General features: G+C 39.3%; 1 protein-coding gene and 1 pseudogene across 2 annotated transcripts; one reads left to right on the forward strand and one right to left on the reverse strand.

The window, feature by feature from the left end:
• The first annotated feature begins 692 nt into the window (after positions 1 to 692).
• TASP1 (taspase 1) lies at positions 693 to 239,852 on the forward strand. Of its 2 annotated transcripts, XM_065892439.1 has the most exons (13): positions 693 to 906; positions 4,036 to 4,103; positions 5,820 to 5,888; positions 43,760 to 43,880; positions 51,408 to 51,492; positions 61,212 to 61,291; positions 74,693 to 74,799; positions 102,157 to 102,276; positions 107,469 to 107,547; positions 147,882 to 147,992; positions 190,175 to 190,285; positions 206,630 to 206,703; positions 238,796 to 239,852. In XM_065892439.1, exons 1-13 carry the CDS (start codon positions 762 to 764, stop codon positions 238,886 to 238,888), a joined length of 1,263 nt encoding a protein of 420 aa, XP_065748511.1. In that variant the 5' UTR covers positions 693 to 761; the 3' UTR covers positions 238,889 to 239,852. The 2 variants fall into 2 exon arrangements, with proteins under 2 accessions (XP_065748511.1, XP_065748512.1); XM_065892440.1 differs by lacking the exons at positions 43,760 to 43,880; positions 51,408 to 51,492; positions 61,212 to 61,291; positions 74,693 to 74,799 and having other exon boundaries at positions 762 to 906; positions 238,796 to 238,888.
• On the reverse strand, positions 127,854 to 128,661 carry LOC136135143 (replication protein A 32 kDa subunit pseudogene; annotated as a pseudogene).
• Positions 239,853 to 288,358: the final 48,506 nt, after the last annotated feature.

Here is a 288,358-nt window from a genome sequence, read left to right on the forward strand (position 1 = left end):
GAGCTGTGAAGTATTACACTGTTTTTCTTAAGTGGTTCTTCACAGGCAGATGTAAATCTGTATGTTGCTTCATTTCTTTAAGCAAGCAGCAATCTATAGCTCTTAAATGTTTTCACCACACACCAAAAATTGTAATTATGTGAGGTAATGGATGTGTTAACTAACCTTGTTGTGGCAATCATTTTGCAGTATATACATGTATCAGATCATCATGTTGTACCCCTTAAACTTATACACTGGTGTATGTCAATTATATCTCAATAAACCTGGAGAAAAAAATAAGCAGCAATCTAGGCTTTATATCAAGGCTCAGTGATGTTGCCAGCACTGCCTGTGGTTCTAGAATGTCCCAGAGGTTATTAGCATTTGGTTTGGAGGGAGTAGAAAGTGATATTTAAGTTATGTTGTGGTTTTCTTCAATGTAGATAAAATGAAAGATAAAATATCTTTGGACTCAATATGAAGTCTTTTTACAACAGTTCTTTTGTTTATGTGACTTCAAGCAAGTGCTGTCAGTGGACAGAGAGATTTAAATTCTAACCTTTGTATATTCTTTGTATTACCCAGTTAAATAACTTTAAAATTAGGTTTTTAATTTTTTTTTGAAAGTTATCTGTGCACAAATTTGTATGTTACGTGTGTGTTAGTGGAAAGAAATGCAAACCCTCTTTGCCTGTTTTCCTTTAGAGTAATTCCTCTCCTGCAGTTACTTTTGGATGGAAGTATGCTCTTTTCCCAGTAGAAGATGGTGATCTTGGAGAATGACCATGGAGAAGGGGATGAGTTCTGGAGAAGGACTACCTTCCAGATCATCTCAGGTTTCGGCTGTTAAAATAACAGCTAAAGAGTTGGAAACAAAGCAGCCCCATAAAGAGAAGCGAGGGGGCTTTGTGTTGGTGCATGCAGGTAAGCTCTAAGTGGGTGAGTTGGAAGATGAAAATGTTTTTTTCCCTTGCCTTGAAGTACACCAGGAATTGAATTTCATATCTGGAGGAGGCAAACTGCCAGAGGAGCTGGAACCAAAGAGACTGACTTCCATAGAGTGAGGGCCTCCCCCTAGCTCCCCACTTAGAAGATCTTATAATGACGGCTCTTCCTTTGTGTCCTTCACTCACCTACTCTATTATTTACTTTTACCTCATATTTAGGTGTTGTTAAAACCAGACACAGTAATTGTTTAAACTCTGGTTTGTGTTTTTAAAAATAATGCTGCTGAAAAAATTTTATTGACCCCATTTTTGACTTTGTCCATCTTAGAGTATAATTTACACAGTCTTAGAGCTAGTTTGCCTTTTTAATATTATAAAAGAGGAACCTTAAAACCAGAGAGATTAAGTGGCTTCAGCCACATGGCTAGTTCGTACAAGAGCCAGGCTGAGACACCCTGAAGTGAGCCCTTAAGTCCCAGTCTAGTGCTTTTGGCACCTCATCAGCCTGTAATCTTTACTTCAGAGTACCTTGAAGACAGACACAGTGAGTTCAACCCCTGAGTCCCCATCATCGAAGCCTCTAGGGTTTCTAAGCAGTGCAGCCCTACGTAGGTCTTTTTTTCCCCCCCCTTTTTCTTTAGCCATTTTTATTTGTCTGCATTTAGCGTCTAAAGTTCCTGACCTCTGTGAAGGAAGAAGGAATGGCTGGGTCTCCTTTTAACTTTCCTCAGACAGTCATGCAGGATGGCAGCAAGATTAGCTTTGATACGGGGTGAGGGGTGGAATTGTTTCTTCTTGTCAAACTGGTGTTCTTCCTGGTCATTAGCTTTTGGCTGTATGTAAACTGCACAGACAACTCCGGAAGCCTTATAGAACCGAATCCAGAAGAATCTAGAAACAAAACAAAAACCAGGTTCAGTTTCCTTTTCTTTCAAATGATTTTTCAAAGAAGTGAGGTAAATTTATAGAAACAACTCAGATTCCTAGTCCAGTGTTCTTTCTACTACACCATGGTGGTGGTGCATCTTTCATAGTACCCAGTGAGTTATTTCATTCAGAATGAGTATTTGAAAAATGTCCAAGAAGGGCCTGAGATGTGTAAAAGCAACAACGTGGAGCTTTTGATTAGTTGGAAAGGTTTGCCTTCTATGACAGTCATTGTGGCCTCCCCACTGTCTCAGACACACCCTGATGGCTGTGGCTCTTAGACAAAGTTGGTGCCGGGGGCCAGCTGTAATAGGAGGAGATCTGGGTTATGACAGGAAATTGTATGGATGAAGGGTGACCTTCCCCTTCTAAATTATTAGAAGTTCAGATAGAGTGATTGATTATGCAGCATTATGTATCTTGTACATTTAAGGAACAAAATTTCAATTCCAGTGTAGAGATTTTAAAAGTGTTTTTTTTTTTTTTTAGCACTAAAGGAGACTTGCCCATGTTTTAGTCATTTGAGTAGGAGATTCTTGCTTTGCCCCAGATCTGTATACTACCTATATTTTACCTAATATTAAAAAAAGATAAACACTTTTTAACCTTAACATTTTAAAGATGAAACTTATCTTTAATTAAGTGGAATGTTGGTATCACATGCATGAAGAGAAAATAATTTAAACACAGTGCAAAAAAACCCCAGTGTGATTAAATTTTAGTTAGGTTCTGTTGCTTGTCAGATGCTTAGATCCTAAGCTTACCTTTCCTTTGTTAAGTAGAAGAATTAGCAAGTGTTAATCAGGTATTAAAGATCTCCTGGAGTCATGCTGAGATGGTTTCCCTATTCTAAGTAGAGGATTGATATGTTAATGCTATTAGTGCTGTTATCCACACACTAAAATTATCTATTTGGCTATAGTATCCCATGGTTTGGGAAACACTGCTCAAAGTTTGGGGCCTGCTAAGACAACAGACCTGGGATCATTTATTAGAGAACCATGAAGAGAGTCCTGTTAAATATTGGCGCAGGTTCTCTGAAGTTTCAGAGTTTGCTTGAGAAATGGGACTAGCATTTGCGTGTGTTATGGATTTGTGTTGTTTGGGCATCTTTTCTGTTCTCTTGGGTCCCTTAACCATAGCTTCTTGGGTTCGTTTTTTCTCTGCCCTGGTGAAAGGTGGGTTAAGTTCGTGTCATAGTCTGCAGTCTCACAGGAGAAGCCCTGAGGCTTAGAGATGTAGTTCTTTTTTTTTTAACATCTTTACTGGAGTATAATTGCTTTGCAATGGTGTGTTAGTTTCTGCTCTATAACAAAGTGAATCAGCTATACAGAGATGTAGTTCTTTAACCTTCCCTACTTTGGACCCCTTCGGGGCCCAGCAGGGGGCTGGGATGGGGGCTGAGGGGGAGGTTCAGAAAAAGTTAAAGAACTTTGATTAAGGGCTCTTGTCTTGGTTTCTTTATTGTTTAGGTTATTCTCAAATCCCTAACTAAGCAAGTATTACTCCTTTTAGGGAAACAAATTTCAGAGCCATTCTCTTGAGGAAGTTGCTGGGTGTTCGATTAAGAGACAGGGACCACCAGGATTTCTAATAGGCAGTTGTGAATATACTATCACTGAGATTTCAGAGACACCCTGAGCTACATTCCAGGGGTGAGCGGATGGAAAAGTTTGGGTAGGAATGATGATATTAGTGGTGGTTGTTGACAGGTGGGATATAACACCCCTCAACTTCAAGTATTATTCAGAAACTACCTGGTTTTCTGAAGTCACTCTTAAGAATTCTGGCAGGGACTTTCCAAAGGTCAACAGAGAGGAAGTTAGAGGGACTCTGTCCTTGACACTGCCTGGGTTATCAACTCCAGCTAAAAAACTCCTAACTTTGGAGAAGTTTTCGAAAGGAGAGGTGACCTTGGCGAAGCTGCTCTGGGGACATAAGCTATTTCTGGTGCCTCTAGTAGGAAAATAGCTTTTGAAAGAGGAGATAAGGCATGGTATTAAAAAGGCTTATGGTGCAGAAAGAAGCTGTTAGATTTTTAAGACTCCATGCACTTAGGACAATAGTTTTATTGTCACTAGGAGAGCATCAGTTTATATGAGCTATTTATATAATATAAGCAAGGTCTCTGATATCTTAATGACAGTTGACAATTGACTGTTTTTTTTTTTCACTACAGGTGCAGGTTATCATTCTGAATCCAAAGCCAAGGAATATAAACACGTATGCAAACGAGCTTGTCAGAAGGTATGAAGAGAATGTATTCTGTCTGATTGAAACAGTTTAGTTTTGACCAAAAGCAGCTTTACCTTGAAATTCAAAATTTTAAGGTTTGATTTATAAGGCAGTCTTTGGTTTGGGCCACAAAGTAATTTTGCTCGTATTTGTGGGGTCTTTTTTTGTTTTGTTTTGTGTTTTTTATTCTCCAAATCATGTTTAGATCTTTTCCTTCCTTTCCCAGATCAAAGTCTGTATTTTTGGAATTGTGGGCACGTAATCATATATCTTTTAATCTTTGAAACGGCACTGAGCTCTATGGAAGGGGTAGGGAAAACAGCTCAAAGGCAGCCAATGTGTCTTTCTATGAAGGGAAGAAAAAAATAATAAAAAATTAAAATGGGTGTTCTTCTTAGGGAGATTATTCTGTACTTTTTCCTTCTGTTTTTCCATCACGTAATTTTTATCATAGCAAATTCATTGTCATTCCTGAGTTTAACTTTGCCCTTGTACTCAGTTGTGCTTTTTTTTTTTTCATCTTTGTTTTTTGAGGTTTTGCTAAATTGTTGAATACTTAATGTGGAGGCAGGAATGGACTCAGAAGCAATATTGTTTGTTTTTATTTTGATCCTGACTGTATACTCTTGTAGGCAAACCTTCCATTACTTTTTATGCAAATAGAATGTTAATTGGACATTGCATATCAAGTAAATAGGGGTCTCCCAGCTCTTTTCATTTATATTTACATACCATTTAAAGAAGATTATACTTTATTAGCGATCCAAGATTTTTCTTATGATGAATGAAATCTCATAAATGAATAAGAATATTTGGTTACAGGGATTTCATTTTTTAAAAAAAATTTATAATAAAGGTAAATATTCTTTAAGCTATTTTATATTACTTTATCTTATTTTTCAAAGTGTGAAATCTTTTTGTTATCTGAGAAGAAATGGTTTTATAGGAACATAGTTCTGTATATACTACATTTAGAGTGTGTAACCAGCCTCCGTAATTCATACAACAAATGAACCTCTTGAAAGTTTCATGAGGAATACAGTGCTTAGTTTTTGATCTTTGTTGACTAAATCGGAGCTTCAATTATTCATTTAAAAGTCAGTCTTCCTTCTCTTTCTTTCCTGTCTTAGTTTATACCTAAGAAGCAAGGTGATTTTAGTGACCTTTGCTCTCTATAGATTATATTACAAAAGAATATTATATGTTTATCTCGATGTAGAATACCTTATAGAATCAAAAATGCTTTTGTCAAATGTATGCTCCATCTAAGGGTTCTGAAATGCCTCTGTGACTGAGAGTAACTACTTTTTATAGTTAGGGGTAGAGAGAGTAGTAATGGTGGGATGAGAAATGGTTAGCTTAGTCTGTATAAAATATGAATTCAGATTTCAAAATGGAAGTCATATAATTTCTATGGTTCTGTGAACTGCCCTGTGATGAATGAAGCCCTTTCACTTACTAAATTCCTTGCATTTTGTATTTAGTAGCTAAATTTATTCATTGTCTTAATTTGAATAATAATAAGTGAGCTATATTATAAATTATCCTGAATAATTGCTTATCTTAAATCTAAGTCGTTTATGTCTTGAGGTATGGAACGGAACTCTAGAGATCAATTTTTATTAACTCTGAATGTTTCCTACACTTCTTCAAGCCTTTGGAAAGTTTCTGGGTATGTTTAAGAAGTTGTGGTTTTAAAATGAATAATCTTGCCCCTTGGTTTCATAGGCGATTGAAAAGCTACAGGCTGGTGCCCTTGCAACAGATGCAGTGACTGCAGCCCTCGTGGAACTTGAGGTATTTCTTTTCTCTATTTGTTTCATTTAAAATATTTGTGAGTTTATGTTCATTATTCTTAAATGACATGAAACTGTTGTTTAGTCAACCATCAATTATATGACCAGCGTTTCTCAACAATATTAACAAGGTATGAAGAAGCCTGTGATTTTGTTAGGTTGTTCTCATTGGAGACTTTTCTGAGTAATATAAAAAAGTTGGTTAAATTCATTTTTCCCTGGTTTTGTGAGATTCATGAATACAAGTTACTGGTGATTGGATGCTTGAATTTCCTGAATATTTTCAGAAGAAAAATTCCTGAAGTTAACACCTCCTGAAAGTAATATACGTTCTGTTGTTTAGAAAACAAAAAATTCCAACTGTCTAGAAGTGTCCAAAGTGGAGGGGGAAGTTTCCTCACAAACTTAGCAGTTGGATATATATCCTGAAGCTGTGCTCTGTGAGGTGTGTCTTGTCCAGTGTGATAAGTTGGTCTCCAGTTAATTGTGGACATTGAGGAATTCATTGAGGAGGTTCTCAAGTTCACTGTAATCCTTGCTCCTCCAGAGTGAGGGTCTCTTAATTGTCTTAATCTGGAACCCTGAGGATGAGTTTGTCCAGGGGATACTGAGGGCTTCAGAAGACCGACTTGTGTTGCTCAAACTTAGAGAAGGTTGATTAGTGTAAGTCGGTTTAGAGCAGTGGTCCCCGACCTTTTTGGCACCAGGGACCAGTTTCGTGGAAGACAGTTTTTCCACAGACTCAGGGAGAGGAGGGGATGGTTTTGGGATGATTCAAGCGCATTACATTTATTGTGCACTTTATTTCTATTATTATTGCATTGTAATATATAATGAAATAATTATAAAACTCACCATAATACAGAATCAGTGGGAGCCCTGAGCTTGTTTTCCTGCAACTGGATGGTCCCATATGGGGGTGATGGGAGACAGTGACACCCGAAGTGTGGCTTATGTCCAGTCTACTCCGTAAGATGCAGCTTAATTACCACTCACTGATAGGGTTTTGATATGAGTCTGCAAGCAATTGGTTTATTATGGTCTCTGTGCAGTCAAACCTCTCTGCTAATGATAATCTGTATTTGCAGCCGCTCCCCAGTGCTAGCGTCACCGCCTCAGCTCCACCTCAGATCATCAGGCATTAGATTCTCATAAGGAGCGAGCAACCTAGATCCCTCGCATGCACAGTTCACAGTAGGGTTTGCGCTCCTATGAGAATCTAATGCCACTGCTGATCTGACAGGAGGCGGAGCTCAGGTGGTAATGCGAGCGATGGGGAGCAGATGTAAATACAGGTGAAGCTTCACTCGCTCACCCACTGCTCACCTCCTGCTGTGCGGCCCAGTTCCTAACAGGCCATGGACTAGTAGCAGTAATATAAAATAGCTTAAAGAATATTTACCTTTATTATAAATTTTTTTTAAAAAATGAAATCCCTGTAACCAAATATTCTTATTCATTTATGAGATTTCATTCATCATAAGAAAAATCTTGGATCGCTAATAAAGTATAATCTTCTTTAAATGGTATGTAAATATAAATGAAAAGAGCTGGGAGACCCCTATTTACTTGATATGCAATGTCCAATTAACATTCTATTTGCATAAAAAGTAATGGAAGGTTTGCCTACAAGAGTATACAGTCAGGATCAAAATAAAAACAAACAATATTGCTTCTGAGTCCATTCTTGCCTCCACATTAAGTATTCAACAATTTAGCAAAACCTCAAAAAACAAAGATGAAAAAAAAAAGCACAACTGAGTACAAGGGCAAAGTTAAACTCAGGAATGACAATGAATTTGCTATGATAAAAATTACGTGATGGAAAAACAGAAGGAAAAAGTACAGAATAATCTCCCTAAGAAGAACACCCATTTTAATTTTTTATTATTTTTTTTCTTCCCTTCATAGAAAGACACATTGGCTGCCTTTGAGCTGTTTTCCCTACCCCTTCTATAGAGCTCAGTGCCGTTTCAAAGATTAAAAGATATATGATTACGTGCCCACAATTCCAAAAGTGACACAAGGAAGAAGATTGATGTGCTTACCACCAAATCTTACCTTTACTCAAAACACACACAAGGAAAGCTTCATCTAACTTAATTCAGTTATTAATTGCAAATTACTCTTCTTCGTGTAGAAGATGATGTCCTGAGGTTACAGGTGCATGGAGCCCGTGTGGGTCTGGGGAAAGAAGATTAATGAATAGCTGGGTATATATTGGACCATAATGGCAACTATGAATACAACACTGAGTAAAATTAAGTTTTCCTTTTTCTTTTCATCTTAGAATAACTTTAATTTTCTCAGGTCCTACTTATATCATGCCCAGTATTTCATTACATTTTTCCCATGATGTATCAATCCTACTTTTAAAGAGTTTACTTATGTATACTTAATAATGATTTAAAATACATTTTGGAATGAGTTACATGTGAGTAAATGAGCTTTATAGTTTTGAATGATGACCTGTGTTTTTTAAGAGTTTGGATATGAAGGTTTTTAAAAAAACAAATGTGTTCTATTATTTTGATTGGACTATGTTATATGGCCTGAGTGAGTTTAGTGTACTTTCCTCCCTTTAATTATTAAGTTTGGGGAAGAATTTCAATGAACTATCTTGAAAAATTCATTTTTATCTGGGATCTTTGATTGAAATATATGTCAGTAGTTTAAAGGTTAAGCCTACACTAACTGGAGGAATTTGCCTGAATCTTAAGAATTACGTTGGAAGTCATGCATATACTGCCCCCTGCAGTTTCAGTCACCTTGCATAATTGTGATTCATCACCTTTGAATAGGGTGAAGTCTTCAAATAAAGAGTTTAATCAAAGAGGTATTGTAATAGTTTGAGTCAATGGAAAGATATATAAAAATTGGATTCTTGTATTTTCTGTACCTAGAGAAATATAAGTAACAATATTAAGTCCTTTCAGCCAACTGAAAATTCCCAGAGAGTCTGATTTATACTGTGTTATGTTTAATTTGAGAGTAACCACTTATCTTTAGTTTTGATCAGTCTATTTAGTAGAGCTAAGTTTTGTCCTAATTATCAGATAGATATGGTCGATCGTTATACCTTTGTCTTTTGACTTTGAGATATACTTTTGACTTAAAAAAAAACATGCTTTTTAAACTTGTTTGTTACATTATTACTTAGGCAGATAAGTAAAATTGGTTTGAGTTTCCTGAGGACTTTACTAACTGTAGATTGAAATGACTGAAATGGTTTAATGGTCCTTATTGGCTAGAAGGGGTATCTGGCCTTATATTTTGGAAAATATGAAAATTTGCATTTACGCAAATAGTGAGGACTACACTGACCTCAACTTGTTGCCACGGAGGAGGAAGAGACAAGGTGAAAGAAAAGAAAATTTATAATAGAAAAAAATGTGTCTCGGTGGCCTCTGTAACTTAACCGGGGCTACTTAGACAAATCATTTTTGAGCTTTTCTTGGAATCCCGTTCTCTTGTGTAGTTTCATTTTTCTCATCCACCAGGACAAACAAGTGGTGTTATCATAAGACTACAACTTCTGGGCACCAGAGGGAGTGTTCCCTTCATACAAATAAGGGGTGGGGGGCATGCGCATAAGTTCCTGCCTACTAAACTGACTAGCTTCTTCCTTTGGGGTTTTGGGAGGGAAGGTGGCCATTTGTATGAGAGGTGTTCTGCAGTGTGGAGTTGAAAATGAGATGATGCCAAAATGCATATTGTTTATCTTCAAAATGTGGTGAAGGAAATGGAAAGGTCAGTTTTATAGATCATATTTTAATAATTTATTGTTAAAGTGATTTGGTCCCCTTGTTTCATTTAACTATTAACAGTTTTTTTGAGATTCTTTTTATACCTGATGGGAAAGGGACTTGATCAACCCTGATTTCCCTCACAGCAGAGAAGATAAATTTGTGAAACAATTTGATCTTCATACCTAGGGCTGTGCATTTGGGAGACAGTTGTTTTCATGCCTGCTTTTGAAATAGTTTTGGTTCGGGTAGTTACAGTAGATTTAAAATTCTAGACCACAGTTTTTCACATTTCACATGTATAGCTTCTGATATGAATTTCTTATGTGAGAAAATTAGATATAGATCTGGGTGAGTCATGATGCCACTGCTAAAGTAGAGAGCTTTTTCATAGATTCTGACAGAAAATGAACTCATAAAATGCTTACTGAAGCGCCCTTTGCACGTCAGTATATTTTTCTTAAGAAGTACGAAGATGTGCTTTAAAAAGTTCTAATAAGGAATAATAGGTGAAATATGACTGACAAACTTTTGAGAGGTTACTTGTCGTTTTGTGAGGAAACTGATGAATCTGGCTGGCTAGTGTACGCTTTGAGAGATTTTGGTTAATTCATTTTGAAGACTGATTATTTTGGTAGGTAGAATACTATGCATTAGCAATAGTGATAGGTATAGCTTTTAAATTTCATATGGTGAAAGGTAAATTGCACAGGCTCCCTTGTTAAAAATGTTTTGTTGAACTTACGTTATTCTAAGTGGACCCTGCTGTTCTTTTGTTGGCTTGCTTCATTCTTTAAGTCTTCCTATGGTCAGGGGAGATGGTAATTCATGGTCGTAACTTGCTTATTGTCCAAATGCTTTAGCATTTAAAGGGCAGTTTATATTGGGCACAAGTTTTTATGTCTGCTAAAAATGGTCCATTGTCTTTGGATCTCTATATAATCCAATATGATGCTTGCTTATAAACTCTAGAAATTCCTTTAAAAAGTAACTTCTTATCCAGATGGCTGATAGTTTGGGGTGTGAGAGAAAAAATGTAGGGATTTGCATTACTGTATATTTATATTATTATGCATTTATCTGACCTCTACATCCTGAGATGTAGAGCCAGCTCTGCGTGCATTTCTATGAAGCAGGGTTCTCCAGAATGTCATCACCATTGAGTAGTCTGTTGTTGGTGGACCACAGCCCAGGCCTCTGTGCAGCTGCAGGATTAGGCCACACACCCTTCCCTTGGCCTTATGCTTCTGGCTGGAATTGTTTGTGTGCCTCAGGGGGAGAGAAGGCCTGCCAGTCCCTGGGATGCTTAGGGGTCATGAAGATGGTGTGGCTTGCTCCTGGCATATGGGCATATCTAGGATGGGAGGGAATATTGGGAAGGTCTGATATAACCCTGACTCTCGCCAAGCCTGTAGCAAATTCAGTTGTGGGGTTTCTTTGTGATTAGATGCTTAACCACACCTCGTCCCTACCCCACTTCAGTGTTTGGTTTTTGTTACAAAAAAGTAGGGGCATCTGTTTTACACTCATTTATGTTTATTTGAGAGGTTAAAAATTATTTAAATAAATGAGCATCTTTGTTCTTCTGCACATTTTTTTGTTTTGCAGAAATCATCTTTTCATATGTAAAGGGTAGCTGAGTATTTAAGTGGTTCCTTGCTTCCTCCTCCCCTCCGCTCCCGGACAGGGCTGAACACATTGGAAAGACAGCTCGATGCATTTAGCTCACATACACACAAGTGCCCCTTAACCATGTGACTGAGGAGTCTAATTTTAGACCTACTACCCCTGAAAGTCTAATTTTTCTCTTCCATTGACAATATCTTTTATTCTCTGTAATGGGGATGGGGTTCCTGTTTTTAAGTGTGCAAAGCAAGGAGTTTTACCTTTTCTACTTTGTAGTACTTAAAATGTTTTCATTGCATGGCATTTGGATTTTGACTTCAGATGCTCTTTTTACTTTTTTTTTTTTCAACTTGGTATCATTGATTATTTCAGTCAAAGACCATATTTTGCTCTGTTTAGCAGTATTTCCAGGGGTGCTTCAGTATTTCTGTGTATTCCAGGTGTTTATAGAGTCTTTATGTTTCTCTGCATTTTTTTCTTTTATTTATTTTTTTTATTTTTTGAGGTGTACACACACAGTTACACTTCACGGAAATGCATCCAGCCAAGTGTCCATGTTCTTCTTGTGAAGAGGCAGAGAAAAATCACCTCTCCCAAGAATTTCCACCTTCTGACCAAGGGAAATGTGTCCTGAAGAGCTGTACGCAGATGGGAGGCAACTTGTTTGCTTGTTCTGCTGCTATAGAGCATTGAGTTAATTAGAAGACAGGCTGTGGGTGGCCAAGTGCAGACAAAGAAGCACCAGACAGAGCCCAGTTAGCCTGGGGCAGTAAAAGTAAGTTACACTCTTTTTAAAACACTTTTTTGAGTACTGATGCTGATTCTTGCCTTTAGTACTAAGGGGCAACTTGTAACTTACTGTTTGTGTTTACACAGTAGATGCATCTGTTCTTTTCCTCAGACCCTAGAAACTAAACACGCTCTCTAGCACAAAGTACCTGCTTAATTAAGGAAAAGCAGTGATTTTTTTTTTTCTTTTAACTTTTTTTTAGAATAAAAAGAACTGAATCAGTTATTACATTTCAGATTAATTTTTACACTGCATCAAAACTGTGTATTAGTTTTTGGCCAAGTCAAAACACTTAAGTACAGAGCTTGTTATGTTACAGAGCTTTGTACTGACGGGAACATGAAAACAGTTTCACCTTTTTCTAGCCATTTCTTGATGAGTTCTGTGGAACTTATCAGATGAATTCATCTTGGCTGAATCTGGTAGAAAGTATGGTCTGAGACCAGACTTAGCAGTTCCTAAGGAGCTTGTAGCTTTATGTATGAGCCCTTGTTTTGCTCTGGGAGTTATTATTCTCCAAGAATATACTACATTTTAGAATTCAGCTTTGAGCTACTTAAAGCTACATTTGGTAGTGTGGTGGAATTGGTGGTAATTCTGTGTTTTGGTTATGTGGCAGCAATTTAGACTTTTGGATTGAGTGTAAAATGTCTTCTTCTAAATTAATAGAGATATTAGATTTATTGGCCCTTGGATTTATAGTGCTGTGATTATTGAATCATTTCATATGTGTCGGGTGTGTGTGTGTGTGTGTGTGTGTGTGTGTGTGTGTGTTTGGATCTATATTCTTTGGGGCATCAATTTTATAATCTAACATCTACTGGTTTTTTGCTTTTTAGCTTTTGGTAATGAAGGGCTAGGCTAAGAAGATTTTTCTGTGCTCAGCAGATCACAGGCTGATATCATGAAGGCCAATCTGAAAGACTGCCTTTGATTTTAAGTTTTTGTCTATCTCTCAAATGTAGGACTGTATTCAGAATCTGGAAGGGAATGAGGAGGAACTTAAGTTGTATAACTTTTAGGAATCTCATCAAGATCATATCCTAAATCCTGCTACAAAGCAGAACAAAGCATTACTTCCGGTTTTTCCCCACTCATTCTCTCTGTCTACCTGCTGTCTAATTTTGATGTGTACAGCAGGCTTTACCTAAGTGTTAGAATAATGAAGGATTGCATCTCCCTATAGCAGAGCAAACAGTTTAAAATGGAATCCTAGGCATCCCAGTTGAGAATAGTGCTTTGGCCATTCCCACTGCCAGGGAGTTTTTACTGGCAGTCATTCCCACTCAGGGCCCAGCCTCCTGCACGGTATACTCATTTCCTGACAGTTCATGACATGCGTATAACATAGGGTATCAACACTATAACATTTACTAGCCTTCTCAGAAAAATTCTGAGTGGGGGACTTATTTTTGTTTTCCTCTTTTGGAGTATGTACAGATGTTAACATTTTCTAGTGGGTTGGAAATCTTTTAAATAAAAAGCATAGTTATAAGTTTCTACTTATAAGTTAGTGACACCCCTCTCACCCCTCCAATCTACCATGTCCTCACTTCACATTTGATAGAAGGATAGTTTACATTATTATAATTCCGTGGTCTGTTAGGTTCTTTTTGAGTGATATTTCCATATTATTGTCAACGTGGTTAAAAGGTATAGTTATTTAGGTTGAAGGGAAGTATAAGTAGATGCCAAGTTTGGCTTTACTAGAGAATCAGCTACATTTGTCTTTTTCTATTGTAGCTCATGTGGAAAAGACAATTTCAGGTACCGTGTGCGCTAACCTCCTCCTGGACATCGTAAAGAATCCAACTAAAACAAAGTTTAAAACTATTTCAGATGTGCAGGTCTATGGAAGCCAATATTTTATGTTAGAGACTTGTGTTATGTTTGACAAGTAACTCTTTGTACTGCAATTCTGTGGCTTTCAATTAACAAAAAAAACCCATGAAAATAAACTGCTGTGATGTGATTTTTCTACTTAATTTTGCTATGTCTTTATTTGCAAATTATGCAGATTAATAATGGAAAGGAGGTTAATACAGGTAGGCAGTGCTTTTTTATTAAAATACTTTTAATAATAAAGTAGAGAAAAAAGGTGGTTCTGTTTTTTGACAGAATATTGCATGCGGGATCAACAAATGCTCTAATGAACAAAAGCAATATTTGATGCATTTATTCTAAATTTCTATTCAGTAGAAGAGCTTGGACACTTCAAGAAGATCATTAACAAGTCTTAGTTCCTAATACATATGCTGTTGCGTGTTAGTTTTTTTTTTAATATAAACTATGTTTTTTTGTGTGTAATTGAACACTTAAAAAAATGAACCGTCACAGATAATAAAACTGGGTATTCAACATACTATATTTGACTCAACTGTTCACAGAGTGTGATGCAAACAAATGTTCTCTTAACTTACATCCAGCATGGCTAAAATATTACTTTAACACATGTTAAAAGTAGAGCACTGTAACTATTTGGCTAGATACAATTCCGGGCTGTCTGAATTGAGTAATTTCCTCAGGCATTCCAACTTTGATCAACCACAGCACGAACTTTTAGCATGTCTGTAAAGCAGCCAGTGCATCTGTAAATATGTCCCGAGGTAGAGAGAAAAGAGAGAATGCCAAAAAAGAAAGAATACTTTCTGCAGTTAAGGAGCAGTTACAGAATGAAAATGGAAAGTTTTTGTTTCCCTAGGAACTCTTTTTAGATGGTTGAGCCTCTGATGTCTAAGTATGCCCTGTGGTTCTGTATTAATGAATGAAAGATACTTCATTTGGGCCTAGTAGAAATGTTTTCTGGCTAACTCTGCTGAAATGTACTGGTTAGAGTTCATTTATTCTTAAACTTTCCAGTCTTTATTAATATAGTATTAATTGGCTAAAAACCTAAACATACACAATAGCATGTATCTCAGTAAATCATGTCTTAATTGTTTATAGCTAGTATTTGGGTGAAAATGTTCTTACATGACCCTGTTTTAGAGAATAACTCTAAGAACAGGCAGCGCCACTGCAGAAGTAATCTCTTTGCTTTCACCACATGGAGGAAAATAGGTTTTTCTGGGTTTTATCTTCAGTGACCTGGAAATGAATTTGCAAATATCTACTGGTTTCTGTACACAAACTAGGATAATTTATAATGGTAAATTGCCCTCTTGGACACAGCATGCTTATATCACGTGGATGTAACTTCCTTGGGGATATTTTAAGGTGTAAACAACTACTTGCAAACTGGGTGTTAAGTTGGATAATATGGCTTGCTTCGTTCTGACCTTGTTTTCCATAGTCCTAGGATAACAGATACCATGACCTCCAATTAGCTCCAGTTGTGAAAATTCTCCTTTTTAGGTCAACATTGTACCAAACATCAGGAGGAATCCATCATCTTGTAATTTCTTGTAATTTCTATGTTGTTATTGTCCACATTGTCCAATTAGTCAGTCATGGAAAACACGGTTAATCAGTTAAGTAAAATTTACCAATAGTGAAAAAGTTTTATTGTAGTTTCATACTCTTTTCATTGAGTGTTTTTTCAGAACTAGACAAAGGGTAGTATAGTTCGTAGATTTACACCCTTTAAGCACATTCCCTATATCCCAAAAGAGGTACAGAGAAGTGGTGGACAGGCAAGTTGGGGATGAAGATGGAAAGGCAAGGCCTGGGTGAGCTATTGTGACTTTCAGAGGCAGGGACTTGAATGGATCGCTAAGTTGGTTACCTTGTTGCTGTTTCCTGAATGCCATAATTTCTTCAAAATTCAATACTTCTTTAATTTCATGAGCCTACTGCTTTGAATTTAAAATCACTAAAGTTCACGCTGAGAACGTGAGAGCCAACTTTTACAAAAACTATGTGATATTTGGTATCCAGTTTATAGATAGGTTCTCAGTATCCGTTAATTATTTTCCCTGATTATCTCTTTGTCATTTTTTTTGGTGTTACTCAACATTGGTATTCCACACCCCCGCCGCCCCATGTAACTATATAAATTTTGTGTGTGTTTGGGTGTTTTTGGTTTGTTTGTTTTGCTCCAAATTACTAGCTCCAAAGAGAATACTGTTTTGGGGCTTCCCTGGTGGTGCAGTGGTTGAGAGTCCGCCTGCCGATGCGGGGGACACGGGTTCGTGCCCCAGTCCGGGAAGATCCCACATGCCGCGGAGCGGCTGGGCCCGTGAGCCATGGCCGCTGGGCCTGCGCGTCCGGAGCCTGTGCTCCGCAACGGGAGAGACCACAACAGTGAGAACCCCGCGTACCGCAAAAAAAAAAAAAAGTGAGAATACTGTTTTTTCTCATCATTTTGACAATGGCAATTCACCATTGTATAAAGTTGTAGATGAAGTTGTCGATACTAATGGTGATCAAGGTAGTCTTGAGAAAAATAACATGATATTTCATCATTCTTCTTGTGGATTCTGGGTAGAAAGCTTGTCTGACTCATTTTGGAGAAGCAAAAAAGTATTATAAATTCCAATTGTCATAATCAGAAGATATGTGGCATTTCTGACCACTAACCTGGCTCTCAGTTAAGTGTGTTGACACAGGGTAGTTAGTCTACAACACAGATTAAATGGCTTACTTCTGTATTTATCATTCTTCTTGTTTAAGTAGTAAGAAGTACAAATATTCAATATTTTCCGTATTCAACAAGGCATGAGAATGAAATCATGATCTGTTGTTGGGACTGGCATTTGTGTCGAAGAGCTGCTTTGCCTAAAATCTGTATTATGTGGAAAACTGAAGACTTACCAAAGCTGAGAGTTTGTATCTGGAGAAGCATGAGACCTTATTAACCTTTACAAAATGAGGTTGCAGAAGAGACAGTTTACAGATGTGTGTTGATTGGTCCATAGACAAGTTCTTAAAAATTGGAATTTGTTGCGAACATTTAAAATCAGGAGACTCATAAAAACCTGGATTTCTAACTTCTTTTGAAAAGAAGTGAGATTTGGACACATGGAACATGCATTCTCTGAGGGTCGCAGTCTGCCAGGGCTGAGCGACAGCTGCCCCTTTTGAGTATAGGAAGCTGTGTAACTAAAACTATTTTTCAGCTCAAGGTACACATGGAAATAAGGCTTGGACAGATATGCCAACTTTTGTGTTGTTGGAAGGCCTGAGAGAATGAACTGATGATTTAATTGGCTTCAGTTTTTTGCTCTAGAGTTTGCAAATTGTTGCAACAGGAATTTCTACCAAAAGTAAGAATAAGACTGGAATGAGCTTTGATTTGATTATTTAAAATTGGAATTGGACTAAGGTATTAACTTATTATTTTGAAAATGAACTTCAAATCAAACTAAAGACTTTTCAAAAAATTTCCCACTGAAGTAATTTGAACCAGAACCAAGGTAAATCACTCCAAAGAGTTTGAGCTGGAGCAGAAGCAGATCAAAATACTCTGTGACCTGGCTAAGCATGAACTAAATTGTTCCTTTATTTACTTCTAGTTCCAGAAGTAAAATATTATTTTCAGTGATTGTGGTGAAGAATGTACCAGAAATGACCATAAGTACAAGCATGTTGCACTGATTCCTGAACTTTGTCTTGCTAACCTCCTAAAGGATATTTAGCTTCCAACATCATTTGTCTTATCTTGATTCCATTAATTCTTGGTGGAAAACATACTAAGGAAAATCATTGATTTGTGCATCATATTTGTGGCTACATCTGTGATGATTACCTGGAAACTTTCGTATGTCCTTTCACCATTGACTCTCTCACATTTTATTAATCTTTTTTCCAGTTCATCTCATTTTTCTCCAGTAAAAGTTGAACCCTGCTTCCCAGAGTGGTTAGCTTTTGTAGCCTCTCATGGCTCACTTGTGCTTTCTTACTCTCCACCTCCTCTGTGCTGTTGCTCACAGATGCCTTTACAAGCCTCCTCAAGGTAGGGTTCAAGGAGAAAGTGAAGTTAAGCAGCTTGTGGAGTTCATGTAGATTGGAGTTTCTCAAGGAGAGGGCCATGGTCCAGCTGAATCAGAATCACTTGAGGTAACTTGTTCCAAAAAAAAAAAAAACGAAGAGTCCCTACCTTTACCCCACATGACCTAGGTCAGAATCTATGGGGACAGGAGTCTGGACATTTTCATTCTTCTGATTAAAAAAAAAAACTTTTAGCTTTGAAATAATTGTAGATTCACAGCAGTTGTAAGAAGTAATACAGAGAGATCCCTTGGGTCCTCTACCCAACACTGATAACCTTTTTTTAAAAAAAATTTGCCATTAATCTTTTATCTAAAATAATTTATAGTTTCACAACTTTTTATTAAAGTATAGTATACATATAGAAAAGCATACACATTTATGGTACAGGGGCAGCTCCTTGAAGTTTTTGGAGTGAACCAGCACCCAGATTAGGAAATAACATTTGCAGCCCTCCAGAAGGCCCCTTCTGCCCCTTCCAGTCACTCCAGGGTAAAGCCTGTTCTGAAATGAAATCATGCAGTATGTATTCTTTTGTGTCTGCCTTTTTTTGTTAATTCATAGAATGCAAAAGGTGAAATTCAAAGAACACAAAATTAGTCATTTTAAAGTAAATAATTCAGTGGCATTTAAACATTCATAATATCGTGCCACCACCGCCTCTGTCTTGTTTCAAAATACTTTTCACTCCCCAAAGGGAAGCCTGTACTCATTAAGCAGTTGCTCTGTATTCCCTCCTCCCCAAATCCCTGGCAACCACCAATCTGCTTTCTGTCTCTCTGGATTTACCTATTCTGGATATTTCATATAAATGGAATCATACAACATGTGACTTTGTGTGTCTTCTTTCACTTAGCATAATATTTTCAAGGTTCTTCCACATTGTAACATGTATCAGTGCTTCATTCATTTTTGTGGAATATTATTCAACATTATTCATTTATATACAACAATTTGTTTATCCGTACATCCATCGATGGACCATTGGGTGGTTTCCATTCTTTTGCTGTGAATAGTGTTTGCTATGAATAGTGAACAGTGTTCCTGTGAACATTCCTGTACTAGTGTTTGTTTATGAAGTTACTGGGTCATATGCTAATTCTTTTTTTGTGTGTGTATTTTATTTATTTTTTGAATTTTATTTTTAATACAGCAGGTTCTTATTAGTTATCTATTTTATACATATTAGTGTATATATGTCAATCCCAATCTTCCAACTCATCCCACCACCACCAACCGCCTCCCCGCCCCACTTTCCCCCCTTGGTGTCCATACGTTTATTCTCTACATCTATGTCTCTATTTCTGGCTTGCAAACCGGTTCATCTGTACCATTTTTCTAGATTCCACATATATACATTAATAAACAATATTTGTTTTCCTCTTTCTGACTTAATTCACTCTGTATGACAGTCTCTAGGTCCATCCACATCTCTACGAATGACCCAATTTTATTCCTTTTTATGTCTGAGTAACATTGCATTGTATATATGTACCACATCTTCTTTATCCATTTGTCTGTGGATGGGCATTTAGGTTGCATCCATGACCTGGCTATTGTAAATAGTGCTGCAGTGAACACTGGGGTGCATGTGTCTTTTTGAATTATGGTTTTCTCTGGGTATATGCCCAGTAGTGGAATCTCTGAGTCATATTGTAATTGTATTTTTAGTTTTTTAAGGATCCTCCATACTGTTCTCCATAGTGGCTCTATCGATTTACATTCCCACCAACAGTGCAAGAGGGTTCCCTTTTCTCCACACCCTCTCCAGAATTTGTTGTTTGTAGATTTTTTGATGATGACCATTCTGAATTGTGTGAGGTGATACCTAATTGTAGTTTTGATTTGCATTTCTCTAATAATTAGTGATGTTGAGCATCCTTCCATGTATTTATTGGCAATCTGTATATCTTCTTTGGAGAAAATTCTATTTAGATCTTCTGCCCATTTTTTGATTGGGTTTTTTTCTTTTTTAATATTGAGCTGCATGAGCTGTTTATATATTTTGGAGATTAATCCTTTGCCCGTTGATTTGTTTGCAAATATTTTCTCCCATTCTGAGCATTATCTTTTCTTCTTGTTTATAGTTTCCTTTGCTGTGCAAAAGCTTTTACATTTCATTAGGTTCCATTTGTTTATTTTTGTTTTTATTTCCATTACTCTAGGAGGTGAGTCCAAAAAGATCTTGCTGTGATTTATGTCAAAGAGTGTTCTTCCTGTGTTTTCCTCTAAGAGTTTTACAGTGCCCGGTCTTACATTTAGGTCTCTAATCCATTTTGAGTTTATTTTTGTGTATGGTGTTAGGGAGTATTCTAATTTCATTCTTTTACATGTAGCTGTCCAGTTTTCCCAGCACCACTTATCGAAGAGTCTGTCTTTTCTCCATTATATATCCTTGCCTCCTTTGTCATAGATTAGTCGACCATAGGTGTGTGGGTTTATCTCTGGGCTTTCTATCCTGTTCCATTGACCTATATTTCTGTTTTTGTGCCAGTACCATATTGTCTTGATTACTGTAGCTTTGTAGTATAGTCTGAAGTCAGGGAGTCTGATTCCTCCAGCTCCGTTTTTTTCCCTGAAGATTGCTCTGGCTATTCGGGGTCTTTTGTGTCTCCATACAAATTTTAAGATTCTTTGTTGTAGTTCTGTAAAAAAAATGCCATTGGGGGCTTCCCTGGTGGTGCAGTGGTTGAGAGTCCACCTGCTGATGCAGGGGACGCAGGTTCGTGCACCGGTCCGGGAAGATCCCACATGCCGCGGAGCGGCTGGGCCCGTGGGCCATGGCCACTGAGCCTGCGCATCTGGAGCCTGTGTGCCACAACGAGAGAGGCCACAGCAGTGAAAGGCCCGCGTACCGCAAAAAAAAAAAAAAAATGCCATTGGTAATTTGATAGGGATTGCATTGAATCTCTAGATTGCTTTGGGTAGTATAGTCATTTTCACAATACTGATTCTTCTAATCCAAGAACATGGTATATCTCTCCATCTGTGTCATCTTTGATTTCTTTCATCAGTGTCTTATAGTTTTCTGAGTACAGGTCTTTTGTCTCCTTAGGTAGGTTTATTCCTAGGTATTTTATTTTTTTGTTACAGTGGTGAATGGGATTGTTTCCTTAATTTCTCTTTCTGATCTTTTGTTGTTAGTGTATAGGAATGCAAGAGATTTCTGTGCATTAATTTTGTGCCCTGCAACTTTACCAAATTCATTGCTTAGCTCTAGTAGTTTTCTGGTGGCATCTTTAGGATTCTCTATGTATAGTATCATGTCATCTGCAAACAGTGACAGCTTTACTTCTTCTTTTCCAGTTTGTATTCTTTTTATTTCCTTTTCTTCTCTGATTGCTGTGGCTAGGACTTCCAAAAGTATGTTGAATAGTAGTATGTTTGAATACTTTGAATAAAGTATGTTGAATAGTAGTGGTGAGAGTGGACATCCTTGTCTTGTTCCTGATCTTAGAGGAAATTATTTCAGTTTTTCACCATTGAGAAGGATGTTTGCTGTGGGTTTGTTGTATATGGCCTTTGTTATGTTGAGGTAGGTTCCCTCCATGCCCACTTCCTGGAGAGTTTTTATCATAAATGGGTGTTGAGTTTTGTCACAAGCTTTTTCTGCATCTATTGATATGATCATATTTTTTTTGTTGTTTAAAACATCTTTATTGGAGTATAATTGCTTTACAATGGTGTGTTAGTTTCTGGTTTATAACAAAGTGAATCAGTTATATATATACATATGTCCCCACATCTCGTCCCTCTTGCGTCATATGGTTTTTATTATTCAATTTGTTGATATGGTGTATCATATTGATTGATTTGCATATATTGAAGAATCCTTGCATCCCTGGGATAAATCCCACTTGATCATGGTGTATGATCTTTTTAATGTGTTGTTGGATTCTGTTTGCTAGTATTTTGTTGAGGATTTTTGCATCTATATTCATCATTGGTATTGGTCTGTAATTTTCTTTTTTTGTAGTATCTTTGTCTGGTTTTGGTATCAGGGTGATGGTGGCTTCATAGAATGAGTTTGGGAGTGTTCCTTTGTCTGCAGTGTTTTGGAAGAGTTTGAGAAGGATGGGTGTTAGCTCTTCTCTAAATGTTTGATAGAATTTGCCTGTGAAGCGATCTGGACCTGGGCTTTTGTTTGTTGGAAGATTTTTAATTACAGTTTCCACTTCAGTGCTTGTGATTGGTCTGTTTATATTTTCTATTTCTTCCTGGTTCAGTCTTGGAAGGTTATACCTTTCTAAGAATTTGTCCATTTTTTCCAGGTTGTCCATTTTATTGGCATAGAATTGCTTGCAGTAATCTCTTACTATGCTTTGTATTTCTGTGGTGTCCATTGTAACTTCTTTTTCATTTCTAATTTTATTGATTTGAGTCCTGTCCCTCTTTTTCTTTTTTTTTTTTTTTTTCAATTCATGGGTTAAAGATAACTCTTTTTATTTATTTATTTATTTTTGGCTGTGTTGGGTCTTCGTTTCTGTGAGAGGGCTTTCTCTAGTTGTGGCAAGCAGGGGCCACTCTTCATCGCAGTGCGGGGGCCTCTCACTGTTGTGGCCTCTTGTTGCGGAGCACAGGCTCCAGACGCACAGGCTCAGTAGTTGTGGCTCACGGGCCCAGCTGCTCCGCGGCATGTGGGATCTTCCCAGACCAGGGCTTGAACCCGTGTCCCCTGCATTGGCAGGCAGATTCTCAACCACTGCGCCACCAGGGAAGCCCCCTCTTTTTCTTGATGAGTCTGGCCAAAGGTTTATCAATTTTGTTTATCCTCTTAAAGAACCATCTTTTAGTTTTATTTATCTTTTCTGTTGTTTTCTTTGTTTCTATTTCATTTATTTCTGCTCCGATCTTTATGATTTCTTTCCTTCTACTAACTTTGGGTTTTGTTTGTTCTTCTTTCTCTAGTTCCTTTAGGTGTAAGGTTAGATTGTTTATTTGAGATTTTTCTTGTTTCTTGAGGTAGATTTTATTGCTATAAACTTCCGTCTTAGAACTGCTTTTGCTGCATCCCATAGGTTTTGGATCATCGTGTTTTCATTACATTTGTCTCTAGGTATTTTTTGATTTCCTCTTTGATTTCTTCAGTGTTCTCTTGGTTATTTAGTAACGTATTGTTTAGCCTCTATGTGTTTGCGTTTTTTATGTTTTTTTCCCCTGTAATTGATTTCTAGTCTCTTAGCATTGTGGTTGGAAAAGATGTTTGATATGATTTCTATTTTCTTAAATTTACTGAGGCTTGATTTGTGACCCTAGATGTGATCTATCCTGGAGAATGTTCTGTGTGCACTTGAGAAGATGTAATCTGCTATTTTTGGATGGAATGTCCTATAAATATCAATTAAATCTATCTGGTCTATTGTGTCATTTAAAGCTTGTGTTTCCATATTAATTTTCTGTCTGGATGATCTCTCCATTGGTGTAAGTGAGGGGTTAAAGTCCCCCACTATTGTGTTACTATCGATTTCCTGTTATATAGCTGTTAGCATTTGCCTTATGTATCGAGGTGCTCCTATGTTGGGTGCATATATATTTATAATTGTTATATCTTCTTCTTGGATTGATCCCTTGATCATTGTATAGTGTCCTTCCTTGTGTCTTTTTTTTTTTTTTAAAATTTAATTTATTTATTTATGGCTGTGTTGGGTCTTCGTTTCTGTGTGAGGGCTTTCTCTAGTTGTGGCAAGCGGGGGCCACTCTTCATCGCGGTGCACATACCTCTCACTATCGCGGCCTCTCTTGTTGCGGAGCACAGGCTCCAGACGCGCAGGCTCAGTAATTGTGGCTCACGGGCCCAGTTGCTCCGTGGCATGTGGGATCTTCCCAGATGAGGGCTCGAACCCGTGTCCCCTGCATTGGCAGGCAGATTCTCAACCACTGCGCCACCAGGGAAGCCCTTCCTTGTGTCTTTTAACAGTGTTTGTTTTAAAGTTTATTTTATCTGATATGTGTATTGCTACTCCAACTTTCTTTTGATTTCCCTTTGCATGGAATATCTGTTTCCATCCCCTCACTTTCAGTCTGTATGTGTCCCTAGGTCTGAAGTGGTCTCTTGTAGACAGCATATATATGGGTCTTGTTTTTGTATCCATTCAAAAGCCTGTGTCTTTTGGTTGCAGCCTTTAATCCATTCACATTTAAGGTAATTATTGATATGTATGTTCCTGTTACCATTTTCTTAATTGTTTTGGGTTCGTTTTTGTGGGTCCTTTTCTTCTCTTGTCTTTCCCACTTAGAGAAGTTCCTTTAGTGTTGGTTGTAGAGCTGGCTTGGTGGTGCTGAATTCTCTTAGCTTTTGCTTGTCTGTAAAGCTTTTGATTTCTCCATTGAATCTGAATGAGATCCTTGGCTGGGTACAGTAATCTTGGTTGTAGGTACTTCCCTTTCATCACTTTAAATATGTCATGCCACTCCCTTCTGCCTTGTAGAGTTTCTGCTGAGAAAACAGCTGTTAACCTTATGGGAGTTCCCTTGTATGTTATTTGTCATTTTTCCCTTGTAGCTTTTAATTATTTTTCTTTGTCTTTAATTTTTGGCAGTTTGATTACTATGTATTTCAGCATGTTTCTCCTTGGGTTTATCCTGCCTGGGACTCTCTGCACTTCCTCGACTTGGGTGGCTATTTCCTTTCCCATATTAGGGAAGTTTTTGAGTATAATCTCCTCAAATATTTTCTTGGGTCCTTTCTCTCTCTCTTCTCCTTCTGGGACCTCTATACTGTGAATGTTGGTGCATTTAATGTTGTCCCAGACGTCTCTTAGGTTGTCTTCATTTCTTTTCATTCTTTTTTCTTTATTCTTTTCTGTGGCAGTGAATTCCACCATTCTGTCTTCCAGGTCACTTATCTGTTCTGCCTCAGTTATTCTGCTATTGATTCCTTCTAGTGTATTTTTCATTTCAGTTATTGTATTGTTCATCTCTGTTGGTTTATTGTTTAATTCTTCTAGGTGTTTGTTCTTTAATTCTTCTATGTCTTTGTTAAACATTTGTTGCATATTCTTGATCTTTGCCTCCATTCTTTGTCAGAGGTCCTGGATCATCTTCACTATCATTATTCTGAATTTTTTTTCAGGAAGGTTGCCTATCTCCACTTCATTTAGTTGTTTTTCTGGCATTTTATCTTGTTCCTTTATCTAGTACATAATCCTCTGCCTTTACATTTTGTCTGTCTTTCTGTGAATGTGTTTTTTGTTCCACTGGGTGCAGGACTGTAGTCCTTCTTGCTTCTGCTGTCTGCCCTCTGGTGGCTGAGGGTATCTAAGAGGCTTGTGCAAGCTTCCTGATGGGAGGGACTGGTGATGGGTGAGGCTGGGTGTTGCTGTGGTGGGCAGAGCTCAGTAAAACTTTAATCCACTTCCCTGCTGATAGGTGGGGCTGAGTTCCCTCCCTGTTGGTTTTTTGACCTGAGGCAACCCAGCACTGGAGCCTAGGGGCTCTTTGGTGGGGCTAATGGCAGACTCTGGGAGAGCTTATGCCAAGGAGTACTTCCCAGAACTTCTTCTGCCAGTGTCCTTGTCCTTGCAGTGAGCCGCAGACACAACCCCCTCCCACCCCCGGCCTCTGCAGGAGATACTCCAACACTAGCAAGTAGGTCTGGTTCAGTCTCCTATGGGGTCACTGCTCTTTCCCCCTGGGTCCTGATGTGCACCCTACTTTGTGTGTGCCCTCCAAGAGTGGATTATCTGTTTCCCCCAGTCCTGTTGAAGTCCTGCAATCAAATCCCGGTAGCCTGCAAAGTCTGGTTCTCTGGGAATACCCCTCCTGTTGCTAGACCCCCAGGTTGGGAAGCCTGATGTTGGGCTCAGAACCTTTACTCCAGTGGGTGGGCCTCTGTGGTATAATTGTTCTCCAGGTTGTGAGTCACCCACCCAGCAGTTGTGGGATTTGATTTTATTGTGATTGCGCCCCTCCTACCGTCTCACTGTGGCTTCTCCTTTGGCTTTGTATGTGGGGTATCTTTTTTGGTGAGTTCCAGTATCTTCCTGTCGATGATTGTTCAGCAGTTAGTTTCGATTCCAGTGCTCTTGCAATAGGGAGTGAGCGCACGCTCTTCTACTCTGCCATCTTGAGCCAATCTCTCCCATGTACTAATTCTGTGTTTAACTTTTTGTGAAATCAGCAGACTGTTTCCACAACAGCTGAACCATTTTACACTACCAACGGCACTGTACAAGTGTTACAATTTCTCCATGTTCTTGCTGACACTTGCTGTTTTTTGTGATTATAACCATCCTCATGGGTACAAAGTGGTACCTCATTGTGACTATGATTTTTATTTCTCTATGAATAATGATGTTGAACATCTTTTTACGTGCTTGCTGACCATTTGTATTCTTCAGGTAAAAATGTCTGTTGACGTCTATTCAAGTCCTTTGCTCATTTTATAATTGGGTTCTTTTTTGGTTGTTGTTATTGAAAGTTATAGGAGTTCTTCATATATTCTTGATGCTATACTACTATTGCATTTCTCTGTCAGTCTGAAATTACATCAGATTAACACTTAAAAGGAAAAATATATTGTAACTAGCCCTGTGGTTTTTTTGTCTCCCCCTTATAGCCCTCTTGCCATGCCCAGTACTTCCTATTTCCTGTCCTGTTTTATTTTTCTTCATCATATTTACTGCTATCTAATAAGCTATCTAATTTATTTAATTTCTTATTGTCTGTCTCCCTTAGCTAGAATTCTGGCTCCATGTGGACAATGATATTTTTCTGTTTTGTTCATTTCTATATCCCCGTGGGTTAGGTCAAGGATTAATAAACCATGGCCTGAAAGCCAAATCTGGACTGTTGCCTGTTTTTGAATGGCCTGCAAACTAAGAATGGTTTTGCCTTTTTTAAATGGTTGAAAAAAACTCCAAAGAAGAATAGTATTTCATGACTCCAAAAAATTGTATGAAATTCAAATTTCAGTGTTTATGATGAAGTTTCATTGGAACACGGCCATGCTCAGTCATTTGTGTATTTTCTCTGGCTGCTTTTCATGTTACAGAGGCAGAGTTTAGTAGTTGTAGAGTTGTCTGTGTGGCCAAGCCTGAACTATATAACATATCTGGCTCTTTACAGAAAGATTTGCCTGGCACATAGATGAACAATAATTTTTTGTTGAATGAATGGATGAATCTTAGCCTATACCACCACAGAGGAATCTAAATTGGAAATCTTTCAGCAATCTGGTCTTGAAAATTTGAGCTTAATTGGCTGCTTAATAAAAATATCCTCAATGATTGTTTGGTAATACATTTTCATTGGCTTCTATTCATCCTATAAATAGTGAGAATTGATGATGAAATACCAGGGAGTTTGTAATTGTTAGGATAGTGTCAGGTAGGATAGGTTTATTGTACAATTTTTACTAGTGTTAGTTTGAAAAAGACTATAACAACATGGAGTATACATCCTGTGTTTATTATTTATTTAAAAATGATTCAAGAAATTGTTTCAAAAGCAGTTCATTTTTTTCCCTCATTAGCTTTAGATTAATAAAACTACCTGCTTATTAATGAAGGCAATAATAAAAATAATTTTGATATCTTAGCATACTTAATTTTGAATAAGAAAGTGTATTATCACGTAATTTCATTCTACTGTTGAACTTGCCCTTGATTAACAAGGTATGAATACTAACATATTAGTAATTTCCTGTAAATGTCTAACTTCTCCTAAAAGGAAGATTGGAAATTGGACAGACATAAATCATTTTATATAAAAATGATTTTACAGTGTGCCAGTCCAGTTTTTGTACAGCATTTGAAAACTAAATTGTTTGCATCTGTAAGTGCTGTTAATAGAGGTCTCATAATAGATCCCCAGAGGTACAGTATACCCCATAGCCTTGCAAACAGTTCTTATTTTATGCTTTCAGCAAAGGACATTAAATGGGTAATACAGGTTGTGGTTTAGAGTGAAAGAGTAATGCTTTGCAGATCTTTGCCTTGGCTCGGTGTTTCCAAATTTCATTAATAAGAAAGGGTTTCCATGTCATGGTGGGCGTGTAGCTCTTGATTCGCCTCTTGGCTTTCCTGCCCTCTCTTTGCTGGGTTAAGCAAAGTGATCTTGTTTTTTAAAGCTTTGTCTCCTTTGAAAGTTATAAGTAAACTTAAAAAATATTTTGCTCTTAAAATGTTATCTTTTAGAAACTGAAAATTCTGTTGTCTGAATTTATTTCATTTCTCTTGTTTCAACTGTGAAAAGATTGGATTCTTAACACTCTATTACATTTTCCTGGCATTTCTTTATAGCAGTAACCTGTAGGAATCAGTAAGTATCAGCTTGCTTAAGGGCTTATAGTTCACAGTGATCAGTTATTCTATTTATATCTATTTGTAATTAACTCCTATTCATTCTGCAAATATTTATTGAATACCTACTGTGTACCAAGCATTACTTTATTTTTTTTTTATTTTATTTTATTTTATTTTTTTTCAACATCTTTATTGAGGTATAATTGCTTTACAATAGTGTGTCAGCTTCTGCTTTATAACAAAGTGAATCAGCTATACATATACATATGCTCCCATGTGTCTTCCCTCTTGCGTCTCCCTCCCTCCCACTCTCCCCATCCCACCCCTCCAGGCTGTCCCAAAGCCCCGAGCTAATTTCCCTGTGCCTTGCGGCTGCTTCCCCCTAGCTATCTACCTTACTACGTTTGTTAGTGTGTATATGTCCATGACTCTCTCTCGCCCTGTCAAAACTCACCCTTCCCCCTCCCCATATCCTCAAGTCCGTTCTCCAGTAGGTCTGCGCCTCTATTCCTGTCTTATCCCTAGGTTCTTCATGACATTTTTTTCCTTAAATTCCATATATATGTGTTAGCATACAGTATTTGTCTTTTTCTTTCTGACTTACTTCACTCTGTATGACAGACTCTAGGTCTATCCATCTCATTACAAATAACTCAATTTCATTTCTTTTTAAGGCTGAGTAATATTCCATTGTGTATATGTGCCACATCTTCTTTATCCATTCGTCCGATGATGGGCGCTTAGGTTCTTTCCATCTCTGGGCTATTGTAAATAGAGCTGCAATGAACATTTTGGTACATGACTCTTTTTGAATTTTGGTTTTCTCAGGGTATATGCCCAGTAGTGGGATTGCTGGGTCATATGGTAATTCTATTTGTAGTTTTTTAAGGAACCTCCATACTGTTCTCCATAGTGGCTGAACCAATTCACATTCCCACCAGCAGTGCAAGAGTGTCCCCTTTTCTCCACACCCTCTCCAGCATTTATTGTTTCTAGATTTTTTGATGATGGCCATTCTGACTGGTGTGAGATGATATCTCATTGTAGTTTTGATTTGCATTTCTCTAATGATTAATGATGTTGAGCATTCTTTCATGTGTTTGTTGGCATTCTTTATATCTTCTTTGGAGAAATGTCTGTTTAGGTCTTCTGCCCATTTTTGGATGGGGTTGTTTGTTTTTTTGTTATTGAGCTGCATGAGCTGCTTGTAAATTTTGGAGATTAATCCTTTGTCAGTTGCTTCATTTGCAAATGTTTTCTCCCATTCTGAGGGTTGCCTTTTGGTCTTGGTTATGGTTTCCTTTGCTGTGCAAAAGCTTTGAAGTTTCATTAGGTCCCATTTGTTTATTTTTGTTTTTATTTCCATTACTCTAGGAGGTGGGTCAGAAAGGATCTTGCTGTGATTTATGTCATAGAGTGTTCTTCCTATGTTTTCCTCTAAGAGTTTGATAGTTTCTGGCCTTACATTTAGGTCTTTAATCCATTTTGAGCTTATTTTTGTGTATGGTGTTAGGGAGTGATCTAATCTCATACTTTTACATGTACCTGTCCAGTTTTCCCAGCACCATTTATTGAAGAGGCTGTCCTTTCTCCACTGTACATTCCTGCCTCCTTTATCAAAGATAAGGTGTCCATATGTGCGTGGGTTTATCTCTGGGCTTTCTATCCTGTTCCACTGATCTATCTTTCTGTTTTTGTGCCAGTACCATACTGTCTTGATTACTGTTGCTTTGTAGTATAGTCTGAAGTCAGGGAGCCTGATTCCTCCAGCTCCGTTTTTCGTTCTCAAGATTGCTTTGGCTATTCGGGGTCTTTTGTGTTTCCATACAAATTGTGAAATTTTTTGTTCTAGTTCTGTGAAAAATGCCACTGGTAGTTTGATAGGGATTGCATTGAATCTGTAGATTGCTTTGGGTAGTAGAGTCGTTTTCACAATGTTGATTCTTCCCATCCAAGAACATGGTATATCTCTCCATCTATTTGTATCATCTTTAATTTCTTTCATCAGTGTCTTATAATTTTCTGCATACAGGTCTTTCGTATCCTTAGGTAGGTTTATTCCTAGATATTTTATTCTTTTTGTTGCAATGGTAAATGGGAGTGTTTTCTTGATTTCACTTTCAGATTTTTCATCATTAGTATATAGGAATGCCAGAGATTTCTGTGCATTAATTTTGTATCCTGCTACTTTACCAAATTCATTGATTAGCTCTAGTAGTTTTCTGGTAGCATCTTTAGGATTCTCTATGTATAGTGTCATGTCATCTGCAAACAGTGACAGCTTTACTTCTTCTTTTCCGATTTGGATTCCTTTTATTTCCTTTTCTTCTCTGATTGCTGTGGCTAAAACTTCCAAAACTATGTTGAATAAGAGTGGTGAGAGTGGGCAACCTTGTCTTGTTCCTGATCTTAGTGGAAATGCTTTCAGTTTTTCACCATTGAGGATGATGTTTGCTGTGGGCTTGTCATATATGGCCTTTATTATGTTGAGGAAAGTTCCCTCTATGCCTACTTTCTGGAGGGTTTGTATCATAAATGGGTGTTGAATTTTGTCGAAAGCTTTCTCTGCATCTATTGAAATGATCATATGGTTTTTCTCCTTCAATTTGTTAATATGGTTTATCACATTGATAGATTTGCGTATATTGAAGAATCCTTGCATTCCTGGAATAAACCCCACTTGATCATGGTGTATGATCCTTTTAATGTGCTGTTGGATTCTGTTTGCTAGTATTTTGTTGAGGATTTTTGCATCTATGTTCATCAGTGATATTGGCCTGTAGTTTTCTTTCTTTGTGACATCCTTGTCTGGTTTTGGTATCAAGGTGATGGTGGCCTCGTAGAAGGAATTTGGGAGTGTTCCTCCCTCTGCTATATTTTGGAAGAGTTCGAGAAGGATAGGTGTTAGCTCTTCTCTAAACGTTTGATAGAATTCACCTGTGAAGCCGTCTGGTCCTGGGCTTTTGTTTGTTGGAAGGTTTTTAATCACAGTTTCAATTTCAGTGCTTGTGATTGGTCTGTTCATATTTTCTATTTCTTCCCGATTCAGTCTTGGCAGGTTGTGCATTTCTAAGAATTTGTCCATTTCTTCCAGATTGTCCATTTTATTGGCATAGAGTTGCTTGTAGTAATCTCTCATGATTTTTTTTATTTCTGCAGTGTCAGTTGTTATTTCTCCTTCCTCATTTCTAATTCTATTGATTTGAGTCTTCTCCCTTTTTTTCTTGATGAGTCTGGCTAGTGGTTTATCTATTTTGTTTATCTTCTCAAAGAACCAGCTTTTAGTTTTATTGATCTTTGCTATCGTTTCCTTCATTTCTTTTTCATTTATTTCTGATCTGATTTTTATGATTTCTTTCCTTCTGCTAGCTTTGGGGCTTTTTTGTTCTTCTTTCTCTAATTGCTTGAGGTGCAAGGTTAGGTTGTTTATTCGAGATGTTTCCTGCTTCTTAAGGTGGGCTTGTATTGCTATAAACTTCCCCCTTAGAACTGCTTTTGCTGCATCCCATAGGTTTTGGGTCGTTGTGTCTCCATTGTCATTTGTTTCTTGGTATTTTTTTATTTCCTCTTTGATTTCTTCAGTGATCACTTCATTATTAAGTAGTGTATTGTTTAGCCTCCATGTGTTTGTATATTTTACAGATCTTTTCCTGTAATTGATATCTAGTCTCATGGCGTTGTGGTCAGAAAAGATACTTGATACAATTTCAGTTTTCTTAAATTTACCAAGGCTTGCTTTGTGACCCAAGATATGATCTATCCTGGAGAATGTTCCATGAGCACTTGAGAAAAATGTGTATTCTGTTGTTTTTGGATGGAGTGTCCTATAAATATCAATTAAGTCCATCTTGTTTAATGTATCATTTAAAGCTTGTGTTTCCTTATTTATTTTCATTTTGGATGATCTGTCCATGGGTGAAAGTGGGGTGTTAAAGTCCCCTACTATGAATGTGTTACTGTCAATTTCGCCTTTTATGGCTGTTAGTATTTGCCTTACGTATTGAGGTGCTCCTATGTTGGGTGCATAAATATTTACAATTGTTATATCTTCTTCTTGGATCGATCCCTTGATCATTATGTAGTGTCCTTCTTTATCCCTTTTAATAGTCCTTATTTTAAAGTCTATTTTGTCTGATATGAGAATTGCTACTCCACCTTTCTTTTGGTTTCCATTTGCATGGAATATCTTTTTCCATCCCCTTACTTTCAGTCTGTATGTGTCTCTAGGTCTGAGGTGGGTCTCTTGTAGACAGCATATATATGGGTCTTGTTTTTGTATCCATTCAGCCAATCTGTGTCTTTTGGTGGGAGCATTTAGTCCATTTACATTTAAGGTAATTATCGATATGTATGTTCCTATTCCCATTTTCTATATTGTTTTGGGTTCGTTATTATAGGTCGTTTCCTTCTTTTGCATTTCTTATCTAGAGAAGTTCCTTTAGCATTTGTTGTAAAGCTGGTTTGGTGGTGCTGAACTCTCTCAGCTTTTGCTTGTCTGTAAAGGTTTTAATTTCTCCATCATATCTGAATGAGATCCTTGCTGGGTAGAGTAGTCTTGGTTGCAGGTTTTTCTCCTTCATCACTTTCAGTATGTCCTGCCACTCCCTTCTGGCTTGTAGGGTTTCTGCTGAGAGATCAGCTGTTAACCTTATGGGGATTCCCTTGTGTGTTATTTGTTGTTTTTCCCTTGCTGCTTTTAATATGCTTTCTTTGTATTTAATTTTTGATAGTTTGATTAATATGTGTCTTGGCGTATTTCTCCTTGTATTTATCCTGTATGGGACTCTCTGTGCTTCCTGGACTTGATTAACTATTTCCTTTCCCATATTAGGGAAGTTTTCAACTATAATCTCTTCAAATATTTTCTCAGTCCCTTTCTTTTTTTCTTCTTCTTCTGGAACCCCTATAATTCGAATGTTGGTGCGTTTAATGTTGTCCCAGAGCTCTCTGAGACTGTCCTCAGTTCTTTTCATTCTTTTTTCTTTATTCTGCTCTGCAGTAGTTATTTCCACTACTTTATCTTCCAGGTCACTTATCCGTTCTGCCTCAGTTATTCTGCTATTGATCCTATCTAGAGTACTTTTAATTTCATTTATTGCGTTCATCGTTGCTTGTTTCATCTGTAGTTCTTGTAGGTCCTTGTTAACTGTTTCTTGCATTTTGTCCATTCTACTTCCAAGATTTCGGATCATCCTTACTATCATTATTCTGAATTCTTTTTCAGGTAGATTGCCTATTTCCTCTTCATTTGTTAGGTCTGGTGGGTTTTTATCTTGCTCCTTCATCTGCTGTGTGTTTTTCTGTCTTCTCATTTTGCTTATCTTACTGTGTTTGGGGTCTCCTTTTTGCAGGCTGCACGTTCGTAGTTCCCGTTGTTTTTGATGTCTGTCTCCAGTGTCTAAGGTTGTTTCAGCGGGTTGTGTAGGCTTCCTGCTGGAGGGGACTAGTGCTTGTGTTGTGCTGGATGAGGCTGGATCTTGTCTCTCTAGTGGGCAGGTTCACGTCTGGTGGTGTGTTTTGGGGTGTCTGTGGCCTTGTTATGATTTTAGGCAGCCTCTCTGCTAATGGGTGGGGTTGTGTTCCTGTTTTGCTAGTTGTTTGGCATAGGTTGTCCAGCACTGTGGCTTGCTGGTCGTTGAGTGAAGCTGGGTGCTGGTGTTAAGATGGAGGTCTCTGGGAGATTTCCACCGTTTAATATTATGTGGAGCTGGGAGGTCTCTTGTTGACCGGTGTCCTGAAGTTGGCTCTCCTACCTCAGAGGCAGAGCCCTGTCTCCTGGGCTGGAGCACCAAGAGCCTTTCATCCACACGGCTCAGAATAAAAGGGAGGAAAAGTAGAGAGAATTATTAGAAGTATGAGGAAAGAAAGAAGGAAAGGAGGAAAGGAAGGAAGGAAGAAAGAAGCAAAGAAGGAAAGAAAGGAGGGAGGGAGGAAGGAAGGAAGGAAGGAGGGAAAGAAGGAGAAAATGTAGAGAGAATTAGTAGAAGTATGAGGAAAGAAAGAGGGAAAGGAGGAAAGGAAGGAAGGAAGAAAGAAGCAAAGAAGGAAAGAAAGGAGGGAAGGAGGGAGGGAGGGAGGAAAGAAGGAAAGAAGGAGGGAAAGAAGGAGAAAATGTAGAGAGAATTAGTAGATGTTTGAGGAAAGAGAGAAGGAGAGGAGGAAAGGAAGGAAGGAAGAAAGAAGCAAAGAAGGAAAGAAAGGAGGGAGGGAGGGAGGGAGGAAGGGAGGAAGGAAGGAGGGAAAGAAGGAGAAAATGTAGAGAGAATTAGAAGTATGAGGAAAGAAAGAAGGAAAGGAGGAAAGGAAGGAAGGAAGAAAGAAGCAAAGAAGGAAAGAAAGGGAGGGAGGGGGGAAGGAAGGAAGGAAGGAGGGAAAGAAGGAGAAAATGTAGAGAGAATTAGTAGAAGTATGAGGAAAGAAAGAAGGAAAGGAGGAAAGGAAGGAAGGAAGAAAGAAGCAAAGAAGGAAAGAAAGGAGGGAGGGAGGGAGGGAGGAAGGGAGGAAGGAAGGAGGGAAAGAAGGAAAAAAGACAGAAAGAAAGAAGATACAGTAAAAATAAAATAAAGTATAATATAGTTATTGTACTAAAAAATATTTAGAAAGAAAAAAAAAAAAAAGAACGGATAGAACCCTAGGACAAATGTTGGAAACAAAGCTATACAGAGAAAATCTTACACAGAAGCATACACATACGCGTTCACAAAGAGAGGCAAAGGGGGAAAAATCATAAATCCTGCTCCCAGAGAGCACCTCCTCAACCTGGGGTGATTCGCTGTCTAAAGGAGGGAAGGAAGGAAGGAAAGAAAGAAAGAACGAAGGTAAAGTACAATAAAGTTATTACAATTAAAATTAATTAAGAAAAAAAAAATTTTTTTTTTAAAAAAAACCATGGACGGATAGAGCCCTAGGACAAATGTTGGAAGCAAAGCTATACAGAGAAAATCTTACATAGAAGCATACACATACACGTTCACAATGAGAGGCAAAGGGGGAAAAATCATAAATCCTGCTCCCAGAGACCACCTCCTCAACCTGGGGTGATTCGCTGTCTAAAGGAGGGAAGGAAGGAAGGAAAGAAAGAAAGAAAGAACGAAGGTAAAGTACAATAAAGTTATTACAATTAAAATTAATTATTAAGAAAAAAAAATTTTTTTTTTAAAAAAAAACCACGGACGGATAGAGCCCTAGGACAAATGTTGGAAGCAAAGCTATACAGAGAAAATCTTACACAGAAGCATACACATACACGTTCACAAAGAGAGGCAAAGGGGGAAAAATCATAAATCCTGCTCCCAGAGACCACCCCCTCAACCTGGGGTGATTCGCTGTCTAAAGGAGGGAAGGAAAGAAAGAAAGAAAGAACGAAGGTAAAGTTCAATAAAGTTATTACAATTAAAATTAATTATTAAGAAAAAAAATTTTTTTTTAAAAAAAAAAAACATGGACGGATAGAGCCCTAGGACAAATGGTGGAAGCAAGAGTATACAGACAAGATCTCACACAGAAGCATACACGCACACATTCACAAAAAGAGGAAAAGGGAAAAAAATCACAGATCTCGCTCCTAAATTCCCCCTCTTCAATTTGGGATCACTCCCTGTCTATTCAGGTATTCCACAATGCAGGGCGCATCAAGTTGATTGTGGAGCTTCAATCCGCCGCCTCCGCGGCTGCCGGGAGGGACCTCCCCCTCTCCTCCCTGCTCTCACAGCTCACAGGAGCTCAGCTTTGTACCCGGCCCTGCCCCTGCGCGCAGATCGCTGGAGGACGTCTGTTTTTTGCTCAGACAGGACGGGGTTAAAGGAGCCGCTGATTCGGGAGCTCCGGCTCACTCAGGCCGGGGGTTGGAGGATGGGGGAAGGAGGGGCACTGCGTGCGGGGCGGGCCTGCGGCGGCAGAGGCGGCGTGACGCTGCGGCAGAGGCCGGCGTGACGCTGCACCAGCCTGAGACCCGCCGTTCGTACTCCCGGGGAAGTTGTCCCTGGATCCCGGGAACCTGGCAGTGGCGGCCTGCACAGGCTCCGCGGAAGAGGGGCGCGGAGAGTGACCTGTGCTCGCACACAGCCCCCCTGGTGGCGGCAGCAGCAGCCCCAGCGTCTCCCGCCCGTCTCTGGGGTCCGCGGTTTCAGCCGCGGCTCGCGCCCGTCTCTGGGGCTCGCGCTTCCCGCCGCGGCTCGCGCCCGTTTCGGGGGCTCGCGCCCTCAGCCGCGGCTCGCGCCCGTCTCTGGGGTTCGCGCTTTTAGCTGCGGCTCGCGCCCGTCTCTGGAGATCCTTTAAGCAGCGCTCTTAAACTCCTCTCCTCGCGCACCAGGAAACAGGGAAGAAAAAGTCTCTTGCCTCTTCGGCCGGTGCAGGCTTTTCCCCGAACTCCCTCCCGGCTAGTCGTGGCGCACCAACCCCTTCAGGCTATGCTCAAGCCACCAACCCCAGTCCTCTCCCTGCGCTCCGTCCAAAACCGAAACCCGAGCCTCAGCTCGCAGCCCCGCCCGCCCCGGCGGGTGAGCAGACAAGCCTCTCGGGTTGGTGAGTGCCGGTCGGCACCGATCGTCTGTGCAGGAATCTCCCCGCTTTGCCCTCCGCACCCGTCGCTGTGCACCACTCCGCGGTCCCGACGCTCCCCCCTCCGCCTCCCGCAGTCTCCGCCCGCGGAGGGGCTTCCTAGTGTGTGGAAACTTTTCCTCCTTCACAGCTCCCTCCCACTGGTGCAGGTGCCGTCCATATTCTTTTGTCTCTGTTTTTTCTTTTTTCTTTTGCCCTACCCAGGTACGTGGGGAGTTTCTTGCCTTTTGGGGGCTCTGAGGTCTTCTGCCAGCCTTCAGTAGGTGTTCTGTAGGAGTTGTTCCACGTGTAGATGTATTTCTGGTGTATCCGTGAGGAGGAAGGCGATCTCCACGTCTTACTCTTCCGCCATCTTCCCCCGTCCCAAGCATTACTTTAGACATTGGGATACAACACCTAAAAAGACAAATTATTGTACTTACAGGGCTTACATTCTGTGGGGAGAATTAGACAATTATGTATAATGTCAAGTAGTAAAAAGTACCATAGAGAAGAATAAGATAGTAAGAGAAAAAATCATTGGGGAAGGTTGGGGAAATGCTAAGTCAGTATGGGGAGGACTGACCTGCCCAGAGATGTCACATGAACAAGATGGGGGAGAAAGCCATGCAAACAAAGGTGTCGGGGAAGGGAGTCTCGGGTTTGAAGGGAAAGCCTCTTCTTATCCCATTTTATTCTTCTTTCTAGTACTTACCATCATGGGACATCAGCTATTTATATATGCAGACATAACGTGTATGTGTATGTTTCTGTACACACACACACACACACACACACACACGCACGCAGTCTTTATTTACTGCCTTTTTCCCCTACTATAATTGCTCACTAAGCTCAGCATTTCAAAATGTAAAAGCCTTCAGGTGGGAGTGTTCCTCTTGTGCAAGAATTACAAGGAGGCGTGTGGCTGGTGCATAGTAAGGGAGAGGAAGAGAGGGGCCAGATCACGTAGGGCCTTGTAAACCTTGGAAAGTAAGACTTTAGATTTTATTCTAAAGTATGACAGGAAACCATTGCAGGTTTTTGAACAGGGGAGTAAACAGGATTTTAAAAGGATCGCTGGCTACTGATCGGATATAATGATTGCTAGTTGTACAAAATGATTCAGCTCAGAAAATCAACAACAAATGACCGTATAAAAAACTTATGTACATTATAAGGGGAAAGTTAGTATATGGGGTGGTCAGTTTATTACTGAGTGATAAGTACAATTTTTTTTCAGTTTTATTGAAATATAATTTATATACAACAAAATGCACCAATTTTAAGTGTACAATTTGATGAGTTTTGACAAATGTAACTACCAATGTAACTACCAACTCAATCTTGACATATAACATTTCCATCACCCCCAAAATTCTCTCATAATGCCTGTCTGCAGTGGATCCCCTCCTCTCAGCCACCCCTGGCAACTACTATCTGCTTTTTTCATAATTTGGCCTTTTCTAGAATTTGGTATAAATAGAATCATACATTATGTGGCCTTTTGTGAGTGGCTTCTTTCACTTAGCATAATGCTTTTGATATTCATCCATATTGTTGGGTAAATTAAGAATTTGTTCCTTTTATTGCTGAATAGTATTTTATTGTATCGATATATCACAATTTGTTTATCCATTTACCAGTCGATGAGCATTTGTGTTGTTTCCCTCTTTTGGCCGTTCTGATTAAAGCTGATATGAACATTTTCATTCAAGTCTTTATGTGGACATATGCTTTCATTTTTCTTGGATAAATAGTTAGGAGTAGAATTGCTGGATCTATGGTAAGTGTATGCTTAACTTTAAAGAAACTGCCAAACTGTTTGCTATTTTTATTCTTACTAGCAGTGTATGAGGGTTACAGTTGCTCTACTTTCTTGCCAAAACTCACTATTGTTGGCCTTTTAAATCTAACCATTTTAGTGGTATCTCGTGGTTTCAATTTTGCATTCCCTAATGACTAATGATATTATACATATTTTCATGTATTATTTGCAATCTGTTCATGAAATTGATTGCCCATTAAAAACTTTGGATTGTCTTACTGAGTTGTATGATTTTTTTATATATACTGGGTACAAGTCCTCTACCTTTATGTTTCGTAAAATTTTTCTCCCAGTCTGTGGCTTGATATTTTAAAATAAAGTTTTAATTTTAGAACAGTTTTAGATTTACAGAAAAATTGAGAAGCTAATACAGAGAATTCCAGTACACCCAATACCTCATCTTCCCTATTAGCATCTATATTAGTATGGTACATGTTTCACGGTTAATGAACCTGTATTAACACATTATTATTAACTAAAGTCCATATTTTATTTGGATTTCTTTAGTTTTACCTAATGTGAAAATCTTTTTTTGTTCCAAAGTGTTTTTCACCTTAGATTATATTTTTCATCTCTAGAAGTTTGATTAATTTATTTTTTCATAGCTTCTTTTTCTTCTTATCTTCATGTTTTCCTATACGTACTTGAACATATAGAGTATGTTTGTGAAAGCTAGTTTAACATTGTTAGTTAACATTAGAATTGTTTGCTAGTTCTATCATCTGTCATTTATAGGTCTGTTTTTGTGTGGTAGTTTCTTCTGGTTATGAGGCATAGTTTTCTGCTTATTTGAATGCTGGTCATCTTTGGTTTTTTTTAAACACTGTATTTTACATCTTTGGGAGTTGGATATTGTAGTATTTCTTCAAATATTGTAGGACTTTGTTCTGGGACACTGTTGTGTAAATAATTTTGATCCTTTTGAGGCTGTTTTTTTTTTTTTTTTTTTGTGGTATGCAGGCCTCTCACTGTTGTGGCCTCTCCCGTTGCGGAGCACAGGCTCCGGACGCGCAGGCTCAGCGGCCATGGCTCACGGGCCCAGCCACTCTGCAGCATGTGGGATCTCCCTGGACTGGGGCACGAACCCGCACCCCCTGCATCGGCAGGCGGACTCTCAACCACTGCGCCACCAGGGAAGCACTTGAGACTTCTTTAAAACCTTGTTAGTGCAAGTCTAAAGTAGCCTTGTTTCTAGGGCTGATTTGGCCCAACTCTAGACGTTACCTGAGACTTTTCCTGATGTCCTCACTCTGGCTGATGGGAACATGACTTATTCTCCCCTCTGTGTGAGCTCCAGGGATTGCTCAGCTTACTCTTTTCCAGGGGTTCTTTCTTTGGTCTTGTAGCTTCCTCACAAGTGTATGTAGGCTAATACTCATTTAAAGTCTCAGGGTCCTACAGGCCTCTGGCATTCTCTCCGTGTAGCTTCCTCCTCTTTGCACCCTGTATTGCATATTCTAGCCTTTCTGGCCTCCGTGAACTCATAACTTTGTCTCCTCAACTCTGGAAGAATGTTGGCTCTTCTTTGGGTTCCTCTTCCCTGTGCTGTGGTCTGAAAAGTATCTCTAGGGATTAAGTGGAGGCACCTGATTTGTGCCTGTTTTTCTCAGGATCACAGTCCTGTGCTGGCTATTGAACGAAGTCTGTCTGTTTCATATATTTTGTCTGATTTTCTAGTTAGGAGGACAAATATGATCCCTATTATGCCTTCAAAGTCAGAAGCAGAAGTTCAGTAGACACACTTTTGAAGTTATAAATGTATTTTGAAGTAGGAGAAGTATTTTTGAAAAAAAATTGCTTCTAAGATATCCTTTAATTTTCTTATATCCCTTTTTCTTAGGTATTTTTGAAATGTCAAATTTAAACATTGGGCAAGAGTTATTTTTAGAATAATTTACTTCACTTTGTGATTTTTAACTTTGTATTATATTGAAATTAATTTTGTAGAGCTTATTTGCTGATATATCCCATTTTAAAGATTGTTGAAATGGCGTATATATTGTTATAATCTTGTACATATGTTTTGGGAATTACTAAATATGATGCTTTAAATTTTTCTCACATTTCAGTTCCTTTCTCATGTACTTTGAAAGATATGTGATTAGGCAAGGGAGGTTATGTAGAGTTAAAAAAAAAAACCCTTGTAATATGGTGATAATTTACTTGTGCTTACTTGTACTGTCTCTCTGTTCAGTGTCATAGAGGCTTCTGACCTGGGTCTTTTATGTTTGGATATATGGGTTCAGGCTTTTGAGCACGAGCTACCCGCTCTTGCTTGGCCCTGCCTGCAGTAAACCTTTCTCTGCCACTCCCCCAATATACGTACATACATACATACATATATGTATGTGTGTATATATATATATATATGTATATATATATATATATACATATATATATATATAAGTATATGAACTAATCCAGGGCAAGGATTCAGTCTTTATCTGTTCTAAATCATAGTCCTTATTTAGTTGTGATCTCTTTCCCAATATTTAGTTGTGAATTGATTTAGGTAGAATATTCACTTGGAAGGCCTTATTCAAACTCGTTACACTTAATTATGCAATTTCTTTCCTTCATCTTATAAAATGCCCCGTTTTTATTAATGGTTTTATTTATCTCTCAAGTTTGGAAGTTCTGGTCCTTTTCTCTCTCTTTCTATTTCCTTTTCCCTGCTGCTGTCATTTCATATCAAGTGGTTAATGTTTCAAGCCTGCATTGTAAAATAGCCTCCAGTTTGGTCTCTCTGATTTCAGTTTCCTCCCCTTCCTTTTCATATATCAATAATATGTGAATGTCAGTTTATGTTTCCTTGGCCAATATACTCATCTTGACTTTTTCTTCTACAGAAAGCTTGAATGGCTTCTCATTATTTTCCCAATCAAGTCCAGATTCTGATGAGTGGCATGGAGCAATCTCCATATTTGGCTCCAGCCAACCATGTTTCCTAAATGTGTCTTCTGTGACTCTGACACTTTACGGCTGCCTACGTGTTGCTCCCTGCATATCCACCAAGTGGAATTTTCTAGCTCCCTGACCAGTCTTTGGTTTTGTTTTACATCCTTCAGGAAGTCTGCTATTAACTTCTTCATCTTATACTGGGCCATTTCCTTTTGAATCCTCAAAGTACTTATTGTTTGTATCACTCACTTTCTATTTAATTATACAGACCTTTTGTTGTTTTCCAGTCTGTGATCTTCTAAAATTCTGTGGACAATTAGATTTTCTAACTGCATTAGAACAAAAGCCCTGGTCTCAAATACCTGACCCCTTTGCTCAAGTTATAGGTACACATTAGGGAGGTCTTAATGTTTTGGTCAGTTTTCCTTGGATCCAGGAAACTGGGGACATTTGTAGATAATTTTGGGCATTTGGTGATCTTTAGGTTGGTAAAGAATTGCCCTGGTTTCCTAGATAATATTGGTCTTAGCTTAGAACATAGTTAATTTTTCTGCATTAACTGTGATTTCTGACTCAGATACTCTCTTGCGTTTGGATATCTAATTGTCCCAGCACCATTTATGGAAAAGACTATACTTTCTTTTTTCTTTTTTTTTTAATACTGTAACTGAAACTTTATTGCATATATATTTTCACTTACTAAATTGCTGAACCCAGTAAAGAAGTATTTGTTTTCTGCTTTTTAAAAAAAATTAATTTTTATTGGCGTATAGTTGATTTACAATGTTGTATTAGTTTCTGCTGTACAGCAAAGTCAATCAGTTATACATATACATATATCTACTCTTTTTTAGATTCTTTTCCCATATAGGTCATTACAGAATATTGAGTAGAGTTCCTTTGCTATACAGTAGGTTCTTATAAGTTATCCTTTCTTTATTGAATTGTTTTGGCATCCCTGATGAATTGACCATAAGTGTAAGGCTTATTTCTGGACACTTCTATTGCATTGATCTATGTCTATCCTTAGCTATATGTCCATATCACACTGTCTTGATTACTTTAATTTGTAGTAAGTTATAAAACCTAGAAGTGTGAGCCTTCAATTTTTAAAAGAAAAAAAGTGTTTTTCTTTTAAAAATTGTTGATATTCTTAGTTCCTTGCATTTCCATATGAATTGTAAGATTAGTTTGCCAATTTTTGCAAAAAGGGCAGCTAGGATTTGATAAGGGATTGTGTTGAATCAGACCAATTTGGGGAGTATTGCCATCTTAAAGATATTAAGTCTTCTGTTCTATGTACATTGATGTCCTTCCATTGACTTAGGTCTTTACTTTCTTTAAAACATGTTTTATAGTTTTTACTGTACACCTCTTACACTTCTTTTGTTAAATTTATTCCTATTTTATTCTTTTTGATGTTATTGTAAATTGAATTGTTTTCTTAATTTCATTTTCAGATTTTTCATTACTAAGGTATAGAAATACAACTGATTTTTGCATATTGAGCTTATATCTTGCAATCCTGTTGAATTTTTTTATTAGTTCTCATAGTTTTTTAGTGGAGTTTTTAGGATTTTTTGTATACAAGATCATGTCATCTTCCAATAGAGGTAATTTTACTTCTTCCTTTCTAATCTAGATGCTCTTTGTTTTTCTTTCTTGCCTAATTGTCTTGTTCAGAATATCCACTATAATGCTGAAAAGAAGTGGTAAGAGTGAACATTGTTGTGTTGTTCCTGATCTTAGGGGAAAGGGTCTTTCACCATTAAATATGATGTTAGCTTTGGACTCCTGTAGATGCCCTTTATCATGTTAAGGAAGTTCCCTTCTATTTCTAGTTTGTTGAGTGTTTTTCTCATGAAAGGGTATTGGATTTTGTCAAATCCTTTTTCTCTATTAATACGATCATGTTTTAAAAATTTGTTTTATTCTTTATTTTATTAACATGGTGTATTACAATGAGTTTCAGATATTAAACCAAACTTGCTTTCCTGGAATCCCTCGTGTTCATGGTGTTTAATCCTTTCATATTTTGCTGCATTTGCTTTCCTTGAGGATTTTGGTGTCAATATTCACAAGGTATATTGTCCTGTAGTTTTCTTTCCTTATGATATCTTTGCTTTGTTTTGGAATCAGGGTTGCACTGGTATCATACAATGAGTTGGGAAGTGTTCTTTCCCTTTCTAGTTTTTGGAAGAGTTTATGAAGTGTTGACATTAATTCTTCTCTAAGACTAATGGTATTTTAATGTTTGTTTTTATCTTTTAGGATTCTCCTTTTACAAATGCAGGAATGGGATCTAATCTAAATCTCCTGGGTGAAATTGAGTGTGATGCCAGCATAATGGATGGAAAATCCCTGAATTTTGGAGCTGTTGGAGCACTGAGTGGTATGTGAACATTATAACACATTATCTCTATTCTTAGAAAAACCCTGAATATTACCATTTCATTCCTCCTAAAGACTTAGCTCAATTGTTTTCTTCATTCTTACTTGGAATAGTGTTGAAAACAAACATTGTTTTCTTTTATGGAATTTAAAACAGAAAATCTTACCTACAGATAGAAAGAAAACAGTGAAATAGCTTATGTCCAAGTCTTTGGTTAGAGTTTGATCATTCTCCTCCATCTCCTCAAGAGATTACAGACATGTAAAATGGGAGTTAGGATATTCTATTAATTTTGCAATTATTTGAATACACAAATAATATATTTTTATTGTTAAAAACTTCAAATGATATAAATAAAATTTACCTTTGGTCTTCCAAATCTTTCCTTCCAAAACTCTCCTTAAGAGGTTTAACCAGTAAAATAATGTGCATTTATCCATATTTATATGTAAGAGAAACATAGTTTTGCACATATTTTAAAAAAATCAATGTACATATTATTATGAAACTTTCTTTTTTTCTTTTTTTTTTTTTGCGGTACGCGGGCCTGTCAGTGCTGTGGCCTCTCCCGTTGTGGAGCACAGGCTCCGGACGCGCAGGCTCAGCGGCCATGGCTCACGGGCCCAGCCGCTCCGCGGCATGTGGGATCTTCCCGGACCGGGGCATGAACTTGCATTCCCTGCATCGACAGGCGGACTCTCAACCATTGCGCCACCAGGGAAGCCCTCTTTTTTTCTTTAAATAGGATGTCTTGGAGATTTTCTCCACATCAGTACATATAAGATACAAATGTTTCGCAGTTTACTTATTAAACAAAATATACATGAAGGGCACAGATTTTTGAAAAAAAAATATTTTTTTGGAGTATAGTTGATTTACAGTGTTGTGTTAGTTTCTGCTGTACAGCAAAGTCAATCAGTTATACATATGTCCACTCTTTTTTAGATTCTTTTCCCATATAGGCCGTTACAGAATATTGAGTAGAGCTCCTTTTGCTATACAGTAGGTCCTTATTGGTTATCTATTTTATATATAATATTATGTATATGTCAATCCTAATCTCCCAGTTTATCCCTCCTCCCCTTCCTCCTGGTAACCATACGTTTGTTTTCTACATCTGTGACTATATTTCTCTTTTATAAATAAGTTCATTTGTACCATTTTTTAGATTCCACATATAAGCGATTTTAAGTATAAAACTTCATTAATTTCTAGATGTATATAGCCATGTAAACCACCACCAAATCAAGACATAAAACATTTCCATGTCAAAATATAGAACATTTCCAAACTCCCAGAAGGGTTCTTTATGCCTCTTCCTAGTTTATACCTCTTGTACTCTCCTCCTACCCACTCCCCCTTGTCCATTAATTCTGACTTTAGGCACCATAGATTAATTTGCCTGTTCTTCAAATTCCTATGAATGGAATCGTACACCTCTGTGTCTGGTTTCTTTTGCTTAATGTTATGCCTGTGAGATTGATTTATGATTGTGTCATAGTAGTTTTTTCTTTTGTGTTAATAGCATTTTATTGCATGAATATAAAATAACTTATTCTCTTGGTGGATATTTAAATAATTTCTAGTTTTTGACTGTTATGAATAAAACTCCAGTGCATATTTTTGTGCATGTCTTTTGGTAGACATATGCACTTATTAATATTTCCGTTGAGTATAAATCTAGGATTTGGAATGGTAAGTTTAAGTACATATGTACTTTGCTTTAGAAGATACTGTCAGACAGTTTTAGAAAGTAGTTGTTACAATCTATACTCCCACAGTGTATGAGCATTTCAGTTACTTTGCATCCTTGCCAATGTTTGATACTGTTATTCTTTTTAAAATTTAGTCATTTTGATACGTGTGTAGTGGTATTATTGTTTTAATTTGAGTTTCTTTGGTGACTAATGATATTGAGAACCGTCTCATATGCTTATTGGCCATTTAGATATCCTTGTTGTGCAGTGTGTTCAAGTGTTTTGCATACTTTTTTTTTGCGGTACGTGGGCCTCTCACTGTTGTGGCCCCTCCCATTGTGGAGCACAGGCTCCAGACGCGCAGGCTCAGCAGCCATGGCTCACGGGCCCAGCCGCTCCATGGCATGTGGGATCTTCCCAGACCGGGGCACGAACCCGTGTCTCCTGCATCGGCAGGCGGACTCTCAACCATTGCGCCACCAGGGAAGCCCCTGCATACTTTTTATTGGATTTTTAAAAAATTTATTTGTTGGAGTACCTTATATATTTTTCATACAGATCCTTTGTCAGATACATGTATTGTGAATATCTGCTCCCAGTCTGTTGCTCACTCTTCTAATGAAGTTTATCAACCTTTAATGTTATGGTTAATTTTTATTGTATTTTGTTTAAGAAATCTTTGCCTACCCAAAGTTTTGAAGGTAGCTTCCACTGTTTTCTTTTAGTAGTTCTATTGTTTTTAACCCTTCACATTTAGCTTTCTTATCAAGCTCAGATTAATTTGAGTGAAGTAGGAACCGAAATTAACTTTTTGCCCTCTTATGGATATTCAAATGGCTCATTGCTATTGTCAATAGAAAGGACAGTTCTTTCCTCATAGAATTGTGTTGGCAAATCAGGTGACTGTATGTGTAATGGTTTGTTTCTATACCTTCTATTCCATTAATCTGTCTATTGCCATTCCCACACTGTCTTGATTTCTTAGCTTTATATTGTATTTTGATAATTTGATAGTGTAAGACTTCCAACTTCCTTTTTCTTTCTTTTTTTTACAATTGTATTGGCTATTCTTTTTTTTTTTTTTTAATAAATTTATTTTTGGCTGTGTTGGGTCTGGGCTTTCTCTAGTTGTGACGAGCGGGGGCTACTCTTTGTTGTGATGTGTGGGCTTCTCATTGCGTGGCTTCTCTTGTTTCAGAGCACGGGCTCTAGGCATGCAAGCTTCAGTAGTTGTGGCACATGGGCTCAGTAGTTGTGGCTCGAGGGCTCTAGAGCGCAGGCTCAGTAGTTGTGGCGCATGGGCTTAGCTGCTCCACAGCATGTGGGATGTTCCCAGACCAGGGCTTGAACCCGTGTCCCCCACATTGGCAGGCGGATTCTTAACCACTGTGCCACCAGGGAAGCCCCTGTATTGGCTATTCTAAGTTTATGGCATTTTCATAAAATTTTTAGAATCAACTTGTCAATGTCCATAATAAAACCCTGCTGAGATTTTGACTGGTATTGCATTGAATGTATAAAACCATATGTGGACAACTGACATCTTAAAAATATTGGATATTCCTGTTCATGAACATGAAATATGTGCATTTGTATAAATATTATTCATTTCTTTCTCAGCAGTGTTTTATGGTTTTTAGTATAGATGTCTTATACACCCTTTTTATTAGATTTATTCTAGATATTAAGTTTTTTTGATGGCTATTGTAAATATATATTTTAAAAATCAATATCCAGTTATTTTTGTATTTAGAAATACAGTTGAGTTTTGTGTATTGGACTTATATTCAGTGGCCTTGATGACTTCACTTATTAATTCAAGCCATTAGAAAAATAGATTCTCTTGTAATTTCTATATACACAGTCACATCTTTGAATCATGGCAGTTTTTTTTTCCTTTCTAATATTAAAATTTTTTTTTCTTGCATTATTGTGCTGGCTCTGACACTCGATGCAATATTGAATATAAGTGGTGATAGTGTACATCCTTGCTTTGTTCCTGGTCTTAGAGGGAGAGCATTAGATATTTCACCATACTGTGTGCTGGTAGCTGTAGGATTTTCATAAATGCTCTTTATCAGATTGAGGACATTTCCTTCTAGTCTTAGTTTGCTGATAATTTTTATGTTAAATGGGTTATTGAATATCATTAAGTGCTTTTCTGCATCTTTGGCTTTTCTTTTTTATTTTGTTAGATATGATGGAATTTATGGTTGATTTTTGAATGTTAAACCTTTTCATTCCTGGCATAAAGTCAGGATTGTAATTTTTTATCTTTTTCACATTCCGCTGGATTTGATTTACTGATGTTTAAGATTTTGACATCTATGTTTATATAATAGATTGGCTTTAATTTTACTTTCTTAAAATATTCTTTTTAGATTTTGGAATCATGTTATGGCTGGCCTCATAAAATGAGTTGGGATTTTTTTCTCCTCTGTTCTTTGAAAGAGTGTGTGTACAATTGGAATGTTTTTTAATTGTTTGGAAAATGCATTAGTTATTTTGAATCATTGGAGTTTTCTTTGTGGGAAGTTTTAAATAAATGGGATTCAATTTCTTTACCAGTTATAAGATTATCTATATTTTTTCTTATGTGTGTTTCCCAAGGAATTTGTCTTTTTCATAGGAGTTGTCAAATTTATTTGCCTAAAGGCTTTATTGACTTCCAGTTTAATGTCACTGTGGTTAGAGAATGTATTCTGAATGGTTCCAACCCCTTGAAACTTTCTGAGACTTGCTTTATGGCTCAGCTTATGGCGTATTTTGATGAATGTTCCGTGTGAACTTCAAAAGAATATTCTGCAGTTGTTGGGTGTGTATTCTATGTATGTCAACTAGGTCAATTTACTTATTCATTGTTCCAATCTTCTGTATCTTTTCTGATTTTTGTGATAGGTAAGAACAGCATTTCAATTAGTTTTAATTTCTTTTATTATGAGGTTTTATTGGTATTTAATGAAATTTCATATTTTTAAAGGTCATTAGCATTTCTCTGTGAACTGTTTATACTTCTTGTGTGGCTTGCCTTTTACCTCTGTTTATAACGTGCTTTATCATATTGGAATTTAAAATTTTATTTGTCAAACTCATTACTTTCCCTTTTGTGATTTTGTATTTTGCATTTCTTAAGGTTTATCTCACTCATAATTGTAACTACAGTAACCTACATTTTCTTCAAATACATGTGTAATTTATTTTTCATTGGCTTCTTGAATGCATTGTTTGTTGATCAATTTCTGAATTGATCAGCAAATTGTCCCTATATAACAACAGTAACAACAGTAACGATAATATTAAGTACCATTTATTGGGTGAGTATTACATACATACCATGCAATGTTCTCCAGTAGTTCATGTATGTTAAATCATTTAGTTCTCGTGATAACCTTCTGAGATCAGTACTTTTATCCCCATTTTATAGGTGAGGAAACTGAGACACAGGAGAGATTTAGTAATTTGTCCAAGGTTACTGTGTCAGTCTGGGTCCAACTAGGGGACAGAAACCACACAGCATTTTAAACAGAAGAAGCTTAATGTAAAGGGCAGAGGGAGACTACCCAGCTAAGGATAAACTTGGAAGGGAGTTCAGACCTCACAGAAGAAGGTGTGGCTGCAGCTGACTGTTTGACAGCCCACTTTTTTGCTGGGTTACCCAGGCCACAGTCACTGTGAGAGCAGAAACAATCCTGGGGGCCTCAGGCTGATAGCTGGGCACACAGAGGCCAGGAAGCCATGGGAATTAAACCTTTGTTTGCAGGATGAGGATTGGGTTTTTGGCTCCCTAGACAGCCAGCCCCACAGGATGCTTTGCTATGGGGCTGAGGAGAAGGTGTGGGGATCAGTGACTTGAGCTGGGCCTGGTCCTGTTCTTTCTGGGGCTGTCAGCTATGCTGCTGTGGCCTGAATCAGGAGTTGGGGAAAACATGGTAGCCAAATGCTGGAGAAAGCTGCACCCCGCAAGCACTTAGCACTGGAGAGAACCTTGTGGACCAGATAGTGAGAATAACGGCTGCTCTCCTGGAGCCTGGCTGGCAGGCCACCTTTTCCTCCTGCATGGTGTCTCCAGTGCCCTCTACTGACAAAGCTGACCCGTGTGCCAGCTGGCAAAGGAAACATAGTTAAAAGGCCCATATCCACTTTCACCCATAAGGCAACCAAGGGTGAATTTATAGCTGAGAAGCGATAAATTGATAGCTGGTTTCTGACTCCCATCACTCTGTGTTCTTTCCACCTCTCATAGATAGTCCATCCGTTTTCCTATTCATTTGAAATACTATCTATATCATGTATTAAATAGCCACATGCACATGTGTTTGTGTCTCAACTTCAGATTTATTCTATTCCATTGATATATTTGTCTATTTTGTACCCAAACCACACTCAATTAGAATAGCTTTTGGTAAAAAATGGTTATCTTGTAAGGTGAATACCTCTTCATTTTTTTACAAAAAATTTTTTTTCCTGATGAATTTAAGAGTCAGCTTGTCATGCATCATAGAAATCCTTTTGAAGCTTTCATGGAGAATTTATAGCTTTGAATTTGTAAGTTAATTTGGTAATTATTAATGTCTTTACTGTATCATCACATACAGAAATAAATTTATTTTAAGAGCTGGTACAGGGCTTCCCTGGTGGCGCAGTGGTTGAGAGTCCGCCTGCTGATGCAGGGGACACGGGTTTGTGCCCCGGTCCGGGAAGATCCCACGTGCCGCTGAGCGGCTGGGCCCGTCTAACCTTTTCCTTTCTTTGCTACTTCATACATTCTTTGCGGGGGCAGAGAAGTTTTTGGTGTTTAGCTAAATATCTAGTTTTGTTTTAAGGCAATCTGGTGACCTTAATTTGAGGTTTTTAGTCTCTTTGTTTCCCACTTCTGTTTTTTTTTTTTTTTGTTGTTGTTGTTATTAATAGTGTTCTGAAAGGCATCCATAGGTTAGTGGTTAAGGGCATGGTCTCTGACATTAGCTGCCTTTGTTAAAATCTCAGTGTGTGATCCTGGGCAGGTAACTTAACCTGTGCAAATGTTTCCTCAGTAATCAGATAGGGTTTATAACTGTACTTATGTGATAGAGTTGAAGGATCAGTTAAATAATCTGATACATTTAAGGGCTTGACGCTGGGCCTGGCGCATACTGGATCCTAAGGTTCTGTCACTGTCTTCTATCATCATCATTGTCATGTTTGTCATTGTCATTGTCATGCTAGCAATTTTTTTCATGCTAATACTTTCTGTCCTATTTTTCCTCCTAGGTAAGCACCCTTTTCTCACTGTTCACATTTTGTTTTCCCTTCTGGAAACAATCTGAACCATATTTTAAGTCTCAATCTTGTACATACTTGGCCTCTCCCCACGCTTATTCCATTTGTAGGACTTTCTCTTTATTTTTTCTTGCAGGTGAGATTTAAAATTTTTGGTCATTAATTTTTCTCCCCAAAGTAAATTTGAAGCTGTTTGTAATCATGTTTATTCTTTAGAGGAAATTCATGGTTTTGATAATAGATGCCAAGTTTTCAGTTTATTTTTTAAATTCTATACTGAAATCTATTAAAAAGGAACTTAATTTAAATTTGTATTATTGCAAATTCAGTCTTTGCTGCTGTAGCACATGATAAAATGAGAATATATGTTTTATATTTGTTCTTATATCTATAAGTATTCATATATTTGTCAATTTGATCCTTATTTTTCATGGTAATTAACGGTTTTCATTAGTATATTTAAAGAAAGTTTTCCATGATATTTAAAATTTGTCATATTGAAACTGCCACAGGATTGAGTGGGAAACTTGAAGACTTTTTGACTTCATTTTCTGCCAATTTTATTTTATAGGAATCAAGAACCCAGTCTCAGTTGCAAACAGACTCTTGTGTGAAGGGCAGAAGGGCAAGCTCTCAGCCGGCCGAATTCCTCCCTGGTAACTGCTTTGTTCTTAGACTTTCCCTGGGTCTTTGGTCTTTGGTGCATGGGGTGTTTGAAGGCTATTTTTATCCACAGAAGGCTGATGCAGTTGGTTACACACCAGCAGTAGCTTGCCTTTGAGAGGAAGACACGCTTTGTTCTGTGATCTTGGAACATTTTGAATACTTGATAGAGCTCCTGTTGGAATAGAATATTGTGGATTAAAGCAGAAAAGAGATCAGTTAATTTTAGGTTTTGTAGTTGATTATAGAGATGCTTTTGCTGTTAATAAGTGTTCAACTGGGGTCTTTTTATTATAAAACTTTAAAGTATCTTTAAGACCAGAGTCTAAACTCTTTTTTTTTTTTTTTTTTGCGGTACGCGGGCCTCTCACTGCTGTGGCCTCTCCCGTTGTGGAGCACAGGCTCCGGAGGTGCAGGCTCAGCGGCCATGGCTCACGTGCCCAGCCGCTCCGCGGCATGTGGAATCTTCCCGGACCGGGGCACGAACCTGTGTCCCCTGCATCGGCAGGCGGACTCTCAACCACTGCACCACCAGGGAAGCCCTAAACTCATTTTTAATCTTGAGAAGTTCTTAATATAAAAGTATGTAATTTTTCTTTTCTGGAGAAACATATTGTGACACTAAAATTAGTAAAATTACATCTTTTCTCCAGCATTAACATATAATTTTCATTAAAAGAAACTTTGAACTTTTCAAATATTTATGAAAGTAGAGAGAACATTTTAAAGAGCCCTCATGAACCTACCATCTAGCTCCAATAATTAACAATATTTTAGCCCTTCATCTATCTCATGCATCTCTTTCCTATAGTATTTTAAAGCAAATCCTCACCATCGTATTTCATCCTTAAATAGTTTTGTGAATTTCTGTTTGCAAAATGTAATTACCATCCTGTTAACATGCCTAATAATATAAACAAATAAACGTCAATATTGTCTTATACTCAACCATCTTATACTTTAGTACTATATGTGTTCAGCACGCCTGAACACATTAAAGTTACAGTAATACTCTCTGTTGAAAGTTGTGACAGTGGTACTATAGAAATCACTTTAGGGCTTCCCTGGTGGCGCAGTGGTTGGGAGTTCGCCTGCCGATGCAGGGAACACGGGTTCGTGTCCTGGTCCGGGGGCATCCCACATGCCGCGGAGCGGCTGGGCCCGTGAGCCGTGGCCGCTGAGCCTGCGCGTCCGGAGCCTGTGCTCTGCAGCGGGAGAGGCCACAACAGTGAGAGGTCCACGTACCGCAAAAAAAAAAAAAAAAAAAAAAAAAGAAATCACTTTATTTGACTGTTTTAATTTCAAGTCATAGAAAATAAATTAATATAGTTTTGAGAAATCTTGAAACCTTTTACCCAAATATATTCACGATATCCCTGTTTCCCATGTTAAGAAAATGAAACATGTTAAGAAATGTTAAGAAAATGAAACATTACCAAGAGATTTGAAGCTGCCTAGACTGGACCCTTTCTAATGGCATCCTTATCCATCTCACTGTCCCATACCCTTACCCTGACCCCATCTCTGGCCCTGCCCCTAGGTAACAATTGTCCTCAATTTTAGCTTTTTTCATTCTCATATATTCCTTCATAGTATTAAACATATACAGTACAGGCATACTTCATTTTATTGGGCTTCACAGATGCTGCATTTTTTACAAATTGAAGGTGTGTGGCAGTTGTACTTCAAGCAAGCCTATTGGTGCCATTTTTCCAATGGCATTTGCTCATTTCATGTCTCTGTGTCACATTTTGGTAATTCTCACAATATTTCAAACTTTTTCATTATTATTATAGTTGTTATGGTGTTCCGTGATCAGTGATCTTTAATGTTATTTACTACTATGACTTGTTGAAGGCTCAGATGATGGTTTGCATTTTTTAGCAATAAGCTTTTTTTAAATTAAGGTATGTACAGTGTTATTTTAAGCATAGTGCTATTGCACACTTAATAAAATACAGCATAGTATAAACATAATTTTTATATAAACTGGGAAACCAGAAAATTTGTGTGACTTGCTTTATTGCAATATTCACTTTATTGTGGTGGTCTGGAACTGAACTTGCAATATCTCTGAGGTATGCTGGCACTCTGATTTTCTAAGTCTACATAAACATGTACATAGATGTACAAAAAAGTTCTGGAAAGAAGGTTACCAGACTCACCATAATTACCTCTAGGAAGGAGAAAGGAGGGAACAAGATGAGGCAATTGTCAAAGGGGATATGTGCAATATTTTTATATTTTACAAAGATAAAATATATGTGAAAAAGTGATGGCCATCTCTGTATTAAAATTATATCATAAAATGATCCTACAGTTGTCTGGAACTAGTGATCTAATTTTCTCACATACATAGTTCTTCAGCTTTATTTTTTGTTTTCAAAATTGCTTTGACCATTTTAGGCATTTTGCATTTTCATGTGAATTTTAGAATTAGTCTGTCAATTTCTGTGAATAACCTGCTGGAATTTTGATTAGATTTGTAACTTATCCATTTTTTAAGGTCTTCTTTAACCTCTCTGAACAGTGTTTTATAATTTTCAGTGTACAGATTTTGCACAGTTTTTATCAAATTTATACTTAAGTATTTCTTTATGATGTGATAAATTGCATATTTTTAAAAGTCAAATACCAGTTGTTCCTTGCCAATATAGAAATACGATTAATTTTATTATATTGATATTCTAGCTTAGGAATTTGCTAAATTCATTTGTTCTCATACTGTTTTTATGATTCCATAAGATTTTCTACATAGATAGTTCTGTCTTCTGGGAATAAAGATAGTTCTTTAAGTAATAAAGATACTTCTTTCTAATGTGGACTCCTTTAGTTAATTTCTTTTTCTTTATTACACTGGCTAGCACCTCCTATGCAATGTGAAATCAAAGTGTGAGAGTAGACATCCTTGCCTTGTTTGTAGCCTTAGGGAGGAAGCATTTGTTCTTTTACCATTAGATATGATGGCTGCTATAGGTTTATCATAGATGCTCTTTATCATGTTGAGAAAGTTCCCTTCTTTTCCTAGTGTGCTGAGAGTTTTTAATAGGAATGGGTATTGTACTTTTTCAAATGCTTTTCTGCATCTGTTGCAATGATCTTATAATTTTCCTTATTTTGTCAGTTAATATAGTGATTGGTTGATTTTCAATTGTTGAGCAAACTCCACTTGGTTATAATGTATTATCCTTTTTATATGTTATTGGATCCAATTTGCTAACATTTTGTAAAGAATTTTTGCATCTATGTTTATGAGAGACATTGGTCTGTAGCTTTCTTGTAATGTCTTTGGTTTGGGTTCATTTTGCTTCTTGAATATGTAGGGATATATAGTTCATCAAATTTGGAAAATTTTTGGCTATTACTTCTTCAGATATTTTTTTCTGATCCCCCCTTCTCTTCTTTCTTCCAGAATTCCAATTACACATATTTGACCTCTTGTAGGGGTCCTACAGATCACTGATAATTTGTTTACTTTTTCCATTCATTTTTCTCTTTGTTTCATTTTGAATAATTTCCATTGCTGTTTTCAAGTTCACTAATTATTTTTTGGCAATATCTAATCACCTGTTAATCCCATCCAGTTTATTTTTCATTTCTGACATTGTAGTTTTTATCTCTAGAAGTTCAGTTTGCACCTTAAAAAAATGTCTTCTATGTATCTACTTAACATGTTTGATATTTCCTGTAGCTTCTTGAGTATATGAATACAATTATAGTAACTGTTTTAATATCTTTGTTTTCTAATTCTGTCATCTTTGTCATTTCTGGGTTGTTTTCAATTGAATGATTTTTCTCATTATAGGTTACATTTTCCTGCTTCTTTGCATGTTTGGTAATTTTTTATTGGATTCCAGATATTGTGAGTTTTGCCTTATTTTGTGTTGGATATTTCTGTATTTTAATTCTAGGATGTGGTTAATTTATTTAGAGACAGTTTCATCCTTTCAGGTCTTGCTTTATACTTTGTTACATGCAACGAGAGAAGCATTTAGCCTTGAGCTAATTTTGCTTTGCTGTTGGGCAAAACCTTTCTGAGTACTATAACAGATGCAACTAGAATGCGGTTTTTTACTTTGGTGGGAACAGGACCTGTTTCTGGCCCTGTGTGAACTTGGGGATTGCTTCCTCTAAAACTTTTCATGTTATTCTTTCCCAGGCTTTGGATGATTTCATCTTACACGTACACTGATCTGTACTCAGCTGAAGACTATAGGCGGACTCTGTAGATAATTCTTGAGTCGTTTCTCTGCACAGCTGTCTCCTCTCTGGTTCTCTGCCCTGTGAACTTGGCCACCTGGGCTTCTCTGGATGCCCAGCTCTCTGTCTTCAACTCAGAGAGGCTGCAGGGCTCTGCCTGAGTTCCTGTTCCTGTGCTGTGGCTGGAAAGTCTCCAGGCAGTAAGCTAGGGCAATCATAAGGTTTACCTTGTTTGTTTCCTTTCTTTTAAGGATCACTGTCCTATGCTACCTACTATCTAATGCCTGAAAACTATCATTTTCTGTATTTTATCTGAATTTTCTTTTCCATTGGTTCAGGCAAGAGTGTAAATGTATTCCCTGTTACTCCATCTTGTCCAGAAGCATAAATCTCTCACATACCTGCAAGTTCACAGTATACCTGCAGTAGTTTAAAAAAAACCGAATTCCCTGAGTATCCTAAATAAATAAAACAAATTTATCATGTTTTTACTTTAAGCTTGTTTACACACAACCCTAATAAGTCTAGATATCTAATTTCTGTAATGATAATAGCTAAAATTTATTGCCTTTGTACACTGTGAGAAGCATTGTTTTATGTGGTTTGTGTGTATTATCTCATAAAATCATTATATGATTTATGAGGGTAACATACATTTTGCCAACAAAGAAACTGAGTACCGTACTTGACACTGTTATGCTATTAAAAATTTATGGAGTCTGTCCTTATCACATTAGAAGCAGCAGATTAGAACCCATAGAGTAGAATCCTTTTATAATAGTAAGAAGTAATGTTTACACCCATTTAGTTATTCATTCACTTACCCATTCCTTCATTCAGCAAATATTTTTTGTTTACTTCCTGTATGCCAGGCATAGAGGTAGAAAAACTATCAAAAGCAGATGGAGGACTTAGAAACTGGTCTTCTGGTGTCATCTGTTGAAGAGGCAGGTGACTCTATGGGGGCAGCAAGTCATTGGGTGTTTTCTAAGAAGTCTTTAAATAAAAAGTTCATCTGTCTATATATCTCATTGAGGAAGACAGGGAGTGTATTTGTTTCAGCTGTATCTAAATTCTGTTAGAATTTTATAAACTCTTACTGCTTTGTTACAAAAACCCTCAGCAAAACTTTAGGCAGAATGGTATTTCTATTAGCTGATAACTTTTTATGTTTTAATTTTCTGGTTATTGCCACCATGATATGATATATTATTTAAGTATTGGTGTTTGGTCAGATTAGTAGAATATATTTAGCATGCATATGATATCCTCATAAATTTGGTGGGCCTACTATCATAAACTGTGTCGTATTTTCCTACATTTATTTTATTTATAAAAGTAAATAAATTTTATTTATTTTTACTCTTTCCTCCTTCATTTTGATAGGGTACAACTTTGATAGGCATAACCATCCAAAACAGGGGTTGTCAAACTATGGTGTGTGGGCCAAATCTGGACTATTGCCTGTTTTTTGTAAATAAAGTTTTATTGGAACACAGCCATACCCATTTGTGTACATATTGTCTATGGCTGCTTGTGCTCCGCAGAGGCCAAACTGAGTTGTTGCAGCAGAGACATCTGGTCAGAAAGCCCAAACTGTTTACTATTGGGCCCTCTACAGAAAAAAAATTGCTGACTGCTACCCTAATATGTTATAGAATAAGTTACAATTTTTGGAAATTATGTTTCTTTTGGTGAAAAAGGGAAAGCTAGAAAAGCATTATTGCTCATTAGACCCTCAGATTTTTTGAGATGCAAATTTAATTTTTGGTACATTGTTTATTTAAAAATACTATTTAATCTATTGTATTTCATAAATTCATTGATTTTAGTACCTTTGTTGTATGAATGTGAAAAGAAAATTTAAAAACCTATAGACTAAAAGAAACATAAGAGAGCTATCAACTAATCAGGAGGTATGGATGGGCTAGTTGGGTTCCCCTTCAAACAAAATAGTTTAAAAGGCAAAAATAACAATAATAGCAAAAATTTTATGAGACAATCAGGGAAATGTGAACATCGATTGAATAAACTATTTTGATTCTAAGGATTTATTGTTAATTTTTTTAGGTGTCAATTGGTTATGTTGTGGTTATGTTTTTTAAAAAAGTTATTTTTTGAGATGCATGCTAAAATATTTATATTTGAAGTTATATGATATCTGAGATTTGCTTCAAAATAATCTGGGTGGGAATATAAATGAATGAGATTAGCAATGTATTAACAATTGATGAAAATGGGTGATGATCCTTTGGGTTCATTATACTATTCTCTGTAATATATATGTTTGAAAATTTTTGTAATAAAAATTTTAAGAAGAGTTAACTCCTTATTATTTAATTTGGTCATTATGTGTTATTTCCACATACAGCAGGTTCTCCCTTATTTGCACTTTATGTGTTTGTAAGCTTTAAATAATCAGTAGCCACCAAATTGGTGGTCTTTCTTCAGTTCTGTGCATTTATGATAAAGAAGTAATAGGTAAAATATATAGAAATCCATTTTTAAGTCCAAAGAAGCAGCTATCATTTTCTCCTGTATCTTTCTCATCCAGCATAATGCATTTTAAGCAGTTTTGAGAGCTTTCTGAATCACTAAATCGCACATTTTTAGACTGACTACATAGTGTCATGGTTTTTGAAAATTTCCCATCCATGAAATTGTTAATTGACCTCACTGTGTTTTCGGGTGTTTGGCTATGCTGGCACTTCAGTAGCTCAGCTTCTTGAAGGTTTTAATAATCCCACTCAGTGCTGGTCTCAGTAGTGTTGCTTTTGTTTCTTAACACTTTAGACTTGCTGTAGTGTAAATTAAGGAGAGCATAACACAAGGAAAATGCTGTCCTTTAGAGAGTTTTGACACCCTAGTTTATGGTTGAATATCTTGCCAGTGTTTTTCTAATGCTTAGTGTGCTTCAGGCACGGTTCTAAATGCTTAGCATATATGGATATCAATGAAAAACAAAGATCCCTGTCGTTGTGAAGCTTACAGTTTATTTGAGGGAGATAGATATAAACAACAGAGATAATATCATCAGTTATAAAGTATGTGGTATGTGAGAAGGTAGAAAAAAAGAAAAAATGTAAAAAAGACAGAATGAGAGGCATTGGGAATACTGGGTAGAGGAGCACAGTTTTAAATTGGCCTCATCAGGGAGATATATTTAAACAGATGGGAAAATTTGCCATTTGGGAAATAAGGAAGATCCTGACAGGGAACAGTCAGGGTGAAGGCCCTGAGGCAGGAGTCCCCCTGGCATGTTTGTGTTTTGTAAGAGGCTGGAGCAGAGTAAGCAAGGGAGCAAGAGGAAGAAGAGATGAGGGGAGGAGGGAGCAGAGAAGACCAGATCACTTGGGAGCCTGGAGATCCTGGTGAAGGCTCCAGTTTTCATGCTAAAGTCCTCATGAGGGGTTTCGCAGGATTTTGAGAAGAGAAATGTCATTACCTGACTTGTGTTTTACAAGGATGTCACTGGCTGATGTGTTGAGATTAGACTGGGGCAGGGGACGGAGCAAGGTGAGCATGGAAGTGATGAGGCCATTTCAACACTGTAGGTAATAGATGATGGCAGCTCAGACCAGGGCGGTGGTGAGAAGTGGTCAGATTCTGGATGTGTTAACAAGGTAGAGTCGATGGATTTTTCTAGTGAATTGAGGTGAAACTTCTGTGAAAGCTTTCTCCTTGGAGAGTCAGAAGAATATTTGAGAAAAATTTGAATTGGTGCTGCATTCAGTGTTCTGGGAAGAGATTTTTCATTTTTGATAGTATAGTTTTTAGCGAAAGCTCACGTAGCTTTTTAGCATTTTAAAATGATTTCAAAAGCAGTTATATGCCATTTTGTGTGATGTCAAACTACTGGACAAGTAATTTTTGATAGTAAGGAAAGGCCAAGATCTCAGAATTCTTATCCATAAGATGGCATCAAATATTCACCTTCCTGTGAATATTGTACAACGCCTAATGTATTTAAAACCTTGCATAGCAGACAACTGCAAACTAATTTTATTTAGAATCAAACCTATGAATGATTAAGAAATGAAAAATAAAACTAAGCTTATGTTATAAAATACTTTCAATTCGAGATGCTGGGATAGAACCCCAAATGACGAATGGGAGTGCTGAGAATACTAGATTCAGCCCCAAACTTCTGTCCTGATCATTTAATTGAATACTTCAGCATCTCTTTTACGTCTTCACGTGAAGAGAGTTTATTTCTTATATCAAAGTCTTTTTCTAGCAGAAGGAAGTGTTACAAATGCTGTCAGGACAGCTCAACTTGCATCCAAGTTCCTGCCTCAGTTATTCTTCCATTTTCCTTTATGTGACAGCTTTTCTTTGCAGTTTCTTTGCAGTGGTCTTCATTTGATACAGGAATAGGAGGAACTTTTCTATTTTTGGAGTCCTTTAGATTTTTTTTTAAAAATGGAAGTTTGAAGAGGTATTCTTGTTGGCTCTCTCCCTCTTCTCTTTTTTTTAATGCTCCCTCCATTCTCACCTTCATATATACTGGAAAATAGTAGTAACTATTGGCTTAACCAATTTGTTTCTCATTGGAACCATTTGGATATGTTTCTGAGTATCAACTTAGACTTTCTTCTTCTAATCTATCATTGATCTTCTTACGAACAATCAAATCTAAAGACTTCAATATGTATTACATTGAGTTTTTAGTGTTGGAATGATTAGAGGAACAGAAACAAAAACTAGGGAGCAGGAAACTAATGAGTAGGCACTAGTTCAAGGAATCCATTACTAGCTGGCTGAGAGCTTTAAGAAGTTGGCTGTGGAAGGAGATGAAGTGATTGATTATTATGGTAACTGCTTGCTATTACTGTGTTAGGGAATGGGGTGGTTAATTATCCTGCATGCTATTTGAAATCTTTGAAAGGAAGTCTTTTACAGTTAGCTAACAGTATCCATTTATTCACTTTGTTATGTTAAAACTTGCAGTTTGGGACTTAAAAAAATTACTTTGGGGACATACCACACTGCTTTATTTACCACAGTAAAAATGATTCTGACAGCCATATATATATTTTTATTGCATCGAGGCTTAGAAATGTAAGTGCATATCATTGTGTTTGGGCATCTCTGGATGTACCCCACTCATTTTGGGTAGATCCAGGTGTTATACTAGGCAAGAATACTAAATCTGAAGACATTCACTTAAGCTTTGACTCTTAATCTGATGAAGTAGATCTTGTACATAAACTGAGAACCACAGTTGATCCAAGATAAATCTTAGTATTTTCCACTGGGAAATCAACTATTTTTACTTCTTATGTTGCATTTTGCCAATTTTTACTGGTTAGTTATTGCAAATGATATGTACCATTTCCAGTTGTAAAATTTCTAACTTGGGGAAAAATTAAAAGAATTTTTTAGGCATGTAGCCATTTTGAGGTATTGCAAAATATTTTCAGTTGCCTTACTATATTACTTATATTACTTTATTGAATATGTAGGAGAAGATGACTATGAATTTTTAAAAGAGTAATTTTTCTGTTGTTAGCTTTTTAGTTGGAGAAGGAGCCTACAGATGGGCAGTAGATCATGGAATACCCTCTTGCCCTCCTAACATCATGACCACAAGTAAGTAAAACTTTTCAAAATTAAGCTGTATTAGCATATATACCTGAAAGTGTTACATTGCTTTTGATCCATATAGTACCTATATTTAAGGAAGAAAGCTTGTATGTTGAAATATTTTAGTTAAAAGATAAATAGAAAGTTATTTGATTTTAAGCCACCTTTATATTCTTGAGGTCCCCCCACTCCTGCTTTCTCATGCTTTTAAAAAAATTTTTGGCTGCATTGGGCTTTCGTTGCTGTGCGTGGGCTTTCTGTAGTTGGGGTGAGTGGGGGCTACTCTTCATTGCGGTGCGCAGGCTTCTCATTGTGGTGTCTTCTCTTGTTGCGGAGCACGGGTTCTAGGTGCGCGGGCTTCAGTAGTTGCAGCACGCAGGCTCAGTAGTTGTGGCTCATAGTCTTAGTTGCTCCGGGGCATGTGGGATCTTCCCGGACCAGGGATCGAACCCATGTCCTCTGCATTGGCAGGCAGATTCTTAACCACTGCGCCGCCAGGGAAGTCCTTGCTCATGTTTTTATAGAAGTATTGTTAAAGGATCCCTTTTAGGCTACTTAAAATAATTACTAACAATAAAACCATAATACCAGCCACTCAGAGAGAGAGAAGAAAACATAGGTCAACATTTACACAACCTTGAGCTGAGGAAGGCCTATCTAGGTACCAAGTGTATGAGAAGGAAGAACAAAAGTGTGACTGCAGGAAGAGTTAAGACTGAAAAAACATTTATCATAACTATGACAATGGGATACACATGCAAGTTTTGCCAGATTAAAAGTCACACGAATACATGTGATACCCCAATAGAAAAGGGTCAAAAGTCATAAATAGATAATATAACATAACTAATAGGGACATTCAAATTAAGGTGAATACATGTTAAATCTGTTCCTGCTCACTTGGTGAAAGAGTTAAAAAATATTGTATTACTGCTGGTAAGTGTGTGGTAAAATGAACATAATACATTGTAGGTACAAATGTAGATTGGCAGAAATTTTGGAGGACAGCTAAGTAGTATAGATCAAAAGCCTTAAACCCATTCTGCATCTTGGAACTTGTCATCAGAGATATAGACATAGATTTATGTAGAAGGGTACTCAGTGAGCATTATTAAGAATGTAAAAAAAATTCTATTATATATAAAATAAACTACAAGGATATATTGTATAACACAGGGAATATAGCCAATTTTTATAGTAACTATAAATGGAGTATAACCTTTAAAAAATTGTGAAATCACTATATTGTATACCTGTGACTTATATAATATTATACATCAACTACTTCAATAAAAAAAGGGAAGAAAAGAAAAACATAAAGAAAGATTATTAAAAAATTTGAAAAAGACTTATGTCCAACACAGAGGAACGTGAGTAAACTATCACATAGTCTTATAATGAAATGTTATGAAGTAACTGGAAATTGTTATAAAGACTGATAATGATTAAATCTAATAATGACTTAAAAAAGTGAAAAATGAGGTTATAAATATGTATATATGTGTGTCTTATATGTCTGTCTTCAAAAGAAATCATGGCTACATGTTTATGCATAAAACAAATAGTAAAAACATATACTACTTGTTTTTTAAATTTTTATCAAGTAATCTATAAATGTAATTTAAATAATCAAATGAAAAAGTGAGGAATCATTAGCTCCAAGGAAACCAAGTTGTATAAAAAAGAGATGACTATTTATCATAGCAAGTGTCTAATAAGGACCAGCTCTTAGTAACATTATATTCAGAATGAACTGCATACTTCTGCAAGTTGTAATATTGAGAGGCTGGAAGGAGGAGAAATGTGTGTGTGCAGGGAGGCCGGGAGTATGAGCGTCCTGGATTCTCACACTCGCCACCACTATTGCTGCCTTAGAGTCTGCCCAGTGGGACTTGCTGTGGAGCTCTTATATCAGGCACACAAATCAGCTCATCTGCCAATTCCATCTTGTTTTTCCTTGGAGGCAGGCCACCTGGCAACCTGGGTCTAGAGTGGGCGCTCAGTAGGCCTGCTGTGCAGCTGTCATCTGGTCTTCACCTCCCCATCACTTTGGAATTCCCTTTTCCTCTCTCCAGTATCAAATTGTCTGTTTCCGAATGTCTTTTTTTTTTTTTTTCTTGTTTTACTCCCTCATTTGATATATGGAAGGTGGGAAATCACTTTCGCTTAGGTTTCTGAAGAAATTGCTCTGTCTTCTAATTTCCAGTCTTGCTATTATGCAGTCTGCGGGCACTTTGATTCCCAGTTTTTTGTCGTGTCTTTTGCCTCTTTGGAAGGACGTTCTTATTTCAGTGGTCTTATTACCTCAATGATATCTTGGGATGGGTCCTTTTTTACTTATTGTACTGGGTACTCTTTTGGACTCTCCATCTTGAAATCCATGTGCTTTGGGGAAATTAAAAAAAATTTGTGTAATAATCTCTCCCCCTATCTCTCCTTTGTTATATTTTTCTAATTTCTTTCAATTAGATGTTGGATCTTGTACTGTAATCCCATGTATCGTTTTCAAAAGTTATTTTTTCTCCTTTTAAAAATCTCTTTTGTCCTGCTTTCTGGGAAGTTTCTTCAATTGTATCTTCCAAATCTACTTCTAATGAATTTATAATTTTGGTTTTCATATTTTTAATTTCTAGAGATTCATCTGTGATTAATACTTTTAAAACATGGGGTTTTATTTCATGAACTCAGTATTTTTACTCTCTTTCTTAGGGTATTATGGTTTAAAACTTGTTCTTATCCACTGTTTCTGCTTCCTCTGTCTTTGTTTGTTTCAGACCCTAATACATGTTAGCTAATTTCCTCAGCTATCTAGTGACCCTCTGCAGTTTTCATATTCAAGAGTGAGTTACCTAAAGACCTGTTGGCAGCTTTGTGTGTGAGGGCAGGTCTGTTTGACCTCAAGAGGGGAGGCATTGATCATTTCTCTACACATTTTTCTTTTGGATTAGACAGAGAAGTCTTCCCAGCTCTGGCAAGGCAATAGCCAGTATTCTGGTACAGAACAAGGGAGGGGGCTGGAGGTGTCATGGTGCCCTTATCAGACTTTTACGTCAAACTCAGTTTTAGGTAGAGCCCCGTACCTGCTCCCAGATGTGCTTGGTGTCTGCTAATTTGGTGCCGATGTAGTTCAGCCTCTCCACTTTTTCTGCAAGCACAAGGAGGGGATTTGGGCATCTACACGTTCCTTATTGACATTTTCTGCCCATTCTCCTGTTTTTAGTCGCAACCTGGCTTTCAGAGACACCAGGTGCTTTCTACTTTGAGCTCTCTTGATGTTTCTTTGGCAGGAATTAGTTTACTTTGGCCGAGATTAGTTTGCTTTGTGATGTCTTGGCTAGTGGACATTGGGGTTCATCTTCCTCTGCTCAATTAGTTACTGTTTGTCCACTTGCTTTCTGTGTTCTAAAACTGTTGGTATCTCCCTTCTCATTATAATCACCCCTTGTGTATGTCAGTCTTTTCCCCCACTTAAATTTCTTTTTGGTAAAGTTTTAGTAGGGCATGGAGATGAATTCATGCATTCAGTCTGCCATTTTTACTTCAGAACATTTATATAAAAATGTGTTAGAAAATAGTACTAGATTTTTTTTCAGGATGGCAAAATTATTTTTGACTATTTTTTATACTTGTAATAAGAAAAACATATTGTGCCATAGATTTTTTTTATGACTTATATAACCAATCAACAAGAAATGTTCTGTGAATAAAGCATTTGAAAGTTAAGTGATATATTCTTTTTTTTTCCCAAAAAAGAATGGTTCTGAGCTATGGGGAATTTAAAAGGAGAAATTATAACTATTATTTAGATTTAAAAAAATTTAAATACCATCTTATACTCAGCCATTTGTTTAATCCTCAGTAGAAATAAAATGGTATGTTGGTGCTGGTTAATGATAATGTTTTATACTTGATTACCTTTTGGGGGGCATAATTTGTAGGTTTTTATTCCCCTTCAGCTTTTAGAATGTCTTTCTAAGGTTTATTCTAAGTTTATTACACATTTTCACATGTACTTACATATTTCATTTCTATATGTAGATTTGAATTTCTTTCTGCATCTTTTCCTTCAGCCGGGAATGCTACATATTTTCTGGTATTGTGGTAGATGTAGTGGTGAAAACTTTTCTCAGCTTTCATTATCTGAAAAGCATCCTTATTTTGCTTTTACTTTGAAAAGACATTTTTGTTGGATATAGACTAATAGGTTGGCAGGTTTTTTCCTTTTAGCACTTTTTTTCTTTTTTTTTTATTGTGGTAAAATATTCATAACATAAAATTTACCGTTTTAACAATTTTTTTTTTTTTTTTTTTTTTTTTTTTTTGCGGTACGCGGCCTCTCACTGTTGTGGCCTCTCCCGTCGCGGAGCACAGGCTCCGGACGCGCAGGCTCAGCGGCCATGGCCCACGGGCCCAGCCGCTCCGCGGCATGTGGAATCTTCCCGGACCGGGGCACGAACCTGTGTCCCCTGCATCGGCAGGCGGACTCTCAACCACTGCCCCACCAGGGAAGCCCCCATTTTAACAATTTTTAAGTGTATAATTCAGTGGTACTAAATACATTCATAGTGTTGATTAACCATCGCCACCATCCATTTCTATTTTTTCCTCAGCCCAAACAAACTCTGTACCCATTAAACAGCGATTACCCATCCCCCTCTTGCCTGTCCCTGGTAACCTTTATTCTGCTTTCTTTGTCTATGAATTTGCCTGTTCTAGGTCCCTCCTCTAAGTGGAATCACATAATATTTGTCATTTGTGTCTGTATTATTTCGTTTAGCATGTTTTCATCTATGTTGTAGCATGTATCAGAATTTCCTTCTTATAGCTGAATAATATTCCATTGTATCCTTTTAACACTTTTAAAGATGCTATTCCATTATATTTTGGATTCCATTGTTTCTGCTAGGAAGTTAGACATGATCATTATTGCTTCCTTGTGTGTAATGTGTCTTCTTTTTTCTCTGACTGTTTTAAAAAATTGTTCTATTTGTTTTCACCTAGGTATGGTTTCCTTTGTGCTAGTTTTATTGTGCCTGTTGAATCTGAGGGTTCAAGTTTTTAATCAAATTAGGAAAACTATTGGACTCTCTGCTTCATGCTCTCCCTCATCTGTTTCTAGGACTTCAATTTCACTTTATATTAAAACATTTGATACTGTCATGTTTTCCTGAGGCTCTGATTTTTTTCAGTCTTTGTTCTCGGTGCTTTCTGTATTAGTCAGGACTCTCCATAGAGACAGAACCAATAAGATACCTATCTATCTATCATCTGTCTATCTAAAGAGATATTATAAAGAATCGGCAATCATGGAGGCTGACAAGCAATTATGGAGGCTGACAAGTCCCAAGATATGCAGGGTCAGTCAGCAAGCTGGAGACCAGGAGAGCCAATGGGGAAGTTTCAATCCAAATTCAAAGGCCTGAAAACTGGGAGGGTCAATTGTATAGTTCCAGTGTGAAGGCGGGCAGGCTTGAGACCCAGGATCAGCTAATGTTTCAGATCAAATATGAAGGCAGGAAAAAGTTGATGTTCTAGTTGAAAGGCAGTCAGGCAAGAGGAATTTTCTCTTACTTGGGGAGAGTCTGCATCTTTGTTCTATTAAGGCCTTGAGCTGATTGGATGAGGTCCATTTACAAAGGGAGGGCAATCTGCTTTGCTCTGTCTATCAATTAAATGTAAATCTCAACCTTATCAAACATACCCTCACAGACATACCTAGAATAAAGCTTGACCAATATCTGGGCACTCTCTGGCCCAGTCAAGTTGTCAAATAAAATTAACCATCACACTTCTATTTGTTTGATTTCTGTTGAATTGGTCTTTGAGTTTATTGATCTTTCCTCCTGCAGTATCTAATTTGATATTAATCTGATGTTATGATTTAAAAAATATTATGTTTTCAGTTCTAAAGTTTCCATTAAAAAAACAGCCTTCATCTTTGTCTTGAAATTTCCCATGTCTTCACCCATTATATCCATTGTTGGCATATTTATCATTGTTATTTTGAAATCTTTGACTGCTAATTCTAAAATCTAGGTAATCTGTGGGTCAGTTTCTATTGATAGATTTTTTTTTCTTGACCTTGGTCACACTTTTCTGTTTAGTTGCATGTCTCAATTTTTTTAAAAAAAATTACACCTTGAGACTATGATTTGTTATCATCCTTTGAATGATACTGAGTTTGTTCTAACATGTAATTAAATTATTTGCAGTTCACCTTGATATTGTCACAGCCTGGTTTTTGGCTTTGTTAAAGTGAGTCTATTTCAGTTTTTTTCTTAATCCTAGAGTTGTCTCTTAGTACTAGTTTGTGGTCTTTATTCCTGAGATATGGCCTTTCTGGGGTTTCAGTGGAAAGTCTCAAACTTTAAATTTTGTCTCTCTGACAGTGGGTATTTACTAAAACATCTGTTCACTTTTCAGCTGTTATTTTCCTCATTGGACTTTACGGAATCTTGCATCCTGTATGAACAGTCAAGGACTCATTCAGGATTTGAGGGGACTTTTACATAGATTTCTGGGCTTCTTTTTTTGTGGATTTCTCCTTTCCAGGATTCCTCCCTTACTTTCCAGTGGCTTCAGTAGCCCCAGACTCCTTCATCTCAGGCCAATAAGACTGTAGTTTTCTACCTGAGCTCTATTTTCTGTGTATCTCACAGAGTGGGGAGTGCCTCATGGTGAAAGCTGTTTGAATTTTGATCTCACCCAGTGTGTTTCTTTTCTTTCAGTGGTTGAATCCTCTCCTATTTCTGCCAGCTTTTCGTCACTTGCCTTCAAATAGGCTTTTTTTTTTTTTTTTAGTTTAAAACTTCTGCCTAGAGTTTGTAATTATTATTGGTCTGTAGGTTAGTCTCATATAAGCTATTCTTTCATTACCAGGAGCTGGAACTGATGTTTTGTAAATGTGTACTATTAACAAATACAATAATAAAAATAATAGAAATTAATAAATATATCTAACCATTGTATTTATTACTTTTTAATTGTGTGGTAGAGGAATAAGTTATCTTCTTAAATATTGAAGCATTTTACATAAACGTGGTCTTCCTTTTTACTTCCATTCCCAATCCCAGACTCCTGCTCAGTCTGATAACCACAGTTACTTGTTTGATTTGCTTCTCTCTGTTCCAACAGAAATGTTGGAATATATAGTATTCCAACATATATAGTTGGAAAAGAATATATAGTATTCTTTTTTAAGTAGATAAATGGTATCATACTGTAGTATCTTTAGTAAGTTTGTAGATAAGTAGTATTATAACATGGCTTTTTAAAATATTTTTTGTAATGCAGCAAGATGTATTTTGAAATCTGTCCATGTTGATATATATAGATGAATTAATTTTTAAACTGTTGAATAGCATTTTACCGTATTTATTTAGCTGTTTCTTTATTGATAGGCATTCAGGTTGATTCTAGATTTTGCCATTAACATTGATAATTCCATGAATATTCTTGTACACATCACTTAATATATACGTGTTCTATTGGGGTAGATAGTTGGAAGTAGAATTGCTGACTCATAGAGGATGTGCATTTACTGTTTTGCTGGCTATTGCCAGATTCCTAAGAGGTTTGCTGTCTACTTTTGAGAAGTCTGTCTTTGTATAGTCGGTACCGTTGATGAACACATAGTAGCTCAGAGCACAGACTTTAGAGGCCTTTATGTGACCAGGGGCGAGTTACCTCCAAGACACTTTTCTCATGGAGACGTGTGATTCCTTGAGGTAATGTATCAAGAATTCGTACTCCAATTTTGGGGGCATAGAAACACTCAGATGTTGACTATTCATATCATTCTCACTGTCATTAATATGTTGGATGTGAAAATGATCTTGGTGATGTGATTTCATCAGAATTTAATAGGCTTAGCTCTTTAGCACTGCCTAATAAGATGATTTTAGTGATTGATCGTATCTGGAGTTAGGTGTAACCAGTAGAGCAGTGGTTTTCTACTTTGGCTGCACATCAGAGTCACTGGGGAGCTTTGAAAGATTCACAAGCCCTGGCTGCACTCAAAATCAATGAAAACAGCAACTCTGTAGATGGGACCCAGGCATCTGTAGTTTTTAAAGTTTTGTAGGTAATTTCAATGCGCATTCAGTTTTCAGAATGTCTGAGATAGAATGTGTACATTCTTTTGAATTCTTCCAGAAAATTCATTAAAGTTGAAATTGAAAGTAATTTTGTTTTCCTTTGGTAAAGGACAACCTTAAATAGTTTGTGCTACAAAGTTGCCAGCATCTATTCCTTAATTTTCAGCTGTTTTATGCTTTGATTGGACCTGGGATACATCTTTAAATTAAGTAAAGAGTAGATTAAGGATGTTATTCTATTCTTTCAATTTATGGGCATGATTCCACCACAAGGAATCCTATTTTCTTCTTTTCTGTTGGCTAGATTGTGTTCTTACAGTTTTTCTGCCTTTGCGTAAGGTACTTTGAAAGACAACATGATATTAAACATACTTTGTAATTGTAGAGTTTTATCATAACTGGTATATGATATATCAACACTTAATTTCAATATGGCTAGTTAATATGGCCAGTTATGCTGTTTCAAATTTTTTATTTTGAAGTACTTATAAATTCACATGCAATCCTAAGAAATACAACAGAGAGATTCCATGTACCCTTTGCCCAGTTTCCACCAATGGGAACATCTTGCCAAACTACAGTACAATATCACATTCAGGATAGTATTGACAGTCAAGATACACAACACTTTTATCCCCACAGGGATATCTCATGTTGCCCTTTTATAGTCTCACCTACTCACCTCCAACCTTCACCCCTTCCTTGACACCTGGCAGTTACTAATCTATTCTCCATTTGTATAATTTTGTCGTTTCAAAAATGTTATATAAATGGTATCATATAGGATATGAGTTTTTGGGAATTGGCTTTTTTATCACGTAGTATAATTCTCTTGAGATTCATCCAGGTGGTTGTTCTTATCAATAGCTTGTACCATCTTATTGCTAAACAGTGGATGTACCACTGTTTGTTTAATCATTTATCCATTGAAAGGCATCTGGGTTATTTCCAGTTTGGGGCTATAATAAATAATGCTGCTATAAATAAATATACATGTACATTTTTAAAAATTTTGGTAAAATACACAATGTAAAATTTACCATCTTAAACATTTTTAATGGTATATTTCAGTAGCTTTAAGTATATTTACATTGTATAACTATGACTACCATCCATCTGCAAAATCCTTTTCATCTTGAGAAACTGAAACTCTGTGCTCATTAAACACTAACTCCTTGTTTCCTTCCACCTGGCCCTTGGCAACCACCATTCTTAGTTCTGTCCCTATGAATTTGACTACTCTAGGTACCTCTTATAAGTGGAATCACACATTTTTTCTTTCTTTCCTGACAGGCCTATTTCACTTAGCATGATGTCCTCAAGGTTCAACCATGTTGTAGCATGAGTCAGAATTTCTTTCTGAGGCTGAATAATATTCCATTGTATGTATATATCACATTTTGTTTATCCATTTATACATTGATGGTTTGAAGCAACTTGAGTTGTTTCCAACTTTTGGTTATTACGCATAATGCTGCTATGAACACAGGTGTACAAATATCTGTTTCAATTCTTTTGGGTACCCAGAAGTGAAATTGCTGGATTATATGGTAATTCTGTTTTTAATTTTTTGAAGAACCAGTGTACTCTTTTCCATTGCAGCTACACCATTTTAAATTCCCAGTAATAGTGCACAAAGGTTCCAATTTCTCCACACCCTCATCAACACTTGTTATTTTGTTTTTTGTTTGGTAATAGCCATCCTAATGGGTATGAGGTGGTATCTTGTGATTTCCCTAATGATTATGCTGTCGAGTATCTTTTCATGTGCGTTTTGGCCATTTGTATATCTCCTTAAATGTCTGTCTCCAAAAAGGGAGACAAGGACTAGCCTTTTAAACTCCCTGGAGGTCACTTCATCTGGAGGGAGAGGCACTGCAACAATGTCTGTCTGCCTCTGAGTCTGTACCTCTGTGACCAGAACCAGCAATCAGAGCACAGATTCTGGTATTTGGAGGAGAGGGTCTTTATTGCCCACCCTGACTCTCACAAGCTATGTGCAAGCTGCTCTAGGAGCGTATGCCCAGCTGCCTGCCACAGGGTTGGGGATAGGGTGTGGGGAGGCTACTGTGCGAAGAGCTGAAGTTGACCCAAATTAACCACAGTTTACAATGAAGCTTTCCCCTGGAAACCTTCCTCTTTAATAGACTCCAGAGTTGTATAATACTTAACATTAGACAGATTCTATCAGGCCAGTTGTTGTCTAGGTGGGGAGACAGATTCCTGGTGCTTCTTACTCTGCCATCTTCCCTCTAGCTCCAGCTTATTAATTTTATATCAGACTATTCTGATTCAAGGTTATTAATCCTATCTATAACTATTTGCATATACTTTAAAATTTTAAAAGATGCCATTTATCATTTACCTTTGCATATGATGTCTTTTGCCTTGTAGACATTTTAAATTTTACATGGTTTTATCAATGAACCATCCTTTTGATGGATTCTGGCTTTGATAATATTCAATGTAAAATATTCTACTTTAATGTTAAAACGAGTAAAAATAAAAAATAAAATCTCTCTCAGAAAAGGCTGATATAAAAAGACTGGTATTTATGCCTACTGTGTGATGGCTTAATCTTTTTGGACTTCTTTTTTTAGATTTTATATGTTTAAATCATTAATACTTATAAGGTTTCAGATTTGTGTGTAGTGTGGGGTAGGAATTTAATTTGTGTTTTTTTCCCCAAATAGGTAATGTATTGTGCCAAGAAAGTTTACTGAATAACATATAGATTTCCCAGTGGTATGAAAAAGCAGTGTTATTCTCAAATTCTATTAGGATGTACATGAGTTTGTTTCTAAACTTGTTGGTCAGTTCCATTACTTTTTTTTTGTCCATTACTACACTATTGTTCTTAGACTTTGTCTTGAGGGCAACTCTGGTTCCTTTTCCACTTAATTTTCCTAACATATTTGTTTTTCCTTATTTAAAATTTTCTTGATTAATCTTAAAGGTAATATGTTAGAGTATCTTTGTTATTTTCCCACTGTTATTTTGATTAATTTACATCAATGTGGGGGAAATAAATATGCACTTAAAAACACTGTGACACTTTATTGTTTTACTGCAATTTTCATTTAGATTTGCCTGCACATATATTCTTTTCTTTGCACTTAATTCCCCACCCCTCTCCCTGCCTGTTTTTTTTTTTTTTGTCTTTGAGCTTTCACTTTGTATTATTTTGCCTGTTATGGAAGAACACCCTTTAATGTTTTTCATTAGTACAGGTCTTGCTGGTGATGAATTTGCTCATTCTTGTTCACCTGAAACTATTTTTATTTCACCTTCATTTTTTTTTTTTTTTTTGCGGTACGCGGGCCTCTCACTGTTATGGCCTCTCCCGTTGCAGAGCACAGGCTCCAGACGCGCAGGCCCAGCGGCCATGGCTCACGGGCCCAGCCGCTCTGCGGCATGTGGGATCTTCCCGGACCGGGGCACGAACCCGTGTCCCCTGCATCGGCAGGTGGACTCTCAACCACTGCGCCACCAGGGAAGCCCCTCACCTTCATTTTTGCAGGTTAATTTTACTGGATATAGTGTTCTGGGTGAGCAGATATTTCCTTTCAGTGCATTGAAGATAACCACCTTGTCTAAATGCACTTGGTATTGGGGTAGAGGGTAGGGGTAGACTTGCTTGTTTCTAGCTCAGCCTTCCTGTGGGGATGTTGGCCCTTTCAATCCCTAGCTTGCTGTGGGAAGTGTCTCCTATGAAACTCCCACCTTTAATGGGCTCTGGGTTTGACTTATGCCTCTCCTTGATGCCACGGAATCAAATTCAAGTGCGCAAGTGTTGGCAGATGCTCACAGTGCAATAATAAAGCTTTAGTCTTCAGTTTACCCCCAGAAAAGCTCGATACTTTTTATAAGGTTTTTAATGCTTTTTAGGTGGTGTTTTTCATATTTTATCTACATTTTTGATAATATTTGGTGGGAGAATTGCTCTTAAGAATTTAGTCTGCCATTATCAGAAAACTTTGGTAATCTTTTCAGTGTTATATTCCAGTTTGTAATTTCTCTTGTCAGCTGAATCTAATTGTTTAAATCTGTATATCAAGTCTTAAAATTCCAGTTATTGTATTTTTTATTTTTAGAAGTTCTGTTTGGTTCTTCTTCAAGTCTGCCTGGGAATTTTATCATCTTTTCTTCCTTAGTTATATTTTCAATATCTTTTTTTTATGTCTGTGAGCATAAACATGTTTTATATTCTATATATGATTACACTAGTATCTGAGGTCTTTGCCGGTTGGATTATACTTTCTGATGTTTGGCTGACTTTTATTTTTTCATTCTTGGTGATTTATTTCTCATTCGTTTTATGAACTGTTTTTTTAACTATGGGCTCATATTAATTGGAACATGGGAATTCTTTGAGGTCTGGGTGAGCTAAGGTGGGTTTTTTCAGGGAGTATTTGCATTTGATGGGTTTTTGAAGCATTACCTCACCGAGATCATTTTTGGTTTTTTGTGTTTTTCAGGCCACATAGGTAATACGAATTCTCCTAATTCTGCCTGAACTTTTAAATATTTTTTATACTTTAATGTTATATAGATATGTATTTTGTTTTTAGAATTCTAATTGTTCTTCAAGAGCAGTGTCCTGCCCCCACCCCCACCTTGTGCGCGCATGCGCACACACATGCGCGTACACACACCCACACCCACACCCACACATGCGTGTACACACACCCACACACACCCACACATGCGTGTACACACACCAACACACACCCACACATGTGTGTACACCCCCCCACCCCCCCCAACACCCACACCCACACCCACCCACAAAACAGAACTCCCCTTCCCAAACCAGCCAAGTGTAACAGGACTTTTCTTGTCTTACGTTTATAGCCAAGGCTGTGACTTACAAGTTTCCTGATTCTTTGCATATTGTGGCATTTTCTAGTTTCCCCTTTCATTGGGTATATCACCCTTTGGGGTTCCCCCTTTTTATGTGGATGATCTCCAATATGTTTTCTCCTGCTGCATTGTCCCGAGTCTCAGCTCTTGTCTCTTATGCACAGAGACCTTCAAAACCAGAGCTGGCCATGGCATGCATTAGCAGACACTCCTGGAGAGCATCTACCTTCAGAACTCACTTGTCTCTCTGGATTTGACTTCTTCTTAATTTTTTTACTTTAGGTTATTTTTCTTATTCCCTCCCACCTCAGTGTACACTGAAAAGACTTTATAAAACCCTTTATCCAACATTCTTAAGGATTTTGTCCTGAGGAGGCTCTTCAGGATCTCTCATCTGCCCCATTGCCCTAATATTTTTCAAATGTTATTTTTAATGTTTCTTTTATAGGATTCAGTTTAGCTGCATTTAAAAGAAACAAGAGGAAACTAGAGCTGGCAGAAAGGGTGGAAACAGATTTCATTCAACTAAAGAAAAGAAGACAATCAAGTGAAAAGGTCAGGAGGTGTTTGAAATATTAATAATTAATGTATCATAATGATATACTTAGTCTGCATTTAGATATATAAGCCTCAGAATAGTACAACCCAGTAGAAATATAATGCATGCCACATATGTACTTTTTAAGTTTTCCAGTAGCTGCATTTAAAAAAATTAAAAGAAACAGGTGAAATTAATTTTAAGACTTATTTAAAACAGTGAATCTAAAATATCGCTTCAAAAATGTGATCAGTGAAAAAATATTACTAGTGATCTAGTCTATTTTCTTTTTTTTTTTGTATTAAGTCTTCAAAAAGCAGTGTGTATTTTACACTTACAGCACGTCTCAATTATGACATTAACTTTTCATTGGAAATATGATCTGTATCTATATATCATAAAGTTAACAGTTGAAAAAGTAGGCTTACATAACAAGTTACATAACAAACATACTTAAGACTTCCCAGAAATTGAGTTGAAACTCTGTTTTAAAATTAAAGTTTATTAAAATGTAATAACATAAAAAATTTAGCTTCTCATTTGTCCTCACCACAGTTTAAGTGCTCAGTTAGCTCCATGTGGCTCCTGGCTGCTGTTTTGGTCCTTGCAACTCTGGATGAACATGGCTGTTTAGGGGATAGAGTGTTATAAGGAAATGTATATATTGGATTCATGTAGGTTTTTTGGTACATTCTAATTACATGTCTCTGTTTCTTGTTCTTATATTTTCTTTGTTTGCATTTCATGCATTTGTGTGCCCTCATGAGCCTGCGTGTGGCATTTCTTAGGTGTTTTGGGGGATAGAAAAATTAAAAACCATAACATTCATGCTCAAACTATGGCTTAGAGGTCCGTTAGCACACAGTTCATGGTGGAGTTCTCATGTCACATCGTCATTTGATATAACTTGGCATCTCGTTAATATTCTTCATTGATTAGTCCCATAATTGCTTATGTACTGGCTAATACTTTCCGTCATAGCTATATATGGTTCATTCACATATGAATGCATACTAAATCTTCTCTCGTGGTGATAGATATTTTTCCAGTATGTTGCCACATGGGACAATTAATCAAACATTTTGGTCCAAACCTTTTTATTTTTCTGCCAGAGAAGAGTAGAAATTTAGGAGGCAAATGAACAAATGAGTAGGTAGACCTTGGTGAAAGTGGCTAGTAGTGTGGTTCTGTTTCTTCGGTTTTTGCATCCCATGTGATGTCTGAGTAAGCAAATTTAGGACTTCTGTTCTTTTAAAAAACTGATAAAATTCACATATAGTGAGCAATTTAATCATTTTTATAAATATATATATATAGCCATGTAACCCATATACCTATCTAGATGTAGAACATATCTGGTTCTTTTGTACTTCCTTTCAGCCATTCTCTACCCTTTATAGGTGACCACTGCTCTGAGTTTTATCACCATAGATGTTTTGTGTTGCTCTTGAACTTTATATAATTGGAATCTTACAGAATGTACTCTTTTCTATTTGGTTTCTTTCACAAAGTGTTTTTGAGACAGTGGGTCACAGGTTTATTCTTTTTTATTACTGAATAATATTCCCATTTACTGTAAGTTGTTTATCTATTCTCCTACTGATGGACGTTTGGTTCATTTCCAGGCTTGTACTTTATGAATAAAGCTGTTATGAACATTCTTATACAGGTCTTTTTTTCAGGGACATCAGTTTAGGGTTTTTATGCATAGAAATATCAGTTGACATTATAGAGAATATCTTCATCTGGTCTTACTTAGAAGATTCATTTTTTTATTCAGAAAATATTTATTAAGCAGCTACTCTTGGTGCTGAGCTGGGTAGTAAGAAAACGGTGGTGAACAGGATGGAGGTAATTCCTGCTCTAATGAAATTTTACATTTTAGTGTCTAGAGATGGAAACATATAAACATACAATCAAGTAAGATAATTACCATGTTTGATAACTGATATAAAGGAAAAAAAAAGCACAAGATGATATGATACAAAGTAACTTGGATATGAGAGATGGAGGGGGAGACTCAAAAGAGGACTCCTTTAGTTAGGATGATACCTTGCTAGTTAGAGACCTTTCTGAGGGTGTAACATTTGAGGCGACATCTGAAAAATATGAAGTGAGTTTTATGAGAAGTCAGTGGAATAGTGTTCCAGGCAAAATGAACTGCATGTACAGTGGCCCTGGTGGGGACTTGGCATATCGGAGGAATGGAGAAGAGGGGCATTGTGCCTAAAGCATGGTGGGCAAGAGGAGGATGGTATGATCTGAAGCTGGAGAGGTAGGTAGATGCCGGCTCCTTGAGGAGTTTCCACTTTTGTTTCATGAATAATGAGTTATTATTGTAAAAGCAGAGAAGCAACACTGCCTTATTCATATTTTACAGAGTTCTTTCTGGCTGCTACGTGGTGAATAGGGGAAGGCAAAAACAGAAGTGAGGATATTAGTTACAAAGTTATTACAGTTGGGAGATGGTTCCACATGGACTGTGGATGTTAGGGATGGAGATGGAGAGAAGTGAATATATCCAGGATATATTATAAGGGCTCCTAGAAAGACAGGAATTACTGATGCCTTATAGAGAGGGGATTTAAAAGTTTTAGTTTAGTCATAGTGTATTGCCATTTACTAAGGTGGGGCAGGGAGCTGGAGAAAGTATGGCTTCAAGGTGATGGAGGTGGGAAGTGGAAATCAAGAACTTTCTCAGTTCATGTTCCCTTAATGAACTCAGATTAACCAATGCTTTTCATTTTCACAATAAAACATACTATCTGATGCCAAGGCACCCTGGACACTCAAGGTAATAGACCACTTTTAGTGTGCTATGTCCCTCTACTCCTTTCAGTTGAATTTTGTGCCACCAAGAGCTTCATTATGCTCATTGTTTTTATCATTTTATCCTTTATCATAATTCATTGTCTCTCATAAACTGATGAATATTGAGTTTAAAAAGAGAATTGTCTGCTTGAAAACTGAAAGAGTTCTTTGTTTGAAAACTAACTTGAAAAAGCAGAGTGGGTCTATAAAAAGTTGCTGTAGAATTAAGCATGGGCAAACCAGCTGTAAAAGATTGAGAAAAATTGTAAAAATCTAGAAGCTTTGTGCATTCAGAGTGTGTTGTTAGTGTATTTATATTCTTGTTCTATTTTTAGTAAAACTTGAAATCATAGGACAGTCCAGGGTGTTATAGGAAGATGATATGGAACATTTGTACGTGGGCTCACATTCAGAGAAAGTCTTATATGAAAAGATTGGCTAGTGAATGAATGAATTGGTTTTGTGTTTTAAATAAAAAGGAAATATTTACAATATGTGTCCTTCTTTATGATTCTGTCCTTCACCCAGAGAATATTCAATTTTTGAAAAATTTAAACAACCACTCATCAACCTGGTTAAGAGGATTTGCAATAAAAAACTAGATGTGGCAGCAGGAAAGATTAACTGTGGAGTTGGTTTTATGCATCTGAAGCTTAGGGGTAGGTCAGGGGGAACATTCCCATTTGGCAATCATTGGCATCAAAAGGAATATAAATCCACGTGTCCAGATGAGCTCACTTAGTAGGAGTGAGTGAAGATAGAGGTCTGAAAACTGAACCCTGGGCCAGGCCAACATGTCTACATTGGGAGGAGGAGACACCAGCGAAAGAGAAAGATGGAGCAGCCAGTGGGGCAGAGGGGCCACCAGGAGAGTGTCTGGGAAGCAGAGAGGAGCATTCAAAGTCAGGCATCACCTGGGTCAAGTGCTGCTGATAAAACAGTTGGGAGGACAGAGGACTGGCCACTGGACTCGGCACCTGGAGACTTTGGACCTGGATGAGGACAGTTTCCATGATGTGGTGGATTGTAGAGCAGGTGGAGTGGGTCCATCAGGGAGAACAGGGTGGAGATAATTCTTTTGAGAAGTTTTGCTGTGGAGTGGGGAGAGAGAGGTGGGGAGATAGGGTCAAGACACCGTACCACGGTTACCTTCTGTGAATTCACTGAGTAATTTCACCTAGGAAGGCTCAGTTTCCTTATCTTTAACTGAAAATAGTGATAATTCTGCTCCCGTAGCAGGGCTGTTAGGAGGAACAGATGTGTTAATGGATGTTCAAGTGTTTGGTGACTGTCACTGACTGAGACACCATCGTTTTTGCCTTTGCCATTGTTTGCCTTCATCTCAGACAAAAAAGAAGGGAAACTGGTACTCTGGGTGCTACTCTGGGTGGAATCTTATAATGGAGAAAGGGAGGGTGGTAATGGAGTCACTAGTAGTGGGTGGAGAGGTAGAATTCAGGCATAATTCAAATGGAGTATTTTAGACCCCTGAAATGACAGGAAAATATTTTTAATATTCAGAATATATGAACTTTAATGTGTACAAAGCACTGTGTTTGACTAGGACCCAGCTTCTGCCTTTAGGGAAGGATGCGGGCCACAGGCTTTGTTTTGCAGATGTTTGCTGTATAACCTTGGCAAAGGTAATAAAAACGCTCCGAGAAAGAAAAGACCGCCAGATAAGGAGCCAATGGTGCAGAAAATTATAATTTTTGAGAGGAAGCATAGCAATGTTTTAGAGATGTGACAGGAAAGGACAAATAGCTATTTTCAAAATCAACCTGTATTTAGTTTATTTCTCCCTGTCCTGTGTGTATAGTTTCAGCATAGTTTTGGTTAGCCAGCATTGAATAAAGCCTGGAACTACTGTGTGTTGTGGCTACATAAAAGAAGCTGTGAGTTGGGTATATAAATATAATAAAAAGAATAGAGTTTTTGGTAACTTTCCTAATGTTCACTTTTTTGTTACTCAGTGTTGAAGGAGATAAATATTGTCTTGAAAGGAGTATACAGTAGAATAAATATTTTAAAGCCTGAAAATAAAAGTAAATAAATTGAGCAATTTTTGTTGCATTGATATTTCTCGTTTTTCTTAAAAAAGTAATTGATTGTCCAGACATTATCACAATACTAATAGAAATCAGAATTAAAGCAAGAAGTATATTTAATCAGCTTGCTACCTCAATTAATTAGAGTATTTTTGTTTTCCTTTGTCTTTGACCATTTACATTTGACTTAGTTTAAAATAAGAATGGTTAATTAATGGAATGCTTTTGGCTGCAAACAATAGAAAACCTGATGGTGACTTAAGAAATGCATATTTGTCCCCCTGCTCCCTGGCCCTCTGCCTCGTTATAAAGAATTTTGGAGGTGGGTGGCTGCAAGCATTCATTAGCTCAGGTTTCCAATGATGCTGGAGCCAACATATCTGGGATTTCTCTTGGGCCTTTTCTCTCATGCCTTTTGTCTTATGGATGGAATATGGCTGCTATAATTTCAGGTGTCACATCTGCATTCAAGGTGAGAAGAAGGTGAGACCATGGAGGGTGTGGGCGGGGAGACTAGTGCCAGATGTGTCCGTCACTTTTTTAACTGGGATGCAAAAGTTTTCCAGAATCTCTCTCAATAGATTTCTCTTTAGTTGTTTTTTTTGGGGGCAGTGGACAAGGGGCGCAGTTTGGTCACATGGCTATTCCCAGTTGCAAAGGAGCCTAGGAAATGAAGTGGATTTTCCTCATTACTATCTCATAGCTCATGGCTTGCTGCTAGACACATTGTCTTCCCCCCGCCCCACCCCGCAAATTAGTTGTTTTGTTGTCAAAGGAAGGGGAGGAGAGTGGTTATTAGGGAGGTAATCTACAATGTGTAGCGTAAATGGAGAACTTTTTTTATCGTTTTCTTCTGCACAATTAATATGTCCCTTGTTGCTACAAACCAGTAGTGGGTTAAGCAGCTAATCTACCTATAAATCACATAAAACACATTTTGTCCTCACTTTAAGAATACATGGGTTTTAAGATACAATATTAAAAAATACGGAATAAATTCTGAGTAACTGTCTATTCTTAATAATTGACATCTCTGTTTCATCCATGCTTTTTTGGTGTGACTTAGAGGGAAGACATGCTGGAGGAGGAAAAGATTATTATTTACCTGTAGTGCTGTGTAATATAAAAGTAGTAGTTGTTTATGCTCTATTCCACTCCCCTATCTGTGTAGACCCAACTGTTCCTGGATTTTTCTTTACTTCTTTCTTTCCCTTGCAGTGTATAGATAGTCCACACTTTGCCTGGTAGTGCTGGACCATAAAAATGACTGTGCAAACCGATCTTAATGGCAAAAAATTACACTTTTTCCATGACCTTTAGACATTTTTGTCAAAACATTAAAAACTCTTTTACTGGTGGTTATAAATGTGTAGAGAAACAAAAAAGTAATTGAAATGAGTATTTATTTAGTACACTAATTTAAAACATCAGAATTAAAGTAGGTTTTTTCTGTCTAAAAACCCTTTATCAAGAGTAGTTTGAACAGTGCTTGCTTTCCTGTCATGTAAGTTATGATATGGAGTGAGCATCTGTTTATGTCATGGTGAATTGTCAAACTCTTTTTAATTTTGGATCAGCTTTCAACAGTTTATCCTTTGCTCTTTCCATGTTGTACAGTATCTCTCAGCGTTCCTTTTATGTCAGCTTTTTTGCCAGTGTCACTTCTTCTGGGGCATCTTCATCCTTTTTGTCACAACTACATTCCTTATTTATGTTGACAGGTTTGTCTTCACTAAGTTTCTCTGACTGAAGATCTCGAGTCTCTTGAACGGTGGCGGTGTTGAAAATTCCCACAATCAATTATTTCTTCCATAACGTCACTTATTTTTTATTAGAATTGCACTTCCAACATTATCACTTTTTGTTTCTTTGCTTCATTTTCATCTTAGTTGGCTAGTGCCCTTTTTTGATGATCGATATTTGTAAAATGTCACGTGGACTTATCACTGGGAGACAAGGAGGTAACACAACTACACACTTAGCTGTCTGTGCACAGTGACCCATCCGTGACAGATGTTGAGTGAAATGACATGATTGTTCACTGATCATAATGGGCATCTAACGTTTACATAGTTTACATAGTGATCTTTCAACTAAAGACCTAGTAGTGAAGTTTATACTTTATTCAATTACTCACAGTTACTATACCATGTAATTGAAGTTTGAACCAGGTTGTTGAGTGACTGGTATTATTTAACTGAGCTGTGGTAACTGACGTTTGTCTGTGTCAGAGCTAGGCAGATCGAGAACTGTGTTTGTGAAAAGGAATGGTGCAGTTCAGCATGCTCCTCTGTCCTTTGTAGTTCCCACACATGGGCATCTGCATTCTCCTCCTGACAGGATTGCCATGGACTCTCGTTGTTAGAATATTTATCAGTAATTCTTGTGGTGTATGTGAGGAAGTGATACATGTTTTAAGTCTATCTTTTGTTTTGATACAAAAAGTAAAAGGTAGCTGTGTTAGTATTAAGCATTTTTGAAAAAGAAAGCTTTCTTTTGGAATGAAGTGCTAATAAACTCATTGGCCAATGGAGGTTCTTAGCTCCTGCTACAGAACTGACTGAATTGTTACATAACCTTGTTACATAACAGAAAGAGTTGCTACAAAGAGGAGATACTTTGGGAAAACAAACAGACCCAATGCACAGGATAATCTAGATTTCATAAATATCAGCTTCAAACAGCTAGCCCTGGATATTACTAGAAGGGGCTCTTTTATTCTTAGAGTATTAAAAGAGGTTGGGGGTATTGTTTGATCTCAGCATTTTTGATGTTTCAAGCCTTTTTTTTCCCTTCATTTTTCACAAGCATATTGTTGAAATAGTTTCCATGTCTTTTTCTTTAATAACAGAGTTTACAGTTGGATGTACATGAAATTCTTTGCCTTGTCTCACCACTTTTATGAAGTAATTTAAGTTTTCAATTAATTTCATTGGTGTTTAGGTAAAGCAGTACTTGTATAGGGTGGTGAAATGAAAGTTAATCAGACCTTTTCCATCGTGTGAATCTTTCATTCTTCAATTTCTAATGAACAAGTTTAGAAAATCTTGCAATGCTTTGTACAGTGTTGTGTGTTGAAAACCACTCTAAAGAGATTCTACAACTTTTAATTTTGTGTTCTTTAGCCACCACATAGGGACATCAAATTGGCCACATGTTTCAGAAAGAAAATGTTGGGCCTTGCGTTGTGTGCTTCACATAAATATATTCTATTCTTTTGAAGTATATTGTGGGTAACATTTTTCCCTTTTATCCACCATCTTGAAATTATTATATAAACGCTTAACTGTATCATACTAAATCACTGTTATTTTTTGGGTGAGAGGTAGGTTAAGATCAAAGGAAATAAATGCACAGAAAACAACATGTTTTCATCAGATTGTTCTATTTGTACTTGTGTACATGTTTATTATGTGTGCAGAGGGAGGAGTAATTAGCCTTATAGACATTTACTTGATCTGGAGTCTTTCCGTGTTTCTCAAAAAGATGGTTAATGCATAGATATATGAGTAAACAGAAGTAAGAAACTTCTTTGCCTTCTTTTCTACATAAAGAAATATACTTTATATATTTGTGGGTTTTTTTAAAATAAAACTGTAAATTCATCCTGTGGAGTGATTATCTTCCATTTGAAATTATTTCTTTGAATTGTAAGTAATATATTAAAAATTATATTTTCCTGTCCTAAGGCTATCTTGATTACTGATTAAGCCTATAAGACTTAACATGTAAATCAGTAAGTCAGTAACTTAAGTACTTGTATTACTAGATTACCACCACCTCATGCATTTATGTAGGTTATACAGTCTGATGACCATTATTCCTTTGCAGTATAATTTGATGGGGTTTATTTATTTATTTATTTTTCCATTTCCTTAAATCACTTTTTATTTTAATTAATTAATTAAAGCGAAAGCAAGTTTATTTAGATACACGTTCCATAGGCAGAAGGTGGACTCTTTTTAAACCTCTTTTTCAACTTTGAAGTTGGTCTTTTTTTTGTTTTGAATTTTATTTAATTTATTTTTTTTATACAGCAGGTTCTTATTAGTTATCTATTTTATACATATTTGTGTATATATGTCAATCCCAATCTCCCAATTCATCCCCCCGCCACCATGGGGTTTCTTTAAATGTCTGTGGTTTGCAGCACTTTATGTCAATTCATCAGTTATCCAAATCCAGAACTTTCAACCCCTGATAGCTGGACAATTGCAGTATTTTTTTTTTCTTCTGTTTCAGAAAAAGTTTCTAAGTTCTCATATAAAGATTCAATAGCTAGTAGGTTGGATTTCTTCCCGAGTCTTCCTTAAACCCTTACGAAGCTATGCCTTAAATTTATACTGTTTTAAAGTTATAAGTGAGATAAGAGTGAGGCAAGAAATCTGTTAACAGACCCTAACTGCTGTTTTTATTTTGTAAGGGAAGTAACCTGTGGTTTTCCAGACTTGTTATAGGTTGACATCATATGTTCAGACTTGTAAATCCTCCCTCCACTTTTACTATTCATCAGCTCTGTAGAGCTTCCTCTAAATTTTGGTGTTTAACAGAATCAATGGAGGGGAAAAAAGAGCATTCCTTCATTATCATTGGGATAATCTCAGCCGATCTTGTATATGATGTGCAAATCACCATATTATAGCTTTCCTAAAAGGAAATGCCTCCAGTGAATGGAATTTCATTGGAGCTACAGATAGAAGTCTTCCTGTCTGGGAATTGGCTCAGACCATGATGTTAAGAGCATCAGACTCTTAAGTCAGGACTTTTAAATATGTCCTCCTATGATATCACCATGTACTAATGACCTGAGTTGACCCATCACAGATGTAGTAGTGTAGACACATGTGTAGCTAATAAGGCCAGCAGAATAGACCAATACATGAGAAGACAAATGTGTATACACACACACACACACACACACACACACACACACACACACGGATCAATAACTAGGATGTTTTAAGATCAGAAGATAAGACCCACTGCTTAATTAGGTTGAATGAAAACTGTCTGGAGTTTTCAAAGGCCTGATTGGCCCACCTCTTCTGCAATCAGCCTAGAACATTTTGAATAAAAAGTCAGATGCCAGAAACTATTCAGAATTCAAGACCTGGGCTGGGATTACTTGAGGAGTGGAGGAAGTAGGGCAGGCTGAAATGGGGTGCAGTAGACCAGGATTTCTAGTCTAGGTTTGCTGTTAACTAGTCCAGAGACCTTGGGCAAACACGGAGTCTCTCTAGACTTCAGTTTCCTCAGCAGTAAAGTCAGCATGCTGGACCAAGTGATTACCATCATTCTTTCCAGCTTGATAATTCTCTAATATATTATCATTGGCAACATGGAGTTTGTCCAAACCTCTTGATCCTCTCATTGAGAGATCCTTTATTTTAGTGTATGCTAAACCTGGCTGGCCATTATCTTCATCGGGATAGTTGTAAAACTCAATTTTTAGGCTCTACTCTCAATATACTGATGAAAATCTTCAGCGGTGTGTGAGGTATTGGGCCAGCATTTGAGACTCATTACTTTTTCTGCCTAATTTATCACAGTGGGCCTAGAAAAGCTGCCTAGTAATCGTTGCTTAAATGAACATAGAACGTTCTAGAGGAGTTAGTAATTATATACATGATTGCATTCAGTTAATAACTTCATGTCCAGTCTTATTCATTTAGCTCTCTTGAAGGTACCCTAGAGCTCTTTTCTCCTTTCTCCTTATTCCAGAATTTGTCTCCAGGTCATTGTCATTTTCCACAGGTACCTGACACAGTACCCATTTAATGAAACTGTGTTTGAATGGATGAATCTAAGTTTTTATTACCACCCCCCTCTTCAGGCCCTGAACTGTTCCAGTTTCTTATTATACATTTCATGTCATACCTTAGCTCAGCATGTCTAGAATCAAGCTTCATCACTGTCTCCTGGATGACTGCAGTAGCATCACAACCCGTCTGCTCTTGCCTTTCCAGTCAGTTCTATACACAGCATTTGTGGAATCATTTAAAAGTGCAATTTGATTTTGTCATGACCCTGTTTAAACTTCAGTGACTTCCAGCTGCTCTTACGAATAAAGTATAGGCCCCTTAACAGAGCCCACAGGACTCGATAAGAGCAGGTGCCTGTCTTTCTTTTCAGTCTTTTGCTCTTTTACTCTCAGTCTGGGTCACACTGTCAAGATTCTGCCTGAGTCAAGTCCTTTGTCCCTATGATTCCAGATCCCAGGAATATTGCCTCTCCCCCTCCCACCTGTCATTTAAACTGTCGTGCTGCTCCAGCTGCCTCTCTGAGTGTGCTTATTTGATGTCTTTCTCTTTCCCTAGAGTGCAGGTTCCAGGAGGACAGGGATTATATCTGTTTTGGTTGCCATGGTTTCTCAGGTTGGCATATAATAAGTACTCAGTTGGTTTAATGAATACAGGCACTAGTTTTTGTTTTGTTTTGTTTTTGCTTGCTTCTTTTTGATATACTTACCACCCTCAAGTCTATACCTTTTTACCTTGGTGGCTGGATGGTTGCAGTATCTTTATAACTGGCTTCCCTGGTTCTAGCCTTTTTTCATTCCTCTTTAATTCTGTGTATTATCCCAAGATACATTTCCTTAAAAATACCTTCATTGGTCTTGTCCTTCTTCTGAGAGAAACTTTAGTAGAATCTTTACTATATGTAGCTTAAAACCCAAAGTTTTTAGAACTGACTTTATGAACCCTCTTGAAACTTGAGCCCAGCCTACTCTTGCATTATTTCTTTTCTGAATAATCTTTTTTCTCTTACCAACTACGTTTCTGTATTTGATTTTTCATGGAGTTGCTGAAAGTTCTTATTTCCAAGTTTTTCTCATGTCTCTTTCTCTTTGTGGAATAAATGATAATTAATAATGGAATACCAGCCACTTCTCCACCTACTGAAATTTGAATCCAAGTCCTTTGGATTAAGGACCAGCTCAAATGCCACCCAGATCAAAACCCATTCCTTTCTTCTACTTAGTAAGTATAATGGGCACTCAATAAATGCTTGTTGAATTGAATTATCTACTACCTTTGACATTTTGAGATTGGTGTGTGATTATTTTATCATATCTATGCAGGCATATGGAAGCATGAGCATTTTGTTTTTTTATCCTTATCACAGTGCCTAGAAACAATGCCTTTACCCAGTTGATATTACTAACTTAAACATCTACAGCCTATGATTTTAATGTTAATTTTGAGAGAGCAAAGTGTATGTTATTTTCTTCAATTTTAAGTCTTATGGTCTTTCAAGATAAGTTTGAATCTTTAATTGCTTCAAGCATACATTAGTTCAAAACTATGTCTCACTTTTAACAAGCTTGTATTTGGGGATGTAATGAAAGAAGAGTTTGGTTATCTGAAATATTACTATTGATAATAATATTATTGAGTAAGTGAGGGAAATAATTTCTTAGAAACAGCTCACAGTTGCAGCTGACCATTTCAGAGGTGAGTCAGGAAGTGTCCACAAGGGGGCGTGCCCATCTAGCCATATAGAGAAACGTGACCAAGTCCCTCTCCTGTTACGCAGGTAAAATGCCTGTTTTACTAGTGTACTCCTAGACCATGTGTCATTTTCTAGGAAAAAGAATAGACCTTCACCTTAACAAACAAAAATTCCTACCCATTTTCTAGCACCTGTTTATTTTGGTGGTGTGATTTTCTGAGGAGGGACGGGGGACAGAACGGAAATGGGGATTGCCTTGCAAGCTAAGACAAGTCTATGATGCTTGTGATTGTGCTTTTTTTTTTTTTCTGTGTTGAGAGCATTTTTATTTTACAAGCATTGCCATCTCTTCTGTGGTCATTGTATGTCGTTTGCTCAAGGGATAGGCAGTGCTCCATTTTCATTGCTCCATTGATTTGTGTCACCTGAGGTTATGAGGAACTAGCAAGTGACCTTGAGGAGTGCACAGGCTTTGAGTGGAGTTTCTACCAGAGGTCATGGCCTCATGGGATCTTCAGTTTTTGTTTTTGTTTTTTTCCAGTACCTATTTTACCTTGACTTCAACATTATCACCAGCAAACATTTATTGAGTACTATTTATATACAGATTTTTAAGTAGGCTTTAGGAGTAAATAGAGAGGCCCTGCCCATTTGGTCCAGAGGAATTAAACAATAAAGGGAAATCATACCATTTGGTATGTGCCAGAAGAATGAAACCATCCGTGAGAGCTGCAGGGATTACCAGGATGGATAAATTACCATAAGCACCTGGTAGGCTTTATGGAAGAGGTGGAATTTAAGCTGGGGCTTGGATAAAAAGTAGGGCTTACATAACTGTAGAGAGAAAGAGAAGAAGCCTGTGAGAAGCACCACAGAGTTTCTGCAGGACAGTGGTTTCAAACCCAAATGCTTATGGGGGCCAGGCAGGTAGCCTAAATATGTGAGACCATCTAGACGGGTGGCGGGGGTGACAATACATGTTCCATTTTTAGGTATTCAAAAACCAAAATAGTGCACTTTGCTGGTCAAACCAAGCTCTATTTTCGACAGCCTGTAATCCCCAGTGGGGGCACGACAGCCGATAGGATTCAACTGTCCACAGAATTTAGCAAAGTAAAATAGACCATAGAGGAAGTAAGTACATAGGCAGAGCTGCCCCTGAACGTCTGTTTGTAATAACTGTACTTAGAAGCAAATGAGGAGAATGTTTTGAAACATAGTTATGTGTGAGTGGGGCCTGCCCTGGTGGTTATTTGCATTAAACACAGGCTTTTGAGTGTTGGGAATCTCTGAAAACATCATTGAGGTTAATTTGAATGGTGTTAGAATTTCTAAGATATAGTACTATCATGATTAGTTTAGATTGTATTTTACATCCTAGAATATACTTAGCTCCTTCCTACTCTTTGTAATTCTTTGAAATCAAAGAATTATCTCTGATTTCTAATAAGATTTTAATCTGTTGAGGAACAAAAATAAATAAGTATATGGGTATTTTCTGGCTCCTTTTTGCTTTTTAATATGCTGATTTTTAGTTATATATTTATGATTTTGAATAATTCTATTTTTGTGAGTATACTCGTAATTATACGGTCAAATGAATATTGCTTTAGAAATCTCATATCAAATAAAGTAACTTATTACTGTGTTATTAAAGTCGGTGTCAGTTATTGTTCTTCAATCTGGGGAGGGTGGAACTTAAATCCAGGTTAATGACCCATCCCAATTGTCATGGTGTTTCATTGGCAGGAATAGACTCCAGATTGTCCAAGTTACCTTCGAGTCCTTTATCTGTTATTCCCCACTGCTTTAAGACTCAGTTCAAAGGCCATTGGAGCTCTGGAATTTAAAAGAAAAAGTGTAATTTTATCCCGAGAAGGTAAATGTAAGCTCTGAAATGAAAGACCAGAGGTCCAGACCACGGCCAGGTGTTCCTGGAAAGAGCCAAATTGGACAACTAAATTGCAAAAGGTTGCCTGCTATTATTAAAGAGACTTTGTTGCTGTCTATTTAATTAGCAAGGTCTTAGCTCATTTATTTATGTGTTTTTTAATCTGCCCAGGTAATGACATTCATAACCTATTGTGTGTGTGCTGGTAGCGTCTTGCGCTATCCGTGTGGTTGAAGTCCTCTCATATATGCGCCTCTATGAAGTGAAACTGCCAAATAATCTCAATTCCCTCCTCCCTTGAACATGTTTCCCAGACGGCAGTGACTGAGTTTAAGATAGTGAAGGATGACCAGTGGAAAAAGTGAAGTTAAGACTCAAATACTGTACGGGTATTAATTATTTAGAGCTTTTAGGAAAGCAGTCTGGAATTAAAGAAACTGAATTGGTTAGTCAAAAACGAGGAGTGTGATCTGGTGCCAGATGATTGATTTAAGGGGTTGGGAAGGCAGTAAAGAAGTGTTACCAAAAGAAAACATTGAACGGAGGAGTGTGTGACCAATATAAAGATATATCATTTCTTTATAGATAAAGTGAGAGGCTTAGTGTTTGATGGTAAGAGCCTTAGAAGTTTGTTTTGAACAGTAGACCAAAGGGCATGCACAACGTCCTGAAATAAAGATCACTTCCACATTGTGAGAAACGAGTCTGGACTTTAGTTTGGTTACTATGGGACGAGTGAAAGGTTTCTCAGCAGTTGTTTAAGGATGTGCTTTTGAGACAGGACCCATTTAGCAGTGATGTGCAAAAGCATTACATTCAGGGAATATCTAAATATGAAATAATCAGAGAAACGTGAGGTTATAGGAAAACTACTTTGGTTAGGCTGAGTCTGGATTGTGCATAAAAATTGAGCAAGATGCAGTTTCAGAGGACAAGAAGTTTGAGTTATTGATGAGGTTCAATTAAAAGGTATTTATCTTATGACACTTTGTTAGTTGCTGCTTCCAGGTGGAAGTGGGGGAAGACAACCCACCAAAGAGCTTAGAACAAGCCAGTGTATAAAAGTCTTACACACAGGGGTTTAGGTTGTACTTTTAGGGTCAGGGCCCCCATGTGGATGGGAAATGATTCAGGAGACCTTTTCTGGAGTTACTGAGGCCCTGGGACTTGAAGAAGGGCAGCGTTTTGATGTGGGGCAAGGGTAGGGGAAGAGAGAGCAATATTTGCACTGGATGAAGTGCAAGCGAGTCAGGATGCCATCTATAGTGTGGAGTTTAATAGTATCTGCTGTTACTCCGGAAGAGCCAAGGCTCATACTGGAGGAGAAGGCAGGAGGGCCAGGCCTTTGCTGAGGTTTAAAACAACAAATTGTTTTGTCACAGAATCAATTTTGCCCTTCTTTTTCCTTTTTATTTATTTTATTCCTTTTTGGATCTTTTCACCTAGTGTTTATTCCTCTTTCATTGATTTTTCTTCTTATCTCTGTTTTTTCTCCTTGTGTTTATCTTATTCTCTTTCTAACTTGTTTAGTTGGACACGTAGCTTATTATTTTTGTTTCCTTTTCTAATATTAATATTTTGGGTATTAATTTCCCTCTAAGTGCTACTTTTACTATATCTCTCACAAGTTTTGAAATGTAATATTTTATTATCATTCATTATTAAATATTTTTGTTTCTATTTAGATTTCTTATTTGATCCATAAGTTATTTAGAGGTACTTTTTTCTTTCTTAATTTTTAAATTTTATTTACCTTTATTGACTCCTAACTTAATTGTATTGTAGTTAGAGAGTGTATTCTGTTCGATAGTTTCTTTTTCTTTTTTTTTTTTAACATCTTTATTGGAGTATAATTGCTTTACAATGGTGTGTTAGTTTCTGCTTTATAACAAAGTGAATCAGTTATACATATACATATGTTCCCATATCTCTTCCCTCTTGCGTCTCCTTCCCTCCCACCCTCCCTATCCCACCACTCTAGGTGGTCACAAAGCACCGAGCTGATCTCCCTGTGCTATGCGGCTGCTTCCCACTAGCTATCTATTTTACGTTTGGTATTGTATGTATGTCCATGCCACTCTCTCACTTTGTCACAGCTTACCCTTCCCCCTCCCCATATCCTCAAGTCCATGTTCTAGTAGGTCTGTGTCTTTATTCCCATCTTACCCCTAGGTTCTTCATGATCTTTTTTTTTGTTTTGTTTTTTTCCTTAGATTCCACACATATGTGTTAGCATACGTTATTTGTTTTTATCTTTCTGACTTACTTCACTCCATATGACAGACGCTAGGTCCATCCACCTCACTACACATAACTCAATTTCGTTTCTTTTTATGGCTGAGTAATATTCCAGTGTATATATGTGCCACATCTTCTTTATCCATTAATCTGTTGATGGACACTTAGGTTGCTTCCATGTCCTGGCTATTGTAAATAGAGCTGCAGTGAACATTGTGGTACATGACTCTTTTTTTTTTTTTTTTTTTTTTTTTTATGCGTTACGCGGGCCTCTCACTGTTGTGGCCTCTCCCGTTGCGGAGGACAGGCTCCGGACGCGCAGGCTCAGCGGCCATGGCTCACGGGCCCAGCCGCTCCGCGGCATGTGGGATCCTCCCAGACCGGGGCACGAACCCGTGTCCCCTGCATCGGCAGGCGGACTCTCAACCACTGCGCCACCAGGGAAGCCCCATGACTCTTTTTGAATTATGGTTTTCTCAGGGTATATGCCCAGTAGTGGGATTGCTGGGTCATATGGTAGTTCTATTTGTAGTTTTTTAAGGAACCTCCATACTGTTCTCCATAGTGGCTGTATCAATTTACATTTCCACCAACAGTGCAAGAGGGTTCCCTTTTCTCCACACCCTCTCCAGCATTTATTGTTTCTAGATTTTTTGATGATGGCCATTCTGACCGGTGTGAGAAGATATCTCATTGTAGTTTTGATTTGCATTTCTCTAATGATTAATGATGTTAGCATTCTTTCATGTGTTTGTTGGCAATCTGTATATCTTCTTTGGAGAAATGTCTATTTAGGTCTCCTGTCCATTTTTGGATTGGGTTGTTTGTTTTTTTGTTATTGAGCTGCATGAGCTGCTTGTAAATTTTGGAGATTAATCCTTTGTCAGTTGCTTCATTTGCAAATATTTTCTCCTATTCTGAGGGTTGTCTTTTGGTCTTGTTTATGGTTTCCTTTGCTGTACAAAAGCTTTTAAGTTTCATTAGGTCCCATTTGTGTATTTTTGTTTTTATTTCCATTTCTCTAGGAGGTGGTTCAAAAAGGATCTTGCTGTGATTTATGTCATAGAGTGTTCTGCCTATGTTTTCCTCTAAGAGTTTGAGAGTGTCTGGGCTTACATTTAGGTCTTTAATCCATTTTTAGTTTATTTTTGTGTATGGTGTTAGAGAGTGTTCTAATTTCATACTTTTACATGTACCTGTCCATTTTTCCCAGCATCACTTATTGAAGAGGCTGTCTTTTCTCCACTGTATATTCTTGCCTCCTTTATCCAAGATAAGGTGACCATATGTGCGTGGGTTTATCTCTGGGCTTTCTATCCTGTTCCATTGATCTATATTTCTGTTTTTGTGCCTTGATAATGTTTCTTGAAATTTGTTGTGATTTAGTTTATGGATTAATGTATGGTCAACTTTTGTAAGTATTTATTTGTATTTGAAAAGAATGCTTCCAGTCTAATTGGTACAGAATTCTGTGAATGCCTATCTAATTAAGCTTTTTAATATGCTGTTCAGATCTTTTATTTCTTACTGATTATTATTATTATTTTGGTCATTTGACCTATTCATAGTTGGGAGAAATGTGTTAAAATATCTCATTGTGAGGTATTATGGTTTGCTGATTTCTGTTTGTTGCTCTGTTTTTGCTTTACATACATTTGAGGCTATTTTTTATTTTAGGTACATACAAATTTAGAATTACTATATCTCCCTGGTGTATCTAAACTTTCAGTATTTATCACGTAGAGACCCTTTAGTTCTATTAACTTTTTGTCTTAAAACTTAATTTTCTTGATGTTAATATAGCCACGTTGTTTGGATTGGTACCTGCTTGGTATCTCTCTCTCTTTTCCCTGTCCTCTTACTTCCAGCTTTTCCATATCCTTATTTTTCAAGTGTATCTCTGATAAATAACATATAGCCAGATTTTAAAACCCAATCTTGACCTTCTAATAATAACCATTATTATTTTTAATTTATTCATTTTTGGCTGCGTTGGGTCTTTGTTGCTGCGCACGGGCTTTCTCTAGCCGTGGTGAGCGGGGGCTCCTCTTTGTTGTGGTGCATGGGCTTCTCATTTTGGTGGCTTCTCTTGTTGTGGAGCATGGGCTCTAGGCATGTGGGCTTCAGTAGTTGTGGCACGTGGGCTCAGTAGTTGTGGCACGCGGGCTCTAGAGTGGAGGCTCAGTAGTTGTGGCACACAGGCTTAGTTGCTCCGCGGCATGTGGGATCTTCCTGGTCCAGGGCTCGAACCCGTGTCCCCTGCACTGGCAGGTGGATTCTTAACAACTGCACCACAAGGGAAGTCCCTAACCATTATTATTTTTAAAGACAATATTAATTTTGATTTACATGAAGTTTTGCCATTTTATTTGCTTACCTATTCCTCGTTTCATTCCTGAGTGTCCTTTTCCTTCTTGGATTATTGTCTTAGTCCTTTCAGACTGCTATAACAAAATACCAGAGACCGGATGGCTTACAAACAATAGAAATTTATTTATCACAGTTCTGGAGGCTGGGAAGTCCAATGTCAAGGCGTAGGCAGATTTGGTGTCTGGTGAGGACCCACTTCCTAGATGGCTATCTTTTTTGCTATAACCTTACATGGCAGAAGGGACAAGGGAGCTTCTTGGGCTTCTTCTAGAATGGCATAATCCCATTCATGCGGACTCTGCCTTCATGACATAATCATCTTCCAGTGCCCCACCTCCTAATACTATCACCTTGGGGATTAGGATTTCAACATGTAAATTTTGGAAGGACACATTCGTATGACAGCAGTTATTTTCCTTCTTCTTAAAGTATATCATTCATTTGTTCATTCATTCATTCAGCAGGTATTTATTGAGTGCTTAAGAGGTATCAAGTACTTTTCTGGGTGCTTAGCGTATGTTAGTGAATAAAACATACAAAGATTTAAAAAATTTATTTCTTCTTTATTTTTTTGGCTGTGGTGGGTCTTAGTTGCAGCACACAGGGTCTTCGTTGAGGCATGTGGGATCTTTCACTGAGGCGCGGGCTGCTCTCCAGTTGTGGTGCCCGGGCTTCTCTCTAGTTGTGGTATGCAGGTTTTCTCTCTCTAATTGTGATGCGTGGACTCCAGGGTGTGTAGGCTCCAGGGTGTGTGGGCTCTGTAGGTTGCGGAACGCGGGCTCAGTAGTTGTGACACGTGGGTTTCAGTTGCTCCGTGGCATGTGGGATCTTAGTTCCCCAACCAGGGATCGAGCCCATGTTCCCTGCATTGGAAGGAGGATTCTTTACCACTGGGCCACCAGGGAAGTCCCTAAAACATACAAAGATTACTGCCTTTGTCGAGCTTCCAGTCTCGGGGGAGATTGGCAGTTTAAAAAATATTAAAATATGTGGTACATTTTAGAAGATGATGACATGTTATGGGAAAAAGATAAAGTAGAGTCAAGAAAGGAAGGTTAGGAATACCTGTGAGAAGGTGGTAGGGAGGATTAGAAGGAGGGCAGTTTGCAGTATTAAATAGAATGGTCCTTTAGGATTTCATTAAGTGCAGGTCTCTTGGTGGTAAACAAATTTTATTTTTTTATTTATAAGTGTATTTATTTTATTTTTGTTCCTAAAAGGTAATTTTGTTAGGTACCCGCTTCTAGGTTTATAGTTACTTTTCTCTGAGTACCTTGAAAATACACCACTGCCTTCTGGTTCCCATTGGACTTTGGGAATTCTGCCTTCATTCTGTTGTGGTGAGCTTTCCTTTCTGTCTGGCTCCTTTTCTTTCTCTCTGGCTTCCAAGAGATCTGAATTCTTGTTTTTCATCAGTTCTGGGGAAATTTGAGCTATTTTCTCTTTAAATATTTTCACTTCTCTATTCTGTCAATTCTTTCCAGTTGGGCATACAGTAGACTTTTTCTCATTCATATTTTTTACTATCTCTTTCATGTTTTCCATCACCCCCACTTGCTTACAATTGCAATCAAATGTGTATTAAATGTTATATAAATATAACTGTATTATACTATTAGGAAAAAGTTGAAAAATTTGTTCATGACCTGACGTTTTGAATTCTTGGTTGTGTACTTTAAAATAGATACATCAGCTGTTGATTTCTTTTTTTAAGGTAAAACTTAACAAACAGCAACACACACACAATCTTAAGTGTATAATTTGATGAATTTTGATATGTGTATACAACCATGTAACAAGATATGATATTGCTACTACTCTAGAAAGTTTCCTCACGCCCCTTCATAGTCCATGCCTCCTTCCCAAGACAACTGTTTTTCTGATTCTTTTTCACCATAGAGTAGTTTTACCTGTTCTAAAACTTCAGATGAATGGGATCATATATTATGTACTCTCTTGTGTCCAGCTTCTTTTACTCAGCATACATCTAAAAGATTATCCATATTGTTGTACATATCACTAGTTCTTTTTTATTGCTGAGCAGTCCTCCACTGTTGCCTGTATCACAGTTTGTGGACCCATTCCCCTCTTGATAGACATTTGGGTTGTTTCCAGGTTTTGACTCTTGCAGTTTGACTAAGGTGCTATAAACATTCTTGACACGTCTTTTGTCATATATATTTTGCTTTCTCTTGGGTAAATATTTAGGGCTGTAGTTGCTGGGTCATAGCTAGGTGTGTATATTTAATTTAGAATTAAAATTTTTTTGATTTAGAATTTTAAAATTGTGAGTAATACTTATTCCAGAAAAACCAGAAGCCAAATTAGATATATTCATCATTAATTTTTAAACTGATTTTAAGTCATTGGGATGTATTCTATAAGTGTTTTTATCAAATGGATGCAATTTAATGATCTAGTTAATATTATCTTAGGGAACTTGTCACAATTATCATCATTCTTAAATTCCTTAATTTTTATTTCAACTCCAGTATATCTTAGGTTGCTATCCTTAACCAGTGGTTCATTATGAGTTCAAATAAATAATATTAATTAAACAACATATGAATAAGAATAAAAATGATTTAAAGCTGTGTAAAGTTATCATTGTGGTGGTTGTTACTGTTCAACTGTGTAATAATCTAAGTCATGAGTATGTTCATAATCTAAGTTCAATAATCTAAGTCATGAGTATGTTCCTCTGGTCTCTACCATCACTTACACGTGCTCACTCAACATGTACACTGAGGCTCTCAAACGGTTCCATTTTGAAGAGAAAAAAATCTGTAATTCATTATTTGTAAGATTATTAAAAAAAAAAAAAAACCACTGAGATTAGCCACCAGAACACTATATAGGAATTCTGCCAGTTGGAAAACATTGTCCTTTGAGAGTCTGGAATTTTGGGGTAATCCTCTGGAACTTCTTATGATATGAATTTATAATTAAAGCTGTAATCCAGATATATTAAAGCCCCTTAAAAGCATTGTTAACACACTTTATTTTTATTTTGAGCTGAAAATGTTTCTGTTTTCAGAGTTGAGTGATTTAGGGAATTAATAATAGAGATTTTTATATAATATAATTTTTTCTCTGTTTTAGATATATTTGGCACTAATTATATAGTGCTGCAAAAATTTTAATGCATATTTATTAAGCAAAGAAAATCAAGGATTATTTAAAAATAGACATTATGACTGTAGTTTACAGAAACATCATTTGTAGTATTGGACATCAGAAGGGTAGTTTTCTGAAGGGTCACTGGATATTTTTATATCCAAATTTTCCTTGGTTTCAGCCAAGCCAGATACATGTAAGTAGATAATTCTAGCTAAATTGTACTTCTTTTACACACACAGCTCTGAGCCCACAGTGGCCCCACTGTAGGGGGCTGGTTTTAGGAGATAGACCTGGAGCCAGATCTAAGTCTCTTGTAGCCAGAGGTATCATTCCATCTTTAGGATGCTCGAAGGTGGTAAAGCTTTATGCTGAAGTTACTGTGCTGTTACAGAGGGCGTTAAGTCAGCTGTGTTTCTCAAGTGGAAGCTCAGGCCAATCATAATGTTGCTTTCAGCCTAACAAAGGTGTACTGGGAAGGTTTGGTATCTTAAAAAAAAAAAACAACAACGTATTATTATTGCATTAGAATAATCCCACCATACATCAGTTTCAGGATGCACTTTTACACTTGAGGTATTATTCTTATATTTTAGCTATTTGATATTTGAGTAATTCTGTACAGAAGAAAGACCAAGTTAGTGAGATAAGTAACTGATAGATGGTGTCTCTTGGCAGGTTTCAGAGTTCAGAGTGCAGGTTAGAGGCTTAATTTTCATGTGGAAAGTACCTACATTTTGTTCTGATGGATTTATTAGTTTACATATGTTACTTAATTTAATTCTTACAATAACTGTGTAATAGCCATCTCCAACTTGGAGCAAGAAAAATGAAAACTTTTGACATTAAGCCCAACAGAGATTATTAGATCCTTGGTTACTTCAAGAAAGTTTTATTTCAGTCTTTTCCATAACACATGCAATCTCTATGCCAACTTTATATACATGTGTTTATTCTGATGGGAACTATAGTTTATGCCACTGCTTTTTAGTCACAATTTTATTTAAAAAATTAATGCAACTAGCATGTTTCAGTCAGGGACAATAGGTCCATGTGTATCTATGTGGTGCATGTACTTCTAAGTATTTATGGAGTGTTAGAGTATAATAGCAGCTCTATATAATAGCAGTCATTGTGTGTTTTTAGCCTTTCTTAGATTTCATTCTTGTACAAACGAGCTCTGTGAAATTATTATAGCCAAAATACCAGTGTTTTTCACTCAGTTTATCTGCACTTCATAAAAATGCTTAAATGTTATTTCATCATCCTTCAAGTTGCTTTTCAGTGTGTGAAATCTGTGAACTAATTCTTGAATATTTATGAAGTAATTCTGATTTTTGCAGGTGTTGCAAGCCATTAGGAATATTTAGCTTAATTTGGAACAGGATTCTCTATTTTTCGCTTGATTTTTCATTTTTGAAAAACAAGTTACAGTAAATCCATCTATGTATAATCCTTTTGTGGCTTTCTATAGTAGTTTGGTTAGGGATAAGAGTTATAGTTCACAATATCCTGATTGAAATGCTAAGAGAATTGTTTTACAGATAACGTATATCATTGTGTATATGTTATGTGTCCCCTCAGTAAGATTCTACTTTATAGAATGTTTGAGTAGGATCAGCAGTCACAGTGAATAAAAAAAGAACTAATAAAGAATACCCTTTCCTGACTTTGTTGTTGCTGTTTTTGAGGCAAGTTATTTTATAGTGCCTCTTTATTTGCATGAGAGTTGTCTATTTCTAAAAGAACCAGTAAGACTAATAAGATCATACTTTAAAATACTTTGTAGTATGTCCATGGTGTTATGGTTGTGGTGATATGCTGCCAGTTGGTAGTTGAACAAGATAGAGCTTAAATCTTTTATGCTGACATAATGTTGGTCTTAGGTGGTTTAAGTTTCTCCTTCAGCAGATTTGTGCCTATAAAATTATTTGCCTTAGAATGAGTAGAGCAGACATCTGGCTGATAATGACCTTGTGGGATGCTATCAGACCTTGTTTCTCAAAGTAGGGTCCATGGAGCAGTAGCATCAGCATCACTCGGAGGTTTTTAGATGTACAGTCGTGACTGACTCTAGATTACTCCATCATAATCTGCATTTAAACAGAGTCTCCAGTTGATTTGTCTGCACATTAAAGTTTGAGAAGCCCTCCTGTAGATGACATAAGACTTGGCATATGAACAAGAAACAATCTCTATCTGAGGTTGCAAGGATATAAAGATTTAGGAATTATTTCTTAGAAAAATGAAACAAATGTTCATCTTAAAAATACATTTGTCTTTAGGATTATCTCTCTTTTCTGGAATAAAGTGTGTCCAATGAATTTCTTTACTTTGATAATTCCATCTTATCTACCAAAGAAGACAGACTCCACTTAGTCTATACCAAATGAGTAAACCTGATTATTGTTAATCTTCCCTAAGATAGTGTCATTCTCTGGCCTTTTATGAAATTGACTCTTGAGAAAAGGAGATGGAAGACTGACGTTAGAATGGCGGGGCATATATCGTCACTTACTGGGCTTGGTTTTGTTACACCAGGGATACAGATGTGCTTTATTTACTCCAAATTTATTTATTTATTTAATTTTTTTTTGCTGTATGCAGGCCTCTCACTGCTGTGGCCTCTCCTGTTGCAGAGCACAGGCTCCGGACGCGCAGGCTCAGCGGCCATGGCTCACGGGCCTAGCTGCTCTGTGGTATGTGGGATCTTCCCGGACCGGGACACGAACCCGTGTCCCCTGGCATCGGCAGGTGGAGTCTCAACCACTGCGCCACCAGGGAAACCCACTCCAAATTTATTTTATTTTTATTTTTTAAATTTTTATTGGAGTATAGTTGCTTTACAATGCTGTGTTAGTTTCTGCTGTACAGTAAAGCGAATCAGTTATATGTATACATATATACACTCTTTCTTAGATTTCCTTCTCATTTAGGTCACCACAGATCATTGAGTAGAGTTCCCTGTGCTAAACAGTAGGTTCCCATTAGTTATCTACTTTATGCATAGTGGTGTATACGTGTCAATTCCAGTCTCCCAATTTGTCCCACCCCTTCTTCCCCCCTTGGTAACCGTAAGTTTGTTGTCTACATCTGTGACTATTTCTGCTTTGCTGATAAGTTCATCTGTACCATTTTTTTAGATTCCACATATAAGCGATAATATACGATATTTGTTTTACTCTTTCTGACTTACTTCACTCTGTATGACAGTCTCTAGGTCTATCCATGTCTCTGCAAATGACACTATTTCGTTCCTTTTTATGGCTGAGTAATATTCTATTGTATATATGTACCACATCTTCTTTATCCATTCCTCTGTCGATGGACATTTAGAAGATGTACCACATCTTCTTTATCCATTCCTCTGTCGATGGACTGACTATCATAAATAGTGCTGCAGTGAATATCGGGGTGCATGCATCCTTTCAAATTCTGGTTTTCTCCAGCTATATGCCTAGGAGTGGGATTGCTGGGTCATATGGTAGCTCTATTTTTAGGTTTATAAGGAACCTCCATACTATTCTCCATAGTGACTGTACCAATTTACATTCCCACCAACAGTGTAGGAGGGTTCCCTTTTCTCCACACCCTCTCCAGCAATATATTGTTTGAAGATTTTTTGATGATGGCCATTCTGACCGATGTGAGGTGATACCTCATTGTAGTTTTGATTCTCATTTCTCTAGTAATTAGTGATGTTGAGCATCTTCTCATGTGCTTTTTGGCCATCTGTATGTGTTCTTTGGAGAAACGCCTATTTAGATCTTTTGATTGGGTTATTTGTTTTTTTGATTTTGAGCTGCATGTATATTTTGGAGATTATCCCATGTTGGTTGCTTCGTTTGCAAATATTTTCTCCCATTCTGAGGGTTGTCTTAAAGAATAAGGATGTCCTGAATGTGTGCTGTTTGCAGAATGAAACAGTGGATCAGACCTTTCCTCAGAGGTTTACAGTCAGGTTAGGAAATTATCCTTAAAATTCAGACAACCTACCACCAGAACTGTGATATTCTGGGATATGGCCATGTTGATCCACTGGCTGGTCTTGCCCAGCTGCTGTTAAGAGGGAGAGTAGGGACTCAGCACTCATTTCAGTCAGTTACACCTGTTGTATCAAAGTAAGTACTGTCATAGTGGAACAGTATATTTAAGGGGAGCTAGAATTTAGAGAAATAACCAAAGAAATGCAAACATCTAGATATACCTTCTCCTAATAGACTTAATATAATATTCATTGTGGCATACTCTGCCTCTTCTAGTTTCCTTTAAGGAAAAATCTTTTGTTTGCATTCTGCTTCCAATATTTCAAAACTCCCTTCAATGTTTTTCAACTTCTGAGGCAGCCTTGGGATCCCATTGACTTTTCTGGGGCTAGCCTTAATGTGGTATTTCAAAAACCACTCCGGCAGGTACCTCCTCAGCACAAATGATGTCTTGCTCAGTAAGTAGTATGAGCATAAACCATACAGGAGGGAGAGCTGGTCTCATTGAACATGGGCTTCTGCCTGACTCTTTCATACAGACTTGAGTGCTAGGGTGAGGGTAGGGGTCTCAGGTTCTGGGGCCCAGTGCCCTAGTGTAAGAGTACCACCATGACCGCTATGAACCTAAAGACCTGTAGTAGCCCTCCTTTTTAATATATAAAAAAGATAATTTTTCATGAAACTTTGTTCCCACTTCCTTTACTTCTGATTTTTATCCAGCAGTGTAAAGTTTGTCTGCCTTGCACAGGTGAACCAGAAATCTTTGAGGTAGGAGACAGCTGCTTGTGGTCACTACATGTGAAATGCCTTAATAAGCCTGTGGCACCTGGAATAAGACACAGAAACACAAAGATGCCTCCCAAGAATGTGCAGTTTTCTGCCATATGATTGGCAACCATGTTATTAATATAGCAGAGAAGGGAGCTTGCCATTTTCTCACAAGGAAGGAATTATAAAAGAAAATTGTAGCATGGTCTACACCAAGACTAGAAATGTCACTCTCTTCATTTATTGTGCTGAATATATTACTTTTAGAAAATTGTATATAATATTTAAAAAATACTAATAAGGACATTTATTAGTTCACTTACATCATAGATCTTTTCCTCTATAAATTCTCAATCGTGAACTTAATTCTTGAGATTAAGGAGACACGGCGATATACTGTAATTTATATTAAATTGTTTTTTTCTTCCTCCCTTAGGAAGGCACATTAGGCTTTTTATTAGAGAAAAGCAACCAGACACTCTTGGTTCAGGATCTTACAGTGGAGAATAAGTTTTGACTTGAACCGGATTAAGTGGCAACTTGATAATAAATAATTTCAGGAGATTGCTGAATGTTCCGGTTAAGGATTAGCTCAGATTTTGTTATGTCATGATTGTCCTGACAAGTGCTGTGTGGTCACATCATTGTCACACACTGTGCTTAGCGGACGCTCTGGCCACTTTTGCTCTGCAGGAGAATGACTCGGGCACTTTGGACACGGTGGGCGCTGTGGTTGTGGACCATGAAGGGAACGTGGCTGCCGCCGTCTCCAGTGGAGGCTTGGCCTTGAAACATCCAGGGAGAGTGGGGCAGGTAAGTGATTCTGGGGTTTTTAAACTAGTTTTCCAAGTCGAAACATGGAATTTTCTAGCCCACAAGTTTTTGAACCAGTAGAGATATTTTTTTTTCTTTAGAAAAAACAAATGATTTTTGTTCTTAGCACTTATGTAGTATAAATCATCAAATACCTGTTCAGGATTCTTTCTAAAATTAAAACCTATCTCACAGTAATAGGGTTCTTCCTGATCTTTATAATTGGTAATCCTATGTTTGGCTACTTTCAGCAGGCTAGCTACTGGCCTGGGCATTTATCAGACATTTAATAAATGTGCATCCATTTCCATTTTCTTTCTTTGTAAATGTCATTCTCTTTAGGATCCAGCACCTGACTATATGGCTGCTTGCTTTCCAGGTGGAAAAACAGTTTTAGAGTTACATTTTGTATTTCCTCCGTTCAAGGAACAGTAACATTTTGACCCTCTAATCCCTCCTCTGATTAGGCATTTCAGCTATTTTATAGACTGACTAGTAGTCCAAGTCACCAACACATGATACCACTTGAGAAATCGAGATAGAAGGGTCTAATTTATGTGCAACTGGCTTATTCCCTGTTCACTTGTACATCTTCTTCACCCCTGACTCCTCATCTCCATCCAGCCTTTAGTACCCAACAGAGAATGAAATTTAACAATCCATTTGATCCAATAACCTTTCTGGGAATAAACCAATTTGACACATTACTTACAGCCTTAATAAATATTTGTTGAGTGAACAAATGAATTGGACACCCTCACAGAATCTGTTAAAGTTGTTGCACAGGGTGTGCTTAAACTCAGTGCTTGGATCTCGTGTTGCATCTGTAGCACCTCTTGGCGTGCTCTGTGTGCTTTGTCTCCCACGTTTGAAGAAGAGTCAGTGTCACAGTTGCTTTGGACGTGGTGGTTAGCTAGTGCTTGGAGCAGAGTGATCTGCTTCGTGGAGGACATCTTTGCAAAGCCCCAAGTGATGTTCCCTGATCTGCCCTTTATTGTGGACAAGCCACTCACAGTCCTATGGTGGGAAGGGGAAGGGAAGAATAATGAATTTTGTGCTACTCTTTGCCTACAATACAAGAGGATTTATGAGGAATGATTACTCAACATGTGGAAATGCTTTGAACTCAATATAAAAAGCCTTTGTCTGGTCATGGTATTTTTCCACATTATAAAGCCCTGTGTATTTATCAAGTTTGGAATAAGAAAACCAAGCTCGGCATATCAGATCTGGATGCCTCGGTGGAGAAGGAGAGAGAAAAGCCAGCAGAGGCGCCTTCACTGCATTGCAATTCCCATGACTTTCTTACTGGTTTTTGTTTGTTTTCGTTAGCAAAATAGCAACAACAGAACCAAGGATTGTGCTGGACTACGTTAGCAGGATATTACACCGAACCCTGCACGTGGGGTTGCCCTGGAAAAAGAAATACTGTAAAACTTAACATGTACACATTTGAAAGTTGCTAAGAGAGTAGGTCTTAAAAGTTCTCACTACAAGAAAAACAATTCTGTAACTGTGTATGATGACGGATGTTAATTAGACTAATTGTGGTGATCATTTTGCAATATATACAAATATTTAATGATTATTATTATTATTATTATTTTTTTTGCGGTCTGCGGGCCTCTCACTGTTGTGCCCTCTCCTGTTGAGGAGCACAGGCTCCGGACGTGCAGGCTCAGCGGCCATGGCTTACGGGCCCAGCCGCTCAGCGGCATGTGGGATCTTCCCGGACCGGGGCACGAACCCGTGTCCCCTGCATTGGCAGGCAGACTCTCAACCACTGCGTCACCAGGGAAGGCTTGAATGATTATTTTGTACACCTGAAGCTAATATAATGCGTGTCAATTGTACCTCAATTAAAAAAAAACAACCTTGCATATTGATTTGCCCCACTTGTCTAGTTTATGAATGCATAGTTTGTGAGAGCTGATAAATCAGGAAAGGGTGTGGAGGAGTCAAGAAAGGTGCTTACAGGAAAACACAGTTGCTTAATCGTGTTATATTGCTCAGATAGAGGAGAAGCAATAAGCCTAGAAATATGCAAGCATCAGATGGGAGGTAAAGAGCCATTCTTCTTGAGGATCAGGACAGAATGAAACAAAATACTCAAGCAAACTATTTAAAGAAGCAAAGATTAATTATTTTTTAAAAATGTGCTGAAACTAGCTATTCTTATATACATTTTAAGTGCACAAGTAACTCTTTAAAAATTTTAGCATATTATCCGTATTACCCAGCTGCTGAAGTGGCAATTTGAATTAGAACTTGTTTGCTTCCTCAGCTTATCATAATGGTTGGAACTTACAAACGGGACACGAGAGGGAAATTATTGTCATTATGTTCTACTCTCCCCTAACCCTCACCCTACCCACACACAAACAGGCAGTTGAGTTAAGGGGCTAAGAGTGTGGATTTGGGATTTAGGTAAAACTTTATTCTAACCACCCCCCCCTTACCAGTCCACTCCCCATGGACAAGTTACTCAACGCCGTTAAGTTCTACTTTCCACAGCTATAAAATGGGGATAAGTAGCTACCTTACAAAGTTCTAGAAGGTTAAATGACATAATTCATTTCAGTTGCTTATCATAGTGCCTCCTAATAACAGCTGCAGCCTGCTGTTTATTAATCACTGGCTCTGTGCAGCAAGTGTGCCTGCAAGACTGTGAGGTGGGTGTTTTTATTACCATCATTTTATAAAAGAGGAAACAAAGACCCAGAGAAGATTAAATTATAATAATATCATCATTTGTATGACCTACTTTTACTGCATGTTAATAGCTTTGATAAACTTTTACTACTAAAAAGAAGGAAACCTTTTGCTGTTGCCCTTATTTTTAAAGATCTGCTTAAGGTTGTTATGTTTTATCCAGAGGAGTGGATAAGAGACGGACAGTCTCTGATTCTTTCTTTTATCTTAGCCATCACTGTCTCAGTCCAACCAATTTCAGAAGGTTAAGAAGGAAGACAACTTTAGGTCATGAAATTGAAGAGAGATAGCATAGAGAGGAGAAACAAGAGTAAAACAAACTTCCTTTTCATGGCCTCCACTGGGCTTCTCAGGGGTGTCCTTTGGCCATATTTACTATTTTTTAGGTGCAGACTCCTGGTCAAGATAATTGTGGGAAATGGAAAGGGCAATGGGCTAAGATCCAGGGTTTCCAGTGAAGGAAGAATGGGCCCTTCCACTGAGGTCACATGCTCTCTGAGGCTTCGGCTGACCCAACACCCAGCCTAGGTAGTACCAGTGGAATGGCTTATCCCACAAGTCTGCCATTTTATTCTGGAATCCATATGTTGAATTAATTCCATAGAGCTTTTAGTTGCCACTCTCACCCAGCTGTCTTGTGTGTTTTAGAAGCATGGTGTTTTCAATATGTCTGCCATATCAGGGGTGTTGTGTTCAGTTCTTGGTTCTACTTTTAAGAGGGGTATTGTCAGTGACAGTGGGGGATGGCAACTGTGGATCACACGAACATGGTCAGACTTCACCTCCAATTATCCTGGACTCTGGATCATTTCTCAAGGAGGGTCATTAGGGAAGTGGGGTGGGTGTGTGCATCTCAATGTCTTGGGGAGCAGTTCACAAATTCTTTGAGAGAGAAAAGAGAATCAGGGCATTAGAATAGATGTTTTCAAAAGTTTGGAGAACTTTAGGGGAAGATTAAAGTATTTCCAGAGAGTAGACCTAGGATTGGTGGGTGGAAGTTAAGGAAGAACTTTCCACCGATGGAAAGTGTCCAGAAGGGGTATATGTTCCCACATGAGGTGGTGAGGTTCTCAGTATCAGAAGTGCCTGGGATATTTCACGAAAATCCTTGTTCTGGGTAGAATATTACAGCAAATTAGTTCTGAAGTCCTTGTAAAAAAGAATAAAATATCATAGAAAGCTGAAGTCTGTCTGGTCACCATTCTCAGTCTAAGCTGCTTCTTCCAGTCCTCACAAGTGAGTTTCTAGAATATAACAGTACTATTTTATGGGGTTATCTTTTGCCTTTATCAATCACAGAGAATACTGAATGTCTTGTAGTTTGCTGTTTGTTTTTTTTTTAACGCAATAGGTTTCAGAATTTCTTCTGTAATAGTTCTTAAAAATCTTTTTAAAGAAACTTAATCCTTTTTTCTAATGTTTGAAAGAAATTCCACATATTGCTATGCCAATGTTTATTTAGCCATTTCTGTACTGATTGAATGTATGTTGTTTTCAGTATTTCATTCTTTTCAAACAGGTGATAATGAATATTCTTGACCATGCCTCCTTGTATTTCTCTGTAATAGCTATCTAAGGGTTTTTCTAATTCTGCTTCTAAGGAATGGAACGGTTATCAATTGTGATTCCCCTTCCAAAGGCAGAGAAAATCATTGTGATTATTGAAGAGGTGAATCCAGACATTCTGGGTGGCACTGTTGGAAACAAAATAGGAATGATTGTCACACACTTTTATAAAACCACAGCAGCTTATTGTGTTCCTGGTGGTTTCAGACATATAAATTTATTCCACCACCTCACAAAGCAATTAGCTTGAACAGGCCTTTTTGTCTCCTTTCTTTCTATCTGGCAGAATCTAGCACAGTGGTGAGTAGATACTGGGCCCTTCGGTATATACCTGTTTGCAGTTCTGTTGTGCCATCCCGAAGGAGGCAGGGAAAAGGCAATAAAACCTAAAGCAGCATTTGCTAGAGCGTGGCAGGAGGACCACCCGCGTTCTGGGCTCCTAGGCCTGGGTTAATGATGCTGATCCCTGGGCCAACCTCCAGACCATCAGGATATCTGGGAACCAAGGTTCCTATCATCATGCTCCCCAAGAAATCTGACTCACACCTAGTTTGACAAGTGTTATTTTAAGGCAACCACAGTGATTTCAAGGAGCCAGAAGAGCAACACCTGGCAAACTACAATAGAGGGAAGATTTTTCAGGGAAGGAAAAAATTGCTGTTGATGAGACTAAGAAACTTTCTTTTGCTATTTTCTGAAAAATTTTAGATTAGTACATAGCTGAAAATATAGTTTTGTTAATGTTAGAACCATTGTTTGGATAGGTCTTATACAACCTCTGGTTATCACTCATTTGCTATACATCATTATTAGATGAGGCTTTATTGGATGGGTATGATTTCTGTCTTCTGGTGAAAGCTAGTACTTACATATAATAATCTTAAAATATTGTATTTATCTATTTTTCCTCCCAGGCTGCTCTTTATGGATGTGGCTGCTGGGCTGAAAATACTGGAGCTCATAATCCCTACTCCACAGCTGTGAGTACCTCAGGTATTTGCTGCTTTCATGACCATTTTTCATAACTTCAACCTTGTAGGTCATTTAATGATTGAAAACCATATTTTTATGTAAACACAAAGCATGTGCTAAGATGTCACATGGAAAGAACATTGATGCCTGAAAAATCTTTGATATTTGGGAGCTTTTGAGAATTGTTTCATAACGTAAGTATCACAGTATAGAGTATAAAGGCTTTGCTAACATTTTCAATACAACTTTGGAGTTAACTAAAATTTAATTGTATTTTTAATGGATTTTTTTTTCATTAATGACTCATGATAGTACCAAATTCAGGTCAAAATGATATAAAAGTAGCAAGGCATTTCAGAAGCTAAGAGGTCATTTCTTGAGTAAAATGTTGACATAAAACTTACAAGGTGTGTTTCAAACTGTGTAGTTTATGGCATCTACACTTTTGATAAAATGTAGGTCCTTTTTTTGTATTTGTATTAGAAGAGTCATTTTCATTTAGGTGTGTGTGTGTGTGTGTGTGCGTGAGAGAGTGAGTGTATGTTTGGGGGGAGTGGATTTTTAAAAAAAATTTTATTGGAGTATAGTTGATTTATAACGTTGTGTTTGTTTCAGGTGTACAGCAAAGTGAATCAGTTATATGTATACATATACCCACTCTTTTTTAGATCCTTTTCCCATATAGGCCATTACAGAGTAGTGAGTGGAGTTCCCTGTGCTATACAGTAGGTCCTCATTAGTTATCTATTTAATATATTTTAGTGGGGAGTAGATTTTAATGGGCAGAATGGTTGTTGTCTAGACCCAGGTTTTCATATGCTTTTGCCAGACGTACTTGAAGCTCTTCATGTAGTTGATATGCATGGTTGACATAATAATATTGGTTCATCCCCTTTGCTGTGCTGTCTCTCAAGTTACAGTCCTAGGCTTTTCTCCCCGACGTCCTCAGGCCTTATCAGGAGGCCGGTAGACAGGGCTGCCTTTCCTTCCTTTCTCTCTTCAGTTTCTTGCCACGTTGTTTTCTGTCCCACCACACTGACCACCCACCCAGTCCAAGAGCCCTCCTCTCCCGCTCACTCTTGCCTCTCTGTGGTCTCTGGCACAGGTCACTCTTTTCTTTCCATCTCCAGAATATATCCTGAACCTCTCTTGGGTTTTTCTGCTTCCCTGACATGCTCCATTTTGTCCTTCGTCACACGGACTCTTCCCATTGCTAACGACCCCAGTGTGGGCCTCTGCCGGCTTTTCTTCATCTCACTGTGTGCTTCCTCTCGGTGATCTGGTATTATTGCTGTTGTTCTCATGATTTCAGCGGTTATCTTTTAACATATTGGCTTCCACGTCTATCTCTACTCTGGACTTTTCACTTGAAGTCCACCTGAGTTCTTTCTGCCTTCTTGTCGGATACATCCCTGTGGGTGTCATGAGATTCAGCAGCCCAACTGAACACCTCGTTCCTTATTCCCACGCCTTGGCCATCTTTCTCCTGTACTCTTTTTCTCTTTTACTGCCTTCACTATTCTATTTGGTCAGACTTGAAATCTTGGTACCATTCTCATATTTGTAGCTTCTTTCCATTTCTACTGACCTGACCCTGTTATTTCAGACACCCAAGCTCCTGCCTGCCTGTTGTAGCAGCCTCCTGACTCAGATCCATTATTTGCATTGGTGGAAAAATGTGATTTTGAGCCACTCAGGTGAAGTCCAAACACAAATTAATGTTGAATCTAAACCATACGAATATAATAGACAAAAAATTGTTTTTCAGTCTCTCCATTTTGAAGAAATGAGCATAATGTAGTAATATGAGTTAATTTTTAATTTAATATTGCTGGCACATGAAAATCTTTACACATAATACTTAGGAATTAGCTTGTGCATAATGAAGTATGGCCCATGTCTATGGAAAATTGTGGTATTTGAACAAACCAAAGTCTAAAATAGGTAATTCATTGTTCCATTTTTATTTTCCTAAAGGAATATCAGTTGGTATCATGTGTTGTGTTGACTTTAATTTTGGTCAGTATGTGGTTCATGAGTTGGTGTGTTGCTATTTAAATGTTAGGAGACCTGAATTCTACTTGAAGCTGGAATCATGAGTGTCTGTCTCACTGTGTCACTTTGGAAAAGAAATTCAATCTCCTTGGGATTGTCCACCTCCCTTTTTGAAATTTGGTGATGTGAAATAAGAGCACATAAATCTCTATAGATTTGATTCTGTGAAGTAGATGGCAGTGGGTGGGTAAAGTTAAAATTGTAAAATTAAGGTCTTTCTCCCTTCCCCTTGAATATTTCCTTCTTTGCCCATCTTGTATCCACTGAAGATAGTTTTTTATATGACTAAAGATAACTTTAGGTTTCCAGTTTATGATATCTAGTGTAGCTTTTTAACTTGGATGCCCAGCTCATCATGTTATATCCTTCTTAAGTTTAGGAACTAACCATCATCAGCCTACAGAACCTGAGGATAATAGAGCAAGTCTCCATTTGCTTCCATCTGTGGGACTTTGTGTGATTGCTTCGCCCTTGTTTCTCCTGGGGCTGTTGCTATGAGGTTGACGACGGAAACACATGGCAGAGTTGGGTGACCACGTCAGAAGAAAGGTGGAGCACAGAATTTTGCAACTGTTTGGTCAAAATAAAAAAGACATGTGCCTTAGGCTGCTGCAGAAAATCCAGAGACCTGGCCTGCATTTTAGGTTTATAGTTCTTGGAAGGTGATAATTGAAAGACAGAGGGAAGATAGTTAGTTATGGTCAGGGTAGGGCTCTGCTAAGGCCAGGCAGGCGATGTGGTCATTAGCCTGTGGGATAAACTCCAGCATGTTGTTCTCATCACGGCGGGGAGGAATGAGTGGAGAGTGGGGAAGAACATAGCGGGGCAGGAGCTGACCTTGCAAACTCTGACTAATGTTCCGGCATCTTGGAAATTTGCCGAGCTAGGGAGGTTCTTGTTCTGATTCTTCCACTCACTGGCTGAGACATCCTGGCAAGGAGTTATCTGTACCACAGGAATAGCATCTATCTTAATATTTATGAGGATTTAATGAGCTGACGTATGGATCTCTAGATATTACTCATCTTACACAACTGAAACCTTATGAATTTTGAATAGCACCTCCCCATTTCTCCCTTTGCTAACTCCTGGCAGTCACCGTTACCCTCTGCTTCTACGAGTCTGACTGTTCTAGGTGCCTCATATAAGTGCAGTTGTGCAGTGTCTGTCCTTCTGTGACTGGCCTGTTTCACTGAGCATAATGTCTTCTGGGTTCATCCATGTTGTCATATACGGTAGGATTTCCTTCCTTTTAAAGGCTGAATAATATTCTGTTATATGGATATACCACATTTTCTTTTCTTGCTCATCTGTCAAGGACATTTAAGTTGTTTTCATATCTTGGCTATTGTAAATAATGATGCAATGAACATGGGAGTGCAGGTACCTCTTTGAGATCCTGATTTCAATTCTTTCTGATAAATACACAGAAGTGGAATTGCTGGATCATATGGTAGTTCCATTTTTGTTTTTTGAGGAACCTTCATACTGTTTTCCATAGTAACTGAACCGTTTTACATTCCTACCACCTGTGTATGCAGGTTCAGATATCTCCACATCCTCACCAACATTTATCTCGTCTTTTTTTTATTTTTAAACGTCTTTGTTGGAGTATAATTGCTTTACACTGGTGTGTTAGTTTCTGCTTTATAACACAGTGAATCAGCTATACATATACATATATCCCCATATCTCCTCCCTCCTCCGTCTCCCTCCCACCCTCCCTATCCCACCCCTCTAGGTGGTCACAGAGCACAGAGTTGATCTCCCTGTGCCATGTGTCTGCTTCCCACTAGCTATCTATTTTACATTTGGTAGTATATATTAGTCCATGCCACTCTCTCACTTTGTCCCAGCTTACCCTTCCCCCTCCCCGTGTCCTCAAGTCCATTCTCTGTGTCTGCATCTTTATTCCTGTCCTGCCCCTAGGTTTTTCATAGCCATTTTTTTTTTGGATTCCATATATATGTGTTAGCATACGGTATTTGTTTTTCTCTTTCTGACTTACTTCACTCTGTGTGACAGTCTAGGTCCATCCACCTCACTACAAATAACTCAATTTCATTTCTTTTTATGGCTGAATAATATTCCATTGTATATTTGTGCCACATCTTCTTTATCCATTCATCTGTCGATGGACACTTAGGTTGCTTCCATGTCCTGTCTATTGTAAATAGAGCTGCAGTGAACATTGTGGTACATGACTCTTTTTGAATTATGGTTTTCACAGGGTATATGCCCAGTAGTGGGATTGCTGGGTTGTATGGTAGTTCTAGTTTTAGTTTGTTAAGGAACCTCCATATTGTTCTCCATAGTGACTATCTCTTGTCTTTTTGATAATAGCCATTTTGACAGATGTGTGGTGATATCTTGTGGTTTTAAGTTGCACTTCCCTAATGACTAATGATGTTGAACACCTTTTTCATACACCTGTTGGCCGTTTGTATGTCTTCTTTGGAGAAATGTCTATTCAAGTCCTTTGCCCATGTTCTAATATTGTTTTTTTGCTATTGAGTTGTAGGAGTTCCTTATCTATTTTAGATATTAACCCCTTTTCAGAAGTATGGTTTATAAATATTTTCTCCCATTCCATAAGTGTCCTTTTCATTTTATTGCTTATTTCCTTTGCTATGTTGAAGCTCTTTAGTTTGATGTAGTCCCACTTGTCTATTTTTGCTTTTGTTGCCTGTACTTTTACTGTAATATCCAAGAATAAAATATACCAATGTAAGATACATACACTAGAGGGAAAAAGAGACTGCCAGTTATATTATGACACACGGCTTTCTCATCACTTAACACATGGCTGTTGCTTTACAAGAAACTATAGAATTGGGGGTATTCTTCCAACGAGAAATATTTGCTTCCCTGGTAACAATGTCATGCCCTTTTGCTATTTCCATGCCTTCCTATGTATACAATCACTTTTGGTTTGAATCGTGTATCATACCGTAATCCTTTTGAAGACATTATAAATGGCAGTTACACTCAAAACACGTAGTTCCAACATGGCACACAACTCAACCGAAGGGTCAACAAATGGGAACAGCTGACCTCTAGAGGCAGCGGTGGCTGTGTCACAGCTGCAAGCTAGAGGACAGCCATGGGAGGATGCCATCAATTACAGTGCACCTCCCAATTTCCAAAAATTTAAAATGTGAAAAAAAGTGTGCTTTTCTTATTCTCAGCTTTTTTGTGAAAATAAATAATTAGTTTCAAGCTTTCTTTAAGTGGTGACATAAGCTCTTGAGAAAAGGGGGCTTGTAGGACTTCCCTGGTGGTGCAGTGGTTAAGAATCCGCCTGCCAATGCAGGGGACACAGGTTCGAGCTCTGGTCTGGGAAGATCCCACATGCTGTGGAGCAACTAAGCCTGTGCACCACAACTACTGAGCCTGCACTCTAGAGCCCGAGAGCCACAACTGTTGAGACTGTGTGCCACAACTACTGAAGCCCAAGCACCTAGAGCCCGTGCTCCACAACAAGAGAAACCACCGCAATGAGAAGCCCGTGCACCACGAAGACCCAGTGCAGCCAAAAATAAATAAATTAATTTAAAAAAAAAAGAAAAGGGGGCTTGTGGGTATATTTGTGTTTCCTGAGTGCCTGGCACAGGGCTTTGCACTTAGTAAATGCTTAATAGACAACTTAAAATTTAAAAATGTATATGCATGGACAATATTTTATTATAACCATCAAACTTGCTAAGAGACTGGAACATAGTTATTCCAACCATTAAAAAGAAAGAATAGTTATATAACGTGGTGGAAGTGCTAATTACCACACAATGGCAATCATATTACAGTAAATAAATGTATCAAGTTAACATGTTGTACACCTTAGATTTACACAATGTTATATGTCAAATATATTTCAATAAAAAAGAGAAATGTGTATGTGATTCTTCTCTCTTCTAGAGGGATACTTGTCTTTTCAAAAAGATTATTCATCATGGAATTTCTTTAAATAGCATTTTAAAATTTGATTTAGTTTGACAAAATCAGATTCACACATGATTTTTCAGTAACACATCAGATGTGTAATGTAAGATCCATCTGTGGTATTTTTCTGGCTATGAAAAGGAAGAGCGGATTGAGGATCAGAAGATCAGAAGGAGGAACGAGCAAGAGATTAAGTTTATGCTCTGGCTGACCTTAGCATTGGTCTTCTGTTACTTGTCTGTGCAGTCTGGTTTTTTTCTTAAAGAGAAACAGTTAAGTCCAGGGGTTTTATGGCAGCTGACTAGAGATCAGAAGACATAGGCTTCTGCATGGAGAAAGGTCTGCTACTCAATAGGACACCCAGTGATTTCTGATTTTCTAGGTTCTTTGATTTTCCAGGTCTTGGCTGATCCAGAAATCAGAGAGTACTGAGGGTGTGGCCACGGCTTGCTAAGAGTAGCTTCAAAGGTGGATGGGATAAAAAATGCAAAGAATGAGGCCAGGCTCCTGCTTTGATATTTCTGAGCCAGTGATTGGAGTCTCCTCCCCAAGGGCTGGGAGGTATGTCACCCCTTCTTGATTCTTCCACCTAACAGGCAGCCACAGGTCTTCCTCTGCCCCTCTGTGGGAGATTGTCTGACGAGTCTGTGCTGCAAAGCTCCTGCCCAGGTTCCTTTGTCAGGATGGCACAATGCAGCCTTCCTTGCGAGTCACATGACACAAGAGCCAGTGGGACACCACTGCTGGGACACTGACATGTGCCCTGTGGTCACTGCTGTCTGGGGGCCCAGATGGGATGGGGAGGCAGGCAGGAATCTGTGCTTCTGCTTCCTTTGTAAGAGTATCCATTATTTCTCCTTAGTACTCTGTGTATGTCACAAGTGCTCTTGGTGGCTTAGTCTCTTGATTATCATGAATTAGAGCCCTGTTCTACTCTAGACCCTGGGTGCAGGTCACCTAGGGGTTTGGCTTCCCTTCCAACACTCTCTTCCCTGTTTTTTTAACAACTTTCAAGGTGACTCTTCAAGGAGCCCTCTGTACTCGAGGTCTATTATTTTTCTTAGTTATTTCCACTCATTGACTCTTAAATATACTTTAGTCAGGCGTCCTCCTCCACCACTCTACTGACGTGTTCTTGTCAAGATTAACAATCACCTCCAAAAGCCAGTGTCATCCCTTAGTCCTGTAAGCAGCATTTGACACAGTTGCTTGAATGACTTGCTTCCCCGGAAATACTATTTTTGATCAAACTCAAACTGGTCTTCTTCCTGCTTCACTGGCTGCTGCTTCTCAGTCTCCTTTGTTAATTTTCTCATCTTCTTGACCTCTCAGTGTTGGAGTGCCCTGAGGCCTAGTCCTTGACCTTTTCTTTGTCTTTGAATACCCACTGCCTTGGTGTTCTCATCCAGTCGAGTGGCTAAGTACCATATATATGCTGACACCCATATTTTTATCTCCACCCTGAGCCTCTCCCCCGGAACTCAGTTTTTTAACTGCTTGTTCAAAGCCCCCACCTGTGTATGTAATAGGCAAGATATTGCCCTCTCTGTCCCCACCTGATTCTTCACACAGCAAATGGCACCTCTAGCCTCCCATTGGTTCAGGCCAAAATCTTAGAGTCATGCTTGACCCTCTTTTCTTTTATATCTCACCCAATCCACTCCAGCAACAAACCCTGTCTACTCTCCTCTCTAAATATATTTAAAATCCAATGACTTCTTAGCACATTCACTTCTATCGGCACATTCAATGTGCTGCATCTCTAATCTGGGTTATTGCAGGAGCCCCATAGCTAGTCCCTTGTTTTCTGCTCCTTTTCCCTTTTATTCAGTTCTCAACAACTCTTGAAGGAATATGTTCAAACCTAACTCAAATCACGTGTCATACCTCCTCTTTGAACTGTCCAGCGTGTCCCATCTTACTCAGAAAAGCCGGAGCCCTTACTGAGGGCCCGCAAGGCCTTATACAGGGTGCTACCCACCTTCCCCTCAGGCTGCAGCTCTTGCTTTTCGTCCCCTGCTCATTCACCTGCTTTGCTATGCTTCAGACATGCCAGGCACACTCCCACCTTAGGGCCTTTGCCTGAGTCCTTCCTTTCCCTTTAACTCTCTACCCTTCATATCTTATGCCCCTGCCCCCACCTCATCAGCTCTTGATTCAGATCATTCACCTTCTCACTGAGATCTTTCTTGACCACCCCATCCTTAAACATGTAACTCCTCCCTCAGCCAACATTCCCTATCCCCCTCCCATGTTTTATTTTTTCCCACAGAATGTATCATGTCTAACAATTAATATCTTTTATCTGTTTATTTTATCTTTGTTTTCTACCCCACTCTACTATGAAATTGCATGAGGATTGGGATTTTCCTCAGCTTTCCTCACTGATGTGTGAATGGTGCTCATCAGATAGAGCCTCTGATGTTTGTTGAATGAATTGATGTGAATGAATATGAACAAATAAATACATTGGGCTGGTGTCTTAGTCAGCTCAGGCAGCTATAACAAAATACCATAGACTGTGTGGCTTAAACAACAGACATTTATTTCTCAAAGTTCTAGAGGCTGGGAAGTCCAAGATCGTGGGCCAGCAGATTCAGTTCCTGGTGAGAGTTTTCCTCCTGGCTTGCAGCTGGCCAGCTTTTTGCTGTGTCATCATATGGTGGGGAGAGAGTGAGGGGGAGAGAGAGAGGGAAAGAAAGAGAGGGTTGAGAGACACACAGACACAGAGGGAGGGAGGGAGAGAGGGAGCACAAGAGGGTGCAAGCTCTGGTCTCTCTTCCTGTTCTTACAAGGACACTAATCCCATCATGGGTTGGGGGGCACCCTCATGACCTCATATAACCCTAATTACCACCCCAAAGACACCATCACCTTGGGGGTTAGGGCTTCAACATAGGGATTTGCCAGGGGGCACAACAATCAATCCATAACAGGTGGAGTGCATTAGGTCAAGCCCAGATGAATCAGGGCTGAGAGGAAGGTAAGTGCAGGGTTGAGAGCAGTGTGTTCTGATGAGAACAGAGGATCCCTGAAGAAGAGGGCTGAGTGCAAAGTGTGCGGATCTTAACTTGGGGTCTTATTGGGTTCTCTATGGATGGCCTTGATTAAGTATTTAAATTTCCTTTAGTATGAAGTGGGAACCCTTTTGAGGAGGGAGATGCTCATTGTTTTGGAAGATAGATGAAGACAGAGCTTTCATCTTTGAGGTCAATCTGGAATGATGAGTGGTGATTCAGACAGAGAGGCGAGAGTGGTCAAGGGGTTCAGTACACTGCTGTTAGTTCTGCTGGGTGGGATCCAGGCTCTTCAGCCCACTCTGCCTCCTTTATATGCCTTCCTAGGCCGTCCTCTTTCTCACTTACATGGCTGACAGTGTGGCTTCTCAGAAGCTTCTTGTCTTTATGAAACAATAAACTTCATAACCTTTCACACTCGACAAGATTTTTAGAGGGCAGCCACTTAGGCTGAAATCATTTGGGTTTTAATATGTAGGGTTGGGAATGATACTGTGAGAAATCTTTTTATGTGATTTATGACTTCTAGACGTGAGCATAGATAAAACCCTAATATATTTGTAAACATCATCATCTTAAAAGCACTTGACTCTTTGGACTGATTGGTTAGTGTGGGTGGGGAAGAAATATTGTTCATTTACAGATAACAGAGTAGATGAACTCCCAGCACATTTCCCAAAACTAGTTATGTGAGATGAGGGTTGTATTCTAAGATTGCTGCTTACTCTCATTAAGTCACTTCATATCTGATGAACTATTAATATATTATTTCCTGCTTTTTAGTTAACTAAGGTCACTGATGGTTCTGAATTTTGCTAGGTTATTTCCTAGGAAACCAGTTCAGTGTGACAGCTTTGGTTATCATGTATCTTGGATGTTTTCAATGAGTAGATTTTCCCCTGATTGTGAAATAACACATGGTTATTGAAAAGAAATTGGAAAATGAAACTGATAATTTTGCTATGCTGTGATAGCGTGTTAATATTTTTTGGTAGATTTTTGATAGATAAAACAAAAACGACAATATCATTTAGCTTCTGTTAGTCCTTGTCCCTTTATATTATATAACGAACATTTTTATGATTCGTTATATATTCTTCAAAACATAATTTTAAAGGGTATGAAGGATGTCTTTCCCACATAACACGAGTTCAGGCATTTTGCTTTTATGGAAGGAGACTTGTAACTGCTCTCAAGCTATTTTAGAGGCTCTTATCCTGTGCTCTAGTGTCTGGGTGTGATAAAAAAGACAGTCCTTATCCTTGAAGCACATGAAATCTATGGCCTTACTCGATGATACAGGGAAGTTCCTTGCCAGTTTAGAAATACATTGAAATACTGGCTGTAATAAAGGCTTGCTGCCCTGCACCATCCTACACCTGAGGGATGTGCCCCACAGTGCCTCCCCAAGGGACCTCAGGCATCTGGCCACCTGACTCTTGTTGCCGCCATTAGTACCTCTCCCTTCCTGCCACACACCCTCTCTCCAAAGTCCCACCCAAACCCGTTGCTTTTATGCTTAGTACCACCCATCACACTCATATCCCCACCGAAATGTCTCTGGCGCCCCAGGAGAGCTCAGGACATCATGAAGAAAAGTAAGTCTTTCTCTGAAAGATGCTGTAGACTTGGGTTACTACGGATCAAGTGAGCTCCAAGATGTTCTTTTGATGTTTGTACTTTCTCAGCTTTTTTTTTTGGGCCAGATACTTATTTTGCATTGCTTTGTTGTTGTTTGGTGAAAGAACAGACTTCTCATTTTAAAACCCAAGGTAAAGAAATGGTAGAAACAGAAGCATAAGATCAAGTGATGGGTTAAAATGCCAGCACTCTGATCCTTCATGTAATTCTCCCTTTGATTGTTCTCACTTGAAAGAATGCCTTTTCCTTCCCATTGTCGAGCACTACCTGCTGTCAGTCGGAGAGGGAGGAAGTCGAACAACTTGTCAAAGCCTTTCTGAGCTGCCTTCATATGGTTCGCAGAAACAGAGCTGGGTTTTCATTTCTTCTTTCATTCAACAGGAGTCCCTTTCATGTTTGCAAATTGAAAACGCGTGTTTTTTAGTGTGGAGTGAGGCTGTGTGTGCCCTCTGGCACACCTGTTTCTCATTTCCTGACTTGAAAGCATAACCCATCAAAAGGAGCAGAAAAACAATTTCTTTCTGACACGCTGCTTCGTGTTCCTTACTGGACCGAAGGCCTTCGTGGCTTTGCCATCTTCATTCGCTCTGTAGAAGGTTCTCGTTAGAGGCAGAGTTCTCTCAATACCAGCAGCTCCTTTTATAGCACAGGGCTGTTTGGGGTATTATTTTGTTGTGGTGGTGGTGGTATTTTTGCAGCTCAGGAGATTTACTTGAAATAAGATTTATTTTTAAAAATACACAGAAAGGTCTTAAATTTTTTTAAATATTAAATTTAGCTGGGCAGTATATGTTGGAAGTGTCTATGTAAGCTGATAAGTGAACTGATTGGCCGGGAATAGGGCTTGGTGAAGCATACGAATGTTTAAATTCCAGTACACTGTTTAACATAAATCATATATTTCCAACGCATTACTTCAGATTTGTGTGTACTTTAAAGTCCTGCCAGCTTAAATGACTGTGAGGCACAATATGTTGACTTTGAGTTTTGTAAATTGATAATTTGTTGCTATGAAGGTTGTACATGGTATAACTCATCACTTTCTGAAGGTACATAGTGTGTCTGATGTTGCAAGCTGTTAGGAAAAAACGATACTCAGGGAATTCAGGCCTTTGGCTCTCAGATGCTTGAAGCTGGACCTTTGGTTCCTCTTAAGGTTTCCCTGGACATTTTCAGTGTAAGGCACATGGTTGTTCAGCCCCAAACTTTGGTTTAGGCTTTCTATTTCTGAGAGTTATTTGGGATAATAATCTCAATGATGTATCTTCGGAAACAGTTTCTCAGGTTCTTTTTTATTAAACACCCATTCTTTTCAAGTTTAGTATGTATGAATCACCTGTTAAAATGCAGATTATGATCCAGTGGGTCTGGGAGTCTGCATTTTTCATAAGCTCCCAAGTGATGCCATTGCTGAGGTCCATACATCATATTTTAAGTAGCAGAACACGCATTTTGATGGCTGAAGTGGTGCTGTCCCCAACTGTGCCTTGCCTATAACACTCACCCCATACAATTTACCAGTCTCTTCTCTCATCGTGTTCTGTTGGATCTAAAGCTAAGGAGATCTGGTATATATTCTTGACCCTAGGTATCCCTGAGAGCTTTAACAGATAGTTAACGAGTGACCATATGGGCTAGCATGGTTAGAGACCACTGAGTCAGGATTATGGTGCTGGCAGGAATGATATTAGCTTTCCTGACTCATCTGGGATACACCTAACCCTGATAAAAATTAACCAAGTTTGTGTTGCAAACAGAAGTGGATAAAACAACCTGCTAACTCTAAAATGTACTGATAGAGGGGTTAGAAAGGCAGAATGCTGAATCAAATGTGTTTTATTTTAACCAGCTCTGTCCATGGTGGCTGGTTAATTTGGGCCAAAAGATTTATTGTTGAATCATGGAGACACTGCAGTGTAAAATGTAGGAGCAGTCAGTTTGCATTTTTATTAGCTTTTTATTGAATACATGTCATGGTTCTCATTAGTGAATCACAGCATGATTGAGCCCATAGTATAACACATCATGACCAAAGGATACCTTACATTTTTATTTTCAGAATGTTTTGTTCATATCATGAAAAAGTACATTTACTTGTTTCTTGTATTTGTCTTTGATGAAAAAAAAAATTTTAACAAGCATTGGCTAGTAGAAAACATGGATAGTCATTTAAAAAAATATGAGTTAGACAGGAAAGAATTAGAGTTCTTTAAAATTCCAGAGTCATCATTTCAGGTCTGCATGGACCAACGTTGAATGGAAGAGCAGGTACATTCCAGAGGCGGTTTTGGGGTATGGGATATCATGGGCTTGGAAATCAGACTTGGGCTGGAATCATAATGGAGGGAGCAGGTTGGAAGGGTGTGTCCACCTGCTCCCACCAGGACTGGAGCATCTTTCTTTATGGAGGAGAGACATACAGATATGCTAATTATCATTGATGTTATCACTTTGTACCATTGCACCTCCTGTTAGTTGGGATTCAGTGTTGTATATTTTGTAATACTGAAGAGTTCTGTTTTCCCCATCTATTTCTCTGTATTCTAGCCATAAATGAGAAAGTTTTCTTGGTTCTTCATAATTTCCTGGTAAATTGTATGTGTTATAATCTGTCATAATAATCATTATTTACTAATATTGATGATAGAATAATAAGCTTCTGATTGAATTCTGCTAATTTTATTTATTTATTTTTTTGGCTGCCTTGGGCCTTTGTTGCTGCATGTGGGCTTTCTCTAGTTGAGGCGAGCGGGGGCTACTCTTTGTTGTGATGCATGGGCTTCTCATTGCAGTGGTTTCTCTCGTTGCGGAGCATGGGCTCTAGGCACGCGGTCTTCAGTAGTTGTGGCTCATGGGCTCTAGAGCACAGGCTCAGTGGTTGTGGCGCACGGGCTTATTTACTCTGCGGCATGTGGAATCTTCCCCGACCAGGGCTCGAACCCGTGTCCCCTGCATTAGCAGGTGGATTCCCTGCACCACCAGGGAAGTCCGAGACATAATATTCTTAATGGAAATATTTTTCATATATTTGTCTTACATGTCTTCATTCATCTGATTTGTCTTATCAGTTTTGATTTCATTTCATATCTTAGTAGCAATTCCTTCTTTGGAGCCTTTCACATTAGAGTTGTAGCCTGTTTGCATCTGGAATAAGCATTCACACAACAGACTTGAGTTTGTGCACAGCCCTGGGCTTTCCTCAGCACAACTTTTGTAGGTTAAACCCTGCCCTGTCATCAAGTTCACGGATATGTTTCAGAACTCACTGTGTGCATTGCACAGGTAAGTTTTATTTTGATCTTCAAGTTTGGGCAATTCTCATTAGCAAGTCCTAGATATCATCATTTACTTCATTTCTTTATATCTGTCTTTGTAATGTAAACAATTTAGTGCAATTTCTTGAGAAAAGAGTGCATGTTTCTCTTTCTGCTCCTGTTTAGAATGCCTTCCATCCTTATGACACCTGGAAAAGCCTGGCTCATCCTTCAAGGTTGAGCTCAAGTGTCTTTTCTTTTCTTCGGCCTCCCTCCTACCCTCCCTGCTTCCCTTGCCCAGTCCAAAGATTTACTCCCTTCGTGGTCAGTGGTGCCATGAGGTAGCGCATGTACCATTTATGGTTGTTCCCCTTTATAAAGCCTGAGAGCTCCTTGAGGAAGAAGCCGGTGCCTTAAAGATATGGTTGGTACTCAATAAATGTCTGTTGACTTGAACTCAGTAACCCTTTGCATATTTTGAAGAACTGTCAAACAGATTCTGATTGGCAAAATGACTTAATTGTTCCACGTTGGAAAACCAGGGCTAGTGCTCCTGCTTGTTTAAGAGCTTTAGATATTCATGCTGAGAGCTCTGCTCTAAAGAGAAGGGTGGTTTAATTTTAGTTTTGATAAAATCCATTGAAGTTTTCACACGCTTCCATGATTGTGGTAATTAGAGTACTTTGAGCTCTAGGTAACAGAAATCACTACTCAAACTGGCTCAACAACAAGGAGTGCAGTGGTTTCACAAAGGAGGAGGTTCCAAGGTAGGTGGACTGCAGGGTTCATTGGTTCAAGGCTACATTGCTGACATCAAGTATCCAGTTCTCCATGTCCCTTGCTTGCTATGCTGTCATCATTGCTGGCCTCTTCTTCAGGCTGATGGCAGAATGGCTATTGCATTGCCAGAAAAACTCATCACATGAAATCTCTCGAGGAAGGAAAAACAATCTCTTTGTGTAACTCTCTTCTAGGAGTGAGGGACACTTCTCAGGCGCTCCCCAGCTGACTTTTTGCATTTTGTTGATTGACTAATGTTGGGTCACAGGCCCATTCCTGAGCTACTCACTGACAAAGGGGATTACCCATGAACCAGTCATGAGCACAGAACATGCCCTTAGGTAGGTCATGTTCATGACTGTGGGCAGGGGTGGGGGTGGAAAGCAGAACAAGATCAGGATTCTCTTAGGACCGGAGAAGGAAATAAATGCTGTGTGAGTGACCACCAGTATCCAGCTAAACTGACCACTTGTTGAGCATTTACTATGGTCAGGCACTGTGCTAAGTACTTTTTACATAATGATTCTCATTTTCAAATGAGAAAACTGAGGTTTAGAAAAGTCAAACAGTGCCTGAGTGCTGAAAGAATCTAAACAGACTTCACTCAATGACAGTAGAGAAATGTGAAGAAGTAGAGGGGCCAAATAGAAATGTAATCAGCTGTTGTTGTACTAGAAATGGTATAGGTAGGTATCTAGAGAGTTAAAAACATGTAGTTATCATTTAAATCTGTCCTTACCAAAGCTATGCCTCTTGCCATTATTTTTGGCTAACAGAAAGCTGGCTGTGGAAAATGGATGTTTTTGTTTTGAAAAATCAAATGCAGTTAGATTAAAAAAAAAACACCATGCCACCACAAAGTTTGTTTATATCTTCATTTCACTCAGATTGAATAGATGAAATGGGATCTGGCTGTTTTCATATTGTTTATGTTCTGCTTTGCTTCTTGGTTCTGGGACAGGATTCCTGGTTCTGCTTGAATCTGGGTGCCTCTCAAGTATCATTTGCAAGATTATTGTGGAAATTAATAAAGAGAAAGTATTTCTGTTCAGTAAGCATTGTAATCGTCCTACTATGACATAAAACAATGCTATTTTATTGGCATTATAAAATACCTTTCAAATGTGTGTTCTTGGAACCTCAGTCTACTTTGTTGTTCTTTTTTAGTTCAGAGGGAAGGAAAGTGATTTACATAAGTAATCACTGTAATATTTTATTTATTTTTATAAATTTATTTATTTTATTTTATTTATTTTTGGCTGTGTTGGGTCTTCATTGCTGTGCTCAGGTTTTCTCTAGTTGCAGAGAGCCGGGGCTACTCTTCATTGCAGTGAACGGGCTTCTCATTGCGGTGGCTTCTCTTGTGGAGCATGGGCTCTAGGCGCACGGGCTTCAGTAGTTGCAGCACACGGGCTCTGTAGTTGTGGCGCACAGGCTTAGCTGCTCCGTGGCATGTGGGATTTTCCTGGACCAGGGATCAAACCCATGTCCTCTGCATTGGCAGGTGGATTCTTAACCACTGTGCCACCAGGGAAGTCCCTACCACTGTAATATTTTAAATGAGGGGTCATGTGCGGGTCTTACTTCTTTTCATCTCATTTAATATAAGGGCAAAGTTAGATGCTTGATCTGTGTTTCATTTATGTGTAATACAAGGACCTATGTAAATAAAGTACATGAAATCAAAGTAAAGTTGTTTTTACTCAATGAAGCTATTATATAAATGTCATGTGTGTGTGTGTGTGTGCGTGTGCATGGACAGGAATTGCACAGAAGGCTGGGGAGTGATGTATCCTCTGATGGATAGCTGCTGATTTTTGTTTCAGCCATCATATTGCAAAATATTAGGTTCTTAGGTGAGGTTACTCAGTCTGAACTAGCAGTGGGTAGCTGTTTAGCTACCTATTGCTGTTAAACAAATCACCCCCAAACTCTGTGACTTAGAAGAATAACCCTTTTCTTATGATTATATGTGTTAACTGGTTCTCAAGTGGATGGTTCTTTTGCTGGTTATGCTTGGGGATTCTCATGTGGCTGCGTTCAGATAGTGGTTTAACCAGGTGTTTGGTGGGCACAACCAGAAGGTTGGACTCAGCTGGTTTGCTGGGGTGTTTTGACCTTGCTGGCTACCCATGTAGTATCAGGGCTAATCCTGCTCTAATGTGGCCTCTCCCTCAAGGCAGCTGGATTCTTACATGGTCACTCAGGACACTCAAAGTACAAAAGCAAAAGCTATCAAGCCTCTTTAGGGTTTAGGCCTGGGACTGGCATTGCGTTAGGTAAAGTGAATCACAGGGTCAATCCAGATTCATCGTGGGAGGGGATTACATATGAGTGTGAATACTGGGCAGCTTTGTTCATTGGGAGCCATCTTTAAGACTAACCACCTTAATAACTGTTTTTTTTGAGTAATCATTCTCTTTGAGAACCTAAAAGCTATGGACTCTCTCCCTAGAAACATTCATGTGAACACAGTTATCTGCATAAGTGTACACACAATTCTAGAAAAATTTCATGGAGTTCCTAGCTGGACAATCCATGATTGTCCAGGTAAGTACCCCCAGTTTAACTTACACAGTTTAGGAATTTACGAACTCTTAAGGTAGCTATTTAAATAGTAACTTAATTATTTTAAAATAGCTGCATAAAATTCTATTCTATGGTGGTTTTAGTCTCTTAGAATGACCAGTGGGTTATTTCCTGGTGTTTTTTTTTTCTTTTCTAAAAACAGTGATTTTCTTGTACATAGCTTTTGTATACCATAAATTCCTAGAAATATACTTTATGACTCAAAAGGAATGGCCATTTTTAAGGATTTTGGTGGATATTGACGAATTGTATCTTTTTTTCTTATTAAGAAATAAGTTTTTAAAAATTGCATTATTGGATACATATAAAATAATGTACTATATATGTAAGTTATGAAACAAAATGAAATCACATTCCTTGAACTTATCATTAGCTTAAAAATGAACACAAGTAATAGTACTGTATCCTCTTCTATTCTTTCCCAAACCCCTGCATCTTCTCCGTAGATAACTACAATCCTGAATTTTGTGTATCTTTTTTTTTTTTTTGCTTAAAAAAAAGTTTAATCACATATGTGTGTATCTCAAAACAGTATATTGTTTAGTTTTATGATTTTTTTTATTGAGCCGTAGGAACATGGTATTATATGGTCCTCTGTGATTTACTTCATTCACTAAATATTATGTTTCTGTAGTATTTGTCCATATAGTTGCTCTGTAAAATTAAAAAAAATTTTAACTTTTAATATTTCATTGTGTATTGACAAATTGATACTTTTATTATTACAAAATATTCTTTATCTCTAGATAGTCTTCTTTGTTTTGATGTTTACCTTGCTTAACATTAATATAGTCACACCAGCTTTCTTATGTTTAGTGCTTGTCTGGTATATTGTTTTCCACCCATTTTACTTTTAGTCTATCTTGTCTTTATATTAAAGTATGTTTCTTATAAACAAACTGGGTCCCTCCCCTTTTAAAGTTAATGCACATTGATAATCTGAGCCTTTTTACATGGAGTGTTTAGTCCATTTACACTTAATGTAATTATTGATATGATTGGGCTAAATCTACCATCTCGCTTTTTGTTTTCTATTTGTTCTTTGTTTCCTTTGTTCCTCTGTTCTTCTTTTCCTGTTTTCCTTTGGGTTATTTTTAATATTTCATTTTATTTTTCTCTATTAACATTTTGTTATACTTTTGTGTATTATGTTTTTTGTGGTTGCTCTAGAGACTACACATGCATCATTAATTTACCATAGTCTGCTTTAGAATAATAATATATTACTTCACAAACAATGTAAGATTCTTTCAACAGTATAAATCCATTATTTCTTTCCCACCCTTTGAGGTCTTGGAATATATTTTAATGTCCATATTATGTTATAAATGCCACAGTATCTCATCATTATTTATTTTTGCTTTAAATAGTCAGTTGTCTTTTAAAGAAATTTACACCCATGTACACACCCAAGTACACACCCACACGTGCCTAATAGCTTTAAAGTTTTTTAAAAAATAATTTACCCAAGTGGTTTCTCTTTTTGGTACTCTTTATTTCTAACATCAGTCTTCTGCTGGTATTATTTTCCTTAGAATGCCCTTTAGTATATTTATGGTTCAGATCTGCTGGTGATGAGTCTTCTCATCTTATTCTATCAGAAATGTCTTTATTTCCCCTTTATTTTTGAAGGATATTTTCTCTGCATAGAGAATTCTATATTGACTGTGTTTTCCTTCAGTAATTAAAAATGTCATTCCATTGTCCTTCTGTTTCTGGTGAGAAGTTTTATGGTTGTCCCCTTGTATGCCTTTTTTTTTCCTGCCTATTTTTAATATTTTATCTTTGGTTTTCAGCAGTTTGATTATAATGTCCCTAAATCTGTTATTCTTTGTGTTTATCCTTTTTGGGCTGAGCTCCTTGGGTTATTAGGTTGATGTCATTTGCCAAGTTTGGAGGATTCTCAACCATTATATCTTCAGGTATTTCTTCTGTCCTGTTCTCTTTTCTACTTCTGGGATTGTCATTGTATGCATTATCCTGTAGATATGGAGAGCTTTGTTCCATTTTTAGTCATTCTTTACCTCTCTATGTTTCAGTTTGGATAATTTATTATGACTATTATTAAGTTCACTGATCCTTTCTTTTGCTATCCTGTTTGCTCTTTTTTTTTTAAAGCAGTTATAGAACTTTTATTTGCATGTTACACCTCATTAACTTATCTCAGAATTAGCTGACATGATAAAGTATTAATTATTACAGTGTAAAAAAATAACATTTTTACAAGTTACTGCAATAGTAGAACTATTTTATTAAACATATGAATGTACTTATTTTGTACAAAACACATATCTTTCTCTCTGCCCCATGAAGCCACCATTCTAGAACCCCATGCTTATAAAAACACACTTTTGGCAGCAATTATGACAAGGTGAAAGAAAGTGCAATTCTGAAAGTAACAACACATAACCACAGTGGGGAACAAAAACAGGCAGAGGTTAATGGGCTTCGTGGCTAGCTCTCTGCTGACAGGCCCTAGTCCTACTCTTAACAGGAAACAATTCAGGAATAAAAACTCCTGAGTATGCTCAAGATGCTCTTGGTAGCATCCCTCTTCCAATTCCATTTATCCTGATATTGTAACTAACTAATTTGTAACTTCTTTAAGAAATTCCGCCCTGGTTTACATCCCTGTCAATTGCCCATATCCCTCTGAGCTTCAAAAACACAGAAGAGGGGCTTCCCTGGTGGCACAGTGGTTGAGAGTCCGCCTGCCGATGCAGGGGACACAGGTTCGTGCCCTGGTCCGGGAAGATCCCACATGCCGCGGAGCGGCTAGGCCTGTGAGCCATGGCCGCGGAGCCTGTGCGTCCGGAGCCTGTGCTCCGCAACGGGAGAGGGCACAACAGTGAGAGGCCCACGTACCACAAAAAACAAAAACAAAAACACAGAAGAGTAGTAAGTTTCAAAAGGATGTCAATTGAAACCTTTTATAGATGAAACCTACTTCCTAGAAGTAGTACATATACTTCCAAATATATGTACAGCTGGAGACAAGAGATTGTGTAAAAAGTCCAGCTGGAAAATATCTCGGGTACCCAGTTAGATCCAGTTATTCTGCGTCTGTGGATTTAAAATGAGCATCATCCACAATCGATGTGTCCCTCGTTGCTTAGAAAATCCACAGTTTGCTTGATTGAGGCTACAGTCATGTGTTGGAGCTGATTCTTGAGATCCTGAAAGTTCAATCCTTCAGGCCTTGGGCAAGCCTTAATCAAATTCAGTACCTGGTTCTGGGCCACAGTGAGGCCATTTGCTGGCATGAAGCTATTCCCACCAAAGTTCCCAGTTTCACCCATTCCTGGATTGCTGATAGGTGCTCTCCCTGCTGAGGGTTGGCTGTTAGACTTGCTCGGCATCATGTGTGCATTGACTACTTCCAGTATATGTGTGGTGAACTCATTCATATCCTCCAGGGGCATGATCTTAAAAGCTACCAGGCTTTTCTTGTTCTGAAAAGATCTCAGATGACCAGCCACTTTCACATACGCTTCTGGAGGAACCACAGTGTTTTCACTGCTGGCATCACCTGTGTCAACCCACTGGTGAACATCCATGGGTGCAGCCGTCATGTCATCTGTTTTGTAAACAATGTTGGTTGCAGCCTTCTCTGCATTTCTGATTATCCCCACAATAGTGACCTGTGAAATCTCAACATTTCCAAGTTTGAACACTTCATTAACCAGAGTAGCAGAAAGCGGCTGACATATGGTACAGGGTACAATCTGCTGAGCTCAGGCTCTAGATTTCCTTCCAGCCTGGGAAGGTGTCAGTGATCCAGAGCCCCCAGGGGACTGTGTGTAGCCTCCGGCTCCCCCAAAAGAGGAACTGCTATAGCTTTCAAATCCACTGGTCCACATCTTCGTCACGATTCCCTCAGGAAAGAGTTCCAGAAGGTTCCGGCCTGGTGGGTTCCCCTAACCGCCTCCTCCTATTTGCTCTTAAGCCCATTGAATGCATTTTCATTTTGGATACTATATATTTTATTTAAAGTGTTTCTATTTGGTTCATATTTGAAGATTGTCTCGCTGAGATTTCCCATATTTTTATGAAAATTTCCACCTTTTCCATTAGATAGTTACATAAAATAATTATTTTAGTTAGTTTAAGGTTTGTATCTGATAATTGCAGCATCTGGGCCATTAGTGGTCTGCTTCTGTTTACTGTTCCTTCTCTTGTTTATAGGGCATGTTTTTGGCTTTTTCATTTATCTCATAATTATTGATTGTATGCTAAAGATTATGTTTGGAATACAGACAAGACTGAAGAAAATATTTGCCACTAAAAAGGGACACACTCCTTTTTACATACATCTGCAGTGTTATTTGGAATTGAGTTGGGGCTGGGTATTCTTGCAGCAGTGGATACAATTCACTCCTGGCTTTCAATATTTCAATGCTAGTATTAGGATTTACCATTAGGCAGAGCTTGGGATCTGAATACCAGCAAAACTCCCGATATCTCTTTATGTTATTTATTGTTCACCTGTCAGCTTTTGGAATCACGGGGAAGCTTCTCTCTTTCTCTCCTTCTCCCTCTCCCTCCCCCTTTCCCTATCCCTCCTTTATCTTTCTTTCTTTCTTTCTTTTTTTTTTACTGCTTTGCCTTGGGTGATAGCTCTATGCATCCAGGTAGGTGAGGAGGCTGTCTTTTAGTTTTCCTCTTCTGTTCCCAGCCTTCAGCAGCTTCTGCTTTACACTTATGGAGGACCTGTGTGCCTGAGGGTGTGGATATCTTTCAGCTCCCCAGCCCTGCCCCAGGAAGCCCTGCTCTTGGTGAGGACCTACAGGAAGGAGTCAATGAGTGAAATCAGATTTGCTCAGTGAATGGGGCTTCTCTGGATTCTAATTCATCCTGTCAGCACCTATGGTCATTTAAAGTTTGTTAAATGACTAGTTCAGCTAGTTTCTCCTTAACCTTGTCTGTAGCATTTCTCCTTTCCCCACTGCCTTCTGGGTGATAAAAAAGCCATTGGCCTCTTCTGTCATAGGAAGGGCTTGTCCCTTTTGGGAATTTAGTTCTTTGAGGTATTTTTGCATCATTATCCCTCTGAGTTTTTAAAAAACTGTAGTGTTGTAGCTTAACTGGCTTATTGGTTCTCATTGTTAGGGTGGCTCTTGTTGGCTTTTGTTGTTAGGGTGGGGGTGATAGAATCTTGTAGATTTCTTCATCTTAACTAGAAGTGGAAATTCAAGTGATCAGTTTTGGTGGCTTGCAAGACATGGTAAAGAGTTTGGAACCTTTTTATTTTGGCTGGTAAAATTGTTCCATCTCTTGTCAATGGAAGCCACTTTAAGCTGGCTTCTGTGGTCTTTGCCATGACGATCTTTGATAGCTTCCTTGCTTTTCAGTAGAACAAGATACCTCAGGCTCCTCTTGGTCACTTCTTTAGCCAGACTCAGAACCAGTCATTTTCCCAAGGATCCCTATTTCTTTTTAACAGGAAATGGTATGATTCTAATATGATAACCTAATTTTATTATTTTCACTGTAATTTCCACGTTAGCCTCTGGGTAATGATATTTTCACTGTTGCTTTCTCATATGGAGTTCATGGTCTCAGCAGTAAATATTTTTATTGGAAATCAAAATGAAAGTTTAGCCTACTGGTTTATAACTATATGCTTGTAGATTTTTAAATAAAATGATAGCTGTGTGGGTTCTTAATCTGGGGTTTGTGGACCCTATGGAATCTATGCATGGATTTTCGTGGAGAATTCTGTGTATTGACTGAAACTGTTTAATTTTAGGCAAAGATATCTTTTTTTCTCATAACTTTGGGGAAGTTAGGAAGCATAATCTTAGGTAATTGAATAAAATTGTAAATAAATTTCTTGTCTAAAATAAAAAGTTAAAAAGTAATACAAGTGTGTGTATTTCCTTCTTTTACTAACATTATTTCTTAATAATAGTGTCAAACGAAAACCTTGAAAAATGCTAAATTTTATATTGTCTATTTATTTGCCTTTTGCTGCATGTCTCATTTGTTGTGGTCTACCTGTTTTGCTTTTTCCTTCTTTTACCTGCTTATATGATGGTTATGCTAGTTGGTGGTAGGAAAGCTTTGGGACCATTTCTTTATTCTTATTCCTTAATTTCTACTCTGATCTAGACAAATGAATATGATTACCACTTTCCTTTCCACCTTCAGAACTTTTCTGCCTTTCTTCAATCTCAGAACCACCCTTGATGCTGTGTTGAGTAGCGAAAGGGATAAGCAATGACTGGTGAACAGATTTAACACTTTTTTTCCATCTTATTTCACAAGGCCTCTAAACACTGAATGTTGTTTTTAAATTCTGAGTACAGCTTTGAAACTGATGAAATGATTTATATATTGCCTCTCTTTTGTACAGAGCAATTTACTGAGATGTAACATCAACTCAAACTTCCCTTTTTGGCTTTTAAAGAGGCCCTGGCCATTCAAATCACCCTCATAAATCACTTCTAAACTTTGTCATTAGGAAAATTATTAATTAAATGTTTAATATATTGGTTGGCTTAGTAGTTATAGGTTAAACTTACAGTATAGTATAACTGTCTTGCTTATGTTCTTTCTGTCTGTGGGCTTCATACTACATATATAATCAATATGTGTGCTGAAATATTTATCTTACATTACATCACATCTACATTATTGTAGATGTTTACAGCTATGTCTTGGCTTTTTTTTTTTTAACTCATAAAATGCACATTATGGTTTTGATGCAAAATGAAATCTCCACTTTTAACATTATTCCTTTGGGACTGTTTAGTGATTGTTTTTAGGATGTCATGGTTAAAATTGAGGGCTATCTACAGTCCTAAGTATTGGTATCAGTATTTGTTGTGCTACTTATCTGCAGGTAATTATTACTTTGATCTTGATCATGGATTCAGGTTTTTGAGGCTTTTGAGTTTTCTTTGCTTGTATCTCCTTTATTTGCGTGCTGATATTAGCCTTATTTCTGCAGTGGTGGACTATCTTGAAACAAGCATATTAGAGTTACAAAACTTGGATTTTAGACTCTTAGCTCTTCCACTTCACTTTTCTTATTTGTCAGGTTGGGATGATAGTACCTTCTTTGCAAGTTACGTGTAGGGCCTTTAAATGATGACATTTGTGAAAACCCCAGGTACACAGTAGTTGATCAGTTAATGGTGAATCAGTGAGTCAGTGACTTTTTCTCTTCCCCCTTAAAAAAGAAATAAATTAAAAAAATAATCTAACTATACTATATCATGAATTAACAGCTTTTTAAAAGGGTTTTCTCCTAAGTGGTCAGTTCATTGCAAGCCTCTTAACTAAATTTTACCAAAAGTTATTGAAATTCCAAAAGTACTTCCAGCTATAAAATTTTGTCCTGAGGAATTTGAAATCATTTAAGCTAAGCCATTTATTTTTTCCAATGAGGAAACTGAGATATGGAGATCTTAAGTGACTCATTTCAGGTTCCACAGCTGGAGGTAGTTCCCCTCACCTCCCTGATGGAACAGAAATCCAGATGGAAGCTGTACAGGAGCAGCAACTGAACATGGCCAGCAGTGCTGCTTGTGTGATGGCTGCTGCTCTAATGAAGTTCTCAAGTGGAGAGAAGTCTAATGCTCATACATATAGTATGTTTTCCAGACAAATGCAATAGTAGCATTAAGGGCTCCAATGTAGCCAAGGAACACAACAACTCCTGCTGGGGTGATTTTTCTCATTCTTTCTGCTGCCTGGGACCATGTGTCCCTGGTGCCCTGATTAGAGTGTTGTATTTAGATAACTAAATTGAGAAAATTTAGAGCAGAAAGCAAGATCCTATTTCATCATCTGTATTCATGCTCATGAGTATTGGTTAAGTTCCCACACTGAGATGTGACTTTGACAAAGAGAAGGGCCCAGGGAAAGAAGAAGTGACTCAAGCTTTGGGGTGGGCACCTCTGTGTTGTTAACCACAGATCTCTGACACTCTGCTGTGACAGATTGGATCAAGGATTTTCACACTCATGTCTTTTTTTTTTGAAACTTTTTTGTTTGTTTGCATGTCTTAGTTTCTTTGAAATAGATTTCAGTCTATGAAAATATTTGCATTCGCAAAACTGGAATTCTTCCCATTTATGCAACTTGTTCAGATAAATCTTTTGTGGTTTGGTTATACCTTCTCAATAAAATTGATACTAGTATAATAAATAATAAATATCAAGCATTTAGTGTATTTAGCATATGCCTAGCACTGTGCTCTACATGAGAGATTTTCCTGTTTAATTGTCACCATTCTAGTATATTTTTCTATATTTTAAATAATTATGAAAGGCTAAAGCACATATCAGTTGCATCCTAGTTTGTAAGAGAGGTCTCTAGGAGATAGTTGTAAAATTGGTTTTTCTATTGGTTATTTATTATTTATTAAAAAAAATCGGAAAAGCCTGAGTTGTTTTTGATAGATTATTGTAAATATCCAAAGTATGCTGATGGTTACAGGTTAGAGAGAACTGAATACTGGGGAGACACTAAATGTGTGTTGGTAACCATACCTTTTGGACTAGACCGGATCAGACATCTTCACTACTTATTCCATCTCTTTATAAAGCTCCTTATGTTTTCTTCTTGTATGTAATAGGTTCCAGGTTTGATAGCCATGGGGACACTGTGAAGACTGAAATCACGTGTGTTCTATCACTTTTAAGGCAGCCCTCTCTTTAATTTCACAAGACAGACTTGAAAACCAGAAGTAACCCAACTCCAAAATTGGCAGTAAATCCTCTGACAGGGAAAAGGTGACGTACTGTGTAATAAATTCCTTTGTTGAAAAAGAGATGTTGCAATAGTGGAAACTGAAGTACCAAATGTTTCCTTTTAGATTTGGAAAGGCCTTTCCTCATTACTTATCTGTCCCTGTGGACTTCTAACAGGGGATGTGTTAAAAGATTTTTCAGATGCCCACTCGCCGCAGTGAGAGTGGATGGCAGCGTTTATAAGATGACATAAATACTTGAAGATCATCAGGAAGCCTTGGAGATGTGTAGTGTGCCAGGGGTACTGAATGTGAGCTTTTGTTGCTGCTGATCCTGCTCTGGGATGCAGGCTGCCTGGGAATGTGGGTTATTTCTCTCCTGTGAATGCAGCTTCACTCTCCCTCTCTGGGGGTCTTTGTATCAGAACTTAGGTTAGAGTGGTTTAGAAGAAATAAAGTCTCCAGAAGAAGAGAAAGATCTGTGGGATTAGGATTTATAGTTAAAAATCCTAATCTCATTTTTAGGTCCTCTGCAGGAATTATATCCTAATCCTCTACCATTTAAACAGTCCATTAAAACCCTACATTAAAAACTTGACACATAACGGCCTTTTAAATTTTCGTTTTGTAATAATCTGGCTCATGCCCACCACTGCTGCCACCACTAAATGAGATGAATATAAAACAATTAAAAATTATCTTGAGATGCAGTGAAGATATATCTTAAATGTCAGCCAAGAGTTGGTAAGTTTTCATGTTTCTCTGTCCTTATTGCAAATGCTTTTCAGTTTGCCACTTAACCTTTTGGAACTAAAACGTGATTTGACAATATGACTTTATTGGGCTATTATATTACATATTTTTAATTATCTTAATTTGAAGGCTGCATCTATCACTAATGCTGAAGTGAAAATACCAAATGTGTGATGGAGGGCGGATGAAATAAAACACCTGGAGCATTCTTCACGAACTCAGATATAGGGCAGTGAAGTGTATGGGACCAAATCCCATAATGGGAGACCCTGCCTTGCCCTTTACTATTGTACCTGAAGAGAAAGTATGGTGAATGCAGGAGTGTAGCATTGATGTTGGGCATTGAACCTCTTGGGAAAAAAAGATAGGTGTTTATTACGGAAATTGGGAAAAATAACAGAAGGAATGCATAACAAACAAAAATCATGCATAACCCATAATCCCTGGATAACCACAGTTAAAATGTTTCCTACCAAACTAAGTGAAATCTTTATCATATTATTTGTTTTGTTCTGATAATGAAAGGTTTACCCACGTGATCATTTTGACCCTAGGTGAGAGCTCAGCTTTCTTGGAAGCAGCAGCTTTCAGAATTGCAAGTCAAAGGCTAAACTCCTCTTTAAATGTATTCTAGGCTCTCAGTGATGATTGTCAGGCTAGCTGGGAATCACCTTGTTCTAACAGAAGCAAAATACAGAGAAAAGGATGAGGAGAGACAAGAAAGTGATAGCTAATGGTTTTTCTTAAGGCAGTCATTATCCATTGCAGTATGAAGTGCTTACTCAGTGCCCAACCCCACGCTGAATGTTTTACGTTTGTTGTCTCATTTTGTCCTTGTGAGGTAGTTACTACTCCCATTCCCCATTTTCACAGTAGAGGAAACTGAGACTTAAATAAAGAGTCCCAGACTCAACTCAGCCGGATTCAAACATCAGTCTGACTGCCGAATAGAAAATACTAACCCTTACTCTACAGGACTTTATGGCCTTAAGGTAGGGAGGGGTGTGTGTGTGTGTGTGTGTGTGTGTGTGTGTGTGTGTGTGTGTGGGTGGGTGTGTGTGACAGAGGGAGAGGGAGAAGGAGGAGAGGGAGAGGGAGGTGTGTGTGTGTGTGACAGAGGGAGAGGGAGAAGGAGGAGAGGGAGAGGGAGAGGGAGAGGGAGAGAATGGATGAGAGAATGAGAAAATTGAATACGTAGAACACAGAAGGTGACCCTGCTGCTTAACCCACAATTCTCAGGTTTTTCCTTTAGTAAAGATACAGAAGCTCTTCTGTAACGTAGGCCAGAGTGTTCACTAGAGAAATGATGGCGTTGTTGGAAACATCAAGATGAGGAAAAAACAAAGATACTCTATTAACTCTTCTAGTTTCCCAGAGTTGGCAACTTTTTCTGGATTCTAAACAAACCCACAAATAGGCACTCTAACGATGGCCTCGCAGAAGTGGTTTCACATGGCTCAGGGAAGTGGTCGTCCTTTACGTGGATAAAAGGGGCTCTTAAATATCTAAGACTCCGTTTTCAGGCATCATAAGGATTTATTTTAATCAAATCAGTCTTATTTATTCAAACAAATTATAAAGAAATTTGGTTTTTGGTAGAAATTAAACATATCACGAATTTTCCAAAATAACTCAGTTAAGATAAATGTTATCAAGCCAAATAATCTTTTTCATGTCTTCCTGCTAATGGTGTCTGATAAATACATCTACATGAACTTATCAGAAATTGTATTTGACTCAATACAAAGTTGTATGTTTGAATGGAAGAAGTCATCTTCTTTCAATGTAAAGTTTTCTGAGCCATTTTCTTTCACCAGCAAATGGCTATCTATATAGATTAAGAATGCATTTGGTACATGTCTCTTTTTGAATTATGATTTTCTCAGGGTATATGCCCAGTAGTGGGATTGCTGGGTCATATGGTAGTTCTATTTTTAGTTTTTTAAAGAACCTCCATACTGTTTTCCATAGTGGTTGTATCAATTTACATTCCCACCAACGCATATATATAGAATCTAAAAACAAAAACCAAAAATGGTACTCATGAACCTAGTTGCAGGGCAGGAATAAAGAGGTAGACATAGAGAATGGACTTGAGGACATGGGGTGAGAGGGGGAAGCTGGGGCGAAGCGAGAGTAGCATTGACATGTATACACTACTGAATGTAAAATAGTTGGCTGGTGGGAAGCAGCAGCATAGCACAGGGAGATCGGCTCGGTGCTGTGCGATCACCTAGAGGGGTGGGATAGGGGCGAGGGGAGGGAGGCTCAAGAGGGAGGGGATATGGGGACCTGTGTGTGCATATGGCTGATTTGCTTTGTTGTACAACAGAAACTAACACAGTATTGTGAAGCAATTACACTCCAATAAAGATCTATTAAAAAAAAAAAGAATGCATTTGGCCCCAAATGTTGCTTGGTGGTTGAATGGATAAGCAAAATGTGGTATGTACATACAGTGGAATATTATTCAACCTTAAAAAGGAAGGAAATTCTGAAACATGCTACAATATGGATGAACCTTGAGGACATTACATTAAGGGAATTAAGTCAGTCACAAAAGGACAAAAGTGTATGATTCCACTTACATGAGATACCTAGAGTAGTCAAATTCATAGAAATGGAAAGTAGAATGGTGGTTGCCAGGGCTAGAGGGCAGGGGGGATGGGGGAGTTGTTGAATGGGTACAGTTTCAGTTTGGGAAGATGAATAAGTTCTGGAGATGGATGGTGGTGATGATTGTACAACAATGCGAGTAAAAATGCCACTGAATTGTACACTTAAAAAATGATTAAATGGTAAATTTCATGTTATATATATATATATTTTACCAAAATAAAGAAAAAAAGAAGAATTCATTTGGGCTTAAAAAAGAGAACTCAATTATAGTGGCTTAAACAGATAGATTTTATTTTCTTTTGTTTTAAATCTCATGTAACAAGACACCTCAGAGGAGACTGGGGCTGGTCGGGCTACCCAGCAATGCTGTCTGGTACCTGGGTCTGTCCTTTGTCTCCCACCTTCCTCAATGGGTAGGCCTTCCTGCCCATGAATGTCACCCCCTGCTCACAGGATGACGTCTGCACCTCGTTTAGCTGTGCAGGTGCAGGCATGGGAAGTTGGATTTAGTCAGATGTTGCAGAGACATTTAGCATAGTGCTCCCTGAATATCCATACACTCCTCTGTGTTTCACAGCCCACCCCCTCCACCTCTCCCCCCCACCGCCCCGCCGCTCCCCGTTGCAGTTGCCTGAGACCATGTGGCCATATGGCTATTTCTGGCCAGTGGACTAGCGTGGAAATGATTTGTGTGACTTCCAGGCTAAAGCTGTAAAGTGGCCCTGGGTAGCCCTCTCATTCTCCTGGAGGGGATATGATCCAGGATGTGCAGTTATAGATGATGGAGCCTCCATTAGCCTGGGTTTGTTCCTGAGTGACTGTTGGAAGCACATTCCCTGGTGACCCAGGTACAACTTATAACATTAATGAGAAATTATATTTTTGTTGTATTAAGCCACTGAGATTTGGGGGGTGTTTATTGTTGCAGGCTCATATAGTTATTCTGACTGATACTCCAGCGTGGGCTTTTGCCAGATAAGTTTGATGAAGTGAGCAAAACATGGAGGCTTTCAGGAGTAAGAGAAAGGGTATAAGTTGATGAAGCATGGAATTTTAGTTGGATAAGGAAGGAAGTGAGGATCTAAGGGCAGTGAGGGATAGTTACAAAGCAGCAGAATTAATGGGATGGCACTTTTGGTGAGGTAGAGGGAATGTTGGAATTAGAGTAGTCAAGAGATGAGCTGGAAAGTTAGGAGGGGTCGGATGACTGCAGCTGGGACTAAGGAGAAGTTAATGTTATTGATTATGGCAGAATCGTGGGAGTGAACTTACAAGGCAGTGTGGATAATTTGAAGAGAGGATTTCAGAAAATCCAGAAGCTAAGGTATTGGGTAATACCTAATATTTTAATATCTAGTATATGTTAAAATCAGTAAGAATTATGACAAGGTATAGTGTTGCGCAGAGTAGAAGTAAGCTGGGAGCTTAAGTCTCAAAGAAATGAGTTTGTAAGTCTGAAACTGTTTCTATTCACCCTCACTCCAGAATGGTAGTTTAACCGATTCTAGGTTGACAGGTGTTTTTCTGTTTGTTTATTGCCTTAGCATCTTTAAGATATTAGCCTTCTGACCTCTTCTGTTGCTTGGGAATATGTAACTTACCAGTTAAATTTTTAAATTAAAAAAATTTTTTTTGGAGATCACCTTTTTCTTTGTGATTAGTTTTCTTTTATATTTTTATGTTTTATTTATTGCTTTAATACAAGTGCCTAACAAGTGCCTGGCATAAAGAAGATGCCATTAGTGGCTTTGGGGATTCCTGTTTCCTCCTTTTCTTGGGGACTTAAGGAGTGGGGGTGGGGTGCAGAGTTCCTAGTGCCATCCGCTCACACTGACACCCACAGCGATAGCAGTCACTTGGACTGGACTTTGAACATCAGCCAGGCAGGGTGCTGCAGAGGTGTCCCTAGGTCCCAGCTGTATGACTCCTTCAGGTCTGGAGGGTCCCTCTGTGACTTTCCCGCTTCTCTCGGGGACACAGAAATCATTTGGTTGCTCCCATGCATGAGAGGGCACAGCAGCTCTTCAAGGCTGCCCATCTGCCCAGGTGCTTGCTGAGACTCTCCTTACTGAGAGAGTAAAAAAAGCTCTCTCTTTTTTTTAACATCTTTATTGGAGTATAATTGCTTTACAATGGTGTGTTAGTGTCTGCATTATAACAAAGTGAATCAGCTATACATATACATATATCCCTATATCTCCTCCCTCTTGCATCTCCCTCCCTCCCACCCTCCCTATCCCACCCCTCTAGGTGGTCACAAACCACCGAGCTGATCTCCCTGTGCTATGCGGCTGCTTCCCACTAGCTATCTGTTTTACATTTAGTGGTGTATATATGTCCGTGCCACTCTCTCACTTTATCCCAGCTTACCCTTCCCCTCCCCGTGTCAAGTCCATTCTGTACGTCTGCATCTTTATTTCTGTCCTGCCCCTAGGTTTGTCAGAACCATTTTTATTTTTTTTTTTAGATTCCATATATATGTGTTAACATACGATATTTGTTTTTCTCTTTCTTACTTCACTCTGTCTGACAGACTCTAGGTCCATCCGCCTCACTACAAATAACTCAATTTCATTTCTTTTTATGTCTGAGTAATATTCCATTGTATATATGGAATATATACATCTTCTTTATCCATTCATCTGTCGATGGACACTTAGGTTGCTTCCATGTCCTGGCTATTGTAAATAGAGCCGCAGTGAACATTGTGGTACATGACTCTTCTTGAATTATGGTTTTCACAAGGTATATGCCTGGTAGTAGGATTGCTGGGTCATATGGTAGTTCTATTTTTAGTTTTTTAAGGGACCTCCATACTGTTCTCCATAGTAGCTGTATCAATTTACATTCCTACCAACAGTGCAAGAGGGTTCCCTTTTCTCCATACCCTCTCCAGCATGTATTGTTTGTAGATTTTTTTATGATGGCCATTCTGACTGGTGTGAGGTGATACCTCATTGTAGTTTTGATTTGCATTTCTCTAATGATTAGTGATGTTGAGTATCCTTTCATGTGTTTGTTGGCAATCTGTATATCTTCTTTGGAGAAATGTCTGTTTAGGTCTTCTGCCCAATTTTGGATTGGGTTGTTTGTTTTTTTGATATTGAGCTGCATGAGCTGCTTGTTAATTTTGGAAATTAATCCTTTGTCAGTTGCTTCATCTGCAAAGATTTTCTCCCATTCTGAGGGTTGTCTTTTCATCTTGCTTATGTTTTCCTTTGCTGTGCAAAAGCTTTTAAGTTTCATTAGGTCCCATTTGTTTATTTTTATTTCCATTTCTCTAAGAGGTGGGTCAAAAAGGATCTTGCTGTGATTTATGTCATAGAGTGTTCTGCCTATGTTTTCCTCTAAGAGTTTGATAGTGTCTGGCCTTACATTTAGGTCTTTAATCCATTTTGAGTTTATTTTTGTGTATGGTGTTAGGGAGTGTTCTAATTTCATTCTTTTATGTGTAGCTGTCCAATTTTCCCAGCACCACTTACTGAAGAGGCTGTCTTTTCTCCATTGTATATTCTTGCCTCCTTTATCGAAAATAAAGTGACCATATGTGCGTGGGTTTATCTCTGGGCTTTCTATCCTGTTCCATTAATCTATATTTCTGTTTTTGTGCCAGTATCATACTGTCTTGATGTAGATTTGTAGTATAGTCTGAAGCTCAGGAGCCTGATTCCTCCAGCTCTGTTTTTCTTTCTCAAGATGGCTTTGGCTATTCGGGGTCTTTTGTGTTTCCATACAAATTGTGAAATTGTTTATTCTAGTTCTGTGAAAAACGCCATTGGTAGTTTGACAGGGATTGCATTGAATCTGTAGATTGCTTTGGGCAGTAAAGTCATTTTCACAGTGTTGATTCTTCCAATCCAGGAACATGATATATCTCTCCATCTGTTTGTATCATCTTTAGTTTCTTTCATCAGTGTCTTCTAGTTTTCTGCATACAGGTCTTTTGTCTCCTTAGGTAAGTTTATTCCTAAGTATTTTATTCTTTTTGTTACAATGGTAAAAGGGAGTGTTTCCTTAATTTCTCTTTCAGGTTTTTCAACATTAGTTTATAAGAATGCAAGAGATTTCTGTGCATTAATTTTGTATTCCGCTACTTTACCAAATTCATTGATTAGCTCTAGCGGTTTTCTGGTGGAATCTTTAGGATTCTCTATGTATAGTATCATGTCATCTGCAAACAGTGATAGCTTTACTTCTTTTCCGATTTGGATTCCTTTTATTTCTTTTCTTCTCTGATTGCTATGGCTGAAACTTCCAAAAGTATGTTGAATAATAGTGGTGAGAGTGGACAAGCTTGTCTTGTTCCTGATCTTAGAGGAAATGGTTTCAGTTTTTCGCCATTGAGAATGATGTTGGCTGTGTGTTTGTCATATATGGCCTTTATTTTGTTGAGGTAAGTTCCCTCTATGCCTACTTTCTGGAGGGTTTTTATCATAAATGGGTGTTGAATTTTGTCAAAAGCTTTTTCTGCATCTATTGAGATGATCATATGGTTTTTCTTCTTCAATTTGTTAAAATGGTGTACCACATTGATTGATTTGCGTGTATTGAAGAATCCTTGCATTCCTGGGATAAATCCCACTTGATCATGGTGTATGATTCTTTTAATGTGCTGTTGGATTCTGTTTGCTAGTATTTTGTTGAGGATTTTTGCATCTATGTTCATCAGTGATATTGGCCTGTAGTTTTCTTTTTTGTGTGACATCTTTGTCTGGTTCTGGTATCAGGGTGATGGTGGCCTCACAGAATGAGTTTGGGAGTGTTCCTCCCTCTGCTATATTTTGGAAGAATTTGAGATGGATAGGTGTTAGCTCTTCTCTAAATGTTTGATAGAATTCGCCTGTGAAGCCATCTGGTTCTGGACTTTTGTTTGTTGGAAGATTTTTAATCACAGTCTCAATTTCAGTGCTTGTGATTGGTCTGTTCGTATTTTCTATTTCTTCCTTGTTCAGTCTCGGAAGGTTGTGCTTTTCTAAGAATTTGTCCATTTCTTCCAGATTGTCCATTTTATTGGCATATAGTTGCTTATAGTAATCTCTCATGATCCTTTGTATTTCTGCAGTGTCAGTTGTTACTTCTTTTTCATTTCTAATTCTGTTGATTTGAGTCTTCTCCCTTTTTTTCTTGATGAGTCTGGTTAATGGTTTATCAATTTTGTTTATCTTCTCAAAGAACCAGCTTTTAGTTTTATTGATCTTTGCTATTGTTTCCTTCATTTCTTTATCATTTACTTCTGATCTGATATTATGATTTCTTTCCTTCTGCTAACTTTGGGGTTTGTTTGTTCTTCTTTCTCTAATTGCTTTAGGTGTAAGTTTAGGTTGTTTATTTCTTGTTTCTTAAGGTAGGATTGTATTGCTATAAACTTCCCTCTTAGAACTGCTTTTGCTGCATCCCATAGGTTTTGGGTTGTCGTGTGTTCATTGTCATTTGTTTCTAGGTATTTTTTGATTTCGTCTTTGATTTCTTCAGTGATCGCTTGGTTATTTAGTGGTGTATTGTTTGGCCTCCATGTGTTAGTATTTTTTTACAGATTTTTTTCCTGTAATTGATATCTAGTCTCATAGCATTGTGCTCGGAAAAGATACTTGATACGATTTAATTTTCTTAAATTTACCAAGGCTTGATTTGTGACCCAAGATATGCTCTATCCTGGAGAATGTTCCATGTGCACTTGAGAAGAAAGTGTATTCTGTTGTTTTTGGATGGAATGTCCTATCAGTATCAATTAAGTCCATTGTGATTAGTTTTTAATATTTTCTCTTTGTCTTTCTTCCGGCATTTTCCACTATGGTATACCTAAGGATAGATTTGTTTTTATTTACTTTTGTTGGAACTCTGTATGCGTCTTTAATTTTAGGATTTCCTTATAGCTTAAATTCTGAAAACTTATTTATTATTTCTTCAAAGATTAGTGCCCCCTCCCCCATTCTTTCTCTTCTCTTTCAAAATGTCTATTAATATGTTAGATCTTCTCATTTTATACTTTAGGTTTCTTAACTCCTCATTTTCCTTCTCTTTATCATTCTAAGCTGCTGTAAATTTTGGCTATTGAGAATAAAGCTGCTATGAAAATTCAAGTGCAAAACTTATATTTTTCTTGGATAAGGTACCTAGGAATGAGGAACTGTGGTTTTAGTAGTAAGAAATATTTATCTTTCCTATGTCAATTACCCTGGAAAAAATGAAAAATACAAACATTTCTTAGTCATATTTCATAATAAAATTTATCAGCACACCTGTTGTGAGATAGTTGAACTCATGCTTTTTCCACCTCTGAAGAGTCACACACTATCATACATTCAACATATTCCAAGATAATGCTTACTAACATGTAGGAAGATACTGTTCTTTACAAACTTCAATATATTATGAATAAAATGCATTCATATTATATATGAACAAAGAAGTCTTATTGAGAACTCTGTTGTGATTTTCTCTTTAGAACAAAGGTAAGAGTTACAAAATCTCTAATTTTAAAAGAGGATGATTTCAATTAGTCCATCTTCAAGGAAATGTATTTATAAACTGCCTACATACTTCTTACACCAGTTATGTCTGCTTTAATTAAGGAACGAAAATTTTCCTCATTTCCCAAGTGAGAAACATTTCCTAAAATCACATCCCCAGGGTTGTTCTTAGTCTAAACTTCCATATAGAAATGTCTGGAATAGAAATTTTTAAATATCAGAATCCAAGTGTCTAAGCTTTCACATTCAAAAGTGCAGAGAATCTCAACATCAACAAACTATATTTCTACGAAAATCAAAATTATGACTTATATAGCCCTTATTTAAATAATAGTGATGTCACTTTAGAGTTAACTGTAGGTAATCACTGGATTGTAATGCATGCAGAGATGAAGAAAATTTCAAGTGTTCCTAAATATCATTATAAAAATGAATATTTTACATTATGTAAAATTATGATTATTATGATCTCTAGAGAAAGATATATAAAGATTATGAACAAATAAACTTCAGTAATGACAAAGTAAAATTTTTACCTTCATTTTCAGTTGCTTTCTAAAATTACTAGTTAGTCTCAACCTCATTGAATTAATGAAAATAAAATGTATCCCATGACAGATTTTTGTGGCAGAACCTAGTCCTTTAAAAAACATATGAAACAAAAATAGCACGAGAAGTTTCCGGGTACAAATTATAATATAATATTTAGATCCCCTCAACCAATTCTTGGAAACTCAACGTCATTGTTTGTAAACTAGTCATATAAAATGATTCTAAAAGTATAAATGAGTTTACATCGACCAATTGACTCTGACAAGCTGCCATCCCACCACCTACCACAGATAGCGTCCAACAGAAGCTTGTGGTGCTTAAAACACATTTCACCACCTGCCAAGGAGGCAGACTCCACGGTGGAGAAGACTGGAGCTGTAAGACACAGGTGACAATGTGCCACACAGTGGCAGTGGTGCTGGCCAGTGGAGCAGGGGTATGCATTGTGTATCCCCCAGAACCCAAGAAGGCTGCTCTGCCTGCATCAGTGTACCCTTGTGTGGCACAGAACTTGCAGAATTTTAGCTTCTGTGGAGTTCTCTGAGGACGAATGCGTGTACTGCCATCAGGCAGTTAGAGGTAAAGACATCAAGATGCTTTCAATCCTGGATCCTGGAGTGAAGAGGCTGAACTTTGTACCCTGATTGTACAGCAGGTTAAATTCTACATACCATCCTCTCTGGAGCTGCTGCCACAACTTCTCCTGGTGGGTGAAGAGTCATCACAGTGCTTTTTCACAGGGGGAATGTAAGAAGGAATGACAGCCTGGGCACAGCTCTGCACAAAGTGAAACACCTCCTTCTTGGAGGGAGAGTCAAGGTCATCAAAAAAGATACCCCCAATACCCCTCCACTCCCCATGATGGGCTATAAAAAAGTCATCGTCACATCATTTTTAAAATTTTGGGTAGAGATCTGCACCGTGTTGGTCACAAGCCTCCTTTAGAGTCCCATGAAAATGGACTGCATCCTCTTGGTTCAAGTATGTTGGGGTAAGGTCACATCCACCACCAAACCACCACTGCTTGTTACCTACCAGATCAAGGCATGTGATTCTGATGTGGACTTGGAGATGCCAAGGAAATGTATTATAATTCTGATGTCTGGGTATGAGGCATACTGGAGTCTCAGTAATAGGAAACACGCTAGGAAAGAGTGAGCTGGGACTGGGCTAAGGTTTGGGATTTGAGGGAGAGACATGGCCATGGAGGTTGGCTCTCAGCAGGCTGTGGGAATGTCCAGGGTTTCTGATGAGTCCAGAGTTCTCAGCTAAATCCTCAAGGTTGGTCTGTAGAGCACACAGTCAAGGCACTGGCATCTGGACTGGCCAGAATGGCAGTTAACTAAATGTTCAGTAGCCAGCCAGGGGTCTAACACCTCCGGGGAGATCTGACAAAATATAGCAGCACCTCTGCCAACTACTGTGTCCTCTGGTCCTAGCACCAAGTAGGTGCTCATTAACAATCTGTTGTGTGAACAGATGGGGAAAGAAATGAAAATAAAGTTCATATTTTGGGGACTGATAAGTACCAGGCAGGAATCTGCTTCCAACCTTTGCCCTAGACTCCTAACCAAACAGGAAGAATCTGGAGAGATACCTCTAGTGGTGGTTTTGTAGATTCCTTTGGGATTTCTACATAAACAATTATATCATCTGCAAATAGGAGCAGTTTTGCCTTTTTCTTTCTGATCTTTAAGCCTTCTACTTCATTTTCTTGACTTAGTGCAATGGCTCGAACCTCCAGTGTATTGTTGAATAAAAGCGATAAAAGCAGACATCTTTGCCTTGTTCCTGATCTTAGGGAGAAATGATTCAGTCTTTCACCATTAAGTATGAAGTTAACTGTAGGTTTTTTGCAGATGTTCTTTATTTCTAGAAATTAATAGTTGAATTTAGAGGCTTGATCAGACTGAGGTGTAATTTTTTTGGTGTGGGGCAAGACTACAAAGGTGTAATTTTATCAAGGGATATGTAATATCTGTATATTTTTGTGATATTAGCAGCCATTGACGATTGTTGCCTATAGCAATTATTAAATTATAGGTTACAAACGGTTATATTCTAATTTTGTTAATTTCTTATTCATTTATTAACTGGGATACTACTATGGAGAAAATTTTCCTTCATAAACCTTCTGGTTACCCTGCTACACAGTTCCTATAGGAAGGACAGAGAAATGCTTGATTGTTTTCTTTCATTTATCCATTTTCAGAATAGTGAATTGGTTCCATAGCATCTTCCAAAGGTGTTTTTAAAACATAAGCTATGAATTCACTATGTATTTCAGTCTAGTTAGTCATTCTTATTGATGACAAATAATTGTGTACTTTTCTAAGTTCTTTTAGAATTTGGTATTTATCACTTTCCCTCTAGGTTTGTAGTTAGGTCTTCATTCTTTGTATAATCCATGTCTTCTGCTAAGATCTGACAATATAAATACACTCTTGCTTGCATGATTAAGGACAGAAGGAAGATGTATTGAAAGACTAATTTCTAATATCTATGAATAAAGAATGGAACTGTTTGCCTCTGAATCACACTTCAGCTATATGGCAGCATATTCTAAGAAACCTTGGAAATTTGTGAATAAAACCATAAAATCAAACTTTTCTTTGACTGGAACTTACAGAACAAGCTTTTGGTGTCAAGGCTCTTATGTTAAAGGTGATATATGTCAGAATAGAAGTCATAATTTTAAATTTCTTGGAAAAAAACCAAGCATTGGAAAACCCTATATATTCCTGTATAACTACAGAGGAGAAAGTCTGACACATACTGTGTATTTTTGCTGTAATGTTAACTTCATGTGGTTTAGCTGTTTGCCTTGAGGCATGTGTACATAACCTTCTGAACACCAATTTAGCTTATAATATGCCAGTTTCCTAACAATTATTATTGTTCTAAAGTATAACATTTCACTGTTCAACATCAAATACGTACACAAAGGGAATTAAAATTTATGGAGTTTCCTGAGCTTACACAGTGTCTCTACATAGTAAGTGTGGAAAATGGTTTCTTTTCTATTAGCTTTATTTTAATTTTTCCCCTGATTATAAAAATAATATTGCAAACATTTAACAAAATAGGGATCACCATAATCCTGCCCACAAAGTAATATATTAAATTGCATACCTAGATGAAGATCTAAGTGTAGACACTCACAAAGATCTTGAAGGAGATTTACATTTACTTTACCAAAAAATACAGGCAAGTTATTTCTGACAAAACATAGGTGATTTAAAAAAAAAAAAACTTTCACAAGTTTCGAACAGTTTGTATTTTTGGCAATGAGTGTATAATGTACGTGTATACATAATATACATATATGTGTGTATACATACATGCATGTGTATATGGGGGGCAGAGGAAGGGGGGAAGGAGGAGAGGTGTACATATGCAGAGAAAATTTCTGAAATGAATGGCACCAACATGATTTAACAATTACAGATAACATTTTTAAGGGAGATTTGTTGTTAGTGCCTAATGTCTGTCACAGTACATACTAGCCAAACAGAAAATGTGTGTTATATCAGTTTGTGTTGGTTTAAATTTCATGAATTTAAGAACTTTTGATTAAAATATATTCACTACCATATATAAAATAAATAACCAACAAGGGCCTACTGTATAGAAATTATAAAACAGTTTTTTGTGGTTATACAGCAATGGAAATGAAACAGAACCCTAGGTGGTTCCTAGGTAGAGAGTCTAAATTCACGTATTATGTGAATAATTCCTATGAAAAAGGGGTTTCCTTTTATTTTTCTTTGTTTCCTTTTAAGATTAGACATGTGTTTCTTTAGTTTCTGTCAAATCTCTTTACTAAAATTACCAGATTGCTCGTAGAAATCATTTCATCCCTCACTGAATTATTCTCCAACATAACTACTTCTTCAGTGGTGCATAGGGGTGGTTTAATGCTAGTAAGATAAGAAGGATGTTTAGTACTGCCTTTCCTCAACCGTTCTTGGTTTCCTTGGCTTTCTAGGATGTGGAGAGCATCTTGTGCGCACCATACTGGCTAGAGAATGTTCACACGCTTTACAAGCTGAAGATGCCCACCAAGCTCTGCTGGAAACTATGCAAAACAAGTTTATCAGTAAGTATAACATTAAGAAAATTACTTCCTTGTAAATAGAGGTTGTTCCTCTGAGCTGTAAGCTTCATGAGTCAGATGCCACATTTGTACTGCTAGACCTAGGTCCAGGGTTTAGCATGGACTTAGACCCTAAGTTAACATTGGCTGTGAAAAGAAATTCCATCAAAATAGCTACTACTGCATGAAATTTACCATATCACCAATGTAATGCCCAAGTTGTGAGACACTGTCCAGGATTAGAGTCATACACAGTGGAATAAAATTCTACTAAAACAAAATTCAAGGGGCAACCTCATTTAAAAGTTTTTCTGTAATAGAATTTGACTCTTTTTTAAAAAAAAGTTAATGTTGTATTCATGAATCCAGTGCTGCCACACACAGTTGTCTAGGGTTGAGTTGAAATCTGGCCTGGCTTCATTTGCCAAACCCATATAACCTGATGTGAGGCTGCATCTGGTTGGAGGAAGAGATGGCTTTTTCTAATATGCAGGAAGATTTTGTGTAGCCTCGCAATGGCCCTGTAGATAACTGTTACTGTGGATTAAAACTATTTGACTCGGGTTTTTCCCATCATTTAACATTGAGCTTACCACTATGGTAAAGGCTTGTGAAGTTGTATAAAAAATATAAAATGTAGTTAAAAATAAGGGGGACTTACCTGGCAGTCCAGTGGTTAAGACTCCATGGTCCCAAGGCAGGGAGCGTGGGTTCGATCCCTGGTTGGGGAACTAAGATCCCACATGCCACACAGCATGGCCAAAAAATAAAATAAATAAATGAATGAATGAATGAATAAATAAATAAAATTGAATAAAAAAAAAAAAAGACGCCTCCTCTAACTCCTCCCAGCAACCCTATCCCATAAAAAACAAAAAAAAACCCCAAAAAACAAGTTAGGGTAATAAGCCATGAACACATAAATGAGGGGAAGAGTATCACAGGGTTAATCTGGGGGGTGTCTCCACGTAGAGAATCAAGACAGGATAATATAAGGTGCTAATTACGTGGTGAGGACAACACAGATGAAAGCGTAGGAAGAAATCACCTGAAAAGGATTCATGGATGATGAACTCCTAGAACTGGCCCCAGGAGGCCGGGAAAGGTGGGGAAGAAAGGAGTGTGAGCACAGACATGACAGTGGGGTTAGGCGTGGTGAGGGCTCGACACCTGCATGACTCTTACCTAGAGGGCAGTGTTCGTGATGTGCAGCGGGGCTGGATAGGCCAGGTGAGGCCAGGTCCCGAGGACCTTAAAATCTCTGTGTAGGAGTTCATGTTCGATCTGATAGAAAGGAGAGAACCCTTATGTATTCTTAAGTTGATCAATAAAATGATGTTTTAGGGGAGGGTTTATAAAGTAGATCTCAGGTTGTCCAAGACCATCTCTATAGGAGACCGACATTAGGGGCTGGAATGGTCCAGGCCATGGAGAGGAAATGGTGATTTTGAGGGAGGGGGTCCATGGAGAAAGTGGAAATATTGATAGATTTTGCTGCTAGGAGTATGTAGCCCTCTGGGTCCATTCAGGAGGTAGAAACCATACATTAGGTTAATCAGGAGGAGTTTAATATAAGGAATTGTTAACTATGATGAAAGAGTAACTGGAGGCTGTAAGGAAGCTCTCTGTGGTGCCCTAGATCTGAGAGTGTCCAGGGAAGGACATGCTTGGGAGGGGCTCAGACCTTGTTGGAGAAGGTGTGGTTCAGCAGGTAGCAGAGAAGTTCACTAGTTTGGCCTGGCTGGGACTGGTCTGGAGTTGCTGGGCAAACAATAGGCCACCCTCCGGAGTGCAGTGTAGATGGGGAACAGATAATCAGCACCTGGTGGCTGGGTATGCCGTGGGAGCCCAGCATCAAGGGGGCGTGCAGAGGACACAGGACTGCAGGACACACAGGCCACAGGGCCCCTGCAGAGGGGACGAATGGTCAGTGTGTGACCACCTGGGCCACAAGGGCTGTGTGCAGGCTGTGCAGGGCCTGGCCCAGGGAGTCCCGATGAGCACCTGTGTGTAACCACTGGGGACCTCTGGTTTCCATGTCGACAGGGCCCAGCCTGCCAGGTCACAGCAGGGCTGCGTCCTGGGCCTGTGTCTGGGGCAGACTTTACCAGATGTCCCACACCTACATTGACTCTTCTCCCCAGCCCATGGTGGACAGTGCAGGCAGGGTGCCTGTTGTAACTCTTTTAACGTTCCCTAACTCGGTTTAATGCCTGACTCCTTGCCCTCATTCTGTTAGTCCTCTCCACGTAAGCCTGGTCTCTTTTTACATGGTACTTTATATTTGTTTTGCTGCCATTTTGTCTTCGTTGGGTGGCATCTGGATTCCAGGGACTTTCTGTGTCACTGTGGAGGGACCATCTGGCTCATGGCCGCCCTCTTCCCTCTGTTGGCTTGTGCTGGGATGGGCTTGCGCTCCACCTCCCCATGGGTCACTGGCCTCTCTCCCTGATGAATTCACTATGGTGTCTGTGGTCTTGTTGTAACCTCTGGCTTCTGCAGAGCCACTGACAGCAGATGCTAGTGGTAATGGGGTCAGGTGGTCTGAAAACATAGAATAATAAGGGGATTGTCAAGCCCTCTTGGCCCAAGCATATCAGGCTACTTTTCCACTCTATTCCTAGAGAGCCTTACCGGCCTGAAGGTGGCATGGCAATGGGCAACGTCCCTACCTGGCTTCCTGTTCCTTTAAGCCTCATCTGTTCTTGGATCCTCTGAATCTAGGGCTTTGTCACTGGCTCCTCTTTTTCTTCCACCCTCACCAGCTTGGGAAGAGGAACAGAAACCCATACCAGGAATCAATGCTTTTCTTCTAGTTTTCCCAAAAATGTCAAGGTGTCCAGTCACACCCCTACCCCAGCCCTACCCTTAGGATACTGGTGGGGACCTGGCTAAGCAAGGGTTGCCCCAAACCATTTGCCAAAATTTAGGCTTTACCTGTTTAAAACACTTTTCATCTCAAAGCTGTCTCTACTTAGAATTTATGAAAATCCACTCAAGGATAAAATATAAGTTTTATAATATAAGCATGCAACTGATGGGATAGATGGGGCATTCCAGGGATGGGAATAAAACGGAATTACTGGACTTCCCTGGTGGCGCAGTGGTTAAGAATCTGCCTGCCAATGCAGGGGACACAGGTTTGAGCCCTGGTCTGGGAAGATCCCACATGCCGTGGAGCAACTAAGCCCATGCGCCACAACTACTGAGCCTGCGCTCTAGAGCCCGCAAGCCACAACTGCTGAAGCCTGTGCCCCTAGAGCCTGTGCTCCTCAACAAGAGAAGCCACTGCAACGAGAAGCCTGCACACCACAACAAAGAGTAGGCCCCGCTCGCCGCAACTAGAGAAAACCCGCCTGCAGCAGCAAAGACCCAATGCAGCCAAAAACAAAAAAATATAAATAAATACATAAATTTATTTAAAAAAAACTGAATTACTTCCTCAGATTTATAAGCATTGTTGCTTAGGCCTTTAATACGTATCGTGCCCTCTTAGGAAAGATTTTTAGGGTAGAGAGAGAAAGAAAAACAGATTATAGGCAAGAAACAGCTGGATTTATCTGAAGGAAGAACAGAGTGAATAACTAGAAAAAATTTCAATATGAAGAGGTTTTATACAGGTGCTTTCTTCCAGTTATTTGACCTGAGGTCATGAAAACATAAATAACGGTATGAACTACATGCATGCTGGTAAGAATCACTTGATGGCAAATTGTGAGCTGAGGAATGCATTAGGAATGGACTTTGAGGTCTGCCTTCGGTGATCTTTCAGAAAAAGGTTGATGATGTTCATGTTACTACATCTTCAAATATATCAGAATCAGACTTGAGTCTCCTTGTTCTTTTGTTTTAACAATTACCATCTGGAATGCTGTTTTTAAGGGAAACCAAATTCTTGGCCTGAACAGCCTGTGTAATTTATGTAATTTGCTAATAGTTGCCCAGCTATACCAGTTTTCAGGTGAAAACTCGACACTCAGGAGAAGTTCACTTCCTGGGAGCCCTGCAATAGGTGTGTGATGACGGCACATGGTAATTTTCTCCGTGTTGAGAGTGACCTGAACTCTTTACTGTGTCTGAAACCACAGATTGATTCACTAGCTAGTTGTACATCTCCAGATTTGGGTCCATGCTGAGGAGTTCCTGAGCTCCACTCCTTTCTCTTCTGATGCTTCGTTGTCCTCTTTGTATAACTCTTGAAACTCCTCAGAGAGTTGGGCTGTAGTACTTCATTTTTCCACTGGATCCCATGACCTAATGCATATTGAACACTCATCTTAAAAATTCCAGACTCTTGGAAAGGAATCAGAAATTTCAGAACTCATCAACCCTGCTCACTAAATCGTTGAAGAAACTTATTTTGCAATAGTTCAGTGACTTGTCCAAAGTCACCTGGTTAGTCAGTGGGTGTTCATTCTGCAAGGTCACACTGCACCCCCCCCCCCCCCCCCCCCCCACTTTTTAAGCAAAATAAAATGTGGAATACAGAAAAACAGTGTCCTGGGAGTTAAGACAGCTGAGTTCCACTCTTAACTCTGTGTCTGACTCACTGAATCTATCAAGTTACTTAAGTTCTGTTTTGTTTTCTTAAAAAAAAAAGAAAAAAGTTAGACAAGAGACAGTTTCTAAATTCCTCCACCATGCTAAGTTTTATGAATTCTGTACCATATTACACCTGTAAATATGTGGTTCTTTTTAATCAGGTGATTTGGGATTGGAAAATCAAAAATTTCTGGGACCACTTGGGAACTATCAAGAAGCATGGATGATATTTACAAAGTGATTAGAATGAAATAAATTGAATTTACCAGGGACCTGGATGAGAAGCAAGGTCTGGTTCTTTCCTGTTTTAACAGTGATGAAATTAGTTGTTGATTTTAGGACAAGCCTCTTTGTTCTTAGTTTCCTCGTGTATAAAACGAGGGGGCCTAGCTCGATGGTCCCCAAAGTCCTTTCTAGCTCCAAAATTGTATTTGGTCCCTGGTTTGTTCACAGGCCAATCTAAACTGTGTGTGTGAAAGTACAGTCGTAAAGCAATTTAGTCCTTAGTTGAAACTATAAATTAAAGCTATTAAAGGTGGATCGGAAGTTTCTATTGAGGTGATTTGGTTGAAATCCTTTCTGGTGATGGCTGTGGTAAGCTAGCCACCGCTTCCTCGGTTTTGTGGAAAGGCATCACGATACTCTTCCTTTCTTGCTTCCTTTGTTTTTTCTTAAACAAAAAAAAGATTTGCATAAATAATATATCTAGAGATTCTCACTGCAGTATATACTTAGAAACATTTTATATAATAATCAGGACAGACTTATTCCAAGACTCCGGTGGTTCTTCAGTCACAGTTCTGGTTTTCCTGCCCAGGCACTGGTTCCTGTGGCGGTTTCTGCTCATGAGGCTCTGCTCTGATGCTGTGATTCTCTATATATGACTGTCTGTCTCTCCAGTTGTAGGGGAAGTTGTTTACCTTTTGATCTCACTTTTCTGACGGATCTAAGAAGAGTTGTTGATTTTTCAGTTTCTTTAGCTTTTTACTTGTTAGGATAGAGCGGTGACCTCTGAAGTCATTACATGCTGGACCAGAAACCAGAAGTCTCCTCCACAGTCTTTTTCCAACGGTTATTATCACATTAAAAATTTTTTTCTATAATCAAGGATTAAAAAAAATGGTTTCCAGTTTAATTTGTCTTTTTCTGATGAGTAAATTTTCAAATATAACTTGGCCTTTTATATTAATCTGTGAATTATCTGCTAATAGCTTTAGACCATTTTTCTGTTGGGTGATTTTCTTTTAATTGACATTTAACTTTTATTAATGGTAAAATTACCTTAAATAAAATATTCTAAAATGACACAGCAATAACCATTTGTACAGAATTTTAAAATAACCCTCTCTTTTTGAGTGATGTTATGTTTGATATCTGTGACCTTCTGCAATAATGAGGGATTTTTTAAAAAGTAATTTTACACTGGATTAAATAATTTGTTTTTATGTATTTTTTCTAAAGTAGTCAGCAACTTATTAAAATAAAGATTTTTCCAGTTTTTTTTGTAGTTTGAAACAAACTCTGAAATTATCTTAAATGTAGGGTTCTTTTAAAAATCTATTTTTGATAAATGAGGCTTTAATGTGATAGAGTAAAATTGAAAGACATTTTGAAGATTAAAATGTTTTCGTTTCCACTTGTATTACCATTATGCCAAGATCCAGAGCTTTGGTTTGACTTAATGTAGGAAGCGTAAAACAGAATAACCGATTTGTGCATTTTTTTTTTAAAAACCCACTGTTTGTGTAACGTACAAAATCCATAAAAATGGGTACTGTAAAAATAGTTCCTTAATAATACTTCATGCTAACCAGCTGATTATAGACTGAATGCTTAGTTAAGTAAGGAAAAGAAATAAATAGATTTCCTTTTTAGTTGAGCTTTTTAAATTACACACACACAGGCACACACAGACACACACATATAAAAGCTCTTACAATGATTCAGATGTGACTTTTCCTATTCATGGTTATTTTTGAACAAACTTGGTTTCATGAATTATTCCTTTTTCATGCAAACTGTGGCTGCATGTGTGGTATGTGAACTTCAGGGTGGCCTTATAGCTTACTGCCCAGTTCTCAACAAGTAATGTCATAGTACTTTTTTTTGTTGGTTTGGCTGTCTACTAAATATAATGGTTGATAAAATGCTATCTGTAAAAACCAAATTTCCCTTTTCTTCTCTTTGAATTTCTAAGCTAACTTGTTGGTATCATCAACCTACAGTCTATGTGACTATTATTGAAAAATTCTATGTGGTATATAGTATTACGATTAAAAAAAGAAGCTTTTGCTCTATGTTCTTTTATTTTATCCCTTTGGGGAATGCTTACACTCTTTCTGACATCATAGGTTTACTGTCAAATGCAGAATGCCATCAAAAATTGAGATTGAAGGGAGTCCACTCTTGTGGTTTTCTGCCAACTTGAGAAATTATATTTGATAAATATTTTCTTTTAATGACCAAATTCTTAGCTAAAACCCTGATAATTCATAAGCATTAGCTTTGATAGGAGGAACAAAAGTACATTGTCATTACACATTTTAACGTCTCATCTGAGGTCATATATTATGTTTCATGAGTTTCTTTATAATTTAGAAAACTTAAAATATATACTCGTCTCTTTACCAGTAGTGCATTTTTGGAATTTTACAAGACTTTTCTCCTATTCTTCATGCACATTTCTTTTTTTCAAACACTAAAATCTTTTTCGTAAGAGAACATATTTTTTTTAAACCAATTCAAAAAATCAAAGATGTTTCTCCTTCATTATCATAAACATTGTGATATATGTAGCGTGTTGTACTCACATGTCCAAATTGCAAAATCAGGAATATAATAAATTAGGCATCCCAAAGCATTATTTATCACTAATCCTTGGGCCTTAGGGTTTTATAAATACTTTCAGAATTTTTTTTTTTTTTTTTTGCGGTACGCAGGCCTCTCACTGCCGTGGCCTCTCCCGTTGCGGAGCACAGGCTCCGGACACACAGGCTCAGCGGCCATGGCTCATGGGCCCAGCCGCTCCGAGGCATGTGGGATCTTCCCGGACCGGGGCACGAACCCGTGTCCCGTCCCCTGCATCGGCAGGCGGACTCTCAACCACTGCGCCACCAGGGAAGCCCTTTCAGAATTTTTAACGTGTTTTTATTTAATAAATATTCATGAAAGTCATGAATGTACTTTGCTGGCTACTGTGACAGATACACAGATAAATACACCATATCAACCTTACTGTCAAGGAATTTGCAATCTAGGAGAAGAAAAAAGGCAAATGTACAGTAAATAAAAAGTAAGATGCAATAAGTTTCATACTAAAGTTCAGGAAATATAGGGGACTTCCATTCCTGGCAGTTTCATCAGATGGAGATCCTGGAACCTTTGACTGCAAATAATCTAACAATGCTGGACAAAATATTAATGGCAAAATCACATTTTCCAATGAATGGGTGAGAATCTTCGTTTAAGATTGTCCTAGTTTTATGAAGCTCCCAGGGGCTTGACACAAGTAAATGAAAATCCTTCCTGAAGCAATACTCTTTCAACTCAGATCTCAAAGAAGTGCTCAACTATGAATTCAAAATAAAAACTTAAATTAAAATGAAACACACATGAAGTAGAGTTACCATGAGAGAAAGTATGTCAATAGAAACTTTAACCAGACTACCAAAGACTTTAGATATTAGAATCACTAGGTAGAAAATATGAAATAAATATTTTAGACATTGCTGTTTTTAAGTAGGTATAATCATTTTGGAAAAATATTCATGAGAAGTGGAACACGTGCATGCCCCACAACCCAGAAATCCTAGTCCTGACTACGAACATGTGCCCTGGGTGACACACACAGGAACATGTACAGCATGGCTTTTTCTTAACAACAAAAAAATGGAAGCCATTCTAACATCCATCAGCAGGAGAATACTGTGTGTCAGTGAAAATGAATGGATTACAAAGACACACATCCATATGAATAAACCTTAAAATCATAATACTAAGTTAAAAATACAGTTCGCAAAGGACTGCAGTCAGTGTTGCCACAATTAATATAACTTTGCAAAACCAGACACTATTTCATTATACATGCACATATGGTAAAACTATAAAAGAGAACAGGAAGTTATTGGAAAATAATTCAGGGTAGTGGTTTCCTTTGGGAGAGAATACCTAGGGAGTCTCAACGGTATTAGTAGTGTTGGATTTTTCTAGTTGTTTAGTGGATTAATGGACATTTGTTCTATTAATATGCTTCATAAATTATATGTTCCATATAATTCTTTTTGTATTTTATGAAAAACTTCATAATTAAACTCTTAATATGGTAAAGTAGGAAAAGCAGAGTTCAAAAGAAGCAGAGGGGCTTCCCTGGTGGCGCAGTGGTTGAGAGTCTGCCTGCCGATGCAGGGGACACGAGTTCATGCCCCGGTCCAGGAAGAACCCACATGCCGCGGAGCGGCTGGGCCCGTGAGCCATGGCCATTGAGCCTGCGCATCCAGAGCCTGTGCTCCGCAATGGGAGAGGCCACGGCAGTGAGAGGCCCGCGTACTGCAAAAAAAAAAAAAGAAGCAGAGGAAGAGGTGTCATATCTGGTAGATTGAGGAGAGTGTCATGAATGAGGTACCTTCAGGAGGGAAAATCTAGGACTGGTTTTGTGAGCAGCAAATGATCTGATTTAACAAGTGGACAGAGTATATTAGGGAGAGTGGTGTAATTATAAATGAAAACCCCAAAATTGGACTTACTGAAGTGGAGAGAGCCACATAAGGCTTTGGCAGTGGAGTGTTACAGTAGGATATGGGATGGATTGGAGAAGGGAGGCCCTGTAGGTGAAGCTACTAATTTGAAGGGCATGGCAATTAGAGAAACAGAGCTAGAGTGGATCAAAGGAGAGTTAGGTGCCAGAGACTACTCTCAAAGAGAGAATCTTTGAGATTCTTGATGTTGATTGAATGGGATGGATGCAGTGAAAGAGGCATCAAAGTAACTGGAGTTTTTTTTTAACTTTTAATTTTATATTGGAGTATAGTTGATTAACAGTGTTGTGTTAGTTTCAGGTGTCCAGCAAAGTGATTCAGTTATACATATACATGTATCTATTCTTTTTCAAATTCTTTTCCCATTTAGGTTGTTACACTATATTGAGCAGAGGTCCCTGTATTATACAGTAGGTCCTTGTTTTGAGTCTCCTGGACTTGGAATTACAAGGCCAATAAGAGATTATAAGAATGTCATGCATGGAACATTGGACATGTTCCATGGGGTTGATTTTGACTCGTATGTTGGCATAGAGGTGTTTGTAGGCAAGACAGTCAGTTGGATATATGGGCCTGGAGCTTGAGAGGCAAGTTGAGACTCTGGGCTTGTCTTCGGAATTTATGGTGTCCTTCACAGAATGAATGATCCCGCTGAGGAAGCCAGATCTGCTTGCACGTCATCTCCTCAAGGAGGTCTCTCCTAACCACCCTACCTAAAATTTTAACTTCTCTTACTCTGGTTTGTGTTTCTTCTTGGCACTTGTTTTATTCTGTACTTTTTTATTATTGTCTCTCCTCAGCACGGCATAAACTCTATGAGAGCAGAGATTTTGACTGTTATTTTCCCCCATTTCTGTCTCCCCAGCAGCTAGAAAAGTGTCTAGCAAAGAGAACATTTGTGGAGTGAATGAATGAATGAGAAGGTAAAAACCTTAGAGGGTGTCTGCCCTCAGGGTGGGTGGAAAGAGTATCCTGTGAGGAGACAGGAACGAGGGAGAAAAGATGCGACCGAGGAGGACACTCATCTGGAAGCTAAAGACAGAAGGAATTTTTTGAGATAACCAGGGAGTTTCCATGTGTTTAGAGATATAAAGGAATATCAAGAAAAACCTTTTAGGTCTAGGCATTTGGAGGCTATGAATCAACTTTCAAGCATGTTCAGTGGCAGGGTAAGAAAAGAACTTCACTCAGCAGCTGGAAAGAAGGAGGACCAGAAATGATAGTCTTTCAGCCTTGGTGACAAGCTAGGTGGGTTAGACTTCCATAGATTACTGGCATTGACAACTTTGCATGTAAACTATGCCCCAGTAGCACACAAACTTACTGAAGAATAATACTTTGCCTTTCATCTTTTTTCTTCTTTAACAGGCGTATATCTCATGGAGGGTCACCAAGTTGCAAAATCAATCATATTTTTTTTCCCCATGTGACATAAGATACATATATAGAATCCCAGAATATTTTTAAGTGTATAGAGATTTTACAAATCAGAATAAACTTGAGTGAGTGGAATGGGGACAAAAGGAAAGATAGCAAGTGACTACAAGGTTGACAATCATTTTAGAAATGTGTGTGGTTTTCTAAGGGCCTTTAGGAATGTTCTTTAGGAAGCTAATGGCAGAATTGAATGCTTTTTGCTTGTCTCTTTTTGGGGAGTTGTGCTGAACTCTGAAATACCTCTTAGAGTATCCTTTTTTTTTTTTTTAATAGAGGCTTAAGAAATAATCATATATCTCATTTAAAACAAGGTGCAGAAAGCTTGTGCTGTAAGCTAGGAGGTTGGAGAATAGGAAGAGTGATTGGTTAGATTATACTCAGTGGAATTGTTGAAAGTGGTAAGAATCTGAGATATTGTTTTCTTTCTTTGGCCAAAATGAATGGTTAAAACTCCCATTTATTGACCCGGGTAATCATCATTTGAAAATAAATAGTTCATCTGCTTGTTAAATTGAATAACTCCCAAATTTGTTTTTACAGTGCGTGTTGAGTGTCATAAAGAGAATCATCACAATTTCCAAGAAACCCAGAGGTTACATTCTGTGAGGTGGCCTATGCCTTGTTCCTAAACGAGAGTCTTGAGATAAAGCTGGGTCATCCTGTCCTAGGGAGCTCAGTCATTTTTCTCTTCTTCCTCTCCTCTTACAAATAAGAAAAAAAGAAAAACTTGTGATTGTATTAAATTACTAACAGAATTGATCAGCAGCGGATTGACAAAATGGACTTACCAGAATAAGTGGAAGTGGGTAGCCGGCAATAGAAGTGTGACTTTGTAGGGCTTTGTGCATTCACAGCCCACGCTGGTTTTCTCCCTCTGGCCTAGGTTTCCTGTTTACATAAGACCTCTAGTCTTTTCTTAGAGCCTGGAAATCCCATATATTTTGGATACTTGCAACTTTTGAAATAGCAGGGGATGACTGTGTCAACAACAGCAAATGTGTTCTTACTCAAGCCTTTTGGGAAACAAAGAAAAGACCATTTAAATTAGCTACCAAATTTTGATAACTGGAAATAATTTGGCAATATTATTTGGTTGGAAAGCAAATAATAAGCACAGTACTAAAAACGGAAAAACAAAACAAAACAACTCTGTAAGCAGTGTCACGTTACTTTAAAAAAACCCATAGTTTTGTTGCTGGTCTATTTGATTTCAAAGGTGGCCAGATTTAGGGCCTGTGGACTTGATTATAAAGGTTGGTGCCATCACAGAATTAGGAGCTGCTGAGCTACTCACAATATGTACTTTATTTTGAATTTTATGTTAAAAGATGTTTATGAAGTATTAGGATTTAATTAAAACCACTCAAAGAATTTGTTTCATCCCATGCTGGAAAAAAAAAAAAAAAAAGAAAAAGAAAAAGAAAAATCTTTGTTTCCATATCAGAATTCTTTTTCCTCCAAAGGGTACTGATTAGGTGATCAAAAAGGGTTTTTGTCTGTTCCTTGCGCGGTGAGCACATGGAGAAAAATCACTAATATTAGTTACAGTAAACTCAGAACACATAATTATAATGTTGCAAGAAGGAAAGGAAAATTAAATCATATGAAGCTGAAGGCTGAGTTGTACATATACTGACTGATTAGTTTGAATCGGGCTTAAGTTACATTTGGTGGATGTGGGTAAAATAAAGAAATCCATAATTGTTATAATAGATTTTAGAATTGCTTTTATGGTTGTGAAGTTGCTTCCCCTCATTGTAACCTAATTTTTTAAAAGCCATCAGATATTTGAGAGTAGCCATGACTTTTGAGCCTGTGAGAACCACATATTCATGAGGGAAGACTAGAGTGCATGTAAACAACATTATTCTGAACCTTCTGTGAATGTGGTAAAACCCAGTCCATTCATTAGCATTAATCGTGGGCAGCTCACGCTGAGGGCTTCTCACATGGACCATCTGAGGCTCAACGACACTGATGATTTTCTGGTATTTACCTAATTTCTGGGTTGATTTTCAGTTTCAGATTGGGTAAGCTCAGAGTATCTTCTCTGTTCATTTGTTTTAAGTAGCAGATTTTTATTTATTTAAAACACTTAAATCAATTAGCAGGCTTCATTATTTGAATTTGTGATTAGGAATTCTGTAATTGTATTTGGGGGGTAAATTTGGAATGGGTTTGCTGTTAGTCTGTGTGTGCATTTTAGAGGGTTTTTTTTTTAAAGGTCAGAAACAATCCTGCCTGTCTTCCTTCCCTTCTTTTCTTTTTTTTTTTCCTGTAAAATATAATGCTCTGAAGAGCTCCTTGTTGTATTCTGTAACTATTTAGATACAAAGATGCAAAACAAATGGCCATTTTATAAATCTAGAAACCTGTATTTAAAGAATCTGAACCAAATACCAAATGACTGATAACCAATAAAAATAATGTAGGTTGAAATTAACTCCCTTTGGTTGAATGATTTTGAAGCAATAGCCTTTTTTTTTTTTTTTTTGGCATTACGCGGGCCTCTCACTGTTGTGGCCCCTCTCGTTGCGGAGCACAGGCTCTGGATGCGCAGGCTCAGCGGCCATGGCTCACGGGCCCAGCCGCTCTGCGGCATGTGGGATCCTCCCGGACCAGGGCACGAACCCACGTCCCCTGCATCGGCAGGTGGACTCTCAACCACTGCGCCACTAGGGAAGCCCGAAGCAATAGCTTTTTACACAAAAATGTTTGGGAGTGATTAGCCTTTGATTTTTTTTTAAAAAAAATTCCTTTTTAAGATGATTGGAGAAATTTTAATAGACTAAGTGATGGTACTTATTATTCATAAATGTTGTTTATAAATATTAAAACTATAAACATTAGTCTTATTAATTAGAATTATTAATAGTTTTAGATGTGATAATTTTTAATTTTTTTATTGAAGTATAGTTGATTACCATGTTGTGTTAGTTTCTGGTGTGCAGTAAAGTGATTCATGTGTATATATGTATATAGATTCCTTTTCATAGTTTTTCCATTATGGTTCCTTATGGCATATTGAATATAGTTCCCTGTGCTACAGTAGGACCTTGTTGCTTATCTTTTTTTATATAGTAGTTTATATCTGCTAATCCCAAACTCCTAATTTATCCCTCCCTCACCCCCTTTCCCTCTTTGGTATTGGTACGATTTATATAGGAGAATGTTTTGCCTATGTTCTCTTCTAGGAGTTTTATAGTTTCATGTCTTACATTTAAGTCTTTAAGTCATTTTGAGTTTATTTTTGTGTATGGTGTGAGGGTGTGTTCTAACGTCATTGATTGACGTGCATCTGTCCAGCTTTCCCAGCACCCCTTGCTGAAGAGACTGTCTTTTCTCCATTGTATATTCTTGCCTCCTTTGTCATAGATTAATTGACTGTAGGTGTGCGGGTTTATTTCTGGGCTCTCTCCAATACCACGCTGTTTTGATTACAATAGCTTTGTAATAATGTCTGAAATCGGGGAGGGTTATGCCTCCAGCTCTGTTCTTTTTCCTCAAGATTGCTTTGGCAATCCTGGGTCTTTTATGGTTCCATATAAATGGATTGCTTTGGCAATCCTGGGTCTTTTATGGTTCCATATAAATTTTAGGATTATTCTAGTTCTGTGAAAAAACACTTGATAATATTATTGTGGTTAGGTAAGAAGATGTCCTTGTTCTTAGGCAGTATCTTCTGAAGTATTTAAGATGAAGGGTTGTAATGTTTGACATATACAAATGGCTCAGAAAAAAGTATTTATGACTGTAACGCTTTTGCACTGAAGGCTGATGGTGACTCTGTGGGGTAATTGACTTTCTTTGTAGGAAAGCTTATGATAAAAGTAGCAAATCTTTGAGACTAAAGTTATAACAAAACTGTTTACTATTTAACAAAGCTGAGGGAACAGAACTGGTTTGTAAACGCTGAGAAATTAATGAAAATTATAACATAGTTCACTAAAAGAATGAAAACACATTTAAGGAGAAATCTACAGAAAATAAATGTGTTTAACTTTTAGATGTACATTTATTTGATAGGAGGATTAAATTTTAATAGGGAAGCACATAAGTATAAATATATGACTAGTAGGTTAATATTTTATTTCTGGATCTATGAGAAGCCCTTATTACTTCCACTTCTCAGCTTACGCATCCAATCTAAAATCCATAATATTGTCATATTTAAAAATATTCTTAAGGTAGGCAATAAAGAATATAAACTGTCAGGGGTAACATTTCATTAATCACCTCTACATGCTAACTTTTGTACCCTATCAGAGTACACACACAGAGTGGCACACACTGTGGGCTGGCTTGTCCTGTAGTCATTCTCAACTTCCTTTGCCCTTCCATGCCTCTACTACATAGACTGTAAAAACTATTTACATTTTAAGACTCCCTTGCAGCTAGGAACAGCCATACAATATGGGTTAAACTAACAAGACACAAGTGTTTGTTTGAGGGTTTCTGGGAGAGCCTTTTGTCTTCTTGATGAAAAGGACTGACATCACCTCTTTTCCCTTCTTCCTGTCCTGAATGTAAATGTGATGCCTGGAGTAAGAGCAACCATCTTGTGGCCAGGAGGAGACAGATAGGAGAATCACAGAAATCATGGCCTTGACACTATAAACCTGCTGCTGCAAATGCAAAAGCCACTTTCCTCCAGACTGCTTGTTCAGTGGGAAAAGTAAACCCCAAGTTGTTTAAGTTACAGCAGGTCTGGGTTTCTGTTAGTTGTGGCTGAATACACACTGTATCTGTGAAATGGAGAGTGTGTTGAAAATCTGGCCACTCATTTATTTTATGTGTGTGTGTGTGTGTTTGTGTACAGCTACATACATATATACATCCTTACATACTTAAATGAGGGGGATGCTCTTGTTTGAATACCTATTTGGTCACCTTATCCATTGTCTGTTCTTGCTAATAGAATCATGAATTTGCTTAAATATTGGATGGCTGTGTGCTTCATGGTCCCCACCATGAGGTTGGTAGGGGATGGTGGGGTAATTGTTATATTCTAGCCACTACCTTATGTGAACACAGCTATTGTGTTAGACTATTAAGCTTAGAGTTAATTATTCTGGCAGCCAAGTGCATCAACCTCTGTGGTTAGTTAATAGAGATCTGTATGACCTGGTGGTATGTTTGTCCTTCCATAAGGTTTATGCTGTATTATCCCACCAGTCTGTTATTTATTTGGTGCAAAGGTAATATGTTCACAGGGTACAAATTCAAAAGATACAAAAGGATAAGCGGGGAGAAGTCTCTCCCACACTTTGTCCTTCAGCCAACCTAGCTCCTCTTTGTAGAGGCAACCAAGGTACTTATGTACCCAACCAGGGAAATCCCATGCATTTAGGTGTAGACTGGTGTGAGTGTTCTTTTCTTGCCTTTTACACAAATGGTAGCAACCTCTATACCAATCCTTCACTTTCCTTTTTTCACTGATTATATCTAGGCAGTCCTCTCTGAATCAGTGCATAAGAGTTTCTTTATTCTTCTTAATAGCTGCATAGTATCCATTGTATATGGATATGTCATAATTTTATTATCTAGTCACCTTTTAGTGGACGTTTAGGTTGTTTCAGTCTTTTGCTATTGCAAACAGATGCCACAGCAAATGACCATGTATACGTCAATTTACCCAAGTCATTTAAAATTTGAAATGATATGCATATCGTTACTTTAGAAAATTATTTCGATTCTTAAAGATCAGCAGAGTGAGGAGGTATGACTAGAACAGGGTTGGGGGTAGAATAAGGCAAGCTGTTTTTGAAGGAACATGATGGGCCTGTTAGTCGTCCCCGGAAGGTGGGGCACAGGAGAGCCTGTCCTTGCTGTCTGGGAAGATTGCAATCTGAGGCCTTTTCTGGTGCTTATCATAGTAACAGATGTTTTAAAGATATGTATAGGTTTGGATGATTTTTCTATTTCTTATTTTCTTTTCCTTTTATATCAGTTGCATTTATTCACTAATTATAATAATCCTACATACTTATATAGCACTTTATACTTTTCAAAGACTTTTCAAATACCCTGCTTCAATCCATCTTTTAAAACTTAAAGCTAATGTTGGATAAGTTATCTTCTTTTTGTACACGATTGGAAAACTCAGAACCAAAGGTTGTGTCAACCTGCTGACCTGCATCTAGTCAGAGAGCTAAGCCTGCAACCCACATCTCTTAATTTCCTGGGGTAGGCACACACAAAAATGATGTGTGTGTGTGTGTGTGTGTGTGTGTGTGTATGTGTGTGCTCACGCACATGCATGTACACACTTCAACACTCCCCTCCCTGTGTCTTCTGATGTCAGAGCCCTTTTTTTACTGGGAGGAACCATTGAGACCCCATTTGGGTGGGGCTGACCCATCTCTCCTGCCACAGGGGTGAGCCTGTAACCCAGTTTAAGCAGATCAGAATAGTAATCCTTCTGGCTCTAGTTGTTGGTTCAAGGGTGAGCCCAATACCCAAGTCAGGCCGATGAGAATCCTGCCTTGGGCTTTTCTGCCACAACTCTGTGGAGGAACCATCTCTTTCTGCTTAGGTTGCAAATGATAGGATGAGCAGTGTGGCTCCAACCATGTCTGAAGCTAGATAAAATCTCCAGAATTCTAGGTTATTTGAGGCTGGGAAATGATCTTTTTGGGATAGGAGCAAGGCTTGTCTCATTCACATGTCGTCTACTTTGGATGGAATCGCATTTTGTGGGAGGAATTTACTCTGAGGGGAGCGGCATGAGAGGAAGGCTACTGAAGTGGGGGTCAGGGTCAGTTCAAGTCTCTATTCTCTTTTAGGGTCTTGGATAATTCATTTTCTCTCTTTAAAAGCTACTTATAGTGGCTTAACCAAAGATTTATCTTCTCTCTTTAAAAGCCTTCCTTTAAAAGCCACTTATCATGGCTTATCCGGAGATTAATTTTTCCTCTCATCGTAAGACATCCAGAGGGCCTGCTCCACTGTGTCTTCCACGTTCCTGCCCCCTCTCCTCTCCTCCTGCTCTGCTGCCATTAGGGTGTGGCTCTCACCATTCCCTGGGATCACATTTGCATTTTAAATAGGAAGAGGGGAAATGGGTAAAGAGCAAAAGGAGTGTGTCACCTGCGAATTAAAGGACTTTTCCTAAAAGGCCCTCCACTCAACTTCTCTTTGTGTCTTCTTGGCCGGAACTGTGTCCTGTGGTCACTTCTAGCTACAGAGAGACTGAGAAATTTCTGAGCTGGGCCCATCACTGTCCCCTCAGTAAAATTGGACTTGTTTTAGTTAGAAAGAAGGAGAGAATGGATACTAGATATACATCTACTGTCTGCCACAGGGGTTGGATTAGATGATCCTTGGTCTAGATGGTCCTTTCTAGCTCTAGAAGTTATGAAGTCTGTTTAATAAATTCTGGGAGAATTGGTGGTTAAGGCTTTAATGCTCAGTGCAGCAGATCTAAAAATCTACATCAGGGTTTGGCAGACTGGTCCACAGGTCAAATCCTGCTAGCCACATGTAGAAAGAAAATTTTATTAAAACACAGCCCCACTGATTGGTTTACATACTATCTATGGCTGCTTTTACATTACAGCAGCAAAGTTGAGAATATTTACTGTCTGGCCTTTTACAGAAAAAGTTTGCCAATCCCTGGCCTAGATGATCCAGAAGAGCCCTTCCATCTTGGTAGTTGCAAAAACATGCATTTATTTATTCATTCAGTAAGTATTTGAGCATACACTACATTTTAGGCATTAGACCAGGCCTGGGGGCTATAGAGATGAATAAAGCAAAGTCCATATTCTCATGGAATTTACATTTTATCAAGTCAGGCAGATAATAAATACATAGTAAAACTCACAGTCTATGGTATAGTAATAAGAGCTACAGAGGAAATGAAGTAGGAAAGATGGATAGTAAGTGCAGGAGAGGAACTTGAGGTTTTTAAAGAGGCATTTGAACAAAAATCCAAAGGTGAGGCACAGAGCCATTTGGCACATGAAGGGAAGAACATTCCAGAATAGCAGGTGCAAAGGAGGTTGCAATGTGTCTGGAGAGGTTGAGAATATCAGGGTGGCCTGAGCAGAGTGAGCAAGGGGGAGAAGGGTTGGGGATGAGCTCAAAGAGGTGGCTCAGACCATCATGTTGGGACTTATAAGCCATTGTAAGATGGGAGCCATAGGAAGTGTTGAGAAGGAGAACAGCATGACCTGACTTACATTTTAACACGGTCATTCTAGCTACAGTGCTGTCAGTAGACTATGGGGGTCCAGAGTGGAACCTGGGAGACCAGTCAGATGCTATGAGGCTATATTGAGCAAGAGACTATAGTAGCTTAGACTAGAGTGATGCTGGTTGAAGTGAAAGAATTGGTTGAATTCTGGTAGGTTTTACAGGTAGAGCTAACATGATTTGCTAATCAGTTGATATAGGGTGAGGGATAAAGAGAGTCAAAGATGACTTGGCTTTTGGCCTGGGGAGCTGAAGGAATGGAGTTCCTTTTCACTGATGTGGGGAAGCCTCCAGGAAGTTGAGGTCTTGGGGCAAAGATCAGGAGTTTCAGGTGATGCTTTTTGAATCGCAAGTGGAAGTGTTGATTAGGCAATTGCATATTCAAGTCTCCAGTTCCGGGGAAGGCCTGGGCTCAAATAAATGTGAGAATCAAGAGTGTGCAGGTGATATTTTAAGGTGATGGATTACATGAGGTCGTCAGAGGAGTGAATGTAAATAAAAGAAGATGTTGAATGGCTCTGGCATATTTCAGAATTAAGGTCAAGGAGATGAGGAGGAACCAGCAGTGAGACTGAGGAGGAGCAGCCGGTACTCTTCCTGGAGAAAGTCTAGAGTTTGTGAAGTCCTAGAAGTCAAGTAAAGTAAGTGTTTCCAGCAGCAAAGAGTGGTCAGCAGGTTAAATGCTGCTGACAAGTAGTAAGATGAGGCCCTGGGGATAAATCTTTGGCTTTAACACCCTATGTAGGTTGTGGGTGACCTCGCAGAGAGGGTTTGGGTGCAGTGATGGGGATAAAAATCCCAATTTGAGTGGGTAAGGAAAGAGAATGAGAGGAGAGAAATAGGAAACAGTGAGCACAGACGAATCTTTCAAGGAATTTTTCCTTTCTTAAAAGGAAGAAGAGAATGAAGTAACAGCTGGAGAGGGAAGTGGGTTTTGTTTTGTCTATGTAGGAGACAAATGGTATGTTTTTCTGTGTAGGTGAAATTAAGAGCAAGTCATCTAGGAGAATGATCCAGGAGAGAGACAAAAGAATGCTGTGTGTGTCTGGGGAGGGAGAAGTGGGGGCGTGAATCACCGTTGTGAGGTCCTGGGGTGCGTGAGAAGGGATGGACCTAGTGAATGGGCAGAGCCGATGACCGTGAACAGTTTTATCTGTAGTAACCAGAGGAAGTCCCTGTGCCTGGATCAAGGGGTCGTGGGAGCTTGCCGAGGTTCTCTCTGGTTGCTTCCATGTTTCTCACGGAACTAGGAAGCAAGGTCAACTGCAGAGTTAGGATGGAGGAGGAGATATTGGAAATTGGAGGAGAAATGAGAAAGTATAGATCGGTACTTGGGAAATGTATGATGAGTACTGGGCAGCATTAAAGGCCCAAATTGAGGTTAGTGCTCATGAATTTAAAGAGAGTGCTGAGCATGGTAGCGCTGTTCTTCAGCCAAATTCAGCTATGGATGCAGGCATGGGGTAGGGTTTAATTATGGTTGGAGTTTTGCCAGGGGAGTATAATGGGCAAGAGTAGGCCACGATAGCTGATTCTGCAGGGAGTTAATGATCATGACGGACCATGGATGTTAGTCCGCTTAAGGACCAAAGTGAAGATTTGAGGCTGTGAGGGACAGGTTGAAAGATGGTTGGAGTCTGGGTACTAGAGGGTGTGCACTGAAAAGTCAGGGGTAGTGGTTAGTGAGATGCTTGCTTGGCCATCACAAGGACTAGGGTACGATAGCGGGAGTGAGTGGCTGACATTGAGTAAAGGACAAGATTACTGGGAGAGAAAAGGTCGAGGAATTGAGAGGTCAGAGAGTTGGAAGCATACCCTCCACACCATGAAGTCACTGGGAATTAGGGCAGGACGGATGTCAGAGAAACATTGATCCAGGGGCATAAATCTTTGAGGAGTGATGGGGAGTGACCTCTGGGGGCCAGTAGTTGAACTGCCACACGGACGAGTCTGATGACAGGAAACTCAGATCCAGTTAAGGGTCTGTGGGCAGCCCTGAGGAAGAAGGAATACACTCCCCTACTCCAGGCACAACATGACATTTTATTGTTTCCACAAAACTCATTTACGTTAGCATCCCTTTCAAACCTTGTACACCCCAATAAGTGTGGAAATGCCAGCTGTTTGTCATAATTAAAACAGAAAGAAAAATGCACTGTCCTCTGAACCCACACGCACTAACATTGTATGTTGGCAAGTCAACCTGCACATCCTCAGATCTGCTGATTTTTGTTGAGCTGTGGCATTAACTGACAAGGACATGAAACAGCCACAGGGCTCAGGGGTCCTGGGCCGGAGTCCAGCTGGATGGGTACAGCGAGTGAGTGGTTCTTCTCTTCTTTAGCCCAGAAATTGATACATAAACTTAAGTATGAAAATGAAAAATCTGAATCACTAGCACTGCCCCCTTTCCTTCAGGGTGTTCATTATCAAAACAGCATTGTTCACTCGGCTGTCTGCATAGATCTTGCTCTGTTGAAAATGGCTCTAAAATAGGTGTGCTGTTTTGAAACGTCTTGGATTGTCAGCCCTTTGGCTGCTCACTACGATTAAGGTTTTTTGCCACGGCTGACCGGGCTGTCTTTAGTTGTGTGTCTTGGTGGAGATGCATAATTGAAAATGTACAAACGAAAACATGCCTCTAGCCTCTCTTCAAATTTAGAATTTTGTATGAGTCTCACAGCGGTACTTCACTCGATTTCCATGTTGTTGGACAATTTTGTGGGTAGAGGATCTTTTTTGCTGTTTAGTAATTCTCTCCTTCTGGGAAACAGGTCCAAAATAGACCTTGCTTATATGGAATTTCCCCAGTTCTTAGAGTGACATTTTCGTGTTTTATCTCAGCTTATTAACATAAGCTTTATGAAATTGTGAGTGTGTGTCTATCTGTGTCTCTGGATAAACTTGCTAATCTGTAGGTGGAGTTCCCAATATTCGTAAGAAAAAAATCTCAGCTTTATCCCAGAGTATTACTGGCTATTTATGAAGTTTTGATACTTTCAAATATTCATCTATGTATATTTATACAGAAAAATTATATAAAACAACTTTTTTCATTTAATTTTAGATTAATTAAACCCTTCAAGTAGATCAAGTAGATCTGTAGTATGGTTTTGTTTTTTTTTTTCTTACAAAAATTCTATTAAAAAGTTGTTTTTGAACACAGAGCGTTTTTTATTGATTGATATTTTCCTAAAGCCATCCTATTATATATATACACCATTCTGTTTTTCAAATTTTATTTATCTGGATGATGGGGTTTCTCGATGTAGATAACTCATAGAACTCCATTTTCAATTTTTATCCCTCTTCTCCTATGTTAAGGACAAAAATATAAGTTTTCCTTGTGGGTTATATTGCTCATTTCTTTCTACTAAGTACCTACTTTTGTTTTGGGCCCTTTTCTCATTACAAAGCTTTTAAATTTTATTTTATCTTATTTTATTATTTTATTTTATTAAAAATTTTTTTCTTAGAGTTACTTAGGTTTGGTGGTTTCCTGCCATCCTTCTATAAATTAAAACAAAGGTTACTGACAAATTAATTTGGTCTTTCAATGCCATTGATGTCATGTGAATTCTAGTAGAGATACTTTTACAAATATAAATTAAGGAAAGGAGTTAAATTTTTTGTTACCTTTGCTTTCTTTCTAGCTGTTCTGTAATGATAAGATTTCACTCTCCAAAGAAATGTTTTAAAAGATTAAAAAATTTACGGCTCTCATTTTTGCCTATTGGCCGGTCTTTAAGACATTTATGGTTTACTTCAGCAGTTCCTTTTTTCATTTTATTAATCAGACCTCTAGTAAAAGGTTACCCACAGCCCAAGGTTTCTAGGCAGGTGTAGACTGTAAAAATCCACAATTAAATCATACAGGGCAGCTAAAACTCCACACTGAAGGTGAAAAAAAAAGTTCAGGGCTTTATTTAGTAAAGAAGGACAGGCTGAAAAATAGATCTTGCCCAGCTGCTAAGGTTAACAAACTAGAGCTGTGCTGAGTGGGGCCCGGGAGAGAGTCCAGAGATGAGCAAGGCCGTGATGGAAAGGGAAGGACTCAGAGCCTTGGACCAGGGAAGGAATTTCACAGGAAGCGGTGGACCGCGCTGCGCCCAGGATTCTCTGACAGGTGTCCTTGGGGCACGGCCATTGATCTTACATCATGACGAGGGGACATGTAAATAACCTGACTGAACTGACACGTTGAGGTCAGGGACCCCTTGCACGTGTTCCAGTGTGGTGCCTGGGCCTCCTCGTGGGGAACAGTGAGCCGGGTGCTCTCCTGGCAGAGCACCTGCCTTGCGTACCCAGAGCAGTTTCCTCTTGTCCCGCTTCTCCTCTAAGCAGCATCTGCGGCAGCGTGTGCTCAGCCTGATGGGGAGGGTCCGGGCCATTCAGCCGCCTCTCTGGGCCCAGGGGAAGGGAGGCCATCCAAGGGCACAGGTAATCTCTCCACGCACATGGAAGAACTCTCACCTGGGCCACACCAGCCTTCTCCGCAAGCTTCCTGTCTCTTCTCTTCTCCTGACACCACCCCCAAGCCTGTCTGTTCTCCACAAGGCAGCCCGTTCCAGTTGCTTCTCTAGCCCTTTGACTGTCCTCCACTGTGAAGAGCATAAAATGCAGACATGACCTCATGGCCTCTGTGATGTGATTCCTGCTTGTCCCCTCAACTTCATGCCTGGTCACTCTCCTCCCTTGCTTGTTATGCTGGCCTCCTTGGTCTTCTTTTTGTTTTTCTAAATTCCCAGGTTCTTTCATTCCCCAGGACCTTGGCACACGATGTTTCCTCAGTCTCGAATATTCCTCTTTCCAATCTTTACCTGGTTCCTTTCTCATCATCTTTTAGTCTAAATTAAAATGCCACCTGCTCAGAAAGGCCTGTCAACAGTGGGTTCTGCTCGTCCTCATTAGTCTCCATCTCATCCCCTCCAGTGTTTCCTCTGCGGCACCGTCACAACTGTAATATCGTGTGTATATTTACTTGTTTAGCCATCACCCTCCTCAGCATGTAGTCTCGCTGTGAGCTAGGACCAAGTGAGTCTTGTTTACCAGTGTAATCCCAGCACCCAGAATAGGGTCGAGCATATAATGCCTCGGTATGCAATAAATCCTTGTAGACAAATGAAGGAAAAGTAACAGTGATATCCACACACTCTTATAGATGATAGGTCATCTTTTGGTTGTCCCCCGTCCTTTTTCAGTATAGCCTTTTTTATTTTCCTTAACCCGATTCCTGCGTGCAACACTCCCAGCAGGAAGGGAAGGCTTACTCAGCTCTCGCTGTGGGAGCTCTGGGTAGAGCTGTGCTTGCTTGACTTTTTGAAACACATAAAAATATTGTTGGGGCTCATCCTTCTTTTTTGCTACACGACCCCACAGATCTTTCTCTTCCTCTGCTGTTCCCATTTCAGCAAGTTGACCAGTTCTGGACACTGTGGTTCCTTCACACACCCCTGCCCCCCGCCCCCTGATCTTTTCAGTTTAGTAAGTTTGCCCTGTTTCTCCCACCACATAGTCCCCTAGACACTCTGTGCACCATTGTCCCTTGGATCTCCAGGCTCTGCTCCTGTCCTTCCTCTTTGCTCCTCTTATTAACCTCAACTTCTTGATTTGGCAAAACTGCCCTCTGTGTCCAGACCCAGTGGTCTCTTTCCCCTGGGTTGCCTGTGCCGGGGCAGCATCCCTCCACACGCTCATGACCAAGCAGCCCTTCAGCCTTTCTCTAGGCCTTAGAACATCTAGCAGATATTAACCTGCTGTATTCTGAATATTCTGTATTCTTCTTTCTGACCTTTCTCAGGGTTCATCTTGTCCAAATAGTGAAGAGCGATGACCACTCATTCTAGTGCTTGCTTGGTGCCATGATATTGATCCAAGTTCGACCCATTGTCCAAGGGCAGATTTTTTCCCCTTTCCTCCACCCTGAGGCCCTTTTCTAATAAAGTGAGTGTGCCTTTATCAAGTCCTAAACTATTTAACACAAGGCCCAATTTAACTGTTGGGCTATTCATTCATTCATCTAAAAAGTATTTATTGATCACCTGTTATATGTCAGGCGCTATTCTAGGTCATGGGTGGTGAACAAGATGTTCTAGTTGCCATTGCATTCTAGTGGACACATGTACATATTTATAGTATGTGTATAGTATAAGTATTTGTATATATGAGTCTGTATGTATAAAATGTAATATATGCACTGTTCTCTAGCTCTTATCTAAGTAAATTGTGTCTCACCAACAGGGTTGTAAGTTTTTCAGAAACAAATTTATTTTTTACTATTTTGTGTACCACACTGCTTGGGAGAATGCTGAGTACGGAGTAGGTATTTAGTATGGTCAATAACGTCACAAAAAATGGAATGCATAGACAAATACATTCAAGTGCGATACAAAACCTCACATACTATTGCCTTGATACAATTACAGTCTAGCCTTCTGTGTAAATGCCCTCCTGTTACAGGTTCAAGATGCAGTAGCTCAGTATATATGGGTACATGACAACTTCATTTATAGTTCACAATGTAAACACTGAAGTGTTTCTAGACCTACAGTTGTAAACTCAAGCACTAATAGACAGTATTGATAACATGCATTTGTAATTATCTAACTGTATACCCTCTCAATACGATAAATATAAAAAATATTGAGGCATCCAGAAACTTGATAGGAACTGCAGTATCAGCAGTCACCATTTACTAAGGGAAAACACCCTCCTGTGTGTCTCCTCTGCTCTCAGTGCTTCACTTCTGCCACTTCTGGTCATCAAATATGTTCGGGGGTTAGTTCCCACATCAAGCAATTCTCTGGACACCAGCTGAGTGTCCCACAGTTGAACTCAATTTTGACATTCTCTACCTGGAGATAGCATCACATCCCACAGGTTAAGAGTTCAGTCCCACAGGCTCGAACCTCTCCCACCCACTCCAGATGCCAGTCACAAGTCCAGGCTGTCACCTGTGTTTCTGACCCACAGCTGAAAATTCTGAGGTTCTCACCACTGCCTCCTTGGGATCTCTTAATTTGCTAGAGTGGCTCATAGAACTCAGGAAACAGTTTACTTACTAGGTTACTAGATATAGCTTTTGATATAAAAAGATATAACTCATGAATAGCCAGGTGGAAGAGATGCATAGGGCAAGGTATGTGGAGCTTCCGTGTCTTCTCTGGGCTCATTGCTCTCCTGGTAACTCCATGTGTTTGCCAAACTGGAAGCTCTCCAAACACCATCCTTTGGGTTTTTATGGAGGCTCCATTACATAAGCAGGATTGATTAAATCATTGCTGATTGGTGATTAATTCAACCTCTAACTCTCCTCCCTGCCCTGACATGGAAGGTGTGGGGCTGTAAGTTTCAACCCTCTAATCACATGGTTGGTTCCCCGGCAAACAGCTCTCATCCTTAGGTTACCTAGGGGTTTTCTAAGAGTCACCACATTAACATAAACTCTGGTGTGGTTGAAAGGGGCTTATTATGAATAACCAAAATCGTTCATTTCACTTTTACTGCTCTGGAACTATTTTAGGAACTGGGAACAAAAGTAAATATTGTAACAGAAGATGCACCTATAGCTCTTACATAGGAAATCACAAGGGTTTTAGGAATTGTGTGCCAGGAGAATCAAGATCAAAATATATATTTCTTATTATATCAAAATATCACAGCATTCTATCAGGACAGATACTGTATGAAGTCATTCTACCACAGTAAGCTAGATAGATTTATTTACTTAAAGGTAAAGTTTACAAGAGCACAGCAAAGTAGTTGCTACATTAAACTGACTCTAAGTTTGAATTAAAAGCATGATGGGAAGCCTCAATATCATGTGCTTCTGCACAGTCAGTGAGCAGGATCTGACCTTACATAGTAAAAGTGAACAAAGTTTGTTTATAGGGAAAAATGGCATATGTGAGGAAACAACTCCGAGAAGGAAAAACTCACAAGGAACAGCAATAGATGAGTGTATAATGTTGTAAAGGTCTGTTGTCCTTTCATGGTCTTTGTGCAGTAATGGGTGGAGATAGTCCCCTGCACTCCCAAGTGCTTATCTGCACTATGCTTATCTGCATTATTTGATCACATCTTTGTTTACCAAATCAAATGGAGATACTCAGAAAACTATAAGACACTGATGAAAGAAATTGAAGATAGCACAAACAGATGGAAAGATATACTGTGTTCATGGACTGGAAGAATTAATATTCTTAAAGTGAACATACTACCCAAAGCAATCTACAGATTTAGTGCAGTCTCTATCAAAATACCAATGGTATTTTTCACAGAACAAGAACAAATAATTTTAAAATTTGTATGGAAACACAATAGACCCCGAATAGCCAAAACAATCTTGAGAAAGAAGAACAGAGCTGGAGGTATCATGGTCCCTGACTTCAGGCTGTACTACAAAGCTATAGTAATGAAAACAGCATGGTGCTGGCACAAAAATAGACACATGGATCAGTGAAACAGAATAGAAAGCCTAGAAATAAATCCACACACTTATGGTCTATGACAAGGGAGGCAGGAATATACAGGGGAGGAAAGACAGCCCCTTCAATAAGCGGTGCTGGGAAAACGGAACAGCTACATGTAAAAGAAGGAAATTAGGACATTTTCTAACACCATATACAAAAATAAACTCAAAATGGATTAAAGACCTAAATATGAGACCAGAAACCATAAAACTCTTAGAAGGACACATAGGTGGTACACTCTTTGACATAAATTGTAGCAATATTTTTTTTGATCTGTCTTCTAAGGCAAAGGAAACAAAAGCAAAAATAAACAAATGGGACCTAATTAAACTTAAAAGCTTCTGCACAGCAAAGGAAACCATCGACAAAACACGAAGGCAACCTACTGAATGGGGGAAAATATTTGCAAATGATATGACCGATAAGGAGTTAATATCCAAAATATGTAAGCAGCTCATACAATTCAACATCAAAACAAGCAACCCAATTAAAAAATGGGCAGAAGACCTGAAAAGACATTTTTCCAAAGAAGACATACAAATGGCCAACAGGCACATGAAAATATGCTCAACATTGTTAGTCATCAGAGAAAGGCAAATCAAAACCACAGTGAGATATTACCATACACCTGCCAGAGTAACTATCAAAAAAGATCAGAGGACTTCCCTGGTGGCGCAGTGGTTAAGAATCCTCCTGCCAATGCAGGGGACACGGGTTCAAGCCCTGGTCTGGGAACATCCCACATGCCGCGGAGCAACTAACCCTGTGTGTCACAACTACTGAGCCCGTGCCTGCGCGTGCCCTAGAGCCCATGCTCCACAACAAGAGAAGCCACCGCAACGAGAAGCCTGCACACCACAACAAAGAGTACCCCCCGCTCACCACTACTAGAGAAAGCCCATGCACAGCAACAAAGACCAACGCAGCCAAAAATAAAATAAATAAATAAATGTATAAAAAAAAAAGGTCACAAATAACACATGATGAGTATGTGGAGAAAAGGGGACCCTTGTACACTGCTGGTGGGAGTGTAAATTGGTGTAGCCATGGTGGAAAACAGAGGTTTCTCAAAAAACTAAACATAGAATTACCATATGATCCAGCAGTTCCACTCCTGGGTATATACTGAAGAAAATGAAAACAATAATTCAAAAAAATACATGCAATGTTCATAGCATTATTTACAATAGCCAAGATATGGAAGCAACCTAACTGTCCATCCACAGATAAATGGATAAAGAAGATGTGATACCACAAACACACACACACACACACACACACACACACACACACACACAGAAATACTACTCAACCATCAAAAAGAATGAAATTTTTCTATTTGTAACAGCATGAATGGACTTGGAGGGTATTATGCTTAGTGAAATAAGTCAGAAAGAGAAAGACAAATACTGTATGATATCACTTACATGTGGAATCTGAAAAATAAACTGGTGAATATAACAACAACAACAAAAAAACAGACTCACAGATATGGAGAACAAACTAGTGGTTACCAGTGGGAGTGGGGATGGGGGACGGTAAGATGGGGTAAGGGATTAAGATGTACAAAATACTGTGTGTAAAATGAAACGTACAGCATAGGGAATACAGCCCATATTTTATAATAACTATAAATGGAGTATAACCTTTAAAAATTGTGAATCACTATGTGGTACACCTGAAACTTATATAATACTATAACTCAACTATACCTCAAAAAAAAAAAACTAGCATTGTCCTCCTGAAGCAAAAGGCCTTGCTCATGAACACTGGTGCCTTGGATTATATTGTAAATACTATATGGTATTTAGCACAAATAGAATCTAGAATTTCATGAGCAATAACTTTACCCAGAAAAATTTTTTTTCATGTTTTAAACACTTTTGTATACTTATGATTGATTAGTGAACTTAAAGATTTGCAAATCCAGAGTATTTTCACTTCCCTCACAGACAACTTGCCATCCAGTCTCATAGAGTTGAGGGGTATTTGTTGTTTTGATTTTGTCTTGTTTCGTGTGAGCAGGCCGAGGGTTGCTGAGAATGATTTTCTTGATTTGAGAATATTATAGATGGTGACTATAGCGTGTAGTAAATCTGATAAGATGGATCAGAAGAATGAGAACTGACCATGGAGAAAAAATAATTTGTTGATTTTTTTCATACCAAGTTTATATCTCAGAAGACGTTCTGTAAAGATACTTGATCCTTTTAAACTGTAGAGAGGTGTGCTTGCAGATTTTGTTTTAGGGGTACCATGTCACATTTCATTGTCTAAAATCCACATGGTCCCAGCATTTGTAGGTGTCAAGAATGTAACTAACTCCATCTGTAGGCTTTCCTGAGAGAAATTTATCAGGACACCCTGACTCTAAGCAAAATCACAATTAATTTTATTAAAGTATGTTCATATGAAAATTCCAGTGAGAGTAGGAGGCAAGAATACTAAACAAGTCTGTTTTTAAGGTCATATGAAAAAATCACATGAAAGTAGCAAAGAATATTGTGCAAATAATGAACAGTGAGAGGAAAATAATGAATAAGCAGAGTCCCAGTCAGGTAGAATATACTATAAAACTATAATAAAGCCAGTTGGTATCTGTATGGGAATAGTTTCATCGGTGGAACAAAGGACAATCTAGGTGTAGATGCACATATATATGAGAATGTAATATGTGATTAAAAATTCATTTCAAGTCAGTGGGTAAGAGATGAATTTTACAACAAATTTATATTGGTCAATAAGGCAGGATCTCCACTGCAGTCCTTACACCAAAATTAATTCCAGATAGACTGAAGTTTTAAATATAAAAGCTGAAATTTTAGAGCACTAACAGAAAACATGGACAACTTATTTTCATAGTTTTGGGTTACATAAGGCCTTTCTGAAAAACTCCCAACACAGAAGCCATAAAGGAAAATGACTGATAAATTTGACCACATAAGCATTAAAAACTTCTCTATTACCAAAAAAAAAAGTCATAGACAAAATCAAAAGATATATGATAAACCGAGGAAAAATATTTACAATACATATGACCAAGGAATTTAATAAATTAGTAAGAAAAAATCCAAAAACCCAGTAGAGAAATGGGTAAAGGAAATTTTGGGTTTGGGATTCTGTTTTGTACGACAGAAACCCAGCTATAGGGTCTTAAAAGGGGGCTTTCCTTTTCTCACCTAAGAAGTCTGACAGCCCAGAGGTGGCACAGTGGCCGCACAGTGCACCGGGGGTCTAGACTCTCTTCCTGTTTGGCTGTCTTTATGGGTGGCTTCATTCTTTGTTCCACCTCTAGGCACCACATCCGAGGCAAATGGCAGCAGCCAATAAGATACATGCTAATCAGGTCTGCCCTTTAACAAGCTCTGCTAGCAACTCTGCCCCTTAGCCTGCCAACTGCAAAGGAGTTTGGGAAGCTGGGCAAACTTCTGTCCCAAGCAAAATTAATGTTTGTCTGAAAGGAAGAAAGGGAGAATGGCTAATGGGTAGGCAACCAGTTGTGTGTGTCACAGATGTGAAAGCAACTCACAGATAAGGAGATACAAATGGCTCATAGGCATTGAACATTTTTCATAATTAAATGCAAAACAAGCAACAATCAGATATCATTTTTCATGTATAAGATTAGTAGTAATCAAAGAGTTTGCTGATGCCTAGTTTTGGTAAGGTTATGGGGAAACGGGCACTCTCAATCACTTTCCTATGCGTATAATCTTCTTAGAAGGCCGTTTGGGAATCTGTAGCAAATAATTTCAGTGAATATGCTGATTGATTCATCAGCTCTACATTGAGAAGTGTATCCTGTATATTCATACATGTATGAAAGGTACATGTCCAGACGTCTACTGCAGCATTATTGGTAATGGCAACAAACAAAACTAGAAATGACCTAAATGCCCACCCCTAGGGAACTAATTAAAGAAGTGATAGCATATATGTCCAAGAGTATATTCATTGTTAAAAAGGGTGAGCTAAATTTGTGTGTGCTGATATGGAAGGATCTCCAAGTTAAATGATTGAATTTTAAAAGCCAGAAACAGAATAGTTTATGTAACATGGTCCAATTGAGTGAAAAATTAAAAAAGGATGTGTGTGTCACTATGGATAATTTCAGAAAGGCTATACAGGGGGCTTTTGGTGGTACTCACCTCTATGGAATGGCACTGCAGTAAGGCATACTTTCATTTACAGTCAGTGTCTGCCGAGGGGTTTGGTTCCAGGACCCCCTGGTGATATTAATCCTCAAGTCCCTTGTATAAAATGGTGTAGTATTTGCATATAAACTTATACATATCCTCCTGTCTGCTTTAAATCATCTCTAGATTACTTATAGTATGTGATATAGTGTAAAAACTATGTAAATAGGTGCTGGAGTGCAGCAATTTCAAGTTTTGGGATTTTTTTTTCAAATATTTTTGATCCACGGTTGAATCTGTGGATGTGAAACTTGTAGATACAGAGAGCTAACTGTATATTATTTTGTTTGCTTGTTTGTTTGAGTATTTAGAATCTGTATGTATAGTACATTTTTTTAAAGTACAGTAATAAATTGAAAATGTGCCTTTTGTCAGGGGAGAGTCAAGAGAGTTAATTACCAGTAGGGACACCAGCCATTAACAGGCAGCTGAACACTAGCCCTTCCTTCTCTTGACTTGAAATGAGGAACACCCTGGTGGTCTGGCATGATTATATACGGGGTTAGGTTTCTTGACTACATTGGAAACATCATTGCCTCAAGGCCCCAAAACCTGTATTGCTGTTCTCTCACTTGCTTAGGTTTTTTTTTTTTTTCCTTCAGATGTCTCGCTGGTCACTTATTTATCATTATCCCAGGACAGAGAAGCTATCCCTGACCATCCTGATTAAAATGCTGTCTCCCTGTGTACCCACCATATTACTGTTATCTCCCCTATGCTACTTGATTTTCCTTTCTACCACTGGTAGTATTTGTTTATTGTCTTCATATCATAGATGACTTGGTGTCTTCTTCTGGGTGCGCTACCCACACAAAATACCACATACTGGGTGGTTTATAAACAAAAGAAATTTATTTCTCCCAGTTCTGGAGGCTGGGACTTCAAGATCCAGTGGCCCGTATTGTCAGGTGAGGGCCTTCTTCCAGTAGCGGACTTCTCATTGTATCCTCACATGGCCAGAAGGGAGAGGGAACTTTCTTGGGCCTATTTTATAAGGACACTGATCATGTTCATGAGAACTCTGTTCTTATGACCTACTCACCTCCTAAAGGCCACACTTCCTAATACTGTCACATTAGGCATTAGATTTTCAACATATGATTTTGAGAGGACACAAACATTCAGACCATGTTGGATACAGATTTTGCCTTAATCATCATGTACCCAAGGCCCCATAAACAGTGCTTGGCACAAGGTTGATTCTTAAATATTTTAAAGTGAATATTTACAAAATATGAAGCATTTGTTGAATGGATGTTGTACTTCTCAAATTCATGGCTTCTAGTCTAGCATTAATAAGAAAGTGTGGGGGCTTCCCTGGTGGCGCAGTGGTTGAGAGTCCGCCTGCCGCTGCAGGGGACGCGGGTTCTCGCCCCGGTCCGGGAGGATCCCACATGCCGCAGAGCGGCTGGGCCCGTGAGCCATGGCCACTGGACCTGCGCGTCCGGAGCCTGTGCTCCGCAATGGGAGACGCCCAGGTACAGAAAAAAAAAAAAAAAATAAGAAAGTGTGAACTGCGCCACCCACTGTACCCTCACGGAAGACACTTTACCTGGTCTGGACCCCTGTCTTCTGCCACTAACACCATTTCTGCCTTGTGACACTCCTGGAGATGGAAGTTCTGGCAGCTGTAACTGGTGGGGATGGTGTTGTCTACAACCCCCAGCAGCTTGGAGGGACCCCGCAGAGTCTGAGGGCAGAGGATCTTTGTCTTACTTGTTAACGTTAACATGTAAAGTTCTAGGACCAGGGCTGGTAAACCAGCCCTTTGGCTTCCCCTCCCGTGAGTCTTCAGTTCTCTGTAGGCTGCTCTAACCTGCTTCTCTGTCAGGGAATCACATTCTCATCCTGTCATCGTTACTTAAGGGTGAGTTTGTGGAATCTTTGATCCCTCCACATACAGGTAAAATGTTGGACTGGAATATTCAGAAAAAGAAGATAACCCCCGATCCTGCTTGAATTGCTTCGTGATTTTTGAAGTGTGTTGTCTTTTCTCCTCAGCTGAATTGTTCCCTTGAAGACAGAAACCTTGTGTCAAATTAAAAAAAAAAAATCCCCTGTCATTTCTAAAACAGTATGAGGTGTGTACATTCTATGTTTGGTTAAACCAACAAGCAGAGGCTTTAATGGAATCCTTAATTTGGTTTCTTGCTCCAAATCTTTGTGGCAGAATCAGTAAATTTATTCAAAGACTGAATGTCTCTCTGATATGTTTAGGTTCTGATTATAATTTAGAATTTTCTGTTTTGAAATAAATTGACTGTTCTTGTATTTCAGATTTTGTTAGGTAAGGGATTTCAAAAGGGTCATTGGCCACACTTAGCTTTCTTCAGCTTAACTTGACTAAACCCAACTCAACTCTCCTCTCTAAGGAATTCAATTGGAGTCTTTAAAACTATGCTTATCACCAGAAAACCACACATAATGATGACACTCTAGAGCTGTGGTAGAGGTGGGTTTTTGAGGGCAGGTGTGTCCTCAGGGTTTGTAGTGAGAGGATCTGGATCAGTCATCTGGTGCCTCACTCCCCTCTTCCCCTTTGTGTTTTCGTAGGTCATTTACCTTCCTTTGCCTCAGCTTCTTCCTTTCATTCCTTCGGTTTCTCATCTGCCAAATGAATGTAGTAATAACTGTCCCATTGGGATTTTTGTGGGAGCAGGAAAGGAGAGAATGCAGTTAAGTTAATGTACATCTTATAGGATGATGGCGACAGTCTTGTAGACGTCTCCTCAGAGGTAGGATATAGTGGCACTTCATTAATGGCACTGTCATCTCTGAACTTAGGGACTAGCTCCTCTCGTTATGTTATGTGGTCTTCATGTCATTCTGCTATACTTCACATCCATGAAAGATATGGTAACTGAAGTGCATCTTTAGAGGAAAGGGCCTTGATCTTTCAGGAAGTATAAAGTGTTATCCTGCTTTTGTGTCTAATGAATATTTATAATCTCTCTTGTTTTTTTGAAGTTAGAGGTATGTGTTTTCAGTAGGGAACATTCATTATTCCCTAGTCCATTTTCTTTCTCACTTGACCTCCAAACAAACCATGTCTCTCTCTCTCTCTCTCTGTCATTGTACCTCTTTTTCTCAATATATGTATAATTCCTTGAAGAGAAAATGCCATTCAAGTGGTTTGTCATCTAGATTTTAAAAAGAAGAAAGCAATACACAGAACTGTATTTAAAAGACAGAGATTCGGGCTTCCCTGGTGGCGCAGTGGTTGAGAGTCTGCCTGCCAATGCAGGGGACACGGGTTCGTGCCCCGGTCCAGGAAGATCCCACATGCTGCGGAGCGGCTGGGCCCGTGAGCCATGGCCACTGAGCCTGTGCATCCGGAGCCTGTGCTTCGCAATGGGAGAGGCCACAACAGTGAGAGGCCCGCGTACCACCAAAAAAAACCCAAAAAACAAAACAAACAAACAGAGAACAAAATAAAAGACAGAGATTCTTTGTTAAATGTGATGGGAAGGTAGAAGAATAGCAGCTGCCTTCTGGCTACAGAATTACTCTCTTGATAGGTTCTCACATGTTGAAGAGGAAGTGTTGTATCACGTTTTGCAAAAGCTCTAATGTTTTGGCTTGCTGGCATCCAGTAATGGCTGGTTGCTGCTGGTGGGGAGACACGAATCTTTAAAATTGAAAAAACTGCCCGTTAGAACTGTTAGAGACATTAGAGGTTACTAGTCCAGTCTCTCAGTTTTTCAGATGAGGGAAGAAAGCACGGTTCAGAGAGATAAAGTGGCTTGTCCAAGTTCGAGTAGACAGCACCAGTATCCTGGTTGTGTAGCCTGTCTTCTATCCATTTGTGTTTTGTGGACATCTGTGGATTTGTCTGTCCATGCATGACCCCGCTTCACTGGACTCTTGGATAAAGTTGATTGCTCTAGGCTTAACCCCTAGGCAAAGCCAGGCCAGTCAGATTTCCCTATCTTTCGAAGTCTGATGGCCTCTGAGAATGTGAAACCTGATAAAGAGAAGAAGTCACTCTGGTGGCGAAAGTTGTATCAGGTATACAGCTCTGGACCTATCTATAGATGGCCATTACCATCCATAGAGAAGAAGCTGTTTCCAGCTGTTCCTGAAACCCATCACATCCCCACCCTTCCAGAAGTTTGTTTTTTTTTTTCTTCTTGGATTTTATGAGCCAGTGAATCCTCCTTTTTACTTAAAATCATTCTAATTGAGATTCTGGCACTAGCAATCAAAAGAATATGGGTTAAATTCCCGCTAACTTCTCTACTTTAATACTTACAGGGATCTTCTTTTCCAATTTCTTCAAATTCTTCATTCTTAAAGATATGGCACAAATACAGTAAGCAGGTATCTCATTTGTTTACAGTCTGGATTTACAATCTTAATATCCAGATACACACATTTGATCACAGTGAATATGTTTCTTAGTATCTGTAATTATAATTTCATTCCATGGTAGTTATAGATTTGGGCATTTAAAGAATCAATTTGAGATATTTTAGTAGGGTGAATGAAGCTTAATTTTTATTATTTCTTTGTTTCTATTAGTCTTCTTTACTTTATGCACCTACTTGCACATGGAACTTTGGATTGTCTTAGTTAGTTAATTTTTGCCCCCCCTCCCCCAATTCCCTATTTGATTATAGAAAGCACTTATCACAGAGCCCAACATGTCACTCTATGTTAATTTTTCCTACTGGGAAGAACAAGAAAGTGTCTCCTTTTATACAGACACTGTTTAACACTTTAACTTGGGAAATTGATACTCTATCACCACGACCATCCAATCACCGAATGTCAGTTGAGCACTAGTTCCAGCCGATGTAGAAGGTTAACCAGGTAAGTACAGTAATAGATCTTGTTCAACATGATAATCTTTGAGAACCAGCAAAATGCTGAAGTGTGCTCCTACCCTTAACATTACTACCACCAAATGTTTAAATAGCACCTCAGAGGTTACAGAGTTAATATATAAATCCAACCCTCACAACAACCAAGAAAGATATCTTTTAATATCCATGATTTATAATTGGATATTAAAGAAGAAACTGAAGCATAGAATTTTTTTTAACATGTCTTGCTTAAGACCACACAGTTACTACCTTGAGAGTCAAAACAGGGTTTTCGGTCTGAGTCAGTGTCGTTTTGTTTTGTTTTTTTTTAAACACCACAGTGATAATATGAAATCTGACTACTTTCCATGAAAATTTTGGAATCTTCAAATATAGTACTTTAATCATTGTATCATTGACTCTTTGAATGAATGCATATCAAGGGTGAGGAGCCCTGATTTAAGCTTCCACGGTGCCCAGGGGCCCCACCCCCTTTCAGAGCACACATGTACCATCTTTCCATCCTTGATACTGCACTGCAGTGGTGTAGGCAGGAGTGTGTGTGTGTGTGTGTGTGTGTGTGTGTGTGTGTAGGTTGGGGATAGGGGAGGGTGGTGAATAAGTAGAAGTACTCTGTTAGTCTCTAAGAGGGCCTCAAAGGTGAATCAGATACTCTGACCCCAAAGAGCTTGGGTCTGTATACAAGGTCCTGGAGCTGAAGAATAGATTTCAGTTCATGGAGGGGAGGAGGAGGGAGCTGGGAAGGACAGTTCACAACAATGGGCCCGGGGGAAGTCTTGGGGAAATGGAATATAGGAAGTCCAATTTGGCTGGAGCACATGCTGTGTAAAAATAATAGGGAGATAGGTTGGGAAGAGAGAGGAGGTCTGGGCCCGGCTAAGGAGTTTAGACGTTATTCCGTGAGCAGTTGGGAGTCATTGAAAATATCTGAATGGTTTAACGGTATGATCATAGCTGGGGTGCATATTTCTTATTAGAGTAAACTTTGATGTCAGTTTCCCATGCCCATATCCATCCTATGAGCAACCATATTGGTTCTGCTTGCAGAACATATCCCAGACCCACCCTCTGCTGACCGTCTCCACGGCCACCAGGCTCACCCAAGCCACTGGAGTCTCACAGCCAAGCTCTTTTAGTGGCTTCCTGCTTCCACACTTGCCCTGCCCATCTGTTCTGCACAGCAGAGTAACCTCCTACAAACACAAATAAAAACCATCACTGACCTGGTTAAAGCCCTCTGTCATCTTCTCATCACACTTGGAGAAAAATCCAAACTCCTTGCTGGGCCTTTTCTAACCTTATGTGACGTGGCCCCGCTTCCCTCTGAACTCAGGTTCTACCCTCCCTCCCCCTCCTTCACTTGGCTTTGCCACTCTAGCCTCCTTTTATTTCCTGAACTTCCAGACTCCTTCCCACCTCTGGGTATCTGCATTTGCTGGTTCATCCACCTGGAATGTTCCTTCCCTGGATCTTCACATGGTTAGCGTCTTATCAAAGATGCCTTCCCCGACCCTTGATATAAAGTATTAGCCCCAGTCACGCCCTACAACACTCGACTGGATTCATTTTCTTCACCGCACTTCCTACTAACTGGGTGGATTTCCTTGTTGATTTGTGACTTTATTACTTGTCTCCCAACCTGCTCAACTCGATGTGAGCAGGTACCTCATTTGTTCACTGCTGTGTCCCCAGTGCCCAACGAGCCCTGGCACATTGTATACATTCATTGGATTAATTTCTCTAAGAGGTGAGTGACTGGATCAGGAAGGAGAGTGCATGGGGGTCCTGTCGGTGGGAGTGATGGGGCAGAGGCAGGCACAGGTGCACCCACAGAGAACTGACAGGCCTTGATGTGGTTTGAAGAGTTGAGTCATTGGAGAGGGAAGAGGTAGAAGGTTCTGAGCTTGGGTGAGCTGTGAGGACCCCAGGAGAAGTGACCAGATTTGGTGAGAAAGGAGCAATTGTAGAGGTGCCAAGACTGAGTGCAGGTGGGGTGGAGCTCTCCAGCAGGCGGTTGGGACGTAAGCTTATCCCGAGTCTCCTGTTCCTGAGAGGCTTTGCTGCAAAGCAGGCAGAACCATGGGCTTCAAGACACGTGGGGGGAAGCCTTCCTCCTCAACTGTGGTGTGGCTGCGACTTGTCATTGAACCCCTCTGAACCTCAGGTTCCTCATCTGTAAGGTGATCATTAAATGCCTTCTCATGGTGGTTCTGAAAATTAAACTACAGAACATGAAAACATGGAACTAGGGCCTGACACAGGGTAGTTTCTCAGTGACTGTTAATTCCCTGTCTCCTTTCCCTCTTGTCTAAGAGGCTGAGGAGTAAATACTTTACCCTAGTTCCACAGCATAAATCTGTGTTGCTTTTCTTTACAAAGCAATGTGTGTGTGTGGTTTAAAAAGACAAGCAGTACCCCCAGGCTTACACTGAAAATGAGTAGTTCCCTGTCCCAACCCTCCACAACCCCCTCGTTTTCCTCTCCCTGGAGGCTACTACTTTTAACTCTCTTAGCTATTTTTTCTCAAACTTACATCTATAATTCAATATAACATGCTTATACTACTATTTCTTGATTTTTCAATTTTAAATATTATTTGGATATCAGATTTAGATGTTATCATCTTCACTCCAGGGAAGGCAAGGACTTAATAGTTCCTTTATACTTCCAACTTCAAACCTACACTCACCCACACAGGCCTTTTCTCCTCTTAATGTATTATATCCCTATTTTTCAGTTCATCAGTATCGCGAGTTTATATTTTTTACTCTAGCTGTTGACATCTGAGCTACGTAGTGGGCTGTGATTCTATTTCATTTCCTGTAGAAATTTTTATCTCTTCTGCAGTTAATATTTGCCTCACTTTTTTTTATACCAATCACTCTTTCATTCTCAGTCTTCCCACAAAATCTGAAACATTTCTTCTCAATAATTTCAAATGCAACATGTATCTTGTATGTTTAATTTTTTTCCCCTCCTTGGAAATACCTTTCCAGCTTCCTCCGGCTTTCTGCTGTTTTGGTCTGGGCTTTCCAAGCCCGTGTGTAGCCGTGTGTCACCCAGGCACACTTTTGTTTTGTTTTGGATCCCCTGTTTGCAGCTCTTCTTTTCTTTCTCATTATTTTTGTTGCTCCTTCATTTTGCTGAGGCACATTCATCCTACAGCTTTCTGAGAAAGATGCACAGGAGGTGAATTCTTTGAGACTTTGTTGAGCTTTGTTCTCCTTTCACGCTTGATGGACATTTTGGCCAAGGGTAGAATTCTAGGTTGGAAATAATTTTCTCTCAGCATTTTGAAGATAATACCTCCTAATCTTCTAGTTCCCGGTGTTGCTGTTGAGAAATCCGATGCCATTATGATCCCCTTGCCTTCCCTGTGATCTTTTTTCCCCATTTGGAAATTTTTAGACCTTTCTCTCTTTCCTCAGTATTTGATATTTCATAGTGATATGTCTTCATGGCACTCTTTTTTTTTTTTTCCCCATGTGTTGTGCTGGGAGGTTCATGAGCCTTTTCAGTCTGAACACTCATCCTTCAATTGTTGGAATTGCTTTTTAATTATTTTTTGAAATTTCTTCCCTTTCATTTCTTTTATTTTCTCTCTTGGAAATTCCTCTTATTCAGATATTGGATCTTCTGGCCTGTTCTTCTGATTTAAAAAAATTTTTTTTCTCTCATTTCTCATTCTGGCTTTTTTGTGTTTCTCTTCTTTTTTCTTTTTCTTTTTCTTTTTTTTTGGCTGCGCCATGCAGCTTACAGGATCTTAGTTCCCCGATCAGGGATCAAAACCGGCCCTCGCAGTGAAAGCGCTGAGTCCTAACCACTGGACCTCCAGGGAATCCACCTCCCCATTTTGTTTTTAATTGTTCTTCTGATCAAAGTGTTTGCCTAAGTTTTCCCTCTGTTATCTTTTTGCTTGTTTGCTTTCTGTGTTTCCTGGAGGCCTAATGGAAACAACTAGTGATCCTAGGTTGTCTAGGTACCGAGAAGCTGAACTGAAAACCTTCTGTGTATGAGTCACACTTGTCATCTGGAAGCCCTCCCCACAAGGCAAGGACACGCTATGTTTTTAGGTTCTCTCAAATAGGTCTTTACTCTTGAGCTGGTTGGAACTGAGACTGGAAATACTCTTGAGACTGGAAAGGAATTATCCAGTCTCTTGCTTGAAGGATAACAGCCTACCTTCTTGCATCCTGAGAGCCTGTGAGTGAAGGGAGCTGGTTATTTTACTGTTTAACATAAAGGCTCCCCTTTAGCCCCTGTTTTCAGCATGGACCCTCCCGTCTGCCCTGGGCTGAGCCTGATGACCCCAAGTCTCAAGTCCCTCTGGTTCAGCATCTCTAGAGAGTAAATGTCCTGCTTTCTCTAGGGTTAGGGAGGAGCAACTTCCTCTCTAGGTAGGAATCTGGGGCTCGAGGTCGGGGGTCGGCAAACTTTTTCTATGAAGGGCCGGAGAGTAGATTTTAAACTTTGTGGGCTACACTGTGGTCTCTACCACATATTCTTCTCTTCCTCTTCCTTCTCTTTTTCTCTCTCTTAAAAAAAGAAAGTTTAACATGTAAAATAAACACTCTTCGCTTGCAGACAGCACAAAAACAGGCTGTAGAGCAGGCAGGTCATAGTTTACCGACCCCTGGTCTAGAGGCTCCTTTTGGACACTCTTGACCAACCATCTTTATTCCAGGCCCACCCTGCACCCCTGCCTTCAGAAGAACTTGATGCCTCCGATTTCTGGTCCTTTATTCGGTTTTATGACAAAACTGGATGGCTTCTTACAGGTGTCCCTCGACTCCAACCAGGCTCCCCACCCCCCCATGGAAGCTTAGGTTTCAGCTTTCCCAGGTCCACTAGGTGAGCAACTGCTTGTCCCTCTTCTTTCTGTTTTCTAAAAGGTCAGTTTTTTTCTTGTCTCTCTCTCCGTCCTTATTAGGCCATGCCTTTTTCCCCTTCCCCTTCCCCCAGTTTACTGGGATTTGAGAAAGGAGTGGCGATAAATGCATGTGTTTAATCTACTGAGTTTAACCAGAAGCTCCCCCCAAATCCAATTTGGTTGGTTTTTATTTTTATTACTTTCTTTGATAGTGCTTGGGCTCATTTTGCATTTGTTCTCCACGTGCTCACTTGCTATGCCAGATGTTCGAAGAAGATGTCCCTGGGGAGGAAAAATGAGGGGTTTTAAAAAGCAGCGTTCCTGAAATGCTCACAATGGTTTAGTTTGTGTGAGATCTCTGCGAAGCATGGTTGTTTCTAACCACCAGACTCTCATAATAGAAATACAGTTTCACCCTTCTTTGTGTATCCATCAGGAGCATTTTTAAATGTCTGTAATAAAGTTTGTGGCTTATTGTTTAAAGTTGAATTTAAGGTAGTAAATCAAAGCTTTTGGTGGCATGCCTCTGACAGCAGGGAGAGCCTGGTAAGTGATCCCTAAGAGCTGATCAAAGGGAGCTGCTGAGCATTTTTTCCTGTATTTGTGTTTTGGGCCTTTAATCTGGCAGTGTTTCCAATTCCATTCTGAATACGGTCATGCACACTCCACCCCCAGTCATGTCTTCTTGGAGGCGTCTGGCACTGCTTTTGCCTGTTCGGGCACAAGCCTGCCTTTGCTATCCCGCCTGCACAAGGTACGAACAATGGCGAGTGTCAGAAATGGGCATCTTTCAAGAGCTTATTCATACCACACGTTTGTTCCAGTAATCAAATGAAAATTGAAAGGGAAAAGAGTAAAATTACTGAAAATGACCACGAGTCGTTTCTGCCTAGGCTCACCTTTCCTGGCCAGCGAAGACGGCGTGCTCGGAGGAGTGATTGTCCTCCGATCCTGCAGATGCTCTGCAGAGCCTAACTCCTCCCCAAATAAGCAGACGCTTCTGGGTAAGTTAGACAAACACATTGCGTGGGTGTCTTTCTCTTTCATTTTTTCCAAGAGATGGAAAGATTTATATCCTTAAGTCGATCATTTTAACCTACGGTTGGGCCAGGATGCTCTGTTGATATGTAAACATCTCTATTCCACTGCCCTTTTTGCCTAGGTCAACATCTACAAGGTGAATATTCATTTTGGAGTATATGCTTATAGCATATTTTTCAAATGGACTTAGCACCTAGCACCTTTACTAAAGCCCAATATTAAGACTATCGGACCATGTATTTATCCCCTGCCTTATTTGACAGAGCGTTTGAGATGACCCATAACAATATACACAGTAACATAGAGAGAAGCTTCTTCCTGTTCCCCTCCCCAAAAGGAATCAGAACCATGTGAAGAGCTACTGGCCTAGAAGTCCACCCTGGCTCCATGGCTTATTAGCTGTGATGCCTTTGCACATCATTCTCAGTGTTCTATGCCACTTCCTCATCTGTACGATAAGGATGTCTGCCCTGCCCTTCTTATGGAAGGGTCCCATGAGTATTTTGCAGATTTGCAGATGTCCATCCAGACGTGTGATTTTGTGTCTAGCAAAGCATACCAGTGGGGATGGAGCCCAGCCCACCCTCCATTTGCCAAGGCACAAACTTGTGGGGCTGCCTCTGCCCACGGGGGTGCCTTTTTCTAATTCATTCATCCAGAGGGGCGCACTTTAAAAAATCTGCATAAAGGTGCCACATAAACTAGCAGGGAGCCCTATATGTTATTTTTTTTTTTTGGTCGACTTTTTAATTGAAGTGTACACTCAGAAAAAATTGTTAACTTCAACTGCGTGGCAAATATTACAAACAGAACCCACCCATGTGACCAGCATCTAGATAAAAAATAGAACTTTACTGCAACTCTAAAAGCTCCCACATAACCCCTCCCAGTCTCTACCCCTTTCAAAGTTAACTACCATGCTGACTTCTGACACCATGATTAGTTCTATTTGATTTTATATTTTGTATAAATGGAATCATAGAATATGTATTTTTGGTGTCTAATGTCTTCAAGGAAATGTTAAACCTGTTAGATTCATCTACGTTACTGGTGACAGTAGTTTGTTCACTTTCATTGCTGTGTAGTATTGCATTACGTATGGTTATAGCACTCTGTAGTTATCCATTCTTCTCTACACATTTTTTTTTTTTTATATATAAGCACTACAAGTCATTCTCAGGGATGTAGTACTTCAGCTCTTTGTGTAAAATTCCTTTTATCAAGTATAGTTGGTACCTGGTCTGTATTGTATGATTGTTGTGCCTTGTTGTAGTACAAGTCCCTACATATCTTGACGTTTTATAAGTCTGTAAAATAAAAGACTGAGCATTTCTTATGAGAAAAAAAATTATTTTTTCTATAAAAGCCTGAAGAACTTTCATAAAATCTCTCCTCTCATTTGTCAAAGAAAAAAAAAACAATGCACTTTTATAGGAAATGCGTCTTTCTCCACCTGGACTCTGATCACCAACTTCATTGTTTTTCATGCTATATTTTCGTTCTCTTCCCACCCACGACACTTGGTAGCCAGGTTGCTCCTGGCAAATGTTTTGTTTGTTTGTTTGTTTTTAATGGCCGTTGTTTGTTAAACTGAGGCAAGCAGCCACTTGCTTCTTCGGTATCTTAATCATTGTCAAAACCTTTGAATATCTTCCACAGTTAGGTAGCAGGGAGTTTGCTTTTAAAATATGCAGAGGACGTACCTGGGCCTTCCATAAAAACTCAGAATAAGTCTTTAGTACTGGGAGGCAGGGTGGGGGACAGTTATTAAAACTGCTTCATAGACTGTTGCTAGAATAGAGTTTCTGTACTTTACTGAGCCTGGACTCTTGTCCATTCAAGTTAATCCTGAAAATTGTAAGGGTTTTTTTTGGTTGTCCTTTCAATTTTGGTGGTGTAGTATAGAAATGCATATTTTAGGATAAGTCATAGAATTTTAGCTCATATTAAATAGTTTTTATCACCAAGGTAGTAATTTGTAAACTGATTCCTACTCTCTGTCTCAAGGAGAAGAATGAAAACTGTCAATTTATGAAATAAGTGAAATCTTGCCATTTGTTAAAGTTAGCTAGAGGGACTGATGTTTGTGAAGTTTTTCTACTAAAACCTGGTGAACTTAGGCTCCTCTCAACTTATAGGTGCTACCGATGACGTGGGGTTTTACATATTTTGCTTTAAGAAAGTTACATATGTTCAGTGGGTGGTGAGAAAGTAAACGTGCTACAGAAGGATAGAAAGAAGATGTGAAAGTCACCTTTGCCATCTAGTTTCCAGAGCTGCCAGCTTCTGATTCTGGTTATTCTCATGGGATTCACCTTCACTCTATAGAATGTGCTTATGCTTCTGTTTCTCAACCAGTAACTAGTGACTCCTTTGGGGGAAAAAATTATGAACATAGCTCATACTCCCCACCACCTTTCCGCATGACTTTTGTGAGAACTCTAACTTGAAATCGTATATTTATTATATTTTATTTCAACTGTAATGCACTATTTCTTGATTCATCAGCTTTCTATCATCTCTGCCAACCATCCCTCACCCCTTGGACTATGTAAGTTTCCTTCCTCTTCCTCCCTGACTCCCAACCCTCTCCTCAACCCTTAGGAACCATGCCATTATTGTCATAGATAGTAACATTTGCATTCTGTCCTACAGGCAGCTTGCCTTCTATGCTCTGATTAGATGTTGATCCCAAACAGTGACAATTAATACCAGCATTGACAGTATCAAGATTATGTATTCACTGCAGATTCCAGTAGTGGAAGATTAGACCCATCAGAAGGGAAGTGTCTGCCATAAGCCTCTGCCTGTAAAAGGAGAATGTTTCAAACATCAAGCTCAAGTGGGTTCTCCTGTGCTTTACCATGTTAATTGCTCCAGATCAGGCTGCAACTTAATTTGCTTCATGTTTGGACCATGACTTCTCATTTATCACTTTATAAAACTCTCATGAAAGTATAACTTCGTAAACTCGTGGTCCTTAATGTTTGGTAATATCTAGTAACCAGGAGGCTCAGAAATCTTTCTGTCCTACACATAAAAATAAAACGAAACAATTCCCCAAATTAAATTAAAAAAAAAAACCCACACAAAACACTTAACTGCTGTATATTGTTCGATCACTTTTTTTGTCCCAAGAATAGTGTAATCAAAACAAACTGTAACTTGAGCTTTTTCCGTATTCACTCTTTTCTGAAAATCATCAATAGCATTTCCATTACACCACAAAAGCAGTTTCAATCAGACCCCGTTGCTACTTGATGGAGTTTTCAGGAAGCCATTACCCAGCCTCCCCTCTTGACAAATACATCAATTACAAGGGCCCCAGTGGGCCGCTTCTAGAGTGGGATGACTCAACTACATGCCCTTTCAAGGTTTGTCCTTTGTTTACCGATTCATGAATACAGTTGGAGAATCTCAGGTAGAGAGGAACTTTCAAAGTCCTCTTGTGTGACCCCGTTATGTGTGCTCTGTCCATAAATTGTTCGAGAGAGAGATGGAGCTTAATTCCTCTCCACTTGTGACTCTCTTCCAATATGTCAGAGTGACAATGTGTGACTTCTGAGGGCAAGGTCAGAAAAGGCAGTGGGCCTTTCTTCTCGCTTTCCTGGTTGGATCACTCACTTTACGAAAGACCAGCTGCCATGTCATAAGGACACTCAAGCAGCACCAGGGAAAGGCCCCTTTGGCAAAAAAATTATGACCGCCTTCCAACAGACAGCGAGGCACTGGGGCTTCCTGCCAACAGTCTGAGCTCCGAGTGAGCCTGCAGATGCCTGAGGCCCTGGGCAGATTTCTAGACTGAAATCTCATGAGATCTGAGAAAAGAACCACCCAACACAGCTACTCCTGAACTCCTCATCCACAGAAACTGAGATAATAAATGTTTATTGTTTTAAACTGCTACATTTTGGAGTAATTTATGTATGCAGCGATAGATAACAAATAAACCTTTTAAATGCTTTCACTGCCAAATGGTCCTCTGGTTTGTCTAAAGAACTACAGTGACAAATCAGGAGCTCTGTTGCATCTTTAGGAAGCTCACGCTGTCAAGACTTCTGTTTGCATCAGTGATTCCGCTTCTCTGCTTTGGGGTCCTCTTGGACAAATGTGATCGGCGCCCTTTTACTTTGCAGGCCCCTAATCACTCTTTTCCAGACTGCCTCCTAAGCCTCCCCAACCTCTAGGCTCCCCACCTCTTATCTGTCTCCCACCTCCATCCTGCCACCAGACGTCTCTCCCTCTATCATACATCTGTAGTGGCCCAGAGAACCTGACCACGGGCTCAGAAACAGGGGCAGTCAGGGGAGAAGCAGGCTGCCCTGAAGCAGAAAGGGCCAAAATGAGAAACTGACCGAATTGTGGCTTAGAGAGCCACACCAACCCCAGGATCAGAGGGATGGTGGCCAAAACAAGAGCCGCGGAAGTATATGTGACTAGTGTACTACAAGTTTAAGCTAAATGTTGAATAACTTTCTATGTATGCTAAAATAAAGCAAAACATGTATCTCTTACTGTCACTCCCATGTTCCCTACTTTTAATTCTTTTTTTTTTTTTTTTTGCGGTACGTGGGCCTCTCACTGTTGTGGCCTCTCTCGTCGCGGAGCACAGGCTCCAGATGCGCAGGCTCAGCGGCCATGGCTCACGGGCCCAGCCGCTCCGCGGTATGTGGGATCTTCCCGGACTGGGGCACGAACCAGCCTCCCCTGCATCGGCAGGCGGACTCTCAACCACTGCGCCACCAGGGAAGCCCCCTACTTTTAATTCTTCAATGAGGAAACACACACACGGTCACACTCACTCTTACTTCTGCTGGACATTTCCCTAGAAGATAGATGGGAAATGCCCAAATCACTTGCTGGGAAAAGCCCTCCCTGATCTGGCTCCAGAACATGCTTTCAGTGTCATTTCCTACTAGTCCTCCTTTTCCTCCACTCATCTCCAATGACCCGAGTTCTGGCAACTCCAAATTGCTTGGTCTTCTTCCAAAGGGTCATGTTTTTCCCCCAGTAACTTTCACATGCTATTATTACCTGTGCTTGGAAAGCCCTGAGCTAATTACATTCCTTCTTTAAGGCCCAGGACAGATAGGAATCTCCTCAGAATCCTTTGGAAGCCCTTTCCCCAGGTGATTTGTTCCTTCCTTGTGCTCTTTTTGCAACATATAATTTCTGTCCTTTGTAACAGTCACCATGACATCCTAGACATGTATTAAAATGTCTGCCCCTCCCTCTAGGCCAGCACTTCTTAACCTTTTTTTTGGAACTCAGTTATTTGAAAGGAGTAGATCACAGGTCCTGGAGCCCCAGTGACTCACATGGAGGGTACAGGGGTTGGAGATATCTTAAAGAAGATTCCTCTGTCTCTGAGCATCACACCACCAGATTGTGAATCACTGGAATGCAAAGACTGGGTCATATCCAGCTTTGTATGCGCCCTCCATTGTAGGCTCCCAGGAATTATTGGAGGAATAAATTAAGTGCCACATGGAATTTCTTTCGTGATTATTTAGCAGATATTTTTAAAGAAATTGACCACTATTCCAGAAAAGTGAAATGTCACATAAAATATCCTCACATGCTCTTAACAAACAAACAATATGGGTCGGAAATGTTGGATAATGACGAGTGTCGGGGAACAAGAAGATTTGGAGACAGTTTAAACGGATCCCAGAAGACAGCCTTTGCAAACAGCGTTGTAAAAGGACAATTTGGATGAGAATGTGTTTGCAACACCCATCCCACCAACTCCCACCCCCCAGATCATGAGATGCTGGCAAAGCCCCGCCTACAAATCACTGCTTTAACACAAAGCAAATGCTTGTTCCTGGAATGAAACAGCTGAAAATCATTAATTTTCTCTCTGCTTTTAGAGAAAGAAAGCAATATATTTTTACCTGCTAAAGTACAATTACATGTTTTCCAGGCCTCTACAGAAGTGCTTTATTGAGGCTGCTGTATATAGTATGGTTAATAATTGTGTAAACAAAGGCATATCAAGCCTTCCAGTGGAAAAACTTAATTCTTTTCCATTTTAAGCTTATGAGTCAATACAAGTAATTAGAATATATGCAAATATATGGCATGAACAACCAATCTCACTATATGGGTGCATTTTTTCCCCTGTAGCCTGCCCTCACTGTGCTGATGGGAAGCCTGACAGACCCTGTAAAGTTCAGAGGTTCCTACCTTAGAGTGGTTAATAGGAAGCAGTGAGTATGAGGATCAATGCTAAATAGACTCCATATATTTAATGAAAATCTTAAGCAATTCAAGATAGGAGGCATAGGGGCTAGTAAGGGTGAAGACGCTGTATGTTCGGCCAGCGGCCTTTTGCGCCAAGCCTGTCTGTGTTGCAGGCCTTCTTGCTAAATAGATTGAAGGCCCACAGTTCAGCTCAAGCTTGGTCATCTGATGAGCACACGTAATAATTGTTACTTTCCCATGAAGTCACCCTCACCTCACTCAGGGAGTAACTTCAGGTTCTTTGCTGCCCAGAAATATGTTCATGGTACTGATAATTAAGTTTTGTACATGATATTGTTTCTACTGTCCAGCTACTCCTTTTTATCCCTGGGTTTTCATCTTTATTGTGAAATGTTTCATGTATTTTTAAAAGAATGTAATAGGGCTTCCCTGGTGGCGCAGCGGTTGAGAGTCCGCCTGCCGATGCAGGGGACACAGGTTCGTGCCCCGGTCCGGGAAGATCCCACATGCTGCGGAGCGGCTGGGCCCATGAGCCACGGCCGCTGAGCCTGCGCGTCCGGAGCCTGTGCTCCACAGCGGGAGAGGCCACAACAGTGAGAGGCCCGCGTACCGCAAAAAAAAAAAAAAAAAAAAAAAAAAGAATGTAATAAATGTGTAAGTTATAGAGGATAATAGTGAAACGAACACCTGTGGACCTGCCACCCAGCTTAAGAAATTGCCCATTACCCATATCTCTGAAGCCCCCATGTGGGCCTGTCTGAACTTTATGTAAATGTTGTAGCAGGTGATTTCTTCTGTGAGAATGTTTGCAGTTTCTTAACATGATTACCTGAAAGGAAATGAGTCCCTTTATCATTTTAGACTTAGCTCGATCAAATCAACTGTTCTTCAGTTACCAATGAGAACTGAAATGTGGCATTTTCCTCCCTTCTTTTCAGATCAGGCAAAGTTCTTTATCCAGTATTCTTCTTGTCACTGTTACGAAAACTTGCCATGATTTAAAAATAAAAATTGTTAGATTGAATTGATGCTTCCTGGAACATTAAAAAGATAAAAGGTCATTTTACTGTAAGTTAAAATTCCAAACCGCCTTTTGATTTTACTGGCATTAAAATTTTGGTGAGCACATATAAACACATGTACTTCAAAGGAGCTTCGTTCTCGGGGCCCAGCAATATCCCTTATTTCCATTTCATGGCACGTGCCACCACGAGTACTTATGACTAGGCATTCTGCTGGGCTTACACGATCATAAAAATAACCCTCAAAGAGAAGGCAAATTAGTTATTAGACTGGTAGTGGGAAAAGAGGTACTTACGGTTGGTTATTGATGTTAATACCTTGTCTTAAAAATATAACTAAAGCTTTGTTCTGTTAGAGGGTCCAGTGTCATGGTTGGAAGCTTATTTCTTTAGCTCCTCAGCAATGCTTTGGGACTGTTACATCTTCACTATAGTCTTAAGAGATAGGCTGGCATTTTGGTTCTTATTTAAGGATCAGATGGAAAGAAGCGAATTAAGTAACATTCTTAGATGTAAAGTGAATAAGGCAGACATGATATTTAAACTTTTCAACAACTGAGTTACATTAACCTGTTGAGGTAATGCTCTGAGATTTATATTTTTCAGAACTGGTTTTCATTTTTAAAATACAAAGATGTTGATTACAAAAAGCTATCATTTGCTTTGTTTGCTTTATAACAGAACTTTTCTTCTGTTAAATATTACTAATACACTTTAAGAAGATTGGAAATAGATTTTCATCTGTAATTTTTTTCTCCATCATGAGAAGTATACTTCTAGCTATGATCTAACCATATAGTGTCTTTTGGGGGTTTTTTGGCCATAAAGCTTTCCATCTGAAATAAAGAATACAAAGATTTATGAACAGAATTCTAGTGATTATGTAATTCTTATTACTTTGGTTCTCCTAAAACTCTCAGAAAAACATTTTGACAAATTTTATAGTCAGTTTTCATCTGCTCAAAATGTAATGTAGATCACCTTAGTATGAAACAAATCCTAAAAAAATATTTGTTGAATGAATGAAATCATGTTTCAATGTAACTTGTTTCACTGAATGCTTTTGTCTTCAGCAGAGAACTTCCGAGTCCCAGCCATTGGCCACTTATTTCATCAGTTTCTAATACAATAAAATGATAAAATAGGAAGAGAATTGAAATGTCCTTTGGGGCTTGTTTTACTCTTTGACCCACATCCCTCTCTTCCTTTTTCAGTCAGCATCTTTCTTTAGTCTTGAACAAATGGAGTGAGCCTTGGAAAGAGGGAATAATTATTTTCTTGGCTTAGCGTAAGTGGAGTTCTTTAGAACTCCATCCCCATAGCTCCCCAGACAGTTCAGTGGTGAAAGTTTTTCAGGGCAGCAAGCCAACTCAAAGCTACTTCATGGCCATAATGGGACATGCATTATATGAATCTTAAGGATTCCATGTCAGGACAATAAAGCATCCTTGAATGAACCCCCTACTGGGTTATAAAGAACCTCACCACCCTGGGGGAAATCTGCAGAGACAAGAAGAAATTGTTCTATTTACAGTTCCTCTTCCTTCCCATTTTAAAAATGAATTTATCTTTATTTAATAAGGAGTAACTTAAACACTATGCAAAATGTCCTAGGGTAAGCCATTTGACCTAGGGCTAAGGAGTGGCAGCTGACTTGGCAACTGCCCAGCCCAAGACGGTTCTGATTTTAGAGTTTTGTTTTCCTTGCAAGAAAGTCTGGGATATGAAGCCAGGCAGAGAGGTTTGAAATGGGTGTGGGAGCCAGTGCAGCTGGGGGTTGTTAACAACAATTGGAGAACAACTTTTTTTTTTCTTTCTTTTTTTTTTAAATGGTGGCTGAGGGCTTCTCTCTGGTCAAAAAAAGAGAATGTTTGAATAGAAAAAGCTTGCTTTGCAACTCTGGTAAGGAAATTTTGTTTGACTTAATTTAAACAGGATGACATGTGACTCAAAATGTCTCAGGCAGTGGGGGGACCCTAGACTGAAGTGGGGCTGCTCTCGGACATTATACCCCTAGGTGAATTCATTTGTTCCAAAGCATTAAATACAACTTTCCAGACAGGCTGGCCTCTAAGATTATGTACAAATCCATTCCAACTGTCCCTATAAGGCCATTAACTTGCCATTCTTGAGGAACACACGTACAGCACATCCACACCTAATCTATTCTCTGGCACTGGAACAGGATCAGTAGTGTTGACGGTTTTTCACATCGTGCTTGTGTGTTGGGACAGTTGGTGGAGAAGAATCCTGCCAGATCCCTGTGTCCATCTTTCATATGTTAAACCCATAGCTTTAGGTGTTCTTAATGTTTTCTGACGGAGGTCTTTTCATGATCTGGACATTTCCAGTAGCCTCACCATCCCTGGGCTTTGGCTTTCTAAAAAACAAAAGCCTTTTTCAAATCAGTAGTTGAGGTGTAAACAGTCACCAGCCACTACCAAAGGAGCGTGATCATTACCAAGAGGCCAGGGCTTCTCTAAATGGAAATCAGCTTGTGCTTGACCACACCAAACACTATTTCAGACAGCACATTCACAGGCTCAGACGTGCCACTCCAGGCCACTCACAAACCCTGCATGTTGCTTGAGTTCATGGTCCCCTACATGTAATAATAACACAAGGAAAAATTCTGGTACTATGATATAGCATCTGCCCAGTTTGTTTGTATTATTATTAGAATCATTTTTAAAATATTGTTCCATAAAATTCAATTTTTTAGTGTAGGAGACAATTTTAGATTTAAAATTAAGAAATAAATTATAGACTTCTAGATATCACTGATGGTGAGAAATGCTACTTTTGTACTGAGTAGGGTTTAACATTTTAGTTTTTCTTCTATGTAATTGTATTTGAGCAAACTTCGTACTACTCTTGACTAGGTTTTAATTATAAATTGGCTTAATTAAACAATTTTGAAAGATCTTTGTGACAGAAGCTTTACCCTTGAGACAAATAAATGTTTTCTCATTTTTAAAAACTTATGATGGTTTCGGCATTTTTTATTTCAAATGGAAATAAGTATTTGCTTTGTTTTGTTTGTTTTGATTGCTCTTTGAACATAGCAGGTTTTGTTCTATATATATGTGGCCAGTATAAATTTAAGTAGGGGTTTATTCATGCCGCTTCATAAGATTTGTTCATGTTTTGGGTAGTCACAAGACATGAAACAATTTGAAAGCATCCAATCAGTTTCACATCATAATAAAGCATTCTCCTGAAGGGCAATTAAAAATATATGGTAACATGTCATTACGTCAAATTTCACTGTATTTCAGAATGTCATAATCTAAACAGGGAAGAAATTAATTCTTCATAGATAAATTAGATTAACAAGGTAATTGAGATTCCTAGGTGTATTTTTTAAAAAATAGGACATAATTGAAAACAGGGCAAAATTCAAAAGTTTCAGAAGGGATGTATGGTGAAAAGTAGGTTGCCCCCGTCTCAACTTCATTAATCACAAGTTCCCTCTCTAGCGATAACTGCTGTTGCTGCTTCCCAAGATTTTTTTCCAGAGACATCTCATGTATTTACAAGCATTGTCATCCATGGTGCCCTTTTATTTTCTTTCACAAAAATGGCAGCACCATCTTTATATGTCTTTCTCCACCTTTACTTTTCTTTTAGATAAACTATATATTTTGCAGATTAGTGTTTTTTCCAACTGTAGCATGTCACATTAATGAGGTCTAATTTAGTGAGTCACGAGCAGAACCTTTTAATTGTAGTGCATAGAATATAAAGAACCCATGTACTAAGTGACAGTGTGTGGGGCTTTTTTTGTTTTGTTTTGGTTTTACTGTGGTTCATGGCAAAAAGTTTGAATAAACACTTAGTGTGGATGGTTGCATATCATCCATGTAGAACTTTCTCTTTGTTCTTAACTACTTGAATAGTATTCCATTGTATAGGGTACCATTGTTCTTCATATATGCTCCCACCAAAAGGCAACCATGCTATTTCCAGTTTCTTCCTAATTAGAACTACTTCAGTGAATCTCTGTGTAAAGATGTTATTTTGTACATGTAAAGGCATATCTGTAGACTAAATACCTAAAAGTAGAATTGCTAGGTCAAAGGGTATGTCATTTTGAGAAAAAGAGCCTATCCTCATTATTTGAGACTCATATTTGTGAATTTTCTTACTTTCTGAAATTTACTAGTAATTTAAAGATCAATACTCCCAGGCACTTTCCCAAGGCATTTGTGGGCATGGACAGAGTGGGGAAAAATTTGAGCTGGAAAAGTAGCAAAACTTACAGATTCATGAGATGACAACTGATAAAAAGAGCATGAGGGACAGCATTATTGTAAGGCTGAAAGCCAAAGAAATTCATGGGCAGGTCATCCAGGGTCAGGAAAATGTTAAGCTCTTCTTGGCTAGTGTATTATTATAAAGAAATACTGCATAAAATTAGTTATGAAAACATATATTAAATAAGATGTCTTTAATCAGAAACACACATAAAATAAGTTTACTTATCGATTGAAAATGCTGTGACCAGAGGCTTGCAGGAAACTAACCCTGTATTTCCCTTGGGAGCGGTGGCTCAGTATTTGCTAATTCAGTGTTTATGGTGAATTTATGGAGCATAACTACTGCAAATTATAAGAATGTATTTCCATATGGTCATACTCACACCGTTATTATATGAGAGTGCTCCTTCCTCTACCCCCAGGTAACATAATGCTCTTTTGACCTTTTGGTGTCTGATAACCTGAACGTTGAATCTCTTGTAGTTTTAATTTTCATTTCTTTTAGTAGGAGAAATGTAGAACATATTTTCACATTTTAGAGTGATTCATATTCCATTTTGTTCATATCCTTTTGCTTTCTCTTTGGATATTTGTTTTTTCGTTATTGATTTGTAGCAGATCTTTATATACTAAGAAAATTAGTCCTTTTTCTGTAATATGAATTGCAAATATTTCCCCCAGCTTGTCACTCATCTCTTGACTTTTTTCCCGTATGGCAAAAGGTAATACTGTAAACATTTTTAATTTAGTCAAATGTATTATCTTGTTTTAGTTTTAAAAGCTTACTTTAAGAGATATTTAAGAGTTCTGTTTGTGTTCGATGCTGTATGATTCTAAATCCTTTTCAAGCTGAGTAGATTTCAGAGTGAGAAAGCAATGGAGAATCACAGGTTTTAGAATCTAGAAGTCCAGTCTGAGTCCTAGGTTCTGCACTTGCTCAGATGGCCTCAGCCATGTTACCTCCCTTCTCTGAGCCCCAGGTTCCCCATCTAGGCTTTGCCGAGGTCCACTAGGAAAGGCAGTGCCTGGCGGACGATAGATTCTCAATGTTAGTTCCTCTCCTGCCTCCCTGAAGTCCTCCACCAAGAAATAATTTGATAAATTATTCATTAATAATTTATTAAATTATTGAGTTGACATACACTAAAAGAAATAAAATAAGATTTCTTTTCAAAAGCATTTTATAATTTAAATTTTAGAAAATCCTGCTGAGTTTCTGAAGTCTGAGCCTGAATGAGTGACTGATTTGAATTGTTGGTATTAAAAATACACATGAAAAGCTGCTCAACATCACTAATTATTAGATAAATGCAAATCAAAACTACAATAAGGTATCACTTCACACCAGTTAGAATGGGCATCATCAGAAAATCTACAAACAATAAATGGTGGAGAGGGTGTGGAGAAAACGGAACCCTCTTGCCCTGTTGGTGGGAATGTAAATTGATACAGCCACTATGGAGAACAGTATGGAGGTTCCTTAAAAAACTAAAAATAGAATTACCATATGACCCAGAAATCCCACTACTGGGCATATACCCAGAGAAAACCATAGTTCAAAAAAGACACATGCACCCCAATGTTCATTTCAGTTCTATTTACAATGGCCAGGTCATGGAAGCAATCTAAATGCCCATCGATAGTAGAATGGATAAAGAAGATGTGGTGCATATATACAGTGGAATATTACTCAGCCATAAAAAGGAACGAAATTGGGTCATTTGTAGAGAAGTGGATGGATCTAGAGACTGTCGTACAGAGTGATGTAAGTCAGAAAGAGAAAAACAAATATCGTATATTAATGCATGTATGTGGAACCTAGAAAAATGGTACAGATGAACTGGTTTGCAGGGCAGAAATAGAGACACATGTAGAGAACAAACATATGGACACTAAGGGGGGAAAGTGGCCGGGGTGGTGGTGGTGGTGTGATGAATTGGGAGATTAGGATTGACATGTATACACTAATATGTATAAAATGGATAACTAATAAGAACCTGCTGTATAAAAAAAAATAAAATTCAAAAATTCAAAAAGAATTAATGCATCAGTACAATGCACCTCCTTTGTTTGTTTGTAAAAAGAGTGAATGAAGACTGAATTTCTAGACATTGAGTTACTTTCTTTAAGAACTCCTAAATTCTGTATCTAGAAACTTTATTGAAAACATTTCAATAAAAAAATATTTAATGTGGTCAATCAGCACACCCAGTTTATCCTGTTTTGTAAGTCTAAATTTTTCACGTGTTACATTTCCTTAAAGCAGGCTCTATTTTTAGAGAGACTAATGCAGTTTGAAATTGTCAAAATTGTGTCTTAAAAAATAATGTGCAGTGTTTTTATCCTTCCCTTTCATGATTAGATTGACTATATATTTCTGTGTATTTTTCTTGGCTAATTCATGAGCAGTTACCACCTTAATACTTGGGGAATAAGGAGAGATCACAATGTTAGAAATGCCTGAACTTTGTATTTAATTACAACAGCATTGTCACTACTCGAGAAATTCAGTAAGGCTTGAGTGCCTTTGCTTTATTAGGCAATTCAGAATATCCCAGACCTTGCTCTGGACTTCAAGGTTTTTGAAGTTCAAAGCAGATGTGTTAGGAAGAAAAAACATCTGGCAAAGAGAACTTGCTTCATTGCGTGACGCTGTTTTCCTGCACTCATCAGCGGAGCGTCTGTGGAGCAGGTTGGCAGGTTTGAGAATTAATTAATGATGAGGGAATGAGCCACTCTGAGGAACTCAGTGTCGCCCCTTCTGCTTCTTTCTTCCCCATGTGTCTGGCAAAGCCTTCAGAGTCTAGGACCAGAGTCTAGCTGAGCCACAGTTGTGTCTCGACTCACACACTTGTCTTCAGGCTTAATTAGCTTGGAGATGTAAACAGATGGATGGCCCGGGACCCAGAGGGTTGGTGTTGAGCAAGGCAGTTTTATTATTGGGGACTTTTGAAATTTTTGTGAAGTGCATCAAAACTTTAAAAATGCCTTTAAAAAAACTTAGAATTTTGAAAGTAAGTACTTGAAGGTGACAAAGCTTTGTGTATATCTCAGTATTTTTCTTTCTGTAACTTTTAATTTAGATATAATTTCAAACTTACAGAGAAGTTTCGAGAACAGTACAAGGGACACCTGTGATTTCTTAACCCAGATTCACTCATTTTCATTTCCTCCATTTGTTTTTCCATCTCCACTTCCTCCTTCCTTCCCTCTTCCCTTTACACCCACACACACACACACACACACTTAAACATGTACATTTTTTTTCTGAATGACTTGAGAGCAAGGTGGAGAGATCCGGTGTCTTTACTCCTAATACTTCAGTGCTTATTTCTTAAGAACAAGGTGGTTCTTCTAAATAATCACAGTGTAGTTGTCAAAATCACAGAATTTAATATTGATGCCACACTGTTACCTAATCCATAGTCCATTTTCAAACTCCATTAGTTGTGTCCCTTCAAGCACCCCCTGTCCCCGTCCAGGCTCCATCCCAGGAGGACACATTGCCTTTAGTTGTCATGTTGTCTTTGTCTTCTTTCTTTATTTTTTTGGCCACACCACACAGCTTGTGGGGTCTTAGTTCACTGACCAGGGATTGAACCCAGGCCCTTGGCAGTGAAACCACTGGACTGCCAGGGAAGTCCCTGGGATGCCTTTAAATGGGAACAGTTTCTCAACTTTCTTTGTCTTTTTTGACTTTGATATTTTTTGAAGAGTTCAAGCCAGATATTTAGTAGTGTTCCTATATCAGATTTGTGTGGTGTTTCCTCTTGCAATTCTGGTTCTGCATTTTTGGCAAGAACACCACAGAAGTGGCAGTGAGTCTCAGGAGGCACATTGTGTTGATTTGTCCCTTAATTGGTGATGTTGGCTTCCATCATTGGATTAAAGTGGAGTCCATGGGTTTCTCCACAGTGAACTTATACTTTGCCCCTTTATACTTCATAAGAATTTTGTGGAGAGATCACACTGAGATTATGTAAATAGCCTGTTCCTCTTCAGATTCTCCTAGTTTTAGGAAGTGTGATGGCTTTCTAACTCTGTTATTTCTTCTGTATTTATTAGTTGGCATTCTGCTACAAGGAATTGCTTTCTCTTCTCCCCCATTTTATTTATTCCTTTATGTGTTTGCATTAGTATGGGCTCGTTGGTTTTAATTTTGTTCAGTGGTGGTAATTCGTTACTGTTATTATTTATTTTGATACTTAGATTGACTCAGATGTGGTCAGTGTGAGTTCCTGCAGGCTGACCCTGGGTCCTTTTGATAAGTCCTCCTCATTCTTTGAGCACTTCCTTATTTTCTGGCATAAAAAGATGTTCCAGATTCATTTAATATTTTCTGTGCCCCAGCCTTGGAATCAACATTTCTCCAAGGAATCCTGGTTCCTTTTCATGGAGACTGGTATTTGAAAACCTAGACCCTGGGCTTTGTGTGTGTGTGTGTGTCTGTGTGTGTGTGTTTTAAAGGAAACTACGTTATAGGATATTATATTTACTAAATCATTGTGTACTGTATGTATGAGTGTGTGTGCATGCATGTGTGTTGTTTAATGTTACAAATTTCAAACAGAAGAGCATTTATTTTACATGTAATACTCATAAGTTTTGACAAGTAAGAAATACATTTTTCATTTCACAGTAAACGGTATTACACAGTTCTGAGTACTAAATCATCCTGACATTTATGAAGGAGCGAATGGAAACTAGGGAGCCCGAGTGTGTTAAATATAAAGCTATCTTTAACTGTTGTATTAAAAAGCAGAGATTTATTTTCTATCTGTGATCTGAATGTGCCTATTTGTGTTCTCTTCCATGGCAGTGGAATTTCTGTGGAGCCACACGACGGAGAGCATGTGTGTTGGATATATGTCAGCCCAGGATGGGAAGGCCAAGGTAAGTGGGAAAACGGGTGCATAATTGGAAAACCTTGCAGCCACCGTGTGAACCTCTAACCGGCCAAGTGGACACAATGGAATTTTTTCAGCCTCTCTGGGCGGTAGCTCTGTGATCTTTATGAGAATCTGATAAAGAACAGTTAACGGTCCCAAAGAAAACTAGCAGATCTTTCTTGCTTTTGATGATGGAGCAGGGGAGATTAGGACAAACCTTTCATTTTTTTTTATAATCTTGTTCTTCTTCATCCACTGTGAATAATTGGAAAAGAAGAAACTGGGGATTCGGAAGAGAAAATGGGTGTGCCGCTCATGGCTGGCAGGGCTGGGTGATTTTGCAAGGAGGATGGGAATAGCTAAAGGGGAACGAGGCAAAGTTAGCTGAGCAATTGGACCACACCCTGCGTGTGTGAGGGCAGAGATGCCCAGCGTCCTTGCAGGGACTACCTGGCTCGTGCTCTGGTGTGGTCTGACACAGCATCCTCATGGCAGAGTCAAAGGTCTGTGCCCCGTGTGCCACGCATCCCAGGCCCTCATCCCCCAGTGAGTCGCAACATTCACAGAGAATGTCCACGCAGCGCCCCTTGAGTCGCTGGGCTTCCCTGCACTCAAGAGGGGTGAGCCTGGGAGTCAGAAACATAATTTGTGGATTCATTTTATACTGGCCTCATGTTCTTCTTGTTCATAAAATTTTTAGGAACAGCTGTGGCATATGATGTTTACTTGGCATTAAAGTACCTCAATTACAAAGCTGTAAAGCCTCTCTTTCAAAGGACATGATTTATTTTACACATTTGGAAATGCAAGTAAGGAAACTTCTGATGTACACTGTCTGATAGAGATGGGATCTTAACAAATTGAGGCTACAAGTAAGAAAGGGTAACTTCTTGCTTATTGGTCATATAACACCCATCCATGCTGACCTCTGAATATTACCCAGCAAGGTAGTAGCATCACAGGGCTTTGTGAGGACAGCGTACGAGAGCTTTGTTCCATAGTACATAGAGAAGAGAATTATAATGGCTCATTTAAAAAAGGTGATTTAGAGCAACAGCCAGCTCTACCCACCACCAGTCCCTCCCATCAGTAAACTTCCACAATCCCCTTAGATAGCCTCATCCACCAGAGGGCAGACAGCAGAAGCAAGAAGAACTACAGTCCTTCAGCCTGTGGAACAAAAACCACATTCACAGAAAGATAGACAAGATGAAAAGGCAGAGGGCTATGTACCAGATGAAGGAACAAGGTAAAACCCCAGAAAAAAAACTAAATGAAGTGGAGCTAGGCAACCTTCCAGAAAAAGAATGCAGAATAATGATACTGAAGATGATCCAGGACCTCGGAAAAACAAGGGAGGCAAAGATCGAGAAGATGCAAGAAATATTTAACAAAGATCTAGAAGAATTAAAGAACAAACAAACAGAGATGAACAGTACAATCACTGAAATGAAAACTACACTAGAAGGAATCAATATCAGAATAACTGAGGCAGAAGAACGGATAAGTGACCTGGAAGACAGAATGCTGGAATTCACTGCTGCAGAACAGAATAAAGAAAAAAGAGTGAAAAGAAATGAAGACAGCCTAAGACACCTCTGGGACAACATTAAACGCAACAGCATTCTCATTATAGGGGTTCCAGAAGGAGAGGAGAGAGAGACAGGAACCGAGAAAATATTTGAAGAGATTATAGTCGAAAATTTCCCTAACATGGGAAAGGAAATAGCCACCCAAGTCCAGGAAGCGCAGAGAGTCCCATGCAGGATACACCCAAGAGGAAACACACCAAGACACATAGTAATCAAATTGACAAAAATTAAAGACAAAGAAAAATTATTGAAAGCAGCAAGGGAAAAATGACAAATAACCTACAAGGGAACTCCCATAAGGTTAACAGCTGATTTCTCAGCAGAAACTCTACAAGCCAGAAGGGAGTGGCATGACATATTTAAAGTGATGAAAGGGAAGAACCTACAACCAAGATTACTCTACCCGGCAAGCATCTCATTCAGATTTGATGGAGAAATCAAAAGCTTTACAGACAAGCCAAAGCTAAGAGAATTCAGCACCACCAAACCAGCTGTACAACAAATGCTAAAGGAACTTCTCTAAGTGGGAAACACAAGAGAAGAAAAGGACCTGCAAAAACAAAGTGAAAACAATTAAGAAAATGGTAATAGGAACATACATATCGATAATTACCTTAAACGTGAATGGATTAAATGCTCCAACCAAAAGACACAGGCTCGCAGAATGGATACAAAAACAAGACCCATATATATGCTGTCTACAAGAGACCCACTTCAGACCTAGGGACACATACAGACTGAAAGTGAGGGGATGGAAAAAGATATTCCATGCAAATGGAAATCAAAAGAAAGCTGGCGTGGCAGTATTCATATCAGGTAAAATAGACTTTAAAATAAAGAATGGTACAAGAGACAAGGAAGCACACTACATAATGATCAAGGGATCAATCCAAGAAGAAGATGTAACAACTATAAATATATATGCACCCAACATAGCACATCAATACATAAGGCAACTGCTAACAGATAGAAAAGAAGAAATTGACAGTAACACAAGAATAGTGGGGGACTTTAACACCTCACTTACACCAATGGACACATCATCCAAACAGAAAATTAATAAGGAAACACAAGCTTTAAATGACACAATAGACCAGATAGATTTAATTGATATTTATAGGACATTCCATCCAAAAACAGCAGATTGAACTTTCTTCTCAAGTGCGCATGGAACATTCTCCAGGATAGATCACATTTTGGGTCACAAATCAAGCCTCAGTAAATTTAAGAAAATAGAAATCATATCAAGCATCTTTTCTGACCACAACTCTATGAGATTGGAAATCTATTACAGGGAAGAAAATGTAAAAAACACAAACACATGGAGGCTAAACAATACGTTATTAAATAACCAAGAGATCACTGAAGAAATCAAAGAGGAAATCAGAAAATACCTAGAGACAAATGACAATGAAAACACGACGATGCAAAGCCTATGGGGTGCAGCAAAAGCAGTTCTAAGAGGGAAGTTTATAGCAATACAAGCCTACCTCAAGAAGCAAGAAAAATCCCAAACAGTCTAACCTTACACCTAAAGGAACTGGACAAAGAAGAACAAACAAAACCCAAAGTAAGCAGAAGGAAAGAAATCATAATGATCAGAGCAGAAATAAATGAAATAAAGAAAACAATAGCAAAGATCCATAAAACTAAAAGCTGGTTCTTTGAGAAGATACACAAAATTGATAAACCATTAGCCAGACTCATCAAGAAAAAGCAAGAGAGGACTCAAATCAATAAAATTAGAAATGAAGAAGGAGAAGTTACAACAGAACTGCAGAAATACAAAGCATCCTAAGAGACTACTACAAGCACCTCTATACCAATAAAATGGACAAACTGGAAGAAATAGACAAATTCTTAGAAAAGTATAACCTTCCAAGACTGAACCAGGAAGAAATAGAAAACATGAACAGACCAATCACAAGTAATAAAATTGAAACTGTGATTAAAAATCTTCCAACAAACAAAAGTCCAGGACCAGATGGCTTCACAGGTGAATTCTATCAAACAGTTAGAGAAGAGCTAACACCCATCCTTCTCAAACTCTTCCAGAAAACTGCAGAGGAAGGAACACTCCCAGACTCATTCTATGAGGCCACCATCACCCTGATACCAAAACCAGACAACGATACTACAAAAAAGGAAAAGTACAGACTAATATCACTGATGAATATAGGTGGAAAAATCCTCAACAAAATACTAGCAAACAGAATCTAACAACACATTAAAAGGATCATACACCATGATCAAGTGGGATTTACCCCAGGGATGCAAGGATTCTTCAATATATGTAAATCAATCAATGTGATACACCATATTGACAAACTGAAGAACAAAAATCATATGATCATCTCAGGAGATGCAGAAAAAGCTTTTGACAAAATTCAACAGCCATTTATGATAAAAGCTCTCCAGAAATTGGGCATAGAGGGAACCTACCTCAACATAACAAAGGCCATATACAACAAACCCACAGCAAACATCATTCTCAATGGTGAAATACTGAAACTATTTCCTCTAAGATCAGGAACAAGACGAGGATGTCCACCCTCACCACTGTTATTCAACATAATTTTGGAAGTCCTAGCCACGGCAATCAGAGAAGAAAAAGAAATAAAGGAATACAAATTGGAAAAGAAGAAGTAAAACTGTCACTGTTTGCAGATGACATGATACTATACATAGAGAATCCTAAAGATTCCACCAGAAAACTACTAGAGCTAATCAATGAATTTAGTAAAGTTGCAGGATACAAAATTAATGCACAGAAATCTCTTTCATTCCTATACACTAATGATGAAAAATCTGAAAGGGAATTTAAGGAAACACTCCCATTTACTACTGCAACAAAAAGAATAAAATACCTAGGAATAAACCTACCTAAGGAGACAAAAGACCTGTATGCAGAAAACTGTAAGACACTGATGAAAGAAATTAAGAGTGAAATAAACAGATGGAGAGCTATACCATGTTCTTGGATAGGAAGAATCAATATTGTGAAAATGACTATACTACCCGAAGCCATGTTCAGATTCAGTGCAATCCCTATCAAATTAGCAACTGCAGTTTTTACAGAACTAGGACAAAAAATCTTAAAATTTGTATGGAGACACAAAAGACCCCAAATAGCCACAGGAGTCTTGAGGGAAAAAAACGGAGCTTGAGGAATTAGACTCCCTGACTTCAGAGTATACCGCAAAGCTACAGTAATCAAGACGATATGGTACTGGCACTAAAAGAGAAATATAGATCAATGGAACAGGATAGAAAGCCCAGAAACAAACCCTTGCACCTATGGTCAACTAATCTATGAAAAAGGAGGCAAGGGTATACAATGGAGAAAAGACAGTCTCTTCAATAAGTGGTGCTGGGAATACTGGAAAAGCTACATGTAAAAGAATGAAATTAGAGTACTCCCTAACACCATACACAAAAATAAAGTGAAAATGGCTTAGAGACCTAACTGTGAGACCAGACACTATAAAACTCTTAGAGGAAAACATAGGAAGAATACTCTTTGACATAAACCACAGCAAGATATTTTTTAATCTACCTCGTAGAGTAATGGAAATAAAACCAAAAATAAACAAATGAGACCTATTGAAACTTAAAAGCTTTTGCACAGCAGAGGAAATCATAAACAAGATGAAAAGACAACCCTTAGAATGGGAGAAGATATTTGCAAACGAATCAATGGACAAAGGATTAATATCCAAGATATATAAACAGCTCATGCAGCTCAATATTAAAAAAACAAACAACCCAATCCAAAAATGGGCAGAAGACCTAAATAGACATTTTTCCAAAGAAGACATCCAGATGGCCAAGAAGCACATGAAAAGTTGCTCAACATCACTAATTATTAGAGAAATGCAAGTCAAAACTGCAATGAGGTGTCACCTCACACCAGTTAAAATGGGCATCATCAGAAAATCTACAAACAAGAAATGCTGGAGAGGGTGTGGAGAAAAGGGACCCCTCTTGCACTGTTGGTGGGAATGTAAATTGATACAGCTACTATGGAGAACAGTATGGAGGTTCCTTAAAGAACTAAAAATAGAATTACCATATGCCCAGCAATCCCACTACTGGGCATATACCCAGAGAAAACCATAATTCAAAAAGACACATGCACCCCAGTGTTCACTGCAGCACTATTTATAGTAGCCAGGTCATGGAAGCAATCCAAAGGCCCATCGACAGACGAATGGATAAAGATGTGGTACATATATACCATGGACTATTACTCCGCCATAAAAAGGAATTAAATTGGGTCATTTGTAGAGATGTGGATGCATCTATAGATTGTCATACAGAGTGAAGTAAGTCATAAAGAGAAAGACAAATATCGTATGTTAATGCATATATGTGGAACCTAGAAAATGATACAGATGAACCGGTTTGCAGGGCAGAAATTGAGACACTGAAGTAGAGAACAAACGTATGGACACCGTGTGGGGAAAGCGATGGGGGTTGAGGGTGGTGGTGTGATGAATTGGGAGATTGGGATTGACATGTATACCCTGATGTGTGTAAAACTGATGACCAATAAGAACCTGCTGTATAAAAAAATAAAATAAAAGTGATTTATGGGTTTAGAGCAACATTATCTAAAAGAATTTTCTGTGTTGATGGAAATAATTTATATTTATATTTATATTGTGTCCTCCTATATGATAGCCACTAGACACATGTGGCAATGAGCACTGGAAATGTGGCGAGTATGCCCGAGAAACAGAAGTTAAAATTTTGCTTAAATGTGAATAGCCACATGTGGCTATTGGCTACCATACTGAACAGCACCGATTTAAAGAAAGAGTGGAAAAGTGGCTCTCTAAATAAATATTTTCAAAACATTCTTTTTTTCCCAATTGCAAAACGGTTCCAAAATATAAAATAAGCCTGATAAGCCATAAGAACCCTTGCCCAAGAATAACTTGCAGCCAGTTAAGTTTCTCTCACCCTTGACATGTTGAATCTGAGCTAAAATTGCTTTTTAACAAAAAAACGTGGAAGAGGTAGACTTCAGTAGTGGAGCTGGTCTGAAACCTGTCTGGTGGGAGCGGTCAAGTTATTAAGTCCCGTTTGCAGAAATGTTCCTGTTATCCCTGCTGGTGGCCTGTGGAAGACACCTTGCTATTTAACATGAAATATGGGAGGAAAGAGAGTGGAGAGTCCTGCCTTAAGCCCAAAGATATTTGGCTTCCAGTTGCATCGCTTGACATCTGGTGGACGTGGTTTTCATATTGCTGGTAAATTCTCCAGCTGTTGGTATTGATGGGCCAACAGATACAGCTGCTCCTCTTGCCTCACTTGTAAATTATGTGTTTGACCTTCCTTGCAGAGAGTTCATCCCTTTCCCTTTCTTCCTCCTTTGAGCCTGTGGCAACAAATGCTTTCCCCCAAAAAACCAACCAAATAAAAAAAAACCCAAACACTAAAGCTTTGGTTGCTGAATTGTATTGATAAAAAACAAACAAACATCTCTTCTGTCATAAAGCCTGGAATTTTATTGTATTGCAAGTATGACAAAGTTATAGATGACAAGCTGAGCTCAAAAGAGGAAAGAGGGGCTATAGCAAAGTTTATATTCTTTTTAAGAGAGTAAGCCTTTGGCCTACCCCCTGGTTTCCTGATTTCTGTGAAAGAATTATTGAATTAGTGGCATACCCATTCAAGTATGATGATGGGTTTGTGAAACATGCTCTCATATGATATTGCAAACCACAGTAGCAAAATGAGAAAGAAGGCATCTTTATTTTATTTTACTTTATTTTATTTTTGGCCGTACCATGTGGCATGCAAGATGCTAGTTCCCTGACCAGGGATCGAACCCATGCCCCCTGCAGTGGAAACACGGAGTCTTAACCACTGGACTGCCAGGGAAGTCCCAGAAGACATCTTCAAAAATTGAAACAACAACATTCTTTTAAATTTAAAAACTACTTCTGAGAAGTTTTTTTTTTATTTTTAATTTGCCCTGCTTTCCAAAAATTGCCTTCTTTCTGCTTGTTACCAAACTCAGAAACTAAAGCCACCTGGCCATTTGAACATTTTATATAAGCTAACTATGTTTAATCCAGGTTAATACCTTGAATTAAAGTTCACCTCAAAATTGTACTGCTTCAAAAAGGCTGGATAATAACTAATATCATTATAACCAGAATCCATATCTAATTTGAATAAATAGAGGTAGGTTCATTTATAAATTTCTTTCTTTTTTTTTTTTAATACAATGCTCTTGTGGTTGTATCCCTTAATTTAATTTCTAAACCCCTTCTGTAGCATGAGTTAAAGAGATTTCTTTTTATTGAACCAAAATTAGGGCATTGATACCAGTTGGATTTAAAAATCAGATTGCCTGTGTCCTACGCAAGATAGCAGACAGTTAATGAATGGTTTTTAATAAACACCCAGTGTGTATGGACTACTATAGTAAAAACAGATGTTAACATTGGCATGGAACTTACTCAGGTATAATAAGTGAAACCTAGGTTTCTTTTCCTATGTAGAGGTCATTTTTTATAACACAGTGAAAATACTGTTATAAAAATTAATCCTTGAGGAGGAGCAGGCTATTTTATGGTCGTAAGGTGTTTCCTCATAGATTCTTATTAGTTACGGGGGAAAATAATAAGTATATAATGGAGAAACCAGGCAATAACTTGACCATGTGATCAAAACTAATGTCATGAGTGAGGGGCAAATGGACATATCATGTGCCTCTGGATGTGAGAACCTGAGAAAGACACAACATCACTTTTGCAGTATCCCATCTGGAAGTGCACAGACTGAATCTAACCACAAGGAAACATCAGACAAATTGAAAATGAAGAACATTCTAGGAAGAAAGAAAAAGGGGACTATATTCTTCAAAAATGTCAGTGTTGGGCTTCCCTGGTGGCGCAGTGGTTGAGTGTCCGCCTGCCGAGGCAGGGGACACGGGTTCGTGCCCCGGTCTGGGAGGATCCCACATGCCGCGGAGCGGCTGTGCCCGTGAGCCATGGCCGCTGAGCCTGTGTGTCCGGAGGCTGTGCTCCGCAACGGGAGAGGCCACAACAGTGAGAGGCCTGCATACCGCAAAAAAAAAAAAAAAAAAAAAAAATGTCAGTGTCATAAAAGACAAAGGCTGAGGAAATGTTCCAGATTAAACAATGTTAAAGAGTCGTGACAACTAGTATATGCAATAACTGATCCTAGGCTGGATCCTATATGGGAGGGGAAAAATGCCAAAAATGTATTTTTAGGTCAATTTACAAAATGGGATATGGATAGTAGAAAATGTTGTATCATTTTAAAATGTGCTTGTTATAACTATACTGTGGTATGCAGGGAAATATTCTTACCTTTAGTACAAACTGAAGTGTTTGGAGGTAAAGGGCCATAATTCAACAATATCTTCTCAGTGGTTCAGAAAATAATATTATGTGGATGGATGGGTGGATAGATGGATAGATAGATAGCAGATTACAAAGCAAACGGAACAAAATGTTAGCAATGGGTGAACCTGGGTAAAGGATGTATGGGTGTCCCTTGAACTGTTCTGTAATTTTGAAATTATTTTCAAATAAAAAGTTTTTAAAAACGTCACCCTTTTATATTATGACACATTTGATCAGTTCTTGCAATTGAAATGAACAAGTATTGGAATGGGTGCAGTGCCAGACAGCTGGAGCCTAGGTTCCCCCTTCACTCCTTGCAGACTATGTGACTCAGTGTGGTCGTTGTGCCTTTCTGATCTCAGAGGCCTCATGTGTAAGATGAGAGTAAGAAAACCTGACTCTGCCTTAAGTCCTTCCTGGGATCAGGCTTGATAGGAGCAAGGAAACAAAGTCTTACGTGTCTGAATACAGATGAATGGACCCTGGTTAAGTCCTTTATATATTATGGGTATTGTATATATGTGGCCCTTCCTCCCTAGATACTTGCTTGCCATCTGCAAAATTCTAAATTCTACATTGCAGATTAATAAGCATATATGTTGCTGTTCAGTTTTTGGTAGGATTTTTGTAACCCCAAATGTAGTATCTACCATGCTTTGTGTTTTTTTGTTTGTTTGTTTTTTTTCGGTACGCGGGCCTCTCACTGTTGTGGCCTCTCCCGTTGTGGAGCACAGGCTCCGGACGCACAGGCTCAGCCATGGCTCACGGGCCCAGCCACTCCGTGGCATGTGGGACCTTCCCGGACTGGGGCACGAACCCGTGTCCCCTGCATCAGCAGGCGGACTCTCAACCACTGCGCCACCAGGGAAGCCCCATGCTTTGGTTTTTTGAAGATAGTTTCTGGGGCTTTTAAAAAATCTCAGTAAATGTCTGTGTACAAGGGACAGCACGGATGAGATTTCTGAGAGCTTTTTGATAGGCTTAACTTGTGTATCAAGGAAAGCCATGGGAGGATGACTTAAATATAAAACATGAGGTACATGGGACTTCCCTGGTGGCACAGCAGCTAAGACTCTGAGCTCCCAATTCAGGGGCCCGGGTTCAATTCCTGGTCAGGGAACTAGATCCCACATGCATGCCGCAGCTAAGAGTTCACATGCCACAGCTAAGAAGCCCACGAGCCGCAACTAAGGAGCCTGCCTGCCTGCCGCAACTAAGACCCGGTGCAACCAAATAAATTAATTTTAAAAAAATGAGGTCCACAAGAGGGAGTTACCAAAAGAAGTGAGAAAAAGACTTCCAATTAGGATGAAGAAAGTCACAAGAGACTGTTGCCTCTACTCCCAGTAATGAGAATGAGCTGGATAAACTATAAAGTCATAGATTTAAAAAATTATCCCAAAAGCAGAATATGGTAGAAAAACTTAAATGAACTAAATTCCAGAAAGAGACAAGCCTTTCCTAGGAGAGAAAAAAGCTCTGACTGCTTCTTTCCTGGCAAAGCAGCAGGAGGAGGGTTTTTTAAAGGTGTCAGCAAGACCATCTATAAAGAGGCAGTGTGATATAATAAGAGAATGGGCTTTGGAGTTAGCCAGACTTGGATTTCCATCCTGAAGCCCCTGCTTTGTAACCTGGGGCAGGTTGCCTATCTGACCCTTGGTTTCCTTATTTTAAAGTGGGAATATTACCGAAGCTTTCCGAGCATTCTGAATATTAATTGAATAATAAAACCAAAGTGCATATAATAGAGCTACATACATTGTGATGGGTCATGGTGGTGGCGGTGGTGGTAGAAGTGGTAGAGAGTCTCTCAGGGCTGTCACCTTGCAGCTCCGCAGCCTCATTTACACTGTAACCATGTTCCCAAACGTGCCATGTCCATTGCCTACCACAGGAGTGACACCTCCTGGATTTTCACCCTGCTTTCCTGGTGGAGATGGTAGGGGTTATTACATTTTGACAAAACGTAACTCTAGCTTGTAAATATAAACCAACTGACAAGTGAATTCAGAGATCCCAGAAGAGGAAAAAAAATTGTTTGAAGCTGCAGGAATAGACACACACACATACAACCCTGCAATTCAGGCCAATATGGTAGTAACGGAGCCCTTTCAAAAGCTTTCTGACTAGATGTCTACCAACTTGACAGCATCACAAACTTAGGCTTTTAAATGAAACCTAAGTTGCCTGCAGCATTCCTGATAAGCTCACCTAACTGAATAATTTTCCCTTTAAAAGTAAGAGGGAAGAATATTGTTTACTAGCTACTGTTGAGTATCTCTTGTGTGAACGCAGGCAGCCTTCTCAGATTCCTCTGAGCTCTAGACAGTGGAACACCTTTGGGTGTGTTGACCATGAGTTCCTTAAAAGGGACTTTAGTTCCACGATAGTGGCCAGTGACAGTCACTGGGTGGATATATTGGATCTTATTTTAGATTTATGAAGAACCACTTAGACAAAAGTTGGCCTTTGTCTAAGCCAAATTTTAACTGCTTCTGATAATCTAGTCCCCATGTTACTCAACAACTGATCCCTGGCAGGAAGCCAACTGCCCTGAGATGGTGTTAGGTGCCGCCAACAAGCTATGTACTAGGAAAACATCCCAGACAGCTAAATTTGGCAACTGTGCTTTATGGAACAGAAGGAAAAGTGGCTAATCAGTGATTTTACTTGTACCTTTTAAGCTTGCCCAGAATTTCAAATATAGAAAATTGCATTTCTTTTCCATGCTCTTAGGACTTCCAGGAGGATCCCATTGGGTTTATTTAGAAAGTTCTTTAGACAAACAGGAGAAGATTGTAGAAGGCTGAGTATGTGAAAAACAAACTTTAAGACACAAGTTTCCTCAGCCTCAAGTTTAGTTCTAAGAGTAGTTGGTAATTTTATTTTTGCCTAATTAGTCTTATGCCATCAGTTTCTTCCAAATGATTCATTTGACATAGCTCCAAAGCAATAAATAGAATAAACACAAAGAGGGAATTCACCATGTTTGCAAGAGCATAAATCTTCCCAGAGGTATTAACCATATTTATCCAAATAAATCTCATTTTAATCATGGTGTAGGGTTAGATCTCTGCAAAGATAAATATGTCTATTGCTTGGACTTGTAGACATTCCATGTTAGTTGGAAGGAAGTGAATAAACCTTTTTTTCTGGTTATAGCAACATAGAAAATAATGAAAACATTAATTTCTCTACCTCTATATACTTACATAGCCATCAGCTTACATAGTTCACATCAGGTGTGAACTTAACATTAGAATGTCACCTTGTTACCTTCTAGTACCCAACATTTTAGGTAAATATGTACCTTCCCAAAGCAGACACGTGCCTGCATTTTACGCACAGAACAACGCATAAGTGTGAGACGTGACTGAGACAAGCATTCATGAGAATGATTGGCCTTATTACCCACAATGAGTAAGTAATGGTTACAGGATGGTCATTTCTTTCTCTTGGTTGAAAAGCAGTGGACAAATGATGAAAGGAATCTTTTCTTGTTTTTTTTTTTCAATCTTAAGACAAAAAAGGCCATAATCTTGGTCATGCCATTCTTGTTTCTTGTTAACTTTCTAACTTGAAACAAGGTATTGATTTCTTTGATTGTAAAGATTCAGGATCACCCATTGATTTTATGTTGTAAGAACTTCTATTATATTATTTTCTTAAGTAGGTGAGTAGTGATGGGGACTGAATCTACAGGTATGCAGTCAGTATACACGGAGGTACTGATGGCCCCGCAGGGCCCCACACACATGGGCATTCATTCCATAGATAACGCCTTCTGTGAGTGGCTCCCTGTTGAGATTGAGGGTAGAACTTTGAGTCCAGATGGTTGTTTGGATGCAACATTTTATCCCAGTCACCCTCCTCCCCAGTAACCTGCAGATTTGAGCTCAAAAGCTGAATTCATCAGCAGATCAGCATGTTTTAAAAAATTGAAAATGTTTACATAAAAAATTTGAACTTACATAAAACAGAAATTTTGAATAAAATTTTTATACAAGATTTAAACGTTTTAAGTTTTACGTAAAGGTACAATTTTCTTCCTCCTGGCTTGTTTTCTCTCATAAGAGTAGATTTGGCCACACTGGGACCCACTTCCTACACGGTCGTGATTAGTTGGAGCCAAGTGGTAGCCACCCTGTTTGGTGGGGCCTGGACATTCCATTCTGACAGTCCTACACCTGGCCTGTTTCACTTAAACAGGCATCGGAGACTGACCCGTGTTGTAGATTTTGAACGCTAAGCAAAGTCTATCTGTTGGAATACATTTTCATTCCAGTACCATTCATTCAAATAATATAGTTTCTGTCTTCTTTAAAGCCTTCATCTTGGAGCGTCCATTCTGTCTAATCCTAAGGATTAAAATTCTTCTCTGATGATTATTATGTATGATTTTTATGTCTTATAAGTAAAGCAGTGCTGTAAATTGGTGAAACTTTAACATTTTAGTAATAACTAATTGAGACATTTGGATACGGTTGAGCTACTCTCTCTATTTGCATTCTTTTCAAATACTTCTGGATGCAATAAGTGGTACGTATGGCGATTTACTTTTATGCTCTTGAGCTGTCATCACTGCACTGTACATGTTTGGACTACACTGTCTGCTGCAGTGTTGAAGGCATGAAAAGAAACTTAATTTAGAATGAGGGTTGTGCTAATGCTTCGCTATTAGGAGATGCTCAGGGTACTTGGAAACAGCTTTTTCTTCACGTGAAATAGAAAATTAATCGTATTTTGAATGTACCTCCTGTAACAGATGAAAACCCCAATAATCCCGATTTCTTCCATTGATAGGTCTTGTGGATATTATGGTAAAATTTTGAACAGTTAGAACCTGCTAACAGTTAGAACCTGCCCCATTAAAAATGGAAGATCTTGGCAAAACAAGCTCTTACTAGGCAGTTAGTAATAAGCCCCAGTAGCCCCTGAATAAAACATGCTTCCAACCCAAATTTCTACAAATTTCCAAAGCCAGGTCAGACAGGAAGGACCCGGTCTTTAAGGTGATAATCTCTTAGGTATAACAAGTTCTTGAATCTCGCAATTTATGTTTTTGTTCAGTAGGACATACTTGGGGCAAAAAAGAAATAAATACAATCTGTAAGTTTTTCACCATCAAAGATGACAAAAATTCATTTCTCCTTAACTTCAGTTAATCAGTATTAGAGCTAATCAGGGATTTATTACAGAGATTAGTAATGATTAACTGGGAAGGAAGCCTTGATTCTTTGGCATTGAGATTTTGGCTATTAGAAAAAGTCAGTTTACTTAGGAGTACAGTTTTGATGAAACATAGCGGCTCATTTTTTAAAACGAAATATTTATTAAACAAATGCTATTGAGTGCCTATTATATTCAGGTACTTTCCTGGAAACATAATAGTGAACAAAAAAGCTAAGAACCTTTGTACTCCTGGCCTGACACACTAGTGGGGAAAATAATAACCAAGATAAATAAGGCGTATAGTATGTTTGTGCTAAGTGCTAAAAAGAAACGTGAAGCTGGCAAGGATTTTAGGAAGTACGAGGGTTCCGATGTTAGGCAGGTCTCACTAAGAAAGTGACGTTTGTGTAAAGCCTTGGAAGATTTATGGGAGCAAGGCAAGAACGTCCCAGCATGGAGAACAGCAAGAGCAGAGGCCTTCAATCAGGATTGAGTGTTCCGGGTGTGATGGAGGGACAGTGAGAAGGCTGGTCTTAGCGGGACAGAGTAAGCCATGGGGGACCAGACCATGTGGGTTCTTACCGGTCACCGTCAGGATCTGGGCTCCTCCAAAGCCACTGGAGGGTAGTGAGCAGAGGAGTGACAATGTCTGGCTCACATTTTAAGAGGCGACTCCAGCTGCTGAAAGGGAGGCAGAGTGGACGGCCGTTGCCACCCGTGAGTGACGATAATGAGTTGGACTAGAACGTTAGCTGGGCAGGTGGTGAGAGCCAGTTGGCTTCTGTGTCCATTTTAAGAGAGAGCCGACAGGAGCTGCCGATGGATTGGACAGAGGCACAGGGGAAAGAGAGAAGGCAGCAATGAGAATGGAGTTGCCATTTACCAGTGGGGGGAAGAAGGTGAGGAGGGAGGAAGCAGGCTTGAGGGGAAGTAGAAAGACCTCAGTTCTGGATGTGTTCATTTGGAGATGCCTGTTAAGCATTGAATGGAGATGGTCAGCGTGTGGTTGGATGTATGTGTCAGGAGAGAGGACTAAGTTGAAGATGCATATTTGGGAATCTCAGCATATAAATGCTTTTTTAAAATTACAAGGCTAGGTGCGATCACCAAGAGAGGGACCACAGCCAGGAGAAAAGATTTCTGAGGAATTGCTGTGTTGATAAGTCAGAGAGGTGAAGAACTCAGCAAAGGAGATTGAGAAACGGCCGTAGAGGCTGGTGGAGAACTAGGGGAGGGTGGGGCCTTAGAAACCAAGGATAGAAAGTATTTCAAGGCCAAGAGAGCGACCAGCTTTATCAGATCCTGTACTCTGGGCCCATGAAGTTAGGTCTGAGGACAGACCACTGGATTTAGCATTCGGAAGTCATTGCTTACCTTGGTAAGAGCTGTTTCAGTGCAGTGGTCAAGGCAGAAACCTGAGTGGAGAGGGTTTAGAGAGAATGGAAGGAAAGAAGCTGCGGAAACAAGAATAGACAAGTCTTTTAAAGAATGTGGCTGTAAATGGAAGCAAAGAAATGAAGTGGCAGCTGGAGGAGGAGGTAGTTCTGGAGAGTTATTATTCTTTCCTCTTTCTCCAGTGGAACCAGATGCTTCACTTTATGTCCAGAACACTGCACAGATAATTTTCTACAAGATGAGTTGAGGAAAAGTGGAGTTGAGGTAAAGTTGAGTCTTGGGGTACCCCAACATTTAGTGGCTTGGGGAGGTGAGGAACTGAGGTCTCAGTATTAGAGTAAAAGAGAAGGGAGGTTTCGTCACACTCTTTATAGGAGTTTGGGTGCAGCTGGAATTGAAGGACAGCATCCGTTGACATTTGGGATGAGCTGGCTTACAGAGTCCGCGGGTTCCTTTATTAAAGAGTGTCTGAACTTCACGTGCTCACGTGCCTATCTGGCTCTGAGAAAAGTGGGCTGGGGCTGACATTTGACCAGGCTCCTTTTTTTCAGAGAGCCTCTCCCAGGACCAGCAGAAGCCAGCCTGGGAAGCCTTGCCCTCTCTCGTCTCAACACCTTAATAGTTCTTTGGTGTCACACGGGTCAGATCAATAAGAAGTCAGGAAGCAGATGGTTTTGACGAGGAGAACTTTCTTCAAAGAGTTTGTTGGCGGTTTTTATTTTTACCCCTCCCAAATTCCTCACTGACAGATCAACTGAAATTCTCAGGAAATAGTCCATTACACAAATAGTAGTTTCACTCTTTATGGTAGTTTCAACATTAGCCTTTCATTTCTTTTCAAATACAAGATGCTCTTTTCAAGCTATAGTAAAATCCATGTTATCTGGCAGCTTACCAACCAGAAGACTGTTACTGACATTTTGGGTTTTCACTCAGTACAAATCTGGATGCTGAGGCTTCCCCGCCAGGTTCTCCAGGAAGGGCCCACCGGGTTGTCTTTACCAAGGAAATGGCAGCCCAGGGCTTAGCGTTACAGGAGCGAAGGTAAACCCCCGGCCTTCATGCTGCACATGGGCCTGCAGAGCCCGACTAGATCTCCTCCTCTTAGCTTCACACCTCCCGCTCCCATTAGCCCCTCAGAAAGAAATATCTGAGATATGAAGTTCCTTATATAAGGTGGCGTAGCTACCAAGAGGTGGAGCCAAGATTCAAGCCAGACATTCTGAACTCCAGAACCAAAGCTTCTAACCACTTAGTTATCAAGAGAGGCCTAAGCTGGAGGTGTTTATTTGGGAGTCTCTGCATATAGATGCTTTTTATAAAACTACAGGACCGGATGAGATCACCAAGGAGTGACCACAGATGGGAGAAGAGGGGCCTGAGTCCCAGGTAACTCCCATGCATTTAGGGTGGCGGGACCTGCAAAGGGGACTGGGAAATTGTGGCCATAGAGGTTGAGGAGAAACAGGTGACGGTGGGGTCCTGGAAACCAAGGAAAGGAGGCGTTTCAAGGAGAAGATGGTGGTCGTCTCGATGCAACTGCTGGGTCCTGCGCTGACAGTACAGCTATTTTGTTCATTCTTTTCTTTGGCAGTGCTCAGGAGTGGTGTGGGGACACAGTCATGCCTCCCAGAATGGGTCTTGAACAGTTAGAAAGGACATAGATTAATTTCTCAATAGATTATGTTGCTGCATTAAACACTCACTAAATCACTCTGCTGCATAATTAAGAAAATACAGAAAAATGACAGGGAGAAAAAAAAAAATGTAATCCTGGCCCTGAATGAATCCTTCTGGAATGCAATGAACTGCCCCACATTAACCACTGTTAACATTTTGATATAGTTCCTTCGGCTTCTGCAATTGTGATTTTTTTTTTTTTACACAATTGAGATTGTTTGGACTACATGGAATGGCATATTTTGCTTTATTCTTTTTTAAAATCAATTTTTAATAGAAAAATAGTCATTCATGTACCTCTTTGAACATTTGAGAAAAAGGGTAAAGAAAATTTTAGAAATCAGAGTAAAGACTATAAAAGGTCTCCACAGTCGCAGAATGTACCATAAACGTGATTGTATCAGAGGTGTGTTTCCGTGTTGTCTGTATGACACGTCTACTGTCCCTCTCACTGCCTGCCTCCCTCCTTATCCAAAAGGTAGCCTAGGGACAGGCTTTGTTCCTGCAGAGATGGGGTTGCAAATCCTAGGGACGAGGGTGGGATGAAAATCCAGCCTCCTGGCCTCCACCCTCAGATACTCTGATGTACTGGGTCTCAGTAAATGGTCCTAACACCACTATCTAAGAGCTCCACTCTTAAGTTAGGCCGGGTCTAAAGAGAAGGTGATACAAGTCCTAGGACCAATTGGGATTTTAATTACTTCTTGGGGCTATTTTTAAAAAATCTATAACCTGAATTCTAGGAAAATTTACACATGTGAGGTTTTTGAAAAAAAATATGTAAACCGCATTTAGAGGGCCATTCTAATGCAAAACTATAAAGAATGTTAGAATCAGAAAGAACTCCCAATATAATTGATTCGAATTTTTCATTTTTACCTACAAAGATGCTGAAGCCCAGAGATCTAGTGACCCCCCAGTTCAGAGACTCTCCAGTCCGTCCGCAGCAGAATCAAGGCTCAAACCCAGTTCTCTGAATCCCAGAATCATCCTGAAATTTTTTGGTAAAATGTGTGGCAGTAGCTTTTCCGAGCAAGCCCTATTTCACCCTGAAAAATAAATTTGTGTCTCTTAACAGATTTAGAATTTGATTTAGAATCCTTCACGCTAAGGCTTTGTGGGAGTAAAGAGAGCCCTAAATTTGGAGTCCAAAGGCTTTCATTCAAGTCTCAGTTTTTCTACTTCCTCTGGGACCATAAGCAAACCACAGAACCATTCTGAGCCTCCCCTTTTTTCCACCTGAAAAATAGGTATAGTATACCTCTGTCTAACTGAGAGGGTATTTTGAAGCCATCTCATTGATGCAAAGGCACTATGGAAACTAAAGCATTATGCAAATGTAGGGGCTTCATATTTTTATTAAGATTTTACAAGGAACTAGTTTCACAAGGAACTGGCTTCCGCATCCTACAGAGACCTAATTGCCTTCAGAGCAAGATCCATGTGTGTTTCATTCTTCTGTCCCCTCATAATAAGTGCAGAATAAATACTTCTAAATAGCGGAGAGCTTTTATCACCTTTAGCAGAATGGAATATCCATGATAATTCTTCACATGAGTGGCGCTATAATAGGTACTGTGGGCTTGCCCTGTTTATGTGGAGGCCTTCACGGGGCTTTTAAGATAAAAATAAGGGGCAGCGTTGTCTGTTGTTGCCTCTGAAGTGTGGGGTCGTTGCATGGTAAAAGAAGTAACAAAAGTTGCCGAGAGACTGGAACAACATACTGTTCTCATCAGACCGCATTTTCGTCTTATTTTAAGGCTCCTTGGACATGATATTTCTATGTGAGAACAGTAGAACTTTCCCTTTATGTAGGCTTGTTTCAGGACTAACAACGAAATCTGCCATAATGGTGTCTTTGTGCTTTGTCCACATTTGCCAATGGTCTTTTATGGCATCCTTGTTCTAAATGTGGAAAACGAGGTAGGGGCAACATGGAGTAAAATGACTAACATATGGCATTAATTTTTCAATCTGTTGATATTTCTGATTTGTTGGGTTGAACTTGGGAATTACATCTTCACATTGCTCTGGCCCATTTATTACTTTCAGTTTAAGACAATGATGGGATAGAAGTAAAACGCTTGTTTTTAGACTCATTCACAATGTATGCAAAAGCTAAAGAAAGTCAGTGTCAGAGAAGGTTAAACTTTGCGAGGCTCCTCTAGAGACCGTCTAACCCAGAGTCCTTGTTTTACAGCTCTGAGATTTTCACTGATTTGCCTGATATCACACAGGCTAAGGAAGTGAGCACCCAGATCTTTTGACCTGTAGTTAAATGGGGTTTTATTCTGTAAAATATACACATTATTCTGGATTATATTAAGCAGGTTCATGTGAAACTGTCAACTAGTTGAGTACATCTGCTTTCAGGATGAAGTCTGAAGACCAAACTCTATTTTTAGAGCAGTAAACTACATTCCAAGCTTTAATGCTGCACACAAAGAATGCTCAGAATATTCTTATTCACAAGTTGTGTCTCCTTGAAAGACAGCTCTTGAAAGCAGTGGGGAGGGAACTTCTGGGAAAAGGATGGGAGTTGGGGATAGTGTCTCCGGACTCAAGTCATTAAGGAAAAAGAAAAAAGCCCATAGTAGATACAAAGCAATAAAAACCAACCAGACACACTTCCTCAGCACTTCTCTCTGGAATTGGTCATTTAAGGTCTATCACGTTTGTGCCAGTAAAAGAAAGTAGAGAGTGACTGTTGTCACATCAGGTAAGAATTCACTGTGTAAGGGCACAAGGTGTGCTCAGCCAACATGCCACCTCCAGCCCCAACTCTACACACCCCGAGTAGCACGGTGATGATGCAGAAGACAAGCTGAGCCTGCAGCTAAATGGATCTGTATTCTACAAAATATACACATCATTCTGGGTTGTTTTAAGGAAGTTCATGTGACACTGTTAATAGATTGAAAAATACAAGTTACTTAGGACTCAACAATTTGAAAAATAAGGCAGAATTAACAAGAGAAGGGAAAATAGTAGGGAAAGGAATATCTGTCCCTTCAGATATTTATGGTGAGTTGTAAGATTGAGTGTGAGACATTCTTGTCCCGCTCTCCAGGAGGGAAATTGCCCTGCAAACAAGGTAGCCCTCCTGCTTTCCATATTCCTCTGAGTGCTGAATTCTGCAGTTTCGTTCATGCGGCAGGATGCAGCAGACCCACCAGGCATGCAGCCCACACCTGACCGCTGTCGAGTTGCTGCTGCCCCGGACCATCTCTCTCTCAGAGAGGATAATGTGCATGTAGTTGTTGAGATGAATGAACAGATAATGTCACATCATATTATTTCTACATTTTGTGTCCGTCTTGGGAAATACCTAGACTTTTATTTTCAGAGTTTTAAGGTTCACAATTTCAATATCACTTTGAGCGTTTAATTTATACAAATCTCTTCAAAAATTTATAACAGACTTACAAGCTATAATCAAAAACTACAAAACATGAAACTAAGAACTATAAAATGTCTAATTTGCCGTTTGCTCTTTCATTTCCCAAATCCTCAAAAAAACCAAAATCCTCTATTGGCTTAGCAAATATACAGAACCCCTTCCATGGGCCAGGCTATATTTTAGGTAATGAGGGAACAGCAATGAACAGATGAAACTCCTCACCCTCGTGGAGCTTTTGTCCCAGTGGAGGAGACCGGCAATGAATGGGATAAAGGAGCAAAATGGATGGCTGGTTAGATACGGTAAGGACATAGGAAACGTTGAGGCAGAGAGGGTGGTTGTAGTGAAATTCAGGTGAGTGGCCAGTGTAAACCTTCCCCAAAAGGCGGCTTTTGAGTAAAGATCTGGCAGAAATGAGCAAGTGAACCACCTGGGCGTTGGATGGAAGAGCTTTCTGGGCAGTGAGAACAGCACATGTAACGGCCTCGAGGCGGGAATGTGCTGCGTGGTTGAGGAACAGCAAGGAGGCCAAGTGGAGACGGAGAGGAATGAGCCAAAGGAACGGCAGGAAGATTCCAGCCAGAGAACGAATGCAGCCCACAGTATATGGGGCATTGTCAGATTTTACTCTGTATCTATTATGGACTGAATTCTGTCCTCACCAAATTCTTACCTTAAAGCCCTAACCCCACTGTGATTATATTTGGAGGTGGGGCCTTTACAGAGGTGATTATGGTCAAATGAGGTCATAAGGACAGGGCCCTAATCCAATAGGACGTCTTTATAAGAAGAAATGCCAGGGATTTGCACACACAGAGAACAGGCCATGTGACGACACTGGGGAAAGACAGCCATCTGTGAGCCACACAGAGAGGCCTCAGAAGAAACCAGCCCTACTGATGCCTTGATCTTGGACTTCCCAGCCTCCAGAACTGTGGGAAAATAATTTTGTTATGGAAACCCTAGCAGACTAATACGCTGTGCTAACCCTCAATTATCTTTGAGAAGAGAACTTTCTGCTAAAGAGTAAAACTGATCTTGAGCAAACTTAACTAGTTTAACTGACAACAATACTCATTTTGTGTCAGCCCAAAAGGAGCTACTCATCCTGCAGGTACTATATTTGACTTAAAACAGGTGAGCCTACAAATTAGTCATCCGAAACACAGCTAGCAAGTCAGTCCAGCCAGTATTTTTCATAGGGGCAGTTTAAAAGCAGCTCTCACAATTCTTTTATTTTTGTCTTTTAAACATAGAAGAGTTCGCCTTTGGCTGGTGTGAATGAAGAAGATACTGTACCTCCTTCTTCCATCCCTATATCTTCCCCAAACTGTGCTTCCTCTGTAATCTCTTACCATCTGCCTTCAAACAAAACTGCCTTCTTAACATCACAAGAAATGACAAGGGGGAAAGCATTTGGCTGCTTTTGGAGGTTTATTATTCTGAACCCTGAAAAGGAATCGAGTGTTTATCCTTCCTTTCTTATATGCACTTTATCGTGGAATACCAAAAAGTTGAGAAAGTTCTTTATAGAAGAATTCCAGCTGTTAATGTATTGACAGTGATAGAATTAGGAAACCACCCGTTGGTAACTCTTGAAATAATGGGGTCTAGGCAATGATTATCAGTGGCTGCTAAAACTGTTGCAGAAGCTTATTGCAAGGTTGACAGGCAAGGAGACAGGAAACACAGCTTAAATTTGTCTCCCCATCTGGGTTTCAGTCAAAGTTTTATGAGTTAGGGGAGGAGGGTTGGTGTGCAGAAGCACTGGTGGGGCAGGTTTTTTATTGTTATTTATTTTTTCACATCTTTACTGGAGTATAATTGCTTTACACTGGTGTGTTACTTTCTGCTGTATAACAAAATGAATCAGCTATACGTATACATATATCCCCATATCCCCTCCCTCTTGCGTCTCCCTACCACCCTCCCTATCCCACCCCTCTAGGTGGTCACAAAGCACCGAGCTGATCTCCCTCTGCTATACCGCAGCTTCCCACTAGCCATCCATTTTACATTTGGTAGTTATGTCAATGCTACTCTCTCACTTCGTCCCAGCTTCCCCTTCCGGTGGGGCAGGTTTTGATTGGAGGGCCTTGGAGCTTGGCCATTTGTGGTAAGGTGTGGTAGATGGGCTTCAGCACCGGAACTTCCTGGACAGCAGACCCTTCACTTCTGAAAGGGCTCTGGAGTTCAGGTTCAGGTCAGGCCCTTGTCCTTTGGAGGGGGGTGGGGGGAACAGCTTTGGTTCCAAGTTGTTTGAGGTCCAAATCTCCTCTGCATGCTTCAGCTGCATGACTTGAGGTTTTGTTCTGTTGTCTCTGGAAAACAACTCAGTATCTTGTTAGAAACAGGATAGGCCCAGTCTGGGACTGGTTCTGTGGTTGCAAAACCATTAGGCAAAGGTTGATGGGAGGATCGGGCTGCCACCATCTGAACCCAATGGGCCAATAATAGTAACCACACTGAAAGATGATCACAGATGTTAGGGCCATCTGAGCACACTCCATAGGCAGAACACAGCCCCACCAGAGGGAAATTATTGCCGAAAATGCCCTTCTAAAGAAGGTAGCAGCGACTTTACTCTGGTGAGGGAATGCAAGGGTTGCCAGATTTTTCAAGAGTATCTAGAAATCAAGATGTTTGTATGCAATTTCCCCATTTTAAAATATTTTCTATTAATATTTTTATAAGTTGGAAACACTGTGTGGCTCAAACCAAGCAAACCTGTCAGCTCTCCCTTAGGCCCAACACTGCCCTCCAGTCCTATTTGCCGTCCAGTGCCGTGGCCTCCAGAGAGCCTGCCCCACCTCCTTGATCCACATCCATGCTCTCTCTCTCTCGACTTCATTAGCATTTGTGGTTGGGTATCTGTGGTACTGTGATTTAGCATAAGGAGTACGTATTTGTTCTTCCTTCAGGGTTCCTGACTTACAGCTCCCCAAACCCTTGGAATTTTCCAAGTGATAATAGCAATAGGAGCATCTTTTGTTATAATATTTGATCTCCAGTCCTCAGTTTCTGAAATCATTTCAGAGCTGTAAAGGTGAAATGGGTATCTTGTTACTCATAGCAAGCCCCTTTCAAGCACACCTGGGTTTATTTTAATGAAGTGACTTTTGGAAAACCCCAAGGTAACCTAAGCTTGGGGTCTGGTTACCAGGGGAACCAACCATGTGACTAGAGGGTTGGAAATCTCAGCCCCACCCCCTGACCTATGGGGAGGGGAGAGGGACTAGAGACTGAGTTCAGTCACCAATGACCAGCGATGTATTCAATCATACCTATGTAACAGTACCTCCATAAAAATCCCCCGAAACACAAGGTTCAGAGGGCTTCTGAGATGGTGAATGTGTGGAGATCTGGGGAGAGGTGCCTTCAGAGAAGGCATGGAAACTCCAAGCCTCTTCCTACCTTCCTTGCCTATGCACCTCTTCTCTATCTGACTGTTTCTAAATTATATCCTTTTATAATAATGTAAACTGTTTTCCTGAATTTTGTGAGCTGCTCTAGCAAATTAATCAAACCTGAGGAGGGGGTGGTGGGAACCTCTCATTTATAGCCAATTTATAGCCATGGGCCAGAAGTGCAGGTGACAACCTGAACTTGCGATTGGTATCTGGCATGGTGGGGAGACAGTCTTGTGGGACTGAGCTCTTAACCTGTGGGCTCTATCTCCTGGCAGATGGTGTCAGGACTGAGTTAAATTGTAGAACACCCAATCAGTACCCACAGAGTTAATAGCTTGGTAGTGTTGGAAAACACGTTGGAGTGTTATACCCTCTTAGTGTATGGTCACGTGCCTTTGTTAATGGTTTTCTAATCATCTCATATGGCCTTACTTGTCTTCCCAACAACATGACATGTTCTTAGAAGGTAATTTGCCAGTATTCTACCACTTTGGTTTTCTCTGTAGCACCCAGGCATGCTGAGCTGATTGTTTTTGAGCCATCGAAGGTTAATGATACAGCAAGCAGGTATATACAAAGCCCTTAGCAGTTAGCAAATACTCAGCAATTGTTAATTATTGTATCAGTGAGAGCAAAGCAGCAGCATCAAAAATATTGGCCTAAAAATGTCCATTTTCTTCAACCTTACCTTTTAGCATGCAGCTAATTTTTCATTAAAATATCTCGTTCTGTTTTTGAAGACTATCAAACATTTCAAATAGAATTACCCAATTCCGGGATATCAACTAATGTGTAACAGCTATAGTGCTGCATAATGTTTTGTGCTATGGCTATGTGTTTGTTTGAATAATAAGAATCTAACGTGTTGACACGTGCTTTCATTGCGTGCAGTATCTCATGTAGTCCTTGTCAACCTGATGACAAATGCTCTTACAGTAAGTCCCCTACATACGAATGAGTTCTGTTCCGAGAGCGAGTTTGTAAAGTCCACCTTGTTCTTAAGTCCAACAAAGTTAGCCTAGGTACCCAACTAACACAATCGGCTATGTAGCACTGTACTGTAATAGGTTTATAATACTTTTCACACAAATAACATAAAACAAACACAAAATATAAAGAAAACATTTTATATCTTACAGTATGGTACCTTGAAAAGTACAGTAGTGCAGTATAACAGCTGGCACACAGGGGCTGGCATCGAGTGAACAGGCAAGAAGAGGTACTGACTGGAGGAGGGAGAGGAGGTGGGAGATGGTAGGGCTGAAGGATCGTCAGCAATAGGAGATGGAGGGCAGGCTGCAATTTCACTCATGCCTGACATTAGTGCCACAGGTTCTGGTTCCTTGCTGGATTCAATTCTATCTACCCTCTTGAAAAAACGATCCAGTGATGTCTGGGTAGTAGCTCTTTTTTTCTCGTCATAGAAGACACAGAGGCACTGGATTGCATTCTGAACGGCTGCTGCATCCTTCTTGTACCATTCTACGTTTGGGTCCTGTGCCTCAAAAACTAACAGTGCCTCCTCGGATAAGGAAAATCCCCTTGCCATTTCCTGCATTGTGTATCTCTTTGGTCCGCCGGAAGCGTTGCCACCAAACAACAGAGTTAAGCCTGTCCTTTGCTGCTTTATAGCCTGGCATCAGCTTTTCCTCCTTACTGATGTAACTTCGGTCTGGCATCCTCTTGCAGTACAGTCCTGTCTCATCCACATTAAAAACCTGCTCAGGTAGATACATGCCTTCATCAATAATTTCTCGAAGCGTTTCAGGAAATTCCCAGGCAGCTACCGGGCAGCTACCGTATCTGCACTTGCTGCCTCGCCACTTACTTTTACGTTGTGAAGGTTGGCTCTAGCCTTGAACCAATGAAACCAGCCATGGTTGGCATTAAAAGATGCACCCTCTGATTCTTCACCATGTTTCTTCTTCAAGTCTTCATAAAGGCTTTTAGCTTTCTCTTGAATCACCATTAAGCTGAGCGGGACTTGACACTGATGTGATCCTGCATCCGCAGACTGAGAAGTTTCTCCGTCACTTTTCCACGCTTCTTCGATATTATTGTTGGCATCATTGGCACAGCAGACTTCACATGTTCCATGATCTTGTCCTCATTCTTCAGAATCGTGCCGATGGTTGAATGATTCATGTTATAAGAACGAGCGACGTCTACCATCCTTTCGCCTCGCTCCACTCTCTCAGTTATTTTTACTTTTGTTTCCATTGTTATCGCTTGGCACTTCTTAGCAGTACGAGCTACATCACCGCTGCTTTTACGCTTGATTCTGAACATCCTGGGCTTGAAATAAAGATACTATACTACAGTACTCTATACAGTACTGTAAAGTACACAAAAACACAACCACTTGTAGAGGATGCACGCATGTGACAGTGTACGCCAGACGCATGAACTGACTTATGTAATTACATGCAAACACACGTGCGCATCTTTGAAAGTTCACAAGTTGAAGGTTCATATGTAGGGGACTTACTGTATAGCTGTTTTAGAGGTGGGGTCCTGAGAAGTTAAGTAACCAGCAGAGGTTACATAGCTAGTAAGTGCAGAGGCCCGGATGGAATCGTTGTTAAAGATAACTCCAGCTGCTGTAACAAGCAAACCCCAGAATACATGTGTATAGTTGTTCAAACACAATAAGAAGCATGTTTCTCATTCACATAAAATACAAATTGGGGTTTCTGATTGGCAGAGGACTCTCTTCCAAATTATGATTCAGGGTCCCAAGCTCCTTACATCACCTAGGCCTCAGGTCATCAGAGAAAGCGCATGGAGAATGGTTTGTAAGATTTTCTGCCGGGCCTGGTAGTGGCATACATCACTTCAGTCCATCAGCCTGATTGCAGTCACATAGCCACATCTAACTGCAAAGAAGCCTGGGAAATATAGTCCAGCATTGTGTCCAGTAAGAAGAGATGGCCCAGAATTCAAGGTGCTCTGATCCTGTAACCCATGCACATAGCCCTTATGATAAACTGCCTTTGTAGATTAACTTTAGAATTGGACACTATATGTTGTATGCTACATGCACTTTCTTAGCCACTGATCAATGAAAAAACTGTTGTTTTTTTCTTTTTAAAGGCAGAAAACCAAACTCTCAGAATTATGAAACCAATGAATAAAATATTTCCAAGAGCTTTTTTTCTGAGCTGTGTCTGTCTAGATTTTATGTCCCTGACCCCACCAAAGGAGGATAATAAGTTGTTTAAGAGAATCTTCCCTTGACTGTTGTGGCAGATCTCAAGCAACTCTCCCGCGAGTGGAAAGATGGATTAAAATATAACCACTAAATGAAGGCTTTGAGACTTTCAAAATTAAATTGTGCGCTTATAGTTTTCCTGGAAACCACAAAAAGCAGTCACTAAGGTGGTCTCAAAAGATTTCAAGACACGAGTATGAAAGATAGGAAGTCTCAGCTACTACTTAGATTGTGATTAGGATATCAAGCAATTATATAATTTCTGTATTATTCTTTTCTTTCACTTTCTCATTTTGAAGTCTTCAGGCTAAATATGTTATTATGCAATGTATTTGGTTTTATAGAAAGATACAGCCCTAGGACTGTTGGCTTTGAATAGACAGTTTAATTTACAAGGTGATAGTTCTTCTAGGAGTGTTAACCTCAAGGATCTGTCCGGTCACTCAGGGAATTAGCAAGAAAGCAGAGAATTCTAACTCCAAGGCCGTTGGGTCCCATTGGTTTGGCACTGTTAGCATCTGCAGGATCTAAGGCTCTATCTCCATTCTAAAAGCATAATCACTTGGAAAGTGGGAAACTGGAGTCAGTCCATACTTTTAAAAAATCTATTTAAAAATAATCTTTACTCTAACAAACTAGTGTGATTGACTTTTTAACCAAACTGACTGGTCACACGAGTTAAAACACCTGAGATTCTTTGTACATAAACATAGCTCTGAAGGGTATACTTTAGTCACTTCTCCACTCAGTGAGCATTTCCAGAGTGTGCCTTTGTGTCAGACACTTTGACAGGTGCAGGGAATACAGCGGTGAGTGTATGACAAACTCCTGCCTCCAGCTGGCTTTCAATTACAGAGATTCAAAACAAACCAAAACCCGGACAGTTACATCACAAGATGTGAAATGCTCAGCTGGGAGCTGTAGGAGCTAGAAGGAGGGTTTCTAGATCTGGAGGAGGATCCAGTCAAGGACGTCTTTCCCGGAGAAAGAACCGAAAAGGATGTTAGAGACACGGAATCCTCGTTAGAGAGGTGTATGAGAGAGGCATTCTGAAGGAATGGAGGGAGAATACCCAAAATGCCGCTGCTCTGGCATCTACCATTTTCATGTGCTATTTCTCATTAGTTCCAAATTCCAGTAAAAGTACACTGCTACTTAAATGGTTTTAAAGACACCTTGTTAAGGTCTTATGCTTATAGGACACCCTAGAGTCTGCATAGTCCTTACACACCCAATATAAAATACTTTATTGCACTTTTAAATGCTGGCATACAAGTTCATCGTAGACAGTGGTGAACTGTCCACAGACATTTTTAGGCTCAAGGAATTCAAACCCACTTCTCCAAAAGAACTTTTAGAGATAAACACTCATATAAAATATTCTCTTAAACAGCCCCCACTGTTTATAATATGATTTGATGCTCCATTGAAATTTCCACAGAAAGCTTCAAATACATCTTGGCTCAAACTTTTCCAGGCCAAGGTTACTTATTTTCCGATGAGTCAGAAGACCATGTTGATTGATGAAACTGGTGAAGTGTTGACATACATTTGGACGGTTAACCATTCTATTCCCCTCAACACCAAAATCATGCCAGTGTGTTTTGTAATTGCAAAATCCCCATTGACTAGATGATAATTTAGGGAAGCAGTAATCCTGAGAAGTTAATCTTAACAACTTGTTTGTCTGGTTGAGCATTTCTGTCTTATGTAAACAGCTCAATTTATACAAATCTCAATGTATTTTTGAAGTATTTTGCCCATGTACCATTAATAAATATCTCAAGACCTTTGTCATCTTTTCCAGTTCTTTTCCTTCCTAACTCTCCTTGACACTTTGTGGTTTAGCTCAGTTTATTTAGATGTTTTTCTGTTGTAAACTTGGTGTGGGTAGGAATGTTAGAGGTAAGTTTGGATTGGCCATCTGTGTTCCTGTAAATCTCAGAGGATTGCTATCAGGTCCCCTGGTCTGTGGGACAGCAGTTTCTTCCTTCTAGTCCTGGGTCTTTTTCATGCTCAGCAGAAAAATCAGTTGCTTTAAGACTGACATTCCCCTGGTCAAGTTGCAGGCTGTCTGCTTGGACATATGGTCGCTCTTTGATCTTTTAACAATTAATTTATTCTCTGTTGCCTCTGGTGCCTAGACCACCAGGCCTGCCAGGAAGTCTCACTGGATTCTCTCTGAATCTCTGGGAAATGTGAGGATGGAGTTTCCTGTGAGCTTCACTTTTAGGGGCAGATATCTTAAGTAACCTGATTGGAAATTTTCAACCTATTTGTGAACAGAGCCTGGTGTTAATATTTCTCCATTGGGGTCTGCACCATGGATTCATTCCTAGCTAACCCCTTCTCTTAATGCCATCTTATAGAATACAGTTCTGGACCAGGAAGAAAATGGTCGTTTCTGCTTTCTTCTTTTTTTTAACTGTGCTAAAATATACATAACATAGAATGTACTATTTTAACCATGTTGGGTGTACTGTGCAGTGGCATTTAGTACATTCACGTTTTGTGCAACCATCGCCACCGTCCACCTCCAGAACTTTTCACCTTCGCAAACTGAGACTGTATGCCTATTAAGTAATGGCCCCATAATTCTACCTACCCTCAGCCCCTGGCAACCACCATTCTGCTTCCTGTCCTGTGAATTTGACTTCTAGGTACCTCATATAAGTGGAATCATGCAATATTTGTCCTTTTGTGTCTGGCTTATTTCATTGAGCTTAGTATCTTCAGAGCTGATCCATGTTGTACCATGTGTCAGAATGTCATTTCTTTTTAAAGCTGAATAACATACCACTGTATGTATAGACCATATTTTGTTTATTTACCTGTTGATGGACATTTGTGTTGCTTCTACTTTTTGACTATTGTGAATAATGCTGCTATGAGCATTGTGTACAAATATATGAGTCCCTGCTTTTACTTGTTTTGGGCATATACCCTGAAGTGGAATTGTTGGATCGTATGATAATTCTATGTTTAATTTTTTGAGGAACGACCATATTGTTTTCCACACTCTTGATCCCTGTCCTAGCCATGTGACTGTTTCATGGCTGAGGAGGGTGAGATGAGAGATGAGATAGACTAAGGGGCTTCTCCTCTCTCAGGGAAAAAAATTCTTTGACCTCATGTTAATGAATCCCTGAAAGAATAAAAGGGCCCCATCAACACTGAGCCCTGGGAGTTGTAGATCTGAGCGTTTTGTGCCTGATGTGACAAGGGCTGCTGGGTAGCAGGATTAAACAACACGTCCTCTTCAAACTTCTCCCGCTAGGTTAATAAGACATCACAAGAAATGAAAGATCCACAAATGAGTCTTACTGTGGACTTCTCGGGTATAATATATCTGTACTTATAAGATGTAATAAGATGTACTAAACAGCCTTCAGATGCAATAACAAGGCCAGATTCTGGGACAGGGTGCCCAGAGGCGTGAGCCTGGCGACCAAACTCAGTGATACTCACCTCCCAGGAGGTGCCACATGGACTGCCTTGCCCAGCTCTCCACCCCAAAGTTGACGGGCCACCCTCCTGGAGGTTACAGGTGACTTCCTGCCTTGCGCACAGAAACACTAAGTACCCAGAGAACATTTTCTGTTCTCCAGAGCTTTCCAAATTGCTGACTTATGTCAGCTCCTCTAATAGGACTTGTGCAGTGAGACCCAAGAACAGTATCTACCGTCAAACTAAAACCAGATGGCTTACCTGTTGCTCCATCTAAAGCATATGCTTGCTTTATTTTTGGTTGTGTGAGAGGATGTCAGACCCACCCCAGGCTTGGCCACCTCACCAGCTGCATCCAGCAAGTTCACTCTGGGACTTGAACTCCCTTGGGTTCAGTCCTCAGGAAAAGCTTGTGTGGAGAAGCAGAATCAGAGAGGATTCCTGAAGGATATACAGTCCCTCTGTTCTTCTTAGGAACTCTGACATTTATCTATCCCCGGATTAAGCCAGATCATCAAAAAAAGGAATTCCTGGCTGACGTGGTCCTGACCCCTTGTGGAAGAGCTTTTCCTGCTGGCCTCCTGTGAGTGATGCTGTAATGTTCAGCCCTACAAAACTCCTTGTTGTACAACCGCTGTCTTCACTCATCCGCTATACACAGTACCTGCTGTGGGTGAAGCCCTACAAGAGGAATGGCTCCTTGGACTCTGTGCCGGGAATGGTTTTCTCCTTTGAGTGGTTGGTTTGTGTGATCCCGTTATACCATGTGGACCCCTGTCTGGTCTTGGCCACTGAGAAGCTCTGAGACAGAGCAGCAGTCTGCCTCCAGCACAGGGACAGAACTCAGGCTAGATTTTGTGTGTTAACTCATGCCTGTCTTTAACTTATTTTTGTAAGTTCTTCTTTTTCTTTTTTTTTTGTCATTGCCTCACTTGAGGTTGTTGAGTGATCTGATTTTTGTAAGCTATTTAAATCCTTTAAGGAGTCAATTGAGGGAATAATCATGAATCGGGTATTCTCAGTTGCTTTTAATGTTCAGAGGACAAAATGTATATCAACTGGTAGTTTTCAGGTAACTGGAATATGCTCAATACAGGTGGCCTTAAAACCACTCGTGTTCTGAGTGTGACTAAACTGTAAGCTCTGTGCTCCTGGGGGCCTGGGCTGTCCCGGTCTCTATCTCCAGCTACCAGTGCTGTGCTTGGCAGGTAGTAGGTACTCAGTTAATATCCCCTGAGATTTGGACAAACAGGATCTGTCTGCACCTGAGTTACCCGCCAGCACAGCCTGTAGATGCTCAGAAGCAAAGAGAAGCCAAGATGCTCTGGTGTTTTCTCCGCCTTTGTCGCACGTCAGGGGGACACAGCTGGCACCTCTAACAGTCTTCCGTCTCCTCCTCTGCAGACTCACATTTCCAGACTCCCTCCCGGTGCGGTAGCTGGACAGTCCGTGGCGATTGAAGGTGGGGTCTGCCGCCTGGAGAGCCCAGTGAGCTGAACCTTCAGGCCGAACACAGAGCATCTGAGCGGCATTTCAGAACCCGAGCTTCGCAGGGTTTTAACCGAAGTTGGATGTTTTATCTTCCTCATTTTATAATTCCTGTCACAGCCTCGTGCATCGCTCGCGACACTAGTGCTGCTGTAGTTAGCGCTTGGTGACACGCGCGTCTTGGGCAGATGAGCGGGACTCTGTGTGTGTGCGTGCGTGCGTGTGCGTGCGCCCTTGTGCACGCACAGTGCGTATGCTTGCTTCTCCTTCGATGAAATAGAAACTCCTCCTTATTGTGTAACCTCAGACCAAGAATGATTAAATCATCTTCCCAAAATGTGTCTTTAACTGTTTACAAGTAAAACCTAAAGTTGCAGGAAACATTGTTGATTTCACGAAGAGGTACCAACTGTCTTTGATATAACATGTCGGAACTGCAATCTACTTGTTGAAATGACTGACAGTGGCCATGCTCCATATGATAACAGTGCTAGTAACAAAGTGTTTTTATTTGTTAGCCAGTTTAAGTGGATCCTATGGTAACTTAAACTGTTGTTCTCATCCCTCATATGGGGCATTTTTCTTTAACAAAGAATGGTTTCAGTGAAACAATCTAGCAGAGAATTAAGGTCAGAACCTTTTTAAGTAATAGTCTTATTGATAAAGTTTGTACTTCTTTCCTCAAGCTTTTCTAAGCTTAAATACTGCATAGCTTCGAGCTGTGTGTACTATATTATGAAAGAATATGTAAAGAGAACATACAGTAATGCACAGTCCTTAATTTGTGTATAATGGAATGTTATTTACAATGTAACACTGTAAATAAGAAAGCAAAATTTATGGGAAAATTCAATATTATCTTTGTTTCTTGTTTAAATATATTTTTAAGATAAAGGAACAAAAATAAAAGAAACATATTACTGGGTATAGTGTGTGACTCCTCTTCTCAGACTAATAAATTATCTTTTGAATCGTAGATTGGAGAGCCGTTTTTTGTTTTTAAAAAGTTACTTCTTCTGGAAATCATACCTTTATGCGTCTTGCTGTGGTTCTGAGTATTCAAAATTCAGTTTCATCTCTGTTTAATTAGGCTGGACACCAGCAAGATGAAAGACGAACTTAGTACATGATTGAATGGTCAATACAGAAGTCCCTAAAATTTTCATTGTAATTTGATAAAAAAATAACCAAGGGAAGCCATAAGAACACTTTGCTTTGAGAAATGGTAGTGGCAGCTGAAAAGTCAATGGTTTCAGTTGATAAATTGCTTCTAAATGTTATATTTAGTGATTCTGGAGCCACATAAGAAAACCAAGACTTTCCTTTTGATTTTACATGTAAGAAGTAACTATTAAGAAGATACTAAAGATAGACTCGCTCAGGGGGAGGAAGTTCCCTGCACCATATAATCATGGCTCTGGGCGGTAACTGATAAAGCCCCAGATGAAATTATACACTTGACATCGATGTATGGGCAAATTATAAAGGAAAGACAACCAAAATGGAGTGGGTGTAAATATGAATGCTTTGGGAGTTGCTGACTTATATTCCTCGTACAGGCAATTACATTTGTCTCGCTGTGTTCTCGTAGACAGGTTGGTGCCGTGGTATCTGTTTCTCATTCTTAATGAGGCTGAGAACTTAGTAAGAGATGGGCTGGCTGGTGGGGAGCCTTTGGCTTCAAAAGCTTTCAAAGACCTGTTACCTGTTGGCAGGGTTTTTTCAGGAACTGGATTGGATCACATAAAACTATCAGGACACTTTGGAGTCTGAAAATCATCTGACCTATTTCACCAGGAATGCCATTTCTTTCATCTCCTTTTGACTTTATTCTGTTCATATTTAAAAGTTTGGGCTTGTTAAACACCCCTTTTATGAAGAGATTAAAATGGTCAGTATAAAAGAACACAGCCCCTCCAAAAACAGTTTGTTAGGACTTTAGTCTCCAATTTCTAATTTTTCTTTTTTTTCTAATTTAAGGAATATTATGAAACCAGGAGGAAAAACAAGTCGAAGGGTCATGGAGGCAAGAAATCTTAATTATAAGATCAGATGTTAAAGAATAGATACCGGAACCAGGAGGTATTGACAGATATAAAATCAACTTTGTTTCACACAAAAGTAGGAAAGATAGAAACAGATAAGAATGAAACCTCATTCCCTAGTCTGGCCTATATCACCAAGACTCTGAAGCTGTGTTTGAAGGTACCCACTTTTAATGTGGATGATCCTAACTATAGGCCTGTATTCTATTTCATTTTAAGGCCTGAGCGTTGGATGTTTGGTTCTCTTGGGTACAGTTAAGCCTGGCCTGGATGCCTCAAGGCTGTCACTGTGATCCTGCTCTGAGTTTGGAAACAGGGGTGTCTTCCGCACTTGGTAAGGAGGCGGAGGGTGTGTGCTCTCCCCTAAGGAGTTCCTGTGCTGACTGACAGGTGTGGCAGCCTTGTCTGGGCTCTGTCCTCGCTTGTCACCTCTGCCACCTCTCCCTGCTTCCTGTGTGTCTGCCTGTGGCGGGCCCTTTCTTATCGTCTAAATGCCTCTTCTAAATGTGAACTTGAACGCAGATGCCAACGTCTGTTAGAACTGTGTACGAAGAACATATAAACAAGCCCCTGATGCTAGTCTGAGATGCTTGTCTGTGAGCAAAATGGATGGGTTTTAGTTTATAGATGTAAGGACATCTCTTTTGGTTCCTCAAAAGCCTTTTGTGCCGAATTCTTTATCTTCTCCCATGTTTGAGAGTGGTGATGTTCATACCAGTTACCTGAAATAAGTAAGGTTACTCTGTTGTAACAGATGGAGGGTGTGAGGGAAGGAAGAAAGGGAGATTTAGAAAAGTACTGGAACTATTCTCATATCTTGAAATTATATTTCATTATTGTGAATTTTTAAAAATCTGGTCATGGTTATAAAAGCAATCCATGCTTATTACAAAAACATAGAAAATAAAGAAAAGCAACAAAAAATTAACTCATAACCCCACTTCCCTAGAGACAACAGTTATTAACACTTTAATAACTTGTAACCTTTACAAATAACCTTTAGCGTCTTTTTTTTTTTTTTTCTTTTTTGGCCAAGCCACGAGGCTTGTGGGATCTAATTTCCCCGACCAGGGATCAAACTCATGCCCCCTGCAATGGAAGCGTGGAGTCTAAACCACTGGACCACCAGGGAAGTCCCTTAGCTTCTATTCTTAAAGATTCTTCTCATATATAAATTTTCTGTGCTTTTAACACAAAAATGGGATTGTATTGAACCCCCAAGTGGGGTTATATAACCTTCAGTTTTCACTTAATAATGTAATGGAAAGCTGTCCAAACCTATAGGGTTACACATACCTCATTTACTGCTTCCCCATACAATGCTGGTTTAGCTAATTCATATATGGATATGAATATATATATTTTATCCTGAAACTTTTATAAACTGATCACAGTACTGACAGTACATTTTCAGCATCCATTCTCTGAGGCCACAGGTCCATGCAATGAGCAGTTAGGTAAGGTCTTAGCCAACTCAGCAGGTGTCCTGGAACAGATCACTGTCATTGCCCATGGATCTTCTGTTTCACAGAGCCCCAGACAACTTTTACAGGCTCACATCTGCACCTCTGTGCCTGAGGACTTTCTCTGGAACCGTGGAAAGCTGCTCTGTCCCTGCACACAGCGGGCCAGAAGTCCAGGGAACCAGCACCCCCAGAAGCAGCTCTCAACAAGTGATGAACAGAAGTTGTTGTATAAATATACAAGGAGCTCCCTTGCTCCTTGGGTGGGGTAATTCCGAGGCAGGTGTTTCACACTGTTTTTGAGAGATTTTAAACTTCAGTTGCCCCCAGTGGTCACTGACTTATAAACACACCTTGTACTGGCTTTCTTCCCTTCCCTGTACACTTCCCCACCCCCAACCTATGTTTCCTGGAATCATCTCCCAGATGCACTACTTGCTTTCGACTCCTTGTCTTAGGGTTGCTGCTGAGGAACTTGAAACTAAGCTACATTCTGTTCCATATGCTTTTCGTCATGAACCCTCGGAGGGCCTTTATACTCTCTCCTGCGGAGGGTAGACTCACTGGTCTGCTAGTGCACCCACTGCTAGCCCCCCACCCCGGGGACTCTCCTCCTGCCTGTTCTCCTCGTGAGCTATCTTCATCCATAACATCTGGTGGACATTCTCCAGGTGATAAGGCTGGTAGTACCACGAAGGTGGAAGTTTATGACTAAGTCAGTGCTGACAGCCATCAGACCCCTGGGGGCGGGAGAAAGCTTTTAAGGAGATGGGAATGAACAGAAGCTGAGCAGCAGCAGGTCGTCACAGGTTGATGGGCACCTTAGGGGAAATGGCCTGGAATTGTGTTAATGGTAATTGGAAGAAACCATGGCCAAAGGTGTGTTATGACTTGAAGAGACCAAAGCAGTGTTGTCAGCATCCCTGTGTTGTGAACACATCTACATGTTGACCAGGCTATAACAACCTCATGTGACACCTGTTTCCAGGAAGCCATCTCTCAAGCCTGGATATCCTTAACATAATTTTATGGTTAAATTCCTTTCTTTAAAATTGAGGTATAGTTGTTTTACAGTGTTGTGTTAGTTTCAGGTGTACAGCATGCTGATTCAGGTACACATATATTCTTTTACAGATTCTCTTCCCTTACAGGTTATTACAAAATATTGAGTATAGTTCCCTGTGCTATACAGTAGGTCCTTGTTTGTTATCTATTTTACATATAGTAGTGTGTATCTGTTCATCCCTAACTCCTAATTTATCCCTCACCTTCCTTTCCCCTTTGGTATATGATTAAATTTTTAAGCATTGCCTCCTAACATTTTTCTTAAAACAAAATGTTTATTAAGTCAAACCCATCACCTTTACTCTGACATAAACCCTATAGTTGCTCAACATTGTGAATCCCTCTGTGCCGTGATGCCTCATCTCCTTGCGCTACTTAGGGTGGCAGTGGTGGGTCACGGGGTGGAGAATCTACAGAGGGATGATGGATGGAAGCCACTCCTCCCTCCCAGGAACTGGCCCAAGAAAAGGTTGAACCCAGAAGATAAGCCTTTGTGTGTACAATGAATTTGACTTTAGCTGGTAAACGTGGGAAGGAGGTGTGGGTGGGTGAATGTCGTGGGCTACAGGTGGGAGTGAGTGAGCGGGAGGTTGGCAACATACAAGCAATCCTTTTACATTAATATTTATTCTGGGAGAGTTAGAATTCTTAAGCAATACACTGCCTTTCCCCAACACTTCATTTGCGGAAAATTCACAAGGTATTAGCCCAGATGTGTATCATCAGAGACCCACAGGCTAACCAAATTGACCAGGCAGTTTTTCTTTTCCCACACACTGCTGTCTGAAGTGTACGGCCACAGGAAGGATTACATCGAATACTGGTAAGGGCCTTCCTCCAAGGCTGCACACTCAGCTTCCAGAAGCCCATCAGCCAAGCCCAGGGTGGTTCTTCATGACCAGTTGTGGAAAGCGGGAGGGAAAGCAAGCACCGTGGTTTCTCCTTTACATGATAGAGTCCTTGAAGCCCTGAAACCACAGTGGCAAAGCCAGAAAAACTGGGCGAGGGTTTCTCTACCTCAAACTGCCATGGAGGTTTCACTGATTGTCAACAGAGCTTCAGAAGCTGGAAAGAAAAGAATCTGAACAATTCCTTTACCCTCTGCTGTGGCTACTATCTTGAAGATCCAAAGAGTTGCTCTTAAAATGGCCTTTTCTGGCCTTGGGAAATCCAGCAGTGCTTCAGAGATAAGAGGATATTGTTCTTCTACTCTCTTAAGAAAAAACAAACGTTCTTTTCCATTCAGAAGTAGTAAGATTTTAATCTTTCCACCCAAGATTTCCCCTCAAACCTGTTAACTACCTGCCTACTCCATCTAGCTAATGCTCACTCTCTTCTTCTGGATACACAGACCAAAATTCTTGGGTTCTTTTTTTCATGTATCACAGAATAACAAACCGCCCCAAACCTGAGCAGCTTTGACAACAACTGTTTTATTTGCTCACAACTCTGTCAGTGAGACTTGGCTTTTCTGACTGGTTTTCCTGCTGCTCTCACTGGTAGTCACTGGCGTGCTGAACTTAGTTGGAGGGTGAACTGGGGCCTGGCCCAACTGAGCTTCCTTCCCCCTTGTCAGCTCAGGGCCTCTCCTGCATGAGGCCTCTCAACATGTTCCTTTCAAGACATGCTGCATCCAGGTTCCCAGCAACACAAAAGCAGAGGCTTATTATTTTTTTTTTTTTAATATTGAGCTGTATGAACTGTTTATATATTTTGGAGATTAATCCCTTGTCCGATGATTCGTTTGCAAATATTTTCACCCATTCTGAGGGTTGCCTTTTCGTTTTATTTGTTGTTTCCTTTGCTGTGCAAAAGCTTTTACGTTTCATTAGGTCCCATTTGCTTATTTTTGTTTTTATTTCCATTACTGTATGAGGTGGATCAAAAAACATCTTGCTGTGATTTATGTCAAAGAGTGTTCTCCCTATGTTCTCTTCTAAGAGTTTCATAGTGTGTGGTCTTATATTTAGGTCTCTAATCCATTTTGAGTTTATTTTTGTGTATGGTGTTAGGGAGTGTTCTAATTTCATTCTTTTACATGTAGCTGTCCAGTTTTCCCAGCCACTTATTGAAGAGACTGTCTCTTCTCCAATGTATATCCTGGCCTCCTTTGTCATAGATTAGTTGACCATAGGTGCATGGGTTTATCTCTGGCCTTTCTATCCTGTTTCATTGATCTATATTTCTGTTTTTGTGCCAGTACCATATTTTCTTGATTACTGTAGCTTTGTAATATAGTCTAAAGTCAGGGAGTCTGATTCCTCCAGCTCCATTTTTTTCACTCGACTACTTTGGCTATTTGGGGTCTTTCGTGTCTCCATACAAATTTTAAGATTTTTTGTTCTAGTTCTGTGAAAAGTGCCATTGGTACTTTGATAGGGATTGCATTGAATCTGTAGATTGCTTTGGGTAGTATAGTCATTTTCACAATATTGATTCTTCCTATCCAAGAACAGGGTATACCTCTCCATCTGTTTATGTCATCTTTAATTTCTTTCATCAGTGTCTTATAGTTTTCTGCATACAGGTCTTTCGTCTCCTTAGGTAGGTTTATTCCTAGGTATTTTATTCTTTTTGTTACAATGGTAAATAGGAGTATTTCCTTAATTGCTCTTTCAGATTTTTCATCATTAGTGTATAAGAATGCAAGAGATTTCTGTGCATTAATTTTGTATCCTGCAACTTTACCAAATTCATTGCTTAGCTATAGTAGTTTTCTGGTGGCATTGTTAGGATTCTCTATGTATAGTATCATGTCATCTGTAAACAGTGACAGTTTTACTTCTTCTTTTCCAGTTTGTATTCCTTTTATTTCTTTTTCTTCTCTGATTGCTGTGGCTAGGACTTCCAAAACTATGTGGAATAATAGTGGTGAGACTGGACATCCTTGTCTTGCTCCTGATGTTAGAGGAAATGATTTCAGCTTTTCACCATTGAGAATGATGTTTGCTGTGGCTTTGTCATATATGGCCTTTGTTATGTTGAGGTAGGCTCCCTCCATGCCCACTTTTTGGAGAGTTTTTATCATAAGTGGGCGTTGAATTTTGTCAAAAGCTTTTTCTGCATCTATTGAGATGGTCATATGGTTTTTATTCTTCAGTTTGTTAATATGGTGTATCACATTGATTGATTTGCATATATTGAAGAATCCTTGCATCCTTGGGATAAATCCCACTTGATCATGGTGTATGATCCTTTTAATGTGTTGCTGGATTCTGTTTGCTAGTATTTTGTTGAGGATTTTTGCATCTATATTCATCATTGATATTGGTCTGTAATTTTCTTTTTTTGTAGTATTTTTGTCTTGCTTTGGTATCAGGGTGATGGTAACCTCTTAGAATGAGTTTGGGAGTGTTCTTTCCTCTGCAGTTTTCTGGAAGAGTTTGAGAAGGATGGGTGTTAGCTCTTCTCTAAATGTTTGATAGAATTCACCTGTGAAGCCATCTGGTCCTGGACTTTTGTTTGTTGGAAGATTTTTAATCACAGTTTCAATTTCAGTGCTTGTGATTGGTCTGTTCATATTTTCTATTTCTTCCTGGTTCAGTCTTGGAAGGTTATACCTTTCTAAGAATTTGTCCATTTCTTCCAGGTTGTCCATTTTTATTGACAAAGAATTGCTTGTCGTAGTCTCTTATGCTTTGTATTTCTGTGGTGTCCATTGTAACTTCTTTTTCATTTCTAATTTTATTGATTTCAGTCCTCTCCCTCTTTTCTTGATGAGGCTGGCTAAAGGTTTATCCATTTTGTTTATCTTCTCAAAGAACCAGCTTTTAGTTCTATTGAACTTTGCTATTGTTTTCTTTGATTCTACTTCATTTATTTCTGCTCTGATCTTTATGATTTCTTTCCTTCTACTAACTTTGGGTTTTGTTTGTTCGTCTTTGTCTAGTTCCTTTAGGTGCAAGGTTAGACTGTGTATTTGAGATTTTTCTTGTTTCTTGTGATAGGCTTGTATTGCTATAAACTTCCCTCTTAGAACTGCTTTTGCTGCACCCCATAGGTTTTGCATCATTGTGTTTTCATTGTCATTTGTCTCTAGGTATTTTTTGATTTCCTCTTTGATATCTTCAGTGAACTCTTTTTTTTTTTTTTTTTTTTTTTTTTTGCTGTACACGGGCCTCTCACTGTTGTGGCCTCTCCCGTTGCAGAGCACAGGCTCCAGTCGTGCAGTCTCAGCGGCCATGGCTCACGAGCCTAGCCGCTCCACAGCATGTGGGATCTTCCAGGACCAGGGCACGAACCCGTGTCCCCTGCATCAGCAGGCAGACTCTCAACCACTGCGCTACCAGGGAAGCCCAAACTCTTGGTTATTTAGTAATGTATTGTTTAACCTCCATGTATTTGTGTTTTTTACATTTTTTTCCCTGAAATTGATTTCTAATCTCATAGTGTTGTGGTCAGAAAAGGATACTTGATAAGATATCAGTTTTCTTAAATTTACTGAGGCTTGATTTGTGACCCAAGATGTGATCTATCCTGGAGAATGTTCCATGAGCACTCGAGAAGAAAGTGCAATCTGCTGTTTTCGGATGTAATGTCCTATAAATATCAATTAAATCTATCTGGTCCGTTGTGTCATTTAAAGCTTGTGTTTCCTATTTAATTTTCTGTTTGGATGTGTCCATTGGTGTAAGTGAGGTGTTGAAGTCCCCCAGTATTACTGTGTTACTGTCAATTTCCTCTTTTATATCTGTTAGCAGTTGCCTTATGTATTGAGGTGCACCTACGTTGGGTGCATATATATTTATAATTGTTATATCTTCTTCTTGGATTGATCCCTTGATCATTATGTAGTGTCCTTCCTTGCCTCTTGTAACATTCTTTATTTTACCGCCTATTTCATCTGATATGAGTGTTGCTACTCCAGCTTTCTTTTGATTTCCATTTGCATGGAATATCTTTTTCCATCCCCTCACTTTCAGTCTGTATGTGTCCCTAGGTCTGAAGTGGGTCTCTTGTAGACAGCATATATATGGGTCTTGTTTTTGTATCCATTCTGCGAGCCTGTGTCTTTTGGTTGGAGCATTTAATCCATTCACGTTTAAGGTAATTATCGATATGTATGTTCCTATTACCATTTTCTTAATTGTTTTCACTTTGTTTTTGCAGGTCCTTTTCTTCTCTTGTGTTTCCCACTTAGAGAAGTTCCTTTAGCATTTGTTGTACAGCTGGTTTGGTGGTGCTGAATTCTCTTAGCTTTGGCTTGTCTGAAAAGCTTTTGATTTCTCCATCGAATCTGAATGAGATGCTTGCCGGGTAGAGTAATCTTGATTGTAGGTTCTTCCCTTTCATCACTTTAAATATGTCATGCCACTCCCTTCTGGCTTGTAGAGTTTCTGCTGAGAAATCAGCTGTTAACCTTATGGGAGTTCCCTTGTGTGTTATTTGTCATTTTTCCCTTGCTGCTTTCAATAATTTTTCTTTGTCTGTAATTTTTGCCACTTTGATTGCTTTGTGTCTTGGCTTGTTTCTCCTTGGGTTTATTCTATATGGGACTGTCTGCACTTCCTGGACTTGGGTGACTATTTCCTTTCCCATGTTAGGGAAGTTTTCAACTATAATCTCTTCAAATATTTTCTTGGGTCCTTTCTCTCTCTCTTCTCCTTCTGGGACCCCTATAATGCGAATGTTGTTGCGTTTCATGTTGTGCCAGAGGTCTCTTAGGCTGTCTTCATTTCTCTTCATTACTTTTTCTTTATTCTGTTCTGCAGCAGTGAATTCCGGCATTCTGTCTTCCAGGTCACTTATCCGTTCTTCTGCCTCAGTTATTCTGCTATTGATTCCTTCTAGTGTAGTTTTCATTTCAGTTATTGTATTGTTCATCTGTGTTTGTTTGTTCTTTAATTCTTCTAGATCTTTGTTAAACATTTCTTGCATCTTCTCGATCTTTACCTCCATTCTTTTTCTGAGGTCCTGGATCATCTTCAGTATCATTATTCTGAATTCTTTTTTCTGGAAGGTTGCCTATCTCCCCTTCATTTAGTTGTTTTTCTGGGGTTTTATCTTGTTTCTTCATCTGGTACATAGACTCTCTGACTTTTCATCTTGTCTATCGTTCTGTGAATGTGGTTTTTGTTCCACAGGCTGCAGGATTGTAGTTCTTCTTGCTTCTGCTTTCTGCCCTCTGGTGGATGAGGCTATCTAAGAGGCTTGTGCAAGATTACTGATGGGAGGGACTGGTGGTGGGTAGAGCCGGCTGTTGCTCTGGTGGGCAGAGCTCAGTAAAAGTTTAGTCCACTTGTCTGCTGATGGGTGGGGCTGGGTTCCCTCCATGTTGGTTTTTTGGCCTGATGCAATCCAACACTTGAGCCTACCTGGGCTCTTTGGTTGGCCTAATGGTGAACTCTTGGAGGGCTTACACCAAGGAGTACTTCCCAGAACTTCTGCTGCCAAGCCACAGCCACCCCCTGCCTCTGCAGGAGACCCTCCGACACTAGCAGGTAAGTCTGGTTTAGTCTCCTATGGGGTCACTGCTCCTTCCTCTGGGTCCTGATGCACACACTACTTTGTGTGTGCCCTCCAAGAGTGGAGTCTCTGTTTCCCCCAGTCCTGTTAAAGTCATGCAATCAAATCCTGCTGGCTTCAAAGTCTGATTATCTAGGAATTCGTCCTCCCATTGCTGGATGCACAGATTGGGAAGCCTGACGTGGGGCTCAGAACCTTCACTCCAGTCGGTGGATTTCTGGGGTATAAGTGTTCTTCAGTTTGTGAGTCACCCACCTAGCAGTTGTGGGATTTGATTTTATTGTGATTGCACCCCTCCTACCATCTCAGTGTCTTCTCCTTTATCTTTGGATGTGAGGTATCCTTTTTGGTGGGTTCCCGTGTCCTCCTGTCGATGACTGTTCAGCAGTTAGCCGTGACCCCAGTGCTCTTGCAAGAGAGAGTGAGAGCACATCCTTCTACCCCACCATCTTGAACCAATCTCCTCACTTTCTAATTTACCATGTAACTAACATATTTGTCTGGTTTATGTGTCTTCCTCCATGTGAAAGTATGCTCCCTGAAAACGGCATTTTTGTGTTACTCATGCTATCCCTCCAGCACCTGAGATGGTGCCTGGCACATAATAGGTCCTCAATAAATATTTTTTAAATGAGTAAATGAGAGCTCCTCATGGTGACATGGAAGAGACAGTGTGAAGCAGTGTAGTAGTTTTCTATTGCATCCCTAGAAAATTACCACAATCTTAGCAGCTTAAAGCAACACAAGATTATTATCCCACAATTCTGTCAGTCACAAGCCTTTGGTTGATTTCCTTTCTCCATCTCCCACAGGTCAAAATCAAGATGGTGGCAGGGCTACATTCCTTGTGAGAGGTGCCAGGGAAAAGTTTCTTTCCGGTTCATCAGGTTGTGGGAAGGATTCTGTTCCATGAGGCTGTAAGGATGAGATCCCCATGTCCTTGCTGGCTGCTGGTTGGAGGTTGTGTTCAGCTTTCACTGATATTCCTTGGCTCCTGGCCCCCTTCCTCCATCTTCAAAGCCAATGACAGCTGGGTTGAGTCCCTCTCATGCTTTGAATCCCTGACTCATCTCCTTAGCCCTGTCTCTCCCACATACTTCTGGCTACAGGAGGGAAAGGTTCTCCACTTTTCAGAGCGCTTGTGATTAGATTGGGCCCAACTAAGCAATCCAAGATAATATCCCCATTGTAAGGTCCATACTGTAATCACATCTGCAAAGTCCCTTTTGTCATGTAAGTGACATATTACAGGTTATGGGGATTAGGGCATGAGCATCTTTGAGGGCCATTATTCTGCCTTCCAGAAGCGTTAGAAGTGCAGTGAACTGAAGGAAGGATATCAGATGCTGGCCCTGGCATGCTAACCTCCTATGTAGTCTTGAACAAGTCCCCTAAATTCTTGGGGTCACAGTTTCCTCATGTGCCAAATTAAGGATGTTGGATTAAATCAGAGCTCCCTAGAGTTTAGGCTTCCTTATAAAATAATGGGTCTGGTAATGCTGAGCCACAATGATGCCATAGTTCCTCCAGCCTCCTTCGTACCTTTATATGACCTACTCTGAATACTATGTTTTTCACTTGCTTGTTAAGCAAATGTCTAAAACTTTGATATACTGTATTGAAATCGATGCTCTCAAATATTGCTGGTAGAGGTATGTAATACAGCACTTCTGAGGGCAATTTGGCAATATCTATCAAAATTACCTGTGGATTTACCCTCTAAATCAGCAGCATACTTCTGGGAATCAATACACCTACACACATACCAAAATGACATATGTGCAAGGATGTTTGTTGCAGCACGTTTGTAATAGCAGATTATTGGGGATAACCCATACTTATTATAAAAATATTAAATGAACTATGATTTATCCACAGAATGGAATGGTATTAAGCTGTTGAAAAGGAAGATGAGTTTCTCTTTTTGATGGTGTGGAAAGATCTTCAGGATATATTAGATGAAAAGGGCAAAGCAAAAGTTAGTGTGTATAACATCCTGCCTTTGGGATAAGAATTAGGACAAAGACTATATATAACGATTTTCTTATATTGCATACATAAATTCTGGAAGGATACATAAGGAAGAAAGATTGATATCTATAGGGGTGACAACTCTAGGGATGAGGAATGGAGTAAAGAAGGGACTGGATGAGAGAAAACATGTTAATATAACTGATCACCTTCTGCTCTAGTCTCAGAAAGGCCTCTTGCTCTTGGATATGCTCTTCTATCCCCCCACTTTTTAAAAACTTTTTACTGGAGTATAGTTGTTTTACAATGTTTTGTTAGTTTCTGCTGTACAACAAAGTGAATCAGCTATATGTATACATATATCCCCTCTTTTTTGGATTTCCTTCCCATTTAGGTCACCACAGAGCATTGACTAGAGTTCCCTGTGCTATACAGTTCTCATTAGTTATCAGTTTTATACATAGTATCAATAGTGTATATATGTCAATCCCATTCTCCCAATTCATCCCACACCCCTTCCCCCCCGGTATCCATACATCTGTTCTCTAGGCATTTGAGTGAGGATTACCATTTGTGACCTGGCCTCATCCAGCTCCCTGCTCAGGACTGCTCCTGAGCAGATGTCCAAATCAGATGCCCTGGCCAGACCAGAATCCTTACCAGAGGCAAAGAGTGGATTCAGAGTCAATTACCAAAAATCTCTTCCATTGCCTCAGTGTTTGGTCATATTTTCCATGTTTTACTTTAATTTCATTTGATTCATGGTTACAGTTAGGGGCTATTGGCAACTGGTTGACTCCCAAAACATGAAACTATTATTTAGGGCAATACTGGCTGCAAGATAGATAGCCCCCCAAATCTCAAAGTCTAAATATGATAAAGCTTTCTTGCACAGATGAAGTCTAAGTGGCAGCCATCCTCCAAACAGTGATTCAGGAACTGAGGTCCTTCCATCCTTTGGCTCCAAAATATTTCATGCATGGCTTCCAATGTCTCTGCAGAAAGGGTAAGAGAGAGGCTCATGTCTAGAAGAGTAGACATGAGAAGAAAGGGTTGGGGCACATGAAGCAGCAGGAAATGTGAATGTGAGTATCTGAGCAAGTGTCTTCACTGGAGCTCAAGGACTACATGTCTTTCATCTCTTCTATTTTTTAAGACCATTTTTATAAGGATATTGATTTCTGCATTTGGAGTCTTAAAACTTCATAGCTAGACAAGGCAACAAAGATCATTTAGTAATTACCAACATTTGATATTTTTAAAGTACTCAGAAAGAGAATGTGATGTGTTCCAAATCACAGGGTAAATATACTTCACCAAAATAGTGTAGGCATTTCACAAATCAAATAAGCAATTAAACAACGGCAAAAACAAGCCCCAGAGAGGGGAGAGAGAAATGAGTAAGCAGAGTTGCTATATCATCTAAAATGTCCAATTTTCAACATAAAATTACAAGACAGCAAAAAGGATAGGTACATGTGACCTAGCCTTGGAGGAAAATGAGCAACAGAAACTATCTCAGAGGAGGGCCAGATGTCAGATTTAACAAAGACTTTAAAGTAGCCATCACAAATATTGTTGTGGACTGAACATTTGTGTCTCTGCACCAAATTCAAAATTTGAAATCCTAGCCTCTACTGGTGATGATAGTGAGAGGTGGAGCCTTTGGGAGATAGTTAGGTCATGAGAGTGAAGCAATCATGAGTGGGATTAATGCTCTTATAAGAAACCTGAGAGAACTAATTTCCTCTCTCTGCTCTTTGCCATTTGAAGGCACAGCAATAAGACAGACATCTGCAAACCAGGAAGAGGGCTCTCAACAGAATCCAGTCATGCTGGCACCTGATCTTGGACTTCTCAGCCTTCAGAATGGTTAGAAATAAATGTTTGTGGTTTAAGCCACCCAAGACAGAAATGCTCAAATAACTAAAGGAAACCATGCTTGAAGCAGTAAAGTGAGATATGAAGACAATATCTCATGGAATAGATAATATCAATAAAGAGAGAGTAATTATAAAAAAGAACCGAATGGAAATTTTGGAGTTGAAAAGTATGACTGAAATTTTTTTAAAAAATATATTAGAGGAGCTCAACAGTAGATTTGAACTAGCAGAAAAAAGAACTAGCAAATTTGATAGATCGATAGAGATTAGACAATGTGGGGGACAGAGAGAAAATAAAATGAAGAGTAAAGATCCTCAAGGAAATGTGGGACACCTTTAAGTTCACCTATGTATGCATAGTGGAAGTATTTGAAGGAGAGGAGAAAGAGAAAGAAGAAGGAAAAATGTTTGAAGAAATAGCAGCTTAAAAACTTCTCAAATTTGCTGAAAAACTTTGATCTACACACTCAGGAGGCTCATCGAACTTCAAGTAGGATAAATGCAAAGAGATCCACAAATAGACACATCATGATAAAAGTGCTGAAAGCCAAAGACAAGGAGAACACCTTGAAAACGAGAAAACTGAATCATCTCTTATAAGGGAAGGGAACCCCCAGAAAATTAATGGCTGATTTTGATCAGAAACCATAGAGGCCAGGAGGCAGTGGAACAGCATATTCAAAGTGCTTAAATAAAAACTCTTAACAAGAATCTTATACCCAGCAAAATTATCTTTCAAAAATGAAGGTAAAATTAAGATATTTCCACATAAACCAGAGAGAGAGAGAATTTGTTGCTAGCACACTAGCTTTACAACAAATATTAATGGAAGTCCTTCAGACTGAGAGCAAGTAAACCCAGATGGAAATTGGAATCCACACAGAAAAACAAAGAGAGTCAGTAAAGGTGATCATGTATTTATAAAATATGGTATAAATGCATATTTTTTCCTTTCTTCTATTACCTAATTTAAAAAGCAAGTGTATAAAATAGTATGTAAGTAATTGCATTGTTGGACCTAGAATGTATAATGTAATATATTTGACAGCACAAAGGATATGAGTGGGAGCAGAGCTGTATTGGAATAAGAAAATGAAAACAGATGGTATCTTGAACCCACAGGAACAAATAAGGAGAACCGAAATGGGTAAATAAGAAAGTAAACATAACAAATGTACAAATATACACTTGCCCTTCTTTCTTATTGCAGCTTCTTTAATAGATACAAAATTATATTACATAATAATTATAATGATGAATTGTATTTGCAACATCTATAGATGTAATATGTATGATAATAGCACAAAAAGGGAGTATGGTAAATAGAGCTATATAGGAATAGCATTTCTATTTCTTGTTGGAATTATGTTAGAATAAATTTGAGGTTGATTCTTATAAGATATATATGGTAAACCCTAGACCAACCACTAAGGAAATAATGAAATAAATAGTGAAAAAGATCATTAAAGGAATTAAAATGTTACACTAGAAATAGTCACTGAATGCAGAATAAAGTAGTAACTTTGCTGTACACCTGAAACAGTGTAAATCAACTGTACTTCAATTAAAAAAAATAAAGCAGTAAATGAGGAATAAAGGAACAAAACAGACATAAGACATACAGAAAACAAAAAAATTAAATGGCAAATATAGATTTAACTATATCAATAATAACACTGGACAGCTCAATATTAAAAAAACAAACAACTCAATCAAAAAATGGGCAGATGACCTAAATAGACGTTTCTCCAAAGAAGACATACAGATGGCCAAGAAGCACATGAAAAGCTGCTCAACATCACTAATTATTAGAGAAATGCAAATCAAAACTACAATGAGGTATCACCTCACACCAGTTAGAATGGGCATCATCAGAAAATCTACAAACAAGAAATGCTGGAGAGGGTGTAGAGAAAAGGGAACCCTCTTGCACTGTTGGTGGGAACGTAAATTGATACAGCCACTATGGAGAACAGTATGGAGGTTCCTTAAGAAACTAAAAATAGAATTACCATATGACCCAGCAATCCCACTACTGGGCATATACCCAGAGAAAACCATAGTTCAAAAAGACACATGCACCCCAATGTTCATTGCAGCACTATTTACAATAGCCAGGACATGGAAGCAACCTAAATGCCCATCAACAGACGAATGGATAAAGAAGATGTGGTACATATATACAACGGAATATTACTCAGCCATAAAAAGGAATGAAATTGGGTCATTTGTAGAGACGTGGATGAATCTAGAGACTGTTATATAGAGTGAATTAAGTCAGAAAGAGAAAAACAAATATCATATATTAATGCATATATGTGGAACTTAAAAAAATGGTACAGATGAACCAGTTTGCAGGACAGAAATAGAGACACAGATGTAGAGAACAACATATGGACACCAAGGGGAGAAGGTGGCAGGGGGTGGGTGGTGGTGGTGTGATGAATTGGGAGATTGGGATTGACATATATACACTAATATGTATAAAATGGATAACTAATAAGAACCTGCTGTCTAAAAAAATAAATTAAAAAAATAGCATTAGATGTTTTATTAGTCAGGGATCTCCAGAGAAATAGAACCAGTAGGATAGTGCATATCTGTGAAAATTATTTTTCATAAGGAACTGGCTCACACAATTATGGAGGCTGACAAGTTCAAATCTGCAGTGTGGGCTGGCAGACTTGAGAACCATGAGCCCCAGTGGTGCAGTGCTAGTCTGAAGGCCAGCAGCTTGGAGACCAAGCAGAGTCAATAGTGCAGACAAAGTCTGAAGGAAGTCTCCCAGGGAATTCTCTCTTGCTCTGGGTGATCAGTCTTTTTTGTCCAATTCAAGACTTCAGCTGATTGGGTGTGGTCCACCCACATTTTGAAGGATAATCTGCTTTACTCAGCGTTCACCAATTTAAATGTTAATCTCATCCAAACTTTGCCTTTCAAAGTAACATAAAATTAACCATCACAGATGTGAATGGATTAAACAATCTAATCAAAAGGCTGAGATTGTGAGACTGGACTGAAAAACAAGATCTGATTATCTGCTGTCTACAAGAGACATACTTTAGATCCAAATATACAAATAAGTTAAAAGTAAAAGGATAGACTAAGATATATCATGCAAACAGCAATCACAATGCTTTGAAGCTAGATTGGTTATAATATTGTCTAATATTATTGTCAATAATAGTATTAGACAAAATATACTTTAAAACAAAATATGTTATTAGAGATAAAGAGGGGAATTTTATAATGATAAAGGACTCAATCCATTAGGAGATTATAAAAATTATAAACATACCTGTACATAACAGCAGACCCTGAAAATACATGCAGCAAATCTGACACAATTGAGAGGAGAAGTAGACAATACGATTAGAGTCAGAGACTTCAATGCCCCATTTTCAATATTGGATAGAACAACTAAGCAGAAGATCAACACAACAGAAATAAAACAGAACAACTTTATTTCAACAGAAATAAAAGACTCAAATAACATTATACGTGGTGTGCACCTAACAGACATTTTTAGAACACTGTACCCAGCAATAGTAGAATACACACTCTTCTCAAATGCACATGAAATGTTCTTCAGGATAAACCTTATCTTCAGGATAAAACTTCTTCAGGATAAGCCGTATGTAGATGGCTGTCTTCTCTCTGTCTTCCTCTGTGAATATCTGTGTCCTAAGCTCCTCTTCTTATAAGGACATTAGTCATATTGGATTAGAGCCCTCCCACATGACCTCATTTTACTTTAATCAATTTTAAAGGTCCTATCTCCAAATGCAGTCACTTTCTGAGGTACTGGGGGTGAGGGCTTTGACTTATGAATGAATGTTGTGGGGAACAATTCAACCCATAAGACATTATAAATAAACATTTGCTAGTTTGAGTGAGGACCCCTTGTAAAGGAAAAAAATCATTGTTCCCTGGTGTTAATATAAATTATTTTTATATTTTTTAATATTATAATTATATTTAATTTTAATTTTATATTATAATTATTATAGTCTTTTATAATCATAATCCCAGTAGATTTACAAGTGAATACAACAAAATCCAAAATCAATAAAGTTCACATTAACAATAAGATAATGAATTATATTACATTGTTTTTTGTTATTGTTTTACCATAAATCATTGTTTAACTTTGGTTTTTGTGGTTTTTAGTTCTAAAATTTCCATGTGTTTTTTCTTTTTATCTTGTTTCTTTGCTGAGACTTTCTATTTTTTATTCATTTGTTTCAAGCATGTTCCTAGTTGCTTGTTGAAGCATGTTTATAATAGCTTCTTTAAAATCTTTGTCAGACAATCCTAACATCTTGGTGTTGGCATTTGTTGACTGTCTTTTGTCATTCAAGTTGAGATCTTCCTGATTCTTGGTATGAGTGGTGTTTGATTGAAACCTGGGTATTTGGGATATTATGTTATAAGTCTCTGCATCTTATTTAAATCTTGTCTTTTAGCAGGCCTCCTCTGACACCACTCTGGAGGGAGAAGGGGAGCACTCCCTTATTACTTGCCAGATGGAAGTGGAAAAGTCCAGGTTCCCCACTCAACTGCATTGACACCCATGGGGGAGCAGCTCCTTATTACTGCTCAGTGGGGGTGAGAGTTCAGGCTCCCACTAGGTTTTTGCCGACACCATGCCAGCTAGGATGGGAAGGGGTACTTTGTCTTTACTCCCTAGAGGAGATGAAAGTCTCTAGTGCCTGCTTGGCCTTCTCTGACACCACTTGGCAGAGGGGTATTGGGACAGCTGTCACAGCCTGATGTGGGTGGAAATCTAGGCTTTCCCCTTGACCTTCACTGGAAGGAGTGGGATTGGAGATGCAGACTTTTAACCTGTGATGTTTGGCTGGAATAGAGCAGTTATTGTCTAAAAGTTTCCTGTTTTGCTAGGCTGCCCCTTTTCTGGTCCACTGGAACTGAGAGAGCAGACTTTTCTTGGGGCTCGTTTTGTCTGTGCCCATTGGTGTTTCTGGGTTGCTTGCTTCTCCAGTACCCAGTCTGGACACATGAGGTAAAGTGAAAACCTGGCCAACTCATGCCATGTTGTTCTTCAGGACCCCAGGTCCCTAACTGGTCTGACTTCTTTTCTCCACCTTTCCAATTTTCTTATTTTTTTTTTATACATAATTTCCCATTTTTTTTAGCTGTACTTAGTGGAAGAAATAGGGGAAAGTACTACTCCATCTTTCCAGAAGCAGAAGCACTGATTTTTATTGTAGAAGCATTTATTTGGAAACTGAATATTTCACTAGTTGACTTGATTCTCTTGCTTTTGAACTTGATAGCCATCATCGGAGTTACCAACATTATTGGCATTATACTTCCTTTGGATAATAAACTTGTCTTTAACTACCCATTATTCTTCTAGCCAATCCACTTAAAAGACACCCTGGGAAATTATGCTGTAGGCATTTCATGAAAATATCCTAGCTGAGAGTTGACCACTCACTGCATTTACTGCTGACAAAGATTGATGCATAGACTGCTCTATGTACCATCTCTGGTCAACCCTAAACAATAAAGATAATACCACTCCGGCTATTGTTTACACGCAACGTACCTGATTTTGCCTCAGTCCTCCCACTTTCTCTTTTCCAGCTACACAAAATCTTTCATCATTACTACAACCTCAAATACAATGCAAATGAAGTTGCCTTTCATGAATTACTTGCAGGGTGACTCTGAATATGTTTGTATTAATTTATTTTAGTTTGTCATCAAAATGAAAAAATTTTTAATTGCAAAATTCATTGAATTCCTGGGTTCTGGAGGCTATATCTATAAATTCACACGAGCCCACAAACTCTAGTTTGAGAAACTTAGGGCTTGATTATTTCCAAATCTAGCTGGTTAATGAGAAGAGTTACAATGTACTGCAAGCTAGCCTTCAGGTGGCTGTTAAATATTGGGGCACATGAATGGGGGAAAGGGACAGGCAGGCACCATCTGGCTGGTGGAGGAATGATGATGATGATACGTCTGTATCATTCGCTGACAATCCTCCTCTGTATCCCTGGACACTATCATTTCCAGTGTGATACAGCTGATTTCCAAATACCAGTATCTGCATCTCTGTGCCCAAGGGCTCTCTCCAAAACTAGGAGTTCTGGCAGGCCAGAACTGCCAGGGCATTAACACTTCCTGGAGGAGCCCTCAGCTCATGATTCTCAGGATATTGGGGTATTCATCCTCACTCTGGAGTGGGATATCGTTGAGGCTTGTGTTTGCACCATTGCCCAGAATGTCCATTTGGTATTTCCAGTTTCCCACCGTGGTGACTTCCTCGCTAATACATCCTTTACTGGCTGCCTTCTCTTCCTGTCTCATATCCCCACCCCCGGTGTTTCCTCTACCTCCCAAATAAAGTCCTTGCACTCAAATTCTTATCTCAGGGTTTGCTTCTGGTAGAAAAGCACTTTTACTTATGATACCTCGTTTGACCCGTACAACAACTCTGGATGGTAGGAAGTTATATTACTCAAGAACTGCGAAGGAATGTGAGCCCCATATTCTGTTCTGTTCTTTTATGTGTCCCAAGAACAGCACCTGGCACATTACAGATGCTCAATAAATAATTGATGAATAAATGAAGAAACTGATGCTCCTTTAAGTAATTTGATCAAGTTGCCTGTGAGAGAGCCAGGACTCCAAACACAGTGCTCTCTGCACTCTACACTCAGGGTACTGTTCCTAACACGCTTATCTCTGATCATGGTTTGTGGAGGAACTTAAAGATGATTTAAATATGCCAGTATCATCAGCCGGTTCTAAACCATAGCAATGTCAATGTTTTCAGGGTTGGTGGAAGTGATCTGTTAGTGAAAATATTAAAGATATTTATGGCTCGAAATGCCAAGTCTGCTTGTTGATATCACACAGACATTTGGGATCACATCATTCCCACGGTGGCCCTCTGGAGCAACACAGCCCCATAAAATAGAGGCAACTAGTCTTTTTCAGCTCCAAAATAGTTAAACACATCCTAGTCCAAGCCTTGTTTTTATGTTCTCCTCATCAGTGGTGCGAACATCTTAAAGTCACTTCACTTGAAGGAACCTCATTCTTTAATACTCTAATTTGAGCTTAAAAAATCATTTTGCACCTCCTTTATGCATTCTAATGAGTCCTGTAATAAATGGACATTTGTAGGTAAAACGATATGCAGGAGTAGAAACAAAGAAAAAATATCCATTGCAGTTAGCTATTAGATTAGATACTAACTCATTAATCAAATTTTACTTAAATCCTGCATCTTCCCCCAAATGAATGGTTATTCTGTGAAACCATTTTGATCCCCGGGCACTGCTTTCCCTAAACGCCTTAGAGTCATCAGGCACATTAAAGGGTATCCGATTTCATTGGTCTAAGCTGAGTGATCGCAATTCATCAAGGCATGAAAAGTCTGTCCAGTCTTGTGGAATATCATTAAATGGTTCAAGGACGTTTCTAATCTTAATGATGGCCAAGGGGGAACAACTATTATGATGATGAATGGGAATGAATATCTGGAGAAAGTTCAAGGCATGTTATACTTACAAAGACTAATACACGTTGTTTATCTAAATCATCCAACTGATTAAAGAAACACACAAAGCCCAAGACAGTTAAAAGCAGAGAACCAAATAGGGTTTGACCTACCCTGGTATATTTATCGCTGACCATGTCATGCGTGTAAAATGTATTGCTCCACCAAGATACTGTGTATATAAATTGGGAGGGTCTTTCGAGGCTGATGTTGAGTAACATAGGCTGTCCAGTTTATTGCCTGGCTAAATATTTATATAAAATGAGTTCATTGATGGTGGGGAAGCCTCCATAAAAGGAGTCTTTCAGTGTTACTAACTGACTAGCTACAACGCCCATGGCTTAGCAAGAGCTAGGTGGTGGTAACTTAGGTACTTTCGCTCCTAAAACCAATTCCTGAGCAGCTTAGTGTTTTTAATCCCTGACCTGAGTTAAACATTTTTGTGTGTATGGAGCCAAGTAAGGCACTACCCTCTTGGTTCTAAGAGCAGTTCAGAATCTGCAAGGAAAGGGAAAATGCTTTTCGGTACACATCCAGAAGAAGAATGCTCTTTGGAGCCATCTCTTGCTGGGAGAACATGGCTATTAAATGCACACCATTTTTAGCACAGGGCAGTCAGTGCTGAGTTAAACGAGGGAAGACTCATTTCATATCATAAAGGCCAGAGAAAAAAATCTCTTACGCAGGGGGACTTTGTCTTGGCTGACCTTTCCCTCGGCAGGAGGAGGAAAAAATCAACCATATAGGTGGCTGGGAGGATGTTGGGCCATGATCCAAAGACTTAATCATAGTAAATATCTTTTCAGTAGTTCTGGGAGAGGTAGGTTATAGGGCTGAAATAGTGCAGCCATTGCTTAAAGGATTGTTTAAAGATAAGCTGGAACAGTACAAGACTTAGAATTAAAGACTTTCTTCACTTGAAATCTGACACACCTCGTACTTCTGGTTTTCCTCATACCTTCCTGGTTTCTCTTTCTCTGTATTCTTTCATGGTTTCTCTTCACTTCCTGTCCTCTGAACATTGGTGGTCTCAGGGCTTGGTTCTCAGCCCTCTTGTCTCCATAGATGATCTTATTGAGTCTGATGGCTTTAAATATCATGCCTCCCAAATCTCCAGCCTGAACTACACCTGAACTCCAGACTATTGACTTGCATCTCTACTGTGACATCTAATAAAGCATTTTCAGAATATGTCCAAACCTTTAGTTTCTGTCTATCCATCCCCTTACCCCCTCCCCCAGAATTCACCATTTCAGTTGAAATTGTTCTCATTTACTCAGCTGCTGTGTTAAAAATCTAGAAGTTGTCTGCTTTTTTTCTTACCTCCACAAAATAGATTCTGAACTGCAGCATAAGGAGTAGGCTAACTTAGAAAGATACACTCTAATTTGGTCTTGGGAGATGTAGTAAGTAGGGCATCTGATGAACAGCAAACTACTCCAGGTCACTTCATGTTCTTTTTTCTTTTGATGGGCATAGGTATTTCAGCAGAGATGCCAAATTGGCCCATCTCAGGGCTCAGATATGTAGACTTCAAATCCTGGGTCTTTGTATTCAAAACTAGGAGTTTCAGTCCCGCTCTATTAAGCTCACAGGCAGGAATACAGGGCAAATTGTTGTATGTCAAGTGGACCTCTGTTATCTGTCCATCTTTGGTTACTGTAGACCCAAAAGATGTGAGGAGAATTGATAAGACCAAATCAGCACCTGCCCCTCCCACAATGGCCTTGGCACTATTCATCTCCATCTTCTGGCATCTTTTCTTCCCTAAGGAATTGTCTCCCCCTCTTAACCTCACTTCACTCTCAGCTCACTGCAGTTGAGAAGACATGGCCCATCCTCTTCAGACTCCCAGACCAGCATTTTCGTATTTCTTACTTCATTTTTCATAATCAAACATTTTATAATGAAGAAATGGAATTCTTTACTTAAATGATGATGAAAAACATTTCTTTCTTATTAAAGGAGCTAGAAAAGTAATACATTGCTATACTAGAAAATTTTAAAAATACGGACAAAGAAAAAAATTAAATTTCCTTACAGTCCCATCACTGAGAAATAATCACAACTGTTAACATTTTTAAAGGTTTTCCTTTCATTTTTTTTCAGTGCATTTATATTCAGGATAAAATATTGTCCCAAATCTTATCTGCAATGGAACTTTTTTGTGAGTTATTATACACACAACTTCTCATGGGAAGAAACTGGCATTCATAATAAATTGCATAAGCAATTTTCTGATAGATTCTGATGGGATTGAGAAACTCATCCTCCCAGTTGACTTTCAGCTGACTGTCAGTAAATATTCTACAGATTTTTAACTAGACATTTTTTTTCTTTTTGTATCTGGTCATAACAATGATTATCTAACCATTTCTTTTCTTATAAAATGTCTCCATTAAGAATAAATCCTTGGGACTTCCCTGGTAGCGCAGGGGTTGAGAGTCCGCCTGCCGATGCAGGGGACACGGGTTCGTGCCCCGGTCCGGGAAGATCCCACATGCCGCGGAGCGGCTGGGCCCGTGAGCCATGGCCGCTGAGCCTGCGCGTCCGGAGCCTGTGCTCCACACGGGAGGGGCCACAGCAGTGAGAGGCCCACACACCGCAAAAAAAAAAAAAAAAAAAAAATTAGCAAAAAAAAGTATAAATCCTTGAACTAGCCTGCTGTATTTCCTTTTCCTGCAGCAAGATTGTCATAAAACTTTAGTGTATGCTCTTAACCAAATTATCTTAAAAAAGTTATTTTTTTAAATTACCATACATGAGACCTTGTTGCTTTGTAATAAGAATAAATTATTTTTACACCAATTATATATTCCCCAAATGCTCTGTCTCAAAAATCTGGATGTCCTGTCCACAGGAGATACCTCTGGTGGATCCTATTTTGAGAAGGCACAGGGAATGTTTACTGGAAATCAAGTAAACAGTACACACCTTGAGAACCAGCACTGTGCTATATTATACTTTTATCCCCGGAAAAGAACCAAATGCTTACTGCAAGGGTAGTAAGTATAGACACTAATAGGGCATGGCATCATCAGAGGGACCATGACCTAATTGCTAGAATGGTCACAGCTAACACTTACATAGCTCTTAGTATATGAAAGTATACTTTAACTCTTAGAATAAAAGCACTTCATACATATTAGTTTAATCCACATAACAACCCTTTGAGGTAGGAACTATATGTTCCAATGGAGAAACTGAGGTACAGAGAGATACTATGACTTTCTCAAGGTGAAATAGTTAATGGCAGAGCCAGAATTTTAATCCTACTTGAGCCCCCATGTCCTCAACCCTCTACTGATCCTCAACACCATAGAGATAAAGGCCAAGAGACCCACATTCTTACTCTGGTTCCGTCCTGCTTTTGACCAGCTGTGGACCCTTGGGTGTGCCATTCATCTATTCCACAAATATCTGTTGAGCACCTACATAAGAGACAGTCTCCAAAGGGGGCTGCCATCAGTTCCTTCCCTCTCTGTATATGCGTTTTGTTTCTCCTCCCTTTGAATCTTGACTAGCCCGGTCACTGCTTTGACAAATAGAATGAAGCACAAGTGAAATTATAGGACTTCTGAGCCCAGGACATAAGGGGATTGGAAACTTCTATTTTATTCCTCTTGGAACATTCATTTTGGAACCCAGCTGTCCTACTGTGAGGAAGCACAGCAGGCACATAGAGAAGCCCATGTAAGATAGCTTCAGTGAGGCAACTAGCCAGCAACTTGCATCAAATGTTAACTGTGTGAATGAGGCCATTTTGGACCTTTGTTATCCCAAAGGATAACAAGTTATCCCATTGTCTCAGTCATTATCATGTGAAACAGAAGAATCGTGAACAGTAACGTAATGTTTAAACAGCTAAGTTTGGGGCGGTTAGTTAAGAAGCAACTGATAACCGAAACAACCTACTATATGCATATGACACCTCATCTTTAAAATGTGGACATTAAGACCTATCTCACTGGTCTTTCAGGAATGCAGATGAAGTAGAAAATTCCAAACATAATTGTACCAATGCAGTATGGAAACTTCAGTCCAACATTTGAATATGTATTTTTAATTATACCCAAAGAATACTAGACGACAGATATGTTGTCTCTTCTCTTTGGTTCTCTTCTTATTTGAAACATATTTGCTTTCTTTTCCATTCTGTGAAAGAGAAGTGGCCAGAAGAAACAAAATAGTTATCTGATCCTGAAGACAAAGGAATTGAAGAGAATGCTAATGAATTCCTAGCCTGATAGGGGTGAATTTATCCTTCAGCCTGCAAGGTTTTCCTTCTTCATTTTCAGTCTCTTACCTGGCAATTACTCGCTCCTCCTATCTCAGCCTGAGGGGCTTAATCCTTTGCAGATTTCTCACAGTAGGCCCATTAAATGCTTCTTCGGCACCACACAGCCTTCCTTTACAGCACTCAGCACAGTTTATAGTCACTCATATTTGTGGAATTAGTTTATTAGTGTCTCTCTTCCTTACTTTATGGAATGAGAATCAAACCTCTTTATATCTCCTGGTTCATAGACCTCAAAAAGAAAATTGAATGAATGTATAAATGAACTGGAAAAGGGGCTAACAGAACAAAACTGCCAAGCCAACAGCTGTGACTTTACAAATATAATTGAAAATCTGCATGTGTTTGTCAACTGCCAACTCCCCAAAAGACCATATCAGTACTCTGTTGATCAAGTAAAGCTGTTTAGTACTTACTGCCATAAGGGAGAACCCCACCTTGACAAAGTTTTAGTAGTAGCTTAAAAGGGACTGGTCAAGGGCAGATATGTATAGGTGAAACAGGAGGGAAGGGGGCAGGGCACAACTTTTAAAAGGATGACAAAGCCATGAGACATGACATAAATTGTTAAAACCAACTAGGTCCAAGATGGAGGACGAGACTTCCACTAGATTTTTAACCTCAGTATATGCTCATTGTAACACATCAGCACACTAAATGACACACCCACAGGTGCCATGACAGTTCCAAGGCTGACCATAAAAGGTCAACAAGTGGGTGGTGGCCCAATTCCTGGAAATCCACACCCTTTCTCCCAAATAGCTGGAATACTCCTCCCACTCATTAGCATATGAAATTACCCAGCCCTATAAAAAATGTCAACCCCAAACCTTGTTGCCTCTCGCCTTCTGAGATGGCCCACACTCTGTCTATGGAGTGTGTTTCTCTCTAAATAAATCCACTTCTTACCTGTCACTTTGTCTCTCAGTGAATTCTCTCTGTGATGAGACATCAAGAACCTGAGTTTCACTGAATCCTGGGACCAGGTGTATGATTTCACTTAAAAGACCATGGGGGAGACCTTCAAGATGGCAGAGGAATAAGATGTGGAGATCACCTTCCTCCCCACAAATACATCAACAGTACATCTACATGTGGAACAACTCCTACAGAACACCTACTGAACACTGGCAGAAGACCTCAGACTTCCAAAAAGGCAAGAAAATCTGCACATACCTGGGTAGGGAAAAAGAGAAAACAGAAACAAAAGAATAGGGATGGGACCTGCATCCCTGGGAGGGAGCTGTGAAGGAGGAAAATTTCCATACACTAGGAAGCCCCTTCACTGGTGGAGATGGAGGGTGGCAGAGGGGGGAAGCTTTGGAGCCACGGAGGAGAGCACAGCAACAGGGGTGCAGAGGGAAAAGCAGAGAGATTCCCACACAGAGTATCAGTGCCGACCAGCACTCACCAGCCTGAGAGGCTTGTCTGCTCACCCGCCGGGGCAGGTGGGGCCTGGGAGCTGAGGCTCGGGCTTTGGAGCTCAGACCCCAGGGAGAGGACTGGGGTTGGCTGTGTGAAGATAGCCTGAAGGGGGCTAGTGTGCCACAGCTAGCCAGGAGGGAGTCAGGGAAAAAGTCTGGACCTGCTGAACAGGCAAGAGAGGTGCGACAGGCAAGACCATTGTTTCTGGGTGTGTGAGAAGAGGGGATTCCCGATCTGTGTGCCCACAGAAGACAGAGCACTGCCTAAGTGAGCTCCAGAGATGGGCATGAGTCACGGCTATCAGCTCGGACCCCAGAGACAGGCATGAAACACTAACACTGCCACCGCTGCCACCAAGAATCATGTGTGCAAGCACAGGTCACTAGCTACACCCACTGGGAGTCTGTGCAGCATGCCACTGCCAGGGTCCCGAGATCCAGGGACAACTTCCACGGGAGAACACATGACGTGCCTCAGGCTGTTACAATGTCACGTGGCCTCTGCCACCGCAGGCTCACGCTGAGTTCCAGTTATGACTACTGTACCCCTCCCTCTCCCTGGCCTAAGTGAGCAAGAGAGCCCTAATCAGCTGCTGCTTTAACCCCCTTCTGTCTGGGCGGGGAACGGACACCTGAGGGTGGCCTACATGCAGAGGTGGGGTCAAAACAAAGGTGAACCCCAGGAGCTGTGCAAACAAAGAAGAGAAAGGAAAATTTCTCTGTGCAGCCTCAGGAGCAGCAGATTAAATCCCCACAATCAACTTGATGAATGCTCCATCTGTGGAATACCTGAATAGACAATGAATGTTCCCAAAATTGAGTAGTGGACTTTGGGAGCAGCTGTAGACTTGGGGTTTGCTTTCTGCCTCTGATTTGTTTCTGGTTTTTATGTTTATCTTAGTTTAGTTTTTAGTGCTTGTTATCATTGGTGGATTTGTTTACTGGTTTGGTTGCTCTATTTTTTTTTAATTAAATTTTTTTTAATGTATATATATTTTTTCCTTTTTTCTCTTTGTGTGTGTGTGTGTTTCTTTGTGTGATTTTGTCTGTTTAGGTTTGCTTTTACCATTTATCTTAGGGTTCTGACTTTTGGGGTTTTTTTGCTGTTGTTTGTTTGTTTTCTTTTTATGAGTGTGTTTATGTTTCTTTGTGTGATTTTGTCTATTTAGTTTTGATTTTACCATTTGGTTTGAGGTTCTATCTGTTCAATTTATTTCTTTTTTATTTTTTTTTTCTTCCTTTTCTTCTGAGCCATGTGGCTGGCAGAGCCTTGGTGCTCTGGCCAGGTGTCAGGCCTGAGCCTTGGAGGTGGGAGAGCCAAGTCCAGGACGTTGGACAACCAGAGACCTCCTGGACCCATGTAATATCATTCGGCGAGAGCCCTCCCAGAGATCTCTATCTCAACACTAAGACCCAGCTCCACCCAAAGGCCAGCAAGCTCCAATACTGAATGCCCCATGCCAAACAACTAACAAGACATGAACAGAACCCCACCCATTAGCAGAGAGGCTGCCTAAAGTCACACTAAGTTAACAGACATCCCAAAACACACCTCAAGATGTGGCCCTGCCTACCAGAAGGACAAGATCAAGCCCCACCCACAAGAACACAGACACCAGTCCCCTTCATCAGGAAACCTACACAAGCCACTGAACCATCCTCACCCACTGGGGACAGACAACAAAAACAACAGGAACTACGAACCTGCAGCCTGTGAAAAGGAGACCCAAAACACAGTAAGTTAAACAAAATAAGAAGACAGAAATATGCAGCAGATGAAGGAGCAAGGTAAAAACCTGCCAGACCAAACAAATGAAGAGGAAATAGGCAGTCTACCTGAAAAAATAATTCAGAATAATGATAGTAAAGTTAATCCAAAATATTAGAAATAGAATGGACAAAATACAAGAAATGTTTAACAAAGACCTAGAAGAACTAAGGAGCAAACAAACAGTGATGAACAACACAATAAATGAAATGAAAAGTTCTCTAGAGGGAATCAATAGCAGAATAACTGAGGCAGAAGAATGCATAAGTGACCTGGAAGATAAAATAGTGGAAATAACGGCTGCAGAGCAGAATAAAGAATGAAAAGAATTAAGGACAGTCTCAGAGACCTCTAGGACAATATTAAATGCAATAACATTCAAATAGTAGGGATCCCAGAAGAAGAGAAAAAGAAAGGGTCTGAGAAAACTATTTGAAGAGATTATAGTTGAAAACTGCCATAACATGGGAAAGGTAATAGTCAAGTCCAGGAAGTGCAGAGAGTCCCATGCAGGATAAATCCAAGGAGAAACACACCAAGACACATATTATTCAAACTATCAAAAATTAAATACAAAGAAAAAGATTAAAAGCAGCAAAGGAAAAACAACAAATAACATACAAGGGATTTCCCCATAAGGTTAACAGCTGATCTTTCAGCAGAAACTCTGCAAGCCAGAAGGGAGTGGCAGGACAGATTTAAAGTGATGAAAGGGAAGAACCTACAACCAAGCTTACTCTACCCGGCGAGGATCTCAATCAGATTCAATGGAGAGAAATTAAAACCTTTAAACACAAGCAAAAGTTAAGAGAATTCAACACACCAAACCAGCTTTACAACAAATGGTAAAGGAACTTCTCTAGGCAGGAAACACAAGAGGAGGAAAAGACCTACAAAAGCAAACCCAAAACAATTAAGAAAATGGTAATAGGAACATACATATCAACAACTACCTTAAATGTAAATGGATTAAATGCTCCAACTAAAAGACACTGCCTGGTTGAATGCATACAAAGACAAGACCGTATATATGCGGTCTACAAGAGACCCACTTCAGACCTAGGGACACATACAGACTGAAAGTGAGGGGATGGGAAAAGATATTCCATGCAAATGGAAACCAAAAGAAAGCTGGAGAGCAATACTCATATCAGACAAAATATACTTTAAAATAAAGACTATTGCAAGAGACAAAGAAGGACACTACATAATGATCAACAGATCGACCCAAGAAGAAGATATAACAATTATAAATATTTATGCACCCAACAGAGGAGCACCTCAATACATAAGGCAAATGCTAACAGCCATAAAAGGGGAAATCAACAGTAACACAATCATAGTAGGGGACTTTAACACACCACTTTCACCAATAGACCAATCATCTAAAATGAAAATAAATATGGAAACACAAGTTTTAAATGACACATTATATCAGATGGACTTAATTGATATTTATAGGATATTCCATCCAAAAACAGCAGATTACACTTTTTTCTCAAGTGCTCATGGAACGTTCTCCAGGATAAATCATATCTTGGGTCACAAATCAAGCCTCGGTAAATTTAAGAAAATTGAAATTATATCAAGCATCTTTTCCAACCACAACACTATGAGACTAGATATCAATTACAGGAAAAAACTGTAAAAAATACAAACACATGGAGGCTAAACAATACACTACTAAATAACCAAGAGATCACTGGAAGAAATCAAAGAGGAAATCAAAAGATACCTAGAAACAAATGACAGAAAACACGATGACCCAAAACCAATGGGTTACAGCAGAAGCAGTTCTAAGAGTAAAGTTTACAGCAATACGATCCTACCTCAAGAAACAAGAAACATCTCAAATAAACAACCTAAACTTACACTTAAAGCACTTAGAGAAAGAAGAAGAACAGCAGAAAAAACCCCCCAAAGTTAGCAAAAGGAAAGAAATAATAAAGATCAGATCAGAAATAAATGAGAAAGAAATGAAGGAAACAATATCAAAGATCAATAAAACTAAAAGCTGGTTCTTTGAGAAGATAAACAAAATTGACAAACCATTAGCGAGACTCATCAAGAAAAAAGGGAGAAGACTCGAATCAATAGAATTAGAAATGAAAAAGGAGAAGTAACAACTGACACTGCAGAGATACAAAGGATCATGAGAGATTACTAGAAGCAACTATATGCCAATAAAATGGACAACCTGGAAGAAATGGACAAATTCTTAGAAAAGTAAACCTTCCAAGACTGAATCAGGAAGAAATAGGAAATATGAACTGACCAATCACAAGCACTGAAATTGAAACTGTGATTAAAAATCTTCCAACAAACAAAAGCCCAGGACTAGATGGCTTCACAGGTGAATTCGATCAAACATTTAGAGAAGAGATAACACCTATCCTTCTCAAACTCTTCCAAAATATAGCAGAGGGAGGAACACTCTCAAACTCATTCAAAAAGGCCACCATCACCCTGATACCAAAACAAGACAAAAATGTCACACAAAATAGAAAACTACAGGCCAATATCACTGATGAACATAGATGCAAAAATCCTCAACAAAATACTAGCAAACAGAATCCAACAACACATTAAAAGGATCATACACCATGATCAAGTGGGATTTATCCCAGGAATGCAAGGTTTCTTCAGTATACGCAAATCAATCAATGTGATACACCATATTAACAAATTGAAGATGAAAAACCATATGATCATCTTAATAGATGCAGAAAAAGCTTCTGACAAAATTCAACAACCATTTATAATGAAAACTCTCCAGAAAGTAGGCATAGAGGCCTACTTAATAAAGGCCATATATGACAAACCCACAGCAAACATCATTCTCAGTGGTGAAAATCTGAAACCATTTCCTCTAAGATCAGGAACAAGGGGATGCCCACTCTCACCACTATTATTCAAAATAGTTTTGGAAGTTTTAGCCACAGCAATCAGAGAAGAAAAAGAAATAAAAGAATCCAAACTGAAAAAGAAGAAGTAAAACTCTCACTGTTTACAGATGACATGACACTATACAAGGAGAATCCTAAAGTTGCTACCAGAAAACTACTAGAGCTAATAAATGAATTTGGTAAAGTAGCAGGATGCAAAATTAATGCACAGATATCTCTTGCATTCTTATCCACTAATACTGAAAAATCTGAAAGAGAAATTAAGGGAACACTACCATTTACCTTTGCAACAAAAAGAATAAAATACTTAGGAATAGACCTACCTAAGGAGGCAAAAGACCTGTATTCAGAAAACTATAAGACACGGATTAAAGAAATTAAAGATGATACAAACAGATGGATACACACACACACACACACACACACACACACACACATATATATATATATATATATATATATATATATATATATATATATATATTCATTCCATGTTCCTGGATTGGAAGAATCAACATTGTGAAAATGACTATACTGCCCAAAGCAATCTACAGATTCAATGCAATCCCTATCAAACTACCAATGGCATTTTTCACAGAACTAGAACAAAAAATTTTACAATTTGTATGGAACACAAAAGACCCCGAATAGCCAAAGCAATCCTGAGAGTGAGAAATGGAGCTGGAGGAATCAGACTCTGTGACTTCAGACTATACTACAAAGCTACAGTAATCAAGACAGTATGGTACTGTCACAAAAACAGAAATATAGATCAATGGAACAGGATAGAAAGCCCAGAGATAAACCCATGCACATATGGTCACCTTATCTTTGATAAAGGAGGCAAGAATATACAGTGGAGAAAAGATAGCCTCTTCAATAAGTGGTGCTGGGAAAACTGGATAGCTACATGTAAAAGAATGAAATTAGAACACTTCCTGACACCATACACAACAATAAGCTCAAAATGAATTAAAGACCTAAATGTAAGTCCAGACACTATAAAACTCTTAGAAGAAAACATAGGCAGAACACTCTGTGACATAAATCACAGCAAAATCCTTTTTGACCCACCTCCTAGAGAAATGGAAATAAAAACAAAAATAAAAAAATGGGACCTAATGAAACTTAAAAGCTTTTGCACAGCAAAGGAAACTGTAAACAAGATGAAAAGACAACCCTCAGAATGGGAGAAAATATTTGCAAACAAAGCAACCGACAAAGGATTAATCTCCCAAATACACAAGCAGCTCATGCAGCTCAATATCAAAAAAACAAACAACCCAACCCCAAAATGGGTGGAAGACCTAAATAGGTATTTCTCCAAAGAAGACATACAGATTGCCAACAAACACGTGAAAGGATGCTCAACATCACTAATCAATAGAGAATTGCAGATCAAAGCTACACTTAGTTATCACCTCACACCAGTCGGAATGGCCATCATCAAAAAATCTACAAGCAAGAAATGCTGGAGAGGGTGTGGAGAAAAGGGAACCCTCTTGCACTGTTGGTGGGAATGTAAATTGATACAGCCACTATGGAAAACAGTATGGAGGGTCCTTAAAAAACTAAAAATAGAACTACCATATGACCCAGCAATCCCACTACTGGGCATATACTCTGAGAAAACCATAACTCAAAAAGAGATATGTACCACAATGTTCATTGCAGCACTATTTACAATAGCCAGGACATGGAAGCAACCTAAGTGTCCATTGACAGATGAATGGATAAAGAAGATGTGGCACATATATACAACAGAATATTACTCAGCCATTAAAAGAAATGAAATTGAGTTACTTGTAGTGAAGTGGTTGAACCTAGAATCTGTCATACAGACTGAAGTCAGAAAGGAAAAAACAAATACCATATGCTAACACATATATATGGAATCTAAGAAAAAAAAAGGTTCTGATGAACATAAGGAACATAAGGAATAAAGATGCAGACTTAGAGAATGGACTTGAGGACATGGAGAGGGGGAAGCGTAAGCTGGGATGAAGTGAGAGAGTAGCACTGACATATATACACTACCAAATGTAAAATAGGTAGCTAGTGGGAAGCATCTGCATAGTGCAGGGAGATCAGCTCGGTGCTTTGTGACCACCTAGAGGGGTGGGATAGGGAGGGTGGGAGGGAGACACCAAAGGGAGGGGATATGGGGATAGATGTATACATATAGTTGATTCACTTTTTTATAAAGCAGAAACTAACATACCTTTGTAAAGCAATTATACTCCAATAAAGCTGGTAAAAATAAATAAATAAAAAAGACCATTGGTTCAAGTCCCAATCTGGCTTTACCTGGGTTTGAATCCCAGCACATGGGTTCAAGTGTCAATCTGAGTTTCACAGTTTCATAGGGGCTTAGATATATTTTGAGTGGTTTAAGGCAGGCTTTTAAATGTGGGGATTCCATGTGGGCATATTTCATGATTTAATAGAGACTGATGGACACAGAAATGTAAGGGTTCTGGAACAAGTCATGCTTTGATAAACAAGAAGGTCTGCTCCCGGGAGCAATCTGTTGACCTGAGAAAGGGTCTGGTTGAGTTTTTTAAACCATTGTTTAAAAATAAATAGATTTTCAGGAAGCTCCTGGAGCAAACACTGAAGATATTTACTGGGCAAGAGTATTCTGAAATAATAGTAAAGTCATATTCACGTAGGTTTAGTTCTGATAATTAAGTCATGAGGCTGCTGGCAGCTCCCCAATCCCCAAACCCATTGTTCTAGGACTGAGTATAGAAAGGCAGGTGATTTCTCTGACCTTTATGTGCTGAACGTAGAGACGGTGCTTTATAACAATTGCTCATACCATTGACTGTTAAATCTGGGAAAATCTGTAGGCATGCCTGGGATACTAACTGCTGCTTTCCCACTTCTTGAATTTAAGCCATAAAGCCTTATTATTTAAAATAGTAGCATCTTGGGAATCCCCTGGCAGTCCAGTGGTTAGGTCTCGGTGTTCTCACTGCCGTGGCCCCGGTTCAATCCCTGGTTAGGGAACTACGATCCTGGAAGTCACATGGCCAAACAAACAAACAAAAAGTAACATCTCAATAGCCTGAGGTCGAGAGATATGGATTTGTGATGCTTCTCTCTTTTTGTCTTCCTCTGACTTTATTTTTTGATTTATGGTTGCTTTATAGGACAAAGTGTTGGCTTCCCTGTCAGAAATCCAGTGGGAATGAAGAATGAAAGGAAGTAGCAACAGCACATTAGTATAACAGTGGATGATTCTAAGGAGGTCTGATCATTTAGGGAGCAGTAATTGTTGGGTTATGAGCATGTTTGCATATGGTATGAACATGGCTACTTTGCTGCCAATGTGAGGAATGGTGAGATCTCCAGAAGACTCTTTGGGAATGGGGGATGTCCTTGGCCAAGATAAACAGGACTAGGAGGTTAGGAGGAAGGACAGCAGAAACAGTTACACAGAGGCAGTTAAGTGCCGCTAAGTTTTCATTTCCCTATCAATCAGATCCCCAGTTACATCAAGAACCATTCACTTGGAAGACAGAGCCAGTCCATAAAGCATTCCAAAGGCACCATCACCATCATATTACATAGAATTTGTGGCCGAGACTTGACACATCAGTGTTGAAGGAAGCAAGCTGGGGCTTGTGCAATTCCTCAGCCATATGTATGGCAGGTAAGGGTGTAGGAAAATTTCTGGCCGTGAGAAGTAAACATCTCACCTCCAAAAGGGTGCAGTCTTGCAAACATCATGAAACAAAGACTCAGTATTGTGAGTTGAGCCAAGAATTTCCCAAACGGGAAGGTGGAGCTTGGGCTCCAAGCTCCTTTTCTTCTCTTTCCTTGTGTAGTATCGTCATATCATCTGGGGGTAGTGTGTGCAGAAGGGAGCCTTTAGAAAGTTGGTTGTGCTCCAATTTATGGTTCCCCTCAGCAACTAAATCTTTGCTCTCTGATCTATAGCCCAGCAACCATAATTCCTCTCTTCCTTTTTGAAAGTTATTTTTTTTCCATAAAATATATGGTCGTAATTTTAAAATTAAATACTATGCTACCAAACAGCAGGGGCCTTACCCCTTTCTACCTCACAAGTTCTGTTGCCCAAGACCCACTTTCACTTCTTTCAACTGTTTCTTCTGGTATTTATCTCCATTCACTTATACTCTTTCTGGATTTATTCATTTTATACCCTGTGAGTTGACTCCTGCTGTGTTAAAGACACAATACCTTTATACACTCCCTCCCCTTTTCCTTTCTCCCTATTCTCATAATTATACCACAATTTTTAGCTCAATCTTCACTGTTTATATTAACATGATTGGTAAATATTGTTTACCCCGCTAATACGGTTCAGTTTTATCCATCAGGTTTGTTAATGTCCATTGATAGTTTTTTTCCCAAAGCTCAGACATATCTGATAATTTATCTAGTCTCCTTTTTTCCTCTGAAGACTCCCTGCCAGACCTCTCTGTTCTCCTGTTTTGATACAGTCTTTGGGGCTGCTGCACAGTTGTCATCCTGGAATTTTTCTCCACCATCACCCTGTGACCTCCCTTTCTGGATGCCCTGTTTCTTCCACTTGATTGGCTTACTTCCTCCTTTTTATAATTATCTTCTCTAGTGGTTTCCTAAGAAAGGGCACATGGAGGCAATTATTTTTCAGTTCAGGGATGTGTCTGAAATGTCTTTATTCTCCCTCTTACAGTTATTTATAATTTGACTGCATATAGATTCCTGGTTGAAACTCCATTCCTTCATTGCTTCTAGCATACATATTTTTAGAGATTTCTACATAATGATGTCAGTTTTGGAGCTGTTGTAAATTGTATTCTTAAAAAAATTGATTTCTAATTCCTAATCTAATATGATTGATTTTTAAAGTGTTGATCTTGTATCCTGTGACCTTGATAAACTCATTTATTAGTTGGAGTATTTTTTTTTATTATTATTATTATTTTTTGCGGTACACGGGCCTCTCACTGTTGTGGCCTCTCCCGTTGCGGAGCACAGGCTCCGGACGCGCAGGCTCCGCGGCCATGGCTCATCGGCCCAGCCGCTCCACGGCATGTGGGATCTTCCCGGACCGGGGCACAAACCCATGTCCCCTGCATCGGCAGGCGGACTCTCAACCACTGCACCACCAGGGAAGCCCTGGAGTATTGTTAAAGTGTTGATCTTGTATCCTGTGACCTTGATAAACTCATTTATTAGTTGGAGGAGCTTTTTTGGTAGATTCCTTACAAATTTTGACATAGACTATCATCTTATATGTGAAAGGGCAGAGCCTTCTTTCTAATATCAGTGTTTTGGTAAGAATATATTGAGAGATCAGATAAAAAATTCAAGTCATGTGAAACAAAGCTGGGTTTTCCTTACCCTTTTTCATTTCTATCTTCCTGATTTAAACTCCTTCTGGATTATCTGCATGTTCTCCTTTCCACTACCCCAATCACAGCGACTTTTATATAAATACTCTCCCAATGAAATGGTCTTATGGCCAAAGTTGTTTTAGTGACATGGTCTTTGTGAAACATTAGCTATTCTAAAATTGAAATCAACTTTCCAAGGTGTTCCTAAGGGCTTATAACTTCATACCCAGCAACCCCCTCGAATAAGTTATTCCATAAAGTTACTTGGTGGTAAAGGTTGCATCTTTAGCACCAGTGAGGATAAAATGGAACTGGAACCCGACATCTCAGAGGCCTCATCAGGAGCTTCTGATAAAGGAATGGAGAAGCGTTAGTCCCAGGATGGAGCCAGCCTGTGGAGCCAAGGAGGAAGGAGGCTGCCAGTTCTGCCTCCTCAAAAGGCCCCTGGAACCAAACCACAGCTGTTGTCTTCCAGACATAGAGGTTCCATCATTTGTTTATAGGAAAATGGTCCTCCCACCACTGGCTGGCCCCTTAAGGATGTTTCGAACAGCTTAGCCCACACAAATGACAGGCTGAAGTTAACTGTGCTGCTCTAATTGAGGACTGTCAAAAATACCAACACGCAAGAGGTGGCACTTGATCTGCTGTGGGTCCAGAATTGTCCTAGGAAATAAGAGGAAGGTGAGAAAAATATTCCTCGTGTGCTGCCTTAGCTTACACACGTTATGTCATTAATCTGGCAACAAAATAGGAAACAACACTGTTGCTCAGAGCCAAATATAGAGCCCAGGCGCCATGTCCAGAAGTCCTAAAGACAAGACGAAGGGAGTCTTTTAATTAGGACCGACCAGCCATAACAAACCTATGGAGACAGAACTACATGCTCCGCGGCTTGCACTACACCACCCATACAGCGGTGTCCGAAGCTAAAAATTCACTTTATTTGAGTGAAAAGAAAAATACAAGCCAACATGAAATCCATTAGGCCCCTAGGGATGGGTTGACTTGCCAAGTTTTTTCACTAGTAAAGCACAGCTATGCAAAGACTCTGTCAAATCCAATCTCTCTGCCTCCCGGGTACCACTGCTGTTCTAGGGGGTCTTCCAAGGAGTGACCAGAGATGTTTGCAGGAGCCAGATTTTTGTTTTCGTCAATAAATACCCACCAACATGTGGCCACACCTGAACTTTTGATGTGCTACAGCCACTTTATCTTTTTTTTCTAATTTTTTTCTCTATTGAGATATAATTGACATGGGACATTGTTTAAGATGTACAATATAATTATTTGAAACATGTATATATGACAGAATGATTACCACAAGACATTTAGGTGTTCTTGGTGATGTTGAGGCAGGTCTAATCCATCCACCGATCCACGGTTACCTGGCATCTACCATATGCCAGCTACTGATCTAGGTGCTCAGAGTGCAAAGTGGTACAGAATATCGATGTCCCTGCCCCAAGAAGTTCATAGGCTTACCCTTTTTCAGAAGCCATATTGTTCCTTCCATCATTCATTCATTCCACAAATCCTATTTGTGATACAGCCATTTTATCTTAAAATTTAAAGTAACTTTTATTTTTTCTTCTTACTACTAAAGCAACATGGAGATACTGTAGAAAAATAAGAGGATACAGAAAATAGTAGACAAGTTGTTGTCAGCATTTCTATATGTATCCTTTTTTCTGGGGTGGGGGGAGTATTTTTTTTAAATTAATCTCTATTGGAGTATAGTTGATTTACAATGTTGTGTTAATTTCCACTGTACAGCAAAGTGAATCAGTTATACATGTACATATATCCACTCTTTTTTTGATTCTATTCCTATATAGGTCATTACAGAGTACTGAGTAGAGATCCCTGTGCTATACAGTAGGTTCTTACTAGTTATCTATTTTATATATAGTAGTGTGTATATGTCAATCCCAATGTCCCAATTTATCCCTCCTCCACAATATGTATCCTTAAGACCAGGGTTTCCCAACATTGGCACAACAGACATGTGGGGAGGATGATTCTTTGTCGTGGAGGGCTGCCCTGAGCCTTGTGGGATGTTTAGCAGCATCTCTGGCCCCTACCCCCTACCTCCTGGATGCCAGGAGTGACTCCCTTCCTACTCCCCAGTCCTGTTGGAACAACCCAAAATGATCCCAGACATCACCTGTCTCCTAGGCCCCAACAGCCTTAGGCTCTTCCAGGTTTCAGAGTAGAGTTTGTTGACTGAATTCTACCATTCACACTTTTCCCTTCTGGGAGTCTAGTTGACACTTATAAACAGAGGGAACTGAGCTAAAATGGAATCAAAGTTATCGGCTTTATTAATTACTCAAGTTGAGGCAACTGGGCCCTATGTGATCCTGACTGGTTTCACTCATCCAAAGCAATCTGAGAAGCTTGGGACCAGAAAGACGAGGCCTGGTTGGGTCTCTCTGAGGCAGGAAATGAGCCTATGGCCCATGTGGGACCACGTCTGTCTGAGAGGCTAAGAAAGGACGAGACTCTGTTTTAGGGTTTCGAGGCAAAATGACCCCCATCTACTTGTGTGTCGACTTGGCCAACTGAGATAAGCCACTCTCTCTAGGATGGGGGTTGGTGCCAAGGCTGGGTGCTGCCTCTTCAGAGCTGTTGAGAAAGATGCAGAGTTGGAGGGACCTCCTGTTTTATGAGTCAAGGCAAGAATGTGGGAGGCAGGCAAAGAAAACAGAGTTTTCTTTCTGTGAAGATATAAATACACATACATAGTTTAAGATAAAACAGTCTTACACTGTACACAATGTTTTACAGCCTTTTTGGTATCACACTGTATATACTTTTCAGTTACCATAGCAATACCTCTCACCTTAAATTATTTAAGACATAATATTTTTAAATTTTTTTTTAATTTTAATTTTTTTTTTTTTTTGGCCATTCCATGTGCCTTGCAGGATCTTAGTTCCCTGACCAGGGATTGAACCTGGGCCCCGGCAGAGAAAGTGCCGACTTTCTAACCACCAGGGAATTCCCTAATACATAATCTTAAATGGCTGCATATTGCTTACTTACATATAATGTTTTTAGCCGATTCACTTTTGACTTTTGACTTTTGTTGCTTTCAAACTTCTATTATGAACACACTTGAGCATCTAAGAGGTTAAGACTCCACGTTTGCCTCTGATTATTGCCTAAGGGCAATAATTATTAGATTATTAAAGAAGCAGAAGCATTGCTTCAAATGGCATGTATTGCAATGTCCTCCTGGAAGGGGACCCCAAATTATACATAGCTTGAGGCTCTAAGATAACTGGAGCATAAATAAAGAAAAGGCGAGTTAACAGATGCACTGCATATTTTTATGTCTTCTCTGAAGTCCAGATGACTGCTGAAGTCTGGGGCCCCCAGTTTCAAAGGCTTGAGCCCCGGATGTGGGATTTGCGCCCCCCAGCTGCCAACAGCTCTGATGTCCCTGGGAAGACTCTCCTCTCCCATCCCTGGGTGCATGTAACTCCTGGCACAGTGCTGTGTACAGAACTCTGTTGTCTTCGGGATTTGGCATCCCTGATGAGGTTAGGTGCATTTTCATTGGCTGTGATCTCAACTGGAGAAGGCTGTAAATATTTATAATTTACTGTATATCATGATGTTTTGACATCTTAGAAAAATCTTTTTGACTGCCCCTCCCTGGGCTAGCCAGTTGACTCGTGCATCCCAGGAGGGTGCCTTAATCATCCCAGGGCCAGGGCCAGGTGCCAGGCACCTCGGGACCACCCTTAAAGCCCAAAGCCTGCTGAAAAAATTCAAACTAGCCAATCCTAAACAGCTGACCCTGCCCTGCCTCGCCTTTCCAGTGGAATCCCCAGGAAAGGCCATGACCTGAATGTTCCCCTCATTCTTGTCTTCTGCCTCCTGACCACCACGGTGCCTTTTCCAAGTGGCCCTGCGTGGATGCCATGCCTCCTGTCTCCAGGATCCATGAGTGTAATAAACTTTGGCTTTTCCTGAGCCTCCCCTCTGTGTCCTCTCGGGGCCGTATCTGCTGACCATCTGATAAATGAATATACGACACAATGGCGCAGGACAAATCTTCTAGCTTTATGAAGTGGATTCTCAAGGCTTCCAGTCTTGAGTTGTTGGGAATAGTTGTCAATCTTCCAAGAATCCAGGCACTGACATTTTTATCTTCGTGTCTCCGGCCTGAGGACCCCATCAGGAAGAGCTGCTGGGTTGCACCCACACAATCCCTTCTGCTCTGGAAGTTCCTGGAAAAGTAACCTTTAACCAGCGTGGATTTTAAACACTAGTACCAGTTAAATACTGTCTAGAATTCAAAAGCTCACTTGGTTCCAGGAGACTTTGTATCTTTCTCCTTCATCTCTCTCTCCCTCTTTCCCAGCTTCAACATGACCCCCAAAAGCGCCTTCTGAGTTGTGAAGCAGGAGACTGCCAGATTGCCAAGAGTAATATTTGTGTTTGGAAGCATGGCCCCCGTGGAACGGCAGTAGCCCTTGAGCTGCCTCCAAGGTTTCTCTTAGCCAGCGTGTTGGCCAAACAGTCCCGCTCTTCATTCGTTTTTTTAAGTTTGGGAGGGAGCGGAGTGTTTTCATGGGAAGAGACCGACTAGGCACTGAGGAGGCTGTGGCAGTGGTGCGGGTCCGTCCCCTGGGCCCTTCTCAGCATCCCCAGCTGCCCCCTTCCAACCCACCTCTGGCAGAGTCAGGAAAACCCGCTGGGTTTGTGGAAACCGTGGAACGGATGGGGTTGGCGCACTAACAGAAGCCTAGTGTTCCACGCACTCTGAACCCAGCGCCAAGGTCCATCCTCCAGAGACACTGACGGCTCTGTTCTGCAAAGCACCAGCCTTGCGTCACCCACTGGGAGAAGGTGCGTGCTCGACCTCCATCTTGCCCAGTGTGGACCCGCCAGGGAGCAGGGCCAGAGCCCCAACATGGACACACCAGGGTGTTCAGCTCAGGAAGGCAATTCGTCTTTCTCCTGGCGCCCTGTGGAGGTCAAGGACGCCTCACGTTCTCATAGGGAAAGGTGAGGAGGGCACGGTCAGCCCTTGGACACTGCCTCGTGAATGGCTCCTGGGCCCAACCTGCCACGGTGAAATCCAGGGCCCAGAGGCCTCCTGGGTCACAAAGGGCAGCCCAAGTGGAGAAAAATCAGTCAACAGAATTCCCTACATTCTGATTACTGCCATTAAAAATAACAAAAAGGACAAACCCACAAATGAACTTATTTACAAACCAGACATGGAAAACAAACTTATGGCTACCAAAGGGGACAGGGGGTGGGGAAGGGATAAATTAGGAGTTTGGGATCCGCAGATACAAACCACTATAGACAAAACAGATAAACAACAAGTCCTCTGTGTAGTACAGGGAACTATAGTCGATATCCTGTAATAAATTATAATGGGAAAGAAATGGAAAAGAAGAAAAACCCTATATGTGTACAAGTAAGGACTAAACAGAAATAAAAATTATAACTGTAGTTTCTTCCTTTTCGGTAATGTGATTATATTGTCTTTACAATTTAAAAAATAGATGGAAAGGAAACGACTCAAAAATTTTCACCAGGTTTTCTTTTCTTTTCTTTCCTTCTTTCTTTTTTTTATTTTGTTGAAGTATAGTTGATTTACAATGTTGTGTTAATTTCTGCTGTACAGCAATCACCAGGTTTTCAATGGTAGAATCAGGGCAGGTTGCGGGTGTCCAGCCCGGTGAATGTATGGAAACACCTGAGAGCCTGGGGAGGTGCCGTGTGGACTGGGAGTGGGTGGGGGTGCTTTGACTGGACACACTTACCTGTGTGAGGCCTGATCTCCTTACATGGATTCGAGGGCAGTAGAATCTTGGAAGACTTAGGGCCTCTACTGTACCTCAAGCCAAAGGCATCTTGGAGGCGCTGTGGCTGTTTCCTGGGCCTGCCGTGGCCCATTAATCATGTCAGCTGCTGAGAGAACCTGGAGGGGGGTGAACGCAGGGCCGGCACAGATGGAGAGGGACATGGGGTGCTTGGAGGCGACAAGGCCCTGGGGAGACAGGAGGAGAATAAAAGATGCTGGAGAACTTGGCCTCAGCAGACATCCTCTCTAACACTTGGTATCGACCCCATAGGCTAACCTCAAATTTTCTTCCCAGGAGATTGGATGTTACCAAGTGTAGCCAGGAGATTGTTGAAAGAATAAAGCTTTCATTCCAGAAAACCTCCCCTGGACACAGAGATACCTACTGGCAGATCTTTCTGCTAAATCCTGAGAATCTCTGATTTATCTGAGAATCTCCCCCATCTCTCCTCTCCCAACTTCCCTTCCCATCGTATAGACCCTAACCCTTCTCTTTGCCTCCATTTATTTGGATTAACTGCACCCTTTTATCAGAATCTGAAAAGTCTAACTCTAAATTTTGTGTTGAAGGAAACTCTGGGGATCCAATCTGGGCAGGTGTATGTATATTCCAGACACTGTAGACTTGAGGGCATCCCCAAGACCTGCCCCTGCCAGGGCCTGGAGGTCAAGGCCAAGGGTACTTCCTGACCTTCATAGGTCGTGCTTCTCCCTCTCAGGGTGAAATTCCTGCTAGTGTCACACAACCAGAAGGTCCAATGGATGCCAGAAAAGAGGATATTCCTTAAAAAACAAAGAAAGAATCAGTCTCAGTGGAGCAGTTGAGAAAAGGGAGGAGTAGGACATCCCCAAGCAGAAGGGCTAAAGTGTGAACATTCCTGAGTGACTGGTGATGTGGAAGTTGTGCAAAGCTCATGGGCAAAGCTAGCCCGGCTCTCGTGGTGGCTCTTGGAGCTGCCCACTTAGGCTTGGGAAGCCTCCTAGGTTCTGGATTCTGCAGGAGTGGATCCTATCTGTTGGGGTCCTTAGTGTCTTTCTCCCTCCAGGCTGGCTGCAACCATCTGCTGGGAGACCTGAGCAGGTGCTCAGCAAACTGAGTTGCAGGTGAAGGGAAAGGGTGTGAGTGGGAGGAGGGGGGATTGCAATTCACCGAGGCCTGGGGAGCAAGAAAACCTGATGAGGGGGCTCCTGCATCTCAGGACCGGGCTGAGCCATCCTCAGATCAGAAGGACTTTCCCACTAAGTAGGGCAAGGAACCACAATTGCTTGGCCCAGATCCACTGCCCCCAGGCTACGGTGCCTCAGCCAGCAGGGAGAAATGCACAGAAAGAAAGCAGACGTGTTTTTTTCGTTTGTGACCTGGTCCAGGTATGGTCTGGGGAGCCTCCTTGGTTTTTTGATTTGGAAACTTTCCTGCGGGTGAGAACTGAACTTAGCATTGTCTCTGGAGCTAGAAAACAAGTACTTGGGGAATGTAGCCCAGCAGGGCCATTTCCCAAGAGCCACGGCAGGCCTCCTGCAGGTGCTGCTGAGGCTCTGCCCTCCGGAGAGAGGTGAATGAGATGCCCACGCTGGGTTTTGGTGGAGGCTCTGGCTTCCCCGTGCGGCCTCCGGGCAGGTCTGATCCTGACCTCCTGCCAGACCTCATTTAATACCTACGTGCGAGCAGAGAGGAGTGATGGTGGAGTTTCTCATTTGCCCACACACGCAGGGATGCCACCACGCAGGACTCTGCCTGAGGGAAGACAGGCCAGGGAAGGGATATTTGCCCCCCACCACCTGGGACCCTCCCTGACCCTGCAGCATGTCAGCCGTGTTGCAATAGTTCCTTCAGAGAAGGCCCCGTTCTTAGAGCTTCTGGCAGCAAAACTCATGAGCGCAATTTCCCCCTCTTCTTGAGACATTCCTTCCTGCGTCTCTGCAGCCACAGCCTCGGGCTTCTTCTTGTCTAGGCCCCAGATGGCGAGAAGTGACCCAAGCTGGGTGAGCACCCACGCCCAGCATGCACACGCCATCAGCAGGACGCTGCCGGGAGCACCCGACCCCTCTCATCGTCCTGCAAAGGGCCCCGTGGGTGATTTCATCAAAGGGACATTCCAAGGCTCTCTGCCCCCTTTCGTGTCGCTTGTGCAATCTCCAAACTTGAAAGCAGAGGAAAAGTGAACCAGATATTGTCATCTGAGGGCCAGAATTCCGCAAATCCATTAGGCTGGGAGTGCCTCTGACCAGCTGGCGAGCTGAACTCGCCCTGTCCCCCGGGCAGGGCAGGGGAACACCGCTCAACATTTTGACTTGCAAAGCCCTGGCCGTGGTGCAGCTCCAAGCACCTCAGAAGGACACCATCATCTTCTTATTTTGAAAGGGCGGCCTTCGGTGCCCTGAGGAGCATGTCTCGGGCCTCTGCTGACTCTGTCCCAGGTTCCAGGACCTCTGACCACAAAGCAATGCTCCGTCAGAGCCCCTCTCAATCAACGAGGTGGACAGAACTGAGCCATTCTCCTCTCTGAAAGAAACATCCTGGAAATAGCTAAAAGTCAAACGAAACACAAAAACAAACAACCCTTCCAGACCTGCAATCTGTGTCCCGCTGGAAAAACAAACTGTCTGGGTTTTGGGTCAGAGAAAACTTGAGAAGGCTGGCCCACATGTGTGGCTCCGGAAGACTGGCCGAATGTAGTCACTGATGGTTAAAACGGCCACACACCCTTCCTAACTGTGCATGTGAGTTTGAGCTCCTTTCATCCGGGGTGGAGTCTGTTTCCTCACGCGCTGAATCTGGGCTGGCCTGTGACCTGCTTTGACTTAATAGAATATGGAGGTGGGCATGTACCAGCTGTGAGCTTGGGCCTTGGGTTTTGCATAATTTCTCTTTCTTTTATGATCACCATGTGAACAAGCCCTAGCCTGCTGCAGTCTGAGACATGTGGCTCATCACCCAGCTGCCTGACCCACAGCCATCCAGCCCCCGACATATGATTGTGGCCCTTCTAGAACCGCCGGCCCCCAGTTGACCCCCCTCACTGGATCACATACACATGGGAGAGTCTAGTTAGGCCAGCCCAGATGAGAAGAACCATCCAACCCATTGTAGAATTCTGAAAAATAATGAAATAATAAATAATAAATGGTGTTTGTTTTAAGCCACTAAGTTTTGGGATGGGTTGTTAGGTAGCAAAAGCAGCTGGTACACCCACTAAGTCCATCGTCAGGAGAAGGGCGGAGAGAAGAGGAGGTGAGAGAAAGGACTTCAAAGAGGAGGCGGTCATGGCTGTTTGCTGAACCTGTTCATAGATGCATCATCGCCTTTGCCTTACCATCAACCCTAATTTTACAGGCCAAGTTCAAACAGAACAGATAAGTTGCTTCAAGTCACATAGAAAGTGCAGATTGAAGGCTCAGACTGAGGTCTTCTGACCTGTCCAGTGACCTTTCTAGTACTTGTGCCATAGTTGGACAGTTTGCTTAGTGGATTTGCCCCCCAACCTTAGAGTCAGACAGACCCCAGTTCAAATCCTGGCCCTTCTCTTCCCCAGAACCACGATCTCAGGCACATGATTTAATGTCTCAGACCTTCTGTTTCCTCATCTGCAAAAGTGGGATAATGGCACTGGCCTAGCAGAGAGGTGGGAAGGAATAATATTTATAAGGTATTTCTTATACTTTAATGTTTAGCACAAGGAGTGGTGTTATTATGTCACTTCTTTGGGCCACAGCCTCTATTTTTCTCAAAACTAAATTTTCTGGTACATACCAATAGCAACAGTCAGAGGCTGGCATCTTTGATAATTACATATTTCCTTAGTTTCTCATCACCTTCTCCTGCTACTTGGCCCGTGTTAGACTGTTATACTGGTGACTACCAGTGAACAATGCCTCCCAGTATATACAGACACACAGCGGCAATATTGCAGGTTTAGTAAAGACCACCACAATCAAGTGAATACAATAAATTGAGTCACGCGAATTTTTTGGTTTCCCAGTGCATATAAAAGTCCTGTTTACACTAACTACAGTCTCTTAAGTGTGTAATAGTATTATGTCTAAAAAAAAAACAACGTACATACCTTAAAAAAGATGTTATTGCTAAAAAATGCTAACCATCATCTGAACCTTCAGTGAATTGTAATCTTTTTCCTGGTGGAGGAAGGTCTTGCCACCCTGATGGCCACAAAGGCAGACACACACCAGATCCACATCAACCACGGATGAATCAGCAGCAAACAAACCAGTTTATAAGAGGAGAGGTGCGTGTTCACAATAGCCAAAATATGGGAACAACCTAAATGTCCATCGACAGATGAATGGATAAAAAAGATGTGGTACATGTATACAATGGAATAGTACTCAGCCATGAAAAAGAACAAAATGATACCATTTGCAGCAACATGGATGCAACTAGAGATTATCATACTAAGTGAAGTAAGCCAGAAAGAGAAAGACAAATACCATATGATATCACTTATATGTGGAATCTAAAATGTGGCACAAATGAGCCTATCTACAAAACAGAAACAGACTCACAGACATAGAGAACAGACTTGTGGTTGCCAGTGGGATAGGGGTCGGGAGAGGGATGGACTGAGAGGTTGGGGTTAGCAGATGTAAACTTTTATATATAGGATGGATAAACAACAAGGTCCTATTGTATAGCACAGAGAACTGTAACCAATCTCCTGGGGTAAACCATAATGGAAAAGAATATTAAAAAAAGAATGTCTATATGTGTAAAACTGAGTCACTTTGCTGTACAGCAGAGATGGGCACAACATTGTAAATCAACTATACTTCAATTAAAAAAAAAAAGAAGGGACTTCCCTGGTGGCGCAGTGGTTGAGAGTCCGCCTGCCGATGCAGGGGACACGGGTTCGTGCCCCGGTCCAGGAGGATCCCACATGCCGCGGAGTGGCTGGGCCCATGAGCCATGGCCGCTGAGCCTGCGTGTCCGGAGCGCTCCGCAACGGGAGAGGCCACAGCAGTGAGAGGCCCGCGTAACGCAAAAAAAAAAAAAAAGAAAAAAAAAAGGAAGAGAGGTGCGTTTGATGCAGTTTTGGTAGAAAGTAAAGAGTTGAAAGAGATATGTTTATATTAGTACCCATTCCCATTTCTTTTTTCCTGTTACTGAGTTATAGAATTGGAAGAGACCAGAGATCATCAAAAATATGCATAAAGCACCTTATATATGAGCTTCACATTCTCAAGGTCACATTATCTCATTTAAATCTCAAAACTCTCTTGAAATATTGTGAATATATTATCCCTGTGTTATAGACAAGAGGACTGAATTCCTAGGAAGTTAACTTGTCCAAAGTCACACCTAGCAAGTAGTGGAGCCAGAATGGAATTCGGCTCTGTGTGAATACAAAGTCTAGTTTCTTAATTATTGTGGTGTAGAAAATTGGTTCTTGTATTTAAAAACCAAATTTGAGGTGTGCTCACCCAAGCAAATGAAAGGTATTGGAAAAGGAAAGATG

The sequence above is a fragment of the Phocoena phocoena genome, chromosome 15 (assembly GCF_963924675.1).
Source record: "Phocoena phocoena chromosome 15, mPhoPho1.1, whole genome shotgun sequence".
In the NCBI taxonomy this organism is placed as follows: domain Eukaryota; kingdom Metazoa; phylum Chordata; class Mammalia; order Artiodactyla; family Phocoenidae; genus Phocoena; species Phocoena phocoena.

Excerpts from the sequence above, each read along its gene's own strand:
- TASP1 (XM_065892439.1), top strand. The coding sequence starts at position 762 with ATGACCATGGAGAAGGGGATGAGTTCTGGAGAAGGACTACCTTCCAGA. Across the intron at positions 4,104-5,819 it reads GCAAACGAGCTTGTCAGAAG|GCGATTGAAAAGCTACAGGC; the intron begins GTATGAAGAGAA and ends TTGGTTTCATAG. Across the intron at positions 190,286-206,629 it reads AAATAAGCAGACGCTTCTGG|TGGAATTTCTGTGGAGCCAC; the intron begins GTAAGTTAGACA and ends CTTCCATGGCAG.